This window comes from Heptranchias perlo, chromosome 14 (genome assembly GCF_035084215.1).
Source record: "Heptranchias perlo isolate sHepPer1 chromosome 14, sHepPer1.hap1, whole genome shotgun sequence".
In the NCBI taxonomy this organism is placed as follows: Eukaryota; Metazoa; Chordata; class Chondrichthyes; order Hexanchiformes; family Hexanchidae; genus Heptranchias; species Heptranchias perlo.
The window spans coordinates 22954908-23193685 of NC_090338.1; the positions used below are offsets into that span (position 1 = coordinate 22954908).

At 42.8% G+C, this 238778-nt stretch overlaps 1 protein-coding gene across 3 annotated transcripts; it reads right to left on the minus strand.

The window, feature by feature from the left end:
- Positions 1-46159: 46159 nt before the first annotated feature.
- On the minus strand, positions 46160-197869 carry sgcd (sarcoglycan, delta (dystrophin-associated glycoprotein)). 3 transcript variants are annotated; one of them, XR_010965638.1, is made up of 9 exons: positions 197657-197869; positions 178487-178675; positions 130355-130456; positions 108607-108694; positions 105170-105289; positions 89239-89311; positions 64331-64454; positions 57860-58059; positions 55067-55133 (listed from the first exon to the last, which is right to left on the minus strand). XR_010965638.1 is itself a non-coding variant. In XM_067996107.1 (8 exons), exons 2-8 carry the CDS (start codon positions 178673-178675, stop codon positions 54957-54959), a joined length of 873 nt encoding a protein of 290 aa, XP_067852208.1. In that variant the 5' UTR covers positions 197657-197869; the 3' UTR covers positions 46160-54956. The 3 variants fall into 3 exon arrangements, 2 of the variants coding, with proteins under 2 accessions (XP_067852208.1, XP_067852209.1); XM_067996107.1 differs by lacking the exon at positions 57860-58059 and having other exon boundaries at positions 46160-55133; XM_067996108.1 differs by lacking the exon at positions 57860-58059 and having other exon boundaries at positions 46160-55133; positions 197652-197869.
- Between the last annotated feature and the right edge of the window lie 40909 nt (positions 197870-238778).

Genomic DNA, 238778 nt, shown 5'->3' on the forward strand with positions numbered 1-238778 from the left:
GCATGCGTGCAGCCAAAACCAGGAAGTCGTGTTCCCAATTGCTGCCAGCAGACGGATCGTTAACGGGGCAATTGACCTATTTGAGAGATATGAGTTAGATATTTTTTAATTGATTCTGAAACAGAAATGAATTTTACTTCTCCTGCACAGGTTTCCCATGGCTTCTGAATCTCACCAGCAAAACGGAGGCAAGATTCATGCTGAAGTTGAATTGACCCTTTAAACCTGTGATTGACACATCTCAATAAAAGCTCAGATATTGCAACTGGTGTCTCAGTTCTCTCAGGCAAACATTTGGCTGAGAGTTCCTGTGTTGAGACTGAGAGTTCTTGTGTTGAGACTGAGAGTTCTTGTGTTGAGACATCTTTAGGAAAACATTGGAGCCTCTCAAACTGACAAGATCAGGACAGGGGGGGCACAATGGATATATTCCAGAGGAGGAGGAAAATGACCATCCATGGCAGCCACATCATGCTGTCTTGGGATCTGCAGATGCATAAGGGAGAGGTGCACAATAAGGATCTGGAGAACAGCAGACAGCGGACCAACAGAGGGGCCAAGGTCGCAGGAGGCAATACCAATGTGAGAGGATATACAGGCAGAGGCTGAGCTTCCTGGACCTCTCTGAGGAGCAGTGCCTACGTTGGCTCAGATTGAGTCACCAGGTGGTCGCAGACATCTGCAGCCTCCTTGAGGAAGAGCTGCTCCCTGCTGGACCTGGTGGCCATGCATTGCCCATCGCAGTAAAAGTCACCACTGCCCTCAATTTCTTCATCTCTGGAACCTTCCAGGGCACCACCGGTGACATCTCCGGGGGGGTGTCAATCGTCTGCACTTAAGTGTATAAGGCAAGTGATGGATGGGTTGCTTGTCAGGGCGTCCAATTATGTGAACTTCCCAAACGACGACATCAGCCAGAATGAGAGGGCAGTGGGTTTCAGCTCTCTGGCTGGCTTCCCACGGGTGCAGGGCGCAATCGATTGCACACACGTGGCAATCCGAGGACCTCCACATGAGTCAGGAGTCTTCATAAACTGAAAGGGCTTTTACTCCATCAATGCACAGCTGGTGTGCAACCACAAGAAGAAATTTATGCAGGAGTGCACCAGATTCCCTGGCAGTTGTCTCGATGGGTTCATTTTGCGCCACTCTAACATTCCAGATCTCTTCCAAACAGGAGACAGACTTAAGGGTTGGCTGGTTAGAGACAAGGGATACCCCCTGCAAACATGGCTCATGACACCTGTGAGGAACCCCACCAACTGTGAGGCACGAGAGCGATACAACCAGAGCCACATGACCACCAGGTGTGTCATTAAACAAGCCATAGGCATGTTAAAGATGCGCTTCAGGTGCCTGGATAGGTCTGGAGGCGTCCTTCAGCATTCATCAGCAAGGATCTCCAGAATAATCATGGTGTGCTGCGTCCTGCAAAACATAGCGCAGCTGCGAGGTTTACAGGTGGAGGAGGACAAAGGCGCTCGTCAATCATCCTCTGCGGGTGACAACATTGAAGATGAGGAGGAGGATGAGGAAGGCAACATTGAAGAAGAGGAGAAAGATGAAAATGGGGCACCCATCGCCAAACCATCTGTGCAAATTGCTGCCTGGGATGCCAGGGATGCCCTCATCTCTCACAGGTTCTCATAATAAAAGTGGCAAAATGAAAAAATTGGGATACTCTGGTCGCCCGGCACAACCACCACCATCACCAACCACACTGCTCGCCCCCCCTACCCCGAACAAAAGAGTCCTTCAACCACGCAGAAACCCATTGCATATCCACCCTATGGGTACCGTCATGTATTCACATTCGTCACGAAACAAATGAAAGGGCGACTTAACACTCGGGACACAATAGTGGTCAAGACGTGGAAGTGGTGATAATCAATAAATTTCATGTGCCTATGTGGAAAAAAAGGAGACTTCACAACATAACATTTCTTCAAATGCCCTTGTGTATACCCTTGGTGAACTACAATTGCTTAATCTTACGCTTCCTACTGCTTCTAAGTGGTGCATCCCCTATGGCTTCAGCAGAGGTAGTGGCAGGCTGCTCAGATACCTGCCTTGACTGCTGAGACGCTTTTGGCCTTCGACTTCTGGGTTTCGGAGCCCATGAGGGCTCCTCCAAAGACTGCACCACCTGCACCTATGCAGGGGTAGACTCGGCCATCGGGAGAGGAGGCAGCATTTCGGGTACTGGTTGAGGGCATGTGTGGGTCAACGGTGAGATGTGGGAGCACTTTGAGTGGAGTTCCCAGTTCCATGTCCCATTTTGCCATCATCCCTCTCCAGGGACAGCACCATATCATTCCTACCACTCTGCTAGACAACAGGTTGGTGAACATATGTACCGCATTGTAAGGCCACGGATAAGGTATCTGTCATCCTGTTTAAGGCAGGAGACATGCTGGCTTCCAAAGTATGCATGGCCATGGTCATGGCCTGCATAGACTCAACTGAGAGCTGGGTTTGAAGCTTCATGGAAGCGGCTACTCTCTCCATGGCAGACATTGTTGCAATCACCTGCAACATCAAACCAGTAATGTTGGAGTTTTTTTTTATTCGATCATGGGATGTGGGCGTCGCTGGCGAGGCCTGCATTTATTGCCCATCCCTAATTGCCCTTGAGAAGGTGGTGGTGAGCCGCCTTCTAGAACCGCTGCAGTCCATGTGGTGAAGGTTCTCCCACAGTGCTGTAAGGAAGGGAGTTCCAGGATTTTGACCCAGCGATGACGAAGGAACGGCGATATATTTCCAAGTCGAGATGGCGTGTGACTTGGAGGGGAACGTGCAGGTGATGTTGTTCCCATGTGCCTACTGCTCTTTTCCTTCTAGGTGATAGAGATCGTGGGTTTGGGAGGTGCTGTCGAAGAAGCCTTGGTGAGTTTCTGCAGTGCATCCTCTGGATGGTGCACACAGTAGCCACGGTGCACCGGTCGGTGGTGGAAGGGAGTGAATGTTTAGGGTTGTGGATGGGGTGCCAATCAAGCGGGCTGCTTTGTCTTGGATGATGTCGAGCTTCTTGAGTGTTGTTGGAGCTGCACTCATCCAGGCAAGTGGAGAGTATTCCATCACACTTGTGCCTTGTAGATGGTGGAAAGGCTTTGGGGAGTCAGGAGGCGAGTCACTCGCCTCAAAATACCCAGCCTTCTGACCTGCTCTTGTAGCCACAGTACTTATATGGCTGGTCCAGTTAAGATTCTAGTCAATGGTGACCCCCAGGATGTTGATGGTGGGGGATTCAGCGATGGTAATGCCGTTGAATGTCAAGGGGAGGTGGTTAGACTCTCTCTTGTTGGAGATGGTCATTGCCTGGCACTTATCTGGCGCGAACGTTACTTGCCACTTATCAGCCCAAGCCTGGATGTTGTCCAGGTCTTGCTGCATGCGGGCACGGTCTGTTTCATTATCTGAGGGGTTGTGAATGGAACTGAACACTGTGCAATCATCAGCGAACATCCCCATTTCTGACCTTATGATGGAGGGAAGGTCATTGATGAAGCAGTTGAAGATGGTTGGGCCTAGGACACTGCACTGAGGAACTCCTGCAGCAATGTCCTGGGGCTGAGATGATTGGCCTCCAACAACCACTACCATCTTCCTTTGTGCTAGGTATGACTCCAGCCACTGGAGAGTTTTCCCCCTGATTCTCATTGACTTCAATTTTACTAGGACTCCTTGGTGCCACACTCGGTCAAATGCTGCCTGAGTTGGGCTCCTCCATCCGCTATTGTGGAGTGTCTGCGTGGCACATTTTTCAGTATCTCGTAAAGGTGCAGCTGTATCTCAATCATTCTCCTTCTCAACGATGAGTCATAGGGTTCAGCGTCTGTGTCCAGCTGAGCAGAGCTTGGAGACTCTCCATAGCTGCCCCTGCCACCAGTGTCTGGTTGTGCTCACTTGCGAGTTGTGAATCACCAGATGATGACCCAACTAAATGTTTAACAGAACCCACTGAAGTGCCAGTAGCTGCTCTGGTGCATGTTTGTATGTCCTGTGACAGTGCACCCTCAGAAGGAATGAGCTCTTCTGAGAAATCGATGTCTTCCATCTCGCCACGTTCTTTTTCTACATCTGAAGGCCCTTGAATACAACAGAAGGCGATATGAATTAGTTATGGCAAAGTACCAATCTTGCAAATCACCATGCTCAGGTTTCTCCTAGCTCAGTCATTCATGAAATCAAGTCATCATTGTGTCAAAGATGGATAGGGATGCAGCTCTCCCACTTAATTCCCAGGCCACCTCTTCCGCATCTGTGAGCTGGACTATTTGTGGAGGTCCACCTCCAGCGCTCGCCCTCTCACTTATGTTTTGCGTTCTCTTCTACAAGGGGTGAAAAGAACAAACCTGTGAGTGACTGAAGGTGATGTATTCACCCGATGGATGCAATGCATTGGGTGAGGGTGACAGTGAAACAGATGCATCAGAGGGTGACTATCAAACAAATGCATCACATTGCATCAGGATTGGGGTAAGTGGCAGTGATAGGTGCATAAATGGGGAGGTGAGCACATGGAAAGTGAAGGATGGTTGCTGCTGAAACTTAAGTGGGTGTGAGGAGTGAAGTGATGGAGTAAGTTTGTCAAGATAAAGTGAGATGTGGTGTGTTGTACAACCCAGGATGTGGGTGAATCAGCAACTGTACTCATTTTTCCTGACCTGATTAGGTCATTAAAGCGCTTCCTGCACTGCAGCCAAGACCTGGGCATTGTGCTCCTGCTGCTCACCTCTTCTGCCACATCTTCTTGGTGGCAGAACTAGGTTTCTTCCTCCCATCACTTGGGTAAATTACCTCCCTTCTGATTCTCACTGCACCCAACACTATTTCAAGTGAAGCATCTGTGAACTGGGTGCTGCTTTTGTTCTCTTGGAATCCATTGCTTCACTTCCTTTTTCCTCCTCCAAAATCCATTTTTGCATTGACCCTTTAAATAGTGGACTTCAGATCGCGTCATGCGGATGCGCAGTACGCCCGCTGCGCAGCTTGGAGTTGCGAAACCCGGAAGCAAAAATAATTGCCTTCAGTTGAGCTCGAATTGCAGATTCCAATGCGCTCACTTAACTTCTGGGTTTCCCATGTGAAAAACTACCCGCCCGCTCTCTTTCTGGCTCCAAATGAAAATCATGCCGCAAGTATTTTGCTTCACAGAAGGTAAAAGAAAATTGGAGGAAAGCTCCAACTGTCATACTGTTATGTACATTCTGTTATCAATTAGTAGAGGTCTGAAGCATGCTCTCCCTCAATGGTGTTAGGTAGGGAATTCCAGGGATGATGAAAGAGCAGTGATATATGTCTAAGTTAGGATGGTGTGTGACTTGGAAGGGAACTCGGCGGTGATGGCCTCATCAAACATCTTCTGAAAATCTATATCTATATAAATGCAAGTATTATTATCTTATTAGTTTACTTGACTTTTCAGCATAATTGTTGATTAACTTTATCTTGCCTCAAGTATTTGATTGTTAGACACCTGTACTTAACTTTGTTATTGTAATATTGCTATCCAGCTGTCTACAAATTGACCTCTTTTTCTTGTTCCTGTTTGTATTTTTGCTTGGGTTTTTTTCTTGCATGTTGTAGCAATTGACATATAAAATTTCAAAACCAGATATTTTTAAACAAACCGTATATATATTCTATAATTCTTCTTTTGGTTATGGGAATGTCAGAGTTCCCTATGACTCTTGTGGTATGCAAAGCTCATTATATTTCTTTTGTGCCCAGTCTTGGTATTTTTCCTGTGACTCATGACTATGCCCCATGTCAATTGTGAATAAAGAATAGCATTAATTAAAAGAACAAAGGCATAAAACAAACACATTGATACGGGGATTAACATGTTACCTAGCAACCATCCACCGATCAATTGCTGTTGCAGAAATCTCCGTCCTAGTCCTGAATTGGTAGGATGGATGCTGCCAAGGCTACTGGCATGAATATCCCTGAAGATATCCTTGGTATCACTGCGGACCAGCTGCACACTCATAGCAAGCAAGCCTTTCCTGTTAGCGTAGGTGTGTGCATTTTTGGCAGGTACGCAGACAGGAACATTGGCATAATCGCAAAATGTTGGGGATGATAGCAGTGGGACAGAATGTCTCCTTGGTTCTTATTTCTACTTTGGGAAACAGATATTACAAAATAACCTGAGCAAAGCAGCAATAACAGAAAAAAATCCAGGGGTCAATTATTTGGTCCCATGAAAGTGGCAGCAGGCTTGCTGCACATAATTCACACAAATTTGTGAGGTTCAGTCATTTAAATGATTCAAATACAGTCAATGTGCACATTGGTTCAGACACAGGGAGTGCACTGATGGAAGGGGCTGGATATCCAGAAATTTAAAAGGGATGCAGCCACTTAAAGGTACATAGCTGCATGAGAAGCAGTAGCAAAACTTCTTCTAGTCTTTAGCTCTTAAATGTTTGTCAGACTTTCCAAAGAAGCAAAGAAGTGACAGACCATAAATAAGAGAAGGCAATCTGATTGTAAAGGCACAGAATGGAGTCTGTGGGCAAGTGGCAGTGCAGCCCAGTACCCGACTGTTAGAATTTGCTTTGCGTCCCATCAAAGTTAATCACATCTCGATGTGATTATCAGATAAGGATATGTGTTAATATCAAAGGTTAGCTGGAACAATGGAGGCCAGCCAGTCATCACATTATCTATCTGGGATGCCCAGGGCATCCTGTCACTTTGTATTGCCAGGCAGGAGACATCAGGTTAAATTGATTAGCAATTAAACTATCAACATGGTCATTATGTCGGGGTCTGGAGGAACCTCACTTCAATATTCTGGGCATCATGTGAGATGACTCACATTAAAGGAAAAGGTTTTGGACATGCAAGAGGATGATAAAAGGACAAGCAGCAGGCTTTTTGGTTTGTTAAGCTGACAGGACAGTCAGAAGTCCAACCTACAGAAGCCAAGCCTGATCACCTTGGGTCTGCAGGAAACCAGGTTGTATGAGTTTATTGTATAACCATAGTAGTTATTATACTATTGGTGTCTGAGTAATAAACTTGCATTTGGACAATACGTTTGAGCCTGAACCATGAGGACTCATTTAATTGAGTTTAAGAGGTATCCTTACACCGACTCTTGTGGAGCATCGAGAGGGTTGCCCTCTTTGATACTCCACAAAAGGGCAGTGCACTATGCCTGGCAGCAATGTTGGCCTGGTTCAACTCAGTGTACAGTATCTAGCATTGTACTTGGTGTTCATTTAAATATTTTACATTCATTATGGAATCATAATAAGGCTAAGATATTAAATGGGTACAAGCACTAGCACACAAAATGTGGCTAATCTGTGGGGAAATGGGTGTGGGCCCTGCACTCCCAATTGTGCAATCGCCCTGCACCCATAACACACCTCCTCTCCCTGTGCACAGTACCACTGAATCATGATTGACTCAATGGTGCCAATGGTTGCCCTGGCCACTGTCCAAAAGATATTGGGCGTAATTTTCAGCTTCATCACTTGGGTAGTATACTGGCAGGGCAGACTGCCTGCCCAGTATAGAACCTGCCTGATTTTCATTTACATTGATCTGCTCCGACAGTTGACCACCCAAGCGATGAAGGTGAAAAGGACTCCTAGTATTAGCTAAGAAGATACTCCATCTAATTATAACTCTTCACACAGGTCAGACAGATTTGTTTATTAAATCTCTGTAAACTGTACAGTTCAAACTGAGCAATAAATCAAAATAGGTGCGTATTAACCCAGAGGTTTCATCTCTCTCCTGAATTCTAGCTTTCTCGCATCATCAGTAGTCAGAATTGATTTTGAATTTGTCACCAACAATAAAAAGGGAAAAAAACAGACATTAAAAAATGTTTCATGTCTTGTTATCAACTCCACTGTAGAGTGGAGCAGATTGTGGCAGAAAGCAGGTGCTTTTCCAACTCAAATTGATTTCTGCCGAAATGTCTGGATAGATACTGTTATATCTGAGTGTTGTAATGAAGACAGGATAATAGATAATGTTATAACTGGGAATCTTAAAATGAGTGAGGAATCTATAACAGATATTGGGATAATTCTTTTTTCTTTCACTTCTGCTGCTGATCTTTGCATGCTGGGAGTACATAAAGGAAATTAGGCATGTTCCCCCATGTTTTTCTGTCTACTGAAGATGAAAATTTATCCCACAGTGTTAAAACTGCAAACTTTATAAGAAGGGTTGGGTGTAGCATAGATAAGGATCAATTTTAACCCTGCTCGCCCTGGTAGGCATTTTAAAAAGTCCAAAGCAAATTATTCCCTCTGATACTGCTGCCTTCACACTGGTTCCAATTTTAACCAGCTCGTTTGAGCAGGTGAGAGGGACACCCACTGGAAAGCAGTGGGGCCCTTCTTTAAATATGCAGATAGGCATTCGATGATGTCATCAGGGCTCAGCTGCAATTTTAACCCGAGGCCTCTCCAAGGAAGCCATCGTGGCTTCCCCACCAGGCCAATCTGGCAGCAAATAGGATCAGACCCAGAAAGGTGAGTTCATTTAATATTTTTTTGGTTTCCTTGTGGGCCAGGAAGAGCAGGTGAGCTCCTCTGGACTCCCCAAGGAAACCTTTGGACTCCTTTGCCCTGGGCTTCCCTACCCTCTCCCGTACGCAAGGAGCCCCCTCCTAACCACTTACTAGATTGCCGGGGACTATTCCTTCAGGTGCCTGACATCAGTGTCCTGCTGCCCGAAATCCCGCTCCCACAAACGCTTCCCACCAAGTTTGGGCAGGAGACTGATGAGGCCCATGCAGATGAGGCCTGTGAGTTAAAATCTTCCTCGACCCTCACCCACACCACTCCTGCCAGGAGTTAAATTGGGCCGACAATTTTATAACGTATTATAAATGTAATAAATGTTACAATGAGGATAGACCCCATACTGGACAATTCTCTTGTTCAGCATTTCTGAAATAAACTTATTTTCATTTCATATGTTTAGCTAGTTTGCAGGTTGCTATGGTGACATTGTCTGGTTTGATGGGGGTTTTATCTTCATTACGATTTTTGTTTTTTAAAAAGGAAAATTCAATCAACAATTTTTTCACCGTAACATATCTCTTGTACATTCCCTAAGGAGTAGCCAGCACTACAAAACACAACTTATGGCATTGCAGCTATGAATCACTCCAGACTAAATTTTAAAATACAAATTTGACATTGTGCAATAACAGGATCACAAGTAAATCTTATTTCACATTGCAGTCTGCAGTGCCAAGTAGCTTAAAGTAATTTCACAGATTCAGACGGAGGATATTCTAAATTCTGAATATAAGTCTCTAAGTACAGCATAATGGAGAATCAGACTGTTCCTGCAGCTTACTTACCTATATTTTTAGGTTGTCCACGGTAACATTATGCATACTATGATTGGTGCGTGCAATGATCATTTCATTCATTATTAGATTACTTGTAATGATATTGTTGTGAAGAACCAGTACCTACTAGAATTGTACAACACAGAAGGAAGCCATTCAGCCCATTGTGCCTGTGCCAGCTCTTTGAAAGGGCTATCCAATTAATCCCACTCCCCTGCTCTTTCCCCATAGACTTGCAAATGTTTCCTGTTCAAGTATATATCGAATTCCCTTTTGAAAGTTTCTACTTAATCTGCTTCCACAACTTTTCAGACAGTGCATTCCAGAGCACAACAACTCACTGTGTACAAAGAATTCTCCTCAGCTCCCCCCTGGTTCTTTTGCCAATTTTCTTAAATACTCTACAATGCTCTACACCAATAGCTGCATTTCAACATTCAGTACCAATCAACTAAAGGATAACATTGGATATAAAGGAGACAAAGATAAAGTTCAGTCACATCTGGTATTGTACATCCAATATCTCAATCTCATTGCCTTTACCTGCAAACATGCAATATTCATTGCTACCTATAAGTTTCTGAACCTCCACTCCCTTAACGCAAGTCTCAATACCATCTTGTCTTAAAAATTAAATTAACATCCCTCTGCACCTTCCCAACCAATAGAAATAGCATCTTAATATTTATCTATCTTCTCTGTACACCTACCAAATTCCTCCGATGAGTTCATGGTTGAAAACAAATCAAATAAATCAACGAATGTGTTACAAAGTAAACTTATCATGGAAGGGGAAGGCGGTGGCAGTTTCCTACAAGTGGATAGCTGCAGAAAGGTCAGCAAGTCCATGCATTATTTAAACCTTTAATGTAACTTGACAAGGAAAAACATCCAAATACATATTTATAACATCAATTCTATAGTCATTTCTGTTTGAAGATAGAATCAAAACTAATTTGAATAAGTCATGCCTTTGGTCCTGGGTAGCAGTCACTTTGCGCCTGGCCTTATGACATTTTATTATTTTCAGCAATCAATCTTGAGCATTCTCTTCTACCTGCTGTTTGACAGCCTGGCAGTAGTAAATCTGCTGGCTGTGGGCCCTGATGTGGCAGCACATTGGTTAAGGAATGTTACATTGAACAATAGAATATAACTGAGCGGAAAAATAAGTAATTTACAAAAATAGGGGCAGAGGTTTTATTAATGGCAAGGATTTGAGGGAAAGCGTTCCAGGCAATGACAATGCTACATGATATTATTTACAACTATTGATATATTCAGTAAAAAATTGGAATAGTATAAACACAGAGCAAGCACAATTAATGGCAAAAGTTTGAATGATTGCAGCGCATTGGGACAAATAGCATCTACACTGGCACACCACACCAAAGGAAAAAGCCAATCTAATATTTCATGTGGTGTCTCACAGAAGAAGACAATAACAGAAAAAAGTATTTGCTAAAGTCATCAAAAAAGTTACTTCATGTTAGCTCCTGCAAGGAACAGGCACTATCTTTAAGAAAAAGAGTTTGGAATTTTTTTTTTCGTGTAAGGAGAGAGAAGAACCTGAGGATGCCATCAATCATTTCACAACAAAATAACCTGTGCAAATTTCCTATTACTTTTTATATAAATAAATATAACTTTCAGCCAGAAATAGCAGAAGATCTTCGTTGTGTTTCACCACAATTTTGTCATCACATGTGCATGCAAATAGAAAAAGATTTGTCCAACAATTTTTATAAAGATGGATTTATCATTAAGTATGAAATAGATCCATATATGCCCACCACAGTAATATGCCCGACTGTCTTTGGCAGGAGCCAATTCTACTTAGATTAGAAGCTGAATTATCACCATAATGGAGGGGTTTCTCACTAGAAAATTGGCAGATAATCAAGGTTCCATTATACAGACCACTGAGATTATCTGTACCCAGTGTATTGCTTGCACCTTATGGTATCAATGGGCAAAGCTGCGGAGTGTGCAGAAAACCGCCACAAAAAAATCAAGTCGGGCAGACCTTTGGCGCCCAGTGGGCAGTAGGGTTTTTTCCAAATCTCCTCCTGGCCCTACAGAAATCTTCCCACCTACTGCTGGTCACTCAATACCCACCCACACCGGCATTGCCCTTTCTCTAAAGCTGTACTTCCTGCTCAGCTCCACAGAGGACCCCTTGAATCTCTTTTCCCCCCTCCTCCCCACACCACCAGATCGGTACGTTGCCTGTTGGCACTCTTTGAGCACTAGCAGATTACCTAAATTATATGTATCTGAGGCCTGACCATGAAAATGGCTCAGCTTCTTGCTGGTGCCATTGGTGGGGGTGGTCCAATCGCTGTGCCCACCGCCCGCCCAGTGTGCGCTACATATGAAAATCGCCCTTACTGAATTTTGCAGCAAAATGTTCTCATTTTGCCAAATTTCATTGAGTTTGTGGATAATGTAGCTGGCGCAGGCATGATGGACCGAATGACCTCTTTGTTGTATGATTCTGTGCAAGTCCTCTGCAGTTTGTAGTGCTCATTTTTGGATAATGCATGCATTTTACTCAATTGTATCTTCAGGATTAGGAAAGTAGATATAAATAAAGCTTCTATCAGCAATTCTTGGGAATAGGGCACAATATTTACACACACCTTTATTGTAATTTTGTTTGATTGAACATAGTTTATAATCTCATGTTCTCTATTTTTATTTTTGCTTTGCTACTGTAGAAATTCCTGAGGGATTCATAAACAAATGTGCATTGGTGGAAACAAAATGGATCTAATTAATGTAAAATTATGCTTCAGTATTTATTTTATCAGTTTTCGGTTAACGTTGCTACAGTAACATTGTTGTTGGAGTGCCTTTGCTACTATAATATTACTAACACTATTTTAAGTGTCACAGTGTGTGAGTTTAAAATTTACAGAACTAGTGGACCAGGGAGATGAGAGTTCCGATGAAGTTTCTACAGCCAAAACATCCTTTCTCTTTACAAATAATGACAGATTTGCTGTGTGTTTCTAGCATTTCTCTTTTAGTCAACAAAAAAAAATCACACATTACCAGCACGCTCTGCCATGCAGTGGTACTACTTTGGTTTGCCCCCATTATTCACCAGGTGGTGAGTTCATTCTCATTAAGGGGAAGACTTTGAGACAAGCCCAGTTACTCCCCCTGGTGAAGCACCACCATCCTCAGGGTAACATTTGTGCATGCATTTTAGGGGCCCAATTATTAAGCGGCATTGCCAGAGGCCTGCAAATAGGCCACTTGAACATCTTCTCAGTTAGAGGATGATGGGAAACATAGAGAGCCCAAAGAGAGGAAGGGAAAATAATAATTATAGATAAAAAAATAAGTTAATTAGACCTCAGTGACTTTAATCAAGAGCACAATTTATAACATTTCCAGGTGCTGTTTTCTGCCCCTTAAAACATTAATTTATCTATAATTTGGTGGGAAAAGGCCAATTGCTAAAAGTAGTCAATTCAACAAAAGGGTATTATCTAACTATCTAAGATATATATATAATATATATATGTATTTTAGGAGCAGACTGATACTCATAATAAGCATGTGTAGACATGTAACAGGTAGGTCCCATGTGATCTGCTGAGACTATCAATGAAGTGAGTAGAGCATAATTGGGACACATGAGTTACTTTCAGCCAAGATTTCACACAACTCAATCTGCATGATTTTGAAGCTGGACTAGTGCCGGTCGAAGAGGAGTCTTGATCATAAAACTGGAACTTAAATCACAATCTAGCTTGTGTGTAATGGAGCTCGTTTTCCTATTTCTTCTACAAGTCTGTGTGATTGTCGCACAAGTTTTCACCTCTGCCTCTTTTACTCTGGATCAGATGATTGTACAACAGATATAGTTGTATTTTCACAAGTAAAGGAGTGTCACATTCCTCTCCCTTCATGTTGAGCTTTAATTCCTCTGCTTTTATCTCCATTAACAATGTGTTTGTTGGATAGGATTGCTGGGCATTGTCAATGACTGCAGCAGCACACTGGAGCCTTGAGGAGATGTGAAGAATGTGAACCCTATTCTTAACTGACATTCATACTCAGAGTTTCCACTAAAGTACAGAATGGCCAACCAGGCTCAAAATCCAATATTTTATTTTGGACTCTCAAAAGACTCCTATAGAGTCTGATACATGTGAAGCTTTGATCCATGTAAACCCACATGTTCCATTCTTCTCATATTCTGTTCACATTCTGTAGACCTAGGGAGTCGATTTTAACCCCACCCACCTGGCGGAAACCCAGCGGGTGAGCAGTTAAAAACAAGGCAGTTACTTACCTACTTATAACTTGCTAGTTACCCATTTCAGGAAATTCTAGGCCCATGTTTATGTCTGAGCACAAAAGGCCTCCTTAAAGCTATCTCGTTCCAGAGCTGCCACCAGTATATCAACCTGATCGATTGCAGTCATGAGCTCCAAGACACTGGCAACAAATAGCTCTGGGAGTCTTTTATTGACAACTGCATCTTGTTCTCTCAATCACAATGAAGGATCTCTAACTTATTTTCATGGTTCTTTGTGGAGGGAAAAAAAATTGGTCAGTTGCTGAGAGTAGGGGGAGAGTAGGCAGATATAAATCTTCTCAAAAGTACAGAATGCCAAAGTCCATTATAGGATGTGCTAGTAATTTTGTCTATATTGATTTAGGCCATTAAACATCTCTGATTACCCTGGCTGAAAGCAATGTCAAACTCACCATGTAGAGAACCCAATCATCTAACATTCATTCTTTGATTAGGTGGAACTAGGAGTGTTTGCATTGTGCAATCACGAGGCCCTTGGTCCATGTTATTGAATTCTACAGAATTACACATTAAAAGGAACCAAAAGAACTATTATTACAAATCTCACCAGTTTAGTGTGAGAATTATTTTTAGCTTTACGTACACGCCAAAATATATCCCCTATATGTTCAACTTTTTTCCTAAGATAGAATACAGGATTTTTCAGCAAATTTTGAGGAGGCATTTGTTTTTTTCCCCTTTCTCCTTTCTAGTTCCTGCTTGCGTCACATATCACTCCTGGCCAAGAAGGCAGATTTTTGTTCGGCAAGAGTATTAAGGGTTATGAACCAAGTCGTGTAGATGGAGTTAAGATGCAGATCAGCCCTGATCTAATTGAATGGCAGAACATGTTCAAGGGGCTGAATGGCCTACTCCTGTTCCTATGTTCCTTATTCCCAAAAAAGATAAACTTACATTTATATAGCGCTTTTCACGAGCTCAGGATATCCCAAAGCACTTTACAGCCAATTAAGTACTTTTTGAAGTGTAGTCACTGTTGTAATGTAGAAAACGCGGCAGCTAATTTTCGTACAGCAAGGTTAGAATGATACCCGGACTTCAAGGGTTAAGTTACGAGGAGAGATTACACAAATTGGGGTTGTATTCTCTGGAGTTTCGAAGGTTAAGGGGTGATCTGATCGAAGTTTATAAGACATTAAGGGGAACAGATAGGATGGATAGAGAGAAACTATTTCCGCTGGTTGGGGATTCTAGGAGTAGGGGGCACAGTCTAAAAATTAGTGCCAGACTTTTCAGGAGCGAGATTAGAAAACATTTCTACTCACAAAGGGTGGTAGAAGTTTGGAACTCACTTCCGCAAACGGCAATTGATACTAGCTCAATTGCTAAATTTAAATCTGAGATAGATAGCTTTTTGGCAACCAAAGATATTGAGGGATATGGGCCAAAGGCGGGTATATGGAGTTAGATCACAGATCAGCCATGATCTTATCAAATGGTGGAGCAGGCACGAGTGGCTGAATGGCCTACTCCTGTTCCTATATTCCTATGTTCCTATGTCCCACAAACAGCAATGAGATAAATGGCCAGGTAATCTGTTTTAGTGATGTTGATTGAGGGATAAATATTGGCCAGGACAACAGGAAGAATGCCCCTGCTCTTCTTCGAATAGTGCCATGGGATCTTTTACGTCCGCCTGAGAGGGCAAACGAGGCCTCAGTTTAACGTCACTTCCGACAGTGCAACACTTCCTCAGTGCTGCACTGGAGTGTCAGCCTAAATTTTATGCTCAAGTTTCTGGAGTGGGACTTGAACCCACAACCTTCTGACTCAGAATGCTCCCACTGAGCCACAGCTGACACTGTTCCCAAGCCTCTGAGAATATTTCTCTGGAGTTAGCTGCTAGGAGGTGTACAAGATCGGCAATCTATCTCCTTCCCCAGGGAAATTTTCATCATTTAGCGAAACACTTGACTTCCATTGAGCAACTCCCTGGCCTGCATGCTTTAGACTGCCAACTAGTTATGTGTGGAATCTGAGGCATCAATCCATGTCCTAACACCGACAGCATGTTGAACCCTGAATGTGATGCAGCACTGTGCTATATAGCTTTATGACATTGTAATTGCATATTACAATGGTAGTTGAGTTTTCCTTCTGTTTGTTTATGTCAAAATGTGTCCAAACATGAAAATGTGACAAGTTACTGAGAGAAAGGAAAATGAAAATTCCAACAGTTTTCAATCTGTGGCCCTCCCCTGAGCATGTGTTGACAGAAGTGTTACCTTAGACATGGAAGGTGGTTGACTATCTGTACTTTCCACTTTCAAATGGTGCTGGATGTGAGGGAAAGGGTCTGCGTGACAGAAAAAAAACACAGCATATATGCTTCAAAATACTTGCAAAGAGAATATAATCCTACTGAACGGCTACAAATGCTTAATAATTTTGAAGATAGAAATAATGAAATTAAGACGCATCATCCCTGAAGTGAAGGAGTGAAGCTCTGCTTGGCCCCTTAAACATGGGGCATGATCTTTACTTGGAGCCGGGAACTCAGCAGGTGGGTAGACTTTTGCGTGGGAAACCTGGAAGTGAAGTGAGCAGATCAGAATCTGCGACTGCAACTCAATTGAAGGCAATTACTTTTGTTTCCGGGATTCCCGCACGACAGCCAGCCAGATTGACAGGCTGGCTGCCTGTTGGGAGGGAAAGAAGCCGGGGAGCGGATGCCAGGTAAGTCTGAGATGTGGGGGGGTGGGCATGGGGGAGGGTGGTCTCGGCCATCCGGAGGGCCTCAGTCATCCGACGGCATCTCGGCCATCTGGGGTGGGTGGGGTCTCGACTATCAGGGGGAGGTGGGGTCTCGACCATTGTGGGAGGGTCTCAGGGTGAATGTTTAAATCCAAACCAGCAATTTCTGAGATGGAGGTGGTTGGGGTGAATGAGAGTTTGTGATCTTATGCCAGAATTTCTGCTCAGTGGTGGGGAAGAGAAGGTTTGTTGTCCTATCTTGGAATTTCTGCTATGTGTCTGTGGCCCTATGCTGTGGGGGATGCATTTGGGCTTATGGTCATTTTCTGGGGGGTTATTCTTGGATATATACTCATTGGCTTGGTTCCCAATTTTTGCTCAATGGATGGGGTTTGATTTGTTTTTTTTTGCTTAGTTGAGTAGGCGCTATGTTTATTATTCTACTAGGGGATATAGAAAATGATGCAGTGATAGTGCTGCAGGGAGAGATTTCTTTTCATGGGTTGCAGTTTTTGCCAGTTAATCTCCCCTGGCATTGCACATGAGGAGTCAAAAGCAATGAAACTTTCCAGGTCAACCAAGGGAGATCATTGAACCAAGACAGGTAGGGGAAGGGTGAGAGAAAGGGATAGGGTGAGAACAGTGAAGGCAGACTGAGTGAGAGGGAGAGGAAGGGTAGGGAAGGGAGAGGCAGTGAGGGGATGAATGGGGAGGGGAGAGAGGGTGGATAGAGGGTGAGGACAGGGGAGGGGTGGGGTGAGGGAGAGGGGGGAGAAGAGGATGGTAAGGGTGAGGAGAGAAGGAAAATGAAAGAGGAGGGGTTGAGATTTATCCAATTTCTGGATGGGGCGTCTTGATGATTCCCAAGAACTCAGCAACAAATCCGATTGGTAGTTTCCTCAGTAGGTTGGAAGTTTGCCGAGCTATTTGCAGGACACGTACACCTGATGCCAGCCACAAGTGTCATTCAGCTAGATTTGTTAACGAACTTTTTCAATCATTTTTGGTTGGCTTATGTGTTTCATATTATTTGGGATTCATTTTTTGGTGTTGACTATTACTCTGGGGATTCTACTGTTGATTCTGTGTGTGTTTCCACCATCCTGGATTTCCACTGACATTTTCTCTTTGCAGGTTACACATCTTGCTCTATTTTTAAGGTGCTCTGCACTTCCTTATGTTTACAAACAACTTTAGGTTTTGTATTACTGACCGTATATCAGGGAGAAGCCAGCAGACAAAATGTACCAATATTAAACAAGGAAAGACCTGCAGCCAACAAACTGAAGTTGAGCAGGGAGTTAGTGGGAGCCACCAGCATATCACACACCCACTGCAGTACATGCCGGTCTGTATTGAGGCTACACGGGGAGGAGGGCATGAAGATTCAGGCCAGGAATAAGGAAAATATACCAGGGTGAGCAGGAGAGAAGCGATTTGATGATCAGTGCAATATAAGTAACATTCATATTTTGAACTTTCTAACACCACCAGCACTAGCATTAGCATTAAAGGATGAAAAGCATGATGGATGTCCCTGGCAGTTATTTTCTGCTGCAGATGAGAAATGTGGTGGATTCAATCAAAGAGCCTGTCAACCATTGCTGAGGGATGACTCAGCTGAGGAAAAAGAAGGACCTTTAAGAACTCTGGGGTGAAAAGTAGATATATTAGAGCAGATATGACAGAGAAGGAGAAAATTAGAGAAAGGGATGAAGTATTTACTGGAAGTGGGGAGCGAAGAAACACAATCCAAATAGTTGTGGGAGTCCGAACTTGTAATAAATATCTATGGAAAGCCTATTGCCAAAGATGAAGAGAGAGAAAGCCAGAAAAAGAAGGGAAGAGATGGACCACACAAAGGTAAAGAACGGATGAGAATTGGAAACATATTTGGAGTGCTGTAATTTATATTAGCAAAAGAGCCAAGTTTTTATAAAATTTTATGATTCTTTCAAGTAACTTGACTGCAGAATATTCCAATATTTCAGATTTTGTCATCATTCTTAAAAATATAAGCTTGTGGACATACTCAAGATTGATACAGGATGTTAACAATTGATTATTTTCTGAATATTAATTTAATTCAGTGATGGCTGGAAGAGTGAATAGAGACCCAATGCAAAGAACTCTCAGCCAGATGTTTGGCTGAGAGAACTGAGAGACCAGCTGCAATACCTGAGCTGTTATTTATATGTGTCAATCACAGGTTTCAAGGGCCAAATTAACTTATGCTGCATCTCGCCTCCGATTCAATTGCGAGAATCAGAAGCCATGGGAAACCCGTGCAGGTGAAGTAAAATTTGTTTCAGGTTCAGAATCAACAAAACATTACCTACCTCAAGTATATCAAGTAGGTAAATTGCCCCTTTAACGATTCGCCCGCTGGCATTAATTGGGGACACGGTTTTGGCTGCGCACGCATCCAAATGCGCCCATGTTAAACCCAGAAGTGGGCGCGTTGGAGCTGGTTTGCGGTCGCGCTTGAAAAAGCTATTATTTTAACCTCCCACCCGCCCCCAACCCACCTGTTCTTTGAGGCTAAAATGACCTCCGTGAAGTCTGACTACCAGTCCCTCTGAAAGGGACTAATCTTTGGAAACAGGAATTGGGATAAAGGACTGGATGGTGGCAAATGTTACACCCAATTCAGGAAAGGGGAAAGCAATAAGCCAGTAAATTATAGGACAGTTAGTCTTATCTCACTTGTGGCTAAACTTCTAATGTGCAATTTCACAATTTTGTGCTGGGTTCAGCAAATCTGACCATTTAAACTGTGCGTGTTAAATTAGTTCACTCAATGCCATTTATCGTTCTGCATTAAGTATGACACCTGAAATAAAAATTCGAATGGATTTATCCACACTATGATGATATGGCAGACTTAGAAATATCAAAATAATCTTTGTTATCATATTAAGATGACAGTTGACAGATCAACAGTAATTTACAGGATAATTTGACAATTTTTGTGATGCAGCCTTGTTACAGTTGCTGCACTGTGCCATTTCTGACTACACTGACTTTTATAACCTTACTGTCAAAACCAATAGAGGATATTAGGTAAAGCTGAATTTTATAGCAAATCTTATAAATGGAGCAATTATTGATCTCCTTTGTGAAATATGCTTAATGCTGCAGTTGTTTCTTAAAGAATGATTTAAAAGCCTTCTGATCATTTTTCCGATAGCTCAAGGGGAAAATCAAAATGCACTGTGTGATATGGAATTGAGTAACACAGACCAGCAAAGTCCCATGAAGGGCATTACAACTGACTTCTGCATTCCTAGACTAGAGAAATCATCTAGGTTGTGGCTCCTGATTGCTATCCAATGACCATTGCTGGAAGTGAGTGTGTGTGTGTGTGGATGTTGAGTAAATACAGGGTCAGGCTTATCCACGATGGATCCATGGTGAAGTCATTTACCAAAGTTACACTTAAAGAATGGTCAATTGCTTTGAGGTTATGTAAAATTACATAAAATTACATAGAATCTATTGCACAGAAGCAGGCCCAGTATGTCAGTGTTAATACTCAACATGAGCCTACTTCCACTTTAATACCCTACCCCTCATGTCAATCCATTCCCTCTCCCTCACGTGTGCATCAAGATTAAATGCATCAATGCTATCTGCTTTAATTATACTTTGTGGCAATGAATTGCACAATCTCACCACTGTGTAAAGAAATTCTTCATAAATTCTTTATGTGGTCCGTTAGTGCTTATCTTATATTTATGCCCCCTTATTCTGGAGTCACCCACAAGAGGAAACGGCGGCCCCGATATTTACAGGGAGGCAGGAAGGGAGCGGGGGTGCCTGTCAGTGGCCGGGAAACCCGGAAATACTGGGAAGGCGGAGGTCCCTGCCGAATTTAACGGCAGGACCTCATTAGAATTTTTTAAAATCCATTTCCCGCCCAGCAGCCAGCCAGATTGAGAGGTTGGCCGGCTGTGGGGTGGGAAAGTCAGCGGTGAGAGGGCAGCAGCCGCAGACACTTGGGGACGGTACCCGGCAATCAAGCAGATCGAGGTCGGTGAGGCTCGGAATGCAGCGGCGAGGAGGGCAGGAGAGAGGGAGAGATCGCCGGGGGTGGGGGGGTATATCGCTCGGGGGGGGGGGGGGAATATCATTGGGGGAGCTCGGCCGATTGCGGGGACGGTTGGCAGATCGCTGGGGGGTCGGAGTATACGGCAGGTTTGCTTGGGGGTCGGGGAAGCACTCCTGCTTCTCCTGACCCACAAGCAGTGCTGGAAAACCATTTATCTGCTGGATCTGGCAGTTCTTGCCTCCCTTCAGCTGTTGGGTTTCCCAAGCTCTGGGAAACCCGGCCGGCCAGCGTTAAATTTAAATGGCTGCCAAAATCTGAGGAACGCAGCCTCATTTAAATATTATAATCACCGACCAGCTTTTCCAGAGTGGGTTACTCGGCCACCCCCCAACCCGCCAAGGTTAAACTAGAAGTAGGCGTGTTCATAGCCGATTGGGGGGGTGGGTTTCACACTTTTAGCATCTATTAGATCTATTAGACCTTCTCCTGCCCATCGTAGGGTGTTTAAAATTCCCCCCAGTGTTTCCACATCCACCCTATCGAATTCTTTCATAATAAGACCTCGATCAGCTGTGAGTAAAGAAATTATTCCTCATCTCAGTCCGAAATGGCTGACCTCTTATCTTGAGACTATGGCCCTAGTTCTAGACTCTCCAGCCAGGGGAAACAACCTCTCAGCACCTACCCTGTCAAGCCCTCAAAGAATTTTATACGTTTCAATGTCATCACCTCTCATTCTTCTAAACTCCAGAGAATATAGGCCCATTTTACTCAATCTCTCCTCATAGGACAACCCTCTCATCCCAAGAATCAATCTAGTGAACCTTCGTTGCACTGCCTCTAAGGCAAGTATATCCTTCCTTAGGTAAGGAGACCAAAACTGTACACAACACTCCAGGTGTGGTCATACCAGAGCCCTATATAATTGCAGCAAGACCTCTTTACTCTTATACTTCAACCTCCTTGCAATAAAGGCTAACATACCATTTGCTCTCCTAATTGCTTGCAGTGCCTGCATGTTTCTGTGATTCATGCACATGGACACCCAAAACGTGAATACCAAAATTTCTTAGTCTCTCACCTTTTAAAAAATATTCTGCTTTTCTATTCTTCCTACCAAAGTGGATAATTTCACATTTCCCCACATTATACTCCATCTGCCACCTTCTTGCCCACTCACTTAACCTGTCTATATCCCTTTGCAGACTCTTTGCGTCCTCCTCACAGCTTACTTTCCCACCTAGCTTTGTATCATCAGCAAACTTGGATACATTACAATCAGTCCCCTCATCTAAGTCATTGATAGAGATTGTAAATAGCTGAGGCCCAAGCACTGATCCTTGCGGCACCCCACTAGTTACAACCTGTCAACCCAAAAATTACCCATTTATTCCTACTCTCTGTTTTCTTTCCGTTAACCAATCCTCAATCCATTCTAATATATAACCCCCAATCCCATGAGACCTCATCTTGTGTAACAACCTCTTGTGTGGCACCTTATCGAATGCCTTTTGAAAATCCAAATATACTACATCCACTGGTTTCCCCTTATCTACCCTTTAGTTACACCCTCAAAAAATTCTAATAGATTTGTCAAACACGATTTCCCTTTCACAAAACCCTGTTGACTCTGCCTAATCATGTTATGATTTTCTAAGTGCCCTGTTACTACGTCCTTAATAATAGACTTTAGCATTTTCCCCACTATTGATGTCAGGCTAACTGGCCCATGTTTCCCTATTTTCTCTCTCTCTCTTTTCTAGAATAACAGGGTTACATTTGCTACCTTCCAATTCACAGGGACCATTCTACAATCTAGGGAATTCTGGAAGATCAAAACCAATGCATCCACGATCTCTGCAGCCACCTCTTTTACAACCCTAGGATGTAGGCCATCAGGTCCTGGGAATTTGTCGGCTTTTAGTCTCATTAATTGCTCCAGTACTTTTTCTTTACTAATCTTAATTACTTTAAGTTCCTCACTCTCATCAGACCCTTGATTCCCCACTATTTAAGAACATAAGAACATAAGAAATTGGAGCAGGAGTAGGCCAATCGGCCCCTCGAGCCTGCTCCGCCATTCAATAAGATCATGGCTGATCTGATCCCAACCACAAATCTAAAGAACACAAGAAGTCGGAGCAGGACCCGGCCACATAGCCCCTGGGCCCTCTCCGCCACCCACAGGGCATTGACCGATCCGAACTCAGCTTCATGTCCAATTTCCTGCCCGCTCCCCATAACCCCTAATTCCCTTTACTTCTAGGAAACTGTCTATTTCTGTTTTAAATTTATCTAATGATGTAGCTTCCACAGCTTCCTGGGGCAGCAAATTCCACAGACCTACCACCCTCTGAGTGAAGAAGTTTCTCCTCATCTCAGTTTTGAAAGAGCAGCCCCTTATTCTAAGATTATGCCCCCTAGTTCTAGTTTCACCCATCTTTGGGAACATCCTTACTGCATCCACCCGATCAAGACCCTTCACAATCTTATATGTTTCAATAAGATCGCCTCTCATTCTTCTGAACTCCAATGAGTAGAGTCCCAATCTACTCAACCTCTCCTCATATGTCCGCCCCCTCATCCCCGGGATTAACCGAGTGAACCTTCTTTGTACTGCCTCGAGAGCAAGTATGTCTTTTCTTAAGTATGGAGACCAAAACTGTATGCAGTATTCCAGGTGCGGTCTCACCAATACCTTATATAACTGCAGCAATACCTCCTTGTTTTTATATTCTATCCCCCTAGCAATAAAAGCCAACATTCCGTTGGCTTTCTTGATCACCTGCTGCACCTGCATACCAACTTTTTGATCTTCTTGCACTAGGACCCCCAGATCCCTTTGTACTGCAGTACTTTCCAGTCTCTCGCCATTAAGAAAATAACTTGCTCTCTGATTTTTCCTGCCAAAGTGCATAACCTCACATTTTCCAATATTATATTGCATCTGCCAAATCTCCGCCCACTCACCCAGCCTGTCTATATCCCCTTGCAGGTTTTTTATGTCCTCCTCACTCTCTACTTTCCCTCCCATCTTTGTATCATCTGCAAATTTTGATATGTTGCACTCGGTCCCCTCCTCCAAATCGTTAATATAGATTGTAAAGAGTTGGGGACCCAGCACCGACCCCTGTGGAACACCACTGGTTACTGGTTGCCAGTCCGAAAATGAACCATTTATCCCAACTCTCTGCTTCCTGTTCGATAACCAATCCTCCACCCATGCCAGAATATTACCCCCAATCCCGTGATTTTTTATCTTAAGTAATAATCTTTTATGTGGCACCTTGTCGAATGCCTTCTGGAAGTCTAAATACACTACGTCCACTGGTTCCCCTTTATCCACCCTATATGTTATATCCTCGAAGAACTCAAGCAAATTTGTCAGACATGACTTCCCCTTCATGAAGCCATGCTGACTTTGTCCTATTAAATTATGCTTATCTAAATGTTCCGTTACTGTCTCCTTAATAATAGACTCCAAAATTTTACCCACCACAGATGTTAAGCTAACTGGCCTATAATTTCCAGCCTTCTGCCTACTACCCTTTTTAAATAATGGTGTTACATTAGCAGTTTTCCAATCTGCCGGGACCTCTCCTGAGTCCAGGGAATTTTGGAAAACTATCACCAAAGCATCCACAATCCCTACTGCCACTTCCCTCAAGACCCTAGGATGGAAGCCATCAGGTCCAGGGGATTTATCCGCCTTGAGTCCCATTATATTACTGAGTACCATCTCCTGAGTGATTTTAATCGTATTTAGCTCCTCCCCCCCGAGAGTCCCCTGTTTGTCCAGTGTTGGGATATTCTTAGTGTCCTCTACTGTAAAGACTGAAACAAAATATTTGTTCAGCATTTTTGCCATCTCCATGTTTCCCACCATTAATTTCCCGGTCTCATCCTCTAAGGGACCTATGTTTGCCTTAGCCACCCTTTTTCTTTTTATATAACTATAGAAACTCTTGCTATCTGTTTTTATATTTTTTGCTAATTTCTTTTCATAATCTAACTTCCCTTTCTTAATCAATCCTTTAGTTACTTTTTGCTGTCTTTTGAAGAATTCCCAATCTTCTATCCTCCCACTAAGTTTGGCTACCTTATATGTCCTTGTTTTTAGTCGGATACTATCCTTGATTTCTTTACTTAGCCACGGGTGGCTGTCATTTCTTTTACACCCTTTTTTCCTCAGTGGAATATATTTATTTTGAAAGTTGTAAAATAACTCCCTAAATGAACACCACTGCTCATGTACCGTCTTACCCTTTAATCTATTTTCCCAGTCCACTTTAATCAATTCCGCTCTCATACCATCATAGTCTCCTTTATTCAAGCTCAGTACGCTTGTTTGAGAATCAACCTTTTCACCCTCTAATTGGATATGGAATTCAACCATGTTGTGGTCGCTCGTTCCAAGGGGATCCTTAACTAGGACATTATTAATTAATCCTGACTCATTACACAGGACCAGGTCCAAGGTTGCCTGCCCCCTTGTAGGATCAGTTACATACTGCTCAAGAAATCCATCCCTGATGCACTCAATGAACTCGTCCTCAAGGCTGCTCTGCCCAATTTGATTTGTCCAGTTAATATGATAATTAAAATCCCCCATAATTATGGCTGTTCCCTTATTACATGCCCCGACTATCTCCTGATTAATACTTCTTCCAGCAGAGTTGCAACTATTAGGAGGCCTATATACTACGCCCACTAATGTTTTTTTTCCCTTATTATTCCTTATCTCCACCCAAACTGTTTCATTATCTTGATGCTTTGTCCCAATATCATTTCTCTGTATTACAGTGATTCCTTCCTTTATTAACATAGCCACCCCACCTCCCCTTCCTTCCTGCCTGTCCTTCCTGATTGTTAAATACCCTGGCATATTTAATTCCCAGTCGTTGTCACCCTGCAGCCATGTTTCTGTAATGGCCACAAGATCATACCCATACGTAGTTATTTGTGCCGTTAACTCGTCCATTTTATTACGAATGCTACGTGCATTCAGATAAAGAACTTTCAAATCTGTTTTGTGACGCTTAGTTCCTGCTTTTTCCTTTTTTAACACTTTACCTATTACTCCATACCTTCTGTCCCTTCCTGTTACGCTTTCCTCTCTCTCCCTGCTCAGGTTCCCAACCCCCTGCCACTTTAGTTTAAACCCTCCCCAACAGCACTAGCAAACACTCCTCCTAGGACAGCGGTCCCGGCCCTGCCCAGGTGCAGACCGTCCGGTTTGTACTGGTCCCACCTCCCCCAGAACCGTTTCCAGTGTCCCAGGAATTTGAATCCCTCCCCCTTGCACCATTCCTCTAGCCACGTATTCATTTGAAATATCCTCCTATTTCTACTCTGACTAGCACGTGGCACTGGCAGCAATCCTGAGATTACTACCTTTGAGGTCCTATTTTTTAATTTACCTCCTAACTCCCTATATTCTGCTTTTAGGACCTCATCCCCTTTTTTACCTATATCGTTGGTGCCTATGTGCACCACGACAGCTGGCTGTTCGCCCTCCCCCTCCAAAATGTTCTGTAGCCGCTCCGAGACATCCTTGATCCTTGCACCAGGGAGGCAACACACCATCCTGGAGTCTCGGTTGCGGCCGCAGAAACGCCTGTCTATTCCCCTTACAATTGAGTCCCCTATCACTATAGCTCTGCCACTCTTTTTCCTCCCAGCCTGTGCAGCAGAGCTACCCGTGGTGCCAGGAAGTTGGCTGCTGCTGCCTTCCCCTGATAAGTCATCCCCCCCAACAGCATCCAAAGTGGCATATCTGTTTGAGAGGGGGATGGACACAGGGGACCCCTGCACTACCTGCCTGCATCTCTTACTCTTCCTGGTGGTCACCCATTCACTTCCTGCCTGTATACCCTTTACCTGCGGTGTGACCAACTCGCTAAACGTGCTATCCACGAGTTTCTCTGCATCGCTGTGAAGACAGATACAAAATATTTGTTTAACATCCCTGCCATTTCCTTATTCCCCATTATAATCTCTCCTGTCTCTGCCTCTTAGGAACCCAAGTTTACTTTCGCTAATCTCTTGCTTTTTATATACTTGCAGAAGCTCTTACAATCTGTTTTTATATTTCTTGCTAGTTTACTCTCATATTCAATTTTCTCCCTCGTTATCAATTTCTTGGTCATCCTTCGCTGATTTTGAACACCTGTGCCGGCTCTTTGAAAGACCTATTCAATTAGTCCAACTCCCTTGCTCTTTCCCCATAGCCCTGCAAATTTTTCCTTTTCAAGTAAAACTCTCAGCCTGCTCAATCTTTCCTGGTAGTTGCATCCTCTCCATTCTGATAACATCCTTGTTGATATTTTCAGCACTTTCTCCATTGCTTCAATATCCTTTGTAGTGTGAAGACCAGAACTGCATGCAATACTCCATGTGTAGTCCAACCAAGGTTCTATATATATGTAACATTACCTCCCTGCTTTTATATTCTATTCCCCTCAAAATGAGCCCCAGTACTTTGTTTGCATTCTTTATGGCCTTATCGACTAGTGTTGCTATGTTTAATGATTTATGTATCTGTATTCCTGGATCTCTTTGCTCCTCTACCCCATTTAGTTTTTTAACCTTCCAAGGAATAAGTGGCCTCCTTATTCCTCCTACCAAAATGAATCATCTTCAATTTTGAACTAAAAATCACTGCATATTTTACAAAATAGATCATGAGCCCAAAATCATTTCCTGAACTTAAATAAATTTAGTTAACTAGTATATTAAAAAAAGTCTTTGTACACTTCCTATCATGTGACTATCACACTCTGATATCACACTTTCAGCATCACACTTTGTTGATTGGCTCAAAATAACATAGGCGCAAATCATAGAATTCTTACAGCACAGGAGGCCATTCGGCCCATCGTACCTGCTGGCTCTTTGAAAGAGCTATCCAATTAGTCCCACTCCCGTGCTCTTTTACCTTAGCCCTGCAAATTTTTCCTTTTCTAGTAAATATCCAATTCCCTTTTGAAAGTTACTATTGAATCTGCTCCCATCACCCTTTCAGACTGCATGAAAAAAATCTCCTCATCTCCCCCTCATTCTTTTGCCAATTATCTTAAATCTGTGTCCTCTGGTTACCGATCCACCCGCCAGTGAAAATATTTTCTCCTTATTTACTCTATCAAATCCCTTCATAATTTTGAACACCTCAGCTGCGTAGGCCCTATGCTCTGGAATTCCCTCCCTAAACCTGTCTGCCTCTCTACATTTCTCTCCTCTTTAAAGACGCTCCTTAAAACCTAACCCATTCACCATGCTTTTGGTCACCTGTCCTAATATCTCCTTATGTGGCTCAGTGTCAAGTTTTGTTTGATAACGGTCCTGTGAAGTGCCTTGGGACATTTTACTACGTTAAACACACTATATAAGTTCAAATTGTTGTTGTTTTTGTTGTTACTGTTGTTGTATTAAATCTCCCTATAATTTCTTCTGCTCTAAGAACAATCGCAGTTTCTCTTGTCTCTCCACATAACTGAAGTCCCTTATCTCTGGTATCACGCTGATAAATCTCTTCTGCACCTTCTCCAATGCCTTGAGATCCTTCTTAAACTGGTGCACAGAATTGGACACATTACTCTAGCTGAGGCTAAACCAGTGATTTATAAAGGTTTAGCATTTGCCACTATTTATAAAGCCAAGGATCCCATATGCTTTTTTAACAGCCTTCTCAACTTGTCCTGCCACTTTAAAGATTTATATATGAGCACCCACATGTCTCTCTGTTCCTGCACCCCCTTTAAAATTGTTTATATTATATGTAATTAAAATCAGAATGAGCAGGTAGGGAATGTATGAATCAAAAGCAAGGAAAATGGCTGGAAAACTGCCTATGAGAAACTAAGGACATATGAAAGAAACAAGAAAGACTTGTATTCACATTATGCCTTTCACAACCTCAGGATATCCTAAAGCACTTCACAGCACATGAAGTACTTTTGAAGTTTAGGGAAATGCGGCAGCCAATTTGAGCACGTCGATACATTTAAGGGGAAGCTAGATAAGCACACAATGGAAAAAGAAATAAAAGGGAATGCTGATAGGGGTAGATGAAGGATGCTCGTGTGGAGCATAAACGCCGGCATAGACCAGTTGGGCCAAATGGCCTGTTTCTGTGCTGTAGACTCAATGTAACTCAATGTGGCAATGAAATAATGCAAAAGATCCCAAGACACTATTTGTGGAACATGGCCAACATTCCTCCCTCATTAACAACACAAAAAACAAATTAATCAGTCATTCACCTGATTTGCTGCTTGCGGACCTAGCTCTATGCAAATTTGTTACTGTATTTGCATACATAACAGTGAAAGTAATTAATTGGTTGGAAAGTGCTTTGGGACATAGGGTGATATATAAGTGCAAGTTATTTCTTACTTAAAGTGCGAGCTAGTAGTTTGCAAGAAGAAAGTAATTTTTCATATTTTATTTAGTGCTGGCATTAATTATACCCACAGCAGGTAAGACATGTTCAGTTGTTGTTAAACTGAGCTCCTTGCTGTTACAAGGCACCTCAACTGAACTTCAGCACACGTTGCTATCAGCCTGAACACTACAAAACAGTTCTCTATGGAGTTCAGAGTGCCAAAGAGAATTTTGAATTTAGAAATTTTTGAAAGATCTCACTTTTTGAAAGCTTAATAAAAATGGCCCAGAATTTGCTCTGAGCAGCGAGCAAATGGTGCTCGCCGCTCATTAAACTTATCCACAAACAGTCCACGGGGTTTAGTGCGGGAGCTTCATCGAATGGTGAACTGCAAAAATTGCAGCGTCTCTTCCTGGGAATCTGTGAGGTGTGTGATTGGGGAAAGGGTCTCGCTGTCCCCTCAACCAATCAGAGTGAAGCAACCTTGACAAGCCATGCAGTCAGAACCAGGAAGTACAAGCTACAACAGTTAATTCAATGTAAAATCAGTTAGAGAATGCGGAATAATGAGAGGGTAAGAAATATTGAATTAAAACACAGAGTTAAAAGGGACAGAAATAAAAAGTAAAAAAATAAAAATTAAACATTTTTTTTAAATGTCCAACAACAATTAAAATTGGAAGAAATGAGACTCCACATTTTTAAAAGTTAATTTTCAGTGCCGAAGAGTTTATCTGGCAGTCATTAAGACTTGCCACACCCTTAAAAGTTAGTTTATACCTAAAAAAACTCAGCGTACCTTTTTCTGTGTAGGTTAGTTTGTTTCCAGCTGGGCAGTGCAGCAACTTTACGCTGGTCCATTCATTTCACCGGTGAGCTGTCCTTCCCGTGCAGCTTTCAAACGAGCAGGGCATCTTCCCAATTTACATATTTGACTGCGCATTCGCGCTCACCAGAAGTTGCTCTTCCATTTTCCCTGAAATAACGGCTCTTCGTTATTTTTGGAGCAAATTCTGGACCAACATTTATCCATTCAACAGAAGGCTTAAAATTCAAGAACTACAACAACAAATATTTTTTTTTAAATGACCTGTTGTTTGTTTACTCTGACAGTACAGCTGGCTGATTACAGGCAGAATCTGATGTCCTGATTCACTTACTATGTAATAAAATGGAAAACCTCTTGTTTCAGTGAAATGGTAAACCACTTATGGTAAAAATTTGGGCACTAAACTTCCACTATTGAACTCAGAATTTTGAATAGATTTTGACTGTAAAATATTCATTTTTCTATATTTTATAGTTTTTCTGTGTTTCCTCTTTGTGCTCTAAAGAATGAAACAGTTTAGAAACAATTAAATTGTTCTGGCATTTTGCTAAACAGGAAAGAAATGTGACAAAAGCTGCCACTGGCTGGTGTTAGCATACTTCACCAACTAAAAGTGCCAACTTTACAATTAGATCCAAGCCTTGAAAATTGCTAGTGTATGAAACACACTTAACCTGACTGTTCTGTTTACACACCCTATAATATCTCTGATTGTGGAAGTACAAGTGGCAAGATTAAACGATTCACTCGAATACTGACAGAAACCAGGCAAATGAAGGCCAGGGCCAATTGAGGCGTCCACTCAATCTCCTGCCGCTTCACACTTATCCTAGTACAGTAGTTCGACACTGAGGCCACCAGTGTGGGAAGGAAACTGGAATCTAGGGGACTAGCTCCAGAACCAAACCAGGAACAGGGCTAGGGTCAGGGAAGTCCAGGAGCCGAGTGGACAGAGACAGCACTGGCAGCGACACACTAAAGCTAGCCAAGCAATACGAAATGGGGAGGCTGGCTGTTGAATTTGGCTGGAAATTGGAGATTGGCTACTAGTAGCCACATGACCAATACAGTCCCCATCGCTTAAAATGTCCACATTTAAAACGGCCAGTCGCTTATATTGGCCAAACAGCGATAACCATTATCCATTTGCATTAATGTCAATTTCAAAGTTGCAGGTTCTGGCGTCTTAAGTGATCCGTTTATTTTGGGCAGAAACAGTTGTGTTTACTCACTAGTTCGTATAGTTACAAAAAAGTATACTTGAGAAACCAATCCCAATATAGCTCCCAAGCACATTAAAGCCAGGAGGCTCTGGTGTCTATTTGGTGTAGTAAAACTGTAGCCCAAAGCTGCATTTCAAGACTCAGCAGATCGTTGGAAGACATTAATAAACTTCCAGAATGGGCATGTATTTGGCAAATGAATTTCAATAGAGATAAAGGAGAAGTGGTACATTATGGTAGGAAGAATAAGGAGGCCACATACTCCCTGGAAAAGAAGAGTCTAAATGAGGTAAAGAAACAGAGGTATCTGCGGGTACAGATACACAAATCAGTAAAAGTAGTGACAGGTTAATAAGGCCATAAAAAAGCAAACCAAACTCCGGGATTTATTTCTAGAGGGATAGAATTGAAAAGCAGAGAAGTTATGTCAAACTTGTATAGAACCTTGATTAGACCACACTTGGAGAACTGTGAACAGTTCTGGTCTCCATATTATGAAAATAATATAGAGGCATTGGAGAAGGTGCAAAACTGATTTACTAGGATGATACCTAAACTAAAAGGTTAGACTTATCAGCAAAGATTGAACAAGCTGGGGCTCTTTTCTCAACAAAAGAGAAGACTGAGGGGTGACCTGATAGAGGTCTTTAGGATTATGAATGAGTTTGATAAGGTAGACGTAGAGAAGATGTTTCCACTTGCATGGGAGACCAGAACTAGGGGTCAAAAATATAAGATAGTCACTAGTAAATCCAATAGGGAATTCAGGAGAAACTTCTTTACCCAGAGAGTGGTAAGAATGTGGAACTCGCTACCACAAGGAGTAGTTGAGGTGACTAGCATAGATGCATTTAAGGGGAAGCTAGATAAACACATGAGGGAGAAAGGAATGGAAGAATATGTTGATGGGGTTAGATGAAGAAGGGTGAGAGAAGGCTTATGTGGAACATAAACACTGGCATGTTAGGCCGAATGGCCTGAATCTGTGCTGTACATTTGCAACCAAAAATGGGGATGTTCGCTGATGATTGCACAGTGTTCAGTTGCATTCGCAACCCCTCAGATAATGAAGCAGTCCATGCCCGCATGCAGCAAGACCTGGACAACATCCAGGCTTGGGCTGATAAGTGGCAAGTAACATTCGCGCCAGACAAGTGCCAGGCAATGACCTTCTCCAACAAGAGAGAGTCTAAACACCTCCCCTTGACATTCAACGGCATTACCATCGCCGAATCCCCCACCATCAACATCCTGGGGGTCACCATTGACCAGAAACTTAACTGGACCAGCCATATAAATACTGTGGCTACAAGAGCAGGTCAGAGGCTGGGTATTCTGCGGCGAGTGACTCACCTCCTGACTCCCCAAAGCCTTTCCACCATCTACAAGGCACAAGTCAGAAGTGTGATGGAATACTCTCCACATGCCTAGATGAGTTCAGCTTCAACAACACTCAAGAAGCTCGACACCATCCAGGACAAAGCAGCCCGCTTGATAGGCACCCCATCCACTACCCTAAACATTCACTCCCTTCACCACCAGCGCACTGTGGCTGCAGTGTGTACCATCCACAGGATGCACTGCAGCAACTCATCAAGTCTTCTTCGACAGCACCTCCCAAACCCGCGACCTCTACCACCTAGAAGGACAAGGGCAGCAGGCACATGGGAACAACACCACCACCACCCCGACTTGAAAATATATCGCCGTTCCTTCATCGTTGCTGGGTCAAAATCCTGGAACTCCCTACCTAACAGCACTGTGGGAGAACCTTCACCACACAGACTGCAGCGGTTCAAGAAGGTGGCTCACCATCACCTTCTCAAGGGCAATTAGGGATGAGCAATAAATGCTGGCCTCGCCAGTGGCGCCCGCATCCCATGAACGAGTAAAAAAAAATCATTCTATGTAATTCTATGTAATTCTAGATCACCTAGAAACTTATAAAACTTTGTATGGAACTGTTTTAATGCTGTATTAAAGCGAACAGTTTGTCTGTGCTTACCTAACATGAAAAAAGTATCGTCTGGGGGGTAGAGTTCTTTGCATGTGTTCAAGGATGGTCTGCTAAATTCGTATTGCACTCCAGACACCCTTCTGCATACTTGGTGATTACAAAACCTTAGCATTCCTCTTCCTACTGCTTCTACATGGTGCATACCCGTGGCTTCAGCAGAGGTAGTAGCAGGTTGCTCAGGTCCCTGCCCTGACTGCTGAGATGTTCTCGGCCTACGCCCTCTGGGTTTTGGAGCCCTTGAGGGCCCCACTAAAGATTGCTTCACCTGCACCTGTGCAGGGGCAGTCTCGGCCATTGGGAGAGAAGGCAGCATTGCGGGTATTGGTTGAGAGGGGGGGCAATGGGTGAGACGTGGAAGCGCTTTTAGTAGAGTCCCCACTTCCATGTCCCTTTTTGCCATCATCCCTCTCCTGGGCCAGGGACACATCACTCCTACCATTCTGCTGGACAGCAGCTTGGAGCTGATCCGTAACGCGTTCTAAGGTCACGGCTAATGTCTCTGTCTGCCTGTTTAAGGCAGCAGACATGTTGGCATCCACAGTCCACACAGCTGTTGTCAGGACCTGAAGGGAGTCATTCCAGAGTCGTGCTTAAAGCTCAATGGAGGCTTACATTCTCTCCATCGCAGATATTCCCACACATACCTGTGCCATCAATCCACTAATGCTGGAGATGCACTCCTTCATCCTCTCCGCTATTGTGGAGATCGTGCGTGGCACATTTTCCAGTACCTTGCAAATATGCAGCTTTACCTCTATCATTCTCATCCTCAACGATGACCCGGGGTTCAGCACCTATGTCCAACTGAGCAGAGCTTGGAGAAGAGTGTGCCTCCCAACATGGACTCTCCACAGCTGCCCCTGCCACTAGTGTCTACTCGTGATTACTTGTAAGTGGTGATTCACCAAGTGACAACCCAACTATCTATCTGACAGGAACCACCGTGGTGCCAGTATCTGCGCTGGCGCATGGCTGGATATGATGTGACAGTGTGCCCTCAGAGGCTTGGAGCTCCTCAGAGGAATTGACTTCTTCCATGGCACGTGCCACCTCATCAATCCACGAAGATCCTGGGCGAGAACATAAAGCAATATTATCATTGCAGAAGTTAGTTTGCAATAAGCATACTGAGGTGCGCAGCAAGTCAATTGATAACATCAATTCATAATATGTGTGAAGAATGTTAAAGTTCTGTCATCAGCCGTTTGCGGGTTGCCAGTCTCACCATCTCCGACAGCCAGGCATACAACCATGCGGCTGAGCTCCAATGCCTCCTCCTCCACCTCTGTCAGGGGCACTATTTGTGGTGTCCCCTTTCCAGTCCTGCTCCTCTCCTGTGCATTTTACGTGCTCTTCTTCCACAAGGGGAGAAAGAACTGATGTGTGAGCAATTGAAGGTGATGTGTTCACCTGATGGATGCATTGCTTTGGGTGAGGCTGACAATGAAGCAGATACATCAGAGGGTGACTATCAGACAGATTTATCACATTGCATCAGGATTGGGGTGAGTGGCAGTGGTGGGTCACAAATGGGAGGAGAGGAAGTGCACAGAAAGTGAAAGTAAGTTGACAATGAGACTTAAGTGGGTATGAGGAGTGATGTGATGGAGTAGGATTGGCAAGACAAAGTGAAGGAGGGGGGCTAATGCACACCACAGGATAGAGGTGAATCAGTAACTGTACTCACTTTTCCTGACCTGGTTAGGACATTGAAGTGCTTCCAGCACTGCACCCACGACCTTGCCACCGTGCTCTTGCTGCTCAGCTCCCCTGCCACCTCCAGCAACACTTTCTTGATGGTAGAGGCAGGGCACTTCCTCCGATCAGTATCTCCCTCCTGCTCCACACACCAGCCAGGAGCAACTCAAGAGAAGCGGCATTAAAACGGGGTGCTGCCTTACTCCTTTGATGCTGCATCTCTGCACATTCCTCCTTTCTCCCTCAAAATTCATGGTTGTAATTGCCCGTTAAATACTCCAGTTCCCAGCATATCATTCAGGTTCCCCATACACCCGCTGCGGAGCTTTGAGGCACGAAACCCAGAAGTAACATTAAGGGCCTTCAATTTAGTCGCGATCACTCGAGCTGACGCGCAGAAAATTTTTCTGGGTTTCCCACTCAACTATTCACCCCACCCCCGGTGAGTTCCCGCCACCATGTTAAAATTATGCCCATGGTATAGTAAAATGAAAGGAAAGTCGTAACATAATAGAGAATGCATTGCAATATAGTTGATATCTTTTAAGGAGTAATTAGTAAGATATAAATTAATTTTTAAAAAATGGACTATAAAAGATAATATGAAATTAAACATATAAATAAGTTAAAATATGGAATTTATATATCAAATATAAAGTAAATGTAATCATGTTTAATATATAATTATTAGTAATGAAAAAGCTTACATTGATAATCTTCATAAAAATATGAAGTTAGAATAGAAGGTATGAATTTAAGATCATCACCAAAAGAACAAAGAGACGGGTTTGGAGAATTTTTTTTAATGCACGGGATTGTCAGGACGTGCAATATCCTCCAAAAACAGGAGTGATGACAGAGTCCATAACACCTTTTAAAAGGGAAGTAGATAAATATTTGAAAACATAAAATGAATGGGGAAGGGGAACAGAGGCTTAAGTTTAACGTCTCATCCAAAAGGCAGCACTTCTGAGGATGGAACACTTCTTCAGCACTGCATTAAAATGTCAACTTAGGTAGTACTGGTGTTTGATTCCAAACAGTTAAAAATAGGAATACAGCCAGCACAGTTACATGAATTTTTTTAATGATGTAATAAAATAGCATTTAATGATGAAAAGGCAACCAAGTTTTTAGCTGTCCTGGGGATATTTGTTATAACTTATTCAGTTTATTATTGGCATTATAACAAGAAGTTAAAATAACCTCTGGGAGTCATAGGTAAAGGAATGAGAACAAGTTTCACCAAATGGATCTCTTTATAAATGTTTGCAATGAATTATCATTACTAAGGTTTCCAGGCTTTTCTACAGTTTTATTTTAGAAATATTTTTGTGTAAAAATAAAAGGTTGACGATGTTGATAATTGGATTGGGAGAGTTACTGAGTCTAGTGTTGTCAGGAAACTGGATTAACAAGTACAGTTGAAATGATAAGATCATTAAGCATCCTAGGTTGCCCAAGGCTAATGTCAGTTTAGCTGCCTGAAAGGTCAGGCTCAGAAATTCTTCCAAGCCAGGTCCCTAAAGATATCACTGGTGCTAATTGCTTAAAAAGCAGAGACCATGAAGGGCAGCCAGTCAGGTTTTAGAAGAGAATTTGACTGCTTCTAAGTTAATGAATGAGGATTTTTTTTATTGAGAAGCCCAGAAGAACAATGTCCCCAAGATTAAAAACAGCAGAAAAGAAGACAGAGATAAAACAAGGAATAAGGATTACATGATGTGTAGCTTGGATTTTTAAAACCTGAAGATTGCAGGAGGAAAGGTTGAGGAGGGGACAAGGAGTCCAGTTTGGAGATTCTGGGAACGAATGAGTTAGAATAGGACTCAGCGTAATGAGTTTCATTTTAACACAGTGAGGGGGAAGGAAAATTATGTAGGACTTATCTACATATTTATAGTAGCCATGATGTGGAGATGCCGGTGATGGACTGGGGTGGACAAATGTAAGGAGTCTTACACACCAGCTGTTGGACTATAACCTGGTATTGTAAGACTCCTTACATATTTATACTCATTGCGAATGTATATAGTACACTTGGATTCTAATAAGGCATTTGATAAGATTCTCCAACAGAGGCTTCGAAAGTGAATAAAAGTTCATAGAATTAATAGAATATTGGCCAAATGGATTAAGCATTGGCTTGCCAAAAATGGTAGAAGATGATGATGTTTGGTGCAGAAACTAATTGAGTTCTGTAGCAGTCTGTTGCATATCTCCTACTCTTTACCCTGCTCATACCCTGCTCATTAACAATATGGAGGAGGTATATCCAGCAATATTATTCAGCTTAAACTGTGAGCAGGAGAGACTGGCCTAAGGAACAGAATATGGAATTTAATGTGGATAAATGTAAAGCAAGGCATCTTTGCAAAGGAAACATGAAGTGTGTATATAATGATGCATGACATTTGGGAGATTGTAACAGACAAAAGTCAATCATTCGTTGTCCAGTGAATGTGAGACTGCTGCCAACAATACAATTCAAGCCCTGAGATGTATCTCAGTGGCAAACAATTAGAAGTTAAAACTGATTAATTTACCACTCTATAACTCATTAGTAAGGAGATATCTGAATCCTTATGAGCAATCTTCAGCATTTGATCTTCAAAACCAGATTTATAGGTTGGACAGTGTCCAGAGAAGAGTAACAAGGATGATTCTGGGTTTTAAAACTTTGAATTATGAAGAAAGATTGATAGAACTGAAAGAAGCATCGAAGGAAAAATTATCCAGGTCTTCAAAATGCTGAAAGCATTTAATTTGTCATCACAGAAATAAAGGACGAAAGCACAACATTAGCAAGCCTCAAGAAGTACTCGAGGCTAGAAGATGGCCTAGAAACTGGTTCACACTGCCACCCTATATTGGGCCACTGGCCTCATTTACATCAAACTGGTGAACTGCAGACGACTGCAGGGCGTCCCCAGGCAGTTTGCCAGTGAAGATTCCTTAAATTTTTGGCTGCTGCTTTGCCAGCAGTAGCTCTCAGGCAGATCTCAGGAGAGGGGGAAGTGATCGGGAGGGAGAGGACAACCAGGAGTTGGGGGGGAAGCGATCGGGAAGGAGCGGGTGACTGGGAGAGGAGGGGAAGCAATCGGGAAGAAGGGGGGCGAGCAGGAGAGGTGGGAGGGAAGGGGCAAAGTGATCAGGAGGGAGGGGGGGAGACTGGGGGAGAGGGGGTAGTGATCAGGGAGGATGGGGGCAACAGGGAGAGAGGAATAAGTGATCGGGAGGAAGGGGGGAAGCGATCAGGAGGGAGTGAAGAGATCGGGAAGGGGGAAGACTGGGATGGGGGGGGGAAGTGATTGGGAGGGATGGGGCGAAGCAATCGGGAGGGAGGGGTGCGACCAGGAGAGAGGAGGAAGTGATCAGGAGGGATGGGGCGACTGGGAGGGGGGGTAGTGATCCGGAAGGAGGGGGCAACCGATAGAGGGGGGAAGCAGCAATTGGGAGTGAGGGAGGCAGCATTCGGGAGAGGGAGGAGGCAGTGATCAGGGGGGCGAGCGGTGGCTGGCAGCGGCCCATGATTTTAATGCAGAGCTGGGAGGAGCACTCCAGCACCTCCTAGCTCCACATTCAGGTAAGTAATTTTTAAAAACATACCTTTTTGGTGGCAGCCTCCACCAGTCCCTTTAAGGACCACTGGTTAGGCCGCATGTAAACCTGAGTTTTCCTGAACGCAGCCGGCCTGGTGCCGACTGTGTTCAGGGCAGCCCAATTTTACAAAGTTGGCCTCAAACAGATATTTGGCCACTGATTTGCATTTGCAAACAGCCGAATGACTGTTTCAGGCATGGGCCCTGGATGCCTCTTTTGATGCCTATACCAATATGGCGGGCACTTCCAGCACGGAATATGTGCGCGCACAGCACCCGTTATATCGGACGCTTTAGCGCCCATTGTACAGGCTTCATTGAATTTCTAGGTTGAAATTTTTCCACACAATAATAGATTTGTGGAATAAGCTTCCACATAAATGTAATGTTGACTAACTCCCTTAAAAATATGCTGAATAGATAGGCATTGGAAGTTTGAGAGGTGTGCAGGCATAAATGATTAAGTACTCACAGTATATCATGGTTCCAGTTATGTTTGGGAGTATAAGAACATCATGTTGGAATGTATTTAATAATGTTGAATAGTTCATACTATAATGTTAAATTAATATCCCAAAATTTTTGTTCAATTAGCTTTGAAGATAGAAATTGCATAGATTTCATTGAGATTTTATCAATTGTAAACACTTCCTTTGAAGATGAAAACAATTGGGAGGTTTCCACAAATTGCACATTATATAGTGCAATGATAGTTATAGGAAACAATATCCTGGAGAACTATGTCTCACTCCAAACTGCTGACCACCCAACTTCCCTTCCTGGTCCCCATGTTACCTGGTATTGTTAATGGTTCCCTCTCCTCTGGTACTTCCCCCTCCCCTTCAAATCTGCCATCATCATCCCCTCCTCAAAAAAACCACCCTTGACCCCTCTGTCCTTACAAACTACCGCCCCATCTCCAACCTCCCTTTCCTCTCCAAAGTCCTTGAACATGTTGTCGCCTCCCAAATCTGTGCCCATCTTTCCCGCAACTCCATGTTTGAACCCCTCTAATCAAATTTCCGCCCCTGCCACAGCACTGAAATGACCCTTATCAAAGTCACAAATGACATCCTATTTGACTGTGACGGTGATAAACTATCCCTCCTCGTCCTTCTCGACCTGACTGCAGCCTTTGACACAGTTGATACACCATCCTCCTCCAATGCCTCCCCTCCGTTGTCTAGTTGGGTGGGACTGCCCTCGCCTGGTTCCATTCCCATCTATCCAATCGTAGCCAGAGAATTACTTGCAATGGCTTCTCTTTCCACCACTGCACCATTACCTCTGGAATCTCCCAAGGATCTATCCTTGGTCCCCTCCTATTTCTCATCTACGTGCTGCCCCTCAGCAACATCATCCGAAAACATAACGTCAAATTCCACGTGCAATTGACGACATCCAGCTCTACCTCACCACCTCCTCTCTCAACCTCTCCACTGCCTTTGATTTGCCTCATCGCTTGTTCAATGAGTAGAAATTTCCTCCAATTAAATATTGGGCTGACTGAAGCCATTGTCTTTGGTCCCAGCCACAAACTCCATCCTTCTCCGGGGCCACTGCCTGAGGCTGAACCAGACCATTCGCAACCATGGCATCCTATTTGACCCTGAGCTTCCGACACTGTATCCGCTGTATCACCAAGACCGCTTAATTTCACCTTTGTAATATTGCCTATCTCTGCCCCTACCTCATCTCATCTGCTGATGAAACCCTCATCCATGTTTTTGTTATCTCTAGACTCAACTATTCCAATGTTCTCTTGGCGGCCTCCCACCATGAGCCCTCCATAAACTTGAGTTCATCCAAAACTTTGCTATCTCACACCAAGTCCCATTCACCCATCACCCCTGTTGTTGATGACCTACATTGGTTCCTGGTCCGATAACAACTCGATTTTAAAATTCTTATCCTTGTTTTCAAATTCCTCCATGGTCTCGCCCCTCCCTATCACTGTAACCTCCTCCAGCCCTACAACCCTTTGAGATCTCTGTGCTTCTTCAATTCTGGTCTCTTGTGCATCCCCGATTTCATCGCTTCACCATTAATGGCTGTGCCTTCAGCTGCCTAGGCCCTAAGCTCTGGAATTCCCTCCCTAAATCTCTCTGCATCTCTCTCTTCCCTTAACACGCTCCTTCAAACCTACCTCTTTGACCAAGCTTTTAGTTACCTATCCTAATATCTCCTTACGTTGCTCAGTGTCAATTTTGTTTGATAACACTCTCATGAAGCGCCTTGGGACATTTTACTACGTTAAAGGCACTATATAAATGCAAGTTGTTGTTATTGTAAGGATGAACTCCTGCTGAGGCTAAACTCTATACTATTTTCACCTTTCACAATCCCAAGTTGAAGCCCCCAATCCCAAGCTGAGCCCCTGATCCCAACTCGACCCCCCCACCCCGATCCCGAGTTAAAGCCTCCGATCCAAGTTGACCACCCCGATCCCAAGTTGAAGCCCCCGATCCCGACTCAACCTCCTAGTCCGAAGTTTAAGCACCTAGTTGAGTGGAGTGGCCCAAACTTGGAGGAGCTACCTCGTCTTTGAGTGCCGTCTTCATTATAATGAGTTCCGGGGCTCCCTGGACCTCATTATTCGTGTGCGGGGGAATAAAGCTGCATCGGGTGTCACCCAAAAATGGGTGCTCCTGAATTTAACCCCCAATATGTCTAACTCAATTGTTGATTCACTTTTTACTTAGAGGGTCCTGGTGGATTGAAATTGAAATTAAAAGGCTTCCACGATTGCGTGTTCTCAAACATGCTGTGCCTAATGTGCATGAATGATGGTTAGATGGGTTTAAAACTTCAATTTTCATAAGAAGGAATATATGGTGTGAGTTCCTTGCTTTCCTCGGTCCCCGATTGTTTATGCTGATTTCTGCTTGTTTAAGCTGAATTTTATATTCCAACGTATGCTAATGAGATTGGCAGGGAATTTAGGCATAAATTGACATCGGCAAAATGGGCGCATGAATGGACATAATTTCCCAATAACGCCCTCAATGGAAACTCCATCCTGTATTTTGATGTTTTTTTGCCTTTTAAAAAATTAGATATCTAAAAAAGAATTTGGAAAATGTTTATGCCGCAGCACATGTGGCATCACCACTGTAAACTTACTCTGGCTGTTAACTCAAGTGTTTCTGTGTTTTAAATGCAGAGGGATGACAGTCTGAAGCTGGGCTTTAAACCAATTAAGCACTGTAAACATAATCGGGCTAATAGACATCTGAATTCAAGCCTGAGTTGCATTAGGATTCAAATTTGGTCGATCAGCACTGTTCATGGGTTCAACAAAAGGACATGCAACAGTGCTTTAAATGAATTGAATTGATTGGTCCATTGGCCAGTGATATAACAAGAGTGTAAGGAAGACACATTGTCCTGTTTTTTTATATAGTGAATATCGTCATGAGAACCCCTTTAACAGTTAAACTTATGTAAAGAATTGTGATTAGCTTCAAAATGGATATTGTTATCTTTCTGTTACATATTTTTGTTGAAATTATGAATGCTGACAGCATCACTGGGGAAACTAGAAGTTACAGACCCTAACAATACAAAGGAGTTGAGTTGATAGACACAGTTAAAACGACAGGATCGCTGAGGCGCCCCACGGTCAGGTCCAGTCATTTCCCCCAATGTGTTGATGTCATTTTCATTTACTGGGTTTGAAAAATGAATACAAATAGAGAAGAAAACACAAGAGTGTTCAAGTTAATGGCAAATCCTTTGTAGCAGTTTTATTTCCAAAGATTCTTCACTGCCTTTGTGGCCTAATACACATCTGTTGTGGGTTTCAGGTTAAGATCGCAATCTTAGCCTTGTCACTGGAGTTAGCTATTGAATAGAGATCAGGCATTTCATAACAAGCAGGGGAGAACAATTAGAGGGCCATCCTTGAACCACTCTTCTATATCTCATATTACAGCACCAATCTGTAGCTGAGATAGTAAGTAAGCTGCTCCCTGGCTTCTGTTAATACTGATGTTAGTTAATAATTAATAAACAGCTTGTATGCATTTCACATGAGGATTGTTCAATCAGTTGCCAGGATTAATGCATACTTGTTTGAACGCATTGGTTTATATCACTGCAACATAATAATATATGCTCTGTAAATATTAACACTGCTACATGTATTAGCTTGATTCAATTGATTGTACACTTGCTTCTCGGTGAGACATTTAATTGATGCCCTATCTGCCCATCTGATAAATGTAAGGAATCTTACAACACCAGGTTATAGTCCAACTGTTTTATTTGAAAATCACAAGCTTTCGGAGGCTTTCTCCTTCATCACTTCACCTGACGAAGGAGAAAGCCTCCGAAAGCTTGTGATTTTCAAATAAAACAGTTGGACTATAACCTGGTGTTGTAAGATTCCTTACATTTGTCAACCCCAGTCCATCACCGGCATCTCCACATCATGCCCATCTGATGGTTCAGATGCTTGAAGAATAGGGAATGTCCTGTCCTCCCTCAATCAATATCACTAAATATACATTAACAGGTCAGTTATCTATTCACTGTTTGTAGGATCTTGCTGTGTGCAAAATGGCTGAACTTCAAAGTAATTAATTGTACGTTTGAGGCTTTTCCAAAAGACACGATAAGCCTCTGTATATCCAAGCCTTTCTCTTGGCTACACTCTCATCATTTGTAAGCTGCACAGAAAATCTATAAATCCTACGAAATGGAAACATACTCTACTTAGGGGACTGCAATAGCTTTTGGAAATGCTAGATAAAGGAACCTCATCTCCTCTGATGTTGAAGAGGCAGCTACCTAGTTTACAGCTTATATGTAGCAAACACTACATAAGCCATTCAGTACCAGACGTAAGTAAATTCTTTTCACAATTGTTCTGGCAGTAAGTAGGTGTGCATACTAGTGTGTACTATACATGTACAAGAGTTGCCACTGAGACATTCATAAGATGTACAGAAGCAGATTTAACTGAATTGTTCTTTTTTTTCCTGGTGCTTACAATGCAGAGACAACAGTTGACATGGAGACACACACACCAGATGTGATTACATTATTTCCTCCATCCTTTGTATAATGTATATGTGCAAGAGTGTAAGTTATTTTCTCTCTTTCTTTTGGTGGTCTTCTCACCAGCTACCATTCACCACCCAGAGATTAGACATGTTGACCATGTTCCCTGATCTCTGGCAACCACTGGGGGATATATGTGAACAGTGTGGGGTTTATTGGCCTCGGCTTTTGTCTTCCTGTTGTAGAAAGTACCTCGCCTGTGCTCAGTGGCTTGTCCAAAAATCCCACAGAATTCAACAATAACAGAGATGGTTGATGAAGGTTGTTCAGTAGATGTTGTATATATGGACTTTCAAAAAGCATTTGATAAAGTACCACAAAACAGATTTATTCGGAAAATAGAAGCACATGGGATTAAAGGGACAGTGGTAGCTTGGGTACATCATTATCTAAGGGATAGGAGGCAGAAAATAGTGGTGGATGGATGTTTTTCTGACTGGAGAGAAGTATGCAGTGAGGTCCCCCGGGGGTCGGTATTAGGACCATTGCTTTTCTTGTTATATATAAATGACCTGGACTTGGGTATAGGGAGTACAATTTCAAAGTTTGCGGATGATACAAAACTTGGCAATGTAGTAAATAGTGAAGAGGATAGTAGCAGACTTCAGGAGGCTATAGACAGATTGGTGAAATGGGCAGACACATGGCAGATGCAATTTAATGTGGAGAAGTGTGAAGTGATGCATTTGGGGACGAAAAACATGGAGAGGCAGTATAATCTAAATGGTACTATTTTGAGAGAGATTCGAGAGCAGAGGGATCTGGGGATGCATATTTATGAATCTTAGAAGGTGGAAAGGCAAGTTGATAAGGCAGTTAAGAAAGCGTATGGGATACTTGGCTTTGTAAATAGGGGCATTGAATACAAAAACAAGGAAATCATGCTGAACCTTTACAAATCACTGGTTAGGCTTCAGCTCGAGTATTGTGTGCAATTCTGGGCACCACACTTTAGGAGGGATGTCAAGGCCTCGGAGAGGTTACAGAGGAGGTTTACCAGGATGATAACAGGGATGAGGGGATTTAGTTATGTGGAGAGATTGGAGAAGCTGGGATTGTTCTCCTTAGAGCAGAGAAGGGTAGGGAGAGACCTAATATTTAGGTATTTAAGATTATGAGGGGTTTTGATCGAGCATGTAGGGAGCAACTGTTTCCTCTGGTAAGTTGGTTGGTAACCAGAGGTCATAGATTTAAAATAATTGGCAAAAGAACTAGAGGGGAAATGAGGAGAATTTTTTTCACGCAGAGGATTGTTAAGATCTGGAATGCACTACCTGAAAGGGTAGTGGAAGCAGATTCCATAGGAACTTTCAAAAAGCAAAAGTACTTGAAGAGGACGAATTTGAAGGGTTATGCAGAAAAAGCTGGGGTGTGGGACTAAATTGGACAGCTCTTTCAACAAGCCAGCACAGGCATGATGGACCAAAAGGCCTCCTTCTGAGCTGTAAGATTCTGTGGTTCAATCAGTAAAGCAGTATCCTTCCACTCTGTGTAACAATGTTGACATTACATACCCATAACGCAGTCATCAGAATAAGTTTTTACACCATTCCTTCTTCATAACCTGTACGCTTACACCAGTCCTGAATGTAAATTCAAACTGCAGCAAGGTGAGAGATGTCCATGATGAGGAATGAAATAAAATGGGGTAGATTTTCACTTTCACCACTTGGATGGTATTCTGGCATAGCGGATAGTCCACCTTTTATGGAACTCACCTGATTTTCATTCAATTGAAATCAACGGAATGAAGATCAGGCAGATTCTATAAAGGACGGATAATCTGCTCTGCCAAATTACCACTCAGGCAGTTCAGATGAAAATCTACCCCAACATTTTCTAATCTTTGCATCCAATGTTAGCATTGAGCAACTCCAGATCAGGAACAGCGCAAGTTATGTGCAGAGAAAACCACCTCCTACCACAATGAGTCTTAAGCTCAACCTTAGAAAGTGATCCCAAACTGAGCCAGGGGCTTGTTCATTTCCTACACTGGCTGTCCTTCTGGCATTTATGAATGAGACCAACAATCCAATGTCAATTAAGACAGAACTATGGTCAGTTTTGTGTTATGGACCCAGGATATGGATTGCCCAAACTTATTTTTGGAAGGCAGATGATACTTTCATTCTATTAATCTGGAATGGATTCAAAACGAGATCTGAGGTGAAAGGTGAGTGTTTTAATTGACAATATCACCTAAACCTTTACAGAAAAGGTTTTGATACAGGGAGCTGTTAAAATTGAAGTGGGTTCCTAAAGTGGCATTGTGTATATTTTGTAATTGCTTTGCCTAAATGTGGATTACTCACCATTTTAGATTCAAATATACAGATAATGGTTTTTTAAAGTTCTATGTATTTAAATAGTTTATATTTGCATGCCCAAACAGATGGCTAGATTTTCATCCACATGCCAGTTGGTGTTTTGATTACGGAGGTATAACATTGTGGAAAATTATTCTGCAGGTGGGCAGAGAATACATCTGCTCAACAAAGGCATATTTACTTTCCCACTGGGATTCCAGGAGAGCACTGCTCAGTCGGAGATCTACAACCTCTAGATGCTAACGTTTGGTTTTTTTTAGTGCCTTTGAATGTCTCCAGTCCCTCACTGGAGGGCTAATAGAAAGAAATACTTCTTTTCTGAGCCTTCAATCTTTGCTCACAGGACCCATAAAAGTTTGAGTTGTGAAGTTCGCCAGCGTTACATTAGATTGTTGTCCACAGTGGGAGTACCGAGCTCTTGCTCTCAACGGCACTCTTTCAATGCAACCAGCATGGGTTCAATGTAAAAGTGCCTTTGATGCCTATTTCTGAAAGCTCTGCTCCACTTCTTCTGCAACATCTATTGCAAAGCAACATGGACTGAAATTCTAAAAGAAGATAATCAACAGTGAAAAGAGGAAAAATTTCAGAGCCGTCGTCATTTACATCAGAACAGCTTCAATCATACTTTCAGGATTCTAAACAGTGAGAGTGTAAATACGCTCAGAATACAGTTTACAGGATTGCAGTTCAGACGCCCTAATAGAAATAGAAAACTTTTTTTCTTTTTTCTTTTTTACAGAAAGCATAATACAATAAAATACCTGCTTTTCTCATGTATAGCATTATTGCAATTCATATAAATGTTATCTGTTTGCATAGTGTGTGCAAGGATTTTCTCATTTTGTTTAAAATATTCAAAACTCAGAAGAAAAAGTCAAACATTCATCCAAACAGTTGATAATCAAAAAAATAATCATCATTATAATAGTAACACAAAAACCATTCCGCATACAGAGCCATAGTTCAAAGGATTTTGATTATGGATCTAAGTAGAAATGAAATGGGATGAAGCCCAGTCCATTCACCTTGGCTTGTACAGGCACTGCAATTGCACTGACGTGTAGAGGCATTATACCCACACCATCACATATAGGCATCGCACTTCCCCTAATGCATACAGGCACAGCATCCTCCCTAATTTCTACAGCCACCATTTCCACGTTGACACTTATAGACACCATATCCATCCTGCCCATGTGTAGTAAGCATGCCTGCCCTGACACGGACAAGGGCTACACCTTTCCTGTTACTTAGAAGCTTTTAGCCTTTCCCGTCACATGCGATCATTGCATTTTTTATCTGAATCTTTACTTTTTTGGGTGAATCTTTGTGCTGATTAAGGTGATGTACCTAGTAGCAGCATCAAGCATTCTCAAATGAGGTACAGCATGAGTTAGCTGCAGAGCAAAGCTCTCCTTACTCTGACCAACAATGAGCCATAAACCCACCCTTAGAAGATGACCCTATGCTGAACTAGAGTGACATTTTAATTTTCAATACCAGCCACCCTTACTGCATCTGAGTGGAGACCACCAATTCATGCCAAGTTATGGATTACTTTGTGTAAATTCATATTGGACCCTTACAGCCATCAAAAACAGAAAGATCTTCATCCCATCAACTAGATTTGAGTCTAGGTCCCAGTGATAAAAGGCAATATCAAACCAACAGTGCTACTTACTCCTTCAAGTTGTAGCTTTGGATAGTACAATGTTTCCCAGGCCTATACTCATAAATCAAATAATACCAGATTGTACTGGGACCAGAAAATGTATTAAGTTACCAGGTTAGAATGGAAATTTTGGCACAGATGTTAGCTGGTCATTTTGATACCAGTTTATCACTAATTCTGAATTTGCACTGCTTCCACTGAACTGATGTTGATACACATACCACTCAGTTCAGAGTTAGACTGAAGCACCAAAATTATTGTAAGGGATTGGATCATTTTTTGTACAAAATATGACCTCCCACATTTATCCACATTACATACTAGGTTGGAAGAAGTAACATTCTGAAACATTTACTTTTGTTATAATTTGCCCCACTCAACCCTTCATTTTATCTCTTTCGCTGCCTTCCTGTCTGTAAGCAGCCATCCATCAGCAGATAAGTAAGGAAGATCAGGACTGTGAGCTTATTCATGGTTGCTACAAGTGCTGCTCTGTATTGGCTAGCTAGGGCCTGACAAGTCTCCCTGATCATTTGTTTTCATCACTCATAAAGGATGGAAGACTTTACCACTCTGAAATGTGACATCAAGTCAAGCAGCTCACCAACTAGAGGGAATGCAATTCAAATGTTACCTTCACAACTGGGCTTTCTGCACTGAAGTCCAACATTGTACTGCCAGAGCTATTGAAACCTCTGAATGGGAATCTGACACACCAAAACTACTGGACCTTATGAATGAGAATTCAACATTCTTTCATTGGAGTTTCCAAGCTCTTTATAATACTGAGAAAAAAAGTAATAATACAGTTGCCTGGTCCAGCCTGAGGGTCCAAATTCTATTAGCTGGTGTTATTTGTTGAAGACTGGAAGGTGAGCCTTCAATAAGTTTGAACCTATTATTACCATTAAATATGACTAACTGAACTACCATAACAAGAACACAAGTGCTTCAAGCTGCAGAAACCTTGTCTTAGAGGGTTACAACTCTTTCCACCATCATCTTCAGATAAAGATTGGTAACACAACTTGCATGAACATAGCAGGATTCAGTCTGGAACTCAAGTAAACTTTCATAAATCAATGAAAGCTTGTTATTATAGACTCATAGGGTTGGGGCAGGTCTTTATGCTTAGGAGTGAAGTGAACTTATCAAGTTTGAACTCCTTTATAGAATATAGCAAAATAAGAAAGTAAAAACAAGAAAAATCCATTCAACTTATCCAGGTCACCCCATTTTTAGGATCGTTTCATCGCTGTCTCCTTGGTATCAGACTAGTATCTCTGTATTTCCTGTTAAGTTGGGAATCTATTCTTGTTTTTGGATGCTTGATCTAATGCAACAATCAATTTGCAAATTGTGAAGAGATTGTTACATGATAAGTTTAGCTTATTTTTTCCTAATGCATATTTATGTATATTGGTTAACTTTTCCTAGTTCTGCACAACTACCTCACAGAGAACAGACTGAGTTTACTTATCCTCTCCCGATAGCTGAATGGCAAAGACTTGGACCATCTAGCACTTTAATGGGGCTTCTGCTGAGACTGGAGAAACAATTTATTGCAAGAGATTTGCAATAACAAGGTAATCACTCTACTTGCTTTCACCATGTTATTGCGTAAGTACTCCTAACATTGCACCTCAACTGATGGTAGTCAAGAGCCATAGCAGTAAGCTGCAAACTACCCGAGGCTTCTAAAGTGACCTAGAGGTGTTGTAATGTCCAAAGACCATAGCAGAAATAAATAAGACTGCTCAACCTGTCGGCCTCTCTCTATCATTTACCATATGTTCAGGAACTACTCAGGGCATTTTTAATCGTCTGTTTTGGCACTAAGCTCGTTATCCCTCTACTCCCTATAGAATGATAAGCCCATCTTTTTCATTATGTTTCAGTACATTCATTGAGCTGGGCAGTAATCTATTCCATAAGTGACAAAGTTACATCTTAAGTTACTTTTTGCTCAAAGTTTCCTCAGGTCATTATCATGCCCTAGTTCTTGTGGTTTTGCACAAAGAACCACTAAGTCTTTTTTTAGAATGCACTACTGCATTTCTGTGCATCCTGTGTCATTTTTCTAACCAGTGGGTGATCGTTCAGCTCATTACCCGGAAGCCTGGAAACACATATTCATGTCTCTTGGTTCTCTTTAATTTTTAGTTTACTTGAGCACAGTAGGAAAAAAAATTCTCACTAATGTAACCTATCTACAGGCAACACATAGATTAAAAGCAGTTTGATCTCCATTCCCCCGACATCACTCACAGAGGGCTATTGCTGGCTGATGTTAGTTAACAAAAAATAATTAAAATTATTATACTCTTGGACTGAACCTGTAACCATGATTGTCTGAAGAGCTGCCATATATGAGGAGATAGTACATCGCACATGTAAGACCCTCACAAAGGCATTATTCTCCACTTCTGGAGCATACGTAAAAAAAAAATCACGTTGCACAGATTTCTATGAATTACTCTGTAACATGAGGTTGGTCGGTAAGATAGCCACAGAGTGGTAACAGTATGGATTTTCACCCCATGAAGAGGTGTTCAGTTCCTGATCTGAGGCAGAATGACTAAGGGTGTTGGGGGGGTGGGGGGGGGGGGGGTGGGGGAGGGAGAGGAACAGATGCCAAGGCATTTTCCCACAGGGAGGAAGGAATAGGGAAAGGGGAAATTGAATTTAGGTTACTTTCATGTACTTCCTAGTGGTCAGTCGCAGCATAGCACCTTCAAAGGTTCTTGGCTGAATAATGGAGCAAAGTCTAAGAGACCTAAATCGAGGTGGTGAGAGAATGAAAAATTGAAATTTATAAAAATAGACACTTGTGTTATGCATTTCAATATAAAACAAAATATATATTTTTTTCTTATTTTAAGGCTGAGAATTGGGAGTAAAGTGCTTCATTGTGATATAATGAAGGTAAAGTTCTGGGTTCACATGAATATTTTAAACTGCTTTGCACAGACAATTTGCTGTATGTAATCTTACAGGCTTTGCTGACTGGACTTCTCTCAGAAAACAAAGATGTGCTGGTCAGTGAGATCCCGCCAGGGAGGAAATCACAACAAGCAAGCCAACAGCATTCAACTGCCAAACCTAGCGACACCATTAAAGCAAACTCCTCCGCAGCGAGGAGGTTTTAATGAGTAACAGAGTTACTTGGCAGTGCTGCCTTTTGAAAATCGTTAGGGTCTAACAGAAGGTACTGGAAATGCAGAAATGTTAGGAGTTTATCATGAAGTGTGGAGAGGCTTTGCACAACATGGTGTGAGGTTGCCTTTGGCTAATAGAGGGACAAAAATTCCTCTGGCTATTAAATGCAGCAACATTGTAAATGTGTTCTTTAGAATGTGTTTACAATTTTGCTACAAACATTGAACTGAGGAAACCTTCACAAACAAATATACAATCTTGCAATGTACAAGTGACCCTAGAAGAATTCTTACCACAGTGTTTACAGGAGTCTAACTGAGGATTAAAGCTGTTCTGTATCAAAATGCAAGCAGGCAACGTCTCCCAACAAGTTCCTTAAAAACAGGATGCAAAGCTCCAGCAATGAAAAATGTATTTTTGCAGAATAATTCGTACCATTTCCCCAGGCTTTGATGTTGCACTGAATAAACAGAATATGTGAGTAAACAGAAAGCAGGATCAAAATATTCACATTCATTAGGTCCCATCAAAGTTTTGGAGGGAAAAAAAAGCTCCCAGATGTCTCAAAGGCATTAGGAGCAAAGGCCCAAGTACAATTTGAGGCATCCTCTTTATTTATAAGAGTGGTAGGTACCTGTGATTATGTTCTGTGTTGACGAGTAAGATTTATTTTTCTGGTGGAACGTGCTACTATAAGGAGTAGATGAGGCGAATAGCATAGATGCATTTCAGGGGTAACTAGATAAGGACATGAGGGAGAAAGGAATAGAAAGTTATGCTGATCTTGGTTAGCTGAAGTAGGATCGGAGGATGCTCGTGTGTGGAGCAAGTTGGGCCGAATGTAATTCTATGGTGCCATTTCACTAACAGTTCCATTTGTTGTATTTACTGTAAATATCTACCCATAAACAGTAATCATAACATAGTCCAAAGTATTGGATTTTGGCTTCTGTTGGTTCTATTCTACATTTGTAACTTCTGTTAGTTTTACATTTGTATATACTAATAGTGGTATACATTAGAACTGGAACTAAACCATAGTTTATTTGAGGTGATGGGTGGACTTATTTATTCAGTGTTGGTAGTGATGTGGGGTACCCGCATCGAATTTAGGGTTTAGATCTCAAAATCACTTCACAGCAAAAGACTGAGGGACCTTGTGCAAATAATTAATTTTAACTTAGAAAAGGCAACTGGAAATTTTTGACAGCCAAAAAAAAACACCCTCAAAGTGCTGTCGTCTTTTTTAAAAAAAGCACAATATTAATCTTTTCAAAATGAACAGGCTTTATTTCCTATGACCACAAGGTCCATCTGTTATTGTGAAAATATCAAAGTGTGCACCAGACCGATAATCAGGAGCCCATCAGAATAAAAAAATATTCTATAAAGCCTGACTCCTGTTTCAGTTTAAATTCAAAAGTTTAGCTATGTGGATAGTGTGATATTATGCAAGGTAAATTTAAAAAAAAATCCTTGGTGGGTACGATGCAGAAGCATCTCAGAATGCTATGGACATAGCGCTGTATAGATAGTGGTAGGGTCCAGGGCTCGTCACACACTGATTGCCCAGTCTCAGCTGCATTGCTATGGTGGGTACACAGGCCAGCCATTTCATCATAAGGGAGATGAAAATATAAAAATCAGAGGACATGTTGTTCTGATTATCCCGAGTTATTCTCAGACGATGAATTAATGGCCAGTTATTGAATAGCATTGGTACAGCCATTCTGGGAAAGAGGACTAGGGAAGGTGATGATCCTGGAGGGGGCACAGAGGGAAAATAATATGTTTTACAAAAAAAATAGGTAAGTACAGGCACAATTAATGGAGGAAAATGTTGAAAACTTCACAGTATTCAGGCAATATCCGTTACATAATTAACAGCTTTTCCTTTGTGGGTGACGGGCATGTTGTGAATTCCTGAACACTGACAGCAGCTTAAATTTGTTTAGACAAGCCTCATATAATGCAGCTTTCTGCCCATGACTTTGGATTAGGCAATCACGCCTTGTTCTTGAAGAAAACTCCAAACATTTTAAATGATATATGAGTACATTTTTTTAGTCAGGCAAGACTTCTCCCCCCTACCCTGCCAACCACCTCATCTGGCCTCAACTCTCACCCTGCCCCTGAGAGCTTTTTTCCAAATCCTGCTGTTATGGACTGCCCCCCGGTCTTAAATCTGTTAACAAGACACAAGTCGACTCTTTACCAGGCCCTTGTGGAGTCATGAAAATAAGCACCATACGACACATGGACTGTGTGGCTGAATTCCCATCAGTCTTTGGTCTGTGACTCTTTCTTACTCTGTAACTCAAAGCCATAAAATAGGTATATAATATATATATATAAAACCCCAAAATAGTCTTCTACTGATCTACCACAACACACCAGTACATACACACCAGGAGTGCACTGATTACAGTTCCCTCACAATCAACAGGCTGTAGACTGTAGTCCATTACACCAATAGCTGCAAAATCATTGTCATTTGTTAAATCAGATTTTCAAACAAATATTTAATTATTATTTTGCTGTTGATTTTAATCTGGCCATTTATTTAAAAAAATGAAATGCCAACATCGTTAAACAGACGTTATTATTTTTACTGGGCATTTCTGTACAGGCTCAGTTCTCGGAATAACCTATTCAGAAAACTCCATTGCTGTCCTGTTGATGGCTCTGATGAGTTTGCACCACAGCAGACACTGTATGTGCAGCAGGTTGAATGACTTCAATCAATTTTTTTTTAAACTTATCTTTGTTAACTGAGGTAAGAATCAAAAAGTAAGTAGTGAAAGATGCTATCAGTGACTCAGTGATGTCATTGCTTTTAAATATTAATTTTAATATATCAGTTTTTCTCAAATGTTCCTATATACATTAAAAAGAATTGCCAATTTTTAAATATCCTAGGATGTAGTGGAGATTCATTCATTAATAAATCCATCTACATTATTAAATAGTTTACCAGCCTTCAATAAAGAGTTTTCCGTAGAAGCCAATACCCCAAATTCCTATGAATCAGACTCCAACATGCTGTCTCACAGAATGCCAGCAGGATTTCCTACCTGGAGAGCCTCTGACCTCACTGAAATGTGGCAAGGGAAGGCCAGCTATTTTACCACAGGTAAAATTGGAGGGAAAGTTCTCTTCTTCCCCAAATTCACCTGTGGAGGCTACTGTCATGTACCTGAGCAAGCAGCTGGCTACTGAACAAGATTCGTGAAGCCTGGGACTGGTCACAGCTGATTTGGTCAGCTGGAGGTGATGAGTGGCATTGAGACGAAGAAAAGAGGGAGAAAAATAAGAGAAGATACTCCTCTCAAAAATTCTTCAACTCTTTTATAATTGATGGTTAAGGTTAATATCTACAGCGGCAATCAAAAACTCAAATTAATATTTTGGGGGTGAAAAATTTAAATGAGCCTAAAACATTTTTTTTGTACAAATATGGCAATATTGTTGAAGTTACAATAAGAAAGAAAGATCTTGCATTTATGTAACGTCTTATCACATTGCTCGAAAACATCCAAAGCACTTCACATACAATGAATTATTTTGAAGTGTAGTCACTATTGCTATGTATACAAATGTGGAAGTTATCTTGCATACAGCAAGGTCCCACAAACAGCACTTAGATGAATAACCAGTTAAAGTAATCATTTTTTTTTATAATTGTGTTGGTTGAGGGATGCACATGGACCAGGATGTTCTAATAATAGTGCCCTGGGATCTTTTACATCCACTTGAGCAGAGGGAGCCTTTAATATCACATCAAAAGGATGACATCTCTGGCAATGCAGTATTCCCTCAGTACTGCATTGAAGTATCGGCCTAGATTAATTCAACAAACGTTCCAAGAAAGAAAACGGAATAAAAAGTGAAGAATTCATTAATAGATCAACAGTTAACGATGTTAGGTTTAAAAAAGAACAGAATAACCGGGGTACTTTGTTAATGCACCACAAAAAAATCCCTCAAAACGGGATTGTTGTGATTCCTGACACCCACCAGCACACCACCTTGTGGCTCTACCTTAAAGATATAAAATAAATGAGCTATACCTTGCCCTGCCATCTGCTAACCCGTCTCCTTTCCTTCCTAATATACTCAATCAAAACTTCTACAGTCCATAACCTGATGATTATTGGGTTCAACTTCAGTACTGGGTTTTGATCAGCTTACACGTTTTGTAATCTTTGCACTCCCAATTACACACATGAAACTTAAAAATAATGTGCTTTCCTTGCTGAGTGCATTCAGTTAAGGCAAAGGCATACTTTTTTTTATCTCCCTCTTTGAACAGAGATGTTACAGGAACATGTCTCAGTATAAACGATTTTTGTTTCATTTTCATCCCCTATACTGAAACAGCATTTTGAACAGGGTTTGAACACAGTCAGCACAAAGTGTCTATTTAAGAGGCCTTTTCCAGGGTGTCAAGCAGACTGACACCACACAGCTACGGTCACTCATAACCTTCCAAATTCGATAAAGACCTGAACGCTGCTGGCAATGCCTGTGGATTTTGTCTTTGAGTAGTTTTTTTTCCCCTTTATGGACAGACACTGCTGTTCATCTGACACGTGGAGCCCACCCCTGCTTGTGAGAGAAACAGTTTTCCGTTCGGGCAGACGCACACCTCAAAGACATTTTGTCGAGCAGACGGTGAGGAAGTGTACGAACCCATAGGTAGTCTGGGTAATTTTATGTTTCTGGCCAACAAACTGATCTGAAAGAGAAAAAAAACACAGAAAATGAGATTTGTCAAAAAAAAGGGCATTGCAATGCTAACGGCTCATGAGAGAATCTCAGTCTCGGAACATCTTATAAAAATCAAGCAGTTACAAAGAACTATGATCGACGGCAATGTCATTTTGTTTTCCTCATCCATTTTGTGCAAACAGGTAATGACGTTTGGCTTGGGTTACTGCACTCAATGAAAGGAGTGTGTAATATTAGCATATTAGGTGAATGCTGAATCGCCCCTAGGTTTATGAGTATAGTTTAAAAGTTATTTTGGAGGTAATAAGAGAAAGAACTTGCATTTCTATAGCCTTATCATATCCTCAGGATGTCCCAAAGCATTTTATAACCAATGAATTACTTTTGAAGTGCAGTCACTGTTTTTTGGAAAATACAGCAACCAATTTGTGCACAGCAAGGTCCCACAAACAAAGGAAATGAATGATCAATAAATCTCATTTTGGTGATTCTCGTTAAGGGAGAAGGTTGGGCAAGATACCAGGAAAACTCCCCTCCTCCTCTTCAAATCATGGAACCTTTTACATCCGTCTGAACAGGCAGACCCGGCCTTGATTTAATGACCCCGATATTAGGAGGGAGGCGGGGGGGTCAACTGGGCGCGTGGGTAACGCGCCCAGTGAAATCGGTGTGCTCCGCACGTGATCGCAGCCTAATTGAAGGTACTTACGCGTGCTTCCGGGTTTCCCATTGCAGACCTGCGCAGTGGGCACACTGCGCACCCGCATCACAGGCTGTCAGCAGGAGAAGCCCTATTTAAAGCGGCAGTCCTCCAATGCTCCTCCTGCAGCAAAGTACCAAATTGGCAGCCCAAAGGCAAGTCTGTTCCAAGGTTCTCAGACTCCTCACTCCAGGTGCTGCTCAATGGGGTCAGAAGGAGGAGGGAAACATTTTTTCCCAGCGGACGGGAGGAAGTGGCTTGCCTCTGCCACCAAGAAGGCCTGGCTCGAGTTTGCAGAGGAGGTCACCAGCAGCAGTAACATCTCCCGAACCTGGGTCCAGTGCAGGAAGTGCTTTAACCAGGTCAGCTAAAGTGAGTATACTTACGCATTCTCCCACACTCCTTCCACATCACCTCCACCACCACACAACTCCTTCTGCACTGCCACCACAACACTCTCGCATCACTCCTCACATCCACTCAACCATCATCCTCAACTTGCCTGCACGTACTCACTGCCCCAGTTCCCATTCGAACACTACCATGCAACCCAATCCTCATACAATCTCATAGCTATGTCTCACACGCACCCTCCCATGCATCTCCCTCACGGTCACCCCCACCCACACCAATGCATGCAGCTGGTCACTATGCAACCATCACTCAATCACGCCTCTCTGTGTTTTGCTTTGATAGGAGAAGAGATGCCAGAATGCCAGGGAGAGGGCAAGGACCGGAGGGGGGCCCGCCACACCAGGTGGTCCACACCGACGCAGTGCAGCAGGCACTGGAATTAAGCCATACGCTGGAGTTCCTGTCCGTGGCGGACGCCGAGACTGGGAGCGCATAAGCGGCTGGTGACAGAAATCTAACACTCAGCACTCATGATAGCGAATGATCTTAACATCACTTGGCATCTGCAGCACCTCAACATCTGTCCACACACTTGATATTGCTTTCTGTTCTCTTGCAGAGCCATCTGCGATTGCCGTAACTGCGGAGGGTGATTCCTCAGAGGAGCTGCCGGCCTCTGAGGGGGCATCGTCACATCTGAGCCAGCCATCCACCAGCGCAGATACACACATCGGTGGCTCCCTGTCCTCAGTTAGTTGGGGTTGCACATGGTGAGTCACCACGTACATGTGAGAACGAGCAGACCCTGGTGGCGGGGGCAGCCGTGGAGTGTCTACGTCAGTGGGAACACTCTTCTCCAGGCTCTGCTCAGCTGGACCCAGATGCTAAACCCTGGGGGCCAGCCATGAAAAGGAGAGTCATCGAGGGGCAGCAGCACATTGCCGAGGTACTGGAACAGTTGCCAAGTGCACTCTTCACAATCGCGCAGAGGATGGAGGTGCATGAGTGGAATACTGTCATAGGGACGTGACGGCATCTCTGAGATAGTGCCGCGGGTAATTGCGGGAATGTCTGCAATGGAGGGAAGGCTAGCCTCCATCGAGCTTCAAGCACGGCTCAATAATGAGTCCATTCAGTCCCTGACAACGGCCGTTCGGATTCAAGGTGAGCAACATTCTGCCGCCTTAAACAGGCTGACAGATACGTTACAACTGGCCTTCCAAGGCTTCACGCAAGTCCTCCACACTGTTGTCCAGCAGGGTGGAAGGAGTGATGTGGGCCTGGCCCAGGAGAGGGATGATGGCGAAAGGGGACATGGAAGTGGGGACGCCACTCAAAGCGCTCCCACGTCTCACCCGTTGCCCCCGTCTCAACCAGTACCCGCAATGCTGCCTCCTCTCCAGGTGGTCGAGTCTGCCCCTGCACAGGTGCAGGTGGAGCAGTCTTTGGAGGGACCCTCACGGGCACCGAAACCCAGAGGGCGTCTGCGCAAAGCATCTCATCGGTCAGGGTATGGACAAGAGCAACCTGCCACTACCTCTGCTGAAGCCACAGGGGTAGCACCACGTAGGGGTTCCCGTAAACGTAAGGCTAAGGTTTTGTGAGCACAAAGGGGATGCTCAAGAATGTATGACAGAATGTCATGTTTTTTATTTAGATTTATTTCTTTTGCTACTCACATTAAATGTTGTTATCACCACTACTGCCACGTCTTTGCAAATCTTGTCTGGCTTGTGCAATAATGCCCTTTCCTGAGGATCATCATGAAGACCCACACCTGATGCCACCCATTGGGTCACTGCAGAGTGGGTGTAGGTGTATTTGCAGGGCTCTTTTGTGCAGACGACTGAGAGATGTCGGCGATGTCCCCGGTGGCACCCTGGAAGGATGCGGAGGAGAAGAATTTGAGGGCAGTGGTGACTTTGACAGCAACAGGTAAGAAGATGGTGCTCGGGCCAGCTGGGAGCAGCTTGGCATCAAGGAGGCTGCAGATGTCCACGATTACATGTCGAGTGACTCTGAGCCTCCGTGTGCACTGCTCATCAGAGAGGTCCAGGAAGCTGAGCCTCAGTCTATAGACCCTGTGGCGAGGGTAGTGCCTTCTGCGATGCATCTCTCTCTGTAGTTGCCCTCCCTCCTGCTGTGCAGGTGGATGTGTCACAGCACTGTGTTGTGGGGCTCCACGTGTCAGAGGTGGACGGCACGGCCGGCGAGGCTGGTGATGCTGTTCATCCTCCGAGGAGGTCATGACTGCAGCTATGGCGGCCCCCATCCGGAAGATGTACATCTGAGGGGGTCCGCAAGGTAGGTACATGTGTCTGCACACCGGGGTTGAGGTTCCAAGTTGGTGAATTTTATTGTTAGGAGGAGGGTGGTGGAGGCCAAACTTTGTCCAAAGTGACAGAGTGGCCTGCTGCAATGAGTGAGGGTCTTCCCTCCACCTGTCAAATGGACCTTTGCAGCTCCCACAGACTGATGGCTGCAACACGTCCGTTTCAACTGGGAGTGTTTCCCCCAGCACGGGAAACACGCTCTGTTGAGATAAAAATCCCACCCCTCCTAAAATATCATGTCAATCAGGTCTGCAAATGAACTGAACTACCTAAATAATTGCTTTAAGTGGGATCCCGCCAGCTTTAATTGCCGGTGGGAATCCCGCATGCAGGGGCTGCGCGCGTCCCCCATCCGGAAGATGTACGTTTGAGGGGGTCCGCAAGGTAGGTAAATGTGTCTGCACACCGGGGTTAAGGTTCCAAGTTGGTGAATTTTAGTGTTAGGAGGAGGGTGGTGCAGGCCAAACTTTGTCCAAAGTGACAGATAGTCTCCTGCAAATGGGGAACCCGGAAGTGGGCAGGTTAGAGCTGGGCTCCGGACCCGCTCCGGGATTCCCCGATTTTAGCAACCCCTCCGCCACGAACGCACCCGTTCGGCCATCCTAAAATTGACCCCAATGTCTCATCTGAAAGACAGCACCTCTGACAATGCAGCATTCCTTCAGTACTGCACTGAAATATCAACCAAGATGAAGTGCTCAAGCGGGGTTTAAACCCCCAATCTTCTGATTCAAAGATTCAATAAGATAATACCTAATGAGAGGTTTTAATTATGAAGTACGTCTAGAGAAACAGGGGCTCTTTTCATAACAACAAAGAAGGTTAAGAGAAGATCTGATAGAGATGTTCAAAATTATGGAAGATTTTGTTTAGGTAAATAGGGAAATATTATTTCCACAGGTCAGTGATTCAGTAACTAGAGGGGATAAATTTAAGATCATTACTAAAAGAATAAAGGGAAAGGTTAGGATATTTTGTTTTACTCAACTTTATATCAGCAGAGGCCAGGAATTTCTAGCTCATGGGACTTTGATTGCTTTTAGAGTGAGACACACAAAATAGGTCACATTTCTAAATGCAACTAAGTAAGATTTGACAGGTAACATTACAAGTCTGTGTATTGGCAGGGAGCATTGCCTGTTGGCAGTGCAGATTGAAAATGTGACCAGCTACTGCCCATGGTTTATTGACCATTAAAAGTAATGGTCGGAAAATTGAAAGCAATATGTTTTTGGTGTGAAACAGTTTGTCTTTAAGATATAAGTTGTCGATCTCCCGTGGTATTGTACGTGGGGAGTCGAGACCAAGTGCAGTATTCAGGTCAAGCAGGGTTAGAGGACAGGGGAATAACTGGACTCATATGGGCGGAATGGGCAGATGGCCGGAGGAGCGGCAGGGGAGAAAGAGAGGAAAAAAGGGAGAGGGGAGAGGAAAGGAGAGGGGAGGAGAATGATAGGGTTGGGGCAGGTGGACAAGGAGATGGAGAGATGAGGGGAGGGAAGAGAGGGGCAACAGGGAGGGGAATGGGGATGGGAGGAAGAAGGAGAGAAAGAGAAGAGAAGATGAGGATGGGAGAAGGCGATGGGAAATTAAGGGATATGGAAGGGAATGAGAGATGCAGAGAGGGGACAGCAAAAATGATGGAGCGAGGGGGAAGAGTGGAGGTGGACAGGGTAGGGTCAAGGAATTGAGAGGGAGGTGAGGAAGAGAAGGAGGTCGGGGGAGAATTAGGGGTGGAGGATGTTTGGATGATTAGGATTGAGGAGAGGATTATAGTGGGCTAATAACACTGTCACTGCTTAGTGGTGGAGCGATTAGAGTTGGCCAGAGTCCAGGGTTAGAGGACAGGGGGACAACTGGACTCAGATGGGCTGTACTCATTAGGGTAGATCTTGACTTTGTGCGATAGTGTAAACCGGGTGATAGGGAGTCGGCAGCCCCTTCTACATCTCTCCCAATTTTTATTTCCATTGAAGTCACCCATTTTATACTATTGCACAAAATCAAGATCTACCACATTTGATTTTCAGCCACTTTTGTAGGGGGAAAAATGAGAATTACAAGGTGAATTCCTGCCATTTTACCCCTTTACCAATTCTATACTTCTGCAAATCAATATCCAACGTAGTTATTTCACTCAAGAAAACAAAAGAGTTGCACATCTGACAATAAAGCCTGAAACCACAGAAAAAATCATGGTAAATAGACCCCATGTGATTTGAATTTACTGAACAGGCAAGAATGTGACTGGCTGAATGCCAGAATGTTGGTGTTAATTTCTAACTATGTCACTATGTTTAAATCTGAAGAGGACATGGAAGAGACTTTAAAAAGTAAGAGAAATTCCACACTCTCAGAAATGTTTAAAATTACCTTTTAGGAACTCTGATTCACACGCATAGTAAATAATTTTTATTTACTGTGAGAGTACAATGCATTTAGTAATACTGAAAGTATGGTGCATTTTAACAAATGTAAATACTACGCATTTATTAATGCTGAGAGCACTATGCATTTATTAACTGAAAGCACTGTGCACTTTTTAGCTGTGAGGGTATTGTGTATTTATTGACTGAGAATACTGTGCATTTATTAACTGAGTACTGTTCATTTATTAATTGAGAGAGTGCTATGCATTTATTGACTGACAGTACTGTGGATTTACTAATGCTGATAGCACTATACATTTTATTAACTGTGAGAGTACTGTGGATTTGTTAATACTGATAATACTATAGATTTTATTAACTGTGAGAGTACTGTGGATTTTATTAACTGTGAGAGTATTGTGGATTTTATTAACAGAGAGTACGGCACATCTTATAAATGCAGAAAGTGCTTTGCATCGATTGTAATTGTGTGTATTTACGAAGGTAGAGTGTGCACATTTATAAATTATGACAGTACTATGCATTTTATTAACTGCAAGAGCATTGTACATTTTATAAATGCTGACATTAATTATAAATTTGCATAGGTATTAATTTAGGGTGCAAAAAGTACTGTCCATTTTATTATTTTGAAAGTTATTATTCCAGACTTGTTAGGCTGGAATTTGGGGCTGGAAAAGAGTAACTTGTTCTTTGGTTTTGATTCTCCAATTGGAGAAACAGGTTCATTTGAGGTTGCTTTTGGTTTATCAAGGGATGAGGCATGAATGGTCTAACTGAGGAATTTGCCTGCATTACTCAGTGGTTTAGTTGGGGAGAAGAGGAAATGCATTTGAGTGAATTCTTTGTCATTTTGTGAAGCAGAATGGGACTGTATCCCTGTGATCTCCAGAAGTGTTGTACATGCACTTCTATCCTGCCTGCGTCAAACAGTACACAATATTTCAGGGGGAAGGAGGCTCTCAATCTAAATCCAAGCCTATTCCTAATCTGAATTCCTGTTATCATTGGTAGCGTTCATTGATCCATTTATAAAGTCACACGATTAGAACTTCTGTTTTTATAGAGAAATATGTTTGCTTACTCCCCTCCCTCAATTGTTACATCGAAACATTTTTTGTATCTGTACGAAAGTATAATTGTACGGCCAGAATGTTCTAAGTTGCTTTCTGATTGGTCCATGGTAACCACGTAGTATTAGCAGTCATGTGGTTAAGGAGGGATGAATCCGATCCAAGAATCACATTCCACAACAAACACAGTAAACAACCATTACACGCCCACGCCAATAACCGAAAACTTAAGTCGAAATAATTCTTACCGTTTAAAAATCTCATTTGAAAATTTAACTAAATAAGAAGAAATAATCATAATTTTTTAACATTGAAGTTCTAACTGAAATTTTACATCGAAGGTTTTGGCTTGGCCCTTGCGACTCAACTGATGATTGGCCCAGTCAGAAGTGTCAGCTGCTGAGGCCTACTCAATTCCAATTTTTAAAATATTTTCTCTGTGATTATCAATGTCGCAAAACATCAACAAGTCTTTTAAAGCTTACTGATGTCACCTAGCTTCCCCACTCACAAAATCTGCTGGTCTGTTAATTCTCCCTGGAACTTTCTGTGGTGGAAAACAAACAGGAATTAAGCTATTGCTGAACTCCTTGGTCTGACCAAAGCGGCTTTGGTTTTGTAGAATTGCTTCAGGACTGCTCAGCAATCACCATTTTAATTCACAGTGCAATTTCTTAGAACAATTTTTGTCTGAATGAATTGATCTGCAATCTGTATGTGGGCTCTCGAATTATGAACTAATGACTGTCTCCCACTCACTGAAGTAAAAGCTGATCTTTCACCCCCACCAATTTCAACCATAGTCTTCCCAGCTGTTTAAAGAACTCAGCCTGCCTGAATGTTTCTGATACAGTAACATAACATTGAAGTTCTAACTGAAATTTTACATTGAAGGCTTTGGTTTGTCCCTTGTATCACAACTGATGATCGGCCCAGTCAGAAGTGTCAGCTGCTGAGGCCTACTCAATTCCAATTTTAAAAATATTTTCTCTGTGATTAGCAAGTCTTAAGCAGAGTCAACCATGGTGAGCTGGTACAAAGCTGCAGGTAAATTGGTCTAGAAATTAGTTGACGCCGCACCTGTTTTACAGGCCTCTAATATGGCATGCGGCATATTGGTAGAGGCTGAAATATTGCAGTTCAGGGCCTGTGGCTGAAACAGGTGTTAGGCCTTTGCATATGCAAATAGGGGGCTTAACACCAGTTTCATAACCCCTTCCCAAAATTGTGTTACCCTGAATGCAGCTGGGCTGGTTGTGATCAGGAAAATCAGGTCTACCTGCAGTCTAACCGGCAGTCCTTAAACAGATGGCTGGAGGCCGCCACCAAAAAGGTAAGTTTAAAAAAATACTTACCTGAATATGGAGCCGGGAGGAGCAGAAGCGTTCATCCCAGATTCACAGCAGTCCTGGAGACGATTGCTGTCCCTCACTCGGCCCCCTCTCCCCATCACAATTGCTTCCCTCCTCTTCCGATCACCTCCCCCATCTCCCGATCACCTCTCCCCTCTCCCGATCACCTCACCCCCTTCCGATTGCCTCCCCACCTCCCAATCTCTTCCCCCCCCACCCCCTCCTAGGATCTACCTGAAGGCCAAGGCCGGCAATGCAGCAGCCTGAAATTTTAAATCCGCTTCGCTGGCAAGCTGCCTGAGGACGCGTAAGATGCATCCGCAGCTCGCCGGCCTAATTTAAATGAGACCCAATATCGAGTGGGCCTCAAGCCTACCCATTCCAGCGCAGGGATCGTACTCTGTGCCCAGTTCGCGCCGGAAGGCTGGCACTATCCAATTTCACCCCATTGTATGTCATGGTTGATGTTATGAAGTACTCTTTTCAATTGAGATGCATTCACCAGAAGCCTGAAGATGCAGAAATGACACATGCTTCACTGGTGCTGGTAAAGCAAGTCAAACACACACAGCCACCATCTGCTCAATAACATCTCTACTTCATAATGTTTAGTTTGAGACATCTTTGTGTACTGCGAGTTAACTTTCACAGGGGACTAAATTGAAGCTGTCAGATTGTTATTTTCATGGACCTGGTGCAACTACTAGTTGAGAAAACTCAATGAATGTTTTCTCTTTCTCTCACTCCCAATCACCCCTGACTTCAGGATACCAGACAGCCTGAAAGCGGGAACAAAATGGTCAAGATTCTCACACATATGCCATGGTAATTTTAGTTTAATAATCTTGTGGCCATTTTTGAAATTTTCTATCCACAAAGGTACCATATAGATAGGGAAATTATTCCCATATCTGTATTTGGGTTAAAATCTGTGTGGGACATGTGAATATTCCACCAAATAAATATTTGAGATTAATGTATGAATAGCAAATATTCACCCACCTCACCATCTTCGGATTCCAATCTCATTTCCGTTCGACAAGTAGCCTTCATGTTACCCGCCTCTGCTTGGATCTCGATTCCTTTTGGTGCCTCCAATGTTAGTGAGCGTGTGGGTGATTCCAGTCTAGGGTCAGAAAATAACAGTGGTAGTTACAGTATTTATCATTTGTCCTTGAGCAGAGAGTTACTGAATGAGCACATCGTGGAGAAATTTCACTCGACTATTTTTCGTAATAACGTAAATTCCTTTGTGGCACCTTCTTCAAGGTTGAGGTAGTGATACCCATCTCACTGGTGGATGATGGATGTGTTTAATCAAACAGGCTGAGGAATGATCCTTTGAAACTAATATTCAACGTAGATGAGACTTTCTATTTTTACTTTGTTTGGCGATATGTTGATTAAAGGGGCATTGTTATCCTACCTTAGATGTCATTTTTATCAGATGTCTGTAAACAAGTGGGTAATGTGTGCTGCAATGACATCATCGCGTGACTGGATGGGGGAGGTTTTGACGCCTTCTGCCCAGTGGAAGCAGGGCGGTAGTGGCCCAAAAAAGGCGGGGTCTGACTGCCCATTCTATTCCTACTGATTGTGTGGGCGGTGCTATATTTCCAAGGGCTCACTGCTGGGCAGCTCCGGAGCACCTGCTTGAGTCAGGTGATAGGCCCGTTTAATGTGGAAATCGGGATCCTGTGATTTACAGAGGACCCTGGAGGCCATTTTCGGATTCAACTGGGCACAGCAGACGCCGTGCACACACAACGCAGTTACAGTTGGCAGCCCAGCCGAAGAAGACCCCACAAGGTAAGTGTTTATTTATCTTTGTGGGCTGGGAGAAGCAGGAGGCATGAGTGCTCCTCTGGGCTCCACAAAAATAATCCCGGCCACTGCCACACCAGGGTCCCCCCACCACACCCGCACCGACCTACCTTTCTCCGGGTCCAGAGGCTGGCCAGGAAGTCCAATATTGCAGCAGCCTGGATCCGGTGGGCTGCTGGGGCGTTCGCTTTGTGCCTGCAACCTGCCAGCCATATGTTAATGAGGCCTGGCCCTCAAAATGGACCAGGCCTCCTGTTGCCAGTATCGGGCAGCCAGAGGGTTGCCAACCATCCAGGATTGTCCTGGAGTTTCCAGGAGTTGAAGATTAATCTCCAGGACACTGCTACGAGTAACCCAGGAGAAAAACCATTGGGGCATAAAAAAAATGCTGTTTTTTCCTTTTCTTTGAACTCTTTCATTTATTTGTTATAAAAATATTGGACATGGTGAGGGGGGGAAGGCTGTTTCACTAACAGTCAAGATTAATCCAATTGGGTAGCAATGAGTCTGTTCCCTTTCCAGTTTGGCCATGGGAAGGCAGTGTGTCTGGAGGATGGACCATTGGGGGAGGAGTGTGGGGGTGGGGTGGTTCAAGATGGAAGGTCATGTGATGAAACCTCCAGGAATACACCTAACCAGAGTTGACAACCCTAGGCAGCCAGTCACCCGAAAACCACATGGAGGAAAATTTACCCCAACATGTCTTCACTAAAAAGGAGTGCGTTAAAAAATTAACACCATCTCGAAAAATATGCATTGTGACAGTGTGCACTACAGCAGACAGCATCTGTTGAAGCAGAAATCTTCCCAGTGGCCAATATGATGATTCCAATATGGGAGCTTTGAGAGCAGCACACAACAATCTCCAATCATGTCTTGACGGTAATGTAGTGGTTATGTCACTGGACTAGTAATCCAGAGAGTGCGAGTTCAAATACCACCATGGCAGTTTGAGACTCTGAATTCAATTTTTAAAATAAATCTGGAAATAAAAAGCTGGTACCAGTAAAAGTGACCATGGAGCTGTCGGATTGTCGTAAAAACCCTACTGGTGCACTTATGTCCTTTAGGGAAGGGAAACCTGCCGTTCTAACCCAGTCTGGCCTGTATGTGACTCCAGTCCCACACGAATGTGGTTCAACCTTAACTGCCCTCTGAAGTGGCCTAGCAAGCCACTCGGGTCTATCAAACTGTTACAATGCAACGGTACAAGAAGGTCCACCTTCTCACAGCAATGAGGGATGTGCAAAAAAAATTACCTACACCTGAGAATGAATGAAAAAAAAACTATTTTCTGCTCTTTCTCCCACATCTAACTCTGATATGCCTTCCAGTAAAATACAGAAATCCCTGAACTTATGGGAGTTTTGAATGAGATAAGCCCAAGATTAAACGGTTTAAAGCAAAACCTTTTTTATTGCCCTTACGATATCTATCGTCTCATTTCTTTCACTATGACAATCTTTCTGAAGTTGGCTACATTAGGCACACCTATGTACTTCAATTATTTAGCTTTCAGAATTCTGAGAAACCTCAGATGACTGAAGTTCTTTCTCAAAGTGAGAACTGTGAGACAAATGCCGATTGCTGTGGGCTAGCTGCCCCTGAACATTATGCATTAGTTATTTTGAACAAAATCTAACTTTTTTGTGAATCTATTAAAGTTTCTCCTTAGAGATCCACAGCAAATGAGTTTAAAATAGAAATAGAAAACAAATTCATCAGTGATTTTGGCAGAAGTAGTGGCCATTATTGTCTTCAAAATATTTCAAGCAGCTCGGGATTTGACTCCTAACCAGGAGGTTACACATTGCAGTCTCAGGTCTGCTTGTTCCTCAAACTCATGTAGCTCAGTTAAATGAGGTTTCCAACACTTAATATGTTTACTAAATGAAAACTGGCACCAACATGCTGTTTGTGCATGAATTACATTTCCTGCTAATCGGCAGCGTGGAATGATCACCGACATATAGTAATGGAGACCAGCCTAGTTATCATAGGCATTTCAGCAGAGATCAGCATCCTAGTAAATCAATTTTTTTTGCCTTGCCAGTTTTGTCCTCTCCTGTAAACATTGGCTCTTTGCTGATTTTGCTTCCAATGAGCACCCTTCATTACCCTGCTCAAGGGTCATTATTCCAATGTGAGCCGTTACAGTGAGCATTGGCAGCTCAGCTTGACTCCACCCTCTGCTGGTGTCCACAAAAGGGCCCTTTCAGCAGGGGCCCGCTGGATAACAATCAAAGCTGATATCCTGGCTGAGTTACTGAGGTCAATGGTAGCATCCTTACTGCCACGCTGATTGAGATCAGCTAACTTAGCATCTAGAACATTGGAGAATAAATGTGGACCTACATGGCTTAGAGAATCACCGGGTAAACTCACTGTGCCATCAAGGGATTAGCAGAAATCAGCCTAGTTGTCAATTCCTTAGCAGGAACCAACCCCCTAGAAAACCATTGAGCAGCAGAGAGCAGCCTGTTAATTAGTGATAGAACTACAGGAACCAGGCAATAGGTCGATCATAGCGTGGCATAGATTAGCCTGCTGGTCAATTACAGAGCAACACTAACCAACAGTGATAATTGAACACAGATCAGATTGGTTCGGCCTGCCATTTGATTGGCTCACCTGTTGATCACAGAACACCAAAGACCACTTCAGTGTGGTGATGTATCGTCACCATTAGGAGACGTTCAGGGAGCATCTTTTGCAGTGTGTACAAGTCACAGTAGGTACGAGTTGCACAGGATATGAGTAAGGATATTTATTAAGGTTCTGATGAAAGGTCATCGACCTGAAATGTTATCTCTGTTTCTTTCTCCACAGACGCTGCCTGACTTGCTGAGTATTTCCCGCATTTTCTGATTTTATTTCAGATTTCCAGCAATCGCAGTGTTTTGCTTTTGAGGTTATTTATAGTACAGTCTTTTTGCTGTTGCAGTGATTTGTTTTAAACCTCTCTGGCTATTAACTATTGCAAACTCCCCCTAATGGCTTCTTTTTCTTATGAAATGAATCAGAGTTGGCTCCCAGTACAATAGCCGCTTTTCATTCAGAACACCAAGATGTCATAAGAAACACCACTGTCACGACTACATGCCTGAACCCAGCACAAGGTTTATTACGATAAGTTCTGAATTTCCGACAATAACTTCCATGCTCAAGAGTTAAACAATCTGTAAGCAGGAGGCATAAATAATTCAATAATTAATTAGAAGACTGGGCTGTAAAATTGCTGCGTCGTTCTGACACAGAAATTGACAAGCACTCAAATCATAATAAACTGGATCTCTCATTATATTACTGCATCCATAGCTATTATTAACAAAATAAATGTTACAGATTCTAAATGTCATGTACATATTGCCGGCAAGGTCTTCAGGTCTCATGCATCTGAGGTGAAGGTCAAACCTTGTACTCTGTACAGGTGTAATTCAAGTCTCTCATACTTCAGACCTGAATATCAAGCGAGGCCTATAACAGACGAATTGCTACCCCGGTTGCCTCTCAAGCAGGCTGCTTTCTCAAGACTACATGGGGCAATTTTTGCTGATGGATTAAATATGCTCTAAATGATTTGTTTTGCAGTGTTTCACAGTATTAACTGCAGACAGCCAAGGTTGGCACTGTGCAGATGAAGGGAACTAGAAATACAAGTCACACATACTCTTCATGGCTGGTTGCACAACATCATTGTCAAAGGCAATTCTGTTTACAGGGCTCCTTCTTGGAGCTCATTCATTTCAGTGGGGTGAATGATGGGGCAATTATTGAAACAGTACCATGCCCGATTACTTACAGCAGCTCCGCCCTAATTTTGCCACTCCTAAAACATGGTGATTCAGACTGATAACATCGGAGCAGCCTCTGTGCATTGAGTCATGGGGAGACTTTAATGTCACCTGTGCAGAGTACATCATACAAGATACGACTTTCACCTGAGATGTGCGAGACTTGAAGAGTCTGTCAGCAACCATATAACTCATGTGAAATCTGTAGCATTTATTTTAGTAAAGAATAGCTCCGGGTGCGGTAATATAGTTGGGAAAGGTGCAGTTTTAGAGTGATTGAGTGCTTGTCAATTGCTACTTCAAAACAGCACTGCAGATTTTACAGCTCAGTGGGGGAGGGAAGAAAGAAATTAATTACCTCCTCGAGCATTTGCCGTTTGAAACTCTGCAGTCCGAGCCCTAAAATAAAAAGCTCTGAGATAGAACTAAAGAGTACAATTTATTATACGTATGCCCTGGTAGCATAGTGGTTATGTTATTGGCACTAGTAATCCAGAGGTCTTAACTAATAATCCAGAGACAAGAGTTCAAATCCTGCCTTGGCAGCTGGGGAATTTAAATTCAATTAATTAAATAAAATGTGGAATAAAAAGCTAGTATCAGTAATGGTGACCATGAAACTACTGTCATAAAAACCCATCTGGTTCACTAATGCCCTTTAGGGAAGGAAACCTGCTGTCCTTACCCAGTCCAGCCTGTATGTGACTCCTGACCCACAGCAATGTGTTGATTCTTAACTGCCCTTTAAAGTGGCCTAGCAAGCCACTCAGTTGTACAATCCTGCTAAGAATAAAACTGGACAGACCACTAGGCCATTGTCACTGGGTCAAAATCCTGGAACTCTCTGCCTAACAGTACTGTGGGAGAACCTTCACCATATGAACTGCAGCGATTCAAGAAGGTGGCTCACCATCACCTTCTCAAGGGCAATTAGGGATGGACAATAAATGCCAGCAACGCCCACATCCCATGAACAAAAAAAACAATCAGAATCTTGCTTTGTGACTGGCTGGAATCTAATACAATCAACATATGGTAAAAATCAGCCACTAAGGTCCATCTTTCATGAATCCAATTCATAATAATCAGCAATTATTACAGTTTTAAAAATTGTTGCTATAATTACTGCACAATTAATTTTTAAGAAAGTATTCTTTGCTAATTAAACTCAAGCAGATCAGGGGTGTAAATACTAAAATATTTTGGATATCTCTTGATTATTTTGTAAGAAAAGAAAACAATAACGATTGGCATGATTTTAGAAGAAATCTGGGGGCGGGGGGGCAAAGAAAATCGTGTTTTTGAGGAGCGGGCAGAAATCCTGGCTCCAACACACCTAAGAACGCACACGACCCAGTGACATCTGGGTGCGCACGCCGTTCCCGAATCCGGAAGTCCCGCCGGTTTACGGTATTTAAAGCACTAAATCACCTAGTTAAAGTAGTTTAAAAATGAATAAATGTAATTTTCAATGAAGGCAAGCGATTGCAATGCTGCCTCAGCATGATTCCTATGCTGTGTGAAACACGCCATGGTGAACGAGTCGTGTTTCAGCCAGCAGCCATTTGGACATTTAAATGTCTGTTTGACAGATTGGGATAAAAGGTGAGTTATTGCAGACGGGCATCAGTTATCTCAGACAAACATTTGGCTGGGAGATCTTTGTGTTTAAGCTGAGGATTCTTGGTTTCCACTCAGAATTGTTCTGTTTACATATATTTACCAACTTTTCGGACCCCCTCAAACTGATACCATCAGGATGGGGGGGCGCCATGTCTGCATTCACCAGTACATCTGAGGACGAGCAACATCACCAGCCTCGCCAGGCAACGGCGAGCACTTCCGCCACTTGGAGCTCCACAATAAAGTGCTGCAGCGCATGCACCTGCACAAGAGCACAGAGGGGAACCACAGAGGGAGCGATGTCGCATGCCAGCGCCAACATCAGCACCCTCCCCCACCTTATCGACCCTGCACAAAACAGCCCTGGAACTACATATACACCCACAATAAAGTGACGCATTGGGTGGCATCAAGTGTCGCCGTTCATGGAGAAGCACATGAAAGGGCGTTGTCACAAAAGTCAGTCAAGAATGGGCAAGACGTGGCAGTAGTGGTGAGAATGATAACATTTAATGTGACTTTAACAAAAACCAAATATAAATGAAAACATGACCATCTGTCAGACACCCTTGTGTATCCCCTTCGAGATCACAAGTCCTTAGCCTTTCTCTTCCTACCGCTTCTACGTAGTGCATCCCCTGTGGCTGCAGCGGAGGTAGTGGCAGGTTGCTCGTGTCCATGGCTGGACTTCTTAGGTGCTTTCGGCCTATGCCCTCTGGGTTTTGGAGCCCGTGAGGGCCCCTCCAAAATCTGCTCCACCTGCACCTGTCCAGGGGCTGACTCGGCCAACTGGAGAGGAGGCAGCATTGGGCGTACTGGTTTAGAGGGGGCAACGGGTGAGATGTGGGAGCGCTTTGCGTGGTATCCCCACTTCCATGTCCCCTTTCGCCATCATCCCTCTCCTGGACCAGGCCCACATCACTTCTACCACCCTGCTGGAGAACAGTTTGGAGGACATATATGGTGCCTTGGAAGCCCAATTGCAAAATTTCTGTCTGCCTGTTTCAGGCGGCAGAATGTTGTTCACCGTGAGTCCAAACAGCCGTTGCCAGGGCCTGAATGGACTCAATTGTGAGCTGTGCTTGAAGCTCAATGGAGGCTAGCCTCCTTTCCATCGCAGACATTCCTGCGACACCATCTCAGCCATTTCCACAGTTATCTGCGACACTATCTCAGACAGTTCAGCAGTTACCTGTGACACTGTCTCAGACAGTTGCTAACGTCCCTGTGACACTATCTCAGAGATTCCCTCCCGTACCTGTGCCACCATTCCACTAGTGCAGGAGTTGGACTCCTCCATCCTCTGTGCTATTGTGGAGAGTGTGCGTGGCACCTGTTCTAGTACCTCGCAAATGTGCTGCTGTCCCTCAATCATTCCCCTTTTAAAGGATGGCCCCTGGGGTTCAGCATCTGAGTCCAGCTGAGCAGAGCCTGGAGAGGAGTGCACCCACCGATGCGGACTCTCTGCAGCTGCCCCTGCCACTAGTGTCTGCTCATGCTTACTTGTGTGTGGTGACTCACCAGGTGCCAACCCAACTAACTCACAACTAGGACCCACCGAGTTGTGAGTATCTGCGCTGGTGGATGGCTCGCTAAGATGTGACGATATGCCCTCAGAGGCCGGGAGCTCCTCTGAGGAATCACCCTCTCCCATCACTGCAGTCGTTGAAGGGCCTGTAAGAGAACAGAAGGCAATATTAAACATCATCACCAATGTGTCATGTTGCAATGAACATACTGAGGTGTTCAACATGCCAATCATTGTTAACATCAGTTCATGTTGTGTGTGATGAATGTTAAAGTTGTGTCACCAGACGTTTGTTTGGTGCCAGTCTCAGCATCTCCGACGGATAGGAACTCGAGGGTGCGGCTGATCTGCACAGCCTCCTCCTCCACCTCTGTGAGGACCACTATTTGTTGTGGCTCCCCTCCAGTCCTCGCCCTCTCACGTGCATTTTGCGCTCTGTTCTCGTAAAAGGGGAGAAAGTACAAGCGTGTGAGTGAGTGATGGCCAGCCGATGAATGCATTGATTTGGATGAGGCTGACGTGATAGAGGTGCATCAGAGGGTGAATATCAGACAGAGACATCACATTGGATCAGGATTGGGGTGAGTGGTAGTGGTGGGTTCACAAATGGGGAGGTGAGGAAGTGCTCAGGAAGTGAAGGTAAGTTGAGGATGAGCCTTAAGTGGATGTAAGGAGTGATGTAATGGAGTAGTCTTGGCAGTGCAGAATGAATTGGCGGGGGGTGGGGGGCAGTGATGTGCACCATGGAATGCAGGAGAATCATTAAGTGTACTTACTTTTGCTGACCTAGTTGGGTCATTGAAATGCTTCCTGCACTGGACCTTGGTGTGGGATATGTTGCTCCTGCTGGTGACCTCCTCTGCCACCTCGAGCCAGGCCTTCACGATGGCAGAGGCAGGGCGCTTCCTGCTGTTGGCCGGGTAAAATAGTTCCCTCCTCCTCCTCAACCCGGCCATTAGCAGCTGAAGTGAGGCATCGCTGAATCTTAGAGCAGCCTTGCCCCTGTGCTGCTCCATTGGGTCTTCTTGCTCTTTGCTCCAGCAAAATCCATTTGAGCAATGGCCCTTTAAATTCAGACGCTCCAGCTGACAGCCTGTCATGCGGGTGGGCAGACCGCCCACTGCGCAGCTTTCGGACGGCAAACCCGGAAACAAGATTAATGGCCGCCAAATAAGTCGTGATCGCATGGGAACGGTAAGTTTTTATTAGTCGGGTTTGCCGCGCGCCCATTGATACCCCCTGCTACCATCCCGCAGCCCTTTTAAAATCGAGCCTAATGTGTTTAGAATAGGATTAAATTGTTGACCTTCCAAGAATATCCTAGAAGACCAGTGTGGGAAAATGCAATTGTAGTTGTAAGTCTTAAATAATCAGTATATGATTAATATTTACACCTTGTTATGTAGCTACACAAACAAACAAGAAGAAAATCCCTAGGAGTGGAAGGAATTAGTCAAACATGTACCTAATTTCTCAGGAGAAAAAGTAACTCTTTTCTTCTCTCCTGATTTGCCAACTGGGGATAAAAGTAGGGGAGAACCTTTGAAATTCTACTTTGCATTTTTTCACATACAATATCTGGGATCCTAAGATTCTGTCAACACTTTTGAGATTTTGAGCTAAATTAATTTAATATACAGGCTGAATATAGAAAGTTCAGAGGGGAAGTGAAAAAGGAAATAAGAGTGCAAAGAGAGAGTATGAGAATAGACTGGTGGCCAACATAAAAGAGAATCCAAAAGTCTTCTATAGGCATATAAACTGTAAACGGGTAGTAAGAGGAGGGTTGGGGCTGATCAGGGACCAAAAAGGAGATCTACTCATGGAGGCAGAGGGCATGGCCGAGGTACTAAATGAGTACCTTGCATCTGACTTTACCAAGGAAGAAGATGCTGCCAGAGTCTCAGTAAAGGAAGATGTAGTTGAGATACTGGATGGGCTAAAAATTGATACAGAGGAGGTACTAGAAAGGCTAGCTGTACTTAAAGCAGATAAGGCACCTGGTCTGGATGGGATGCAACCTAGGTCGCTGAGGGAAGTAAGGGTGGAAATTGCAGAGGTACCGGTCATAATCGTCCAAACATCCGTAGATACAGGGGTGGTGCCAGAGGACTGGAGAATTGCAAATGTTATACCCTTGTTCAAAAAAGAGTGTAAGGATAAACCCAGCAACTACAGGCCAGTCAGTTTAACCTCAGTGGTGGGGAAACTTTTAGAAACGATACTCCGGAACAGAATTAGCGATCATTTGGACAAGTGTGGATTGATTAGGGAAAGCAAGCAAAGATTTGTTAAAGGCAATTCATGTTTAACTAACTTGATAGAGTTTTTTGATGAGCTAACAGAGACGGTAGATGAGGGCAATGCGGTTGATGTGGTGTATATGGACTTTCAAAAGGCGTTTGATAAAGAGTCGCATAACAGGCTTGTCATCAAGATTGTGGCCCATGGAATAAAGGGGGCAGTAGCAACATGGTACATAATTAGCTAAGTAACAGGAAGCAGAGAGTAGTGGTGAACGGTTGTTTTTCAGACTGGAGGGAGGTATACAGTGGTGTTCCCCAGGGGTTGGTACTAGGACCCCTGCTTTTCTTGATATATATTAATGACTCGGACTTGGTGTACAAGGCACAATTTCCAAATTTGCAGATGATACAAAACTTAGAAGGGTAGTGAACAGTGACGAGGATGTTGATAGACTTCAAGAGGATATAGACAGGCTGATAAAATGGGTGGACACGTGGCAGATGAAATTTAACGCAGAAAAATGCGAAGTGATACATTTCGGTAGGAAGAACGAGGAGAGGCAATATAAACTAGAGGGCACAACTCTAAAAGGGGTATAGGAACAGAGAGATCTGGGGGTATATGTGCACAAATCTCAAAGGTGGCAGGGCAGGTTGAGAAAGCGGTTAAAAAAGCATGCAGGATCCTGGGCTTTATAAACAGAGGCATAGAGTACAAAAGTATGGAAGTCATGATGAACCTTTATAAAACACTGGTTCGGCCACAACTGGAGTATTGTGTCCAGTTCTGGGCACCGCACTTCAGGAAAGATGTGAAGGCCTTAGAGAGGGTGCAGAAAAGATTTATTAGAGTGATTCCAGACTTGAGGGACTTTAGTTATGTGGATAGACTGGAGAAGCTGGGGTTGTTCTCCTTGGAACAGAGAAGGTTGAGAGGAGATTTGATAGAGGTATTTAAAATCATGAAGGGTCTAGACAGAATAGATAGACAGAAACTGTTTCCATTGGCGGAAGGTCAAGAACCAGAGGACACAGATTTAAGGTGATTGGCAAAAGAACCAAAGGTGACATGAGGAAACACTTTTTTACACAGCGAGTGGTTAGGATCTGGAATGAACTGCCAGTGGGGGTGGTGGAGGCAGATTCAATCATGGCCTTCAAAAGGGAACTGGATAAGGAATTGAAAGGAAAAAATTTGCAGGGCTACGGGGATAAGGCGGGGAAGTGGGACTAGCTGGATTGCTCTTGCATAGAGCCGGCACAGACTCGATGGGCTGAATGGCCTCCTTTCTATGATTCTATGATACCTGGATGGTATTTTTTTTTTTTATTCGTTCACGGGATGTGGGCGTCGCTGGCAAGGCCGGCATTTATTGCCCATCCCTAATTGCCCTCGAGAAGGTGGTGGTGAGCCGCCTTCTTGAACCGCTGCAGTCCGTGTGGTGATGGTTCCCCCACAGTGCTGTTAGGAAGGGAGTTCCAGGATTTTGACCCAGCGACAATGAAGGAACGGCGATATATTTCCAAGTCGGGATGGTGTGTGACTTGGAGGGGAATGTGCAGGTGGTGTTGTTCCCATGCGCCTGCTGCTCTTGTCCTTCTAGGTGGTAGAGGTCGCGGGTTTGGGAGGTGCTGTCGAAGAAGCCTTGGCGAGTTGCTGCAGTGCATCCTGTGGATGGTACACACTGCAGCCACAGTGCGCCGGTGGTGAAGGGAGTGAATGTTTAGGGTGGTGGATGGGGTGCCAATCAAGCAGGCTGCTTTATAATGGATGGTGTCGAGCTTCTTGAGTGTTGTTGGAGCTGCACTCATCCAGGCAAGTGGAGAGTATTCCATCACACTCCTGACTTGTGCCTTGTAGATGGTGGAAAGGCTTTGGGGAGTCAGGAGGTGAGTCACTCGCCGCAGAATACCCAGCCTCTGACCTGCTCTCGAAGCCACAGTATTTATATGGCTGGTCCAGTTAAGTTTCTGGTCAATGGTGACCCCCAGGATGTTGATGGTGGGGGATTCGGCGATGGTAATGCCGTTGAATGTCAAGGGGAGGTGGTTAGACTCTCTCTTGTTGGAGATGGTCATTGCCTGGCACTTATCTGGCGCGAATGTTACTTGCCACTTATGAGCCCAAGCCTGGATGTTGTCCAGGTCTTGCTGCATGCAGGCTCGGACTGCTTCATTATCTGAGGGGTTGCGAATGGAACTGAACACTATGCAGTCATCAGCGAACATCCCCATTTCTGACCTTATGATGGAGGGAAGGTCATTGATGAAGCAGCTGAAGATGGTTGGGCCTAGGACACTGCCCTGAGGAACTCCTGCAGCAATGCCCTGGGGCTGAGATGACTGGCCTCCAACAACCACTACCATCTTCCTTTGTGCTAGGTATGACTCCAGCCACTGGAGAGTTTTCCCCCTGATTCCCATTGACTTCAATTTTACTAGGGCTCCTTGGTGCCACACTCGGTCAAATGCTGCCTTGATGTCAAGGGCAGTCACTCTCACCTCACCTCTGGAATTCAGCTCTTTTGACCATGTTTGGACCAAGGCTGTAATGAGGTCTGGAGCCGAGTGGTCCTGGCGGAACCCAAACTGAGCATCGGTGAGCAGGTTATTGGTGAGTAAGTGCCGCTTGATAGCACTGTCGACGACACCTTCCATCACTTTGCTGATGATTGAGAGTAGACTGATGGGGCGGTAATTGGCCGGATTGGATTTGTCCTGCTTTTTGTGGACAGGACATACCTGGGCAATTTTCCACATTGTCGGGTAGATGCCAGTGTTGTAGCTGTACTGGAACAGCTTGGCTAGAGGCGCAGCTAGTTCTGGAGCACAAGTCTTCAGCACTACAGCTGGGATGTTGTCGGGGCCCGTAGCCTTTGCTGTATCCAGTGCACTCAGCCGTTTCTTGATATCACGTGGAGTGAATCGAATTGGCCGAAGACTGGCTTCCGTGATGGTGGGGATATCGGGAGGAGGCTCAGATGGATCATCCACTCGGCACTTCTGGCTGAAGATGGTTGCAAACATTTCAGCCTTGTCTTTTGCACTCACGTGCTGGACTCCGCCATCATTGAGAATGGGGATGTTTGCAGAGCCTCCTCCTCCCGTTAGTTGTTTAATTGTCCACCACCATTCACGACTGGATGTTGCAGGACTGCAGTGCTTTGATCTGATCCGTTGGTTGTGGAATCGCTTAGCTCTGTCTATAGCAAGTTGCTTCCGCTGTTTAGTATGCATGTAGTCCTGAGTTGTAGCTTCACCAGGTTGGCACCTCATTTTTAGGTACGCCTGGTGCTGCTGCTGGCATGCTCTTCTGCACTCCTCATTGAACCAGGGTTGATCCCCTGGCTTGTTGGTAATGGTGGAGTGAGGAGTATGCTGGGCCATGAAGTTACAGATTGTGCTGGAATACAATTCTGCTGCTGCTGATGGCCCACAGCGCCTCATGGATGCCCAGTTTTGAGCTGCTAGATCTGTTCTGAATCTATCCCATTTAGCACGGTGGTAGTGCCACACAACACGTTGGATGGTGTCCTCAGTGCGAAGACGGGACTTCATCTCCACGAGGACTGTGCGGTGGTCACTCCTACCAATACTGTCATGGACAGATGCATTTGCGACAGGTAGATTGGTGAGGACTAGGTCAAGTAAGTTTTTCCCTTGTGTTGGTTCGCTCACCACCTGCCGCAGGCCCAGTCTAGCAGCTATGTCCTTCAGGACTCGGCCAGCTCGGTCAGTAGTGGTGCTACCGAGCCACTCTTGGTGATGGACATTGAAGTCCCCCACCCAGAGTACATTTTGTGCCCTTGTATACAAAGCAGATAGCATATATGGCAAATGGTACATGATATATGGGATTTAAGATATGGTTTTTGGGTGCCTGACATATTTGGAAACCCATCACCGGGGGCAGGAGGGGCAGGGGGGGAATGAGGGATTTTCAACTTCGGCCCAAAATGGGTACAAAATGAGCAGTGCACCCATAGTGCCCATCCAAGGCCACAGTCGGGTGGAATCCAATCATGGTAGGCATCAAACCCTGGATATATGATTGCATAGTGTCATACTCAACCTTCAGGTAATGCCTTCCCCGCAGCTGCCATGTCAAGCCTCAGAGTTTCCTCATCAGCTGTACGCTTTGTTGTACCAACCAGCTTGATGTTCTAATGTACTGCTTGAGTTTGTCTATCCTCCCATTGGAAGTTTATACTTTCAGCAGGTTCATTACAGGTTTTTTTTTAAATAGATCTCTATTGAACCCCATTTGTCATATGAAGGCCAGAAGAACTTGATATGCTATTTACTTCCGATCCCTCCAAGCTGACAGTAGGATAAAGTGAAGGACTTTCTTTCTCAACCCCAGGTTAAGAGAATCGTGTAATTCTTTGGACAAATGCAGGACACCAATCACATAACAAAATTACAGTTACCGTGACAATCTGGAATTGAAAATAAGTATTCATCTTTTGTAAGTGTTAACAATTTTGCCCATTTTTGGGTTGGTAAATCAGATACTTGATGCAGGTCTACTTTACCACTAAAATTGCCAACAAAGGAAAATATATCCTAAAATAACCACTCTCAGAATTGCCTTGAGGATAAGTGGAAATACTATAGTGGCACAGTGGGGAGCTTGTTTCAGGGAGTTTTACTCTGCAACTCGTTTGTATTATACCTGACCTGAGAGTGAGTGACACTGGAACCTGGATTTTCCGATCAACGTTAATTCACTGCTGGTGGTATTTTCTCTTGGAAAATCCAGGCTTGTCTGTCAAAACACAAGGAATTGTTGCATTCCCAATATCTTGCACCATGCTGAGTACAAAATGCACTCACAAAATAAAACTTTAAATGAAAGTAAAAGTAATATGGAATGAATCTACTCTTTTAGCACAGTAGAGATCTGGGCCTAAGGTTTGTGCCTACCCTCTCCTCCCACTGATTTTTCAGTGGATCTGAGATGGACAGAGACCAAAAAACTGCTTCGATGGTGCTCCATTTCAAGGACCATTGGCGTTCAGCATTTAATGGAAGATAATGATTGGGGGTTGGGGCGGGCAGAAATCTGTGAGAAGCCAGTCCCTGTGCGCATGCCCAGGAAGTGCTGCCTTGCACAGGCCCAAGAATGAGGGACAACATTTTTTCACAAAAAATTGCCATTTGCAGACAGCATACTTACCCTCCAATGGGTCTGATACCACTCCCTCTCTTTTGTCTGCATCCCAATGATGGGGCAGATCCCCACGGTCAGCTGTGTCGAAACACCACTCTTCTTTCAGCAGAACTCCCCAGTACAGGCCAGGTATCCCATCTCCAGTGATAATTACCACAAGGCCTGGGTAATTAACTGTTTAAGCATGAGTCGTTAAATAACTCCCCAAATACATGCATTAGGGCATTTTCCACACTGCTGGAAAGCGGGTGGTTTAACTTCCAACTTCACATCAGAAGAGAAGACTGGGAAACTCAGTGACTAAGGACACTGACCTTTCTCTCTGACAGCTGGATTCAAATTGAACTCCAGTTTAGGAGATGAAAGCTGCTTCTTTCTGACAGTCTTACATGTCCTAGAATTCTGAATCAATAGCCACAGTATCAAGTTGCAATCGTAGCATTTTGTTCGTACTGCCTGGCTACGAATCTGTCTCTTGCATGCACAGAGATCCATTTCCAGCTGGTAAATTTTTATGTTTTAAGAGTGTGGGTGGAGTGTCTGTTTTCTCAAAACATTTAAGTAAGCTTAAGTTTATAAAGTATCCAGAATGCCCAAGAGACCTCCCGAGCACTTTTTGAACTAGGGTGATTGCCCCAGTGGCATTATACTCTGTACAGTGTTGAGTCAAAGCAATGTGAGACAGCCTCCTCCATTGGGTCAGACACCACTCCCTTTGCAGCAATACAAAAGTGACTACATTGTTTGACTAGATCCTAGAGATTGTATGTCCACAACATAACTAACCATAACTTGGCACTATGTTGGCAATCTCAATAAGGAAAGCTATAAGGTTGGCTGGTATGAGAAAGCAAATCACGCATTGGTGGAGTAGGGAACTTGGTTTCAAATTTGAGATTAAAGCACATTGTTGGGGCAGAGTAGAGAGTCCTTTATCCTGGATATAACTTGTGCTATACCTAACTTTGGAGTGCTTGATGCTAAACTGCATGCTCAAAGTGGAGAAACTGTAATGTTCTCCAGCAGTGAGCTTCCTCCTTTTTCTCATCAATGTGCTGCCCCTCAGCGACATTATCTGAAAACGCAATGCCAGCTTCCACATGTACGCTGATGACACCCAGCTCTACCTCACCACCACCTCTCTCAAACCCTCCACTGCCTTTAATTTGTCACGCTGTTTGTCCGACATCCAGTAATGGATGAGCAGTAATTTCCTCCAACTAAATATTGGGAAGACCGAAGCCATTGTCTTTGGTCCCCAACACAAACTCCGTTCCCTAGCCACCGACTCCATCTCTCTCCCTGGTCACTGTCTGAGGCTGAACCTGACCGTTCGCAACCTTGGCGTCCTATCTGACCCTGAGATGAGCTCCCTACCCCATATCTGCTCCATCATCAAAACACCCTACTTCCACCTCCATAACATCGCTCGTCTCCGCCCCCGCTGAAACCCTCATCCATGCCTTTGTTACCTATAGTCTTGACTATTCCAATGCCCTCCTGGCCGGCCTCCCATCTTCCACTCTCCATAAACTTGAGCTCATCCAAAACTCTGCTGCCCGCATCTTAACTCGTACCAAGTCCCATTCACCCATCGCCTCTGTGCTCTCTGACGTATATTGGCTCCTGATCCAGCAATGCCTCAAATTTAAAATTCTCATTCTTGTTTTCAAATCCCTCCATGGTCCCTCCCCTCCCTATCTCTGTAACCTCCTCCAGCCCTACAACGCTCCGAGATCTCTGTGTTCCTCCAATTCTGGCCTCTTGCGCATCCCCGATTTTAATCGCTTCACCATTGGTAGCCGTGCCATTAGCTGCCTAGGCTCTAAGCCCTGGAATTCCCTCCCTAAACCTCTTTGCCTCTCCAACTCTCTCTCATCCTTTAAGACGCTCCTTAAAAACTACCTCTTTGACCAAACTATTTATCAAATTTTGTTTGATAATCGTTCCTGTGAAGCACCTTGGGATACTTTACTACGTTAAAGGCGCTATGTCAATGCAAGTGATGTTGTTATTGTTGTCCTCATCTTTATAAGCTTAAAAGTTGAACAAAATGTATGTCAGAATTACAACTACACTATGAGAAGAAAGGTGAGGAAAAAACTTGCTTCACATGCTTGTGACAGTGAGGGGAAAAGGCCATGGAGTTACCAGTAACCATCACAAGGGCCCACTGAATTCACAGTCACAGATACAAAGTGCTGCCTCACTCCTTGTAGGGTGATGAGGGGCAAAGAGGTGCACCCTTCATTAACAGCATTTCTCATCCACATGGTAAACTCTGATTACAGAGGACAACAATGGAGATATTAGAAGTAGAAAAACAGTAGTTGGGATTGACCTGTCACTTCGGCTGAAAGCAAGACCTTTGCCGGCCTTAAAAAAATAATAAATCAGAAAAAATGTTAATCAAGTATTTCCCTTCTTATAATACAATTATGCAGAACATTGAGTACTGTACTGATCAAGCAATTGTGGTGCTGAATAATGTTCACATTTAATTATTCATGAGCAGCAATAAAAGAGGCCCAATTTAATTTAGTATTTGCCACACAAACTTGTTCAGTGATTTGCCAAAGATGCATAGTGCTTAAAGGGCAAAGATGTCATTTGGATATTAAATAATACAAAGACATTTAAACCATATCCCACGAGCAAACTTTCCCTACAATCTAGCAGTACTCCAATTTCATGATCAGATGCTGCTCTATCTACCACCTACCTTGTTTCCTCTATGTTTTCCTTGGTTTCTTTCATTGGCTCCTGTTCCTTTTGCATTTTTGTTTCTCTGAACTGGTCTTTTTGTTTGCTTTCATTTTCACTCTGTCATTCTTTCTCCTCTCTCATTTCTCCTTGTCTTTCTTTCCTTCCTCCGTTCTGCTTGAAGGACTAGTTAGTTAAACTGCACAGTGCGTGCTACATAAAACAGTTGCTATGTTTTTTTCAAAGAATTCCAGACAGTTTTTGTGCTCACTGGACGTGATCCCTGCAAATTTTGCATCTAACAGGTTTCCTCTTGACAGTTATCACTTTATAACTTTGGCTTCCACTCCTGAAACCTTAAATCAGGTGACGAATCCCCATTGCAAATTCGTACAGAAACTGCAGAATTTAAAGAAAAATTCCAACATTTATGTTTTAGGATTATGTAAAATATATGAATATTCTGTAAAGAGAAGCCATCTCTAAACATAATTTTTCTCATCATAGATTCTTCAAAAAAAATTGGCCCCTTCTCACATATTGTTTTACTCTTTGAATGCTCCCCTGCTGTTACTCTACGCCCACCATCTAGGATGGCACTTTCTGGGTCAGATTTCTTTACTGCCATGTAAGTAATTTAGTGAAGATACACATGACTTCCTCGCCCTTCCGTCCTCCGCCTGCTCCACTTGTAAAACTGAATTCATTGCTGCTATGCAATACTCTCTCTATAGGCCCAAGTGAGCACGTAGTCTTCCCCAGGAGGGGAAGGTTACACCCAGATCAGGTTATAGGCAGGGGGTTCCTCAACAGGATCATCTTTACAGATAGAGTACCAACATGAAATTTTATCCCCTTTTCTGCTTTTTAAGAGAGAATATGATCATCAAGACCCATTCAGCTGGCAGCCTTCTTGAAAAATTGCGTGTCAAATTATTATTAGGTGACAAATACACTCCTGGTGAAAATGATACATCGCTCTACTCCCTTCCCAAACAAAAAGTCTATCCTCACTTTGACTGCCCCTTTAAAGAAAGATTCCTGAAGTTAAAACAGGCACTTTACGGTTTTATACACATTCTATAGGGTTAAAATTTGTATGTGTTGTGCTGTTTTTCTGGCATAAAACGAGCACAAAGCATACAAATTTAGCAATGGGACAGCCTGCACCCAATTTGCGCGGACATTGGTCCCAATGCTAAATTCGTGGGGACCTTTCTTTAGGCCAGGTATTAGGCCCCCTGAATATGTAAATTAGGGGCCTAACGCCTGGTGAACAAGCCCATCCAGAAATTAGTTGGCGATGAGCGAAGCAGGTGTCGGGCCTACCCCACTCGAGGTTCTTCAATGGACCCAGCACCCGCAAACGGAACGATTCTGTGGAGCAGGCGTTTGCCCCCTCCACCCCCCCCTGTAGCCAGCTCCAGTCTCCCCTCCTGGGACGTACCTGAGGGCCGCAGCCGGTGAGGTAGGATGTCCAATACTGATGTCTTTGCTCGAATGAGCTGCCTGTGGAGGCGCGACCAGTGCCGGCAGCTCGCGTCGAGTACTCTGATTGTTAATTGTATCAGGTGATTTATATCAATTAGTGTTAATTGTATTCAGGTGGTGTGTGTCAATTGGAGACTCTTGCGTCCTTTTTATATAAGAGCTTATCTAGGGTGCGGAGCGTGCGTGTAAGGGGAATCTCTTTGAATAAAGGCTTGGAAGCAACTGAAGACCAGGTTCTAGTATTCTCTTTCACTACTCGGCTATCTAATTTATAACACTGGTGAGGCCAGAGGACCAAATCCATTGATCCTCAGGCCTCTCGGTGCGGGCATGTGACAGACACACAGCAGCGAGTTTGAGCCCACAGATGTAGCTGTCCTATGGAACTAATTATTATTCTGCATTTTAAAAATATAGTGTACCTTGAAAATGTTAAATCTGTTTCTCTGACTGACCTCCCAGGCTGCAGTGAGAAAAAAAAATACAAGCAATTTGTTGTGTTGTTAAAGGAATGCAGTGAATCCTCATTAAGTATTAAGTGCAACCCTGTGCCTACATTCCACTTGCAAGGCCACACTTTATCAGCTGTTAAATATCCATAATTCAGATTTTTATTTCTAAGTGCGGTGTTTATTAGCATCTGCTTTCCTCTCAAGGTTAGCCAGTAGTTTAATATAAAGACTAATTACAGCTGCTGGTGTGGTACACTCCAGGGTGTCTGCATTCTCCTACACCTGTTTGTTTACACTAATGAGATCTCAGCTTAATTAGTTTTTGATGAGCAACCAAACATTGATCAGAGATGGAGATACACAGAATGAGAAAGTAAAACGAAAGGGATAAGAAAGTCAACATGAAAAAGGGATGAGAAAGACAGAGAGAAAAACTAGAGAAAGAAAGAATGAGAAGGAAAGAGTGGGAGGAAGAGGCAGTAATTACTGATGAGGGAAAGGGGAAGAAACAAAGCAAACATGACAGAGAGAGCCCTTTAGTAGCAATAGGTAACAACCAAACATAAAGAAATCTGACAGTTTTACTAATGTCATCATCATTAATGTCATAAAGAGACAGAAACTCTTATCTTAGAGCGAACAGATTTAACCAAAACAATTTACAATCGGACATATGTGGACATCACAAGCCCCCAAACTGAGAGAGTTGAGGACAGTAGTGTAGCTGAAAGTATGCTCTTTTTGCATGTAGATTTGAATCCAAATGAGAAATTGGCTGATCTTTGGGATCCCAAATATCAGATTTGGATTGCTTTGGAGGCCTGGGTACTTGTAACATAAGTTTCTGTTTATTTATAAATAAATGGAAAACCTGTGTGTAAAAACCCTGAAGATTCACTTAAAATTGATGCCCAGCAGTGTTGTTGACATCTGACTTGATCATAGCCAGAATCGGAAATGAGTTCCTGAGAACTGAAGTTGTGCAATTCAGGTTAAGGCAGAAGTTTAAAGGTTAAACCTATCTGGGACAGAGAAGATCCAAGTTAAATTCCCAGAGCTCCCAGAATTATTGACCTGTCTTTGTGATAACCTTTGTCAGATCAAAGACAGTCCACCACAGTCAGAGACACTCCACCACGTGGATCAAGGTTTTCCCAACAGCAGGGTATTCCATCTCATATCAGGGGAGTACTGACTGAATTCATCTTCCATCTGAAACATCCATCATTCCTCTCATCAACAAAAACACACCATTATATCCCACTATGTTACTCTGGGTAATGAAGACATAGCTGAGGCTTACAAAAACAAATGACTGCTTAGCTGTTTGACAACACATCAATGAAACAAAACAGACATGCTGCAAGAATGAGGCCCTTGGTTTACATCACACCAGCATGACCATTGCAACACATGAAAGAGAGAAAACACTGGCCGTGTGGAGGACTCATGTAAATTAAAAGCATTATGAAGTAATGATTTGGGACAAGTCAAGGGTATATATTTGCACTCTCTGAATGTACCCTGGTTCTCATAAATAGTATGTTAACTATGATTTGTGGATGGTCAGCCAATGACAACAAATAGGACGCCGGCATTTATTTAAGGAGAGTGGAACTGTTTCTCAGGACATTGTAAGCTAGATTTTCCTCTTCACTGCATCTGGGGAACACTCGGTTCCCAGGAGCCACAAAGAGGAGACTTGTTATGTCTAGGTCTCTACCTAAAGTAAGCACAGGCTCGGCAGTAGCATGCAAATGAGACAGGACAGCCAAGGGAACGCCCAGGTCATATTAAGGGTCTGGTCCAAGCAGCCTCTGTAGGTCCAACACACTTTCGACAAGGGGCCGAGAGGAAACTTGGCCCTTTGTATGCTTCTCAGAGCCTGAAAATAGAAGCTGGGATCACAGAGGCTAAAGGTTAACAGTTCGGAAGTTGTGACGGTTCAGGATTCTTTGATCATTTTCCCCAGGGAAAAGACTTGGACATAAGTGAATTTGAAATGTATTCTGAGAAAAATATGCCTGAAAGATATCGGGGTAAAGTTTCTGTGGGGGTTCTTCCAATCGTCTGCTGTTACTTCGGCAGAACCCTGGAAAAATGGCATAAATGGCCAATTACACCTTTTACATGGTTTCCACCAATCGTCCAGCGGTTATGGTGGCAGATTAGGAGAACTCCTGCAGAAATTCAGAACACAGGAAGACATCCAGCATCATGGTGTTGACAAACTGTTATGATCGCTGTAAGCCAGGAGGAGAGGGTTTTAAAAAAAAATCAGGACAGATACCAAAATTGTCGAGCAGCAGAGGACTGCGTAGGGAGTGAACTGTTGACCTGGGTGATAGGACACAGTACAGAGAGATTATGCTTTTAAGTTAAGTTAAACGACCCACAAGAGTAAACTGGCACCCACATGTTCCTTATCTTTTATAATAATACGTGGACAGCATTTATACTGATTGTACCAGATATCTCTGATCATACTCAATGTTCTGTATGTTTCGCCTACTGAGGAATAAAGCAGCTTACAAAACAAAACTGGACCTTAGCTCGTCCAGTGTTAACTTGGTCTGCCTTCGGAGAGATTGAAGGCATATATGTGCGTAAGGCACGGAGATCAGTGGGGAGTTTCAATGTTACTTGGAAATATATCGCCGTTCCTTCATTGTCGCTGGGTCAAAATCCTGGAACTCCCTTCCTAACAGCACTGTGGGAGAACTGTCACCACACGGACTGCAGCGGTTCAAGATGGCGGCTCACCACCACCTTCTCGAGGGCAATTAGGGATGGGCAATAAATGCCGGCCTTGCCAGCGACGCCCACATCCCGTGAACGAATAAAAAAAACTCCCAGATCCTGCTACCACCCCCCTCCCAACACCCCCGCCCCCGCCCCCTCCCACCCCCTCCCCCTCCCTCCCTAATAGATATAGGGCAGTGGGCGTCAACTTCCATAAGAAGTGGGCAACCTACTGCCTAAGGAAGTAGCTGACATCACTGAACCCGAGTAGATGCCTTTGTCAGGCCTAGAAGTATATAGAGAATTTGAAAGCCAGAGGCGTCTGATTTTTTAACAAGTGACCGATTCCTGTAAATCTTATAAACCTTGGGTTTCTTTTGGTTATGGTCTGTTAATCAACAGTTAGGAGTCACTTGGTCACAGAGAGCAATGAGACTAAATCAACAGCTTGAAAGTTCAATGCCAACACTCGCTTATTCTTACAACAACTTGCATTTATATAGCACCTTAATCGTAGGAAAATGTCCCATCTGCTTCACAAAGATATGTAAGTAGTGTTGAGCCAAAGAAGGAGATGTTAGGAGGGGTGACCAAAAGCTTGGTCTCAAAAGGTGGGTATTACGAAGGGTCAAAGGAAGAAAGGGAAACGTGGAGGCGGAGAAGTGGAGAAGTGTAGGGATGGAATTCCAGAGAGTGGGGCTTAGAAGGCTGAAAGCGTGGCCATCAAAGTTGGGACGAAGGGGGGTTGCATGAGGCTAGAGTTGGAGGAGCAGAGTGTTCTGGGGGGAGGGAGTTGTAGGGCTAACCACATTTTAGTTAATTGCAAGAAAAATATTTGTTACAGTTCTTTCAGCTGCACCTTAAAAAGATCACATTTAAATGAGCCCAAAAGCTAAATTCATTTTATTTGAAACCTTGACTTCATCAGTATGAAGACTGCTTGTAGGTAAACATCTTCAGTGGGAAGCAAAAGCTACAATTTGATTCTGCCATGTGCCAAAGGATTAAAGGGATAGTTTGCCACATACCAAAAGATTAAAGAGCAACCTTTCCATGTGTCAAGCAGTTAAAAGATAAGTCTCTCACGTTGTCAAGTAACTTCTTGTGCAGATTCAATTCCTAGATCAAAACTGTTCCAAAGACCAACTTTTAGCTGTCCTTCATATCGAAAAAGTTGAGGTTTCAAATAAAATGAATCTAGCTTTTAGAGTCCTTTTAAGTGCAGATGGAATTGTAACAAATATTTTCCTTACAACTAACTAAAATGTTATTAAGAATAAGCGAGCGTTGGCATTGAACTTTCAGGCTGTTAACACAGTCTCGTTACATTCCTTGTTTAAGTGAGTCCTTCTAAATATTGATCAACAGACCACAACCAAAAGAAACTCAAGGTTTTTACAGATTGACAGGAATTGGTAATTTATTAAAGAAGGACCCCAAGTTTGTGCTGTTACAGTGCACATTTTTGCAATGCGATTTCATCTTAATTTTTATTAATACTAGAATTTAAAACAATAGGCGGGTCAGATCAGCTTTCAGCGGGAGTGCGAAACGGGCAATAATGAATCGGCAGCTTGTCTTACAACTCGCCCAATGACTTCAATGGAAAAGTAAATTGGGCAGGGTGTAAAAGGGACTGCCGATTCGCTGTCGCCCATTTTGCGTTCCTGCCGAAGATCAATTTCACCCCCTAGACTTGTAATGTAAAAAAATCCCCAAAAACTGCAGATACTGGAAATCTGAAACAAAACCAGAAAATGCTGGAGACATTCAACAGGTCAGACAGCATCTGTAGACAAAACAGACAAGTTAATGCTTCGAGTGTAGACTCTTCTGTTTTGAGTCTGCTCTCTCCACAGATGCTGTCTGGTATTTTCCTGTTTTCTAATAGATTTGTAATGCCAAATGTGACACCTATGATGTTATTGTGTCCTCACTGTATAAACATGATAACGTTTCTGGCGGGTATTTTTCGTCATGGCAACAAATCAGGAACAACACTTCTGCTCAGTTACCATTCAACATAATCACAGTTTTGATTGTGAGGAGACTGACTCCAGAAAACAGAACTTATATCAAACTCATTCAATGTGAAAAGGAAAAGGAAGAGAAAGGGTAAAAGAAAGGGAAAGGGAAGCTTTTGTGGAGGAAAGAAGAAGAAAAAGACAAAAGTAAAGAGAGAGCAAAAAAAGGAGAAAATAGAAGAATGAAGGGAAGAAGAAAAAGAAAAGGAAAGGGAAAATAGAAAGGGGAAGGAAGGGAAGGATGAAAGAATGGAAGAGAATAGGAATAAGAGAATAAAAGAGAAAGGAACAGGAAAATCATGTTTCATACCTCAGCTCTTTGAAAGGCTCGGCCCGGATATGTGGTGTTTCTAGAGAGCTTTCAAACACAGTTCCTTCAGCACCTAGAGGGAGAAAAACAGTTTATGTTACTGAAGAAATATCAAAATTCAGACTTTCCCAATTCTTTATCTGAATTAGTTAATTCATTGAGCCCCGATAATATTGCACGTAAGAATACAAGTAAACAAATATCTTGTTGACACATCATAGGGAATTTTTACTCTCCCCGCCCAGTGGAAACCAGCCAGTGGCATGTTAATGAGGTCCTGCTGTTAAAATCAGCTGAGCTTCCCATTGCCACTCCTAGATGGGCCGGCCACTCGCTAGACTGCTTGCCTGCCCAGGAGTTAAAACTCCCCCATGGTGTTGCAGCATCAAAGCATAATATCACAGCGAAGTGGGAAGTAGGTTTGATCCCCACTCCACAGAGTTGTCTACAGCAGCTCTGTCACTTTCGAGATGCACCAAGTGTTATCAAGAAAACCACCAAAGAGAAGATTATATCCAACTGCCAGACTCTTGGAAGCAATAGAGAATTTCACATCCTGAAATTCAATGAGGAGAAAGAAAGCAGAACTTTTTTTCCCGACTGACTGTGAGTACAAATAAAAAGTAAAGTTTGAGGACTATTTGCTCCCAAAACGCTATACTGTCTCCTTACAGATGGTGACTGACCTGCTCCATATTTCCAACATTTTCTGCCTCCTTATGAGCAGCAGCCCCAACTGCCACATGCTCCTTTAGAAAACTTGACTCCTCTCTGGGGTATGTTTCCACAGACACTGGTCAATCACTGATACCTTGCCTCAGCAGCCATTTTTCATGTTTGCGATTAGACAGTGACTGTCGGCAGGTTATTCGACCACAAGAGGGCATCGCAGCCAAGTCGAATCTTGTCTTCACCTGAAATCCACGTGCACATTTCCAGCAAGAGTCACTGGGCAGCAATTGGGAAGTGGAATCCTGAAACCTACAGGATTTCCTGTTCTTATTACTGAGGTACTGAAGCCAATTTTACTTTCCCTATCACCACCCTGGCTGAGATCACCTAACTCAGCACAGACTAGATAAATTCACTGAACCATTGGGAGCCCCCCCTCCAATGTGTTTTGTGTTGTTTGGCTAATAACAATAACAACAACTTGCATTTAACGGAGTAAAATGTTCCAAGGCACTTCATAGGAATATTATCAAACAAAATTTGACACCGGGCCACATAAGGAGATATTAGGACAGGTGACCAAAAGCTTGGTCAAAGAGGTAGGTTTTAAGGAGCGTCTTAAAGGAGGAGAGAGAGATTGCGAGGCGGAGAGGTTTAGGGACTGAATTCCAGAGCTTATGACCTAGGTAGCTGAATACCCAACAGCTATCTCTCTCTCTCTCACACCTCTCCCACAACTGCAGACTTAGAAAACAGATAACAGGCAATATTTATAAGGCACAATGGCCAACTTCTCAGTTCTTGAGGATATTTCTGCAGCACCTGTGGTGCCTCCTGCAGTCTTCCAGGCTCTGTGTGTGTCCATGTGACATTGTCCAAGTCATTAAAGTAGCTTTAACCATCTATCCTAAATCACATATATAGGATGAATACAGATGTAATTTATTTAAGGGCTTAAAACAGGTAATGTTATGTTATTTAACTATTTTTTTAAAAAAAGAACTAAATAAATATAGGGTTAGGAATATGACTGGTATTTACAGGGGCAAGTATAGACATGGGTGGCCAAATCCCCCCCAGAATATTATGCTTGCTGTATTGTGGAAATGCCATCCAAAGCAATTTACCGCTGTTGAATAAATGGAGTTTGTAAATCTACATAGAAATTGTGGTCTATCACCTTTTGAGTGCCAAAGAAAAATTCTACAGGACTTTTCATCTAGAGATCCATATTAGGGAAGGTTGTTCATGGTTTGAGGTGGCCTTTTCTGTTTCAATACTTCCTGATGTGTTTTTTTTTGATTGCAGCTAATCTTCCATGGTCTGAGGCATGGAACATGTTGTGATGTTCAGCTGCGAAGATGGAGCTGTGTTTAAAATGGCCTCTCCTTTTAAGACCACTACTCAGGTACTCTCTGAGAGGAAGTGGCAATTGGTGCAGATTGTCAGCTGCCTGTGAATCCCTGGCTCCTACCTTTGGAGGAGGGCTAGGTTTTTAGGGTCAGAGAAATCAACAAGAAATGACACTTTTAACATTTTTTGTTTAAGATTGTTCAGTTGAAGTGTGATGTCAGAAGTGTGACAGATTCAGGCTAGATACAAAGGGGGTAAAAATTCACCTTTGGTGGGGGTGGGGGGGAATGGGAGGTAATGGATCAGCCGCCCGTTATACACGCTGCCCGAAAGGAAAATCAGGCAGGGTGTATAACGTACAGTCAATCTGTTCCCACCCATTTTGTGGCCCCGCTGAAGTTGAATTTTACCCCCAAAATCTCCACATATAATAGATATACAAATGAAGATGTCGGGGTGAAATTGGTCACCAGCGCGAATGGGGCTCATAGCGAATTGGCAGCCTGTTTTACACAACGGAAAAGAAAGACTGGCGCGGTGTGAAAGGAGCTGCCAGTTCGCTATGAGCCCGTTTCGTGCTGCTGACATGGACCAATTTCACCACTGGAGTTTTCTTTTTAAAAATGTATTCTGACAGAGGTAGCAACTCCAAAGCTCTGTGGCCCAAAGTGGAATGAGACTGGATCGTGCCGGCCAATTTTCTCACTCGCTAAGTTTTCTGACCCCAGCTGGACAATCAGAGGGAGGTTCCAAGTTCTAAATACTTCTCCATAGCAGAGAGAAGGAGAATTAAAAGGGACCCTCTGTGCCACTCACACTCCCTTCCAGCTGGTTATAGATTGGCAATAGCAAAGGCATTGGAGCAGCTCTCCAGGCTGGATGATGTGTGTGGTCCAGACAGACTTACAGAACGAAATCCATTTTAAATGTTCAAGCTGGTGTAATGACGGTCAGCACAGTTTTCAAAGAATAATGTAAGGAATCTTACAACACCAGGTTATAGTCCAACTGTTTTATTTGAAAATCACAAGCTTTCGGAGGCTTTCTCCTTCGTCAGGTGAGCGATTTTCAAATAAAACAGTTGGACTATAACCTGGTGTTGTAAGATTCCTTACATTTGTCAACCCCAGTCCATCACCGGCATCTCCACATCAAAGAATAATATCACAGTTTACAAGAAGTGTTTGTTCTATTTTTGTAAATTTTAAGATGCTACGATTAATCTCATCTGGCAAGAAAAATAACTTTAACTAATGAAGACACAGATCATTCATGTCAGCATGCTTTAAACAGTCTAGGAAATGGGTTTTATCAAGGTCAGTGCTGCTGAAAAGTGACTCACAGAAGCACTCTTCAGGTGCAATTAATTCAGCAAAAGTGTCATTCTTTATAGTCTCAAAGGGTTTGCAGAACACACTCAAACATTCTTGTGACTACCACAATTATGTGTGTATGTGAGAGAGACAGAGTGATGGAGTGATAGAGTGTGTGAGAGAGAGACAGACAGACAGACAGAGTGCTCCTCAGTGGTTAACTTCCCGAGCCGGGGCTGTCTCGTGGTGGGGAGCAGGGGGGGGGTCTCCCGATCTGGAAGGAGGGGCTGAGTATGCGACAGGGGTGGCCTAAGCTTTCCTTGTCGGGTCTGGCGAAACACTGCTGATCCTCCTGGTCTCAAAAGGAAATTTTAAAAAACGCACTTGTTCGGACCTCTTCTGGCCCTGATCCTCTTTGCTGCTGTCTTCACCTGACGCGAAAGTCACTGCAGCTTTCTGCTCAAGCTTTCCAGATAAAATTGCAGTCAGATCCTGATGACATTATCGGGCAGACATGCATATGCAAAAAAAAAGGACCCACCAGCTTTGGTTGGGTGTTCTTGCCAACTGCTCAGTAGAGCAGGTTAAAATTGAGAGCGGTCAGCTCACGACGGCTGCAGGCTGGGTAAATAACCTGGGTGATTTTAACTGCCCACCTGCCAGGTTTCCATCAGTCGGGTAGAGTTAAAATCATCCAAGTTTGAGAGACACTGGGAAGTGATGGAAATAAAGTAAGAAAACAAGACCAAGAGAGACAGTAACTGCTTTTACATTGCTGCTTGTTTATGTCAGATAGCAGGAGACAAGAAACAAACTAGGTCTACAATTCTGCCGTTGGGATAATGGAGCTGAATTTAATAGTACAAATTCCAGTCTCCTAGAATCCAGCCTGACCAATCACCTGGATAAAAACATCTGGTAAGGGATAATCACAGCCATCTTTTTAAAACCTACCTTTGACCCTTCTGTCCTCACTAGCTACCAAAAACAGAAAGACTTGCATTTATATAGTGCCTTTCATGACCACAGGACATCCCAAAGCACTTTACAGCCAATGAAGCACTTTTGAAGTGTAGTCACTGTTGCAATGTAGGAAATGCAGCAGCCAATTTATGCACTGCAAGCTCCCACAAGCTGCAATGTGATAACAACCCAGGTAATCTATTTTGTGATGTTGGTTGAGGGATAAATATTGGCCAGGACATCAGGGATAACTCCCTGCTCTTCTTCGAAAGAGTAACGTGGGATCTTTTACATCCACCTGAGAGGGCAGACAGGGCCTCGGTTTAACGTCTCATCCGAAAGACGGCACTTCCAATAATGCAGCACTCCCACAGTACTGCACTGGCGTGTCAACCTAGATTTTGTGCTCAAGTCTATCGAGTGGGACTTGAACCCACAACCTTCTGACTCAGAGGTGAGAGTGCTGCCCACTGAGCCACAGCTGACACTTTTATCTCCAACCTCCCTTTTGTCTCCAAGGTCCTTGAACATGTTTCACTTCCCAGCTCCATGCCCATCTCTCCCAAATCCCTGTTTCAATCCCTTTTATCTAGCTTCTGCTTCTCCTTCAGAATGGTCCTAATCCAAATCATGAGCAGCATTCTCTGTGACTGTGATACACTGTCACTTCTTGTCCTCTGCAGCTTTTGGCAGTCGATCACACCATTCTCCTACAACATCTCTCCTCTGTTCTATTCCCAGTTCTGTGGGACTGCCCTCAGTTAGTTCTACTCTTATTTATTCGATTATAGCCAGCACATCTCCAGCAATGGATTCTCCCCACCCCCACACTGCCACCTCTGGAGTTCCCCAGGGATCTATCCTTGATCCTCTTCTCTTCCTCATCCACATTAATGCAGATGGCACTCAGCGCCATATCATCTCGCTTGATCCTCCAGTACCTCTGTGCTGTTGCACTGTTTGTCCGGCATCAAATCTTGAATGAATCATAATTTTCTCCAAAGATTGGGAAGCCCAAAGCCATCATCTTTGTCTTCCCCTCCCACAAACTCCCTGACCGCTAAGTCCACTTCCCTCCCTGGCCACCGTCTTAGATTGAACCAGACTGTTCACAACCTTGGCATTCTGTTCAACCAAGCTTATTTTTCTACCCCCATATCCTCTCCATCACTTCCACATCGGTAACATCACCCGCCTCCGCCCTTACCTCACCCAATCTGCCACTGAAACCCTCATACATGCATATGTCACCACCTGACTTTATTATTCCAAAGTTCTCTTTGTCTGCCTCTCATCCTTCACCGATACAGAATCAGACAAAATGTTTTTAAAAATGAATTATTTTAAAATGATATTTGTAGAGAGTCTGGGCAGCTACATTTTCCATAGCGAAAAAGGAGGTGTAAATGTAAAGGGGTGTAAAAGCATTAACAGACCTTTCATTCTTTATTTAAAATTGTCGTGAGGAACATAGGAACAGGAGTAGGCCATTCAGCCCCTCGTGCCTGCTCCGCCATTTGATAAGATCATGGCTGATCTGTGATCTAACTCCACATACCCACCTTTGGCCCAAATCCCTTAATACCTTTGGTTGGCAAAAAGCTATCTATCTCAGATTTAAATTTAGCAATTGAGCTAGTATCAATTGCCGTTTGCGGAAGAGAGTTCCAAACTTCTACCACCCTTTGTGTGTAGAAATGTTTTCTAATCTCGCTCCTGAAAGATCTAGCTCTAATTTTTAGACTGTGCCCCCTACTCCTAGAATCCCCAACCAGCGGAAATAGTTTCTCTCTATCCACCCTATCTGTTCCCCTTAATATCTTATAAACTTCGATCAGATCACCCCTTAACCTTCTAAATTATAGAGAATACAACCCTAATTTGTGTAATCTCTCCTCGTAACTTAACCCTTGAAGTCCAGGTATCATTCTAGTAAACCTACACTGCACTCCCTCCAAGGCGAATATGTCCTTCCGAAGGTGCGGTGCCCAGAACTGCTCACAGTACTCCTACCCCATCAATTTTTATTTGTTAAGGTCAGCATTCTGCAACTGTACAGTCAAATTGAAAAGTGAGTGCGTTCCGTAGCTATTTTACAAGATGCCTCTCATTCTGCTTTCCTCCGAGTGCTATTGTCACTGCTCGTCAGTGTCACAGTAAAAAGATACCTCTGAGTGAGGTTGGTTAACATCTGTCAATCTCGTGAAATTGCAACTTGAAATAGACACAGAAAGTGTACTCATAGAAGGAAAATTCTGGTGTGAAGAGGAGAGAAAAATGGTGAATGTACTGAACTGGTATCGATCTGTAGTCGTAAAAGCATCTTGCATGACTATTTCTGTCTTCAACTCTGAATAAATGAGAATGGGGCCAGCACAATGACAACTGTGTTGTATCAAAATGAATGGTATCACGTAAAGGAGACCACTACTATAAGGGTTATTTTCAGTGCAAAGGTCTTCCCCCTCCCTTCTAACTCAGCCTCATGCAGGTTTTTAAGAAAGTTCCTAAAACACTCTAGATCTATGCCTCTCAACCATGTGGACACATCTTCACTTTCTACCTGGATGCAGATCAGACATCTATTCCCTATCGCAATACATGGAAATAAAAATAATCTCATCAGTGTTCAGCAGCTGTGCCTATAGTTAATCTCAGTTGAATGCTTGGATGGCGTGCTGTGCATGGAGATATAATCGGAAAATAGGGTGAAAATAATTTCAAATGGGAATGGTGGGGTGAAAATTTGAGAATGTTGAGAGACGACACACTCTAACAGAAAGGGATTCACTCAATAAACATAACAGTATAACTATCACAGGGGTTCCCTGATCTTCTGCTGTAACTTCCGTTTCCAAATTCATGCCAGGAATACGGGAGAGCCCTTGTAGAAATTCTCGGTGAACATTTTTATAAATCCCCTTATTTCTATCACAAGGTTTCCTCCTCCCTCAGCTATTTATTTATTGATCGTTTGCTTTAAATAATCTCAGCCACCATCAGTGCCCAAGTAAAAAACAAATAGTGAAGGCAACAGTAGGACATTGGTTTGATTCTCCCACTTCACTAAATTTCTGCTCTAGGCTGTATCACTGCAGGGAGGCACTGAGTCAGTAGCCAGCACTTTCCCATAGAACAGGAAAATCAGTATCAGAATCAGGCCACGTTCACAGATTTGCTAACAGCTGACTCAGAGTGGGTTCCATGCCAACTAAAGTTGACGAGTGACTGGGGGAGAGCAGGAGAAAACAGTTTACCCTCAAATAACAATTTTTTAAAAACTAACATTGGAATCACTTCAAACATGCAGACTGTGTGTGTTGCTATGCAACAAAATGTAGTCACTGAAGTTAAGCCTACATGTTCCTTTTGTTGGGAGTGCTGATTGAAAACAGGTCTCAATATACTCAAGATCTGTTTATGCTAGTGTGCCAACACTCCTCCCGTAAGGTCAGGTATGCTGCAATGATTTCTCATCACTTCAAGACGATACCGTTTCAAAGACAGGAAGCTATAAGAGACTCTCTAAACTAGTGCAGTCAGCAGATGCCTGCAAAGTTTAATGAATGTCATCACACCTATGATTCCATGTTAACTGGTTCCAATGGATGACTGCCTCTGTTTGGATTCAAATCAAGAAAATACAATCATTAAATTCATCATTCTACAGAGAGTAATAGAAGTGGCAGGAAAAGCAGTCGACACTTCAGTGCTGCATCTGTAGGATCTGCTTGTAGAATTTGATTCATTTCTTTCTATTTGTAAATTTTGCTTCTTTGGCTCCTACATGACTAAGTGTTGCAATCCAGTTGTGCAGACAACAATGGTGTTAATTCAGGTTGGGGTCATTGTTGGGGTACCGTAGAGGAAACTTTACTCTAACCTGTGCTATCTGAGGGCACACTGATCTTTGAAACATGTAGAAATTGGGACTCTTCATCCAACTAGCCTCCTGTTTCCTGTGACAGACATGGCCAGAATGTATGCTTTTTTGGTAACTAGACTGTTCTTTAGGAGTTTTTTGGGGTGAGTTTTTGTGCTTATTAAGTGAGATATGTCAATCCTGTAGAATGGAATAGCAACAGCTAGCGAAATTATTGATTTCTTGCCAATTTCTGCTGCATTATATGCAGCAATGTGCCATGGGCCCATACCTATTAGGAACCAGCCCTAAACTGATTTAATTCAGGACTGTTACACATGGAACAGAGTTACTTATGTCCCACTGGCCAAACTCAGGTTGCAGAGATGAAATTACTATGCTAATGCATAGCACCTCCAGGGTCCTAGAAAGACTGTTCTTGACTGTTGAAGATACAAAATTGGTAAGTAAACATTTCCAAATTAAAGCTTTTCCTTCTGTTGAGGAGAAATGGAAGAATTGAGATGAACAGATTTCCAGCTGGCTGACTTACAGGAAACTCGCTACCACCTGCAACAAAGAAAAGTGGACCAATGACTTTCTCTCCATACTGTCTTCTCTCAAGTGGATAGTTATGGGTTTCTGCTAAATGATCCCTATTATCCTATCTACACGCTACACGACATACAGTTATGTTTACAGTTTTCTTAAAGTTCCCATTGATGGCTAGGGTGTACATTGAATATCAGTGGTGAGCAGATTGCAAGTTTATTGTCAATTCATTGAGTTATTAATTACATTCCTCGAAGCAATGACAAGAATCACACAATCTCAATACTGATCAATATCATCAGCTGCCCAATAACAAACTTGGAAAAACTTGTAACTTTGTTCATGCACTGAACCAGGAAATGCAACCAAGGAATCAGAAACTGGCCGGGTGGGCAGTTAAAAACAAGGGAATTACTTACCTACTCATAATGAGACCCTTTTATATCTTTTCCCATTTTGATCTGCAGGGTTCTGCAGGCGAGTGAGAAGCCCATCTAAAGAAGGCAAGGGCCTTATGAATTTATGCAAATCGGGGTTCTATTATGTCAAAAGGACTCCAATTGCATTTTAACTGGGGCCTGAGCGGGGAAGCCACTGTGTCTTACCACCAGGTTGAAGCCGGTCTGCAGACAGAAGGGGACCTTCAAGGTAAGTGTGAAACTTTCCTTTGTGGGGACAGGAGAAGTCAATTACCCGCGGCATGCAGTCATGGCTCAGGAGTTAAAATACCCTGGGCCTCAAACGTAGGCCAGTGACTGTGTTTTGCACACCAGAAGCCTGCTCTGTGTTAAAATTGACCCCCAGATTACAGCTCGATTGAAGACTGTTGTAACGAAAAATCAGAGCTTAAGTGATTGTGGGAGGAACTTAAAACATTTACAATCACCAGGGAAAGGGTTCCGAAAAAAAATATTAGAACTAAAAGCTGACAAGTCCCCAGGTCCTGACGAATTTCATCCAAGGGTCTTAAAAGAAGTGGCTGCAGAGATAGTCGATGCATTGGTATTAACTTTCCAAAATTCCCTAGATTCTGGAAGGGTCCCATCAGATTGGAAAATAGCAAATGTAACTCCTCTATTCAAGAAAGGAGAGAGACAGAAAGCAGGAACTACAGCCCAGTTAGCTTAACATCTGTCATAGGGAAAATGCTAAAATCTATTATTAAGGAGGTAGGGATATAGATAGCTAAGGGATATAGATAGGTTAAGTGAGTGGGCAAAAATTGGACAGATGCAGCATAATGTGGGAAAATGTGAACTTGTCCACTTTGGCAGGAGGAATAGAAAAGCAGTATATTATTTAAATGGAGAGAGATTGCAAAGCTCTGAGGTACAGAGGGATCTGGGTGTTCTAGTATATGAATCACAAGAAGTTAGTATACAGGTACAGCAAGTGATGTAGGAAGGCAATTGGAATGTTGTCATTTATTGCAAGGGGAATGGAATGTAAAAGTAGAGATGTTTGCTACAGTTGTACAGGACATTGGTGAGACCACATCTCGAATACTGTGTGCAGTTTTGGTCTCCTTATTTAAGAAAGGACATAATTGCTTTGGAAGTGGTTCAGAGAAGGCTCTCTCGACTGATTCCTGGGATGAGGGGGTTACCATATGAGGAAAGGTTGGACAAGTTGGACCTGTTCACACTGGAGTTTAGAAGAATGAGAGGTGATCTTATTGAAACATATAAGATCCTGAGGGGACTTGAAGGGGTAGATGCTGAGAAGATGTTTCCCCTTGTGGGAGAGACCAGAACTAGGGGCCACAGTTTAAAATAAGGGGTCTCACATTTAAGATGGAGATGAGGAAAAATATTTTCTTTCAGAGGGATGTGAGTCTGTGGAACTCCCTTCCCCAGTGAGCAGTGGAGGCAGGGTCATTGAATATTTTTAAGGCTGAGTTAGATAGATTCCTGATTAACAAGGGAGTCAAAGGTTATTAAAGGTAGACGGGAAAGTAGGGTTCAGGCCGCAATCAAATCAGCCACAATCTTATCAAATGGCAGAGCGGGCTCGAGGGGCCGGATGGCCTACTCCTGCTCTTAATTCGTATGTTTGTATGGATTGGACATTCAGCAAATGTGGCTTTGTGTTAGACCTGCCTTCCTCCATCTTTCCTTAAGTGGAGTCATAATTTAAACTTTTGCAGTACCAACCATCCATCTTCAGCCAGAAGTGCCGAGTGGATGATCCATCTCGGCCTCCTCCCGATATCCCCACCATCACAGAAGCCAGTCTTCAGCCAATTCGATTCACTCCACGTGATATCAAGAAACGGCTGAAGGCACTGGATACAACAAAGGCTATGGGTCCCGACAACATCCCGGCTGTAGTGCTGAAGACTTGTGCTCCAGAACCAGCCGCGCCTCTAGCCAAACTGTTCCAGTACAGCTACAACACTGGCATCTACCCGACAATGTGGAAAATTGCCCAGGTATGTCCTGTCCACAAAAAGCAGGACAAATCCAATCTGGCCAAATACCACCCCATCAGTCTACTCTCAATCATCAGCAAAGTGATGGAAGGTATCATCGACAGTGCTATCAAGCGGCATTTACTCTGCTCACCGATGCTCAGTTTGGGTTCCGCCACGAGCACTCGGCTCCAGACCTCATTACAGCTTTGGTCCAAACATGGACAAAAGAGCTGAATTCCAGAGGTGAGGTGAGAGTAACTGCCCTTGACATCAAGGCAGCATTTGACCGAGTGTGGCACCAAGGAGCCCTAGTAAAATTGAAGTCAATGGGAATCAGGGGGAAAACTCTCCAGTGGCTGGAGTCATACCTAGCACAAGGGAAGATGGTAGTGGCTGTTGGAGGCCAATCATCTCAGCCCCAGGACATTGCTGCAGGAGTTCCTCAGGGCAGTGTCCTAGGCCCAACCATCTTCAGCTACATCATCAATGACCTTCCCTCCATCATAAGGTCAGAAATGGGGATGTTCGCTGATGATTGCACAGTGTTCAGTTCCATTCGCAACCCTTCAGATAATGAAGCAGTCCGTGCCCGCATGCAGCAAGACCTGGACAACACCCAGGCTTGGGCTGATAAGTGGCAAGTAACATTCGCGCTAGACAAGTGCCAGGCAATGACCATCTCCAACAAGAGAGAGTCTAACCACCTCCCCTTGACATTCAATTGCCGAATCCCCCACCAGCGACATCCTGGGGGTCACCATTGACTAGAAACTTAACTGGACCAGCCGCATAAATACTTTGGCTACAAGAGGCTGGGTATTCTGTGGCAAGTTACTCACCTCCTGGCTCCCCAAAGCCTTTCCACCATCTATAAGGCACAAGTCAGGAGTGTGATGGAATACTCTCCACTTGCCTGGATGAGTGCAACTCCAACAACACTCAAGAAGCTCAACACCATCCAGGTCAAAGCAGCCCGCTTGATTGGCACCCCATCCACCACCCTAAACATTCACTCCCTTCACCACCAGTACACCATGGCTGCAGTGTGTGCCATTCACAGTATGCGAGGTTTCTTCAACAGCACCTCCCAAACCCGCGACCTCTACTACCTAGAAGGACAAGGGCAGCAGGCACATGGGAACAACACCACCTGCACGTTCCCCTCCAAGTCACACACCATCCCGACTTGGAAATATATCGCTGTTCCTTCATCGTCGCTGGGTCAAAATCCTGGAACTCCCTTCCTAACAGCACTGTGGGGGAACCTTCACTTCACGGACTGCAGCAGTTCATGAAGGCGGCTCACCACCACCTTCTCAAGGGCAATTAGGGATGGGCAATAAATGCTGGCATTGCCAATGACGCCCACATCCCGTGAACGAATAAAAAAAAAGTACAACATTTGGCCAGAAAAGCAGTTTGGAATAAACCTCTCGAGTATTTTTGAAACCTGTTGGGAACAATGAACAGATTTCGATGATGGGTAACAGAAATGTTTTGCTTTCATATCTGAACTCCTAATGATCTCTTTGGGGAGATGGTAATCTCCAAGTACCATAGTACCAGGGGCATTAATTAGGAATTTTTAAATTTTAATTGTCCTTTCACCATTATTCCATGATAATGTAAGCAATTAGGGCCAATTGGCATCTGCCTGTTTTATTTTGACGTGATTTGCACATTAATCAGAACTAATTAGTCCTTTTGAGAATCTTTATAATCTTCACATCAAACATTTCCTTTTTTGGTTGGATTGGGGAATCAGGCGAGTTAGATTTTGAAGGCATTCTCCCAGTGTTCAGGATCATAAACGGCAACCGTGGGTCAGAGAATCGGGGCTATAGTTTAGCAGTCCTATTTCCTCACAAGCAGCAGAGTCTTTTAATTTCGGTCCTCTAAAGTAACCTTTATTTAAATTTAATTCCAACAGAGGCTTTTCTTTCAGATGCCTCTGGACAAATAACAGGGCTTCAGTGCATGGCTAATACACCACCATGAAGCGGTACGTTTTAGGTGCTTTGCACTGCAGTGCTGGTTTCAGAAAGTACTACTATATCAGCCTCCCAGTGCTGATCTCATCCACTTACATTTGCACCTGGCACCATTCTCCATCAAGTACTGGAGCTGGCAAATCCAGAAAAGCTCGTATGATTCACAAGATAGTGGGGGTAATTTTCATCTTCAACGCTTGGGTGGTAAACTGCCATAGCGGATCACTCACTGTTGTAGAACTCACCTGATTTCCATCCCATTAAAATTAATGGAATGATAATCGGATGGGTTCTACAATGGGCGGGCGAACCGCTCTGCCAGGTTACCGTCCAGGTGGCGCAGTTGAAAGGTATCCCCAGTAAGTCTCCATTGGAACAAGGTAATTCGGGCAATTTTATTTCTAATTGCAGCTGAAATTGAAAGAAGATGCAGTTACCATCAGGTGCAGTTTTCAAAAAGGAAAATCTGCTTTTAAAGGAACATAAGAGTCGGACATTCAGCCCCTCGAGCCTATTATGCCATTCAATTAGATCATGGATGATCTGTATCTTAACTCCATCTACGGCCCTTGGGTCCGTAAACCTTAATACCCTTGGCTAACAAAAATCTATCAATCTCAGTTTTGACATTTTCAATTGACCTTTTGTGGGAGGGGGAAGATTTCAGGATTTCCACTAACCTTTGCGTGAAGAAGTGCTTCCTGACATCACCCCTGAATTGCCTAGCTCTAATTTTAAGGTTATGCCCCCTTGTTCTGGACTCCACCAGAAGAAATAGACTCTCTCTATCTACCCTACCAAATCCTTCAATCATTTTAAACACCTCATTTAGATCACCCCTTAATCTTCTACAATCAAGGGAATACAAACCTAGTCTATGCAACCTGCCCTCATAATTTATGTAGCTGTAAAAGCAGCTTTACGAGATTGGATGTGTTTATGCTCGTAACTTTGCAACAACATGACCACTGCTATAATTTAAAAATGCTGGATCTTTGCATGTCTGTCTGTCTCTCTCTCTCTCATAAAGTGTCTGTCTATCTCTCATGCTCTTTCTTCTGGTTTCTGGCCCTGTCTTTCTCTCTCACGCTCATTGGAGCTGGCGGAAGCTGGTGGAAAAGGCAGGGTCTTGATTACAACAGGTCCCCGCTGATTCTGGGAGTTCCATGTCAGCCTTTTAAGGTGCAGAACTTTGGCCCGCCACTTACAAGGCCAATGACGCCAAGGGGGCAGAACCAGAGGCAGGGACTCCCTATTCTGACGCGACCTAAAACTGGAGACTGGTATGCCAAGAGAGATGTGGCATACCAGCCTCCAACAGGGTGCAAGTGGGCATCACCTATTCAACGTCTGCCCGAATTGAAAATTGCCCCCATCTCTCCCAATCTCACACTTTCTCTGTTTTGATCTTTCACTCTGTCCCTCATTCTCTCCGCACATATTTCTGTAGTGACCTCCTTCACTTTTTCTCCCCATTGTTCTGTCTTATGCACTGCCAACAGCTTTCCAAAACATCTTTTCTGAACTTCCGCAATTAAATTATGCATCTCCCATCCTTCAACTCTATTCAGAGTGAATAGCAAACATGTCTTTGATACACCAGGGGAAAAAATGTCCTCTAGTTGCTACTGACAACCAAAGAATCATCCAAGTTTACAGCACAGACAGAAGCCATTTGGCCCATCGTGTCTTTCCTGGCTCTTTGCTGAAACAATCCATAACTGATCCCACTGCCCTGTTCTGGCCTTAGCCATGTTTCTCCAACTGCTCCAAATATTTATCCACTTTTCTCTTAAAGGATACAATGGTTGTAGCCTCAACTATTCCTTTGGCAAAGTATCCCATGCTTCACGTGTTTACGATTTCCCTACAAACAGCAAGCAGAGGAAATCTTACCTCTGGTACGTTTCTATTTTGTGCTATCAATTCCTACTATTATAGATAACCTCACTCGTTACCTGCGTCACACATAGTGCTTCCTCAGTTAATAGAAGCATCAATTCTATTTTTTTTTTACAGTGCAGCACAAATGATCCCTGCAAAATTTATTGAAACGCAGTAGTAGCTTCACATTCTGACCCTCTTCCATCCTCCCCCATTTGTCACACCACATTAATTTTTGCAGCATCATTTACAAAGAGGTGGAGTCCTTATTAATGAAGTGTTGCCAAATGCATTCAATTCCACAGCCACTTTTAGAAAGCTCCTGCACCTCTGTGAGTAGAAGTGGCGCAGAGTCACAAATGGATTTTATTATCCTGCTTTTTAATTTTATACAACAGCCTTGGTGGCTTCTTATTCTATTGACATGCTGGAATCACATTAAAATGATCTCATTAATATTCATTCAGCTGCCTGGCAAGCTGCATCTTACTGACAAATAAAATAGTCCTGTGACACTCAGAAATGTGTCATTATGGGAGCCTGGTATAATATTAATAGAATACTTTCAGCAAATGCACTGAATTAGTAAGTTGTGATACATCATTCCAGGTACCTTTACCTCATCCTTTCCTATTTGGAATATATGTACAATTGTTGTGCTATCTGAAGTTGTTAAATGTGCAATGAGACTTTCTACAATTAAATCTTCTAGTGGTCAATATATGGTACACATTTCCTTTTTATTTGAATGCTTTATGTTCTTTTGGCTAGGTGTTTTCGATTTTACTGGTTACTCACAGGCCTTCGAAAAAATATTGGGAGACGTTTTCCCTTGGCGATCTTTTGGTTTGAGCCTCTCAAGCGTTCCTACCAAAAGATGGCCCTTTGGGAAATCTCCCCCTGTGCAGGATTAAAAATGTATGATTACCTAAGACTCGTAAACGATCAGCACCAACAACCACTTCACTGTCCTCCGCTGAAAACAATAGCTTGCCAGTATTTGAGTTCACTTCGAACCGCTTGCCAAGTACTTTTATAGCTTCACTTCCTGCAGACAAACACAAAGAATTACGAGACATTGGAAATGTAGTAATTAATGTTATATGCAGAAATGCAATCAGTTAGCCACTATCCATATCTTTCTCATTTATAAACTATCCCTTGGCGGTGAAATTCAACTTCGGCGGGGGCACACAATGGACAGTGGGGGCATCGGCCACCCATTTTGTGCCCCCACCAGAGTTGAATCTCAACCCCCCTGTCTCCAATTAGTTAAATTGTTTGTGGTTTGTTGAAAGAGCTTAAGGCAACTATTGTGTAAACCTAGCACTAAAACTTTTTTTTAACTAAAGAGTTATTTCATTTATCTTCCTTCCTTTAGTTCTTCTGGCTCCTCACAGGGACTCCTGGCCAAATGGTGATCTGTCCCTGTATTCCTCTGTAATTGGTGATTAGAAGGTTTGTGAGAGTAAATTACTCTGAGTTTCTTTTTTAACTCTCTCCATAGTTAAACATCAGCGTAACACCTTCCAAGCATAATATTGCCTGAAAAGGCGGTAGAAGCAGATTCAATAGTAACTTTCAAAAGGGAATTGGATAATTACTTGAAGGGGAATAATTTGCAGGGCTATAGGGAAAGAGGAGGAAAGTGGGACTAATTGGATAGCTCTTTCAAAGAGCCGGCAAAGGCACGATGGGCCGAAAGGCCTCTTTCTGTTCTATATGATTCTATCCCTCCACATCATGGCCGAGATTAAGAAATCATGTGGAGAATTCCAGTACATGCAAACCACACCCTATCACTTCATGACACAGTGCACTGGGACCTAAATATTGCATTACCTCAGTGTGAGAAAAGGCCATTTAGCTTATCAGGTCTGCTGCCTCCGTGGATGATATACAATCTACTTCATCATGAACTCTACCCAACTATTTAATTTCATGAGAAAAAGTTCTGCATAAAATACTCTGATCCAGCAAAACTCTCGTACCCAACAGCACTGAGGCTAATTGCAGAACCCCTACCATTGCCCCAACTGACATCATCTAACTCAACACAAACTGGAGACTAAATATAGGACTTTCCTGGTCTATATGTCTCAGCTTCAATGGATAAATTTGCTACACCATTGGAAGAAGCTTAAAATAAAAATCTTTTCAACTCTAGTGTTTGCTTGAGGCTTATTAGATATGAGTCTGTGTCCTCTACCTCAGTGCAAACTAAAGCGCAGAAAAAATAGCTGCACAGTTGATCTGTAAACAAATTGGTCCCACTGATACTACCAATGAAGAAGTGGATACACTCCATATATTATTGTCTTAGATATAGAGGCATGTAAATATATACATGTTTTTAAATTACTGGTTTAAACATCACATGCCAAGTTAACGAGCCAGAAAAAGGTTAGACATGTGCATCAAACTTTACAGTAATTTTTATTAGAAAAAACCTGACCATGTAGAAATAATATGGGGGTAGTTACAAGGGTTCACATTTGTCACTTGGATGGCTTTCAGTTGGAAGACTTTTTATGTCTATTCCCGAGGGATGTAGCGATGGTTACTATAGTATTCACAAAGAGCACTATAATGTTGCACACCAGTTTAAACAGATTGGGACCATCGTTGACGAGTAATCAATAGTGACATTATCTTAAGGAAACCCCTGGGCTGAAAGGAGTTAACCAAAATACTCTGTGCTTGTTCAGAATTGAAAAGCACCATGTGGTCTGCTATAAGCAAATAAACTGGGAATTATAAGCATAACCATATTGAAATAATTTCCCTTGGGTCTCAACAGCTGTTATTTCAAGGTTGAGTTTCAGTTATCTCTCAGAAGCATTTCTTTCATGCATACAATTAAACTTCATTTTTTTTTCTTCTTCCTGTTTCCTCGACAAGTTCATAATGTTCACCTTCGACACGTGCACTCTAGACAGCTGCAAGCTCACAGAGAAATGTTGCCGATTCAGTTTAAAAGCTGCTTTGTTCCCAATTGGTCTACTTGGCTGGAAATAATCTTATAATTTTGAGATTACGAAGGCTTGGGGTGGAGCGGAGGTGGTGTTTCGGCTGCCAGACTGTCTCAGGAGGGCCCGCGATGGGGGAGGGCATGAAATTGAGGCAGGGAAAGCCTAAGATTTCCTTGTGGGGCCCGGAGGAGCAGTATTGCTCTTCCTGGCCGCATAAGGAAAGTAAAAAAAACAATTAAAATTACCTTTTTTGGGCCTCTTCTGGCCCAGATCCACTTCCTTGCTGAGTTGGCCTGGTGGGAACCTCTCTGCCAACTCCCGCACAAGCTTCCAAGTTAAAATAGCCATTGGGTCCCAATGACGATGTCGAGACCTGACATGCATATGATGAAAAGGACCCCACTAGCTTTCGGCGGGTGTCTTTACCGCCTGCTCAGTGGTGAAAGTTAAAGCAGTGGCTGGTCACCTCCCGGCAACTCCATGGCAGGTAAATGACCCAAGCAATTTTAACTGCCTACCACCCAGTTTCTGCCTGGCGGGTAGGGTTAAAATCACCCTGCTCAGCTCTGTATTGATAGAAGAAAGATGGGCTACTGTCCATTTTTTCCTTTTGCTCCGTTCTTGTAGTTATAACAACCTGGGTAAAAGTGGGATCCCATCTTCATCATGGGTGCGACCTTGTCCTGAGGGTACCAATAAGAAACCTCTTACAAAGATATCTAGAGCGGAGGATGTGGGATAAGTCCATCATTGGTTTTTCTTCCCCCCTCCATCTCTCTCATTGGGAAGCGTCAGATCATCACTTCCCCATAGCAACATGCATAAGATTGGGAACGCAGAGGCATAGACAATTGAATCAAATATCAGAGGGTGTGTGCTGGTGATCCATCCAGTGTACACGTGAAAGCAGAAAACGCAACCATTAACATCTACCACAAAAAAAATTGAGGGAGCTGTTTATTTAATGATTAGGAAAATTGGAAATGAGTCTAAAAATGTGTTTTATGATTTAGCAAATCTTCTCATTTGAAGATCAATTTAGCAACTTGTTTTCTGAGATGGTGTGTAGGTGACATTGCATGTGTATGCCTTTTTATGGTTCGTCAATCTCTGAGAGGAAACATTTTGTGATGCTTTGTCTGTCCCTCACCTCAATTCCTTGTAGTGTCTTTCCCTCTTTCAGGTGAAGATTAGGAGCAAGGCGTATTTGAGAAAACTGCAGCTTAAAAATCTCGACTAACCATTCTATGATGCAGCACATCAATGCACTGCAGCACTACATCACCATATCAGCATGAGTGTCAATCTTCTTTATAGATATTTCCAGCACATACAGCTAGAAAGTATCAGACAGGAGGACAAGCCGTGCCCTCGCCATGATATTGAGGCTTACCTGTATTTAATTGGGTAACAGTCTGATCCTGACTATTGCGGATGCTCACTGTAACATTTCCAGAAGACTGCAAATAAAGGGAGCTGTCCTAAAACAAAAAAAAAAATCAGAAAAAATATCATTAGGAATATCCCTTTGAGGTTTAACCTTTATGGTAAGTTATTTTGGGGGCAGCCATGTTGTTTATGCGAGACACAAGGAATAAATCAAAATAACATGTCAACATCAACTTACAGAATATCCTGAGGGCTACCACTGGTTGCCATGTTTGCCTACATATAACAGTCATTGTATCTCAGAAGTAACACATCAGAAGAAAGTGCAATGAGGTGTTCCAATGTATTATGCACACAGAGAAAACAATAGCATTAGATAAATGAAAAAAAAACAGGATGTTAAAGGGTTTGATTTTCATGAAAAAGTATCTGGTAAACCTTTTGATGTTTACGGAGGCAGAAATGCCAAAAAGCTATTTATCACTGTTGTTACATCAAGTGCAAGTGATGCACTTAAACGTTTCAGTGAAATTGGTATCATTTTGCTGTGTGTTTGCAAGCTAATAAGGAAGAGATTTCAGGCATTTTTTTTCCATAAAGACAGTGGCCCTCATTTTAAAACTCAATGGGAATGAAAACTGACCTTTAACCTTGCTGGTTTTATTGTTTTCCAGTATCTGCTACATACAGATGCTTTTAATATTGTGTAAGTTATTTCCTCTGCTTCACATCAGCAGACTAGCTGATCTAAACATGGGTTTAAATATCATTGATGTTTTCTTTGGGTAATTAATAACCTGGAACACTTGCCATGTTTGTTCCACCCATTATCATCCATTAAAGGGTAACAGCACAGTAAGACGGTGTGATACGCTTTATCCCATATCTGTTCCACAGAAATTAGTATTGTCGGCTCCTACTTATTAATAATCCATAGTTGAAGGGCCTTCTATTAAGCCCAGGAAACATTTACAAAGAGGTAAATCCTTGTAAATCATGTCTTTGTTGCCACACAGACTGACATTTAAAAAGAGGCCCCGGCTCATTATTATAATATGCAAACATTTGCCAGCAGCCTTGCTTAATGAGAAAAGGCAACACTTGCTTGGTCTGTAAAAAGACCAAATATGTGGTAGTAAACAGCAGGTAGCACTTTGCAAGGACCTGATGTCAACAGGGCACATCTGCTTTATTTCCTGTTGGTGAAACATACATTTCCTGGCCTCCATAAAGAAGATAAAAACATTTCAAATAAGGATTATTATGGAATATACTAAAGTTCTTTCAAATATTAAAAAGACATTAAAGAGTTAATATTAACTGTTGCCATGATGTATGCTGTTTTAAGTCTGCTGTCAAGAGATTTGTCAAAAGGTCTTGGAGCTTTAGCTACTAGTTCACCATTCAAGTGAATGTGCTGGTGGAGGGCAGCTTAATGGCAATTTTAAAAACGCTATCAGGGAAAATTATCACTTAAGTCCCGTGAGTTGAATTAGTCTGGAAATGCATCAACAACTTCTGTTTGTGGCAGATGTTTTCCATCTTCATGGAAAGACATCAGGAAATTCAAATATTTGTCAATATGATTTCTTGTACACTGGAACTACTTTTCTATTCACTCTGTACCAAGATCTACATCAAACAATGTTTTAAAATGTTGGGTTATATTTTCCTCCATTTGCTAATTTCCAGAAAAACAGATACGAAGCAGGAACACCTCAATACTAAAGCCAACTTTTTTGCTAAAATTAGTGAATGATAGAAAATTAACCCCAATGTCTTAATAACTATTGGTCTATAATTTTATCATATGACTCATTGATGCTGTGAATAATAGATATTTAAATCAGCATTTTACAAATGAACTATGGCTTTTACCGGTGCTTAGCGATGAGCTACTTGGTTGCTTTGACAAAATAAACCCGTATATTTTCTTCCAATTTTGTTCCTTTGTCCATCCCCTTCCATCTTACAGTTCCACAGGCACTGGCAGCTTTTCAATACTTTGCCCAAAAATGACCATTCTTCACATGTGAGCCTAAACAGAGTGTATCAGAAGGCCATATAACTGTGAAAGGCAAGACATCCAAGGCCAGTCCAATCCTCACTCAATATCTACATCCGTGCACTTTTCAAGTGATAGCAATCAAAAGTAGAAATCCTAGCTGATTTTTACTCTTCCTAGCTGCAAACCATAGGTGCCCCACCACTACCCTAACAGTGATCTGACTCAACACAAACCAGTGATTAAACTGAGACTTTCTAGGATTGTATGGCTTAGTCCCACACCAAGTGCTGCATTCGTACTTTTAATATTTAGAACATCGGAAATATTGGGACTTAGAAATATAAAAGAAGATGACAAGTTATCAAATTAAATGAACGTTGGGCTTGTACCTCCTATAATTTTGCACTTCAATCTCTGGTTATAAAATACTAAAAAATGGCAGAGAACATTGAGAAAACTGAAAACCAGTTCATATAAATTAACAGCACAAAAGAGATTTTATTTTAAACTGAATAGCCATTGGCGAGCCATTGAAAGTACAGAATTTTTTTGATTCCCGTGCACCACCTGCATAATCATTTGGGACTGAGTTGCATGTGAGGTATTCAGCCCCTCTCACTCAAGGGATTGCTGTTGTGTAACCTCACTATCTCTGCACTGCAATAAGTTAAATAGCTGGAACAGATGGTGAGGTAAAGAATGATTTTGGCCTCATTAGATTCCAACCATACGCAGGAAATTTTAATTATACGGCGGCAACAGTTTTAATATCTTTTAGCAAGACTCACTCAATGTGGCTGAAAGCAGCTGCTGTACAGTGAGGTCTATCAGCAAGATCAGGATGGACCAGATTAATAACCGTACAAACAAAACAAGAAGCGAACAGAAAACAAAACAATTCCAACAGAATATTACAAACTAGGCACGAGTGGGGAAAAGTAAATAATGCAACAGAGAAAATAGCACGATTCAGATGACCACATAGAAATATTCTAATAAACAGTTTTATTCTTTTTCACAGAACTTGCATTGGTGGAAACTTTTTGGAATTATATTTGGATCCTGTTGGGTAACCACTGGCTATTCCCTTAGCAGAGAAATCTTTAAGCATACATCTAAGTTCTCATTGATAAATTACCTAAGCAGCTCACGTACATCCTACTGTTTCTAACTCCAAGGGGTTGATTTTGAAATGGTGGCGGGTTGGCAACGGGGGGGGTGAAGGTGCGCATGGCAAACCTGCATGAACAAAACTTAGCGTTTCCGATGTGATCGCATGTTGATTGCTGATCATTAATGTCCTCTCCGGGTTTCGCGCCAGGCAGCCAGCCTGATTGACAGACTGGCTGCCGTCAGGAGCTGCAACCGGTGCTGGAATGGAAGATCGGGGGTGGAGAGTGGAAGATCGGGGTGGGGGGGAGAGTGGAAGATCGGGGGAGAGAGGGGAAGATCGGAGGGGGAGGGGGAAGATCAGAGGAGGAGAGGGGAAGATCAGAGGAGGAGAGGGGTAGATCGGGGGGGGAGAGTGGAAGATCGGGGGGGGAGGGGGAAGATCGGGATGGGGGGAGAGTGGAAGATCGGGGGGAGTGGGGAAGGTCGGGGGATAGAGGGGAAGATCGGGGGAGAGGGAGGAGAGGGGAAGTGGGGAAGTTCGGGGGTGATGAGGGGGACTTCGGGGGGAGAGGGGAAGATCGGGGGTGAGGGGAAGATCGGGAGGACATCGGGGGGGCGGTGAAAAGGGAGATCAGAGATGGAGACATTGGACATTGGAGCAGGGTGCATAGGTAGATTCATTTTATGTTTTAACTTCCTTCTATGGTGTTTTATGTAATTTATTTAGTTTCTTTTTCCCTGATCCGGCCCTTCACGCTTGGTTTCACCTCTGTCACAGTTACATTTGGCTCTTTAACTGTCATCCTGCCGGCTTTAATTGCTGGCAGGACTTCTGTTTTCGGGTCGCCTGCGTGTATGCAGGTGGGTCCCTGGGAAACTCAGAAGTTGGTGGGTTGGAGCTGGCTTCCGAACCCGAACGGGATTTCCGCAATTTTCGGAGCCCCCCCACCCACAACGCACTCGCAATTTCCCCCTAAAATTGAGCCCCAGACCTCAACATGCTCCCCCACATTCTTTTTACTTCTTGCTGACTCCACCTGCTGGCTACTAAGCTGTTATCCCACTCAGCTTCAGGCTCCCCACCATGTCTTAAGCTCTGACTCTCACGACAATATCCTCCTATGTTCTTAACTAGTAGGATATATACAGTGTACTAGAGATCAGAAACCCAAGGGGACTGAACTTGAAGGTTACATTTGTGTGGTACTGTGTGTTGGCTGCATCACACTGCTGCCCTCTCTTATTCGCATTTTAAATAACAATGATTCCTTCTCGCAAGCACAATAATCAATTGAATGGTCAAGTAGTACGGAACTCTGGGGCTTTCAAGGCGGATACAGAATCAAAGATATGATCATTAGCTAAAACAGATCGTTTATCATTTGGGAAGCACAGACAGGAATTAGAGAATATGTGTCCCCATCCATATCTCTTTATATGCCAAAACAGTCACAATTATTATTAACTTGAAATCATTATCAAATTGAACATCTACTTTTGTTGCTAATCTTTTTGTTGCATTTTTTATAAAAACTATTATTGCTGATGACTTCAGCAAGAGCACTGTCGGGATTATTAATCATTAACTCAAGGTGTGAAATCAAAGATATGTACAGCAATTCAGCTCCCTCATACAGTCCAAGTCAGTTATTTCAATGTCATCTGCACTTACTATTTAATGTCAAAATCACTGCCATGTGAAGAGGTGACTACCTAGAAATATTCTGAATCACAAGATGACTCTGCGATGTGAACAATGTTGTCTTGAAGTGAGTAACATCATTATGTCCTTGTGTCAGCTTGTGCAAAATTGCTAGCACTGTCATCTGAGTCAGAAGGTTCAGGTACAAGCCCCATTCCAGAACTTGAGCACATAATATAGGCTGACAGTCCAATATAGTACTGAGGTAGCACCGCATTGTCAGAGGTGTCATCCATCAGATGATATTTCTGATTTTTTAGGTGAATATAGAACCTTGGAAGTTTGCAGCAGCACAACTAGAGCAATCCAAAACGAATCCCATCACCCTACTCTCTCTCCATTGTCCTGTATCTTCCTCTACTTAAAAGATGTGGAGATGCCGGTGATGGACTGGGGTGGACAAATGTAAGGAGTCTTACAACACCAGGTTATAGTCCAAACAGCTTTATTTGGAATCACAAGCTTTCCTCCTTCGTCACCTGACGAAGGAGGAAAGCTCCGAAAGCTTGTGATTCCAAATAAAGCTGTTGGACTATAACCTGGTGTTGTAAGACTCCTTACATTACTTAAAAGATGCAATGGTCTTTGCCTCAACCACTCTCTGTGGCAAAGCAGTCCATGCTGCAACAACTCTCTGGGTAATGAAATTTCTCCTAACATCTCACCTCACTCCTTTAATAATAAATTGATGACTCTTTGTCACTGACCAGAGAAAATAGTTTTTCTCTTTTCACTTGATCAAAACTGTTCATAATTTTAAAGCCCCCTATTAATTCTCTGCTTAGCCTTCTTTGCTCCATTGGTATGGCTTTAATGTCCTTGACATAATGCGGCACCTAAAACTGCACACAGTACTCTAACTGTGGCCCAACCATTGTTTTGTTTAAATTCATCATTACTTCTTTGCTCAAGTACTCTATGCCCCATTCATAAAACCCAAAATTCTATTGGCCGATTTTTCAGCTTCAGTTACCTCAGAGAATTATATATTTGAACCCACAATCTCAGAGAATTATATATTTAAACCCCTTATGTCTCTCTGTTCATTCTCAGCCTTCATTTAGTTCTATCAATTATTCTATATCCTCCTCTACTACACCTACATTCTCACTTCCATCAGAAAAGGGGGTGTGGGGGAGATCGTACATCAGGGCTGGAAGTGGGGGGGAGATCGGTGATCGGAAGGGGGGAGAGAGAGGCCGCGATCGGTGGGGGTGAGGCTGACGGCTTCTTTGAGGGGTGGGAGAAACCTGCACAGCAGCAGTAAATTTTAAATCGGGCTCCCAATTGCAGTGTGGGAGCCCGATTTAAATATGTTAATGAGTGTTCCTCCTCGCTGATACCCACCGCCGTAAAAATCAGAAACGGGTGCATGCGTGTTAGCAGCGGGATAGGGTCGCGTTTCGCGCATTTCATGGATTAACCACCCCACTCCCCCCAACTGTCTTCTGCCTGTCGTGGGGGGAGGGGGGGGTTAATATCGAGGCCAATGATTTAGAATGCATTCTACAAAGCATTGCCCGCTTTAACAACATAGGAACAGTAGGCCATTCTGCCCCCCCTTGAGCCTATTCCACCATTCAATTAGATCATAGCTAAGCTGTACCTCAACTCCATTTAACCACCTTTGTTCCATATCTCTTGATACCCTGATCCAAAAAAATCTGTCAATCTCAGCCTTGAAAATTTCAATGGACCCAGCATCCACAGCCTTTTGGGGGAGAGAATTCCAGGTTTTCACTACCCTTTGTGTGAAAAAGTGCTTCCTGATTTCACTCCTTAATGGCCTAACTCTAATTTTAAGATTATGCCCTCTTGCTCTGGATTGCCCCAACAGAGGAAATAATTTCTTTGTATCGACCCTATCAAATCCTTTTACCATTTAGCTGGATTAGATCAATTCTCAACTTTCTAAACTCAAGGCAATACAAGCCAGATTTATGCAACCTGGCCTCATAATTCAAACCTTTAAGCACCGGTATCATTCTGATGAATCTGCACTGTTCTCGTTCCAAGTCCAATGTATCTTTCCTGAGGTTCGGTGCCCGAAACTGAATGCAATACTCCAGATGGGGTCTGACAAAGTTTCTGTACAACTGGAGCATCACTTCCTCACTTTTGAATTCCAACCCCTTTGAGGTAAAGGCCAACATTCCATTAGACTTTTGATTACTTTCTGCATCTGTGCACTAGCTTTTAGTGATTTTTAAAAATTCGTTCATGGGATGTGGGCGTCGCTGGCAAGGCCAGCATTTATTGCCCATCCCTAATTCCCCTTGAGAAGGTGGTGGTGAGCCGCCTTCTTGAACCGCTGCAGTCCGTCTGGTGTAGGTTCTCCCACAGTGCTGTTAGGAAGGGAGTTCCAGGATTTTGACCCAGCGGCGATGAAGAAATGGCGACATATTTCCAAGTCAGGATGGTGTGTGACTTGGAGGGGAATGTGCAGGTGGTGTTGTTCCCATGTGCCTGCTGATCTTGTCCTTCTAGGTGGTAGAGGTCGCGGGTTTGGGAGGTGCTGTCGAAGAAGCCTTGGCGAGTTGCTGCAGTGCATCCTGTGGATGGTACACACTGCAGTCAAGGTGTGCCGATGGTGAAGGGAGTGAATGTTTGGCAAAGCAGCCCGCTTGATTGGCACCCCATCCACCATGTTGTCCATGTACACAAATCAGGATCTGTACTGGGGCCTCAGCTTTTTACCATATATATTATTGACTTGAATGAAGGAATAGAAAGTTGTATATCCAAATTTACAGATGACACTAAGGAGGCACTGTAAGTTGTGTGGATGGGAGCAAAATGTTACAAAGGGACATAGACAGATTAAGTGAGTGGGCGAAACTATGGCAGATGGAGTTCACTGTGGGGAAGTGTAAGGTCATCCACATTGGATCTGAGAAAGACAAATCTGATTTTTTTTTAATGATGAGAGACTAGGAGCTGTGAAGGAGCAAAGCGACTTGGTTGCCCATGTTTTTTTATATTCGTTCATGGGATGTGGGCGTCACTGGCAAGGCCAGCATTTATTGCCCATCCCTAATTGCCCTTGAGAAGGTGGTGGGTGAGCCGCCTTCTTGAACCGCTGCAGTCCGTGTGGTGAAGGTTCTCCCACAGTGCTGTACACAAATCAGGAGTTCCTCAGGGCAGTGTCCTAGGTCCCACCATCTTCAGCTGCTTCATCAATGACCTTCCTCCATCATAAGGTCAGAAGTGGGGATGTTCGCTGATGATTGCACAGTGCTCAGTTCCATTTGCAACCCCTCAGATAATGAAGCAGTCCGTACCCACATGCAGCAAGACCTGGACAACATCCAGGCTTGGGCTGATAAATGGCAAGTAACATTCGCGCCAGACAAGTGCCAAGCAATGACTATCTCCAACAAGAGAGTGTCTAACCACCTCCCCTTGACATTCAACGGCATTACCATCACCGAATCCCCCACCATCAACATCCTGGGGATCACCATTGACCAGAAACTTAACTGGATCAGCTATATAAATACTGTGGCTACAAGAGCAGGTCAGAGGCTGGGTATTCTGCGGCGAGTGACTCACCTCCTGACTGCCCAAAGCCTTTCCACCATCAACAAGGCACAAGTCAGGAGTGTGATGGAATACAGGCCACTTGCCTGGATGAGTGCAGCTCCAACAACACTCAAGAAGCTCGACACCATCCAGGACAAAGCAGCCCACTTGATTGGCACCCCATCCATCATGTTTTCCATGTACACAAATCAGGAGTTCCTCAGGCCAGTGTCCTAGGCCCAACCATCTTCAGCTGTTTCATCAATGACCTTCCCTCCATCATAAGGGCAGAAATGGGGATGTTCGTTGATGATTGCACAGTGTTCAGTTCCATTCGCAACCCCTCAGATAATGAAGCAGTCTGTGCCCGCATGCAGCAAGACCTGGACAACATCCAGGAATATCAGTTGTCATATCCCACCAATTAGAGAATGAACTTTTTATTCCTACTCTCTGTCTCCTACTTCCCAATCAATAACTGACTCATGTCACAAGGTTACTTCGAATTCTATGTGCACTCTTATGTTTACTAATAATCTCTTGTGCGGAACATTATCAAATGCTTTCTGGTAGTCCGTATAGACAATATCCAAGCATTGCCTTTATTCTAGTCTATCCTGTGATAGTTAATTTCTTCCAATAGTATTGCCCCATTGTTTTTTTTTATTCGTTCACGGGATGTGGGCGTCGCTGGCAAGGCCGGCATTTATTGCCCATCCCTAATTGCCCTTGAGAAGGTGATGGTGAGCCGCCTTCTTGAACCGCTGCAGTCCGTGTGGTGACGGTTCTCGCACAGTGCTGTTAGGAAGGGAGTTCCAGGATTTTGACCCAGCGACAATGAAGGAACGGCGATATATTTCCAAGTCGGGATGGTGTGTGACTTGGAGGGGAACGTGCAGGTGGTGTTGTTCCCATGTGCCTGCTGCCCTTGTCCTTCCAGGTGGTAGAGGTCGCGGGTTTGGGAGGTGCTGTCGAAGAAGCCTTGGCGAGTTGCTGCAGTGCATCCTGTGGATGGTGCACACTGCAGCCACAGTGCGCCGGTGGTGAAGGGAGTGAATGTTTAGGGTGGTGGATGGGGTGCCAATCAAGCGGGCTGCTTTATCTTGGATGGTGTCGAGCTTCTTGAGTGTTGTTGGAGCTGCACTCATCCAGGCAAGTGGAGAGTATTCCATCACACTCCTGACTTGTGCCTTGTAGATGGTGGAAAGGCTTTGGGGAGTCAGGAGGTGAGTCACTCGCCGCAGAATACCCAGCCTCTGACCTGCTCTCGTAGCCACAGTATTTATATGGCTGGTCCAGTTAAGTTTCTGGTCAATGGTGACCCCCAGGATGTTGATGGTGGGGGATTCGGCGATGGTAATGCCGTTGAATGTCAAGGGGAAGTGGTTAGACTCTCTCTTGTTGGAGATGGTCATTGCCTGGCACTTATCTGGCACGAATGTTACTTGCCACTTATCAGCCCAAGCCTGGATGTTGTCCAGGTGTTGCTGCATGCGGGCTCGGACTGCTTCATTATCTGAGGGGTTGCGAATGGAACTGAACACTGTGCAGTCATCAGCGAACATCCACATTTCTGACCATATGATGGAGGAAAGGTCATTGATGAAGCAGCTGAAGATGGTTGGGCCTAGGACACTGCCCTGAGGAACTCCTGCAGCAATGCCCTGGGGCTGAGATGCTTGGCCTCCAACAACCACTACCATCTTCCTTTGTGCTAGGTATGACTCCAGCCAATGGAGAGTTTTCCCCCTGATTCCCATTTACTTCAATTTTACTAGGGCTCCTTGGTGCCACACTCGGTCAAATGCTGCCTTGATGTCAAGGGCAGTCACTCTCACCTCACCTCTGGAATTCAGCTCTTTTGTCCATGTTTGGACCAAGGCTGTAATGAGGTCTGGAGCCGAGTGGTCCTGGCAGAACCCAAACTGAGCATCGGTGAGCAGGTTATTGGTGAGTAAGTGCCGCTTGATAGCACTGTCGACGACACCTTCCATCACTTTGCTGATGATTGAGAGTAGACTGATGGGGCGGTAATTGGCCGGATTGGATTTGTCCTGCTTTTTGTGGACAGGACATACCTGGGCAATTTTCCACATTGTCGGGTGGATGCCAGTGTTGTAGCTGTACTGGAACAGCTTGGCTAGAGGCGCAGCTAGTTCTGGAGCACAAGTCTTCAGCACTACAGCTGGGATGTTGTCGGGGCCCATAGCCTTTGCTGTATCCAGTGCACTCAGCCGTTTCTTGATATCCCGTGGAGTGAATCGAATTGGCCGAAGACTGGCTTCCGTGATGGTGGGGATATCGGGAGGAGACTGAGATGGATTATCCACTCGGCACTTCTGGCTGAAGATGGTTGCAAACGCTTCAGCCTTGTCTTTTGCACTCACGTGCTGGACTCCGCCATCATTGAGAATGGGGATGTTTGCAGAGCCTCCTCCTCCCGTTAGTTGTTTAATTGTCCACCACCATTCACGACTGGATGTGGCAGGACTGCAGAGCTTTGATCTGATCCGTTGGTTGTGGAATCGCTTAGCTCTGTCTATAGCATGTTGCTTCCGCTGTTTAGCATGCATGTAGTCCTGAGTTGTAGCTTCACCAGGTTGGCACCTCATTTTTAGGTACGCCTGGTGCTGCTCCTGGCATGCTCTTCTACACTCCTTATTGAACCAGGGCTGATCCCCTGGCTTGTTGGTAATGGTAGAGTGAGGAATATGCCGGGCCATGAGGTTACAGATTGTGCTGGAATACAATTCTGCTGCTGCTGATGGCCCACAGCGCCTCATGGATGCCCAGTTTTGAGCTGCTAGATCTGTTCTGAATCTATCCCATTTAGCACGGTGGTCGTGCCACACAACACGTTGGATGGTGTCCTCAGTGCGAAGACGGGATTTCATCTCCACGAGGACTGTGCGGTGGTCACTCCTACCAATACTGTCATGGACAGATGCATTTGCGACAGGTAGATTGGTGAGGACGAGGTCAAGTAAGTTTTTCCCTCGTGTTGGTTCGCTCACCACCTGCCGCAGGCCCAGTCTAGCAGCTATGTCCTTCAGGACTCGGCCAGCTCGGTCAGTAGTGGTGCTACCAAGCCACTCTTGGTGATGGACATTGAAGTCCCCCACCCAGAGTACATTTTGTGCCCTTGCTACCCTCATTGCTTCCTCCACGTGGTGTTCAACATGGAGGAGGACTGATTCATCAGCTGAGGGAGGACGGTAGGTGGTAATCAGCAGGAGGTTTCCTTGCCCATGTTTGACCTGATGCCATGAGATTTCATGGGGTCCAGAGTCAATGTTGAGGACTCCCAGGGCCACTCCCTCCTGACTGTATATCACTGTACCGCCACCTCTGGTGGGTCTGTCCTGCCGGTGGGACAGGACATACCCAGGGATGGTGATGGAAGAGTCTGGGACGTTGGCTGAAAGATATGATTCTGTGAGTATGGCTATGTCAGGCTGTTGCTTGACTAGTCTGTGGGACAGCTCTCCCAATTTTGGCACAAGTCCCCAGATGTTAGTAAGGAGGACCTTGCAGGGTCGACTGGGCTTGGTGTTTTGCCGTTGTCGTGTCCGGTGCCTCGTGGTCCGATGCCGGGTGTTCTTACATGTCTCTCTGAACTGTCTGCAGATCTCCGTCTCTATCTCATCTCCATTGTTTGGTGGCCTGTATCACACACTAGGAGTTGTACCATTTCACTTCCTATTTCTTAATTCTATTCATATGGATTCTGTCAACTTTTTTCCTCCCTATCTCTCCTGAAGATGTCATAGCCAGGATTATTGAATACTCAATCCTGTTTAAACTTAAGCCACATTTCCGTTAAAGCTATTATTAATGCTTCTAACTCTCCAATTTGCTTTGACTGCTTTGAATATTCACATACATACCTCCCAAGCTTCACTCCATTTTTTTTGGAATGTTGAACCTTACTCTTTTTTATCCCCAGTTTTCCTGTTTGATTCTTTAATATCCCTTGCCCATTCTACAACAGTGTTTTTATCTCAAATTACCTCACAGCCTGTTTCTTTCCCTTTCTCCTCTGATAGTATTTTCTCACTATTTATTTTAGCTATGCCTTCTGCTTCTGGTTTTCTGCTGTTTGCAAAATGACTGCCATATTTGCTTGCAACCAGTCCATTCCAAAGTAATTTAATGTTTGTGAAGTGTTTTGACATGTCACTGAGAGATACAAAAAACTTTCCAAACAAGTTTTCAGGGATGTTGGTACCTCTTTGTACAGAAGAATGTTAACCATAACCCTTCAAAATTACATCACCGTCAGGGCCCTCTTTAACTGGGACTGAAATCCATCCACACCTGTGTCAGACTTACAATTGATTGGGGCATTATGAAAGAACTGCCTCAATATCCTCAGGTTTCTACCTTTTTGTTCTATTTCAGCAAACACTACATATTCACTCTCCGAATTGTACTTGCAGCTTTCTCTTTCTGGCATGCTGTCTATAAATGTCTCTTCTTCTCATATATGTGACGCTTCATATCTCAAGCAGAGCACACATCTCTGGAGTGCAGTGATGAACATCCACACTTAACTCAGCCTTTTAGTTCATTGGTGGGCTTCTCTTTGAACCTATGGCCTTGCTTCAGGTAGTATTTTGGCTGGAACATTTTTGTGGGATACTAAGGTTTCATCCATACCTTCAGCTGATCGAAATTTGTTTTCTTACAGTACTGCCCATTGACTTTTAACAGCTTCTCTCTACCTTGTATATGTACTGTACTCTCAATTGTAAGGACAGGGTTGAGCTGAAGCTTTCCAACTGTCTATGATCCAGTCACAATTATTTCATGGTGTAGTGTGACATACTTACAGCGCTCTGCTAAATGGTACAAAGCTGCGATGAAACATCTATATTAACGAGCAGAATTTTCTCATCTTTTTCAGATGAACCAGAAGCTTTTCTGCACTGCTTAAATCTTTGAATGAACTTACCTCACTCCTTGGGCTTTTTGAAATTTAAATTCTCTGGGGGTCTTAATTGAAATGCTGTCATTTTCTCCTGTGCTGTGTTTCTACAATTCAAAATTGTCATTTCCACACCGCCTGAGGAAGGGGAAAGCCCCCGAAAGCTTGTGGGATTAAAAATAAAATCGTTGGACTATAACTTGGTGTTGTAAAATTGTTTACAATTGTTAACCCCAGTCCATCACCGGCATCTCCACATCATGTTTCTACAGGGGCAGCCTCTATTGTATTCCCACTTAGACGTGTTTTTAGGCCTCTCACATTTAGTCTGGTTCTTTTCTTTTTGTACAAGCAGGTTAAGTGTTTTCATGTCACGTTGTGAGTTCTTTTTTGTCAAACTTAAGAGGCGTAGAGTGCCAAAGATATTCTACTTCCCAGCATTTGCAGCTCAATGGAAGGTGGCCCATGAGGTTACACTGTCTAATGGGCGGAGAGACCATTGATGAGTGTGATTTTTTTTTTCTCCCTTTTAATATGTTTGCAATGTCTGTCCTGCAACAAACTTCCTATTGTCTGGAGGAGAAAATTTCCCCCATTCTTTTGGAGCCCTGAACCTGCATGATGTTTTAGTGTAGTCCTGTAACCTGAATGAGTATACCAACATTCTGATAATGCAGGACTAGGGGGGGGGATGTTATTTGACACTCAGGTATTAACGTACATTCATTCAGCAATTTAAGGTGAATGTGAATGTTCTAGGGGGAGGGGTGGCTAAGCTTTAATGTCTTCCATTCTCACTGGATTATTGTTCTAACCACTTGGACAATTGCGTCTAGTTTAAGACTAGCGTTACCAACTCTGGTTGAATGTATTCCTGGAAGTTTCATCACATGACCTCCTGCCGCCAACTGCCCTGCCCCCACACTCCCGCCATTTGTCAGCCAACACATCCATCCTCATGGCACACAGTCTTCCCATGCCAATTGGAAAGCGAAAAAACTCTTCATTAGTCAACAAGACGTTTCTTGACTATCAGTCAAACAACCTTCCCCCCATCCCCCCAGTTCCAATATTTATATAACTAATAAACAGAAGTGTTCAAAGAAAATGAAAAGGACACACAATTTCTTTTAATGCCCTGATGATTTTTCTCCCTGGTTGTTTGCAACAGTGTCCTGGAGATTAATCTTCAATTCCTGGAGACGCCAGACCAATCCTGGAGGGATGGCAACCCTATTCAAGATGTAGGTTTTGGTCAGGCTGTCTCGACCAGTTGACGAGCAGGTTTCTTTTGATTGAGTTACTAATAATGATGTTAGAAAAGTACAAAACTATTGTTGGTTTGAACTTGTTTCAGGATTTTTTGTAATCCAAGGTTGATGAAAAGGAATAACTTTGTTAAAATTTTAAAACAACATTATAGGAGCGCGCAGCAGTTCTCAGGGTCTGCTATTTGGCAGTCTTTGTCTGCAGCAGTCTGGCACTAACCAGTTCCTTACATTAATACATATCCAGATATGCTGCCTGTTGGTATGTCTCCAATGGGACATTCACATCAAAGCAATTTTGCGAATGCAGCAGATATAGTGTAAATGCAGCCAGAATCCAATGTTAGGGCCTAGCCTGAATGAAGCAGAGTGAGACCCCCTTGGAGGAAGCAGCCTCACTCTGCTTTGGAGTCAGTTCAGGCACCCAATTTACACTCCAAATTTTGTGACAGAGTGAAGTGGTTTCAGCTTCATGTTGATGCTGAACTTGCATACAGTGAATGTACCAAAAATTACACATGCAAACTGAAATATAACATTAACACTTACTGAAGTAAAAGAAAAAGAAAAAAAGACAGACTTGCATTTACATTAGTGCCTTTCACAACCTCGGGATGTCCCAAAGCGCTTTACAGCCAATGAAGTTCTTTTTGAATTATAGTCACTGTTGCAAAGTAGGAAACATGGCAGCCATTTTGCGCACAGCAAGGTCCCACAAACAGCAATGTGATAACGACCAGATAATCTGTTTTAGTGATGTTGGTTGAGGGATAAATATTGGCCAGGAAACTGGGGAGATCTCACCTGCTGTTCTTTGAAATAGTGCCATGGGATCTTTTACATCCACCTGGGAGAGCAGACAGGGCCTTGGTTTAACGTCTCATCCGAAAGACGGTACCTCTGGCAGTGCCGCACTGTAGTGTCAGCCTATTCTTTTGTGCTCAAGTCTGTGGAGTGGGATCTATAAAGAACATCTATAAATGCTCATTCCTTGTTATTATAAGTACCTGTGTGCTTCTGGTTGACCGTCTCATAAGGACAATGATATTGTCTAATCATTGAGTTCAATAGTTTATGAAAAGAAAATATGAGTAGCAGTGACAGAAGCATTGAAAATGAACACTCACTGTGTAAGGGCTATTTAAATATTAAGTCAATCTCTTTAAGTGACCATTGCCTCGCCATTGGTTGACTGCAAAATTGCTTAGTCATTTACCTTTCACCTGTTATTTCCAAACGAGCACTCGAATTGGTGGGGTAATAGCTAACTGCTTTTATTTCCAGACCTTCCAGAATATTCCCATCAAAGAATAACAAAGAAGAAGTGTTAGTTCCATAACAAGAGAAGTGTTAGTTCCATCGGGGGGCCATCTAGTGTTCAGTTAACAATATCATTACCTTCCTATTCTCCCTTACTTGCTGTCAACATAATTCGAGCACTGAAGATAGATATACGTAACAGAATATCTTTTATCATTTTTTTTAAACAGCATCTGTTATTGCAGTTGCACAGATGTCTTTTTCTGACAGCACAACAATATGACACAATGTACCTCTCAACCTGAAACACTCCAAAAAGCATCTCACACTCTACTGACTGGCTCTATGTAGCTAAAAAACATTCCAAACACAAGACTGTCTTTCAGTCACGTGACCTTGACATCTGGAAAAAGTCAGATGCCACAAACAATGCCACTACTTAGGTGGTTGTCTCCAAAGGGGTTTTTCCATCATTAAGGACACAGCAGATGGCTCTTGCAGTTGTCTACAACAGATTATGTTGTTGAAAAAGTCCAATTTAATTTAGAAAATGCCAGTAGTTATGTGGTGACAGCTGGCCCCTTAGATGACTAGTTAAATTTTCATAAATTTTCTAAGTATATTCTCAGAAGCTTTACATGTTTTCAGAATATGAGCTCCTGTTTTACTTTTATATTTTTAAAAGTGAATTCATGCTCATCATGCTGGGAAATCGCGGCACCTTGGGGAATGCAACAATTTTTCACTTTTTGCGTCAGGAAGGTCAAATAGAAGACAGGTTAGATAGAGAGTAAAGCTCCCTCTACTCTTCCCCAACAATGTATCTGACTTCATTAGAATACATTCTACTGCACCAGTAAGGCATTCCATCAGTCATCCTGATTGAATTTCTTTATGCAGATTATGGGAAGTTTTCCGCTGTGAGATTTGTTTTCTTCTACTTTTTTCAGTGTATCATGTAGCTGGCTCACATGTGCATCACTCCCAGTCCTCAATGCCAATCCTGGTGTTTCAATGGCAACATGAAGTTAAGTAGCTCTAGATCACGCACCAACCTCGTTCAAGGGGAAGACTCCCAAGCCTTTACCTCTAAAGGAGACACTCAGGACTGACCTGGGATCAATCTTCTCCGATTTTCCCTCCCTGTTGGAAGCTGCCAAGCCTGCACAATTCTCATGGCAGCCCAGCTACAATCTCAAACCCACGTAAGGAATTGTCGACAGGAGTCCTGCATCTTGTTACTTTGTTGCTTCGTTCAGTGGTATACCTAAGCCAACTGCAACTCTGTTTTTACATGTTATTTGTAATACGAAATAAGCCTGCACCATAGATTCTAGAAATAGTAGGACATCAGTCGGAAAAGCTATGGAGAAAGGGGAGGGAAGTTGGAATAATTGGATAGCTCTTTCAAAGAGCCGGCACAGGCACGATGGGCCGAATAGCCCCCTTCTGTGCAGTAAGTGTCTATGATCATAATGTTGTGCAAAATGAGGCAACAGCACCAGTACAAATAAAAGATGCCAGACAGGATGTTTTTTTCAAGTAGCACATGAGAAATAGATATAAAACGATTGTGTACTTGAGGTAAGATAATCAATTTGTTATGAATCGCCATGGTGAACCGACAGTTGCATGGAGCTCCAGCTTCTTTTCAGTACGAGTTTGGTACTCACACCAGCCAATACTGTGATGGATTTGCTGGCGCTCGTGAATTGATTTATAGTGGTATTATCCAGTTAGCTCAAATGCCTTTGTCTGTTAAGACCAATGTGAAACAACTTAAGAAGATCAATGACTTCAGTTCCCAAATTTTCCTTCCTCTGCTGTTCTCAATATATCTTTGGAGTACCCTTACTATATCATACTGACAATGGGATCCATTCTATAACATATTTATACATATTTTTCCCTTGGTGTGCTCTCCCACAAGTTTTACTAATTGCAAAGGAGGGGGTAGGAGGTTGCGCCAATTGCGTCCGCTTTCTCTCCCATGGGTCCCTTCATTGCAATGAGCTCAATATGTAAGGTAAAGAAAATTTTCAGTAATTCGGAATTAAAGAAAGCCAAGACGCTGTGTTTCAGAGGGTAATCTCAAACCCCTATCTAAATGCATGCACATGTGTGGCATAAGTTTACTTTGGATTAACTTTGGCTGAAGGTTTCTCAGCTGTCTGAAAGTCAGGATGTCATCCCAGAAAATATGTATCGGAGTTGTTTTGTAACAGTTGAGATGTTCTACATTTCTTTAACAGCTTCCCAGGTGATTCTAAAGCTACATACTTGGCAACACTTGACCCAAAATCTGGAAAGGGGATTGAACATGATCCCTTTAGAGGGAAAGAAGAGTAAACTGGGAACAGTCACTAGGGGATAATGACTAGACCATAAGACCATAAGAGATAGGAGCAGGAGTAGACCTTTCGGCCCCTCGAGCTTGCTCCGCCATTTAATGAGATCATGGCTGATCTGCTTGATTGGCATAATAGTGAGAGTTGTTGCAAAATGCAGGATATTTATTTTACCTCCTGATAAATTGGGCACAAGTGGATGAACTCTATCCTGAGCAATAACAATAACTTGCATTTAAATAGCTGCTTTAATGTAGAAAAACATCCCAAGGCACTTCACAAAGGCTTGAGGGGAAAACGGTGTGAAAATAAGGAGTCACCTAAAAACAACAGGGCCAGCAGCCATGAAGCTGAGAGGTGGCCTGGCAGAAACAGGATTGTGTTGGTGTTTGGCCATATACATTTTAAAGAGGTATCCAAGCAGAAGAACTTCCTTAGACCACCAGGGTAATTAATCAGATGACCCCAACTGGACCACCAGAGAAATAGGACACATAAACCTAGCTAGTGCACCAGGTGAAAGCCAAGAACTCAATCCACTCGTCCTGCACCGCATTATGTTCGATAAGGGACACATATGGCCAAAAGTGTCAGCGCTGGGGAAGAAATTAAATATTCATGAATGAGTCTGAATTTGGGTGTGTATAGTTCCAGTGCATGGACTTGAAACTCAGTGGTCATTAGTGCTGAAGGAGTTAAGGTTTCCGTCCTTTACAATCATCAACCAAACTTTGTAGAAAAGTGAAACGTGAATGGAAGGACAGATAGCAGCAAGATATAAAGGCTTGTGTTGCATGTGACAAATCAATTAGCAGATTTAACAGCAGAATTTTAAAGAAGAAACATGAAATAAAGATAAGTTATGATGAATTTTCTTTGCACTGCAAGGGCACAGTAATGCACTGACCTACTTTTGAAGCTTAAATCTATACTCGTTTATCACAAAGATAACAAAAGTGACATTTATGTCAACTTCATTACCTGTTCATTTAAATGTAAAAAAATTAAGTAATCTAAAGCTGGCAGATATGATTTTCTGGAAAGGACACCACATTTTATCCTGGTAAACAGATTATGTTAAATACAGACAAACCTAATAAGAATCTTGCAAAGTAGTTCTTCCTATCTGTAGCTTAGCTTATCAAAGCTTTAACTACTCTTCTCATTATGGTTGGGACAAGACAAAAGGTTAATGTGATGAAAGGTCTGACTTCATATTAATAGAAAAACAAAGAATGAATTTGGATTTATATAGCACTTTTCACAACCTCAGGAAGTCCCAAAGTGCTTTATAGCTAATAACGTACTTTTCTTTTTTAAAAATGTAGTCACTGTTGTAATCTAAAAAATGTGGCAGCTGATTAGCGCACAGCAAGGTCCGACAAACAGCAATTAAATAAATGACCAGATAACCTGTTTTAGGTATTAGTTGAGGGGTAAATGTTGGCCAAGACGTGAGGAGAACTCCCCCACTCTTCTTCAAATAGTGCTGTGGGATATTTTACATCCACCTGAGAGGACAGGGCCTTTGTTTAACATCTCATCCAAAGGTCGGCACCTCCGACAGTGCAGCACTCCCCTAGTGTAGCTTTTAATTTCCGATATTCCAATCCTGTGTAACCTCTCCAGTATAGAATCATAGAATATTACAGCACAGAAGGAGGCCATTTGGCCCGTCGTGCCTGTGTCGGCTCTTTGAATATGCAATTAATCTTTCCATATTGTACCCAGCACCCCTAAAATTTCCTCCTTCGCCTCTTATTTCCTTAAATATGTGGCCCAGGGAATATGTTGGTTTTCAATCCATTTACACCATGTGGGTAATTTTCATCTTCACCCTTTGTCTGCCAATTATAGACCCCGCCCAATTTTTATTTCCACTTATTTCCATGGAAATGACAATCATGTGTGTTCTATAACAGGGGAGCAATCTGCTCTGCCATTTTACTGCCCAAATGGTGAAGGTAAATATCATCCCCTTGTGTCCAAGTTAGACAGTTGTCATTTTACAACTCATTATTGCCTGCTGTATGTCCGAAGTTCTTTGTTGCTTCTAATCCATTCCCTTCCTATATTAGGAATTATTGCCTTTATTTCCCATTAATTTTAAAATTTACTAAAACAAATCTCACACAGCATTGCAAAAGAGAAGTCAAGATCAAGTAATCTTCAGGTGAAAGTGGGGTTAGAGGGTGGAGGATAATTGGACCAGACCATGCATGTGAATTCAGTCCCCATTTTAAAGTCATACATTCTGTTCTTAATTTCATTTTCCATTGTAAATTACTACGTTCACATTTATAATTAAAACTGCAAGCTTGTTAGCTGTAATTACATACTTCCACCAGTGGAGGTACTGCAGCACCACCACTGGCAGAAGGTTGCAATTGCAGTGTGACAAGTTTACATAAACAGTTACCATTATAAATGTGGGCATACAAATTTACAATTGAAAAAGTTGACAGAAAATGCATTCAGATGTAAGGTTTTTATTGTATGTATAGATAGACATAGATGCTGCATGAGGTGGTTGCAAAGAGGATGGCCTTCCTTGCCACTCCATGACACCATTCTCAGAGGGTTGCCAACTATGGTCGGCCATATACCTGGAGGTTTCATCACATGACTTCTTGCTTCCAACCGTCGCGCCCCGCCCACACGCTCCCGCCATTGGTCGCCCAACACATCCATCCTCATGGTGCACCACTTTCCCACACCAATTGGGAAATGAACAGACTCTTCGTAAAACCAATTGGATGATTCTTGTCTCTCAATCGGTCTTTTTTCCCCATCTCCAAGATTTTTTTATAACTAATGAGCGAAAGTGTTCAAAGAAAATAAAAAAAGACATAATTTTTTTTTAATGCCCCAATGATTTTTCTCCTGGGTTGCTCACACTGCTGGAGATTAATCTTCAATTCCTGGAGACTCCAGGTCAATCCTGGAGAGTTGGCAACCCTACCTTCCCATAGGTCAGAATTGCAGCTTGACAAACACTGAAGCATACTGAAGGTCTCAATTACCCAGTATCATTGGCTGGGTTAGCTCTATGCTGCATGGTAACTACAGATGTCCGAGCAGCAGATCATGCAATTCTATGTCTGGCCCTCTGCTGACTTGCATCCTGTAAAGACAGTTCCATATAGTCATTGCCAGGTAGCTATGACAATGCCTATGGATATGGTTAAAGGCATCAATCACCCTGGCATGCAGCACCATTGAAGGCATGACACACTGTGATTGGGGTGTTTCCAGTGTTATTCATGGTTTAAGTATGAAGAGATGGTAACATTACACATAATCCCACTGCATCTCGGACCATTCATGCAGTATAACTGCAAATACGCACTGCATCTTGCAACACAAAAGTGGTATAATTGCCAATAAGGACACTACTTATATGGCAACACTGAAATGACTGGTTCAGAATATACATGTAGTATCTTTATAAATAACAAAATGTGTCTCAGAGTTCCAAACAGACATACTTTTGGTTTTATGACCCCATACGAAGACATCAGTCTAGGTTCGTATAATATTTTATTATGCATCAATTGAAGCCAACATGCCCCTCTCATTACACACATGGAGATCCTTCACTTACTGCTTGGGACCGGATTTCTTTGGCATACAAAGGCTGCAAAAACTCAGATGTTCCTTCTAACCGGAGGCCCTTGTCAGTGATTCTTAGATGCCCCATGCCATCCTGCAATGGAAAAAAATATTAAAATCAAAACTCAGTTATGCAAGGGATAAAAAAATTATATTTAAATTTCTGCGAAGAGCAAGTTTAATTAGTTAAGAATTAAGGTGCTTGGGTGAAGAATCTATCTTCCCACTATTAATGGTTCCAGAATGAATCCAAGGAAACATGTTGCTTCTTCATTGTATACTTTCAGTACTGATTCTGAAGTATTTTTCTTTCGTGGTCACCATCAGGCAAAATAGTTCCCTTTGACCTGTGGAGTAAATATTAGGTCAGCCACAACTCGACTTTACGTCCAGATCCCCAATTTGTATAATAATTTAGTTAGGAGAGGCTTTCTTCCTCTAGGATTCTGCAGTCCTATCCTTTTTAGTCAATAGGGTGGGGGTGGTGGGGAGAGCACAAGATATGTTACCTATTGCAACTCAGCCTCGCTTCACTGTGAAGACAGAATTTTTGCTTTCTCCTTACTGCTGGAGGAGTCCTCAAGACTAACTGTCTAATAGTGTTGGGAAAACATTGAAATATTCATGTACAAATATAATATTTTTATACGAACAGAAATAAAAATTACCTAAATGGCGCACACACTGAGAGCTAAATTAGAGCCGATCGCATTACGAGACATTTTAATTATCCAATCCCATGAAGTGGAGAAGTCTATAAAACCCAGCACAGTCACCTTCTTAAAGAATTCAGTGAAATCTATTACACACTGAGCAGTTAGATATCTCACTCGGAGAGACCCTGAGGACAAATTTCACTGTTTTCAGAAATTCTACAGAAGTAAACAGGAGGGAAATCCGTATGCAAAACAGTCGCTCTTTCCTGGAAGTAGCTCTTGCCAGGATCAGTGTTAGGTAGGGAGTTTAGTGGTGTACAATGTGGGTGCCTTTTATACTCTCAGCCAATATTGTTTATAACCTGCATCCATTTTAATTTGTGCATGTGTCTGTGTATTTGAGCCCTGGTGTCTCTCACCCATTAGTGTGAATGAGTGCCTCCAATTTGCATCCATAAATACTCGTGTAAAATTGCTAATGTAAAAGTCATGAACATTTTGGGCTTACACAATTCATTCGACCTGCAATATCTGCAGACAGAATGAGCTCCACACAGCTGACATAAGAATTCAGTTATACGGCCCTGCTGAGCTGTTTATAGTAACCAATGACCCCAAACTGGCATACTAAATAGGACTAGGACAGGCACAATTGATCTATCTTACAGATTACATTTTATACAGTCTCCCGGTGTAAATGAGAAGCTCGTACTCTGACACCATATGTGGACTATGCAACTACAGTAGCTGCACTGTAAAGGGCTTCAAAGTAGCTCAGTCCAATTTCAAATATTAAACGGGGGTGGGAGGGGGAGAGGGCACCAAAAGACTATTTGCCCTATAAATGAAAAGGGAATCAGGAAAGCTATGCATGTCTGCTGCAATCCAATTTAAATTTTGTCTTAGTTTTAATGAACATTATGATAGAAAATTTCAGGGAAAGATCAGGTCCAGAAAAAGTTGATGTCGTGGAAAATACAAAGATTGTGATAAAGTACATGTACTGCTCCAAGCAAAATGGTAGGACTGTGTCAGAGTTCTTCAAGGAACTGAATCTGCCTGAAAAATCTAAAACAGAATTCTTTTTTGGATTTATATCAATTCCTATTATAATATTTAAAAACGAATCCTCATTTTTTTTGGTATTGTAGCATGGACATGATGATAATCTTCCCCTAATGTCAGTGTAGCATGTAGTGACATAAGCCGTCCCCTAACGGATGCAAACGACAGCTGAGAATTCCACTGATATATGATAGCAGATATTTTTATGCTGATGGTGCTCTGTGCTCTGAGCTCACTGCCTATTGTAGGAAGTGGGGAGGTCACACTGAAGTCTGGGCGAGTTGAGATCATGTTTGAAGAGGGGTCACTCCCTGTGAAGTCGGGATTTCACCCAGAGTTTGAAGTGGGCCCCTCACTATCAGGACACCTTTTAAAAATCAAACAATTATATTCAAAGGAACGTTTCACCAGAAATTGTACCATTCAGACATCCTTAAGCTACAGAAAAATAGTTAAAATAAAGAAAATGGGAATAAATTTTCCGAGTCTGCCCAAGTGATAAGCTACTTTACCTTTTGGAAAATTGCTCAATGCACTTGTCATTTTCCGATACACGCTGGCAGTGAGCGCATTATATCGTTGGCGGTGTGTGAATTATGGGCCCGATGTCAGCAGGGCTGCGGGTTCTTGGCGGGGGGGGGGGCGATCGGGCGCGTGGGTAACGCCCGGTGAAATTAGTCAGCTCCCCGCGCGATTGTAGCATACAATTCACTAATTGGATTCACTTACCTGCTCCTCCGGGTTCCCCACCGCTGATCTGCGCGTCGGGCGGGCTGCGCATGCGCAGTAAGCTCTGTCAGCTGGAGGAGCTCTATTTAAAGGGGCAGTCCTCCACTGACAGATGCTGCAACAAATAGAAAAAATCACAGCATGGAGCAGCCCAGGGGGAAGGCTGCTCCCAGTTTAATGATGCCTCACTCCAGGTATCAATACATGGGGTGAGGAGGAGGGGGAGGACAGAGATCTTCCTCCCGGCAGGCGGGGGGAAGCGGCCTGCCTCTGCCACCAGGAAGGCCTGGCTCGAGGTGGCAGAGGAGGTCACCAGCACCACCAACATATCACCCACCTGCATACAGTGCAGGAGGCGCTCCAATGTCCTCAGTAGGTCAGCCAAAGTGAGTACACTTACTCATTCCCCTACACTCCGTCTGCCACATCACCGCCCCCAACCCACATCTCCTTCTGCACTGCCAACACTACTCTGTCACATCACCCCTCATACCCACTCAAACCTCATCCTCATCGTACCTGCACCTACTCACCTCACCAGTACTCATCCCGCCACTACCACTCAACCCAATCCTCATACAATCTCATGGCTCTATCTCGTACTCACCCTCTTATGCATCTCTTTCACGGCCAGCCTCACTCAACCTGCCACTACCTGTGCTGCAGCCACAGGGCATGCATCACATATGTGCAGTAGGAAGCGTAAGGCAAACGTGTCGTGAGCATGAAGGGGATGCACAAGGGTGTTTGAGGGTTTGTCATGGTTGTTACTTATATTGAATTTCTGACCAACTCACATCACATATTATATTGGCACCACTACTGCCATGTCTTCGCGAATCTTGTCTGGTTTGTGCAATAATGCCCTTTCCTGAGGATCACAATGAAGACCCACAACTGATGCCACCCATTGTGTCACTGCAGAGTGGGTGTAGGTGTATTTGCAGGGCTCTTTTGTGCAGATGGCTGAGAGACGTCGGCGATGTCCCCGGTGGCACCCTGGAAGGATGCAGATGAGAGGTTGTTGAGGGCAGTGGTGACTTTGACAGCGACAGGTAGGAAGATGGTGCTCGGGCCAGCCGGGAGCAGCTTGGCATGAAAGAGGCTGCCGATGTCCACAACTACATGTCGGGTGACTCTGAGCCTCCGTGTGCACTGCTGCTCAGAGAGGTCCAGGAAGCTGAGCCTCGGTCTGTAGACCCTGTGGCGAGGGTAGTGCCCTCTGCGATGCATCTCTCTCTGCGGTTGCCCTCCCTCCTGCTGTGCAGGTGGATGTGTCACAGCACTCTGTTGTGGAGCTCCACGTGTCAGAGGTGGACGGCATGGATGGCGAGGCTGGTGATGCTGTTCGCCCTCCGAGGAGGTCATGACTGCAGCTACGGCGGCCCCCATCCGGAAGATGTACATCTGAGGGGGTCCGCAAGGTAGGTACATGTCTCCGGACACCGGGGTAAGTGTGCAGGTTGGTGACTTTGATTGTCAGGAGGAGAGTGGTGGAGGCCAAACTTTGTCCAAAGTGACAGAGTGGCCTCCTGCAATGAGTGAGGGTCTCCCCCCCCACACCTGTCAAATGGACCTTTGCAGCTGCCACAGGTCCATTTGAACTGGGAGTGTTTCCCCCAGTGTGGGAAACAGTCCCAGGTTGCTCTCAAATCCCACCCTCCTCACATAATCCCTTAATCAGGTCAGTTAATGACCTGAAATACCTAAATAAATACCGTCAAGTGGCATCCCGCTGGCTTTAATTGCCTGCGGGATTCCCACCAGCGGGAGTTGCTCGTGCACGCCGGCGCGTCAGCGGGGAACCCGGAAGTGCGCGGGTTCGAGGTGAGCTCTGGTCACGCTATGGTATTTCACGATTTTCAGGGTCCCCCCGCCAGGAACGCACCCGATAGCGGGTGCTAAAATGCTGCCCTATGTCTCTGGCGGTGTGTGTATTATATCGCTGGCAGTGAGCACATTATATCGCTGGTGGTGTGTGTATTATATCAATGGTGGTGTGTGAATTATATCGCTGGCAGTGAGCGCATTATATCGCTGGTGGTGTGTGTATTATATCAATGGTGGTGTGTGAATTATATCGCTGGCAGTGAGCGCATTATATCGCTGGTGGTGTGTGTATTATATCAATGGCGGTGTGTGAATTATATCGCTGGCAGTGAGCGCATTATATCGCTGGTGGTGTGTGAAATATATCGCTGGCAGTGAGCGCATTATATCGCTGGTGGTGTGTGTATTATATCAATGGCGGTGTGTGAATTATATCGCTGGCAGTGAGCGCATTATATCGCTGGCGGTGTGTGTATTATATCAATGGCGGTGTGTGAATTATATCGCTGGCAGTGAGCGCATTATTTCGCTGGCAGTGTGTGAATTATATCGCTGGTGGTGTGTGTATTATATCAATGGCGGTGTGTGAATTATATCTCTGGCAGTGAGCGCATTATATCGCTGGTGGTGTGTGTATTATATCAATGGTGGTGTGTGTATTATATCGCTGGCAGTGAGCGCATTATATCGCTGGCAGTGTGTGAATTATATCGCTGGCAGTGAGCGCATTATATCGCTGGTGGTGTGTGTATTATATCAATGGTGGTGTGTGAATTATATCGCTGGCAGTGAGCGCATTATATCGCTGGTGGTGTGTGAATTATATCAATGGCAGTGTGTGTATTATATCGCTGGCAGTGAGCGCATTATATCGCTGGTGGTGTGTGTATTATATCAATGGTGGTGTGTGAATTATATCGCTGGCAGTGTGTGAATTATATCGCTGGTGGTGTGTGTATTATATTGCTGGTGGTGTGTGTATTATATCGCTGGCAGTGAGCGCATTATATCGCTGGCAGTGAGCGCATTATATCGCTGGTGGTGTGTGTATTATATCAATGGCGGTGTGTGTATTATATCGCTGGCAGTGAGCGCATTATATCGCTGGTGGTGTGTGTATTATATCAATGGCGGTGTGTGAATTATATCGCTGGCAGTGAGCGCATTATATCGCTGGTGGTGTGTGTATTATATCAATGGCGGTGTGTGAATTATATCGCTGGCAGTGAGCGCATTATATCGCTGGCAGTGAGCGCATTATATCGCTGGTGGTGTGTGAATTATATCAATGGCGGTGTGTGAATTATATCGCTGGCAGTGAGCGCATTATATCGCTGGCGGTGTGTGAATTATATCTCTGGCGGTGTGTGAATTATATCTCTGGCGGTTTGTGTATTATATCTCTGGCGGTGTGTGTATTACAATTCTGGCGGTGTGTGAATTATATCTCTGGCAGTGTGTGTATTACAATTCTGGCGGTGTGTGTATTATATCTCTGGCAGTGTGTGAATTATATCTCTGGCGGTGTGTGAATTATATCTCTGGCAGTGTGTGAATTATATCTCTGGCGGTGTGTGAATTATATCTCTGGCAGTGTGTGTATTACAATTCTGGCGGTGTGTGTATTATATCTCTGGCAGTGTGTGAATTATATCTCTGGCGGTGTGTGAATTATATCTCTGGCGGTGTGTGTATTATATCTCTGACGGTGTGTGTATTACATCTCAGGCGGTTTGTGAATTACATCTCTGGCAGTGAGCACATTATATCTCTGGCGGAGTGTGTATTACATCTCTGTCGGTGTGTGTATTATATCTCTGGCGGTGTGTCAATTACATCTCTGGCAGCGTGTGTATTATATCTCTGGCAGTGAACACATTATATCTCTGGCGGTGTGTGTATTATATCTCTGGCGATGTGTGTATTTTATGTCTGGCGGTGTGTGTATTATATCTTTGGCAGTGTGCACATTATGGGCTTCATTTTAGCACCTGCTATTGGGTGCGTTCCTGGCGGGGGGGGCTCCGAAAATCGGGGAATCGCAGAGCGGGTCGGGCGCCCGGCTCCAACCCGCCCACTTCCGGGTTCCCCACAGATGCGCCGACGTGCGCGCGCAGCCCCCGCATGTGGGACTCCCGCAGGCAATTAAAGCCAGTGGGATGCCACTTGACCGTATTTACTTAGGTATTTCAGGTCATTAACAGACCTGATTAAGGGAATATGTGAGGAGGGGAGGGATTTTAGTGACAACTGGGACTGTTTCCCATACTGGGGGAAACACTCCCAGTTGAAATGGACGTGTTGCAGCGGTCAGCCTGTGGCAGCTGCAAAGGTCCATTTGACAGGTGTGGGGGGGAGACCCTCACTCATTGCAGGAGGCCACTCTGTCACTTTGGACACAGTTTGGCCTCCACCACTCTCCTCCTGACAATCAAAGTCACCAACTTGCACACTTATCCCGGGGTCCAGAGATGTGTACCTACCTTGCGGACCCCCTCAGATGTACATCTTCTGGATGGGGGCCGCCGTAGCTGCAGTCATGACCTCCTCGGAGGGCGAACAGCATCACCAACCTCACCAGCCTCGCCTTCCACCTCTGACACGTGGAGCTCCACAACAGAGTGCTGTGACACATCCACCTGCACAGCAGGAGGGAGGGCAACCGTAGAGAGAGATGCGTCGCAGAGGGCACTACCCTCGCCACAGGGTCCACAGACTGAGGCTCAGCTTCCTGGACCTCTCGGCGCAGCAGTGCACACGGAGGCTCAGAGTCACTCGACATGTAGTCGTGGACATCTGCAGCCTCCTTCATGCCGAGCTGCTCCCGGTTGGCCCGAGCACCATCTTCTTACCTGTCGCTGTCAAAGTCACCACTGCCCTCAACAACTTCTCCTCCGCATCCTTCCAGGGTGCCACCGGGGACATCGCCGACGTCTCTCAGTCGTCTGCACAAAAGAGCCCTGCAAATACACCTACACCCACTCTGCAGTGACACAATGGGTGGCATCAGTTGTGGGTCTTCATTGTGATCCTCAGGAAAGGGCATTATTGCACAAACCAGACAAGATTCGCAAAGACGTGGCAGTAGTGGTGCCAATATAATATGTAATGTGAGTTGGTCAGAAATTCAATATAAGTAACAACCATGACAAACCCTCAAACACCCTTGTGCATCCCCTTCATGCTCACAACACGTTTGCCTTATGCTTCCTACTGCACATACGTGATGCATGCCCTGTGGCTGCAGCACAGGTAGTGGCAGGTTGAGTGAGGCTGACTGCGAAAGAGATGCATGAGAGGGTGAGTATGAGATAGAGCCATGAGATTGTATGAGGATTGGGTTGAGTGGTAGTGGCGGGATGAGTACTGGCGAGGTGAGTAAGTGCAGGTAAGATGAGGATGAGCTTTGAGGGGGTATGAGGGGTGATGTGACAGAGTAGTGTTGGTAGTGCAGAAGGAGGTGTGGGGTGGGGGCGGTGATGTGGCAGACGGAGTGTAGGGGAATGAGTAAGTGTACTCACTTTGGCTGACCTACTGAGGTCATTGGAGTGCCTCCTGCACTGTATGCAGGTGGGTGATATGTTGGTGGTGCAGGTGACCTCCTCTGCCACCTTGAGCCAGGCCTTCCTGATGGCAGAGGCAGGCCGCTTCCTCCCGCCCGCCGGGGGGAAGATCTCGGTCCTCCCCCTCCTCCTCACCCCATGTATTGATACCTGGAGTGAGGCAGCATTAGACTGGGAGCAGCCTTCCCCCTGGGCTGCTCCATGCTGTAATTTTTGCTATTTGTTACAGCATCTGTCAGTGGAGGACTGCCCCTTTAAATAGAGCTCCTCCAGCTGACAGAGCTTACTGCGCATGCGCAGCCCGCCCGACGCGCAGATCAGCGGTGGGGAACCCGGAAGACCAGGTAAGTGGATCCAATTAGGCTGCGATCGCGCGGGGCAGACTGATTTCACCGGGCGCGTTACCCACGCGCCCAATAGCCCCCCTGTCGCGAACCCGCAGCCCTGGTAACATCGAGCCCAGTACCTCTGGCGATGTGTGTATTATATCTCTGGCAGTGTGCATATTATATCTCTGGCGATGTATGTATTATATGTCTGGCGGTGTGTGTATCATATCTTTGGCAGTGTGCACATTATATCTCTGGCGATGTGTGTATTATATCTCTGGCTGTGCGCGCATTATATCGCTGGCAGTGTGCATATTATAAAATCACGGCACACTTGAGCAACTAACAAGTTTCGGCAATGTTTTAACAAACAAAACTATTCTAAAAATTAATAGAACAAAGGCATATTACTGTACATCATAATTCTTTGTAACTTCATTTTTTTAAAAAGCATTCCAGTAGTGAGGCTGGCTCTTTAAGATAATTTCCCACATTGTTAATCCAGTATCACTTTGTCCCCTACGCGGAGATTTGATCAGAGGCCAGATGTTCCACAGAGGGGCATAAAAACAACTGGAAACCGCTCTGCTGTCTAAGCATCACCTCATCTTAACCACCAACTTCAAAATTGTCCCTTCCACCCTCCCTATTTGAGGTACGGTGCAATCTATCAGAAAGGGAATGAGACCTAAAGGGAGGGGGAAAAAAATCACTTCTAAATAGGAGAGGGAATCTAATTTTAGAACATTCATGTTTAGTGGAGTACACAGTAAATCAAGTGGCTCCCCAAAACCTTACAATCTCTGTGTGCCCCATGTATCTCAATAACTCCCAGAGTGAGTTAAAATGCTGAAATTACAAGCTCTGTTTAACAATTAAGTTTTCCTTGGGACCTATTCCATGATGCTGCTGGCCCCATAGCCAACAATTCCTGACCACTTTATTGGCAGTTTCATATTCACACCAGATGAAGACATCAAAAGAATTGCAAACCAGTCTTTGGGAAAGAAATAGCCTCCTTCAGCCCTGATGTGCAGACTTTGTTTCAACTCCATTCCATACAGCAATCAAAATATAACCCAAAAGGACAATGGGGCCATCAGATCACTCCAATGTTTAATTAGTATTCATTCCACCAGCCAAAATATTTTAAGCTGCTGAATAATTAGCTTCTATTTGAGCACTGTTACCTGCTATTTGTTCAGCTAACAAGTGTACTCGGTAATCAATTCAGAATACATCACATACACCCACAACAGAGCAATAACTTGCACAGTTCAACAACTGCTCACGTAGCAACACCATCTCCCTTGGCCAAAGACAACCCCAATCAACTAGAAAGTAATGATTTGCCCATTGCACCTCATAAAAGGGTTATCATTTTGGCACATTAGATATCCACTTACATAGCTGGAGGGAATGCTGCAGGTCACACCAATTAACATGACTTCAGTTAGCACAGCTTGCTATCTGGGATGGTGAAGTGAAGCATGATTTCAGAAATCAGTGGAAGGGGAGGATAACCATTGACGAGCAAGATCATTTGTGATAAAGGTAACTTAGAATATCTCGTTAGCAAAAACCATTGTCAAAGCAAGTTGATGACGTATATATGTCTTTTCTCATCCTTCATTAGTCTTTAATCTCCTGTGCCACCTATAGGAATGGAAGCCATCAGTTCTGAACATATAGAGTGCTTTCTATATTGGCAGCTAACTGACAGGATCGGATCGAACACCTATTTTACACTTCACCCCATTTTACTTTCCATCCTGTCAGTTTCCCGCCAGACAGGTTAGGTTAAAATTACCCCTGTGTTTAGGACTTATTGATTGAGACGATTTTCCAAACAAATATTCTCATTGTTTATTCTGGTTTTGAACTGTTAGTCATTTCCCAAAAGATAAACCAAAACCTAGGGATCCGAATGAGCATTCAAAATTAGATCAGAAGATGACGGTAAATGGACAAGACTATGTCCGGGAGGGAGAGAAAGCAGTGACTGCCCCTACTGTTCTGTTGTGCTGTGCATGTTCCCTTTGAGGATTTAAATTTCAATTGCCATTTAAAAGATGAATTTCAGTGGTAGTCATTTTACAAACTGGCATAGTAAACAGGCAATATTCCACAAATCCGTAGGGGTTGCTATTTTGTAGCCTGAATTTGAATATGGGTCAAGGTTCCTGTAAAATTTAGAAATCACCAGAGGACTAAAATGCCACTATGCACGTCGGTCAGTAATCTCTCCCGCTCTTTCCTTTCGCTCTCAATAACATCATCACCTGATATCCAACCTTCCCTAAAGCTGTCCCTTGTGGCTAATAGTTGAGGACAAACAGCACACGACAGTATGGCATATAAATCATGACCAATATACCTGATTGAATAAGAATATAAAATGCTGGGAATCAGGAGAGTTTATTCAAGCCATCTAGCTCCCTTTGTGCAGAACATAATGAGACCATTTTATCTTTGCTCTTGCCTGGGAATAAAGTTCTAGTTAAATATCAGCTTGGCTCAGTTGCCCTTGCCTCTGAGAGATACAGTTGTGGCTTCAAGCCCCACTATAGATTTGAGTGCATTATCACTGCAATACTGAGGGAATGCTGCACTGTAGGTGGTGTCTTTTGGATTAAACATTAGACCAAGGCCCAATTTGCCCAGACAGGTGGTCATAAAAGAATCTATGCTACCGTTTGGAGGAGACCAGAGAGTTCTCCTGATGTCCTGGCCAGCATTCTTCCCTCAACCAACTGATCATTCATTCATTTGCTGTTTATGGAATCTAGCTGCTGCCAAATTTGCCACCATAACAACAGTGACTGTAATTCAAAAATAATCCACTAGTTGTAAAGTGATTTGGGATGTCTGGAGGATGTGAGAAGGTGCTATATAAATGCAAGTTTTATATCTGTTGGTGGAGCCGGAGTGTTCAAAATCTCTTGGAATGAATGCAGAGATTTACTAGAATGGTACCAGTGATAAGGGACTTTGGAGTTATGTGGAGAGACTGGAGAAGCTGGGATTGTTCTCCTTAGAACAGAGAAGGTTAAGGGAAGATTCATTGGAGGTGTTCAAAATTATGGGGGGTTTTGACAAGAGTAAATAAGGAGAAATTATTTCCACTGACAGAAGGGTCACTAACCAGAAGACAAAGATTTAAGGTAATTGGCAAAAGAACCAGAGTAGAGATGAGGAGATTTTTTTTTTGCAGTGAGTTTTTCGTGATCTGGAATGTACTGCCTGAAAGGGTGGTGGAAGCAGATTCAATAGTAACTTTCAAAAGGGAATTGGATAAATACTTGATGGAGAAGCAATTGGAGGGCTATGAGGAAAGAGCAGGGGAGCTCTTACAAAGAGCTGGCACAGGCAGGATGGGCCTAATGGCCTCCATCTGTGCTGTGTGATTCTATGAATGGCCAATCTTAAAAAGAGCTTGTGGGTAACCATTCTAAGAAAACAGTAATGGAGTGAAGCCCCAGGCAATTTTTTCTATTTTTTTCTTTCCAAATCTGTTTTGGTCCTTGATGTTAAAAAGCATAATTTTCTGCAAAGGGGCAACAGGTGCCTGATTTTTAGTGCAGTCTACAAGACCTTGTTGAATATTCTGTATATACTTTCTACACATTTTTTTTGGTAAATATAGAGGGGACATAATTTTGGCCCACTTAAAAGAAGAGTCTTTATTAGTTTTCCCTTTTGGGAACATTTTTGTTATGAAAATGATTCTAGTTCCCCAAAGAAACAAAATTAGTTTGCCAAACAGTTTCTCATAAAGACACTGTTCCTTTAAATAGTTGTCCAGTATGAATTTCAACCTGAACAAGTTCGGAAGCCTGAAAATCATTTTTACTTAGTCTCAAGGACTGACTATATAATTTTGTTTTTGAGCATGAAGCATAAAATCTGGCTGTCAAAAGGGAACATTTAGCCGTTAGGACAATTTAAATCTAAAATGATGCTTTGCGTTGCTTGAGGGCAATGTGACCCTCTAAAAACACAAAAACACACGCACGCACTCTATCAATGAAGCCAACTGTAAAGATAACTAGGAGGCAAGAAACCAACTGCACTGACACAGCTAAGAAAAATCAGATTTTTTCATGCATAAATCCTACATATTTTCTCTCCACATTCTTTCTTCCTCCACCCCCCAAAAAAATAAACAAGCAGATTGTAATGTGCTCCAGTGAGAGTGATGTTTTTCTTTCTAATTTAGCTCTACTCTCTGTGGACTACGTCCATCAGTTCCAACACAACAACCACTCTGATTAAATATATCAAGACTTCGCTGAGGCCTGACTGCACAGGTCCGCATGCAATTCGCACCACTTCTGATAGTTGTGGAGAAACTGAAGGGAGAAAATAATTTAAAAAGTAAGATTTCTTTAACACACATCACAAAACCAATGGCGATGAACAATCTCTGAGCAGTGTTTTTTTTAAGTGGATTTGTTTAGTGCTCTAATTAGTAAAAGGACATCCTTGAGCTCCTTTTTCATTTACTGGAGTGTCGGCAAATTTTTATGCTCGAGAGCTGACAATGTTGGGGCACAAAATACTTTTTTATACTGTTGCTACCTGAGGTCAGTATTAAGGAGTGGCACTATAGCACGGGTTAGGAACACAAGACAGCTCCCTTTACACTGCTTCAACAATGCGTCATTATCCCAGGTTAGGAAGAGGGCCTTTTGCTGCACCAGTGTAACATTTTACTACCCATACCAACCATTCTTGTGACTGCCAATTAGTGTTGATTAGTACTGAATTGTGAACAAGTTTGTGCTGTCGACTCATGCTATCCAGGAGACCACCTCAAGCTTTGAACCCTCACAGCCATCACAGAAAGTCTTATTTCCCCAGTCCCTCAGTCTTGCCAGAGGGACTAGTACCCACCCAGCGATACTATCTTTCTAGAAAAATCAGCTAACACTAGTACCACTAATAACAACAGACTTGAATGAAACTTGTATAAGGAGGTCGAGAAGAAAAGTTAAAGCATAGATTTTTCTTATTGTTGTACCCAGAATTGCTCGGTTCCCAGGCACAACAAAGAAGAAATGTAGGGAGAGACCCGTTTGGTCAAGTCTCCACCCTGATTATGCTGCACCTCCGTTTCCTGGATCATTGTAACTGGGCCTGCACCTGCACCTGCAGTAGACATAGGCCTAGCAGAAGCACGTTAATAAGGCAGGAGCGGGTATTCCCTGCCCTCATGCCTCACTTTCCTTTGGCCACAGCCATAAAGCGCCCAAACAGAGACGCGCCACAAAAAAAATCTGCTGGTGGGAATCCTCTTGGAAGAAAGCGGAAGACAAAGTAATAAAGGCAATAAAAGTATTCCTTTCTTACCCCTCCCCTCCCCCAGATGATCTTTGGAGCTGAGATGGGGCAGAGGCTAGCAGTGTTGCAGACGTGGATGTAAGCAGTCTTGTTAATGGATAGAATGTAAAGTTTAAAGCTCAGCTCAGGTTCGAACCCGATGCCAAGATTGCAAACGGGTTTAGCCAAGCAGCGAGGTGGAGTCAGTGGCAAAGGAGTGAACTTTGTGGCAGGGGCTGAAGCCTAAAGCTTCAGTTTTCCCAATGTTGAGCTGAAGGACATTATAATTCATCCAGGGCTTAATGTTGGACAAGCAGTCTGACAGCATGGAGGCAGTTAAGTGTGGGGGAGGGGGGAATTGGTGGAGAGGTAAAGACTCAACCAACATTTCCTAGCACTGGCCAATGAACAATGAGGAACTGTGCTGCTGCGCTGCCATTCCTTCGAAGCAAACAAAAACTCTAAAGCTGATGAACTTTCAGGGAGAAGAAATGGCCTGTGAACGTTTATTTATAAAGAAACTGTTATTGTGCACAGTCTTCCCTCCAACCCCTCCTCACCCCACGAGAAAATATTCAACTATTGCCTGCAAATAATTAGAACCACTTTAGAAGCTCATCGAATTTTAATCTCTAACTGAGGAATATTTAGCCTCCGAGTCTCTTTCAGTTCAGTCTGTCATTAATATTTATTATTAGCCTCTAGTGTCGCAACTGCGTGCTGTTGATGTGAAAGTGATTCCTAAAGCTGGCCTGCCAACTATATCAAAATATATAGCATCCATGCCAAATGTCAGTCAGCAGCTTATTGCTAGGACTCTACAGGGTCTGGCCTTTGGAAAGTCCATGGGTGACCAAACATAGCAACAGTTCTACCAGTTTCTTCAGAAACCACATCCTGATTTGGGAGAGACTTCCATTTTAACACAACATTTTGTTTTAATTTCCCTTATTTCATTATAGAACCAAGCAATGCGGGATCAAAAATTAGTGAAAGAGCACAATAACAGTGTGGATTCAAACCAATTCTCCCCTCCTTTTATTTGTATGTAGTTTTGGTATATTTTGCTGAGCCCAAAACCAGACAAGGCAGGAAAGAGGACCAGAGTCTTCGTTCTGATTTTTTTTTAAACTAGTGATGAAAGTGCCTTGAAAACCTTAGTAGAACTAAGAACTATTGCTCCACATCATAAGACAACAAAAAAAATTACAACTTGCATTTAAACGGCACCTTTAATATAGAAAAACGTCCCAACGTGCTTCATACAGGCATAATCGAACAAAAATGGGTGTCGAGACAACGAAGAAAATATTAGGATGGGTCAGTAAAAGCTTGTTCAAAGACGTGGGTTTTGAGGAGGGCCTTAAAGAAGGGGAGAGAGGTGGGGAGGCAGAAGGGTTTAGGGAAGGAATTCCAGAGTGTGTGGCGAACACGAGGATCAGAATTTTAAATTTGAGACAATGGATGACTGGGAGCCAATGAAGGTCAGCAAGAGCAGGGGTGATGGGTGAACAGGACTTGGCACTGGTTAAGATATTGGCAGCAGAGTTTTGGATGAGCTGCAGTTTACAGAGGGTGGAGAATCAGAGGCCAGACAGGAAAGCACTGGAATAGTCAAGTTTGGAGGCATGGATGAGCGTTTCAGCAGCGAATTAGCTGAGGCAGCAGCAGAGGAGGGCAATATTATGGAGGTAGAAGTAGGCGGTTCATCTGATGGGCAGTATATGAAGTCTAAAGCTCAGCTTGGAGTCAAATAGGACACTGGGACTGCAAACTGTCTGCTTCAGCCTAAGACAATGGTCAGAGAGAGGGATGGAATCATTATCGAGAGTATGGAGGTTGTTGTGGGGAATGAAGATGATGGCTTCAGTCTTCCCAATGTTTAACTGGAGGAAATTATGGCTCATTCAAGACTAAATATCGGACAACTGATGTCTGTATCAGTCAACTGAATGGATAGTCTTAATCATAGTGATAAAGAAGTAAATGAGATGCTGACATTTGTTGTTGGAGGCGAGGGCGGAAGGGTCGGGGAGAGGGTTTTTAAAGAGATGGTTGGCAGTGGAGAAAAGAAGCCGAGGGTTATCTTTGCTCGTTAGGATGATCCTGGAGGAATGTGCAGTTTTGGTATAAGAGAGAACAGCCCATTAGTGCTTGATGTAGTGCAACCAGATCTGGTGATGGATAGCTAAGCCAGTTGTGCACCAGACATGCTCAAGTCTGTGCCCCTTGGACTTCAGGGAGCAAAGCTAGGGGCCATACCAGGGGAATTGACCAGGATGGGAGAAAGTAAAGGTTTTACTGGGGACAAGAGCATCGAATGTGGACATGAGGGTGTGGCTAAGTGGATTGACAGTCTTGTGATAAATTGAGGGCTAAAGGCTAGCCAGTTGGGATTTAGAAAGTGCAGTTGTAAGTGATTTGAGGGAGAGCTTTTTGCAGGAATGGATACAGAAGGAAATGGGGCTGTAAGGGGGAAAGGGGATGAGCGGTGGGGGATACAAGGAAGTGCAGGGAGATGGCCTTGTCTGTGAAAGAAACCAAGTGAGTAGAGAGGCCACAGGAGATAGCAAAGTTGAGGGGATGGCCATAAGTATGGGTAGGAGACAAAGCTTTAGAGAGGGCAAAGGCCAGTGAATTCAGAAAAGAGAGAGCTAGGGGAGCTGAAATGAAGATTAAAATCACTAAGGATGAAAATTTGCTCAAGTTCAGAGGCTGAAGGAGGAAAGGAGGGAGGATATATCAGAGAAAGTTGGGATAGGGATTGGGGGTGGGGGGGTGATAGACAACAAGAATTTTAAAGGAGCGGTGAGATGGGTGAAGTGAGGTGCTCAAGGGAGGAGGAAGTACCAGAGAATTAGGGGGAAGGGACCAAGGTGTGATTTGGCGGTGGGACAAATGGTGGAAAGTATAGCCAGGCAGGGAGACTTCTGTATGGGGCACGGTGTCACCACCCATGAGGCAAGTCTCAATCAAAGTCAGATGTCAATGTAATCATCCACAATAAGTGTGTGGATGACAAGGGCCTTGTTCACGAACAAATGGACATTTTGGTGGAAAAAAAGGAGTCCAAAGGGGAAGTGGTGAGTGGGGTAGAATGGCGGTTGGGGAGATTAGCCCCCAATGGACATGCTGGGCACGAATGTCAGTGAGAGAGGAAGTTGTGGCAGTTGGGCTTGCTACTCATAAGGAAGCAGTGATGGTGCCTTGATCGGCACTTCAGATAATGCCAGGAAAGGTACAAAGAGCAGCTGTGGCTTATCCGAGCGGGATTCAAGCCTGGGATGGTGACAGGAGAGCAGGAAGGCAGAGGAGTAGTGATGGGTTGGCATTGGGATTGAGAGAGGCAAAATATCCAAGAAGGGAGAAAAGAAAGGTGGCATGACTGGGTGACAGGAAGGAGAGGAGTCAGGAGAGAAGAGCCAAGAGAGAAAAAAAAAGCAGACAGAAGTAATGGCCCCTCGGTTCTGAAGCAGCAGACAAAATGCACAAACAAATAGACATAGGGATTTTGAGTTACATAGGGTTGGCAGAGATTAGACGAGTCATGTCCTAGTTATAAACAGAGGACTTTCCCCCTTACTCCAGGATGGATCAAAAATTGTTATACTCAGTACACTTGGTACCTTACTGTTACAGTAAAATATTACAATATTTAACTAATCAATTGTCAGCCCACAGCTGCAGAACTTCACTCGATCAACAACTTCCAAACACTAAAGCCCGCCCACGCCACAAAACAAGGCTCACAAACCGCAACAGAGAAGACAGGGGAAAAAATGACTTTTTAAAAATAAATCCTTTTTGGTTTTCAGTTTACACGTTTTAGAGTTTCTGGACCACATACCAATTATAAGAGCATAAGAAGGTAAGATTGTAAGGAGACAATTCAATCCATCTGCTAGGCATGAGAAGAGAGTATGAGTACTAACATAAGAACATAAGAAATAGGAGCAGGAGTAGGCCATACGGCCCCTCGAGCCTGCTCCACCAATCAATTAGATCATGGCTGATCTTCGACCTCAAATCCACTTTCCCGCCCGTTCCCCATATTCCTTTATTCCCCTAGAGTCCAAAAATCTATCCATCTCAGCCTTGAGTATATTCAATGACTGAGCATCCACATCCCTCTAGAGTAGAGAATTCCAAAGATTCACAACCCTCTGTGTGAAGAAATTCCTCCTCATCTCAGTCTTAAATGGCCAACCCTGCATCCTGAGATTATGCCCCCTAGTTCCCTCTAGCCAGGGGAAACAATCTCTCAGCATCTACCCTGTCAAGCCCCTTCATAATCTTAAATGTTTCAATAAGATCACCTCTCATTCTTCTAAACTCCAGAGAGTGTAGGCCCATTCTACACAACCTCTCTTCATAGGACAACCCTCTCATCCCAGGAATTAATATACTAAACCTTTGTTGCACCGCCTCTAAGGCGAGTATATCCTTCCTTAGATAAGGAGACCAAAACTATACGCAGTATTCCAGGTGAGGTTTCACCAATGCCCTGTACAATTGTAGTAAGATTTCCTTACTCTTGTACTCCAAGCCCCTTACAATAAAGGCCAACATGCCATTTGCCTTCCTAATAGTAACTTTTACTAACTAGTACCTGCATACTAACTTTTTGTGTTTCTTGTACGAGGACACCCAAGTCTCTCTGAACACCAACATTTAATAGTTTCTCACCATTTAAAAACTATTCTGTTTTTCTATTCTTCCTACCAGAGTGAATAGCCTCATGGTTCCCCAAATTATACTCCATCTGCCACCTTCTTGCCCATTCACTTAACCTGTCTATATCCCTTTGCAGACTCTTTGTGTCCTCCTCACAGCTTACTTTCCCACCTACCTTTGTATTGTCAGCAAACTTGGATACATTACACTCGGTCCCTTCATCCTAGCCATTAATATAGATTGTAAATAGCTGAGGCCCAAGCACCGATCCTTGCGGCACCCCACTAGTTACAACCTGCCAACCTGAGAATGACCCATTTATCCCAACTCTCTATTTTCTGTCCTTTAACCAATCCTCTATCCATGCTAATATATTACCACCAACGCCATGAACCCTTACCTTGTGTAACAACCTTTTATGTGGCATCTTATCGAATGCCTTTGGAAAATCCAAATATACCACATCCACTGGTTCTCCTTTATCTACCCTGCTAGTTACATCCTCAAAAAACTTTAATCAATTTGTCAGCCTGTACTCAGCCAGTGTGTGACCCTGTGCACTGCTGTCAGAGGGAGTGAGCTGCAGTGCCCTGACACTGCTGCCCTTCTCTTTTTCCTCCAATCTGCCAGGGAAAGATAGTTCAAACCTGTTACATCTTGCTTCAGTGAAAGAACAACCACAGATATACCTGTGTGATGGGAACTTGGTATTTGTGGACCAACTGCACAATTTAAAGGATAAGTGAATCTGACTGCAAGATTTTTTTGTTTGAATAGGTTCACGGTTTGTATAAATATTTCAAATGACTCTATGATACATTAATTTTATTGATTGGCCACCTGACTCAAACTACTCGGACTGCAATTTGAATTCCAAGCAGCTAGGCTATCCCATCATGCAGTTGGTTACTATTGTGGAAACTCATGATATGATTAAAGAAATAGATTCCCTTGCTGGAAAAAGGTAAAGATCAGTATTCCAGTGTCCCCTTCCATTAAAGAGATGTTACTAGTTTCCCCCAATGGCTCAGTGCATGAATGAACCTGGTAGTGTGGTACTAAGCTATCCATATCGGGAATGTTCCAGGTCTGATCATTGACCTGTGGTAATTTAGGTGTCAGCTGTGGCTCAGTGGTAGCACTCTTACCTCTGAGTCAGAAGGTCATGGGTTCAAGACCCACTCCAGAGACTTGAGCACAAAATTTAGGTTGACACTTCAGTGCAGTATTGAGGGAGTGCTGCACTGTCGGAGGTGCCATTTTTCAGATGAGACATTAAACCAAGGCCTCATCAGGTGCATGTAAAAGATCCCATGGCACTATTTCGAAGAAGACACCACTAAAACAGATTATCTGGTCATTATCAAAATGCTGTTTGTGGGACATTGCTGTGTGCAAATTAGCTGCCACGTTTCCTACATTACAACAGTGACTGCACTTCAAAAAGTACTTCATTGGCTGTAAAGTGCTTTGGGATGTCCTGAGGTCATGAAAGGTGCTATACAAAGGCAAATCTTCCTTCTTTTTCTATCTCAACTAGGGTGCAGGTGGGGCATTGCAATTAGCCTTGGTGTTCCAAGCTAGGAAGGAGAAATAGCAGTGAGAATTTTTGCTCTTGGGTGCTATTCAATGTTCCTTGTCTGAACATTAGGCATGGTCAGAATTGAATTCAATTTTGATGCATGGGTACTCATGGTAAAATAACCTGCCAATACTGGTTCTATGGGCTTACATATTAGAATGACCACTTGAGAAAGGAATTGGCAGGCCTTCTGGAATCTATGGAACCATGCTGCATCTAGCATGGACTCCGGCAGCCTTCCAATACCTTCAGAAGGTGACAGGGGAGATAATTAGTACAGTAAAAATCTCAGGTACCTAACAGTATATTTAGCTCCTTTTTTATGTGAGAAATGGTCCAATGATGCAGTTGGCACAAGTCATCACTAAGGTTCTTTGCGTGTCTCTCAGGCTACAAAGTCTCTTTCAGTGTGTTATTATTAGTTATCTATTGATGGTCTTAACGGATTTATATAATCTCATTAGCCAATATTCAACAAACACCATGGCACGGCATAAGTTAATCCTAACTAACCGTACTTCAGCAATATTCAGTTATGCTTCTGCATCCTGTTTTCACATGCTTCATAATTTGATTTGGAAGCTTCTTTTTTATTCCCAGAACTTCAAATAATGCTTGAAACAATAAAACCAAACAAAATGAAATTCTTGTCTGAAGCAGCATAAACAAATGAAAATCAATGCAGCTTTTTCTGCTTTTCATTCTCTGTGAAATAAGGGACTGCTTTGAGGCTTTTTTCAGAGAAACACAGCCAACAGTCAGAAGCCCGCCAATGTAAACATATGAGGAACCAAGAGGAGGTAAACTGTTTGACTGAATCTCACACTTAACTTCCTTTCTATAGCCCACATCACACTAGACAAGCTGTTAAATCCAGCCAGTGAGACGGAGTTTTAATAAATCTGATTCCACAAATGTAAATTTATCTATGTTGGACCAATCTTTATCAAAACAAGTTCTTTTCAATGTCCCAGTAGGTGTAAAGTGATATTGAAGTCCAATTCTCCTATTTACAATTACATTTAGCAGCTCCAGATAAATGAGTATATTATTTCACCATAGTTTTAAGACCAGTACAGAATGTGCTGGACCTTGCTGGAGTGGGGCATCTTGCTGGAGCATGCCCCCTTAGTTAGACTTTTCCATGCACCCTACAGCTCAAACATATTTTGTGCTGTAACTTGCTGGAAGTGTGAGCTGATAATGGCGTGGTGAGGGCAACGGGGCATCTGGAAGCTTAGTGAACGGCAGGACCAACAGTGTATCTCCTCAACCAATGAGATTTAAGGATTGAGAGAGAAACAGAGGAACAACGGAGAAGGAGGGTGAATTATATTCAAATCAGGTACATAAATAGAGGGAAAGAAAGGTTGGATTGAGTGAGAGAGAGAAAAGAGACAGAAAGGAAAAATAAGAAAAAAATTTAAAAATGCAAAATTTGAAATTTTTAAAATCTCTAACAACAATTGACTACATGCAGAAATGAGACTGAACACTTTAAATTGTTCCCATTATGGGCCAGAGAGATTGATTGGCATTGAATTAACAATTATCACGTAGTTAAAAAGGTACTTACGCTCTTGATTACCAGACTTAGCTTTCTGTGGTGAGTTTAATGGGCAATTAATATACAACTCCAGCAAGTTCTTAAAAATAACGGGGAGGCTAAGGGCGAGATACCGTATGTCCGAGGCAAACGGCAGAGCGGTGTCAATCAACCAGCAAGTTCTGGAGATTTGCAACTCATGGCGTACCTCTTAGTCCCCTGATCTTGCTGGCCGCTTTGCACATAAATAACGGCGTGCGTTGGTAACAACGCCATTATTTTCCAGCAAGATCTGGCCCAATATTATGCTGTCACTACACACTTTGGTTTTCCTCAGGTCCAAAAATTCAGTTCCCCATGACATTTTAAAATTCATTAGCACTTATACCAAAGTGCAACTGAAAATAAAATCCTGATTGTTGCATGTTAATAAGTTAGCATTGGAGATCTAGAGAGAATTCTAACAGCAACTACATCATGTGAAATAAGGACAGAAATTTAGGAGGTAATTACTGCCAATCAAGCATTGCCTAGCAATGAAATATTCATGGTTTGCTTAATCAGTCCGTTTGAAGTTCTCAATCATTTCCCGGGAGCCACTAGGCGATTTCAGAAACCAGCCATGCATTTGTGAAATGCTATACCTTACCCCAGCCTTCCTGCACATTGTTACAGTCTCTTTCCTATACTGTGCTGTGATTAGTGTCTTGTTCTGTCAGGCACTGTAGTTTTTACATAAACAGTCTCAGGAAGGTTAGAAATTAAATCACAGAGAGAATGTTTTATTTAAACCATATCCTGCTCCCTAAAACCCTAAAAACTAATAAGAAGCTAGATTTAGTTTGGATTATTCATGTTGAGAAAGAGCTTTAAAATTTGATGCAATTGCATTTATACATAGATGCTTGTATACACGGGTATGCAGACAGGGATATAGGCAGATAGGAAGATGCAGTTTCAATGGCAAGGATTCATCGACCACAGACACTTTCACACAAGGGTGTCGATAAGATCAGATTTAGCAAGGAGTTAAAGAAGATAATTCCGTCTCAGGTATTTGCTTGTTCTCTCCCCCTTCAAACAAATAGTCCTTTGTAGTATCTGAGCCCTTCAATTAAACTACAGCTAGCTACTCACTCCAAGATTTCCATTATTATTCTATACTGGCTGATGTCGCATTGGTATTGCTTAGTTGTATTCTGGGGCCTGAAGGGCAGTTGGAATGTTTAGCTGCTAACTTGCCCTGTCCCTTTAATGTCACTGGTCAAGGACTCCCTGTGGGAGTTCACATAATTGTAATTGCTAGTAAATTCCTAGGGTGAATTAGAGATCAATAAATTGCAAATAATTTTAGGCTCCAGGTCAGTGACTGTGTGAGTAAAGTGGTGAGCTTGATAAATGTGTTCCCACGCGTGCCAATGGGAATAATCCTGCCAAACAAAAGATCTACCTTTACTATCGACATAAACCATCTGAACACCTTAATTAGATTACAACCAGCAAATTGACTCCCAGCTATCGCATAGAATCATAGAATGGTTACAGCACAGAAGGAGGCCCATTGAGCTCGTGCCAGCTCTTTGTAAGAGCAATCCAGTTGGTCCCATTCCCCTGCTCGTTCCCCATATTTTTTCCTTTCAAGTATTTATCTAATTCCTTTTTCAAAGCCATGATTGAATCTGCTTCCACCACCTTTTCAGGCAGCACATTCCAGATCATAACTACTCGCTGTGTGAAAATGTTTTTCCTCATGGCGCCTTTGGTTCTTTCGCCAATCACTTTAAATCTGTGTCCTCTGGTTCTCAACCATTCCACCAATGGGAACAGTTTTTCTTTATCTACTTTTTCTAAACCCTTCATGATTTTGAACACTTCTATCAAATCTCCTCTTAACCTTCTCTGCTCTAAGGAGAACAACTCCAGCTTCTCCAGTCTATCCATGTAACTAAAATCCCTCATCCCTGGAACCATTCTAATAAATGTTTTCTGCACCCTCTCTAAGGGCTTCATATCTTTCCTAAAGTGCAGTGCTCAGAATTGGACACAATACTCCAGCTGTAGCCGAAACCAGTGTTTTATAAAGGTTCAACATAACTTCCTTGCTTTTGTACTCTGTGCCATTATTTATCAAGCCCAAGATCCCATATGCTTTTTTAACCACTTTCTCAACCTGTCCTGCCACCTTCAAAGATTTGTGCACATATACCCCCAGGTACTTCTGTTCCTGCACCCCCTTTAGAATTGTACCATGTAGTATATATTGCCTCTCCTCATTCTTCCTCTCAAAATGTATCACTTCGTATTAAATTTCATCTGCCATGTGTCAGCCCATTCCATCAGCCTGTCTATGTCCTCTTGAAGTCTATCGCTGTCCTCCTCACTGTTTGCCATACTTCCAAGTTTTGTGTCATCTGCAAATTTTGAAATTGTGCCCTGTACACTCTTGTCCAAGTCATTAATATATAAAAAAAAACAGCGGTCCTAGTACCAACCCCTGGGGAACACCACTGTATACCTTCCTCCAGTCCGAAAAACAACCGTTCACCACTATTCTCTGTTTCCTGTCACTTAGCCAATTTTGTATCCATGCTACTACTGCCCCTTTTATTCCATGGGCTTCAATTTTGCTGACAAGCCTATTATGTGGCACTGTTTCTGTATTTCTGTATATAAACTATTTGAATCCTTCATTTCCTACATTACAACAGTGACTACACTTGAAAACAGTACATTGGTTGTAAAGCGCATTAAGTCATCCTAAAGTCATGAAAGGCACTATACAAATGCAAGTCTTTCTGTTTTTGTTTAAGTTAGGCTGAAACCTGTAATCACTCTCAGATATCCATTTTTTTTTATATAGTATACAGTGTAAATCGTTCTTGGAGTTGCTCATTGTCAGGTATTGAATAAATGAGCATGATGGGCCAAATGGCCTCCTTCTATGATTCTACATACTATGACAACAGAGTTGGGAGACTTTAGAAACAAAACAGCCTAGTAGCGGTCAGAGCCTACAACTATATTGCGACAGTTGACAGCAAAAGTTACTGGGAAATGCTGACATTGCAATTTACAGTGGTAAAGGTTGACAAAACTATGACCAAAAATCATGACAAACAGGAAGTAAGGAAGTAAGGAACTGCACACCATATGCAAGGTTTTTAATTATATAGATAGATATTCTGAAATGAACAGGGGAGAGGCTTCATTTAGTTCTGAGTATTTGTGGCTCATGAAAGGTGTCACTGCCAACCTGAGAAGTCACTGCACTTCATGACAATGACATGAGATTACATCCATACTGAAGGACTAACGATTATGTTTATGACATCAGAGAGAGAAAGAGAGACAAATAGAAAAAGAGCAAGAGGGAGAACTAAAGAACAAGAGGCAAGCAGTTACAGTAATCATTACAGTAAGAAAGAGACACTTGTTTTTATTTTTGTGTTTAAGCAATGCCAGCATCCTGGAGGCTGGTTCCTCTTTTGTGGAGTCCACATATTAACTCGAGAATCAACTTGCTTAGCTCTCTGATATTGTGCAACCTGAGAATGTTATTGTGTAGTTGGCATAATACAGCCTACATGATGACTACCTGAGTCTTTGGAGGACACTCTTTGCCTCTGACTAGTTTTAAATATGCAGAGGTGGGTTGAGGTCCTAATTTCCAATTTCTATGCCGATGTGTCACTTCCTTCTCTCGCACATAGGATGGCTGGTGTCATCTGCCCTTACAGACGTGGCTCTGAAATGTTCCTCCCCACGTTCTGGGCTGTTGTTGGCTCCAAAGTATTTTTCGACTCATCGTTATTCGTCTTCTCTAAGTCTTCAGGGCTCTCTTCTTCCTGCTCCTCATTTGACAGCAGGGATGGCTTCAATGTCACCCTGCAGTCGAATCATCTATAACAAGTACTGATAGTGAAACAAATAATTTATGACTCTTGAAAGATCATCATCCATGTATCTGCTTTGTAAAAGCTACTACATTAATGTAAACCATGTCTCCAAGTCCTTGAATCTTGTCCTTAACAAAAGAACTTTTCTGGATCCAAATTCTCCATACTCTGGATCCAAATTCTTTATACTCACAACAATCTTAAAGGCCCCTCTCAAGTCTTCCCCTCCCGAGATACTTCTCTTCTCCAGAAAGTAAAAACCCAGGAGACAGTTCTTATGAAAGGTCATCGACTGGAAACATTAACTCTGCTTTTCTATCCACAGATGCTGCCTGACCTGCTGACTGTTTTCCAGTATTTTCTGTTTTTATTTCAGATTTCCAGCATCCACAGTATTTTCCTTTTGTTTTAGACATCAATTACTACATAATTTATGGGCTACAAATACTGAGAGCACAATGAGCATTACAGCAATGAGAACAAAAGCAATGTAAAGTGATAATCAATCAAATTGGCTTAAATCCCATGTATAGATTATAAGAGACATAATGGGCATGATTTTAGCATGGGGATGGGATCTCAGCGGAGGGGGTCAATGTCTACGTGAGAAACCTGGAAAAAAATTTCCTACCTTTTTGCACGCGATTGCGACTTAATTGAAGGCCCTTAATGTGGCTTCCGGGTTTGGCGTCCTCGCATTGCGCAGCGGGTGCACTGCACACCCGAATGACGTGCTGGGAGGTGGATTATGTAAAGGGAAATTGCAAGCATGGTTTTTGAGGGTGAAAGACGGAATTTAAAGAAATGGAGCAGCACAGGACCAAGCCAGCACCCCGGTTCAGTGACTCCTCACTTGAGTTGCTACTGGCCGGAGTGAGGTGGAGGAGGGACACGATGTACCCGGGGGATAGGAGGAAGCACCCTGTCTCTGCCACCAAGAAGGCCTGGCTTGAGGTGGCAGAGGAGGTGACCAGCAGGAGCACCGTCTCAAGGACTTGAATACAGTGCAGGAAGCACTTCAATGACCTAACCAGGTCAGGAAAAGTGAGTAAAGTTACTGATTCACCTACATTCTGTGGTGAACATCACCCCCCCCCCACCCCATACTCTGCCCTGTGAAACCTAGTCCATCACTTCACTCCTCACACCCACTTAATTCACATTGTCAACTTACCTTCACTTTCTGAGCACTTCCTTATTTCCCCATTTGTGAACCCACGACTCCCACTCATCCCAATCCTAATGCAATTTGATCAATGTGTCTGGTAGTCACCCACTAATGCATCTCTTTCATTGTCAGCCTCACACAAAGCAATTCATCCATCAGGTGACCACATCAGCCTCACTCACTCTCACGTCTGTACTTACGCCCCTTGTAGGAGAAGAGAGTGCAAAATGCAAGGGAGGGGAGTAGGACTGGAGGGGGGGCATTCACAAATTGTGGCCGTCACAGAGGCGGAGGAGGAGGCCGTGGAATTCAGCCGAACAGTGGAGTGCCTGGCCGTCGGGAATGCCGAAACTGGCACCCCGCAAACGTTTGGTGACAAAACTTTAATACAGTGATTAACCTGTTGCACACCTCAGGATGCTCATCTCAACATCACTTCTGCAATGATTATTAATATTGCTTATGTTCTCTTCCAGGGCCTTCAAGGAGTGAAGAAGTGTATGAGGGAGATTCCTTAGAGGAGTTCCCTGCCTCTGAGGGCGCACCGTCACATCTTAGTGAGCCATGCACCAGTGCAAATACACACACCTTGGTGGATCCTATTAGAGTGTTAGTTGGGTTGTCATCTGCTAAGTCACCACACACAAGTGAGCACCAGCAGACACTAGTGGCAGGGGCAGCTGTGGAGAGTCCGCGTCAGTGGGCGCACTCCTCTCCAAGCTCTGCTCAGCTGGGCACAGATGCTGAACCCCAGGGGCCATTGTTGGAAAGGAGAATGATCGAGGTACAGCAGCACCTTTGCGACGTACTGGAAGACGTGCCATGCTCAGTCTCCACATTAGCACAGAGGATGGAGGAGTCCACCTCCAGCATTAGTGGACTGGTAGTGCAGGTGCGTGTGGGAGTGTCTGCAATGGAGAGAACAGCAGCCTCAATAACGCTTCATGCACGGCTCATAAATGAGTCCATTCAGGCCCTGGCAATGGCCGTGTGGACTCAGGATGAACAACATTCTATTGCCTTAAACAGGCTGACAGAGACATTAAAAATGGCCTTTCAAAGCATCACACATGTCCTCCAAGCTGTTATCCAGCAGAGTGGTAGGAGTGACATGGCCCTGGCCCAGGAGAGGGATGATGGGAAAAGGGGACATGGAATTGGGGACTCCACTCAAAGTGCTCCCACGTCTCACCCGTTGCCACCCAGCTCAACCAGTACCCGCAATGCTGTCTCCTCTCCAGGTGGCCGAGTCTGTCCCTGCACAAGTGCAGGTGGAGCAGTCTTTGGAGGGGCCCTCATGGGCTCCAAAACCCAGAGGGCGTAGGCCGAAAGCATCTATGCAGTCAGGGCATGAACCTGAGCAACCTGCCACTACCTCTGCTGAACCAACAGGAGATGCACCACGTAGAAGCGGTAGGAAGAGAAAGTCTAAGGATTTGTAATCCCGAAGGGTATGCACAAGGGTCTCTGACAGAATGTCAAATTTTTCATTTATATTTAATTTTTGTTAAATGCACATTAAATGTTATGATTCTCACCACCACTGCCACGTCTTGCTCAATCTTCAGTCCCTTTCATGTGCTTCATCATGAACAGTGAGCCTTGATGCCACCCATTGGGTGCGTTTCCAGTGGGTGTATGTGTGGTTGTAGGAATGTTTTGTGCAGGGTGGGGGGGGGGGGGGCGGTGCTGGTGTTGGAGGTGCTCGTTCCAGGTGTTCTGAGAACTTGACTATCTTCGCTTTGCAGATCTCCTTATGAGAATCTATAATATGAGTGACTCCCTGGCATGACGAGCAGCCAGGTGAGCCACTGCTCTGCTGATGGGTTGCTCATCGTCCTCCTCCTCCTCCTCCTTCTCCTCAATGTTGATGGTAGATGCGGATGCTTCATGAGCGCATGGGACCTCAGCCACCGGTAACCCTCTCTGTTGAGCGATGTTGTGCAGGACGCAACAGACGGCTATTGTTCTACACACTCTTGCTGTGCATACTGAAGCGCTCCCCCATTTCGATCTAGGCGCCTGAAGCACATCTTGAGCAGTCCTATGGCTTATTCAATGACAGTCACATCACGACCAGATCTGTCATTGTACCGCTGCTGGGCCTCGCTGGTGGGGTTTCTCACAGGTGCCATGAGCCACGTCTGCAGGGGGTATTCCCTTGTCTCCAAGGAGCCAGCCCTTAAGTCTGTTTTGTGCATGGAAAAGGGGCCGGGATGTTGGATTTGCACAGAATGAAGGAATCTTGACAGCTGCCAGGGAATTTGGCACACACCTGCAGAAACCTTCCGGTGATCGCAACCCAGCTGCGCACTGATGGAATGATATGACTTATATGGAGGTGCTCGTATTGCTATGTAAGTGTAATCAATTGTGCCCTGTATCCATGTGAAGCCAGCCAGAGAGTGGAAACCCATTGCCCTCTCAGTCTGGCTGATATCGCCGATGGGAAAGTTGACGTAGTGGGATGCCCTGGCAAATAAGCCACCCGTCACCTGTTGTATGCACTTATGTGCAGACGACTGAGAGATCCCGGTGATGTCACCAATGGCATCCAGGAAGGGTCCAGACGTGAAGAAATTGAGGGCAATGGTGACATTAACTGTAATGGGCAATGTGTGGCCGCCAGGCCCAGCCGGGAGTAGCTCTGCATGAAGGAGCCTGCAGATGTCTGTGACCACCTGACGGCCCAATCTGAGCCTTCATACGCACTGCTCCTCAGAGAGGTCCAGAAAGCTCCGCCTCTGCCCTTAGACCCTCTCTCCTGCAACCTCGGCCCCTCCGTTGTTCCTCTCTCTGATCTTCTGCAGGTCCTTGTGACGCACCTCTGTCTTGTGGAGCTACAATTCTCAGAACTGCACGCCGTGCCTGCCGCAGATAGTGATGTGCCTCCTCCTCAGATGTACTGCTGAATAAATCCATTGCGTCCCCCATCATGATGGTGTCAGTTTGAGGGGATCCAAAATGTAGGTGAATATGTGTGAACACACGAATTCTGAATGTGAACAAAGAAATCTCAGTCTAAAGCAAAGAGCTCCCAGCCAAAGGTTTGTCTGAGAGAACTGACTGTGCTGCTGCAAAAACTCATCTTTTGTTCACGTGTCAATCATTGGTTTAGAGGTCCAAATGGCTGCCGGCTGCAACTTGCCTCTGTTTCCATGGTGTCTTTCAGAGACCATGGGAGACACGTTGAGGCAGAGTTAAAATCGTTTCCCTGCCTCAGTACATTAAAAATTAAGAGACTTAACAAGTTTAAGTCTCTTAATTGTCACTTTAACTATCGGCCTGCCGGCTTTAGTTGCCGGCGAGACTTTCGGCTTCCTGAAGCACGTGCAACCAGATGGGTCTGGGTCAAATCATTAACAAAATCACAAGTGTCGGCATTTCTGGAGATACCAGCACGTCTACAGAGGTAAAACAAATACCTGCAATTATACAGCACTTTTCACCTTCATAGAAACACTTCAAAGTGCTTCACATAATGAACTGCTTTTGAAGTGCAGTAACAGTCATATAGGTATGGTGGCTTGGAGCCGGGAATAATTTCTGCTCCTAAAATCATCTATTTTCACTGTCCCCTCCGTACCCAACCCATCCGAACTTGGGGGCTTAAATCATGCCCAATATGTTATAGATATAATCTAAATGTACTTATCGATACAAAGAAGGCTGTTGTTTTTGTTTCATCTTCTGCAAGAATTTTGAATATGATGGGTGTCCTCCTTTTAGTGACTAACTTTTTGTCAATTGACAGGCACAACTCTTACCCCAGCAGATCTGTTTTGCTCTAAGATCTGTTCTTGAGGTTTTGTAAATACTATGATTGAAATGTTGCATTTTGTTCAACAAAATCTTTTGGGGATGACTTTCCTCAGGGATTCTCCTGCTTGGTTGTCGTAATTTTGGATGAAGTTCGGCGGAAACTCCTTTTATGTTTTGTTGCGTTCGACATCTTCACTATTTTACCAGCAGGAAATATTGCAGTACATTAGTAAAGATAAGGACTTTATTCCTAATCATTGGAGGGACGAATTAGCATAACCTCAATTCCAGTCATTAAAGAGACGATTTAGCATAATCTGCCCTATTTTACTATTGGACAGCAAAATCCAGTAAACTAAAACACAGTGTGAGAAGGGGTTCAATACAGTTACTGAAATATTGAGGGTAAAGATTTGTAGAAAGTAAGGGCTTGCTTATGGGAGTGGACTTTTGCACAGAACCCAAAAAGAATAACTAAAGTAAAATGTGAATTAGCTTACCCTTGTGTTCTTAATTGATGGCACAGTTCTAATTTGAGCTTGCTGTTGCAGGGTGTGTGTGAGTCAGCAATGCACTACCCAGTAATTGATTTGTTGATTCTAGAAGTAATGTTGTTGGGATTGATTTTCCAAACATGGTGAAAAAACCATGAAAAAACATTCCTATTTGATCACTCTCAATCAGCCTTAGATTGCAGCAAGCAATGTGACTGCTAAACAGAATTGATCTCAACAGGCATGAAAGGGAATCATAGTGAAGGGTGATAGATGACATTAGTGGTGTAAAAAAATCCATTTAACATTGTAATGTAGTAATGTTTTGGGCAGGAGAAAACTATTGGTCCATTTAGTCTACCCTGCCAAACCTTCTATTAGTTTCCTTACTGTGATTGTCGAACTAATATCCCCATATCCCCTTTCTTAATAAGAATTCATCCTGTCCTTTTTTAAAACCTGCTCTGCTTTTCTGCTCCAGCATCTCCACTGATATATTAATTTCACAATTCTATCATCGCCTTACCAAAATATTGTTGAATATTTTTTCTATTTCCTTTTCAACTTTCAACTATGTCCCCAAGTCCTTGAATCTTGTGCTCAACAAAAAAACTTTTCTGGATCCAAATTCTCCATATCCTAGATCCAAATTCTTTATACCCATGCCAATCTTAAGGGCCCTATCAAGTCCCCCCCTCCCCCCGATATGTCTCTTCTCCATAAAGTAAAATCCCAGGAGAACATTTGTTCTTATAATTCAGCCTAAATTCAGCAATCAGCCTCATAGCCTCTCTGTGAACTCCCTCCAATAATCTATATATTTTCTGTAATTAAAAAGACCAAAACGAAACAAAGTCCACCACGTATGACCTCACCAAGGCCAGATACAACTTCAGCATCACTTCCTTAGACTTATAATTACATATTCCAATCAGTACTTTTAGGACTCCATTTTTAGTTGTGCAAAGCCATAATACTGCACTTGGGCAAACCCATCATCATATACCACTGGTTAGTTCATTATTCCAGATGACAAATAGGACACACTGGATCCATGGTGAGTCTGCCAAGTAGACAATATTATCTGTGAATTCAGGAGAGGTGCAACCTCCCATGGGTAAGGAATAATGTCTAACCCATTTCACTCAGCCTTCTTATTCAGTGTTAAATACCAACCTTACTGAAGCTGAATCCCTACCTACCTCCAGAAAACAATTGTGGTCAATCCTTGCTATTTATCAGACAAGCCCAACCATTCATAATTTACAAGTAGCAAATACCCCTGTCTCAAACATTTTACATAATCCTCAATGCAAAATGCATCGTTTATATAACACTCAACTCCCTGCAAAACTAATTATAAACAATTATAGCTTAACTGTACGGTTAAACACGCAAAGCAATAACACTGTTTGAAGCTTTCTGCATACGTCTTGGTCTATCACTGTCATCCTCCACACTAGCCCTCTGTCTGTGTTTCATCGCCAGTGTGTATGTGTGCATCTTTCTGACTGTTTCTACAGACTCAGTCTCTGTGTGGTCTCTCTCCCTCGCTGTCTCTATCTCTAGCTCGCTCACTCTTCATCTTTCTTCCCAGCACATGCTCTCTATCCATCTCTCCCTGTCTCTGTCTCTGTCTTTCTTGCACACCCACAGTAATAGCTGCCACCATTTCCAGTTGTCTTTATGGTCCTATCACGTAGTTCTTGCATCCTGTCCCTTTAACTTCTGGAGTGAGCTGAGAGTTGCCTCATACATGCTGATGAGGAATGTTCTTCCCTCACAAATTGTTAGAATGAGTACAGCATCAAATTGACAAAAAAAAACTAAATGACTATGAATTACAGGTTTAAGGTTAAAGGTTGCTGATACAAGCCTTACTTCAAGACTTGAGTACATTACAGCAGTGACTACACTTCAGAAGTACTTAGTTTGATGTGAGGTACTTTGGGATGTCCTGAGGTTTTGAAAGGCACTATATAAATGCAAGTCTTTCTTTCTTTTTACATAATCTAGGCTGACATCCCAATATTGTACTGTGTTGTATTGTTGGATATCCTGTTCTTTGATAGGAGATATTAAATTGAGACCTTGTCTGCTTCGTAAAGTTCACTACATATCTCTATTTTATATACACTGAACTATATATAATCATATACAATCTACAAATGTATAAAAGTGAGAACAAATGCAAGAAAGAAAAGAGCTCCTAACTTTTCTTCTTTTGCATTCCTTCTCTGCTGATTTAGCTATGTTCCATGTAAATTCCGGAGTGCAGGAGAGAAGCACAGGAGGTGACTGAGGAGCGGCTGAGTGAGGTAGGGTCGAAATCCGGAATTACTGGCTTTGAGTGTGAAGACAAGTTCAATAGCATTGTGAAAAAGGGATTGAAGAAATTATTAAGGTGGGAAGATAAGATTTTGTGAATGAAAAGGTAACAGTTTGCAAGGTTATTTGTGGGGCCATGGTATGGTATACAGGCTGTGGTACATCATATCTTGGTACTGTTTGTGGTGTCTGACTGTATGGTTGGGTGCATTCATTTCCACCAGCCTGCTATCATCTATTGTCCACTTACCCTCTTATAACAAGCCTGGTTATTATGAATCTGTGTGTGCTTACAAAGTATTTTGCATTATGTTTGATAGTCCACCACACTTAGGAACAGAACAAAATTGAGGATGAGGGTGAAATGGAAGTCTGCTATTTTCACCAGCTGTACCAGTTAAAATGGAAGAATGTATTCATCGACAGCACCAAGCTGTTGTAGCAGTAATAGCACAAGCAATCACTCCACCATCAGTGCAGAAGAACGAGGCTGTGAAAGGAGCTCAGGAAGCAGAAGAGTTGGAGATCCTGATGAAATGTTACAGCTATAAGTAGAAGTCTATCTCTACCACAGCATTGTTGGAATTTGGAAAAATTCAAATCAATTGCATGTTATAGATGGAGATGCAAACTAGTTTCTTTTGTTTCACAAAGGTCTTCTGTCTCAGTGAGGAAGATTTTACTCTGAGCATAGAACAGACTAATAGCAATTCCATGGATTTCTTTGACCAGAGTTTACTGGAGGATGTGTCCACAAAGCCTAATTTTCATAAATGAAATAAAACTGGTCCTTTGCATTAGAATCCCGCAAGCCATCATCTGGACTTGCACAAAAGTTCACTGGCAAACTATGCAACCCACTATCGAGCGGGGCCCAGCTCGCTACCTTCTGAGACTTCCTATAGTCACCACGATATATTCTAATACTGGAAAACTTTGGAATTCTCTTCAATGCAGCCTAAAGATGCATCCCAGTTCAATGACAAGCAGAGTTCCCACCCCCAACTAATGGATGGGTATAGAGGGATATGGGCCAAGTGCAGGCAATTGGGACTAGCTTAGTGGTATAAACTGGGCGACATGGACATGTTGGGCCGAAGGGCCTGTTTCCATGTTGTAAACTTCTATGATTCTATGATTCTATAATGTGGAGATGCCGGTGATGGACTGGGGTGGACAAATGTAAGGAGTCTTACAACACCAGGTTATAGTCCAACAGTTTTATTTGAAATCACAAGCTTTCGGAGGCTTCCTCCTTCATCAGGTGAGTGTGGGATTCCATAAAAGTACAGCATATATAGTCAGAGAACAATGCCTGGTGATTACAGATAATCTTTCCAACTGCCCGTTATCAAGGCAATCAAAGGACTTGAATGGTGTTCAGACAGGGAAACATTACATACAAGACTACCGAATACACAAATGGTCACAACACAAAGACAGAGCGAGAGAGAGAGAGAGACATACCCGAAAGGCAGAGAAAAAGATAGAATGACCAGTTGTATTAAAACAGATAACTTTTTTTCGCTGGTGGGGTTACATGTAGCGTGACATGAACCCAAGATCCCGGTTGAGGCCGTCCTCATGGGTGCGGAACTTGGCTATAAATTTCTGCTCGACGATTTTGCGTTGTCGTGTGTCTCGAAGGCCGCCTTGGAGAACGTTTACCCGAAGATCGGAGGCTGAATGTCCTTGACTGCTGAAGTGTTCCCCGACTGGGAGGGAACCCTCCTGTCTGGTGATTGTTGTGCGGTGTCCGTTCATCCGTTGTCGCAGTGTCTGCATGGTCTCGCTGATGTACCATGCTCCGGACCATGCAGACACTGCGACAACAGATGAACGGACACCGCGCAACAATCGCCAGATGGAGGGTTCCCTCCCAGTCGGGGAACACTTCAGCAGTCAAGGACATTCAGCCTCCGATCTTCGGGTAAACGTTCTCCAAGGCAGCCTTCGAGACACACGACAACGCAAAATCGTAAGCAGAAATTTATAGCCAAGTTCCGTACCCATGAGGACGATCTCAACCGGGATCTTGGGTTCATGTCACGCTACATGTAACCCCACCAACGAAAAAAAGTTATCTGTTTTTAATACAACTGGTCATTCTATCTCTTTCTCTGCCTTTCGGGTGTGTGTCTCTCTCTCTCTCTCTCTCTCTGTCTTTGTGTTGTGACCGTTTGTGTATTCGGTAGTCTTGTATGTAATGTTTCCCTGTCTGAACACCATTCGAGTCCTTTGATTGCTTTGATAACGGGCAGTTGGAAAGATTATCTGTAATCACCAGGCACTGTTCTCTGACTATATATGCTGTACTTTTATGGAATCCCACACTCACCTGACGAAGGAGGAAGCCTCCGGAAGCTTGTGATTTCAAATAAAACTGTTGGACTATAACCTGGTGTTGTAAGACTCCTTACATTAGACTTATAAGTCACATCACTAGTTATATATCCCAACATTTTATTTGCTTTCCTCACCACCTGTGAACTCTGAATCGATGGTTTTAATAACCTTTCTGGCAAAACCTCCAGATCTCTTTCCTGCTCTACCCCAAACATATTTAATATGTAAAGCACATTCTTACTTCTTCTACCTACACTCATGACTTTACACTTTGCCACCTCTCTGCCCATTGAACTGTCCAGATCCCTTTGGATTATTACAAGTTGGTTGCCGCATATTTTTTTCGGTCAAACGCCTTAGTACAGGACCTGGTGGTATTCTCTGGTCATCATCAACTGTTAACCTAGAGTAAAAAATTATTCATTGTAATGATTACTTATTCATCGCTAATGACTAGTACAGATTTGTCTTTTCATAGTTTTATATTTCTTACAGGAGGAGCAGGCAATGGCTCAACATGTGATAGCGTTGACTCATGGGATCCAAGTTGGTGCTGCAAAGATGCAAGGATCACGTGCCCGAGTCTCCTCCTTGTGGTCAGCATGAAAATGTCTGAATTGGCCGTTTCTCAAAAACTACCCTGAGCTGCATTGATGCCCCTGATGGAAACTGATGATAAGTGGATGATAAGGTTTGGGAAATCATTTGATGTCTGGCCTTAGAGATCTCGCTGTGCTAGTCAATTGACACAGTAGCATCTAAAGCCTCCTGTGTTTCCTGACTAAATAACTACATAGAAATGAGAGGCTTAAGTTAGTAGGAGAGGGAGACCACAGAAAAAAGAAAAAGAACATTTAAAAATTCATTAACCAAGCAAGGTATGTTCTTTAGCTATGATAAATACAGATATTATTCTCTATAACACAAGTAGGGTATGTTTCCCTTTGTAATATATACAGAATATACTTGTACTCTAATATACACTGGGGAGGCTATTCAACTATTATATTAACAATTGATGCTGTTTTATTAAATTAGGAAGCCTGGTGAAAGCCCAAGATCCATGATGCTGACACAACCAAGGTTGAAAAGTATAGTTGAGAAGTTGAGGTAAGTCAGGACGTGGGGGTACAATGTTACCGAGATTGGGGTTTAAAAGCTTAGGGGGTAGGGAAGACTGAGTGAGTATTAATGTAAAGTGCAATGTAGAGTGAAATAAACATATCACTTCAGTTAAAATCAAAATAATTAATCCCAGGAAGCTGTGTACTTGATACCTGGCACTAGCAAAGCAAATATAACAAAAATGAAACAAACACAGTCTCCATCACTGAACTATACATATTATAGAATAATATGGGCTCGGGCGTGGACCTAGTGTGCAACATTTCTCAGGGTTAAGATTGCATTGGCAAACTATTTAAGCTTTGCTCTCACAATTTCTGAAATCTTCCCAGCCACTTTATGTGTTAATGCTTCATAACCCATCCCAGCCTCTGTCTTACCTTGCATATAGCACACTCCAACAAAGACATTACCCTGTGTATAACAAACTTAACTGCATTAACCTTTTTACATCATACCCAAGACAGCAACAAGTTTGACTTGAGGCTTCTAGCTGCATCATGAGAGAAGCAGTGCTTCCCTTCGGTGATATTTCATGTGCATGCTGTTACAATGGCAATATTGAGCTGCAGAGACATGTCCTCCTTCATACTCCCGGAACTCTTGGAAAGTTCCATTTTCTCACCTGATGTTTATGGGTTGTGTGTCTTTTTTACATGAGGCCACAGAAATACAATAGTTGAAACTGGTGATCCCCGTTAACCCACAAGTGTAATGGGTCTCGTGCACTGGATATTACTAGCTAGGTGATGCCCCCTTTCTCTTCATGGAGAATTGACATACACTGCCTGTTCTGTTTGACACGCCAAATAATGTCCCAATGTTAAATTGATTCCAACTTATTATTAATGGGCTATTAATGAAATACCAGGGCATGTGTCTTCTCTCTCTTACACAAGTTGTAGACTTGAGCACACCCCTGACTGAGAGGTCTCCCCTCCTAAGCATTATATGAAAAGAGATTGTCATCAAATTCTAGTTCACACTTGAGTTGTCGCATAACGCCTAAGGCTATGCTGCCAAATGTCAGATGACACCAGATCTTTAATTATAGCCAGCAGTGGAAATATTCAATTATTGTAGATCAGCAATATGTTAATTACGGTTGAAGTCACTGTCTTAATGACTTATCTTCACAATATATTTTATGACTGTTGTTTTTAAAATTAATGTCCTCTTGAAGTTATACGAGGGAGGTTTCACAATAATAGTCTATTCTTTAGTTATATAATGCAGCAGTTAAAATCAAGCACTCAACATTGGTAATGGTGATGGGATGCTTGTGGTGTGTCAAAATTAGAAACTGGCTTGAACACAGGTAATTAATAAGAGGAATTTTCCGCACCTTATTTGCATCAGTCATTTCCAGTTTAAAAATACTGTATCTTGGGGAATAAACAAGCCTGATGCTTTTGGTAGTGTGTAAATGCTGACAATGAGTGTGTGCATCACTGACCCATAATGAAAACTTTTTCTACATGTTTGGATCCTTCTGAGTAAGGATTAGAACTGCAGCATATGTTTTTCAGCCTAATTGAGTGGGCAAAAATACAAATGTGCCCTCAGAGCATTCTGTATTCATTAAAATAAGTGATGATAAATAGTGACTGACTCTGTAGAGCAGATCCAACGCTTAATGATGGAGTTATCCAAAAAATGAGCAAATTTGATGCTGTGCAACAGAGTGATCCCTTGATGTGTGATTGACTTTATGATAGAGCAAACCCATTCTCAGTGCTACAAGCTGATATAATGGAGAAGATCTAGTGCTGTATGACCATAAGACCTACTGCACAATGCTTCTTACTACCTGGTGGCCTATTTGTGTATTAAATATTTGCAAACTGAGATGTTATTTGGAGACTGAGGATTGGATGATGTACAGAATCATTGTTATGAATTCGGCTCTGCCGCAGGTATCTACTTGGGTTCAGTGGTGACAGTCACACCCTTAAGCTTGGTCACCTCTCCTAACATCTCCTTATGTGGCTTGGTGTCAAATTTTCTTTCTTGACTCTGCTGTGAAGCGCCTCGGAGTGTTTTACTACATTAAAGATGCTAAATAAATGCAAGTTGTTGTTGTTGTTGTCGTCATCGTCGTCTGGTTGCATTCTCCTTTAAGGGAAGTTGGCTCCCACTGCCTTATCTGCTAGCGTGTTAATGGAAACTATGTAACTATGAAATTCTCTTGTGATCTGAAGCAGATCTCCGTGCCTTAAGCACATGTACTCCTTTAATCTCTTCAAAGATGAAGCAAATCAACATTAAGCCCGGTGTCGTTTGGTTTGGTTTGTAAGATGCTTTATTCCACACTAAGTAAAATATATAGAACTCTGAGTATGATGAAAATCACTTGGCACATTTGGTTCAACTTCTGTTCATGTACCATTACAAAAATAAATAACATATGCATCCTAGCCCACTCTTTTCTTAACGTAAAAACACAAACTCTCCTTAACAGGGCAGAGGTTCCACACCAAAGTGCGAGATGTCTCCTGAATGACCAGACATTGTTAATGATTTGGATCATTATTTAAGATCTATGCAAAATAACTGCCCATTCCCCATTTCAATCATCTGTTGTCTGCTTATGAATGACCAATCCAGAATGGGACTGTCTGGAGAAAGTACTCACTTTCAGGCAAACTTCTGCCCAAAACAAGTAATGAAATCACTTTTATGTCCAAGTCTTTTTTCAAGGAAAAATGGTCACAGAATCCCGATCCATGACACATCTCCCATGTGGGTAGGTCCCTTTTGAGTGAGCCCTATGGCTTCCTCAGAAGACTGTGTGCTCCTCACTAGATGTGCCACCATGTCTGCCGATCCTCCAATTCCAATGCTCTGGAAACCCACGTGCAGTGTGGAAACCTGACAGACTGATGTCCAAAACTTCAATTCTAAAGAACTGATGGTGTGCTAAGTTCTGTAGATGGATTGCACTGAAGAGTTCTGGATTTTTTTTTATTGTTTGCCTTCCCTGTTGTACAAGTTGATCCCTGGGTGTTTGTATTTTGCATTGTAATGTTTGTAAACTGCCAGTTGAATAAAAAAGTTTAATTTGAAAAGAAAACCAAGATAGCTCTGTATCTAATCAGTGATCGATGACAACATTCGCTGTGTAAGGAGCATGTGTGAAAACTGCAGCGATCTCAGATCAAACTGTGATACTTATACCAGTATTTTCAGAAAAGGTATAGAGTTCATCAATCAGCAGATGAAAATGCTAGATAAAATACAGAATCTTTCAAAGCTATTATGGTTCTTGTAGATATTACTAGAGCAAAACAATAATAAGTTAAATTATAAATCCATGACTTAAAATGGAAGAGTTAATCTTGTTCCTTTACTATTTTTTTAACATAATTTATATGTCTGATGATGTGTTCACTGAAGCAGGGGATGGCGAATGGAACATCTTTTCACTTTTTCAGCAGCAGGTATTCCCAGGTCAGGTATAATGCAGGCTAATTGCAGATTTAAGTTTCTTTCATGCTGCCCCAATAATGTGCAATGACCCCAATCTCAGAGGAGCATCCCCTACTGCACTAGTGTGACTTTCCATTTCCCACAATTAGCCTTACGACCTTTCTGTATCAGACTGCCAACTTTCTGACTATTTTTGCCAAATTGTGGGCAGTTCTGTGTTATGGATTTATACACACTGGGAAATGGACTGAGATTTAGGATTTTAATGGGATGAGAACAGATCTGGCCTGGGTAAATTGGAATCAAAGATTGGCAGGCAAAACTGTAATTGAACAGTGGGTGGCCTTTAAAGAGGAGATGGTTCGGGTACAGTTTAGACACATTCCCATGAGGCAGAAAGGTAGGACAATTAAAGCCAGAGCTCCCTGGATGACAAAAGAGAAAGTGAGTAAGATGAAACGGAAAAAAGGGGTGTATGATAGATGTCAGGTTGATAACACAAGTGAGAACCAGGCTGAATATAGAAAGTTCAGAGGGGAAATGAAAAAGGAAATAAGAGGGGCAAAGAGAGAGTATGAGAATAGACTAGCGGCCAACATGAAAGGGAATCCAAAAGTCTTCTACAGGCATGTAAGCAGTAACACATAGTAAAAGGAGGGGTTGGGCCAATTAGGGACCATAAAGGAGATCTACTTATGGAGGCAGAGGGCAAGGCTGAGGTACTAAATGAGTATTTTGCATCTGTCTTTACCAAGGAAGAAGATGCTGCCAGAGTCTCAGTAAAGGAAGATATAATTGAGATACTAGACGGGCTAAAAATTGAGAAAGAAGAGGTACTAGAAAGGGTAGCTGTACTTAAAGTAGATAAGTCACCAGGTCCGGATGGGATGTATCCTAGATTGCTGAGGGAAGTAAGGATGGAAATTGCGGAGGTACTGGCCATAATCTTCCAAACATCCGTAAATACAGGAGTGGTGCCAGAGGACTGGAGAATTGCAAATGTTACACCCTTGTTCAAAAAAAGGTGTAAGGATAAACCCAGCAACTATAGGCCAGTCAGTTTAACCTCAGTGGTGGGGAAACTTTTAGAAACGATAATCCGGGACAGAATTAACAGTCACTTGGACGAGTGTGGATTGATTAGGGAAAGCCAGCGTGGATTTGTTAAAGGCAAATCGTGCTTAACTAACCTGATAGAGTGTTTTGATGAGGTAACAGAGAGGGTAGATGAGGGCAATGCAGTTGATGTGGTGTATATGGACTTTCAAAAGGCGTTTGATAAAGTGCCGCATGATAGGCTTATCATCAAGATTGTGGCCCATGGAATAAAGGTGGCAGTAGAAATATGGATACAGAATCGGCTAAATGACAGGAAACAGAGAGTAGTGGTGAATGGTTGTTTTTTGGATTGGAGGGAGGTCTACAGTGGTGTTCTCCAGGGGTCAGTGCTGGGACCACTGCTTTTCTTAATATATATTAATGACTTGGACTTGGGTGTACAGGGTACAATTTCAAAATTTGCAGATGACACAAAACTTGGAAGGGTAGTAAACAGTGAGGAGGATAGTGATAGACTTCAAGAGGATATAGTCAGGCTGGTGGCATGGGCGGACACAGGACAGATAACATTTAACGCAGAAAAATGCGAAGTGATACATTTCGGTAGGAAGAACGAGGAGAGGCAATATAAACTAAAGGGCACAACTCTAAAAGGGGTACAGCAACAGAGAGATCTGGGGGTATACGTGCACAAATTGTTGAAGGTGGCAGGGCAGGTTCAGAAAGCGGTTAAAAAAGCATACGGGATATTTATAAATAGAGGCATAGAGTACAAAAGTATGGAAGTCATGATGAACTTTTATAAAACACTGGTTCGGCCACAACTGGAGTATTGTGTCCTGTTCTGGGCACTGCACTTTAGGAACGATGTGAAGGGCTTAGAGAGGGTGCAGAAGAGATTTACTAGAATTATTCCAGGTATGAGGGACTTAAGTTACGTGGATAGACTGGAGAAGCTGGGATTGTTCTCCTTGGAACAGAGAAGGTTGCAAGGAGATTTGATAGAGGTATTCAAAATCATGACGGGTCTAGACAGAGTAGATAGAGAGAAACTGTTCCCATTGGCGGAAGGGTCAAGAATCAGAGGGCATAGATTTAAGGTGATTTGCAAAAGAACCAAAGGTGACATGAGGAAAAACTTTTTTACACAGTGAGTGGTTAGGATCTGGAATGCACTGCCCGAGGGGGTGGTGGAGGTTGATTCAATCATGGCCTTCAAAAGGGAACTGGATAAGTACTTGAACAGAAAAAAATTGCAGGGCCACGGGGATAGGGCGGAGGAGACTAGATGGATTGCTCTTGCATAGTCCCAGCGCGGATTCGATGGGCCGAATGGCCTCCTTCCGTGCTGTAATGTTTCTATGATTCTGTGATTGACACAAGTTCATTTAAAGTGATACCCTTGCAACCAATAGATAGAGTAGAGTTTCATCTATATGAAGGTCAATGTGCTAACCCAGAGCAACTCCAAATATAATTTTAATAAAATTATACATTTTATACAATTATGCATTTATATTTTAATAAAATTATATATTTTAGTTCTCCTTACAACATGCAGGCACTTCCAATTCCAGTGCTCGGTGGTTCAGAGCACTAAAGGACCAGCAGCCCAAATCGAGAGATAAAAGAATACAATTCACTTGATAACTATCTGGACAACACTGTCGTGGACAGAATGAGAAACCTTGTATCATCTAGGTGATTGTAGCTTCATTGGGATGCACAAACCTCAGGGTAACCATAGCATCACTGGCAAATGTTCACCACTTACATAAACGATTTGGACTCGGGAATCAGAAGCACACTTTCAAAATTTGCAGACAGCACCAAATTGGGGGGTATAGTTAATTCCGAGGAGGACTATGACAAAATACAGGAAGACGTTAATAAACTTGCAGAATGGGTGCGTAATTGGCAAATGAATTTCAATATAGATAAGTGTGAGGTATTGCGTTTTGTTAGGAAGAATAAGGAGGCCACCTACTGCTTGGATAATAATAAGAGTCTAAATGGAGTAGAGGAGCAGAGAGATCTGGGAGTACAGATACACAAATCACCAAAAGTAGCGTTGTAGGTTAATAAGGCCATAAAAAAAGCAAACCAAGCACTGGGGTTCATTTCTAGAGGAATAGAATTGAAAAGCAGTGAAGTTATGTTAAACTTGTATGAAACCTTGGTTAGACCTCACTTGGAATACTATGAACAGTTCAGGTCTCCATGTTATAAAATGGGTATAGAGGCACTGGAGAAGGTGCAAAATAGATTTACTAGGATGATACCAGAACTGAGAGGTTATACCTATCGGGAAAGATTAAGCAGGCTGGTGCTCTTTTCTCTAGAAAAGAGAAGACTGAGCGGTGACCTGGTAGAGGTCTTTAAGATTATGAAAGGATTTTATAGGGTAGACGTAGAGATGATATTTCCACTTGGGGGGGAGACCAGAACTAGGGGCCGTATATATAAGTCGCTAATAAATCCAATAGTGAATTAGGAGAAACTTCTTTACTCAGAGAGTGGTTAGAATGTGGAACTCGCTACCACACGGAGTAGTTGAGGCGACTAGCATAGATTTAAGGGGAAGCTAGATAAACACATAAGGGAGAAAGGAATGGAAGGATAGGCTGATAGGGTTAGATGAAGTAGAGAGGGAGGAGGCTTGTGTGGATCATAAACACCGGCATGGACCTGTTGGGCCGAATGGCCTATTTCTCTGCTGTACATTCTATGTAATTCTATGTAAACCATATTGCAGTTCAGATCATTTTATGGAGCTACATCTTCAAGATTGCAATGCCAACAATTGATAATCACACACAGTTGTAGGCTTCCCATTGACTGGCCTGAAAATAATGCAAGTTGGTATTTACATCAGGCAAAGAATCCGACATTTGGGGTAGAGTGTTTGGGATGTTCCCTAATGACAAGTGGCCAGATGTCCTGGTTTAGCAAAGTTTTCACCTAGTACACACAACTGTTTCAGGGGAGCAAAGAAAGATTTTATGAACAGGATAAAACAGAGTGAGGGAGAGTTTTAGTGTGTATGAGAGAGAGAGATAATATGAGAGATATTGTGAGGTAGTCCGAAAGCAGGAGAGATTGTCTAAGGGTGAGACTGATTATTGAATAAAAGAGTTTGATAGAGAGTGTGTGTGTGAGAGGGAGAGATGGATATACATTGGGAAAGAGCAATTTTTGAGAGAAAAAGATGGAGAGATTGTGTTTGTGAGAGAGATTTTTGAAGTTGAAAGACTGTGTGTAAGACAGAAAAAGATTGACTAGGAGTACCTATTAATAGGTTACAGATAAGACATTGGTCACATTATAAGGGTACACTTATGAGTTAGTACAGTGACTGCCAGTCCATTACTACTTCATTACCTAATGTTGATTCTTCACTATCGCCAGCTGCAAAGACAGGCCCCATTCTGCTGACAACATATTGCAACTGGAACAGGATGACTATAATAACAGTGCAGCAACACCAAACCTGTTCTGTTACACTGAGCAAGCTTCAGTGAAAATAAATAATTGTCGTTCTCACTGGCATAGCTTTATCAAACCTTGGCACTTGGTACTAGCAGGCTCTCGACCACCCTGCAACTGTGTTTCCTGCTAAGATGATTTGGATAAGGAGCGATCAAAAGAGCAAAGAGCATGGAAACAGTGTTGGGCTGCTATCAGATAATGCACTGTAGAGCAAAGAACACATTGTGTGAGTTGGGGGTCAACTGGGATATTCAATAAGAGTGTAATTTAAAAAGATCTGAGAATGCTTTGAACGATTAGTGAAACTGGGTGGTTTATAGATATCACCTAAAAACTAAAATTACGTTATAGATGTTTATTGACCCAAGATATCCATTATTTATAAGCTAGATTATAGGATCAATAAATGAAGATCATTTAATTTTGCTCCTCCATCTTGCCTGGCAACTATATTTTTCCTAACATGAATGTAAAACCTAAGGAGCTGCTCTGTTAAAACATTTAGAAGAGACCTCAATTTAATGGGTGGTGGGGTGGGCAGGGATTGGACCGGTTTCTATGAACTGACAGACGCAAAAGCAAAGAAGAGAGGTCAGATACAAGAGCCAAAATAGTGTAATGAAAACTGGGAAATGACTGGTGGTTTCGTGGTTTTTCCTGATCTCTTATGGAGCAGGTGTTTGATCTGAGAGTAGTAGGGGAGGGAACGTAGGTGATCTTGTGGCAGTGGGCATCCCTTTGATCCTCAGAAGACAGCTCAAAATGGTAGTGCTTCTCAACCAGCTAGTGGTTCATCTCGGTTAATGACAGCAGAACATTTTCATTTACACGGAGGAGCTAGGGTAACAGGCACCGCCATTTTGAATTATATTTAGCAAAGTTAACAATTTGTACATCAGCTTCCAGGTTGCCCAAAGAAGTGTTTGATCTTCAAAAACTGAATGCTGATGAATATTGAATTTCACCCACCCTTTTTGCCGGTGTAAGTTTTATGGAGATGAACACCTCACATCAGGTTTATTTGACTGAATCCAATCTCCCCCAACATGTATTTTCTTTGTAACACACAACTGTTTTCATAGATTTTTTTGATTTTCCTATGAGGTGAAATGGCTAATGGGTTGATAACATGGGTTGCCTCGGTTTGTCGGAGGACAGACCTATTTTGAATTCATTCTGCAATCGTGGGCTACGATGTTACCTCAGAAGCTCTGGAAAATTAAACCAGAATGGAAGGTGGCGGGGATGATAAATGCGGGAGTGAGAATGAGAGAGGGAGAAGAGAAACAGAATGGGGACAAGCCGAGGAAAAAGATAGAGCAGCTGGGAAGGATTTGGATTAACTGTCATTCAGCAGTATCAATGAGAGGGAATTGGGACATGTACAATAGCATTACAAAATAGTTCCAACAACAGTCTGCAGGGTCCATCTATGCAATAGAGCAAAGGCTGCACAACAAAATCTGTGTCATCTGAAATGAATCAGCACGTGGCTCAGCACACCAAAAAATATGCAGTCCACAGGGACAGGTAATTAACAATACACAATTAAACTGCATTAACTGCATTTAGCAGTGTTCCCTTTAAAGACATCATCAGTATTGACTAATTAAAGTTTTATACAAATAGCTACAGATTCCTTTTCTCTATTAAGGCACTTTTTGAAAACAGTTAAATAATGCGCAGAACATCATTAATCATAAGCGACATTAATCTGGAGAAGTAAATAATTTGGGCACAGTCAAGGCTTTTAATTATCAGCAATCAGTTCATATTATATACAATCAATTCCGCCTTGCAGACTCAGCTTAGGCTTCAGCCACCTTTCATTTCCTCAGGAGCAGTCATTAATTAAATGCAAATAATCACCATCCTGTTTACCATTTTTTGGATAAGGAACCAAGCTAAGAAACCAAGCCAAAATCAACAGCGTAAAACAGGGAGGAACGTGTTCCAATCAAGAAGGAATTAAAGGGGAATTATATTGTGCTTTCAATGTTAAAGATGTCCCAAGGTGCTTCATAGATAAGCCGAGGGAAAGCAAACGCCAAGAAAGGAAGGGAGGACAGGAGAGGTGTCCAAAGGCTTGGTCACAGAGATGAATTTTGAGGAGAGTTTTAAATAAGGAGAGGAAAGGTGGAGAGGCAGAGAGGTTTAGGAAGAGAATTCCAGAGAGCGGTATGCAGGCAGCTAAACTGTGCATGCGCCACACAGTTTCAGCTGGTGTGAAGAGCAGCCCACAAGGTAAGTTTTAATTCTCTGGGGCCAGGAGTGCTCCTCCGGGTTCAACAAAAACAACCAGGGCCACTTCTACACCGAGTTCTCCCCCTCCTAAGAATGGAACTCCCCCAGACCTACCTTCTACATGGCCCCGGAGGCCAGCCGGGTCGCCCGATATTGTGGCAGCTCACAGCCTCAGGTTGCCCTAGGAAGCTCATTATCCACCTGCAGCTTTATGCTGATGAGTGCCTGGCCCTCAAAATGGACTGACCAAACTTACTGTTGAGACAATCAGGCAGCCGGCCAAAACCTACCCACAGTCAAAATCTACCTCAGAACATTTTGGGAATGGGAAAAATACATTTGACCCAACAACCCCATTCCTTTTTGGGTAATTTTGCTTCGTTAATTACAAGCTTGGTTAACGTATGCCTTCCAACGACAATTTCCCTGCTCAACCCTCTCCTCTAGCTGTGGTCTTGATCGCTATGGCTCAACTTGCATCAAAATAGCCGCCTTGCTACAATTGTACAAGGCATTGGAGAGACCTCACCTGGAGTACTGCGTACAGTTTTAGTTCCCTTATCTAAGGAAGGATATACTTGCCTTGGAGGCGTGCAATGAAGGTTCACTAGATTAATTTCTGGGATGAGAGTGTTGTCCTATGAAGAGAGGTTGAGTAGAATGGGTCTATACTCTCTGGATTTTAGAAGAATGAGAGGTGATCTCATTGAAACATATAAGATTATGAGGGTGCTTGACAGGGTAGATGCTGAGAGATTGTTTCCCCTGGCTAGAGAGTCTAGAACTAGGGGGCATAGTCGCAGGATAAGTAGTCAGCCATTCAAGACTGAGATGAGGAGGAATTTCTTCATGCAGAGGGCTGTGGATGCTGAGTCATTGAATATATTCAAGGCTGAGATGGATAGATTTTTGGACTCTAGGGGATTCAAGGGATATGGGGATCGGGCGGGAAAGTAGAGTTGAAGTTGAAGATCAGCCATGATCTGATTGAATGGCGGAGCAGGCTCGAGGGGCCATATGGCCTACTCCTGCTCCTATTTCTTATGTTCCTATCTTAATTTTCAAAGTGTCATTGTTTTACAAAGCCTTGAATTGCAAAATCGTGGTTTTATTATTGCTCTATCATTGTATCAGAGGTCACGTTGATGGGCGAGCATATGCTTGGTTCTCACTGGTACAGTATGGTCTACATTATCTGAACTCATGGTAACAATTTCAGCAAGTGAGATTGAAGGTAAAATCTTTCATTTTTATGTAATGTAAGGAGTTGTAAAATATCTCAGTACATTCCTCACAGTGAGAGTTTGTACAGAAATTCTTCAGTACTTATCAGCAGGCTGAACTGTTTCATTTAAATGACAACTTTTAATTCGGCATCTTCACCTGATGGCCCATGTAATAGAAGGCCATTCTTCAAAGAAATCACTGTGCATTGTTCATATATAACAAAGCCTCTCTTTCCTGTTAGCTTTCTGAAGGGCTACTTACTTTTGTAAAATTCATGACCTTCAGGATCCATATTGTCAGAGCGAGATTCACCAGCAGCAGAATCATCAAAAGGAGGACAAAAAAATAAAGGCACCGCTTTCGCCAGCCGTAAATACCGAATTTGTAGACATATTGGTTTTCTGAGGTCTGGATGTTGTTTCGTTGAGTCAAATACTGTTCCTGTGTCATCTGCGTAACAAAAAAGATGATCATTAACTGAAAGGAAATCAGATGTTTTTCGTGGCTCCTTTTAACCCATATTCAATGGACAACTTAAGACTTTCCCTGGTGATTACATTTATTTTGTACTTTCTCGAACATGTTTTCAGGTTGAGGGGTGATCTAATCAAACTGTTTAAAATGATAAAGGAACTCGTTAGGGTGGATACAGAGAAACTATTTCCAGTTTTGTGAGAATCCAGAACAAAGGGGCATAATCTTAAAATTAGAGCGAGGTTATTTAGGAGTGAAATGAGAAAGCACTTTCTCACTCAAAGAGTGGTGGAAATCTGGAACTCTTTCCTGAAAAGGCTGTGGATGCTGGGTCAATTGAAATTTCCAAGACTAAGATCGACAGCGTTTTGTTAGGTAAGGGTTTCAAAGAATATGGAACAATGCCGGGTAAATGGCGTTGAGGTATAGATCAGCCATGATCTAATTGCTCATTTTCATATTTCTTTCTCTTGTGTCCTCTGAAAAGCAAAACACCAAGAAAAATGTAGACACTGAAAATGTTATGCTATTTTACTAAATAGCAGAGAAATATGAGTTTCTCTCCCTAACCAAAATGCCAATTCATAATATGATTAGGCAGAGTCAGCATGGTTTTATGAAAGGGAAATCGTGTTTGACAAATCTATTAGCATAACTAGTATGGGAGGTTAGGGAGGAAATTGCGGGTCCCCTAGCAGAGATATTTGAATCATCGACAGCTACAGGTGAGGTGCCTGAAGATTGGAGGGTAGCAAATGTTGTGCCTTTGTTTAAGAAGGGCGGCAGGGAAAAGCCTGGGAACTACAGACCGGTGAGCCTGACATCTGTAGTGGGTAAGTTGTTAGAGGGTATTCTGAGAGACAGGATCTACAGGCATTTGGAGAGGCAGGGACTGATTAAGAACAAAAGAACATAAGAGATTTTTGTACACTAAGGGAATCAAGGGATATGGGGATTGGGTGGGAAAGTGGAGTTGAGGTAGAAGCTCAGCCATGATCTTATTGAATGGTGGAGCAGGCTCGAGGGGCCGTATGGCCTACTCCAGCTCTTATTTCTTTTGTTCTTATGAGGCTCATGGATAGAAAAGTGCTGTTTTCCTTCATGTCACTACGGAGATCTACCTGATCACTTTCAAACTCTCTGAAACTGGCTTTCTCAAACAACTGCAATTATTTGTTACATTTCCAAAATCTCCTCCTTAACTCTTCCATTGGCCTGTTTAAAAGAAAGCTGTTCTTGGTTATACAACCCTTCATAACCACTATCTCTGTGCTCTACAGAATGCACATAAATCCTGTTAAAGTACAAAAAAGCCAGCTTGTCCCTGTAGTCTAGACATAGCTGAGAGAGATTTTGAATTTTAGGGGTAAAAATTCCAATGCATTTCTCCTTAGCACATGCTAGGAGTTTATCAAAAAACTGCACACTCCCAGACTGCTATTTTACACCCATTAAAACTAATGGGCAGAAACTTGTGGGCTGAAAGTGGGCAATTGTGGGATATGTGTTCTTGCACACCATGAAGTATCAGAACTCTTGATCCTTAATACCATATTGGCAGGAAAGGAAATTTGTTTGCAAGCTCATGCTGCGATATGAAGACACTATTTTAGTACCTGACCAAGCTCACATTGCAACTGAATTTTGATTATCACTTGCCAGGTTCTGGCTTGAGCAATTCATACCGATGAGGTGAGAGTGCTCTGTAAAGAGGATATGAATGATTCTCAAAGAATTATAGCACAATAAGTAATCTCAAGGTTCATTGTCATAAACAAACTATTCTGAGATTAAAGTAGTTATTCACTGAGAGCAAATTATGGTATTGGTATATATCTGATGGTGAGTTTTTCTTGCAAATTAATATTACTTATCTTCAAGTAATCTTACTTATTCTCCTCAAGAGAATTCCAATTGGTTTGTAAGGCACGGCCTTCTAATTCTAAAACTCGTATACTTACACCAGTATACTTACAATACAGCCACCATCAATTACCACTCAGGTCAAACTCCCTCTCTCACCCTCCTTCAACAGAAACTCACTTTCCAGCCTTCCAAAGCTCAAGTATCTTCTCACTTGTAAACCAAGTTCCAATTTTTATAGGTTTCAACCTTATGACTCACTCGGTTTGTCTTAGAATAACTCTCAATTCAAACAGCGTAATCAGCACAATTCAGCAAATGTAATCATTTTTACTGTAAACAAACGACACAATCCGCATACAGCCTTTAGTTACACCTTCGCACTTACAATACAGCAACCACCACCAAATCCTACTTAGGCCAAACTTCCTTTCCTACCTTCACTCAGCACAAACTTGTCATTTGCTCATTTAATCTAACTCTCAGGGCTTAATATAAGCTATGTGATACAGGTGTAGAATATAACATTATATTGTTTGCGTTTTTAGTAAAGGACTTCAAGGGATAAGAACTTACAGCGTGGGGCCTCACAAAATAGTTTTATGGTGCAAGAATGCAAGAAATAGGAGTTTTATAGTGCAGAGGTTTAAGGATTATAATTTTTTGGTTGTTGGTTCAAGGAATATGAACTCACAGTTTCAGGCCTCCATAAATTCTTATGTCATACAGTGAGACTGTTCTAAAAATTCAAACAGATAACCTGGAGCACCAACACCGTTATAACAATCACAACAGCTGACTTAGAACACAAACACCTATATATATATCATTAAATATCTTACATGTGGCATATATTTCCTGTCCACAAATGTTACTTCCTGTAACACATTTCATGTCAACATTTATAATAAGAAAATATAAGTAAACATTTAGATTGGTAAAACTATGGAGTAAAACTGACGTTGTGGCTTGGCCGCCCGTTATAGAAACTACCTAATTTTCATTTCCATTGATTTCAAGGGCAGTTTGGGTCCCTTTCACCTGCCTTCCCCCAGTAATGCCTGATTGTACCTCCCCAATGCCACATCACTCCCTCCCCAGTTCTGCTGCATGCCAGAATCTCCTCCTCCTGAGACTATGGCCCTTCCCCCACCAATCCTAGATCAAAGACTTCTTTGGTGCTCACAAACCCATCGCATTCCCAGTGATCTCTGATCCCAGAACCACTTCAATGCTCTTGGACCACGAGACCTTTCTGCCCAATTATCTCAGATATTAGGAACCCACTCCCAGTATTCCCAGAACCTTTGTCTCCAGTATTCCTGTACTACCATTTCCTGCGCTTCAGACCCTGGGGCTCCTTCAAAGTACTGCTAGACCTTCAGATGCCATCCCAGTTCTGGATCACCTTCCCAATGCTCCCAGGGCATCCCATGCCAATGAATCAGAGTCCCTGGTAAACACTACTGGGCATAACAACCCTATTCTTATGGACATTTCCAGATCACTATGAGCGATGCCACGGAAGATCTGCAAATCTTTCTAACAATCACAACAGGTAATCTACAGTTCCTGGATTTTTATCAGGTAGCTTAATTGGACAACATGGAGCCAGATCATGGTACAACCTTATTGGCTTAGGTCAATTCAGATTCATTAATTCATTCTTTCCTTTGAATATTCCTCTTCCATTTTTCCCTCATCTAGATCAGAACGAATTTGGCTATCTAGATTAATAACGGAATACTGTATGTTCGATTAAAGCTCTTATAGGAGTCTTTAAAGCTCTAGTGCCAACATTGTCTCCTGAGGCAACTGCAGCAGTTATTTACTTCTTACGCATTTCCTATAATAAGCCACAGCTGTTTGTGTGATAATTACCAAAAATATTTCAACCTATTGTTACATTTATTTCCCCAAAGGACATTTGAATAACAAAACACAAAATCGGGTGGATTCAACAATTAAATTATTACTCTTTAAACACTGCCATAAACATTATTTAAACATTTGCTTTTCATATCATGAATATACTCTATTTTATAGGGATTTGGTCACATAAAATTACAAAAAAAAATCTAAACATCTGCAATAAATTGGGGGTAAAATCTAACTTCAGCGGGAGGCAATAAATGCTAAATTATACCCCCATTTTTTTTAAGGGTCAAACTTATTTTATTTACCAAATGTATTCTCTGAAGGCAGATAGAAAATTCAAACTCAAGCAATCTTGATAGTGATAGCTTCAAATAACATCAAGCTAGTGCTGAAAAGGCCACCAGGTTGGAGAGGAAAGGGGAATATGGAGGGAGGGGAGGGGGGAGACAGGCAAGGGAACATTAGGAACGAGTTGAAAGGCTAATATTAGAAAGGGTTCATCAGATTGTGGGGCAACATTGTATAAAAAAAAATGCTCGGTAAACCTTTTCGGTTTATGGAGGAAGAAAAACCATGTGCCATTTCCATCATGATGATCACCTGCATAAGTAACATATAGTGTGTTTCACCATGATAATACATGATTTATGTCATTGTAAGAAAGAAAGTTCACCAACCACTTTTGATGAAGTTGCTGTCGGTTGTGCTCACAGAGATAAGGCTGATAACAGTACATTCAATATTCAGTCTAAGGCATGCTAAATCATTCATTTTGTTTAGTGGTATAAACTGTATTGTGTCATGCCCCTTACATCTCCAGGACAAAGTAAAGGTTAATTGGAATTCCTTCGCAGGCTACAATGCATTTTTAAGAACCGCTGTCTGTAAACTTTTCTTTCATTTAAACCTTTTTATGTAGAAGCAACTCAGCCAAAATTAGATAAGAAAATAATTAACTCCAGTTGCAAACTCCAAATGATCTTTTCTACAGTTTCTTCTCCTCTGAAACACGATAGAAATTTCTACAACAATGCTTTCTACAATGGCAACCTTTAATATAAATTGCATCTGGCTGGAAGTGTTGCATTCATCTCATCAGGTTTATAGTTTATGTAATATTCTCCATATGGATTTCTGGACAAGGAGATAAACTGGGTTTAAATTGAGTTATGAAAAGTGGAGGTGGGGGCAAAGAGTCAACTGAATTATCTCAAAATAGTCATCTATACTGGAGCAAAAAAGAGAACAGAATGGCTGTCGGGAGGAAGAGAAAATGATCAAATTAAAGTCTACTGGTGGGGCTGTATGGATTAAAAGACTTGGCAGTATTAGCATGACCTTTCTGGGTGGGAAATTTTACTAATACTTATGAGCTACCAGAGATTGCCAAACCAAACAGAAGCATGTACATTGGTAAACTTCCCAAAGCAGCCAACTGAAATCTTTCAAGGTCCTTCATACATACCCTGTTCACCAGGGGTAATTAGTTTAATTATATGACATCGTCCTCCCCACACACCAATTCTTGGCAACAAAATAAACTTCTTAAAATAGATCAAGCAAACAAATAAAACAAAAAGCAACAAAATTGCATTTATTAAGGAATGAAATAATTATCATTCCACTGAATTTCAAAGTTTTCAATGGCTTTTTTCACAGTCAATTGATTTTAAATTATTCAAACATCATGTATCTTAGTTGGAAGCAGTCCACAGATCAATTCACTTCAAATTACACAAGCATTTTTAATTTTAGTCATGCAACACTTGCTCCACTTTCTCCCCCCCTCCCTTCCACTTTGTTGCTTTATTTCTCTTTATCATTTTAGCCTGTCAGCTCTCTTTTGTTTCAGTCTCTCGGAGCCACAGGTTGCTACTCTCCCTATAAATTCATAAATCGCCAGGATGCCAATGCTAACCTTAGGCTCAAAATGCAAAATAACACTGATTAACAACGATTATAACCATCGAGCTTTTCTAAGACTTATTTTGCTATTTATCCGATCCACATTTTAAAAAAACACTAGCCAGCATCTGACAACCCCACATTTTCTGTGGTAGAGAAACAAATAATAATAATATCCATTCATGACACAACTGGAGTCTTTAATACATTGGTCAAGTTTCTAGGTGTTGGGGAATGTCTATTTTTTACCATCATATCTTCCTTACTAGTTAGGACCAGCTGACTGGAAGAGGGTGGGGTTTCGTACTTAAGTTTCCAAGGGGATTCTGGATCAGTGAGGCAACGTGCTGGAATTCAGGACTGTGGAATAAAAATAGCTTGGGTGTATTATGCTATTAAGGTAAACTCTATGAGCCACACAACAAAAGAAAGGCTGGTTTCTCAGATGCAGCAATCAATATAGGATGGGATAAAGCTTGTAATATTGCAAACCATTTCCCAAAAATCCACCAGTATTTCTTAGAGAACATTATGGAATTCAGTCCTCAGCCTTTGCTATTCATTTTTTTTTCATTTCTTCCCTCCCACTTACAGTCTATTGAAGGAGCATTCCTTCATTAATAGGCTGCTAAGATGCTAAGATCGCTTTTAAAGTCATTTGGAAACAAACTGAAATACTTCGGTTATGTTCTGGAAATCATTACAAATGGAAACAAAAATATCACAACATTTTTCATTCCGTACAGATGTTCTGAGCAAAGTGCAGGAGGATGCAGAAGTGTATGTGACAGCATCACTCCAGCACACAGTGAAATTAAGTCAAGGTGTGGCACAAAAATTGAAGTGTGACGCTAGGGTCTGGTCGTCAAAATGAACTAGACATACTGTTTTTATTATGTTACTAGCGTAGCCCTCATTGCATTGTTTATAGTAAGTCAGATGATATGTTGCTTTACAAGGACAGGAGTGTTATACCATGTAATGCACAATATGTTCTTCTGCTGCTAAAGTGGACCTGTGTGCCATAAAGACAACAAAGTTTAATTGTTGAGACAGATCACCAGGTCACAGTTTAATTCCTTGGTGACGAAGCTGTGCAGAGAGAGGTCACTTAAGATTTTAATTGTTATTCAGGCTGCAATGCAAAATTTAGGATGAACCGTCTGGCTTTCAAATAAGATGCTTGATCGGGTGGCAGTAAAGATCCCATGACAGTCTATTAGAAGAGGAGCAAAGTTCCCCTGCTGCCTTGGCCAACATTCTCCCTCATACAACACCACCAAAAACAGATTATAGTTTCATCATTCATTTGTTGTTTGGGACCTACCTAAATGCATCTGCCCACATAACAACGCTTCAGATTGGTTGTGAAGTGCTTTGGGAAATCCTGAAAGTATGGTAAGGCCCTATATAAATGCAAAAAAAGGTGTGAGGCTCAAGTTATTCAGATTTTAGTTGTTGTTTGGTGATGGAATTTTGCAAATTGGAATGTTCTCGTCAGTTACAGACTCTAGCTCAGAGAGACACAGCATTTTAGGATTGTTTTGCGTAAATGGCAGTATCCACTGTGTGATGTCTGCACACACAGACTTTCAAATTGCTGCCCAGGTGTAAAACTGGCATTGTAGATTGGTCACCCATTATAGAAACTGCCCGATTTTCTTTGCTTTTGAAATCAATGGCAATGAAAATCTGGTGGTTTCTATAACAATGTATTAGGAATGCTAAATCCTAAAATTAACTCTTACCATGCTGTTGAGCCTCAGGCTCCTCGGTCAAAACTCCCCGCTACTCTACGATGATTCCGAGAACAAAGGTAACCACCAACTTTTTTTCTCCGCTACCAACCATATCTTTAAACCTCTCTCCCCACCCCCTCCATCGTCACCTCCAATAACAAGCACGGATGTCTGTCATTAGATAGAAAGAAAGAACTTGCAATTATATAGCGCCTTTCATGATCTCAGGATGTCCGAAAGCACTTTACAGCCAATTAAGTACTTTTGAAGTGTAGTCATAATGTAGCAAATGCAGCAGCCAATTTGTGCACAGCAAGATCCCACAAACAGCAATGTGATGATGACCAGATAATCCGTTTTTGATACCGGTCGAGGGATAAATATTGGCCAGGACACCAGGGAGAACTCCCCTGCTCTTCTTGGAGAATAGTGCCATGGAATCTTTTATGTCCACCTGAGAGGACAGACGGAGCCTCGATTTAACGTCTCATCAGAAAAACGGCACCTCTGACACTCCAGCGCTCCCTCAGTACTGCACTGAAGTGTCAGTCTAGATTATATACTTAGGTCTCTGGAATGGGATTTGAACCCACAACTTACTGACTCAGAGTGCTACCACTGAGCTGAGGCTGACACCTTAAGATTGAAACCGTCCATTCAGCTGTTTCCTCCCCTTCCTTTAGCATACCAAACCAAACCTCCCCCAGGCTCCTCCCTGACTTAGCCCTGAATCCATGTCTTTCCATACTTTCCCTCTTATCTCCCCTCATGTCTTCTCTGAGCTCATCTTGTCCACATGACCAATCTCCTACTTGCTTAACCTCATTCCCACTAAACGACTGCCCACCCAACTTTCCTTCCTGGCCCCATGCTAGCTGACATGGTAAATTTCTCTCTCTCCTCAGAGACTGTCCCCCTTTATAACATCGCCCACCGCCACCCCTACAATAGCCCATCTGCTGCTGAAACCCTCATCCATGCCTTTGTCACATCCATACTATTCCAATTCTCTCCTCCGATCCTCCCGCATGGAACGGGAATGCGGCCAGTGGGAATTAAATGAGGCCGTGGAGTTAAAATATCCAGGAACTCATTTCTGGAGCAGTGAGTGAGTTCCTAACTCACACCACTGCCTCCCCGCCCAAAGCTGGCCCAGAGTTAAAATTGGGGCCCAGGTTTTTATCAGCAACAACGGCATTATTCAGGGTAGCACTCCATGGGCCTGCTGCCATCCGTTAAACATCTTTACACAGAAACTTTCATTCATGTTGAAAACTGCAGCATTTAAACTCTGAAAGAATAGTGTTATTGATAAGATTGTGTGGGATATACATTCCTCCCGTAGGTTAGAAATAGTGGGTAAGTTCTTCCCCTCAGGAATGTCAGATATTCCTGACGATGCCATTTCAGCTCACTGTCCTTTCACCCCTGGGAATTTGGTGCAAATGATGCCAAGACAAATGGAATGAAAGCACTGCTTCTCTGAAAGCTGTTGGTTTTCCTAAGTAAAAGGAGTCTGGGTTGTCTTCACTTTTTTCTTCCTCTTTTTCTGACAATGTTCGCTCCTGCCCTCCTGACACCATCGAATCCTTGGCAGAGTATGGTTTTATGGGTACCGGCTGTCTTCCAGTATCTCACCCAAGTATCCATCCTTCATGTATGAGCCCATATAATGAGTGCCAGCAGGCTATTCAACTTTAGGGGGTATCACAACCAAGGCTGATCCTGTCCTCATCCAATGTCCACATTTATTTCTTGATGGGGTTGCTAGATATCGATCAGGAATGGGAACCCGATTTCCCCCTCCCCAAACCAGAGACATTGAAGCAAATCGCAGCATCCCTACTGCTACCTCGGTTGAGATCACTAACTCAGCACAAACTGAGGATCAAATCTAGAACCTTCTTAGTATATAGGCCGCAGCTACTCACCATCTTAAATGGCTGAGCCCTTGTGGAAAGCAAATGAATTCACTTTTCAATAAATGCCATTCCTGGTTTGAGAGATCATGAACATATGAACATATGAATGTTTTTTCTTGACCGTACATTCGGTCCAGCTAGTTGAACTGCTTCCCAGTATTCAAGAGGTAAATAAAGTGTGGTAACTAGATAAAGCTAAGCCAAATTAGTTTTGAGACAGGGTGCCCTGTTACCCTGCTCTCTCCTATACACACTCACGTGTACATGATTTCATTCACCTCTGTTCTTTCCTTGTAAGTCTTTGCTTCCCTATATTCTAACATTGAATTGCCTTGTTCCCCATTTCTCATTGCCATGTACTCTCACCAGCCCACACATTCTCCTCCATGTATACTCACTCACTGTGTGGTTTCATCCTCTGTATCCCTTGGTACATGCTTACTCACATTAATGTTGCCCATTCCCTATACTCTCCCACTTGTGTTCACTGCCCTGAATTGCCTAGTTTTCTTGTTCTTTTTTTCCCCATTTACTCACTTTTCTGCACTCATGTGTATGGGTTTTCCTGTTCTCTCCATGGCTTCCCTGGATGTTTTCCTTCCTGTGCTCTCCTTCTCTTCCTCTCCTTTGCACTCCTATAGTACCCAGTCCCCTATACCCGCTTGCCCTCCTGTACTCTCCATTTTCTTTTAGACTATTCCTAGATTCTTTGCTTTCCTCTGAAATTATAACTTGTACAAGCACGGCAAATTGTTTGTTTGTGCCTTCATGTAGGAAAGCTTCCTATGATATACAGCAATACTAATTGCACACAATACAAATAACCCTCATGTAATATAAGTGCTAGATGATTGCCAACTGATCTTGCACCTGTAACTGAATAACATTTCTGTACCATTGATCTGAGTCAGTAGAGCTATGTAGTGCTGTTAGGGTTAGAAAGAGAATCATTTTATATGTCAACACAATGCATTGTACAGAGGGCGGAATACAGACTCATACCCACAATTCTCCACCCACTGAGTTCCTCATCTCAGCTGGGATGTAGAGGAGAAAGTGAGCGTAATGGTAAAATGATTTGACCTCAACTATTTTGGTGCACTTCCCAGAGTGTCATTGGCAGAGGTCTGGGAATATGTTGCCTGTCTGGTTTCTCAGCCAAGCAACGGTGCATGGCAGGAGTGAAGAGGTACTTTAAAAAGACATATAAAAACACACATTTGGCTAATTAGTGCCATAAAGATACATTTAGTTATGGCTTTAGTGTTCATAATTACTTCTAGAGCAGGTAGTTTATAGACCACTTGGTGCATTATTATCATTGAATCCAGTATAATTTATAAAAGGATTACGACACACTGAACTTAATCTGGAATTAAGGCTCCTTTACCAACAATTAAATTTTCGTATTGAAATGAGATGCGATTGAAGTAATTATAGGCAAATGTACTCTTATTAAACTGAAGCTAAGCTCTTCAATTCATGGAAGTAACTCAAGGTTGAATTCATCTGCAAAACCCATTTATATACAGCCTTTAAATCTTTATGGGCAGGATGGTATAAATTCACAATATCTTCTGCACCAAATAAATCCTGCATTTCCTGAGTACTAACGTTTCCCACCCTTTGTGGCGTATTCTATATGTTTTCGTCGCATTTCTGCATCTTCTACTTAGTTAAGGAAGATAACTATAAGGAATAACAACAACTAGTGTAGTAATCGTGATCAATGGACAGTCACCCAGAGACTTCATTTAAGGCATAAAATAATCTTTTTCACTTTTAATATTTGACTAAACTTCATTTTCAGGACTCCTCTAGAGAATCCTCTCTAATACAATTGAGAAGATCTTAGGGGTGGGAACCGAGTAGTTAAAATTGGCCAGATGACTCACCCGCCAATGTTCTGCCTGGCTTCAATTTTAATCTGCCCTACTGAGCAGCTGGCAATAGCACCAGCTTGATGCCAGCGAGGGTCCTTTTTTAAAAACGCAGATCAGGATCCGATGACCTCAGCGGGCCCCATCTGCAATTTTAGCTGCGGCCATAACTGTGGAAGGGATCCTGGACCAGAGAAGGCTATTTAAGGTAAGTTTTTTCGAACTTGGGGCAGGAGTGCTCAACTGAGTCCCACAGGCAAAGCTTAGGCCTCCCCTGCCCTGGCTAACCCACTTCTCTCCTGAAAGTCCCTCCCCACGACTTACCTTCTTATCAGCAAACCTTTCTTTGGTGCTGTCACCTGAATCTCCGCTGCTGCCCATTATCAGGCGGGCAGCTGACAGGCAGCACGCTGTTGAGGCCTGAGAGTTAAATTCACGCTGCCATGGTCAGGCACGCACCCTGCCCACCCAAATCCCGCTCTGAAACAGATCAACTCTAAGCTTTAGGAGAGAACTTGACAAAAGGTTATACCTGAAACAATACCTATTCTCCTTTTTCCACAGATGCTGCCTGATATGCTGAGTGTTTCTAGTATTTTTCTGTTTCTGATTTCCAACATCTGCAGTATTTTGTTCTTCTTTTTTTAGGACTGGCTTCCTTATCAGCTCTCACAGACTGTCCCTGCGGAATATGTATTACTTTCTATTGTTCCTAGCTGGATAGGAAACCAAGGTTAAGGGGTGATTCGATTGAGGTTTTTAGGATTTTGAAAGGAATTAATAGGGTAGATAGAGAGAAACTTTTTTGGCTGGTGGGGGAGTCTAGGACAAGGGGACATGACCTTAAAATCAGAGCCAGGCCATTCAGGAGAGAAGCTAAGAAACATTTCTTCATGCAAAGGGTGGTAGAAATATAAACATAGAAACATAGAAATTTACAGCACAGAAGGAGGCCATTCGGCCCATCATGTCTGTGCTGACCAAAAAAGAGCTATCCAGCCTAAACCCACTTTCTAGCTCTTGGTTCATAGCCTTGTAGGTTATGGCACCTCAAGTGCACATCCAAGTACTCTTTAAAAGTGATGACGGTTTCTGCCTCTACCGCCCTTTCAGGCAGTGAGTTCCAGACCCCCACCACCCTCTGGGTGAAAAAATTTCTCCTCAACTTAACTCTCTCCCACAAGAAAGCAGTAGATGCTAGCTCAATTAATAATTTTAAATCTGAGATAGATAGACTTATACTAGCCAAGGGTATTAAGGGGTATGGAACCAAGGCGAGTGGATGGAGTTAGGATGCAGATCAGTCATGATCTCAATGAATGATGGAACAGGCTCGAGGGGCTGAATGGCCTACTCCTGTTCCTATATTCCTATGTCTTTGACCCTCTTGCAGCTCTCTGTGTCCAGGGATTGACCAGCTGAGCTGCCAATCAAACAGGCTATCGCCCAACCCCCACCCTGAGGTGAGGGGTCCCTGGGAACTACCCCTTGCTGGTCTCTAATTAATAGGCTGTCGTAACATAATAGATGTGAATGGTTACTGGGAAGTCTAAACAAATCGCCATTGTTCTGAACAGATGCTTTGTCTGAATCTAATCCATACTTCCCAGAATCTATGCGTTGTGAGTTTAACCCCTTGTGAGCTGATTTTAACTTAATTTCATCATTTTAATATAAATTACACCAAAATCCTTCCATGGTTAAATAGTCAAAAATCCTGGACCATGGCAGTTATTTATGTTTAAACCTATTTCTACCCGGAGCACAGCAGTGAATCAATATTCTATCCTACAAGTCCCCAACAATATATTGCTTCTGTCCTGCTCCTCCATATATCATTAAATCTGGGGAGTAGAAGAATTTTATTTTGTAATGATACAGGTAAGGGCTGGGAAATGGAATACTTTTACATATATCTACTAAGTGTCCCTATCAAGCACACTCAGGTCAGGTACAGAAGTAAAGCTACGACTGCTCTTTTCTGACAATGTACCTCAAACCCGGTTCTTTCTTAGAAGAGTGGAAACTTTTTATCCCATCCATGTCAGCAGGGTTCAAACTCAAAACACAGATGACTGGATAGTGTTCTAGCCTGGTGTGAATTTAAGACATCCAGATTAAAGGACTCCATAGAAACGAGGCTTTAGCTTTGCTTTGGTGTTCACTTGGTGTACACTGACACCAGTGTAAATATGAGCATAAGGCACTAAGAAAAAGACAAGCACCATTGCTTGTATGCTTGTGTGCATAAATGGCGAATATTTGTTTGGAGGTCCACCTCAATCAATGATGGGTTTATTTTCCATTTGGTTCAAATCGGAAAGGAAAATAGAGTTTTGCAGACCAACTCAGGAATCATAAGAAAAATCTGTGCCAGTTCTATTGCCAGAATTACAGCGGTAGTAATGGCCCATAAATTAGGCCAGGACCTGAATATACCAGGTCCCATGACGAAGATTCTGCGAGGCCTTGTAAGGACGGAGCCTCCACCTGCCCCAAACAAAGCCAGCAGTGTTTAAGGGGCGAGGGCGAGGAGTCAGGATTCACACCGCCATATGTTCCAATGTCCCTGGCCCTAGAATACCAGTGGGTCAGGTGTACCAGGCTGCAGAATGGTGGTTGTGCACCCTAACAAAGGAGTGCAGGCCAAGTTCATGGCCTAGACCCCTGAAGATTCAAGGCTAGTAGAAAAAAACAAATTGCAAAATTGCACCCCCCCCAACCATATAAAGGAGGCCGAGGGGCCACTACTTTCTCCTCCCCCCCCCCCCCCCCCCACTGTTTCTAGCACAATACAGCCTCCACAGGAGGGCTGGAATCTGAGATGTGCATCATGTGTCCGCCATCGGCATGCAAAGTAAGGCACCTCCCCCAACCCCAGAAAATCAGCCAGGCGCAGAGGTTCCCAGCAGGCTCATCTGTACTTACTCTGGGATGCACCCCCACAGTTTTTCAGTCCAATTCTCTAAATCATAGAATCATAGAAGTTTACAACATGGAAACAGGCCCTTCGGCCCAACATGTCCATGTCGCCCAGTTTATACCACTAAGCTAGTCCCAATTTCCTGCACTTGGCCCATATCCCTCTATACCCATCTCACCCATGTAACTGTCCAAATGCTTTTTAAAAGACAAAATTGTACCCGCCTCTACTACTGCCTCTGGCAGCTCGTTCCAGACACTCACCACCCTTTGAGTGAAAAAATTGCCCCTCTGGACCCTTTTGTATCTCTCCCCTCTCACCTTAAATCTATGTCCCCTCGTTATAGACTCCCCTACCTTTGGGAAAAGATTTTGACTATCTACCTTATCTATGCCCCTCATTATTTTATAGACTTCTATAAGATCAATTGTGGAATAGCTAGGATCCCTATACATAGATTGTGTTTTGTATACTGATAGACAGGCTAGGTAGAAGAATCTATTTGAAATGTATGTGTAACCTGGTTTTTTTTGGGGGGGGGGGAAATCCAGGTATTCCTGGGCAATCATTCACCAACATTTAAGGTTTGGTTGGACTTTTATACAAGACCTGTAAAGAACTAAATGCTGATACTTTTTTGATCAAGTTTTGCAAACAGAAAACTCCTCCGCAGTGCAGGCTGAACATCTTGAAGCACTTTCTTTCTATAAACATCTTTCATGATGCCATGTATCACACTAACACAGAACACGTGTGTGCGTGCGTGTATGCTTTTAATACGCACCGGTATGTGCAAATTAGCAGGCCGGTGAGATCTGTGAGTATGGGAGTAATGCGACAAATTAAATAGCTGACAGACAGATTAACTGAGACAGATTCAGGGGGTAATGCAGATACAGTGCTGTATTGTTAAGTGTCTAACTTTTCATAATGTTTTACACTTTACATGCAGAGACACAGAGAATGCTCCATAAGATGTATTCTGCAGTGCCAAAATGGACATAGGAAATTAAGGGGGTGAATTTCCTTAGTTCTTCCCCTGGGTGCACCACTGTACCTTTGGCAGAAGTTCGGCAGAAACCCCGTTTACACACTTTCTGCTGTGGCAGAGCAGGAGGAACCTGGAGGAAATTCCTGGAGTGTGTTTTATATTTTTAATAGAAGGATATTCCAGGGCAACTAAAAAGAGGCCAGAATGCGATACACACATTAGTAGAATCCTACAGGCAAGGAAACATAAGGAAACAAAAACAAAAAAATGATGGAACCACTCATTGAAAAAGAAACAGAACAAAGGGAAATGGGAAGAAGAGAGAGAGAGACAGTTCCTTTTGTTCTGTTCTTTTTAAAATCCTGTTGATCTGTGTTATTTTCCAGTTCTGACAAAGGCTTCACACCTGAAACTTGAACTTGCCTGTTCTCTCCACAGATGCTGCCTGTCCTGCTGAGTGTTTCCACCAGTTTCTGTTTTTGCTTCAGATTTCCAGCACCTGCAGTTTTTGACTTTTTGTTTACAACGAGAAATTGAGGATTGGGATGATCCCTTCAACGGGAGTCAGGACTAGCAATAGCCCCAGTTTAAATTTTGCAGATAAAGAGGGTTCACATTTCAATTGGGTCTCATCAATACAATTCATATTTGCACAAGATACTCCTTAAAGAGGATGAGCCCAAAACTCCTGGAGACACTTTCTCCCACTACAACTGCAGCGGAGCAGGACTTTTGCCTGCCAGTCAGCCCTCGTCCCAAATCCAAATGAAAAGGTTAATTTGTATTTAGGGGGTGGGCACCATCTCCAATGCTCCCTGGCGGTCACACAGGAACCAAGAATTTCAAAGCAACAAGTTGTGGGGAGGGGAAGGAGTGGCTGTTCTGTCTGCAGAGTGAAGAATTTTTTTTAGTGAAGCGTTATTTTACTGTTACTGCTAGAAAAGCAATGTTTTGGGTCCTAATTCTGCATGATGCTGGCGTGCTTTGCATTGAGGACAAAGGAGGCTAGAACTGTCGAGATTTCTGGCAGATTATGACAGCCCAGCCGTGCTGCCTCCTCTGGCAGGGAGGGGAATGAAGGAAACACCTGCATCCACATCAAATCAGAATTTTCTTCATTCAATTAAAAGGACAGAGATGTAGCTAAACCAGATTCCACCCCATATCCCCTCCACCGCCTGAAGTATGCCATTATAAAACTTTCCCAGGCCCGGAAACTTTAGGCACAATGTGTACTTCAACAGGATATCCCCTCAAACTGGGTGCACAGTTACAGCTCTTTAAGAGAACACACACTTACACAGTACAGCCCATTAAAAAAAACATAACCAGTTTCAGGCCTTCCTTTGCAAAGATCGGAAACTCCTGACCATAAAGACAATGGGCCGGATCTTGCTGGAAAAATAACGGCGCGTTAATGACACATGCCGTTATTAATATGCAAATTGGCCAGCAAATTCAGGGGACTAAGAGATACGCCGTGAGTTGCGAATCTCAAGAACTTGCTGGTTGCTTTGCACAAACAGTACCTTGCCCTCAGCCTCCCTGTCATTTTTAAGAACTTGCTGGATATAAATATTAATTGTTCATTAAACTCGCCACGGAAAGTCAAGTCTGGTAATTAAGAGCGTAAGTACCTTTTGATGACATGATAATTGTTAATTCAATGCCAATCAACCTCCCTGGCCCAGAATGGGAATAATTTAAAGTGTTCAATCTCATTCCTGCATAGAGATTTTAAAAGTGTCAAATTCTTAATTTTACATTTTTTTTCTTACTTTTCCTTTCTGTCTCTTTTTTCTCCCTCTCTTAATCCAGCCTTTCTTTCCCATTCTTTATTTCTCTGTCTGTATCTGATCTGACTCTAATTCACCCACTCTAATCTACCCTCCTTCTCAGTCATTCCTCTGTTTCTTTCTCAATCATTAAATCTCACTGGTTAAGGAGATAGACTCTTGGTCCCACCATTCACTGAGATCCCAAGTGCCCCGTTGTCCTCACCATGCCGTTATCAGCTCGCACTCCCAGCAAATTATGACTCAAAAATCTTTTGAGATGAAAGGTGAAGAGAAAAGTTTAACCAGTAGGGCATGATCCAGCAAGATCCGATCCATGGTGCCAGTTCCTGGAGCTAGCATGGACTGCATGTGTGCCTTGGCCTTTTCAATAGTACCCCACTGACAACTGGTACACATTACAATCAGACAGGAAAAATATCACAAATAAAGAGACTGCATTTAGCAGAAAGAAAAAACAAATTCTGGAAAGTGTGTCTCTCCTACGCTTAAGTATTTTCTCTCACTGATATCAGGAAATCATCAGGAGGAGGAACTCAGGAACAACAATTATTCTGAGTCTCCAATGCACTATATCTCAGATGTAAACAATTTTACAACACCAAGTTATAGTCCAGCAATTTTATTTTAAATTCACAAGCTTTCGGAGGCTACCTCCTTCCTCAGGTGAACGATGTGGAAAACATCGTTTTCCACATCGTTCACCTGAGGAAGGAGGTAGCCTCCGAAAGCTTGTGAATTTAAAATAAAATTGCTGGACTATAACTTGGTGTTGTAAAATTGTTTACAATTGTCAACCCCAGTCCATCACCGGCATCTCCACACTATATCTCAGAGCCATCCTTGAGTGAAAAATTCCAATGAAGCTTTTTAATTAGGTTAGTTACAAAATCAGTTTTCTTCAATAGCACAAAAACATTAGTCCAACCTTTATAAAACTTCAAGGATATAAATCTTATGCCAATATAAACATATAGACATATATGGATCAATTGGATTTAATTTATACAAGCAAATTAGGTTACTTTCCTCAGTAACTTGAACATCATGAAACAGAAAAATACATTAGCATTATGTTTAAGATAGTGTCCAAAGAGAATATAACATATTTGTCCTCTGTGTATAACAGTCTTTGAATGGGGGGGAAGAGATTCTCCGTAGGAGAAATATAAATACATTAGACACAATGCATCAAATTAGACAAATTTTTCCTTCCTAAAACAGTGTCAAAGAGCGGCACAGCAGATCAAACACGGGTCACACTAAGCTGGACAGTGACAAATGGCAATGCCAAATGACCTTTCACCAGTATGAGGATGATAGGGCAAGTTCACAAGTACAACATATACAGCTTAAATTGTTTCAACTTGTGCTGCACTGCACCACAATAGCCACCCAAGTATTGAGTTAAGGTATTCAGGTGAAAAATACGAAAAAGCTATGCGACTCAGAATGGTGGATCCACAGGCACGTGAGTACTGGGGTGGGGGGGTGGGCGGGTTCACTGTCCATCATAGCTTTGCATATTTCTACATATATTTTTATATTAAACATTGATACCATGGTGGGGGGTTGGGGGAGAAGGGTGGGTTTACTTCTCACAGAGAAATCATCTTGCACAATGTAATCTGAAGCGGAACAGTGCCTCCCTCTTCATTTAACCACAGTGGCTCTCAGAAAAAATTAAAACCAGGCACAGCTACAAGCTGCCCCAGAGACACTTGAATTTCCTCCCCTTCCAAACAAACTAGATCCCTCCTGAAGAGCCTCCTTAAAAGCTGAGAGTTGTTAAGCAGCAGTCTAAATTTAGGAGTGACTCGATAGTAACAAGAAGTTCTGAAGTTAACTATGTTCTAAGTCTTTTATTCTCACAGACAGCTGTTGCTTCTCAGCCATATACCGTTCACTTTTTATACTTGATTATAATTTGAAACAGAGAACAAATCTTTAAGCCTTTGTCCTTGCAATAAAAAGGCATACAAACAGAAAAAAGGCAGACCAACAAAAGTGAATCACAAGGAGTAGAATATATAAAGTAACAGAATTTGTTTTTACCTTACCTTTCAGTCTTTTAATCTGACAAGAGACAGCCTGGGTGTATCAGGAATATCTAACAGTGAAGTGTCTTACCAACAACAGCATGTGGGCTGGACTGGGCTGGGCTGGACTGGCAGGCGGACTCAGGATTTTCCAACAGTACATCTCCAGCCAAGTCCAACCGCAGGCCTAAAGAATTTCCTGAATCCTGTGCATAGCACTCGCAACTGCTGACTGAGAAATCATTCCATGACTAAATTCTGCTCAAGCCTGGCAGTTTGATTTACATCTCTTTGGTCGCGTTCCAAGAGGGCAGCACAAGTGATGGTGTTCAGAGTTGCTTAGGCCCCTCTTTTACTTCATGTAGAAATATTATTTTTTTTAAAAATGATCTAGATAGTAAAATCCTTCATATCATTCCAACTCATAGAACTCAGTTTTAAGTAATGCAAGTCTCCTTGTTCTCATAGGGGGAGGTGAGCACTTTAAACACGAGTAAACTATTAACAGTGTTTAACAGGAAATTATTTGCCTATGGTCCATATTCTTAAATGGTTTGAAATATATTTTCAGAAATGTTGTCATTTCTGTGTCTCCTTGTTGCCCATTGCTCTTTCATCAATTCACTTCTGTTTCTGTAAAGTGCTTACAACTTCTGAATTATTTTGTTGTAATCAATGATGATGAGCTGCAATTGAAAAGGAACAGACTTTAGGTAATATTTTCCAATTGGATTTCAGAATCATCGCAGGTGAAATACTTTCTCTGGCATAGATGACCCTGAGAGGATTTTTGTGGAATGGACTAACATTTCAAAAAAGGAGAATCTCAGAAAACACCAGGATTATTTGGGACTATCCCAGTTTAAAGGGGCTGCATTGTCTCGTCAATAATTCCTGAAAGGTACCAAACTCGTTGTGGCCTTCCAGAGACTCGGGGGGCAATTTTAACCTAACCCACCCGTCAGGAAACTGACAGGATCGGGTGTAACGCTGGTTTTACACCCGGTCGGATTTTAAGTCAGTGGAGAGTAATATTGGACGAGGTGTAAAACCAGTGTTGCACCCGATCCCGTGGATCTCCCGCCCGGCGAGTTAGGTCAAAATTACCCCCCTTGAGTGACAGCCATTTTCACAATACTGTTGTTTTTCAGACAAACAAAGCCAACATATTGGATACGCCCTGATTTGGAATTGTATTTTCAGCCATGGGGTTGAGTCATACTCAAGTCACAAATCTTTTGCAACCATAAGTTCTGCAGCTGCTCAATAATAGTATGGAAAGTCATTAGGAAGTGAGAACTACTAACACATGACAATATTTTTTCATTGGAGATTTTATAAAAGAAAGTTTTTAGTTATTCACAGAAGAGGAGATTGTATTTCTTAACCGTCAGCCAGCACTGTGTTGAGAGAGGGAGAAAAAATTAACTTGAAAAAGTCCAAACTCTTAGATCACCTGGGCTTTCAGCCAGCAGTGAGCTGACATCATGATTTTATTATGTATTGTTATTATTTACCAGAGAGAAAAGGCTTGTGATAATCTCAGTGCAGTATCAATCTGTTCTCAATAAATGAAAAAACACCCACCTTAAAGCTTGTTTTTGCTGTGGAGGTGAAATGATAAGAATGACAAAGTTAGAAAGTACATTCTGCAAGTGTTCTGTGTATTAAAGAGGTGCTTGAAGCCTGACATTTCCCCTGATACTTATTGCAGTCCATTATTAGAGCACTGATATGCAGTACTGCGACAAGAATAAAGAAAAGGAAGCAGTGGGATAAAGGAAACCTCACCTCCTCAGCCAATGTCCAGATTTGTGAACCGTCTAGCAGGGAATACTGATAACAATTAGGAGCGGTACTCATTTTTCCCCTCCCTGACCCAGTACACTAAGGATAGCACCTTATATAGAATTACACAGAATGTACAGCACAGAAACAGGCCATTCGGCCCAACAAGTCCACGCCAGTATTTATGCTCCACGCGAGCCTCCTCCCTCCCTATTTCAACTAACCCTTTCAGCATATCCTTGTATTCCTTTCTCTCTCATGTGTTTATCTAGCTTCCCCTTAGATGCATCTATGCTATTTGCCTCAACCATTCCTTTTGGTAGTGAGTGCCACATTCTAACCACTCTCTGGGTAAAGAAGTTTCTCCTGAATTCATTATTGGATTTATTACTGACTATCTTATATTTATGGCCCCTAATTCTGATCTCCCCCGCAAGTGGAAACATCATCTCCACGTCTACCCTATCAAAATCTTAAAGACCTCTATCAGGTTACTCCTCAGTGTTCTCTTTTCTAGAGAAAAGAGCCCCAGCCTGCTCAATCTTTCCTGATATGTATAACCGCTCAGTTCTGGTATCGTCCTAGTAAATCTTTTTTGCACCTTCTCCAGTGCCTCTATATCCTTTTTATAATATGGAGACCAGAACTGTTCACAGAATTCCAAGTGTGGTCTAACCAAGGTTCTATACAAGTTGAACATAACTTCTCTGCATTTCAATTCTTTCCCTCTAGAAATGAACCCCAATGCTTTGTTTGCATTTTTTACGGCTTTATTAACCGGCGTCACTACTTTTAGTGATTTGTGTATCTGTACCCCCAAATCCCTCTGGTCCTCTACCCCATTTAGACTCTTACTATCCAAGCAGTATGTGGCCTCCTTATTCTTCCTACCAAAATGTAATACTATCTATATTGAAATTCATTTGCTAATTACATGCCTATTCGCCAAGTTTATTAATGTCTTCCTGTATTTTGTCGCAGTCCTCCTTGGTATTAACTATACCCCCCAATTTGCTGTCTCCCTGGAGATTGAACTTCAGCCCTTTCTGGTCTGCACAGTTTGGTTCTGGACTGGATCATCAGACCAGCTCCTTTGCTTTTTTAAATAAATCTTGCACAGAAAAAGCAACTCATAATCTCTATTACATTTCTCCCTAATAATACACTAGAACATTTTTGCATTACACTGCCACAGCCAACAGTGGTTTCGGTAAAAAAGTCAGTAGATTTGTTCCCCAAAAAATATTAAATCAGAGCTTCAATGTTCAGTGCCCTAGAATTAAGAAAGCCCTTCCAACCGGGAAGCGGGGTCGGGGGGGGGGGGGGGGGTGCGGAAGAGCTACCATGCGGAGTGTAGTATCTGACCGCTGCTTCCCTGAAGCACACACAGTCAAAACAGAAATAAACCACAGTGCAAGGGTTGATCACCAGACAATTTTAAAGCAATATTACATTTCCTGGTAGCGTTCTCCACATATCGCAGGCTAGCAGACAATTGGAACATTTCTGGGCTGGCCTTTCAAAATAAAAAAATGAGGAACACAAATAGAAGCAGGAGACAGAGTGGCTGCACTGTACTGAAGTGTATCAGAAACTGCCATAAACTTAGGGTCGCCAACTCTGGTTGGGCATACTCCTAAAGGTTCCATCATTGACATCACACCACCTACTGCCCTGCCCAGTCAACAGCCTCTTTTCCCATCTCCAATATTTCTATAACTAATAAAATGAAAGTGTTCAAACTAAATGAAAAAAAACACACCTTTTTTTTAAATGCTCCTATTATTTCTCTCCCGGGTTGCTCGCATAAGGGTCGTGGAGATTAGTCTTTCATTCCCGGAGACTACAGGATAATCCTGCAGGGTTGGCAACCCTAGATAAACTTGAGAGAAGTTCAACACTTGAAAAGTTGGCCCTCCACTCCCACTGATCCTCCTTCAATCCATTCCAGTTATTTTCTTTGGCTTTACATTATGGTTGCTGTGCAGTTAGAACTATTTCAAGCAGCCAGCACAGTGAATAAAGTAACACCCAGAATATATTGAGCAACATGAGGCAACTTAAAATTAGGAGGGACAGAAGTCAGTAGGCTATGTGTACTCCCCACTCTGGGGATCTACAAGGAGGGTGTACATCTGGATTTTTCTAACATATTCGTAGACATTAAAATATACATTTAAACCCTTTGATGGGTATATTCACTTAGAAACCGTGTTTTGAAACCATGTTCTGACAAAAGGTCATCGACCTGAAATGTTAACTTTGTTTCTTTTTCCACAGATGCTGCCTGACCTGCTGAGTATTTCCAGCATTTTCTGTTTTTATTTGAATATAACCCTGCTCGTTATAGTCTACTCTTCTTTTTACTCTATCTCAGAACACAGGTCAAAAACATATCATTAAGACTGAACACACCAGAGGAAGGCCAGGACTCCCCCTTCTTCGTCCACTACTTACAGCTTCACATAAACGAACCCGTGTGCCATCAACTATATGCGGAGATAAGTCAACTTTTTTGCATTTCCTTCTATTCACTTGCAGGAAGGTCCCAATCTCATTCCATCAATGATAGATGATGTTGAATCATGGTGATGTAATCATTCAGGCTCGCATATGTGTGTGGGGGGGGCGGGGGGTATGTTTCTATGTTTGTGCATGTGGTATATGTGTATATGTATTGGATGAGTGCATGTTTAGTGGGGTAATGTGTGATAAAATGTAGGTGGAGTGTCTTACCATGGGTCTGCATGGATGTCATACTTCAGGAATGTTGCCCATTTGGCCTAGAAGTGATTTTCAAATTAACTTATATTATGATGTTGCTATGAAATTAAATTCGGTCCACAAAGGAATAGCTTCTAGTGCACATGCATTCTTGCCCTCTCTGTTGCTTTGTTCTGTCTCTCTCCAATTTTCAGTTTGTAACAGGAAAGGCAGCAGGGTCTCAATTTCTCTCCAGCCAGAGGAAGGTTTTGAGAGATTCCAAGTTGAAGCATGAACACACATGTTCTGTAAGAAAATCATTAGTGCCCGCCAGTTTCTGGTATTTCTTGTCTATAAAATGAGTTTAGCCTATTAACAGGGTAAGTGGTGTATTTTGTTACTTTCTATGTTATGGCAAGTGATACAAAATTTAATTTCACTGCATACTGCATGTGAAACAAACCAATTCAGTGGTTTAAAGTTGGCCTCATCTCACTAGAGTGCCTATCCATCTGCCTTCTGCCTTCCAGAAGATGGGAGAAATGCACATGGGGCGAGTATAAGATTACAGAATCCAGTGCACACAACGAGGAGTTTTACTGTTATGGCCAAATTCACACCATCATATGACTAGATATCGGACAGTAAAGATGAACTCCTAATCATAAGGGGCGCACAGGAGTGACCGGTGATGTTAAACCCGAGAAAATATTTAGTGCAGACGCAAAATTTGTAACAATGGACATGTGCATGGTGAATGTATGCTTGGTGGAGATGTGTGGGTACAGGTATAAATGTTCAGATAATCTATATGTACCTTTTATGCATAGATGTGTATACTGGTAGGGGCATTGGGAGGGGTGGTAGTATGCTTCTATGTCCATGCGTGGGCATGCACATGTTCATGGCAGGTATATATTTGGTGGTGGTTTTTGCATATGCAGAATAAAATGTGCAGCGCCAAGTACTACAGCTCCAACCTATTGCAAAGGCCACATAAACACTGAACAGATTGACAAGCATCAATTTGTTGCATGCATACATGGGCCATCTACTAACTCAAGGGTACTACTGCGTACTCTTAACTTGGAAGCTTCCTTAAGGTGTGCCATTTTCTTCAGCATCTATTCCTAGCTCCTGCAGGTGGTGTACACAGCACTGACCCTTGCTACCACGTTCTACCAGGCATGTTGTCCTCAGGGAAGGTACTCCTGGAGTCCAAACAGGGAAACTCTCTTCACACCCACCTCCTGCAATAGCGCCTCCATTTTGACAGCCATCAAACAGAGGTTTCTGATGCCAAACTTGCCTACATTCTCCACTCCTGCCTCTAAATTTATTTTGCATGCCACTTTTTTTTGCTAAATCCAACTTTGGAAGGATGAAATAATTTTTTAAAAAATTTACAGCCTTTGTAAAGGAGAAAATAATTTCCCTCCACATATAGCCACTTATGAATAAGTAATCGTATTCCTTTAAATTTTAGCTGCAGTAGGTTAAGGGCTGCTTACTTGCAATTTTCCATCCCTCCCCAATTTGAATAAGTAATAAGGTGCGGCCGTTGAAAATCCTAGGAGTTTGGCTCGGCAGGAAGCCGGTGGGTGTTACACTCACTACATCCCACCAGAAAATTCATCTTGCTGTTAACGATTCCATTTGACAGTTATATGGAAAAGTCAAGCTTATGAGCACTCTTACTCCCTGATGCTGATTTTGTTTTCTTTAAAAGTTATTTTCCACTCACAACTTTTTTTTAAACTTCTCTCCCCTTCTTTAATTTAGATTTGAGGTTCGGATCAGATCAGCCATGATCTTATTAAATGGCGGAGCAGGCTCGAAGGGCCGATTGGCCTACTCCTGCTCCTATTTCTTATGTTCTTATGTTCTTAATTCCTCTCTGCCTTGCCCCATGCCTGAGAAGGTAGACAAGCAATCTGCTCCCAGACCTAAGCTAACATAGCTCTGTAATGGCCTGCAAGGGTGTACATGGAAACAATACAGGTTGACTTTTCTCCCCAATGTAGAAAGTGGCCTCAGACAACTGTATCCAATCTCCACTGATTTAATTTAGAAAATCCAAGCTATACATTAATCAGTTAAATCTTGTGACTTGTTGGTGGGAGTTTTGTGTCCCTTCACTGCCTGCCATGCCAACAGAAAAGCTCAGAATAGTGGGAAATCCTTAATGTATTATACTTTATATGAGAACAATGGATCAGAATTAATTTTCATGGTTGAAAATAACACTGATGTGTATCACAACAAATAATGGTGGGTACAACTGATTGCAGCTAAGGTAATCTTACCTAAGGGCTCAGGTGATGATAAAGCATTTGTCCATTATCTTACATTTATTTTTATACGCTTTCCATTTTGTTCTTTATAGGTACATGATATACAGTAAAGATTGCAAGAGCGAAGAATAATGAGAATACTTTAAGAACACAATATCAAATTTACCAACAAAACATCAAGTTAGCAGCAGGTTGTCTATGAATATTCAATAGAACCCCAGATCATGAATCAGGTCACACACGAATGATTGGATGTCGCTCAGCGATAAAAATCCTCATTATCACACCTGATATTTTGTTCATAATTATTTTATGGGGGAGAACACTTCATCTCCCAAGTGACGGTGTAGATATAAAATGTTATTTGTCCTGGAATGGGTTCCTGTGTAGTTTTTGGTATCAAATAAATCATACACCACACAAGTCTCTCACCCACAGAAAGCAAACACTGGGGATTAGAAATGTTGGCCAACTGAAATGTGTGGGTTTAGGCCACCCAAGAGGTTGACCAAGTAATGCAAATTGCAATCTTTTCAATGTTGTTGTTGAGACAGTGGGCTTGATTCTATACAACAGCTGCAGATTTCATCCGTCCAAGGTGACCAGGAAATCAAGGAAGCAGATGTTCTGCAGTAGGAATGCAAAGGATAAGGGGTGTATGAAGGGGGATCAACAACAACAACTTGCATTTATATAGCACCTTTAACATAGTAAAAAGTCTCAAGGCGCTTCACAGAAGTGTTATCAAACAAAATTTGACACTGAGCCGCATGAGGAAAGATTAGGTCAGGTAACCAAAAGCTTGGTTAAAGAGGTAGGTTTTAAGGAGCTTCTTAAAGGAGGAGCGAGAGGGATAGAAGCGGAGAGGTTTAGAGAGGGAATTTCAGAGCTTAGGGCCGAGGCAGCTGAAGGCATAGCCGCCAATGGTGGAGTGATTAAAATTGGGGATGGGCAAGAGGCCAGAATTGGAGGAGTGTATAGATCTTGTAAGGTTGTAGGGTTGGAGGAGGTTACAGAGATAGGGAGGGGCAAGGCCATGGAGGGATTTGAAAACAAGGATGAGAATTTTAAAATCGAGCAAGTCTACGAACGTCCCTAGTTCAGCTTATTTCAATCACCTTCTACTCATCTAACTGCAATACAAGTTGAACCCCACTTCTATTAAAAAAAAACCAAGTCTAAAAAAAAATGACAGCAACGGGGTTAAATGGGCATACATCTAGGTTAGTATTCATGGGCAACTTTAAGTTAATTCTTTTTCTTCTTGGACATGAACAGCGTTTAGAAAGACCCACTTTTAATTACGCTGCTGCTTCAATGAAGTCAGTGTGTACTGAGATCCAAGGAAATTTGGGTGAGGATCAGGGGAGAACGGCTGTGAGAGACAGCATTGTGCCCTTTGTATTGTAGTTCAATGCTATCACTGTTAGCATCTCAGCAATTTTTTAAGACGCAAGAGTTCAGTGAACTGGTGGGATTTAGGGACTGCTGTATCATCAATTGTTATATACGTCATATGCACTAAAAGTACTTCAAAGCACAGTCGCAGTTTAGAGGCACTGCCAACAGGAATCTTGCTCATAGTCAATTCTATTTGTACGTGAGCAGAGGGGGAAAAGAGCAAAGAGATTTAAAACAAATGCAGATGCACAAATTCAACTTCATTTTCATAACTGTCCAGATCAGATCTTTGAAATGGCTCAAACATTCTCAAAAGATGGACATAGTGAGATTGTATATTTCCTGCCATTTTAAATATCCCTACCCATTCCTGAAATAAACTCAAGAGTTACATGCAAGAATGATTCTTGCCAGCCGGATATCCCCAATGACAAGATGGGATATATTTTCCTCTATGGAGAAAGTTTCACTAAAGGGTAGATGTAAGAAAACAGATGAGCAAAACTGGCAGAAAGTGATAAAGGAGTTTTCTTCATTTTCTGCCATTACTCAATCTTGCTCCCATGTTTAAACATATTTACAATTAAATAAAAATTGCTTGTTAAGTTCTTGTTAAGGGCAATCAAGAGAAACTTTTGCAGCTTTGCTCAAGATGGGACAAATACAAGGATTGAGTTCATTACTCAGAGTCATACTTGTGAGTTAGTTTTACAAAGGAATGCCAAGAGTTCAAATTTAAACAAAGCGGTGATATGGCCACATTCTCTTTATTAAAGAAAGAACTTGCATTTATATAGTGCCTTTCATAATCTCAGGACATCCCAAAGTGTTTTACAGCTAATTAAGTACTTTTGAAGTGTAGTCAAAGTTGTAATGTAGGAAATATGGCAGCCAATTTGTGCACAGCAAGGTCCCACAAACAGCAAAGTGAAAATAGCCAGATAATCTGTTTTAGTGATGTTGGTTGAGGGATAAATATTGGCCGGGACACCGTGATCTTCTTCGAAATAGTGCCATGGGGACTTTTATGAACACCTGAGAGGGCAGATGGAGCCTCGATTTAACGTCTCATCTGAAAGAAGGCACCTCCAACAATGCAGTGTTTCTTCCGTGCTGCTCTGAAGTGTCAGTCTAGATTTTGGGTCAGCCGATTAATCCATCTCGAGTCAGCAGACCTGATCTGAAGCAACCCAACATCCAAAGGCAATTTTATCCCAATTCTCAGCGGCAACACAGCCTCAACCTGGCCCAGACCTATCCCCACTAGCAGCCCCAACCTGATACTTCACATACTTCAGTGAAATTATAGCTAAAAAGTTAAGCACTAAAATAAAGGTACTTATAAACCAATATAAATGAACTGGCAGTTAAAAAGTCATGATGATTTGATTAAGCTAGTACTCATAATTCCAACCATTCTATGTCTATCCCGTCCATATTAAGAGTGGTGGCAGCTATATCTATACACACACATACACGAGTACAAAGTAAAACATTTACATATTAAGTAACTTTTGTCATAGCTTTTAACTTTTCTAGGGTAACATAATACCAGTAGAGGTATGAAAAATTAACAGTGATCCCAATCCTTTGCCACTTAGATCCCTTCCCGTAAAGAACCACCATTTTGTGTCTTCACTCACATCCAGAACTATGATAGGAACTGCCTGCAAACCATCCTGGAATGACTCCATTCCTTTATAAAGGCACCCAAAATGAGGAAAATTAGTTATTTACACGATATCAAGTAGGAGTTGTCATTTTCAATTTAAAAAAACACACATTTAGAGAGCACTTTATATCGAACTACTGCCCCAGTTCTTCCCTCACCTTTTAAAAATGTCACGTTCCTTCTTAATATATTATACTCATTATGGCTCCTATTCAAAAGGACAAACCAGATAAAATGCCCCTTTCTGTACAGCTCCCCGAGACATTTTATGGAGATCATCTGGTATATCTAACCCTCTTACCCTCTGAAAAAAAATGATGACATAATTGCCTACTTAACAACAGTGATTGCATTTCAAAAGTAATGCATTGGTTATGAAGAACTTTGAGATATCTGGGGGGCATCATGAAGCAATGTATAAATTTAGTTATTTCTTTACTAAAGGCTTCAAGAGTTAATACTGTGTGGGCCTTCTCATCTGGAGCTGTCAATTATGCCTGCGCCATTTGTGGCAAAGACTGTCACTTGAGAAATGGACTCTTCAATCACTCACATGTTGCAGCATGGTGAAGTATCTGAACTGCTTTGGCACTTACACCATTGTCTTTTGAGGTGGACCATTACCATATATAATCTTTACTAAAACATTTCAGTGATTCATCTAAAACCATGTAAGAAAACTAGTCATCCATGACATAGTGGAGGTATTCTGGGGACGATTAAACGGTTAATCATTGCGTGCTGTGAAATCTTAAGACACAATGGATTCATACATCCTAGCATCACCATATGTTTTTAATTGGAACTGGTATCAGCTTGTAAAAGATCTGATCTAAAACTGCAAACTCGTAGACTGATTAATGTGCTATGGTCCTCTGATAGGTAAGGTTAGCAACCTAAGTAGAACCTTGAACAACTATTAATATCAAAAACCTGCCATCCTTATGATTTAGACACTAGTAAAGTGGAAAGGAGTGAAGCATCTAATGAAAAGTCTGTTCTTTGTCAAACCAATAAAAAATTGCCATTATAGTTTCTGATATGTTTAATGTCAACTTGAAAAAGGATCCATGTGATTGAATTGATTATTTTTATTGGTCATGAATAGTCATGTCCCCAAAAGGAGGATTCCTTGTGATATTGAACATCATACTTTGCTGCCAAGGAGCAGAAGGTTCTCAATGGGTTAGAAGGTTAAGGGAAGTTGTAAAGATCTTTTGAAGGAAGTCTTTAAAACGCCAAGAAAGTGTTAAAACTGGAACTTAGGATGTTAAGAAAAGTTGTGTTTAATGGAACAGAAGTAGGCTACAAGTGTATTACAATGGTTAGTTTAATAACTTAAAACTCTTAAGGGCAGAGAGAAAAATGCAGTAAAATATGCAGAGAAATAAAGTGTGAGCAGAATTAGTTAAGTTAGTAAGAAAGGACTTGACACAGGTATCTCCAGAGATGAAGCCCAAGCATCCCAGAAGGCAGCAGAACTGCCCAATGCAACAGCAGACAACCTACTAAAAAGGAAAAAGGGCAGTATATGTTATGCCCAGGTCATACAAGAACAGCCTCAGTGATAGTTTGAACACAGACTGTAAACTTAACCTTAGCAAACATGTGCTGAAATTTTGGATGTGGAGATGCCGGTGATGGACTGGGGTTGACAATTGTAAACAATTTTACAACACCAAGTTATAGTCCAGCAATTTTATTTTAAATTCACAAGCTTTCGGAGATTTTCTCCTTCCTCAGGCAAATGTTTCAAGAGCTCCTTGAAGCCTACGCATTTATACATATTGAACAATACATGGTGTTTACAGACTGCCCCTGCAACTGCCCGTTGCCAAGGCAATCACCGTGTTCAGACAGAGAGGTGTCACCTGCAGAACCCCCGAATACACATTCAACAAAAAAACAAACAGGGAAAAAAAACAGAGAAAAAAAACACAGAGAGAGCACCCACCAGGTGCATGGTTCATACTCCTGTGACTCGGCCAACGTTGTCTACCTCATACGTTGCAGGAAAGGATGCCCCAGAGCATGGTACATTGGCGAGACCATGCAGACGCTGCGACAACGGATGAACGGACACCGCGCAACAATCACCAAACAGGAGGGTTCCCTCCCAGTCGGGGAACACTTCAGCAGTCATGGACATTCATCCACCGACCTTCGGGTAAGCGTACTCCAAGGCGGCCTTCGAGACACACGACAACGCAAAATCGTCGAGCAGAAATTGATAGCCAAGTTCCGCACCCATGAGGACGGCCTCAACCGGGATCTTGGGTTCATGTCACGCTACACGTTACCCCACCAGCGAACAAATGTTATCTGTTTTTAATATAATGGGTCATTTGCTGGCTCTCTCTGCCTTCCGGATGTTTCTGCCTCTCTCTGTGTTTTTTTTCTCTGTTTTTTTTCCCTGTTTGTTTTTTTGTTGAATGTGTATTCGGGGGTTCTGCAGGTGACACCTCTCTGTCTGAACACGGTGATTGCCTTGGCAACGGGCAGTTGCAGGGGCAGTCTGTAAACACCATGTATTGTTCAATATGTATAAATGCATAGGCTTCAAGGAGCTCTTGAAACATTTGCCTGAGGAAGGAGAAAATCTCCGAAAGCTTGTGAATTTAAAATAAAATTGCTGGACTATAACTTGGTGTTGTAAAATTGTTTGAAATTTTGGACATTGACGTAACTTTATTATAATGTTACTGAGTGAAACCCAGGTGATTCTGCAATATTGTGAAGACACTTTAGTTACTCTTCTGCCTAGGATGATTTAAATATCAGTTTATTGTAATCGATAATACTTGTGATAGTGCTATGCTATGTTATCAGATACTGCTTAATAAAGTAGCATTAGTTAATGCACCTCTGTGGCTAACTTCATTTTTTTGCTGCAATTTATTTAGCTTGGCTGCCCATCAATATCATTTCGACTGAACTATGTCAAGCAGTCCAAAGGCGAACTAATTTAAGTATCATCTGTAAAACTCTAGACAGAGATGGTAAATCCCAGTCCAATATTCCAACATGTATGTGTTAGGAAAGAGTGGGGGATAGGAACAATTCATACAATACTGTTTGATTGATATCAATTACATGTTGGAATTTCAGATACAATGTGGTAGATTTTCAACTTGTCACTCAGGCGTAAAGCTGGTTGTAGAAATTGCCTGATTTTCATTTTCATTTCCATTTTAATTACATAATAGATCTACATAAACGATTTGGACTCAGGAATCAAAAGTACAATTTCAAAATTTGTGGATGACACTAAATTGGGGTGGGTATAATTAATACTGAGGAGGACTGAGACAAAATACAGGAAGACATTAATATACTTGCAGAATGGGCATATAATTGGCAAATGAATTTCAATATAGATAAGTGGTTGTTTGAGGCCAATTATCTCAGCCCCAGGACATTGCTGCAGGAGTTCCACAGGGCTGTGTCCGAGGCCCAACCATCTTCAGCTGCTTCATCAATGACCTTCCCTCCATCATAAGGTCAGAAGTGGGGATGTTCGCTGGTGATTGCACAGTGTTCAGCTCCATTCGCAACCCCTCAGATAATGAATCAGTATGTGCCCGTGTGCAAGAGCTGGATAACATTCAGGCTTGGGCTGATAAGTGGCAAGTAACATTCACGCCAGACAAGTGCCAGGCAATGACCATCTCCAACAAGAGAGAGTCTAACCACCTCTCCTTGACATTTAACGGCACTACCATTGCCAAATCCCCCACCATCAACATCCTGGCGGTCACCATTGACCAGAAACTTAACTGGACCAGCCACATAAATACTGTGGCTGCAAGAGCAGGTCAGGGGCTGGGTATTCTGCAGCGAGTGACTTACCTCCTGACTCCCCAAAGCCTTTCCACCATCTACAAGGCACAAGTCAGGAGTGTGATGGAATACTCTCCACTTGCCTGGATGAGTGCAGCTTCAACAACACTCAAGAAGCTCGACACCATCCAGGACAAAGCAACCCATTTGATTGGCACCCCATCCACCTTAAACCTCAAACATTCACTCCCTGCACTATTGGCGCACGGTGGCTGCAGTGTATACTATCCACAGGATCCACTGCAGCAACTTGCCAAGGCTTCTTCAACAGCACCTCCCAAACCCGCGACCTCTACCACCTAGAAGGACAAGGGCAGCATGCACATGAGAACACCACCACCTGCATGTTCTCCTCCAAGTCACACACCATCCTGACTTGGAGTTCCAGGATCAAAATCCTGGAACTCCCTACCTAACAGCACTGTGGAAGTACCTTCACCACATGGACTGCAGCAGTTCAAGGCAGCGACTTATCACCACCATCTCAAGGGCAATTATGGATGGGCAATAACTGCTGGCCTTGCCAGCAATGCCCACATCCCATGAATGAATAAAAAAATAAGTGTGAGGTGGTACATTTCGGTTGGAAGAATAAGGAGGCCACAAACTCCTTGGAAATGGGGTAGAGGGATCTCGGGGTGCAGAGGCACAAATAAATAAAAATGAAATAAAGATGCAGGTTAATAAGGCCATAAAAAAAGCAAACAAAGCACTGAAGTTCATTTATAGCAGGATAGAAGTGAAAAGCAGCGAAGTTATGTTAAACTTATATAGACCACCCTTGGAGTACTGTGAACAGCTGTGGTCTCCATATTTTAAAAAGAATATAGAGGCACTGGAGAAGGTGCAAAAAAGATTTACTAGGATGATATCACAACTGAGAGGTTATACCTATCAGGAAAGATTGAACAGGCTGGGGCTCTTTTCTCTAGAAAAGAGAAGACTGAGGGGTGACCTGATAGAGGTCTTTAAGATTATGAAAGGGTTTGATAGAGTAGACATGGAGACGATGTTTCCACTTGTGGGGGAGACCAGAACTAGGGGGCCATAAATATAAAATAGTCATTAATAAATCCAATAATGAATTCAGGAGAAACTTCTTTACCCAGAGAGTAGTTAGAATGTTGAACTCACTACTGCAAGGAGTAGTTGAGGTGACTAGCATAGATGCATTGAAGGGGAAGCTGGATAAACACATGGCGGAGAAAGGAATAAAAGGATATGTTGATGAGGTTAGATGAAGAAGGGTGGGAGGGAGCTTGTGTGGAGCATAAACACTGACATGGACCTGTTGGGCCAAATGGCCTGTTTCTGTATAATTCTATGTAATGGAAACAAAAATCGGGTGGTTTCTATAACAAGTGTGATCCACAATGACAATTTTACACCCAGGCGGCAAGTTGCAACTCTTCCCAAATATTTCTTATATGTTGCATGAAGATTTAGTTTACATCTTCGCAAAAATATCTACGTCCTGACCACACTCTTTAGTACCTTATCTCTATGGCACTATTAAGAACTAAATAGCCTTTTCTCCATAATTCAGGAAAGCACTGGGAACCTTCCTGTTATACAAATCTCAAATGACTGAACATAAGTTTCCAAAATCTTGTAGAGACATCAGAGACAAGAAAAACAACAGAAAAACAAGCAACGATTTTCCAACAATCAATGTCTCGTTCTACATCTCGGGAGTCAGTAAATGGCAGCTGGCTTTCTATTCCTGGCTGCCACAATTGTTTGTTTGAAGCTTTAGTACCAAATGAATGCTGCTGAACACTAATTAATCTACTGGAATTGATCTTCTGCAGATTAGACATGGTATCAAAGGCCTGTGGGAAGGACCCAGCTGCCAGAAACCTGGCAACTCGGCTTTCTGTGTTGCTCTCTCTACAATGCATTGCACAGAATTCTGATACTGCTTAATATAGGCTTTTTAATTTAAAGAAACTCTTTTTTTAAAAATTAGTTTTCAGTCTGGTGGGCTTAACATTCTTTAAGGCCAAAGCTCATTGGCAGCATTTGTTTCCTTTATCTCGACCCCTCCACTGCCCTTGTGACATTGCTTGTCCGACATCCAGTATTGGATGAGCAGAAATTTCCTCCAATTAAATATTGGGAAGACTGAAGCCATTGTCTTCAGTTCCCACCACAAACTCTGTTCCATAGCCACCGACTCCATCCCTCTCCCTGGCCACTGTCTGAGGCTGAACCAGGATGTTCGCAACCTTGGTGTCCTATTTGACCGTGAGATAAGCTTCCGACCCCATATTCTCTCAATCACTGCCTACTTCCACCTCCGTAACATCACCCGTCTCCGCCCCTGCCTCAGCTCATCTGCTGCTGAAACCTTCATCCATGCCTTTGTTATCTCTAATCTCAATTACTCCAATACTCTCCCGGCCGGCCTCCAATCTTGCACCCTCCGTAAACTGGTGCTCATCCAAAACTCTGCTGCCTGTATCCTAATTTGCACCAAGTCCTGTTCACCCATCACCCCTGTGCTTGTTGACCTACATTGGCTTCCAGTCTGGCAACGCCTCGAATTTAAAATTCTCATCCTTGTTTTCAAATTCCTCCATGACCTCACGCCTCCTTATCTTTGTAACCTCCTCCAGCCCGACAAGCCTCCGAGATCTCAGCGCTCCTCTAATTCTGGTCTCTTATGCAACCCCAATTTTCTTCGCTCCACCATTGGCAGTTGTACCTTCAGTTGCCTAGGCCCTAAGCTCTGGAATCCCCCCACCCTGAAACATCTCCACCTCTCTACTTCTCTCTCCTCTTTTAAGAGGCTCCTTAAAACCTACCTTTTTGACCAAGCTTTTGGTCACCTGTATCTCAGGTAGCTCAGTGTCAAATTGTGTTTGATAATCGCTCGTGAAGCGCCTTGGGACGTTTTACTATATTAAAGGTACTATATAAATGCAAGTTGTTGTGTTGTTTCCTTTATTACATTAGCAAACTCCATTTGACAGCATATCATGGTATCATAGTAGGTACAGCACAGGAGGCGGCCATTTGGCCCATCGTGCCCGCTCTTTGAAAGGGCTATCCAATTAGTCCCATTCCCCATAGCCTTGTAAATGTTTTCCCTTCAAGTATTTATCCAATTCCCTTTTGAAAGTTACTACTGAATCTGCTTCCACCACCCTTTCAGGCAGTGTATTCAGATCATAACACTCACTGTGTAAAAAAAAATGTTTCCTCATGTCACCTCTGGCTCTTTTGCCGATCACCTTAAACCTGTGTCCTCTGGATACTGAGCCTTCTGCCACTGGAAACAGTTTCTCCTTATTTACTCTGTCAAAATCGTTCATGATTTTGAACACCTCTATCAAATCTCTCCTTAACCTTCTCCGTTCTAAGGAGAACAACCCCAGCTTCTCCAATCCCTTCACATAACTGAAGTCCCTCATCCCTGGCACCATTCTAGTAAATCTCTTCTGCACCCTCTCTAATGCCTTGACATCCTTCCTAAAGTGTGATGCCCAGAATTGAACGCAATACTCCAGCTGAGACCTAACCAGTGTTTTATAAAGGTTTAGCATAACTTCCTTGCTTTTGTACTCTATGCCTCTATTAATAAAACCCAGGATCCCATATGCTTTTTTAACAGCCTTCTCAACTTGTCCTGCCACTTTCAAAGATTTGTGTATGTGCACTCCCAGGTCTCTCTGATCCTGCACCTCCTTTAAATTGTACCATTTAGTTTATATTGCATCTCCTCATTCTTCCTACCAAAATGCATCTCTTTGCAATTCTCTGCGTTAAATTTCATCTGCCATGTGTCTGCCCATTTCAGCAGTCTGTTTATGTCCTCCTGAAGTCTGTTACTATACTTCACATTGTTTACTAAATTTCTGAGCTTTGTGTCATCTGCAAACTTTGAAATTCTACCCTCTATACTCAAGTCCAGGTCATTAATATATATCAAAAAGAGCAGTGGTCCTAATACAGACCCCTGGGGAACACCACTGTATACTTCCCTCCAATCTGAAAAACAACCATTCACCACAACTCTCTGCTTTCTGTCCCCATGCCAATTTTGCATCCACGCTGCCACTGTCCCTTTAATCCTTTAATCCCATGGTTTTTAATTTTGCTAACAAGTCTATTATGTGGTTCTTTATCAAATGTCTTTTGAAAGTCCATATGCACAACATCAACCCTCTCCGTTACTTCATCAAAGAATTCAATCAAGCTAGTCAAACATGATTTTCCTTTAACAAATCCATGCTGATTTTCATTTATTAGCTCATACTTTTCCAAGTGCCAATTAATTTTGTCCCGGATTATTGTCTCTAAAAGTTTCTCCACAGACGTTAGGCTGACTGGCCTGTAACTGCCGGGTTTATCCTTCTCCCTTTTTTTGAGCAGAGGTGTAACATTTGCAATCCTCCAGCCCTCTGGCACTATCCCCATATCTAAGGAGGATTGGCAGATTGAGAGATTGTGCATGTTGTTGGATCTTCGATGATTCATAAAGAGATGAACACTTGGGTCAGCACTGATCTGGACATAGTGAACTAATCCTAACTTAATCTCATGCTGATCGTGGGAAGATCTATATCAAACTCAAAATCTTTCAAGGCAAAAGTAAAAAGTGGAATTTAGGAGTTTTATTCTGTTGCCCCATTTATATTTCAGACCCAATATAAGCACAAAGTATTATGAATACCTTACCAGTAACTTTGGATTTATCATTTTTTATCTTTTCCTCTATAACGATTTGTTAGGATCAGAAGAGATTATGACATGAGAAAACCAGGATTTGAAGAAATTGGTGTCTGGCTATAAAAACAGGTAAGATTGCAGAGATTTACACTGCCTTAATCTTCTTTCTTTTAGATCTGTTTCTTTCCTTTTGCTCCTTTCCCTCCTCCACCATGCCACACAGCAAACCTCCCATCAACCAGCAACGTCTCTGGTGTGCATTGCATTTAAGTATGCTGCTAATTGTGACTTCTTGTAATAAATAGCGAATACATCACAGCCAACATCCAATAAGATGTCCACCTCCTCAAATGAGGGCTGTCTGAAAGGGTAATGAGTGACAAAACCACTCATGTATTTTGTTCAGTCTCATGAGCACAGACCATTATTCTATCACAGTATCAGTCAGGATACTTTAGTTTATATTTGTGTAATTCAAGAAAATCAGCTGAAGTTGCATTGTGATACATTTTGTCACTGTGATAGCATATGCGGTGATGGAGTTTTCCTTCCATTGCTATTTCTCAATACAAGTGCTATAAACTCACATCAAATGAGAGCAATCTTGTACACTGTGAATACTGTGACTTTTCTTTCTTTTCTTAATTTTTCTGTTACGTTTTCCTTTCCTTCCAGGCTCCCTCCCACCTCTTGCATTGTGCATTGCTCTCCAACTATGAGTAGGGGTAAGTAAACTGTCTGGCAACACCACTGGGTAACTGTAACAATAATATGTGTGTGCGTCAGTAACAATTCAATCATGTCTAAGGGACTGTACGGTCACACACAGGGCATAAATTCTCTGGCAGGAGAGGATTGTTCCTTTCAAAGCAACATGTAGTGTTCCATGCTGAGGAGTTAAAGAAAACAATTCATTTACTTTTGGTACACAACCTTTACGTGAAGTAAAAATGGACAATTTACTTGCACTGTTCATTTTACTTCGGTCTCAATGTCAACTCCTGTACATACATAGTGCATATTGGTTTAAAAGGAACATTTCCCTCATGTATGGCTTGTGTATGAGTTCTGTACCTATACATTGTAAATAGGCCAACTTCGATAACCAACCGCATTAGGAGAGCTGATATCAAATTGCATGGAAAGCTCTTTCGATCAAAGAGTTGTCAGTATTTATTTGTCTATCAGAGGCGTAGCAGTTCCACAAAAATTACATTTCAGCTCTGGTATAATTTATGCACCAAAATTAGCTTCATGCCTACCGTCTGCATTATAATCGATATGCATACCCTGAAATAGGCAATATGATTTCCACCAAATTTATTTCTGTGGCACTCTAATACTGCTGTACTGAATCTCACCTGCTCCAATGGTTATTGGCACTCTGTTCTGCTGTGCCTAAATTCAATAGTTTTAATGGTAATTGTTCCTCTGTGCCTGATCCTTCTCACTCAAACTGTTGATGTCTAATCTCCCTTACTACAATTTGGTAATTATAACAAACAAATCAACTATAGCCACTCTCTGCTGTCTGTTTTTATACCCTGCAGGAGGTGTTTTTTTAAAAATTCTAATTCATAGCAAAGATCTGCAACATCTCAGTAACAGTATAAAAAAATACGAGACCAAGGATGATGATGAAGATAATAGCGAGCTTATTGGTGAGCAGCCTGTCATCAATTATATTGGAACATGATTAAAATAAAGGCTTCTCAGAATCAGAACCCATCACATCTCCGATGGTAACACCAGCTCCATTAAATGAAGGTGGACAATATGCTGACATCTCTGCTTAATTCACACTCATCTTGATGGGGTGATGCCCTGCTAAGGTATCAAATTAATGATACTCGGACAAGATTTCAGTTTAGAATCTGCACCATTCAAAAACTGCTGTTTAGTTCTGCAACTCACAGACACTGATTCGAGTGCACCGAGTTTGTTGTCTCCCCGTGAAAAATGCTCCTGTTTCTCTATGCATTTGTGTAAGGCTATGTTCTGCTCACAGAGCAAGTCTATGTTATATGCCCATACAAGGGTGGTAGCAACAGCAGTGCAGATTGCACAGAAAGCACTTACTGAAATGATGAAATGGCAATTGAGCTTGTCTCTGTGGAAGCTGACAGCATATCTAAAATAGCTTAGATTAGTTCAGCAGTAAACTCTGAAAAGACTCTAATGGGAGAGAAGGGTAATCTTTTCTGATAACATTAAAATGGTTTGATCATGAATACAGAGAGCTGACTGAAGTTTTAATGGGAGCAGGTTTATACAGTCATCCTTTAAATATAACCTTGTGAGAAGTGTGTCCTTATAGCCCTCCTGATGTTGTACGGTCATTATCCAGGTACCTAACTCTGAAGATTATACTTTGAAAGCACTTGAAAACATGGAAAACTCAAAAGACCTTCATTAAACAACTGATATGCCTTTTATTTATATTTTAAAGTGCTTGCATTTCTCAAGGGTTTTTAATTTTTTTTCTCTCATTTATTTATAAATAGTTGCTCCAGGTGGTTAGGTGATGCAGTCATTTACAACATTGTCCTTTAGACTCTGGTTGCCAAGCTTGAATGTTGCCTTGATTCATGAATGAATGTCTGCTCTCTCTGTCGACTGTAAGGGTTCTACACCAAGTGAACAGGGAATCATTTTTTTTATTCGTTCATGGGATGTGGGCGTCGCTGGCGAGGCTGGCATTTATTGCCCATCCCTAATTGTCCTTGAGAAGGTGGTGGTGAGCCGCCTTCTTGAACCGCTGCAGTCCGTATGGTGACGGTTCTCCCACAGTGCTGTTAGGAAGGGAGTTCCAGGATTTTGACCCAGCGACGATGAAGGAACGGCGATATATTTCCAAGTCGGGATGGTGTGTGACTTGGAGGGGAACGTGCAGGTGGTGTTGTTCCCATGTGCCTGCTGCTCGTGTCCTTCTAGGTGGTAGAGGTCGCGGGTTTGGGAGGTGCTGTCGAAGAAGCCTTGGCGAGTTGCTGCAGTGCATCCTGTGGATGGTACACACTGCAGCCACAGTGCACCGGTGGTGAAGGGAGTGAATGTTTAGGGTGGTGGATGGGGTGCCAATCAAGCGGGCTGCTTTATCTTGGATGGTGTCGAGCTTCTTGAGTGTTGTTGGAGCTGCATTCATCCAAGCAAGTGGAGAGTATTCCATCACACTCCTGACTTGTGCCTTGTAGATGGTGGAAAGGCTTTGGGGAGTCAGGAGGTAAGTCACTCACCGCAGAATACCCAGCGTCTGACTTGCTCTTGGAGCCACAGTATTTATATGGCTGGTCCAGTTAACTTTCTGGTCAATGGTGACCCCCAGGATGTTGATGGTGGGGGATTCGGCGATGGTAATGCCGTTGAATGTCAAGGGGAGGTGGTTAGACTCTCTCTTGTTGGAGATGGACATTGCCTGGCACTTATCTGGCGCGAATGTTACTTGCAACTTATCAGCCCAAGCCTGGATGTTGTCCAGGTCTTGCTGCATGCGGGCTCGGACTGCTTAATTATTTGAGGGGTTGCGAATGGAACTGAACACTGTGCAATCATCAGCGAACATCCCCATTTCTGACCTTATGATGGAGGGAAGGTCATTGATGAAGCAGCTGAAGATGGGCCACGGACACTGCCTTGAGGAACTCCTGCAGCAATGTCCTGGGGCTGAGATGATTGGCCTCCAACAACCACTACCATCTTCCTTTGCGCTAGGTATGACTCCAGCCACTGGACAGTTTTCCCCCTGATTCCCATTGACTTCAATTTTACTTGGGCTCCTTGGTGCCACACTCGGTCAAATGCTGCCTTGATGTCAAGGGCAGTCACTCTCACCTCACCTCTGGAATTCAGCTCTTTTGTCCATGTTAGGACCAAGGCTGTAATGAGGTCTGGAGCCGAGTGGTCCTGGCGGAACCCAAACTGAGCATCGGTGAGCAGGTTATTGGTGAGTAAGTGCCGCTTGATAGCACTGTCGATGACACCTTCCATCACTTTGCTGATGATTGAGAGTAGACTGATGGGGCGGTAATTGGCTGGATTGGATTTGTCCTGCTTTTTGTGGACAGGACATACCTGGGCAATTTTCCACATTGTCGGGTAGATGCCAGTGTTGTAGCTGTACTGGAACAGCTTGGCTAGAGGTGCAGCTAGTTCTGGAGCACAAGTCTTCAGCACTACAGCTGGGATGTTGTCAGGGCCCATAGCCTTTGCTGTATCCAGTGCACTCAGCCGTTTCTTGATATCACGTGGAATGAATCGAATTGGCTGAAGACTGGCTTCTGTGATAGTGGGGATATCGGGAGGAGGCCGAGATGGATCATCCACTTGGCACTTCTGGCTGAAGATGGTTGCAAACGCTTCAGCCTTGTCTTTTGCACTCACGTGCTGGACTCCGCCATCATTGAGGATGGGAATGTTTTCAGAGCCTCCTCCTCCCGTTAGTTGTTTAATTGTCCACCACCATTCACAACTGGATGTGGCAGGACTGCAGAGCTTTGATCTGATCCATTGGTTGTGGAATCGCTTTGCTCTGTCTATAGCATGTTGCTTCCGCTGTTTAGCATGCATGTAGTCCTGAGTTGTAGCTTCACCAGGTTGGCACCTCATTTTTAGGTATGCCTGGTGCTGCTCCTGGCATGCTCTTCTACACTCCTCATTAAACCAGGGTTGATCTCCTGGCTTGTTGGTAATGGTAGAGTGAGGAATATGCCGGGCCATGAGATTACAGATTGTGCTGGAATACAATTCTGCTGCTGCTGATAGCCCACAATGCCTCATGAATGCCCAGTTTTCAGATGCTAGATCTGTTCTGAATCTATCCCGTTTAGCACGGTGGTAGTGGCACACAACACGTTGGATGGTGTCCTCAGTGCGAAGACGGGACTTTGTCTCCACAAGCACTGTGCGGTGGTCACTCCTACCAATACTGTCATGGACCGATGCATTTGCGACAGGTAGATTGGTGAGGATGAGGTCAAGTAAGTTTTTCCCTCATGTTGGTTCGCTCACCACTTGCCGCAGGCCCAGTCTGGCAACTATGTCCTTCAGGACTCAGCCAGCTCGGTCAGTAGTGGTGCTACCGAGTCACTCTTGGTGATGGACATTGAAGTCCCCCACCCAGAGTACGTTTTGTGCCCTTGTTACCCTCAGTGCTTCCTCCAAGTAGTGCTCAACATGGAGGAGGACTGATTCATCAGCTGAGGGAGGACGGTAGGTGGTAATCAGCAGGAGGTTTCCTTGCCCACGTTTGACCTGATGCCATGAGATTTCATGGGGTCCAGAGTCAATGTTGAGGACTCCCAGGGCCACTCCCTCCTGACTGTATATCACTGTACCGCCACCTCTGGTGGGTCTGTCCTGCCGGTGAGACTTCTTTCCATGTGGATATGAAACTGTGGGGGAAGAGAGTCAATAATTTGGCACAAATTGACAATCCTATTCAGAAAGACCACAAGAATTGTCAAGTGTGTGAAATGAAAATCACAACCGAATGCAATAGCTGTGGTTAGCATTAAAGCACATATACAGTAAAACTATGTATGTTGGAAATTTGAGCCTCTCTCTTTGTCATCAAATGCAAAGAATTGACATACAGGTGGGAAGTTTCCTCTCAGCATTGCATGTTTAAGATAAATTTAGCAAATGGTTGTGAATCAATACCAGCAGATCAGTGACTGTTACAGTTCAGCAACTTAACGAGCATGAAATGAACATCTTGATCCAAATAGGAAATAACATTTTCCCCAATTAGAAGGATCCAGCAGAAACTTTAGAGCCAGAGTGGATAAAATTGACCAGAATGGTACATTTCACTGACACAGTAATTAATTTCATTCTGCAGCCCCAATTGGCTGGGAATGCAGCAATATTCAGTTCTGGCACGCACCTCTGATTCATAGGCAAGAGGCGAATCACCAACTAAACAAATGCCGTAATCACCACCTGTAGAGATGGCAGGAAGTCAAGAAAAACAAAAAATATCTAATTTTCAATCAGCAGGCATCCAACTGAATCCTCAAACTGATGGTAGCGAAACTTCAGCAAATGTGCCCATTTTATGTTCACTAGACACACTATAATGGAAGATGGCTGAGCAGGAATGAAGACATTCATCTCAGAGAGCTCATGCCTGAGCTGACTACCTGTGTCTCAGAGTTGAGTACCTACATCTCTCATATCTATACTGCACTGGAGCAACAATTGGCTGAGGAACTGGGAATTGTTCCACAGTGCTTTGATTGCCACTGTATCTGTTAAGGGATCTACTATCCAGGAAGGGCCAGATAATCTTAGTAAAATTATACAATCAACCCTAGGGACAAGTTTTGCACTCCTTATAAATGCACAATAGAGTAAATCTCTGTCTTCACCACGTGGACTGTAATCTGGCAGAGCAGATCACCTGCCATTATAGAACCCATCTGATTTTCATTCCAATGATTTCAATGGAATTCATGTTGGATGGGTTCCAGAAGGGGCAGGAGATCCACTCCATCTGATTATCACCCATGTGGTGAAGACGAATATTTACCCCATTGTTCTGACCTCAGACAGATCTGAAGAGACGTCCACCACTGGTCGCAGGATGTTGGAACTCATGTAAACAGTCTGTTCATGCCTGGATATATGCTTGCTCATAGCTCTCCTCCAAAAGTAAGAAATTAAATTGTTTAGAGAGTGAGCAGGGGAGCATTCCCAATCTGAACACTTTAATTGAGGTAACGTAAGTTTAAAAAGTGCTTTGCAAATCAGGTTTGACACGGCACTGGATTTACACTTCATGTGGTATCAAACTAAGTAGTGTGAGACTAGCCCCTCTAGGCAGCTTCACTCTTACATCAGATTGGGCCTTGACTCTTTTATGTATACTGCAAGGTTAACAGCAGTACAAAACCAAAATGGCTTCATACCAACACCAAAGCACTGCACTCCAAAGCATTCTCTGCCCTGATACTCATCATCAAGTTGTGCTGCAAATGCCTCAACCATTCCCTGTGAATAATCAAGATCCATAATTGGACTAGTCGGCTTCCATGGGCTTGTAAATTAAGCTATGCGTATATCCAACATTCCTTTACTTAAAGGACAAGGAAGCCTGAAAGGGGTTGCAAATGATAAAGACACAAAATTTATTTTCTTGGCAAATCTGGGGGTGTGCTCCCTCTCTCTCCCACCCCCAAGGGATGCTCTTTACTTTTCTCTCCCTTCCCCCTGCCTGAGATGCTGGCTTCTCCTCTCTCCCCCAACTGCCCCCAAAATAGTGGTCCTAAAATCTCTTCTCTCTCCATTCTGTGAAAGGTACAGCTCTTGCCATCCACCTCCTCTCTCCCTTTCCTGCAAATGCTGTACCCCGGTTCCTACCTGCTGTCGCTCCTACTACAATTGATGGCACAGTGCACTGTGAGCAGCAATACCCAATTTCACATGTATAGCACCATTAATCACATAAGGTAGCAGCACTCGAGGGAGGGGCTTGCTTCACATTGACTTTGGTCCGTAAACGTGGACAATCACCAGGATGCTGACTGCATCAGACGCAGACAGCTGGCATGTACGACTACAATTATTTTCATAAAGGAAAGGAAGGACTTGCATTTATATAACACCTTTCACAACCACAGGACGTCCCAAAGCAGTTTACAGCCAAATACGTACTTTTGTGCAGTGTAGTCACTGTTGTAACGTAGGAAACGCGGCAGCCAATTTACACACAGCAAGCTCCCACAAACAGCAATGTGATAATGACCAGATAATCTGTTTCAGTGGTGTTGGTTCAGGGATAAATATTGGCCAGGACACCAGGGAGAATTCCCCTGCTCCTCTTTGAAATAGTGCCAAGGAATCTTTAACATCCACCTGAGAGAGCAGACAGGGCCTCGGTTTTAACGTCTCATCCGAAAGTCGCCTCATACCAAGTTCATCACTACTAACACCATGACTACCTTCACCTTTACTTCTGTCAGTTCTGCAACCATCATCTCTGCTGTCTGTTCCATCAATAGCTCCAGTCATCTCCCCTCCTGCTGCTATCTCCACCAGCATCAGCAATTGTAACCCCATCAGAGTTGGTTGAACTTCAAAAGCAAAGCTAATATTAAAACTATTAGTCTGGAACCTTAAAGGAGTGGCATGCTTGATTTTATTTATTTAAATGCAAGGTAATGGACTCCTATCTTTCATTGATCCCATCAGCACTCACTATATAATTACAAATGCATTAAAAAATAGATATAAACAAAATGAGGTTAAAGGTCTTGATCACTCCTTGGAGCCAATTTTTATACAAAGGGGTCTTGGTGACTTTAAAATATTGCATTGTAAAAGTAACCTTTTAGACCCTGTGTTTACTCAGTTTGTTACTCTGTAATCACCATTGTTGGTCATTAAAAGGTATTCAGATGACTTGAACCTGTATTCCTACAGGGTTTTCCCTTTTCCCAAGGCAAGGACTTTCAGCCTGAAATCAGAGATTAATTACTTTACATCCTTCCAAAAAACTAGGAAGAGGGGAGCAAAAAAACAGATGTTGGAGCCGTTTTTAAAGATTAAATTATTACATTTAAGAATTTTAAACAATGTCTATCATTTCCCGGTGGAGTGCAAAAAAACACACGTCGCATTAAATGGATGATGCAGCATCATGTATCATCAATAGTAAGCAGCCTCCTGGTCTAAGACTGCATAACTTCGCAGCATATCATTTTATAGTCAGGTGGGGTTCTCAAATTCCAAATCACCATCAATTCTCCTTTTTGTTTTTTGTTTGCCGAGGTAAACACAGGTCAATCTGAGGAGATATCATCAAACAGTAGGCAACACAAGTAACACTTTTTTTTATTAATCATACCCCGTTTACAAGCTGTAATAAGTAAAGTAGCAAAGCTATTTGTCTCTGTCACAAGATCTCTGTTCTGCTGAACTGTAGAGGAGGCAGATCCATCACAGTGGGCTCTGTGTTGCTGCTCTCTGTTCTCTCGTGGCTTCATTAGCATCTCCATCACATGCTGGGCGCTGATGTCCCTGATCTTCAAACTCAGCACTGACAGTTATAAAGTACAACCAGTACCGACAAGATCAAAACCATCATATTCTCTTGAATCTTGTAATAGCTCCAAACACCCTGAGCTCAGATGGGCAAATGCAAAATGATTAAAGCCTTAAATACATAAGCTCCAGGGCTTTATAGGGTACTCATTTCAGTTATTTTTATTGTACTTCCATTTTCTTATCCAAGCGTCGTACTGAATGGAATATCAGTCGCTCTTCCTAGTCCTGTTTCTAAGATAAGAAGGCAAAAAAGGTTGTCCACCTCTTCTCCAGGCTGACTGTATTCCGGATATACTAACTTCATTTTCACTTCTGTTGTGATTCAATGCTAAGCTGTAACATTTTACTCTCTGTTGAATCAGGAATCTATCCACTTCTCTTCTGAGTGCTTCAGTGAAGTCTGGTTTTACTGTACTGAACAGCAAGTTTTTTCCCAAGTGGTACTAGGGGCAGTGTCTTTTGAAACAAGATTTATTTGGAAAACTGGAAACCGTACACAATACATTAAATCTGAATACAGAGGACAATCATAGTTGGCCACTGGTTTAGACCATAAGAGCACAAGAAATTTTAGTAGCAGGAAAAGGACATTGGGTACAAATAATCTCATCCTTTTTTCATAGATCAATCCCTCTTATCCACCTTCTCACTACAATCCCATAATTCCTCCACTCCCAGAAACATATTCAATGGTATCTTGAACCTGCAAAAACTAACAAACAGCTTCAAGAAATGGATAACTCAACACAACCAACTACTCAAAAACAGCCCTGAATATAGGTTATGACTAAGGCCACTGTTTTACAGTAACTGATTTTACCATTGTTTTGCAATTTGGTCCATTTTTCTATGAGAACTGAAAGCTAAAGGCCTTGGCTATGAAGTGAAAACAAGTAGTTACACTGAGAGTGCAGTAAGCTAATTGCAACTTAAGTTGTATATATACCAAAATATATTTATCAATTGTATAAACTGGGAAAAACTAAAGAACAAAAGTACTTTTTTTGTATTGGTGGATCTAGAAATACCGAAAGAGGACATTGGCACTGGAGATGTAAGGTACATAAGAAGTAGGAAGATGTAGGAGCCTGCTCCGCCATTCAATAAGATCATAGCTGATCTTCTACCTCAACTCCATTTTCCCACCCTATCGCTTGATTCCCTTAGTGTCCAAATATCCATCGATCTCAGACTTCAATATACCCAATGACTGAGAACCCACAGCCCTCTGGGGTACAGAATTCCAAAGATTAACAACACCCTGAATGAAGAAATATTTCCTCATCTTGGTCCTAAATGGCCGACCCCTTATCTTGAGACTATGATCCCTAGTTCTAGAATTTCCAGCCAGGGGAAACAGCCTCTCAGCATCTACCCTGTCAAGCCCTCTCAGAATGTTATACATTTCAATGACATCACCTCTCATTCTTCTAAACTCCAGAGAGTATAGGCCCATTCTACTCAATCTCTCCTCATGGGACAACCCTCTCATCTCAGGAATCAATCTAGTGAACTTTCGTTGCATCCCCTCTAAGGCAAATATGTCCTTCCTCAGGTAAGGATACCAAAACTGTACACAGTACTCCAGGTGTGATCTAACCAGAGCCCTATATAATTGCAGCAAGACCTCCTTACTCACTACTACCTCCTACTCCAACCCCCTTGCAATAAAGGCTAACATACCATTTGCCTTCCTAATTGCTTGCTGTACCTGCATGTTAACTTTCTGTGATTCATGTACAAGGACATTCAAGTCCCTCTGACTACCAACAATTTTTAGTCTCTCATCTTTTAAAAAATATTCTCCTTTTCTATTCTTCCTACCAAAGTGGATAATTTCACATTTCCCCACATTATACTCCATTTGCCACCTTCTCACCCACTCACGTAACCTGTCTATATCCCTTTGCAGTCTCTTTGCGTCCTCTTCACAGCTTACTTTCCCACCTCGCTTTGAATCGTCAGCAAAATTGGTCCCCTCATCTAAGTCATTGATATATATGCAGCTATACAAAACCCTGGTTAGACCGCACCTGGAGTACAGTGAGCAGTTCTGGGCACCGCAACTTAGGAAGGACATATTGGCCTTGGAGGGAGTGTAGCGTAGGTTTACTAGAATGATACCCGGACTTCAAGGGTTAAGTTACGAGGAGAGATTACACAAATTAGGGTTGTATTCTCTGGAGTTTAGAAGGTTAAGGAGTGATCTGATCGAAGTTTATGAGATATTAAGGGGAACAGATAGGGTGGATGGAGAGAAACTATTTCCGCTGGTTGGGGATTTTAGGAGGAGGGGGCACAGTCTAAAAATTAGAGCCAGACCTTTCAGGAGCGAGATTAGAAAACACTTCTACACACAAAGGGTTGTAGAAGTTTGGAACTCTCTTCCGCAAATGGCAACTGATGCTAGCTCAATTGTTAATTTTGCTAATTTTAAATCTGAGATAGATAGCTTTTTGCCAACCAAAGGTATTAAGGGATATGGGCCAAAGCAGGTATATGGAGTTAGATCACAGATCAGCCATGATCTTATCAAATGGTGGAGGGGCAGAACGGCCTACTCCTGTTCCTATGTTCCTATATTGTAAACAGCTGAGGTCCAAGCACTGATCCTTGCAGCACCCCACTGGTTGCAACCTGCCAACCCGAAAATGACCCGTTTATTCCTTCTCTCTGTTTTCTGTCCATTAACCAATCCTCAATCCATGCTAATATATAACCCCCAATCCCATGAGCCCTAATCTTGTGTAACAACCACTTGTGTGGCACCTTACTGAATGCCTTTTGAAAATCCAAATATACTACATCCACTGGTTCCCCCATATTTACCCTGTTAATTATACGCACAAAAAATTCTAATAGATTCTTCAAACACGATTTCCCTTTCATAAAACCGTGTTGACTCTGCCTAAACATATTATGATTTTTTTAAGTGCACTGTTACTACGATGTTAATAATAGATTCTAGCATTGTCCGAGGGGAGCTCAGGAAATGTCCAAGGGAAGCCAAGGAAATTCTGATTTTTTTTTTGATACTTTCTTGGTGCACTTTCCAGCATTTTGGAATACTGTATCTCTGCTTTGAAGCCAAATGTAATTTATTCTGGAAAGGTCACAGATATTTTAAATAAAACAACTATTTTAGGACCACCCCTCTTTTTGATTTATATTAATCACCTGGACTTGGATTTACAGGGTATAATTTCAACATTTGCAGATGACACGAAACTCAAAAATGTAGTAAACAATGTGGAGGATATTAACAGATTTCAGGAGGACATGGTGAAATGGGCAGACACGTAGCAGATTAAATTTAATGCAGAAATGTGTGAAGTAATACATTTTGGTAGGAAGCATGAGGAAAGGCAACATAAGCTAAATGGTACAATTTTAAAGGGAGTGCAGGCATGGAGAAACCTGGGGGTCTATGTACACAAATCTTTGAAGGTGGCAGGATAAATTGAGAAGTCTGTCAAAAAAGCATACGGGATCCTGGGCTTTATTAACAGAGGCATAGAGTACAAAAGCAAGGAAGTTATGCTAAACCCTTATAAAACACTGGTTAGGCCTCAGCTGGAGTACTGTGTTTAATTCTGGGCACCACACTTTAGGAAGGATATCAAGGCCTTAGAGAGGGTGCAGAAGAGATTTACTCGAATGGAACCAGGGATGAGAGACTTCAGTTATGTGAAGAGATTGGAGAAGCTGGGGTTGTTCTCCTTAGAGCAGAGAAGGTTAAAGGGAGATTTGATAGAGGTGTTCAAAATCATGAAGGATTTTGATAGAGTAAATAAGGAGAAACTGTTTCCAGAGGACACAGATTTAAGGTGATTGGCAAAAAAACCAGAGGCAACATGAGAAACATTTTTTTACACAGCGAGTTGTTATGATCTGAATGCATTGCCTGAAAGGGTGGTGGAAGCAGATTCTATAGTAAATATCGAAAGGAATTGAATCAACACTTGAAGGGAAAAATTTACAGGACTATGGGAAAGAGCAAAGGAATGGGACTAATTGGACAGTTCTTTCAAAGAACTAGTACAGGCACGATGGGCTGAATGGCCACCTCCTGTTATGTACCATACTATGATACTATAAATTACAAGTGACTCTTTATTTTTGTACTATCAGATGGTAATACATAATAAGTATAACACTGCAGGTTCTTGGTCTGTACGGCTCAATAGCACAGGAGGCAGTGCATTTACTTGCTGAGCCCCAACATTTCTTAGAGTTGGGGTTCAGCAGTATATTAGTAAATGTACTGGGTTCATTAATGTTGATCAAACCACCTAACTACCAGAAAAATAACTGTGATGTGGAGATGCCGGTGATGGACTGGGGTTGACAAATGTAAAGAATCTTACAACACCAGGTTATAGTCCAACAATTTTATTTGAAAATCACAAGCTTTCGGAGGCATTGACTTGACGAAGGAGAAAGCCCCCAAAAGCTTGTGATTTTCAAATAAAATTGTTGGACTATAACCTGGTGTTGTAAGATTCTTTACATAGAAAAATAACTGTATTGGGATCAGAAAGTTAAAGAATGACATTCAGAATAAGGCTACCAGTTTTTGATATACTACTTTTGCAAGTACTTATTTTTGCAGTAATATTACAATACCTTCAGATTTTGCTGCCGAATTTGATGTGGCTGCTCACGAGTTACATCAAGTCTACAGCACAAGAACAGACCATTTGGCCCAACTGGTCTACGCTGGCATTTATGCTCCACACGAGCCTCCTTTCTCCCTACCTCATCTAACTCTATCAGCATACCCTTGTATTCCTTTCTCCCTTATCTGTTTGTCTAGCTTCCCCTGAAATGCATCTATGCTGGTCGCCTCAACTACTCCTTATGGTAGCGCTTTCCACATTCTTACCACTCTTTGGGGAAAGAGGTTTCTACTGAATTCCCTATTGGATTTATTAGTGACTATCTTATATTGATGACCTCTAGATTTGGACTCCCCCACAAGTAGAAACATTTTCTCTACGTCTACCCTATCAAACCCTTTCATTTTCTTAAAGACCTTAATCGGATCACCCCTTAGCCTTCTCTTTTCTAGAGAAAAGAGCTCCAGCCTGTTTAGTCTTTCCTGATAACTATATCTGCTTAGTTTAGGTATCATCCTTGTGCATCTTTTTTGCACCTTCTCCAGCGCCTCTATATCCCTTTTATAATATGGAGACCAGAACTATGCACAGTACTCCAAGTGTGGTCTAACCAAGGTTCAGTACAAGTTTAACATTACTTCTCTGCTTTTCAATTCTACCCCTCTAGAAATGAATTCCAATGCTTGGCTTCTCTTTTGTATGGCCTTATTAACCTACGTCGCTACTTTTAGTGATTTGTGTATCTGTACCCCGAGATCCCTTTGCTCCTCTACCCCATTTAGTCTCTTATCCAAGAAATATGTGGCCTCCTTATTCATCCTACCAAAATGTACCACTTCACACTTGTTTATATTGAAATTCATTTGCCAATTACACGCCCATTCTGCAAGTTTATTAATGTCCTCTTGCATCTTGACGCATTCTTCCTTTGTATTAACTATACCCCCCAATTTCATGTTGTCCTCAAATTTTGAAATTGTATTTCCAATTCCCGAGTCCAAATCGTTAATAAAAATGGTGAACAACAGTGGTCCCAGCACCGATCCCTGTGGAACACCACTTCCCACCTTTCTCCAGTCTGAGTAGCTACCCTTAACCACGACTCTCTGTTTTCTGTTCTAAGACAGCGGCCACTCACTTTCCTTTTGTGGATTGCTGCAGGGGCAGAAGAGTTCAAAATAACCCTGCAAAATGTGTTACCCATCCACCACTGGGTGCCAATCACAAACCAATGCAGGATCCATGTGTTGTGTACGTCCAGAAAAACATACAAAATATCCACATCTCCACTCATGTACAAGTGCACATATCTGAAACCTCAGTAAAACTGTGGTTAACTGAAATAAATTAGCTTCTAAGTTATATCATGGATAAACAATAATCTGGCTGCCCTTCTGTGGAGACGAACTGGCTTCTGCTTTGATGTTTGCACGAATCCTCCGTCTTTTCTTCACTATTACCACGGTTTGTAAGACAACTGTGAACAGCATCTTTTGATCTTTGAACGTCTAAGGGTCAATACAGTCCTAATACCATAGTGGATTATGCTTTGTTAATCCTACCATCACCACACATCTATATGAAAGCTGCACATCCAATTATTATTGCATGGTATTCAGAGGGAAAAAAATAAAAGTCAACTGATGTCAATTATTGAGACAAATTGTTCTTGCTTGCTTGTTCATCTGAAACCAATTTTCCAGAGGGGTCTTTAAACGGGCATGAGGTCCTATATTAATGTATGCAAGGGGCCTAACACCTGTTTTAGGTGGCTTCTTGGGAAGCCTAAAATATGGGCCCGAAGAATTTAGTAGTGGCCACGAATGCACCCGCCGACTGGGTGCGGGCTATCCCACTGCTGCATTTGTCATCGTTGCACCCATTTTATGCCTGGAAACATGGGAACATAAGAAATAAGAGCAGGAGTTAGGCCATACAGCCCCTCAAGCCTGCTCCACCATTCAATAAGATCATGGCTGATCTTTGACCTCAACTCCAATTTCCTGCCTGATCCCTATATCCCTTGATTCCCTTAGAGTCCAAAAATCTATCGATCTCAGTCTTGAACATACTCAACGACTGAGCATCCACAGCCCGCTGGGGTAGAGAATTCCAAAGATTCACAACCCTCTGAGTGAAGAAATTTCTCCTCATCTCAGTCCTAAATGGCCGACCCCTTATCCTGAGTTCGTCTCACAACCCTCTGAGAAATTTCTTCACTCAGAGGGTTGTGAATCTTTGGAATTCTCTACCCCAGCGGGCTGTGGATGCTCAGTCGTTGAGTATGTTCAAGGCTGAGATCGATAGATATTTGGACTCTAAGGGAATCAAGGGATATAGGGATCAGGCAGGAAATTGGAGTTGAGGTCAAAGATCAGCCATGATCTTATTGAATGGTGGAGCAGGCTTGAGGGGCTGTATGGCCTAACTCCTGCTCCTATTTCTTATGTTCCCATGTTTCCAGGCATAAAATGGGTGCAACGATGACAAATGCAGCAGTGGGATAGCCCGCACCCAGTCGGCGGGTGCATGTCCCCTAATTCTAGACGCACCAGCCAGGGGAAACAGTCTCTCAGCATCTACCCTGTCAAGCCCTCTCAGAATCTTATATATTTCAATGAGATCACCTCATTCTTCTAAACTCCAGAGGGCAAAGGTCCATTCTACTCAATCTCTCCTCATAGGACAACCCTCTCAGCCCAGGAATCAATCTAGTGAACCTTCGCTGCACCCCCACTGAGGCAAGTATATCCTTCCTTAGGTAAGGAGACCAAAACTGTACACAGTATTCCAGATGTGATTTCACCAAAGCCCTGTACAATTGCAATTGTAAACAATTTTACAACACCAAGTTATAGTCCAACGATTTTATTTTTGATCCCACAAGCTTTCGGGGGCTTTCCCCTTCCTCAGGCGGTGTCACCGCCTGAGGAAGGGGAAAGCCCCCGAAAGCTTGTGGGATCAAAAATAAAATCGTTGGACTATAACTTGGTGTTGTAAAATTGTTTACAATTGTTAACCCCAGTCCATCACTGTACAATTGCAGCAAGACTTCCTCACTCTTGTACTCCAACCCCCTTGCAATAAAGGCCCACATACTGTTTGCCTTCCTTATTGTTTGCTGTACCTGCATGTTAACTTTCTGTGTTTAATGGACAGCCAAATCCCTCTGAACACCAGTTTCTCACCATTTGAAAAATAGTTTCTCAGCATTTAAAAAATATTCTGTTTTTCTATTCTTCCTGCCAAAGTGAATAATCTCATTGTACTCCATCTGCCACCTTCTTGCCCACTCACTTAACCAGTCTATATCCCTTTGCAGACTCTTTGTGTCCTCCTCACAGCTTACTTTCCTACCTAGCTTTGTATTGTCAGCAAACTTGGATACATTACACTCGGTCCCTTCATCTAAGTCATTAATAAAGATTGTAAATAGCTGAGGCTGCAGCACTGATCCTTGCGGCATCCCTCTAGTAACAGCCTGCCAGCCTGAAAATGATCCGTTATTCCAACCCCCTGTTTTCTGTCCGTTAACCAATCCTCTATCCATGCTAATATATTACCCCCAACCCCATGAGCCCTTAACTTGTGGAACAACCTATCGTGTGACAGCTTATCAAATGCCTATCAAAAACACACTAAATGCATACCAATTTCAACCCCTATGTATTTGAATATTGTTATTTCATGGTTTTAAGCACAAACAGAATCATTACTTTCTGGACTAAAATGCCCAAGTAGACTTTACAGTACACACTAACCACTAACTCCAGTTTGGTATTACGTCGCTCATGTATGTCTTAGTTTCAACTGTGTCCTATGTACAGTACACACATGATTAAAGTGAGCAATTAACTTGCACTATATGGCTCATATATATCTGAGTGTCCACTCGCATGTTGTGAACTGAACAATCTGTGCTTACTGTGAAGACCCACTTGCCGCCCCTGATAATAAATAGGGTCTTCAAATGGTACCAAACAAACTCCAAACATAGAATCATAGAATGTGGTTACATGCAGAACAGAATGCGCTTAATAACAAATGGTGGATGCAGCCCAACACAGTCAATCTATCTCTTTCCTTTCTTTTGATTTATATACACAACTCTCCTCTCCTTCTCCTTCTCCTTCAGGGTGGGACAAGCCACCTTCTCACAGCCCAGCCCCTCAGAATCATTATAGATTTTCCCGTCATTGGGATCCTTGAATGACAATAAGAAAGAGGAAATTACAGAGTAAGTGACTTACGCTATTAATTATGCCACTCCATATTTTCCTGGGACTTTCTCGCCGCTCTTCATTACCCTTGTTAGAGGGTAATTATCATAGCTCCACCCCCATTAAAATCAATGACGATCACGATTTTCCTGCATTTAAGCCAGTTTTCACACTGCTGTCACTTAGACTGAAAAATAATGGTACTGGTGACCTGGCAGCAGCGTGATTAATTGACTGAGAAAAGGGTTCATGTGAAAATGCTCGTAACATTTATTTATTAGAAAAGGCAATTTCACATGAAGTTAAATTCTTAAGAAGCGGGAACTCAGACTGCCCGTGTTGGAAAGGAGTGAATTCATCATGAATGCTCACTGTTGGATTTGGATTGCTATTGTGCCATCGCTTCTCGGAGCAAATTAATGGCAATGGCTTCCGATAACATTGCATGTATTGCTATCTGGCTGAATGCTGCAAATCTTAAACTGCAGTAAATCATTTGGTTTATAAAACACAGATTTAGAAGTTTAAGTTTTACAGTTTAAATGTTCGCCCTTTCAACACGCTTTGCTGAAGTTAATCCATTTGCACCCTACAGCCACCAGCCTGCAAGGTCTGTAAGGGCAGTAGCAAACTGATGAAACGAGAAAGGCAGTTCCTTTCAATTTCTCCCAATTAAATTTTAATGAGAAACAACAGACTCCTCTGATTTAATTTAAGGGTAGCTAAAGGCAGCCATGTAAGGGGGTCTTATAGAGACACATATTATAGGTATGCTTAGGAAATGATAAACAATCCAAGTCTGTACATGGCCATTGGCTTCACCGCTCCTGATTCAGCACAATGCTTGCTGTGACCTATTCCAATTAATAAACCAGCAAACTTTGGAGTAACTTAGCAACGGCGCTAGAAGTCAAAATTTACAGCATATGTCATCCGATCTCGTCGTTGCAGGAAAACCTGGGGCATTATATTTAGATAATAATGAATAAGATGATTTGTTTATCATGGTGTTAATGCCCAAGTGGTCTCATTTGATAATGTGTAAAAGATGGACTGTGCAATGCCAATACCCAGTAAAATGGACAGAATTTTTATTGCCACTGGTTTATGGCTACATGTGTTCTTACTAACAGTTTTAATGAGCCTTATTCTTACCCATAAACTAATCCTAATTAACAGAAGGAATTTCACAGCAAAGGTAGATATCAGACCGATGAACAGTACAAAATGAGATCACGCAGCTAAGAACATTTATTGCCCCTCAAATATGGCCTAATTAACAATTACAATGCACGGCTACAGCCTGCATAATTTGTCAGATTTATCTCATTACAGGCACTTGCTAAAATACTGTGATTAAAGGGGCAGTGGAGTAACATTTTAGTGGAATAGCTTGTACCCTTTAACACACTCACTGTCTGATGTCAATATTCTGTATCAAGGCATCGACATTCTAGGCAGAGAACACAATACAAATTAAAATTAGTTCTGAGATTCCTTAATACAATACATGGGTCATTGTTGCAACCAACAAGTTTAAGAGGCAGACATGTATATTTCTTTTTATTCGTTCATGGGATGTGGGCGTCGCTGGCGAGGCCAGCATTTATTGCCCATCCCTAATTTTTTTTTTTATTCGTTCACGGGATGTGGGCGTCGCTGGCAAGGCCGGCATTTATTGCCCATCCCTAATTGCCCTCGAGAAGGTGGTGGTGAGCCGCCTTCTTGAACCGCTGCAGTCCGTGTGGTGACGGTTCTCCCACAGTGCTGTTAGGAAGGGAGTTCCAGGATTTTGACCCAGCGACAATGAAGGAACGGCGATATATTTCCAAGTCGGGATGGTGTGTGACTTGGAGGGGAACGTGCAGGTGGTGTTGTTCCCATGCGCCTGCTGCCCTTGTCCTTCTAGGTGGTAGAGGTCGCGGGTTTGGGAGGTGCTGTCGAAGAAGCCTTGGCGAGTTGCTGCAGTGCATCCTGTGGATGGTGCACACTGCAGCCACAGTATGCCGGTAGTGAAGGGAGTGAATGTTTAGGGTGGTGGATGGGGTGCCAATCAAGCGGGCTGCTTTGTCCTGGATGGTGTCGAGCTTCTTGAGTGTTGTTGGAGCTGCACTCATCCAGGCAAGTGGAGCGTATTCCATCACACTCCTGATTTGTGCCTTGTAGATAGTGGAAAGGTTATGGGGAGTCAGGAGGTGAGTCACTCGCCGCAGAATACCCATCCTCTGACCTGCTCTTGTAGCCACAGTATTTATATGGCTGGTCTAGTTAAGTTTCTGGTCAATGGTGACCGCCAGAATGTTGATGGTGGATTTTTGGTGATGTTAATGCCGTTGAATGTCAAGGGGAGGTGGTTAGACTCTCTCTTGTTGGAGGTGGTCATTGCCTGGCACTTATCTGGCGCGAATGTTACTTGCACTTATCAGCCCAAGCCTGGATGTTGTCCAGGTCTTGCTGCACGCAGGCACGGACTGCTTCATTATCATTTTCACATTACAATGCATCCATTTGTCTTGAGCAAGGCTTCTGTCCATGTGCTATCTATAACCCTGCTCAAGCCCATATCTTACCTCCCTGAACAAGAGTAGTGTCAGTGCCAATTTCCTATTCCCTAAAAAAGCTTGTTCAGTAAGGATGGTGAGACTGGCATAGAGGACCCGTGTTAAATAATTTTACTTTCTCCTTCACTTTCAGTATCCTCTACATTCTTCTTCTAAAGTAGTATCCTCCTCAGGAGGATCCTTCTAGTTTATCCTGCCATTGAATGAGCAGCTGCTGTTGAAAGGAAAGCTCGGCCAAACTTTAAATCTCTTGCCAAGGTAACGTCTAACCAGTAATGGCTTGTGAATATGCACATTGCTTTAGGTCACAATGCTACAAATACCCTTAGTTGAGAAATATCTGAAATTAGTTCAGGAATTACAACAACTGAGTGGATAGTATCCCTGTACTGCAGCATACTTTTGTATAACTTAGAGTGTCATGGATTGCAAAATGCAGAATTTGTTCCTGTAATTCATCAGATTGCATGGGCAATGATTTGTTCTGTTCATCAATCTGTGGTGTAATTGTAAACCTGTCTATTATACATGCATTTATGGAGTTGCCAAAAAAATTAATTCATGATGATTCCCTATCTGAGGCATACAGTGAGGATGAAGAGTCAGACAGAGATGAAGTGATTCATCATAGGAAGGGGTGAAAATGTTGGAACATGAGTCAACAGAGGCTTGTGGAAGGGTGAGCAGTACTAAAATGTACCCGACTATTCACTTAGCTAATCCTTGCTGAGGCAAAACGGGAGTTGTAAGAAGCACCTTCTCCATAGGAATCTATCAGCTCCGGAGAGTGTCTGCTGACCCTTGTTCACTTTAGACAGATACAACGTGATTCCATCTTGGTTCTATGCAGAATAAAAAACAACAGAACTAGATAGTTCCCTGTCTTACATAGTTACAGACATTGGGGTGCAAAATCCGTGGGATATGATCTCTGGCGACCACCTGCCCCATACCAACAGAAACTGTCATTCACCAACGCTTGGCGGAGGGTTGCACAGGCTCCCCCCTCAACCATGTTCCCCTCAGTCCCTTGGCAAAATTAAAAAATAATAATTTTGGCACTCTTCAGGGGCTCAGGCTTGCCTGGCTAGACCCCATTGGTGGGACTCAACAATGCCCTTCAAGAGGTCGGGATGCCTCCATTCACTTGGCATACCAGCCAACACAGAATCGCCAGATCCCATTCCATCCTCAAGAGTGGGAGCTCCGGTATATGAATCCCTGCCTTTGGCTCCAACCCCAGGCCATCATTTTCCCTCATGAGGCAGCCAGGAAACTCCAGAAATAGTGGGAACCTGGCGCAATGGGGTCTCCGCCATTTTTCTGAGGGTTTCATCCATCTCCCACCGGAGCTATGACAGGCAACCTGTGGAACCTCCAAGGGATTTCAGGGCCACGGGTCATTGACCACAATGTTGCAGTTTACTAATCCTACTTGGTAAGATTGTAATCATCACATCACTTGAGGCCAATGGGCTAAAACGCAGATGCCGAACACAAAGTTGCGGCCCCACTATATCCGGAGAGGACCATGGCTTTATGCAGAGCAGCTATCCTTATTAAATGCTTGACAATATGGTCTCAATGGACTGTTCTGACCTAGAGAAGGAAATAATGAAAAGAATGAAATAAGGAAAGAACGAGCTTGCATTTATATAACACCTTTCATGACTTCAGAATGTTCCAAAGCACTTCACAGCCAAAGAAGCACTTTTGAAGTGTAGTCACTATTATAATATAGGAAAACGTAGCAGCCAATTCACACGCAGAATGGTCCCACAAACAGCAATGAGATAAATGAACAAATAATGGCGTAGAAACTCATCTTGGGTGGTAGGGCATCGGCCGCCTGTTCTACACACCGCCCAATATTCAGTTCCAGTACAGTCAATGGAATTGAATATCAGGCGGGGTGTACAACGGCCGGCCGGTGCCCTACCGCTCGTTCTGCCCTACCATCCAAGCCGAGTTTCTACCCCAATCTGCTTTGCTGGTGTTTGTTGAGGGATTAATTTTGGCCAGAATATTGAGAGAATAGCCAAATGACACTTGGACTGTGAGCTTTGGTTCAACACCAGCTTTACCAGCCTCTCTAAGAAATTAAGGATCAGGGAATTGTCACAAGGCTCCCCTCAAGTTTTGGCACCAAAGTGCAAACATCTTCCATTTGCTTAAGGCGGTTTCTAAACATGGCAAAACCAATTTCATGTCTCATAATTGGGTAAATTTTACAGAATTATTATGTAATCCTAAATATTATAAAGTTAGATATCCATAAATGGAATTCTTTCTGGGCCAGTGTTTCATGTGATTTAAAATTATGAGTTAG

What these genes read in the sequence shown, in the direction of transcription:
- sgcd (XM_067996107.1), bottom strand. Translation starts at nt 178,675, where the DNA reads ATGACACAGGAACAGTATTTGACTCAACGAAACAACATCCAGACCTCA. An exon ending in AGGTCATGAATTTTACAAAA is followed by an intron (nt 130,457 to 178,486) that starts GTAAGTAGCCCT and finishes TTTCCATTGCAG; the next exon opens with GATGGCATGGGGCATCTAAG. An exon ending in TGTTACCCAATTAAATACAG is followed by an intron (nt 105,290 to 108,606) that starts GTAAGCCTCAAT and finishes GTTTGTCTGCAG; the next exon opens with GAAGTGAAGCTATAAAAGTA.